The sequence below is a fragment of the Homo sapiens genome, chromosome 10 (genome assembly GCF_000001405.40).
Source record: "Homo sapiens chromosome 10, GRCh38.p14 Primary Assembly".
In the NCBI taxonomy this organism is placed as follows: Eukaryota; Metazoa; Chordata; class Mammalia; order Primates; family Hominidae; genus Homo; species Homo sapiens.
The window spans coordinates 90,338,200-90,626,557 of record NC_000010.11 but is presented as its reverse complement, the minus strand read 5'-3'; the positions used below and the strand labels follow the sequence as shown (position 1 = coordinate 90,626,557).

Here is a 288,358-nt window from a genome sequence, read left to right as displayed (position 1 = left end):
TAGTCCTTTGCTTTCGGCACTTTACAGATGTACTTCTACTGTCTTCTGGTCTCTAATAAGAATTGTGCAGTCATTCAAATTGCTCTTCCCCTGTATTTAATGTGCTGTTTTTCTCTAACTAGTATGAGATATTTTTCTCTTTTTTGGTGGTTTTCTGAAGATTAATTGTGTTCAGTTGTAATTTTCTTTGAGTTTTTTCTCTAATGGGTTCACTAAACTTTAATATGTAAATTTATTTCATTCACCAAATCTGGGATATTTGAGCGTATTACTTATTCGAATATCTTTTCTACCTGAGTCTTTCTCTCCTCACTTTTTAGGACTCCAATGACATGTATGTTAGAACTTTACATATTGCCCCACAGGACTCTGAAGCTTCGTTATTTTTTTTCAATCTGTTTTTCTCTATTTTTCAGATTCAGTAGTTTCTATTTTTTTACACTCAAGCTTACTGATTCTTTTTTCTTTCATCTCCGTTTGGCTATTCGATGAGTGGTGAATTTTTAGTTAAGATATTATATTTTCCAACTCTAAAATTTTTCTTTGATTCTTTTTATATTTTCCATTTATCTGTTGAGAAATTTTGTCTTTTCCCTACTCTCCACTCATTTTAGCTAGTTATAAAAGCTCGCTTAAAATTGTCTGATATTTCAACCATCTGAGTTATCTTGGGATTGGCATTCACTGACTGTCTTTTCCAATGAGAATTAGTCAAGTTTTAATTGTTCTTTAGTTATTTAGCTGTGTTGGAACATTTGGATTCACAATTGAAGTTCTATCTTTCTTTCTGTTAGTGGTATTTCTAATTTCAGTTCATTTCTAAAATCTTTGCCATGGTGTTTCCATCTGTCCCACAAATGCATAGTTTAGAGGTGAGCCCAAGATTTGGACAGTTTCATATGCACAGTTAGAGAATCCCCCATCTCCAGCTCTCCCCTCTGCAGAACTTCCTCCATAGTCTGCAGCCTGCTAAGGCCTCTGTTTCTGGGTTCTCTGGCCTTAAAGACAGAGTTTCTATTACAGTTTTTGCCACGAATGCCACTGATCTACCAAGTTTCTCAGAGAATTGGCCCTGACAAGAGGGCAGATCAATGAGAAAGAGGAAAAAAAAAAGGGAAACTCATTTCTGCATGGGTAACTTCTAGTTTTCTTTTCTGTCTATAATGCATCTGCTTTTATTTGCTTTTTAGGTTCTTAGTTTTAGTTTTTTTTTTCAGATTTTTAGTTTTAATAACAAAGATAATTACACTATCATAGTGAAACCAAAATTCTAGAACGTTAATTTTGATTTCTTCCTTGACTCATGGATTATTATTTAGATGCATACTGTTTCAGTTTTAGGTATTTGGGGGGTTTTCTGCTTATCTCTTTTTGTTATTGATTGCTAGCTTGATTTCATATTGATCAGAGAATATATGCAGAATAATTTTAATTTTTTGAATTTTGTTGAAGCTTTTTTATGGGTTAGTAAATGAGTCAATTTTGACAAATGTTCCATGTTCATTTGGAAAACATGTAAATTGCCTTTGCTGAGTACATACACAGACACACACACACAAACACACATATACACGTGTATATATCTATTTAGTTTTCTTAATTTTATTTTCATATCTTATATACTATTTTTCCAACATTTATTGCAAGAGCTGTGTTGAAGTCTCAAATTGTAAATTTGTCAACTCATTATGTTTCTGTTGCATTTTGCTTTATATACGAATCTATACTAACAGGTGGATATCTATTGAATTAACCCCTTTATAATTATGGGATGTCCCTCTTTATTAATACATCCTGCCTAATAGTCTTACTTGATGTTAATATAAATATCACAGTTTTCATTAGGTTAAAGCCTATATGTTACGTCTTTTAGAGTTTAACCTAGGAATTACAATATACACCTTTGACTTAATATAATACAATATATTTCATTACTTTAAACACTCCCACAATACCAGTGAAACCTTATATTCTTGTAGCTCTATTTATCGTCTATTACCTTTTGTATTATTGTTGCCATGCCCTTTAATCTACATGTGTTTTAGAATGAATGAAGTCAGAATGTGATACCATGTGTTCTAGATTGGCTACTTACAAGTCTGTAGTAGAATGTATTACATTCCAAAATACTTGGCTCCCCTTTCCATAAGAGATGATTATATATTCATGTCCTTTAAAAAGTGAATTGCAATTCCTTTGTTGGTGAAGTATACTTTCTTCACATTGATGTTGGGCTTGGCCATGTGTCTTGCTTTAGCCAATGGGCTGTAAGCAGATATCATTTATGCCATGTTCAAGCAGAATTACGTGATGTGACTGATGGCTCTGTGTCTTTTACTTTGCCTCAAGAACCGCATGTTCCAGATAAAGTCTATTCCTTTAGCCTAGAACCCAGAAGGAAAAGAGAAAAAACAGGGCCTGGTTGACCTACAGCTGTGATTAGTGTTTATGGTTGTAAGCCACTGAGCTTTTACAGTTATTAAGTAATGCAGGGCATCTTGTGGAAAGGTATCATTTGTGGGCTTGGAGATTCCCCTTATCAGGGTCTAGATTTTAATTCCTGCAGGCTTCAGAAACCTGACAATAAGGGCATGCTGAAAGTAGATCCATTATTGAAGAGCAGACTTCCAAGTCCATAAGCCTGATATATAAGACCAGACCGTCACTTTATGAATTAGTTTGGATAAATATAATCTGTAGGAATTGAAAAACTTGAGCCATCATTGGTAGCTCCTTATGTCTCTATAGTAAAGCTACAGGGGAAACCAAGACTTCATTAGAAGGTTGCTTAGTAAGTATGGTGTGGTAGGCTAAATAATGCCCCCAAAACATGTCCAGATCCTCACTCCTAAACCTGTGTTATCTTATATATCAAAATGGACTTTTCAAATGTGATGAAGTTAACATCTTGATATTGGGGAGAGGGGTTATGTAATTGTCCAGGTGGGCCTGGTGTAATCACAAAGGTCCTTATAAGAAGGGGCAGGAGATCAGAGTAGAAGAAAGCAATGTGACAACAGAAGCAAAGATAGGAGTGGTATGGCCAGCAGACAAAGAATGCTGGCAGACAACAGAAGCTGGAGGAGGCAAAGAACAAATTTTCTTATGAAAGGAAAGAAACCAGCCCTGCTGCTAACATCTTGATTTTAGTTTCATTTCAAACTTATTATCTCCAGAACTGTAAAAGAATACATTTGTTTTAAATTACTCTGTTTGTCAAAATTTGTTACAACGACAATGGAGAACTAATACACATGGAGTCAAGAAGAAAATCAAAGGGGTAAATATTTAATGAGATTAGCCTAAGATAGTTTCATTCATCTACATAATAATAAGGATGAATAATTAGTCCCTTGGGTAGAACTTCATAAGGCATGGATGTGCCTTGCTTTCATGCAACTTTGTGAAGTCCTTTTAAATGTTATTGGCTGGCCTATTCATTTATCATTGTTACCATCTTACTTTGGTTATCTATTATATTCATCTAGGTCTCAGGTAAGTTGTGCTTTTATGAGACCAATTCTATCTTGTAGGTTTGATTTTTGCATAATTTTCCTTTGATCCATTCTCTCTTGATTTAAAATTTCACTCTCAAAGGTCACAATAATTCCCATTATTTCCAAATGATTCAATAGACCTCCTTCTGGACTCCAAACACTAAGGCTACTTGTCAAGAAAAATGTTTATATTCAAACAAATGAATCATTTCTTGAATTGTAAAGTTTCTTCTTCACCATGTAAGATAGATATCTTGGTACCCAATAGCTGTCTAGGTAATATTTATATAGATAAGGCAGCAGTAAATGCTTATTTGGATAAATCTATGGATACCCTCCCCTCTTACTTTTTGCTGTTATATAAGGTAATACATTTCACAATAAAGAAAAAACTAAAATTTCTTAATATTCCTTAGTTTTGCCTTTAAAATCAATTAATTACTGGAGATCTCTTTTTGTTTTGATTTTTAAATTTTGTGGCAATTTAACAAATATTGTATATATTTAAGGTGTACAACTTGATATTTTGATGTGCATTGTGAAATGATTACCACAGTCCAGCTAATTAACATATCTATTACCTCTACATAGTTACCATTTTATATCTGTACATGGAGAGAAATTAGAGCAAAAATCTTTAATATATAATGTCATGTATTTCAATTCACTAGTAATACTCAATTCTATAACCCTCCATTGTTGCACAATAGAGTATAAAAAATTAAGAAACACAAATTTCCAAGAAAATTTATAAGAATAGCTGACAAAATAATCAATGCCAAAGCTCTATAATGTATATTCATATATGAGTGTGCATTAACAATAAAAATCACTCTATTAATTTTAATGTTAAAATTCTTATATTTTATTGTACATTTTCTGAGGTATAATTGTGTTCTATTCAAAATAGCATTTTAAAAACCTTTTTTCAAAAAGGGTAAAAATGAAAGTCCCTTTAAGCAGAGGGCTCCTAAGACTGGTAAAACTTTGAGAATAAGAAGTATAATACATTTCTTGGTATGTCAAAAAGTATTCATGGGAAAGGAAGGTAAAATATTAATTGATTTACTGGAGATTCTTTTAAGTAATGACTTTTGATTAAAGGAAGAAGCAGTCTCAAAGTTGGGAGATTGGCATAGAAATCTTGAAATACAGAATCTTGGCCTCGTAAAGAAAAGTTACAATTGGATGAAGAATTTTTAAGAAGCTCAATTAGGGAGCATGCCAAGACAGGATGAGGAATAGAGGCAGGTGGAAGCCTGAAATCAGATTCTGAGGCCAGTACCATGGAGAGCACCTGGGAGTGGTTGAGGAGAAGCTCTGAACCAGACGCTATGGGCCATTTTCAGGGATAACTGCTGGAGCTAGATCAGAGGAATTAAAACAGTACCAAAACAATATTTAAAAGTAGTATGTTTCCATCACTGAAATGGATGGTATTTGCAAGACATAATAACTGAACCATGGATTCTTAGCCAGAGGTTCATGAACCTGTCAGAAATCCATGGATTGATTAGAAAACGTGCAATTTCCTGAAATTGTTTACAAAATGCATTCACGTGCATTTGTAGATTTTCCTGGGGGTAGATGTTTCACAGCTTATATGAAATTTTCACAGGGATCTTAGCCTCTAAAATGTTAACTGCCAACTCCAGGGTCAGAGGTAGCTTGTGTACCATAAAAAGGCAGCAATAGTTTGTTAAAAGGCATGTAATTAAAGCTAGTTTGATGCTTGGTCAAAGTTCAAGTAGCCTAGCACCTTTTAAAAAATAAATCCAATTCAAGCATTTACATAACCACATGTCTGAAGCAGGCATTTGAGTTGTAACCACTGTGCCAACTCAGTTCATTGAGTCAGTGTAAGGCAGGTAGCATAGAAATAACTTGAAAGGTGCTTGTTAAAATTATAGATTTGTGGGAAGGTCTGCGGTGGTACCTGGGGTTCTGTAATTTTACAAATTTCCCTATGACATGCTACTCCATGGGGAAAAATAGTGACATTGACATCACTTAAGAGTTTATAGGAAATACAGAATCTATGAGCTACCTCCATTCCCACGCCCAGAACTATTGAATCAAAATCTGTGTGTTATTAATAACATGATTCACAGGTACATTGTGCATTAAAGTCTCTGTGTGTGTCTGTGTGTGATTTATGTGTGTGTGTGTGTGCATGCACATTAAAGTTTGAGAGGTACTATAGCAAGTTTAGAACTACTAGCCCAGTGATTGATTCTCTGTCTCTGTGTCTCTCTTCTCACTAATATAAAGCAATTTGAATTGAGAATATTGTATTAGGTATTACTAGCTGTTTCAAAGCATATTATACATATTTTCATGTTTGAGTATATTTTTAAATAATATTATAGCATAAAATAAATGAAGATTATGTATTAGTTAATGCCTTTCTAGGAGATGAATATATACATTGACATGTTATTAGAAGCACGTCTGAAACAAAAGAGAAACATTTAGATAAGCATGAGTTTCCTAGTATTAGAACTGTGTTAATCTCTTTTCAAAAGTACTTTGAATGTCACTTGATTTTCTTAGAAGAAGCAGTTTGAACCTTCAAACACATAGCTCTATCTGTGTAGCAACAGTTGTAGAGTTCTTTTCTCATCAGGTTGAAACACCAGAAGACTGTACAACTCTCTCCCAGGGCATTAAGTGAGTGGATGTTCTCCAGTTATTAATTCAAGGAGAAAAAACAAAATAGTTTTTTGCATGTGCTTGCCCCACTAAGATTTTGCAGAAAGTTTTTTGTTTTTTGGGGGAATTTTTGTTATCCAACCCCATTCAAAAAGCCTCTTGGCAGTTTGATTCTCTTTTATTTTTCATGGCCAGAACAGAAAACCCACAGGAATATGAAGCACATGTTTATTCCTATATATTTTTCTAATCAGAATATGATTAACAGGTTTAATTATCATTCAAGAAGTTGCAGTTTTTTTCTCTCTCCTCCTCACTCATTTTTAGTGAACAGCTAATATTAAATGGATTGATTGAACCACCCTCTACGTCTTATAATCTCTATCTTCTTTCTGCAGCAAATTCAAGGCTGCTTCTTGCTAGAGACCCAGCCCTTTTATTTTTTGAACATTTGAAATAAACAGTTTTTAAATATAGCCTACCATAGTGGTTTCTGCACAGATGCTCATCCAAGCTGCTCTGTAACCCAGAGCAATACCAGTCACTACACCCACATGCTCCAGAAAGTTTCCAACAAGAAGAGAAAAATAATATCTTTCCCTTAAAGTAAGTCCTGAAAGACCACAAATTAATTGGAAATTGGACACAGGTGAGTACAATAGAGACTGGATTTTTTTTTTTTTTCTAATTAATTTTTTCCTTTTAACTTGAAAAATGTAAGTGTTGGTAATTGTAGTACATAAAATAATGCCTCCCTAAAGATGTCCAGGTCCTCACCCCCAAAACTTGTGAATAAAGTACATTGCATGGCAAAAGGGACTTTACTGATATGATTAAGAATGTTGAGATAGGGGAGATTACCCAGGGTTATCCAGGTGGGAAAAATGTAAACCCAAGGACCCTTATAAGAGCAGGGCAGGAGGACCCAAATAGTAGTAGCTGTTATGATGGAAACAAGAGGTTGGATTGATGTGAGGAGGGAGACACTAGCTGAGGAATGCAGGTGACCTTTACGGGCTGAAAAGGCAGAGAACTATTTTCTCTCAGAGCCTCCATAAGGAACCAACCCTGTTAACACCTTCAACTTTAGCTCAGTAAGATTGATTTTGAACTATGACTTCCAGAACTATAAGAGAATCAGTTGTGTTGTTTTAAGCCATTACCTTTGTGGTAACATTTTACAGCAGCAACAAAAAATGATTGCTGTTATAGAGGTGTTTTATTAGTTATTTATTCTATAACTTTAAATAATTATATTTTTATTTAAAATGCCTGTACTGTGGATATCTGTCAAAGTTATCAGTTTTTCTTCCCTAAAAATTAATTTTTGGTCTTTTATATCCTAAGTGACACCATCCTCTGCCTGGTGAGTGTTTAGAAGGAAATAACCAGTCTCTAAGGGATATGAATGATTATGATTTGGTCTGAGTGACTGTGCCTCACTTCTGCATCTGGATTGGAGCATTATATTTGCCTGGCAATTTCTCAGTAGCCTTCACGGCTAACCACTTGCATTTGGCAATCAAAAATACATATATGCAAATCCTGGTTCTGCCACTTCTTAATTTGTAACTTTAGATGTGACAACGTTTTTAAGCTTTGAATTTCTTTTCTTTTGTAAATTTCAGCTGAAGTTTTCTCAAATAGCTTAAAACAGAGCTACCATTCGATCCAGCAATCGAATGTACCCAAAGGAATATAGATTGTTACACCAGAGAGACACATGGACTTACATGTTCATTGCCATGCAATAGCGAAGACATGGAATCGACTTAGGTGCCCATCAATGGTGGATTGGGTAAATCTTTGAATTTCTTATCTGTTAAATAGGTATCACAGGGGTATTATGACAGTTATATGAACTAATGCATGCAAAGGGCTTAGCATAGTTTCTACCACAAAGCAACTACTACCCACTCAATAGATGGTATCCATGATTAGTTGGTTAAGATTGCAGTAGACTTGGACATGGTACAGGATGTTTGTTTATTACAATTACATGTAGACCACATCTGACATACTGCCACAGATAAACCTTGATAATTTAGGTAATAAGAAATCTCTGGTAATCAGCTAGCTGAAAAGAATAATCATAAGGGTAGAGAGAAAGGTATCTTAGGAACATTTATTATCATTTGAAAACCTAGTATTCTCCTGTGAATACAACATGTATCCAATTCTGTTCTACATGTGACAAAACCACTGCACGATGTGCTGAGGTGTGCTTAGTGTGTGGGAGGCAGGTGATTCTGTGAAAGTTGTCAGAATCAAAATGGATTCACTTACATTTTTTAAAAATCTGAAAAATAGAGCTGTGGAAGGCTATGAAGAGAGCCTTGTATGCCTGATAACAAAACTATCACAAAAATACTTGTGAAAAAATCACAGCCATGTACAAAGACTCTGAGAAAACCATAACATTGCATAAATGCCATTGCAACCTCACACAAAAAACACTTCTGCAAGGACATCTGCCACACAACAGCCTGTCCAACCTTGAACTGGTATCACTCTTGTTATTGATCCTTGCAGCCAAGGATGATTATCTCAAGACAATTATATAATCCCTCCTGCATTTTTCCTTTAAAAACCTTTGCATTCCCTTACCTTTCTGAATAAGCACATGGTTTATTATGGCACACATATTCCCACTGCAATGCTCTATTCACCAATAAATATCATTTTCTTGTAGAGAGTCCCTCTCTGTTACTGGCTGATATTGTGAAGTGCAAGATTCTTGGTGTTGCAAATAAAGAATTGGATGTGATACACACAAATAGCAATGCAGCAAAAGATTTATTAAGCACAGTAAGATCCAGAATGGTTTGGGCTGACCCGCAAGTGGTATCAGCACTGGTTTGTTAGATTTTATGGGTTTTGTTTCTCACTTGCTCTCATAAGCAAATTGTTCATCCTTGCCTTTCCCTTATTGCACCTTACTCTTATTCTATCTCTTGTAAGCTGATTGCTTATCCTTATCTTTCCCTTATTGCACTAAATTAACTGTTTACTTTTAAAAAAATCTCTATGTTCTGCTTTTTTTAAATCTTGCACGTTATGCTTAAGCTAGCTTACATCTAATGGATCCCCTTCGCTCCCGACTTCCTCTGCTCAGTTGTTCCAACTTACTGCTTACTTTTTTATTTACATACTGCTTACTCCCTTATCTCATATGTTCTGCTTCTGCTATCTTGCATGTTTTGCTTTTGCTATTGCTCAAGCTAGTCTACATCTAATGGGTCCCCTTCACCCCCGACTTCCTCTGCTATTCTCCTGCCTCATCTCTGTTATTTTGGTTGACAATTTTTTCTTATGATATATTAATCTCTTAGCAAAAATAGCATTCTGCCTGAGTTCTTCTTAGAAAACTGAATGTATATATCAATGCAAAAAAAAAGTATTGTGTAATGTTAGATACAATTGTGCTGTGCCAACTGAGGATCACTGCATAATTTCAAAGGCATCTTTTAGCTGGGCATGGTGGCTCATACCTGTAATGCTAGCGCTTTGGGAGGCTGAGGTAGGAGGATTGCTTGAGGCCAGGAGTTTAAAACCAACTGAGGCAACAAAGCAGGACTCCAACTCTACAAAAAATAAATAAATAAATTAGCTGGGAATCGTGGTGCATGCCTATAGTGCTAGCTACTCGGGAGGCTGAGATGGGTGGATCGCTTGCCCAGGAGTTCAAGGCTGCAGTGAGCCATGATTGTACCAGTTTACTTCAGACTGGGTGGTAGAGAAAGACCTGGTCTCAAAACAAAACTGTCTTTTATATTTTATCTCATATGTGAAATATAGAGGCAAAACATTCACTAGCCCATAAATAATTCACCTATTGCTTTTTCTATTTCTGAAATGTTGGCATATATGTTCACATATAACCTGGAAAGAATATTTACAGAAAAGCAGGAAGGTACTTTTAAAATGCTGCACTATAGGAGTCTCTCAATTTATGAAGTAGATGTAGTTCTGACCGGGAGGTTTCCGCGTGCTAAATCCGGTTATGTTACATTTTAATATTACAGTTAAAATGTAATAATTATGCAAATGTAAAAATGTATAATTAAAACATTTTAATGTTACAATAGTGGAATTATAAAACAGCATTGAATCGGGATGACTAGGCCCGGGTTTTACTCTCAGTTTCACCGTCACATGCTTCATGTCATATAATATGACAACTGTAACAGATGAGTGTGATCATTATCTCCTCTCTTCATTGGGAGGAAAATAAATCACAGAAGTTAAATAACTTGCCCAAAGTTACACAAAGTAGTAGGTGGCAATATTGGGATTCAAGCTCAAGTTGTTTTGCCTCTGTGGCCTGTGTTCTTAAACCATTCAGCTGTGTTACAAGTCCCGAGACTCCCAGAATTGACCTAATTGTTGTTCGGGAGAGGAAGGCTTTAGCTGTGGCTGCCTCCCACTGTAAAATGTCACTTTCTGGCCCCAGCTGGAGCGGATGTGCTGGTGTCCATTTCCATAGGGGCCAGAAAGTGTTTTGTCCCCCCACCCTTCATTTTTTGGTAGTTTATTTGGAGTAAGTCAGATTGCTTCCTCTTGTACCTGCTGTCTTGAGCATACACAGAGAACCTATTGCTTCCCACTGTGAAGAGTCTGCAGTGCTATCACAGTAAAGTAAGCAAGCTGCCAATGTTACCCATTACTTTGGAAAAGTTGTTGACAAACTCAGGGAAGAGAACCAAGCACTTGGAGCAGACAATGGTATTTGGTGTCATTGAGAAGTAACAGCAGCACTAAGACCAAAGAAAAACAGACCAAGAGGGAATAGCTCTAGTAAGAGGCCAACACAAATGCACAAGCCATTGAATATCAAACCAAAGCTAGTTGTCAATATTTCCATTGGGCTAATTTTCCCACTAACCAACTGGACTTATTTTTTTTTCTTTTTTTGAGACGGAGTCTCACTCTGTAGCCCAGGCTGGAAGTGCAGTGGTGCTATCTCAGCTCTCTGAGATCGCAGGTCCTGGTTCAGGAAATTCTCTTGCCTCAGCCTCCTGAGTAGCTGGGATTACAGGCATGCACCACCATACTCAGCTAATTTTTGTATTTTTAGTAGAGATGGGGTTTCACCATGTTAGCCAGGCTGGTCTTGAACCCCTGACCTCGTGATCCACCTCCCTTGTCCTCCCAAAGTGCTGGGATTACAGGCATGAGCCACCATGCCTGGCACCAGCTGGACATCTTAATAGAACCAGGTGTTTACCGAGAGAACTGGTTTTCATCCTTGCCATATTTCTTTCCCAGCAGCAAAGCATAGTAGTGTATATATTAGTGCAGACAGGTGAGCAGCTAAGTAACTGTAACCACAAGCCTAAACTGCATATGAAGAGCAGGACTGTGTAAATCAGTAATTCTCAACCCTGGCTACACATTAGAATCACTTTGGGAGCTTTTAAAAACTATAAGTGCCTTGGTTCTACCCCAAGATGTTTGGATTTAATTGGGGCCCAGGCATAAGTAGGTTTTTAAAGCTTCCCAGATGATTTAAAAAGTACAGCTAAGTTTGAGAACCTTTGTATGAATCATCCCAAGCTGTGTTTTTGTTTGATTTCTCCAGGGGAAAGAGTTTTTCCCTAGCAGCATTGCCTAGAAATAAAAATCTGATTGGGGAGTCCTGCTTGCTGGTTGGGCTGGGGCATTTTTATTCTGGTCATTTCCAGATTGTGCCTGTGCAGCCCCAACTCGCTCTTCCCTTCTACCACACAGGCACCACCACCTTGGCAGGGAGCAGGGAGAGCCCCTGTGAGAGAAAAGAGATGAAGGCAACAGAATCCCATAGTTCCTGGTACATAGTTGGTCTTATTACATGTATGTAGATGGATCCAAGAAGAGAAAAGATAGTCTATTTACTTTGGACTTTCATGCCTGTGAAAAAACAAAAGCTTGTCTTATTGTTTTCATATCAGTGCTAACTTCTGTAATTACTAGTGGCTATTGCATTTTCCTTAACCTTTTCTAAAATGAACCTCATAATGTAAATATATTCAATCCAACAAATGTTTATTGAGGACCTACTATGTATCAGACAAAATAGTAGATGAACATGACAGTATCTATGCTTCCTTTCCAAAGGCTCATTGTCTTATACATAGAGACAAGTAATATTCATAAAGAAGTACCACAGGTTATGAGTATTTTAATAGAAATATATGCACATTACAACTGGGGTAAAAGGAGGAGAGGAATACTTCATTATGAGCGACATGAGGGAGCCATCATTGTGCAAGGTGAAACTTCAGTGTCAAGTTCTATCTTTTCTTCATGCTTCCTTGTGTGACTCAAGGGAGCAGCTACTTCAGAAGCAGCCATATCACTGAGTAGAGTATTCGAGGCTATAATGCTAGATACATGTCTGTTCTTGGAAAAAAGACTATAAGGACTCACATTGCTGTTTTCTCAGCGAGCACCAAAAACCACACTTGTCCTCCAGCTTCAAGAGGCCTGGAAAGATGATGGATATTGGGCAATTTGGTGACCTTTCAGTCTACAGGGCAGCTGACAGTAGAGTTGAGGAAAGAGGAGCTTCTAATATAAGAAGTTAGAATCTGAAGGCCACTTAGTTAAGCAACTGAATTTGAAAATCCAAGCTTCTGTGGGAGTAAGCAGTGTGATAGTCTCCATCCCTGTAGTCCTCTCTACCAAACAGAGTCACCAGATGATAAGTGACATTCATTTGGCTGATAAGTGTTGATATATAGGTAGGAGCTGTTTAATTGCTTATATTTGTCTGATCTGATTTGCTACAAGTACCAAGATGCTTAGAAAGCTCAGATGCTTTTGAGGTACCAGATAGTGCCAGGTAGCGAGTGTATACAAGGAAAATACGGAAGAAAGGAAACATATTAGTGGGAGGCTGACTTCTTCCACCTCTCTTAGCAGTGCCTCCTCCACCTCCTGTCATGTGAAAAGGGGTTAATAACTTGGAAAGGGGCATAATTGTGAGGGAATAAGTAGCAAAATCTTGTTCTAGGAGGAGTTTTCTCCTTGCATTTCCTTTGTGTCAGCTTGAGAACATCTGCTTTTGTCCTAAGCTGGAGATGCTCATGACTATGCTTTCATGTCTTGTCAGAAATCACAAGGTCCAGAAATTTCCTAACATTCTGTCATCCAAAAGGTTTCTGTCCCTTCTTGGTAATTGAGGCTCTAACGTCTCTAATGGCTTATTACTGAGCGCATAGGCACTTAGTAAAAGTCAATTCCTTTTTCCTTGACTTAGTTGTCTATGTACCCAGGCAAAAATCTTAGGGCTCCTAGTATCTTCTCTTCACTGCTTCCTGGTCTCTGTCATCATCATCAGCAATAGCAGCATTATTTTCACTATTACAACAATAGCTAACACTTATATAGCTTACTATATGCCAGATACATTCTAAATAATTTATATATTTATATTAATTCATTTATTTACCCAGAAACTCGAAGAAGAGGTATTATTTTTATCTTACACTGATGATCCTAAATGGCAAAGATGTTTAATAACCCGTCAAAGACAAAAGACCACACAGCTTGTAAGTGGCAGACTTCAAGTTTGAAATCAGGTAATCTCACCTGAAAAGATAAGCACTTAACCATTATCCTATTTTGACTTTATTCACATTAGAAAGAGTATGTCAAGTTTAGTCACATTGATGTTTGTGACTTAATTTCTTATCTTTGCCAGTGGTCTTGTTCATTGTGATAGAAACATTAGCATAACTTGATACAACAAATTTCTAATGGTGCAACTTGAGGCTGGAGATTTTACACGTGCATGCACGTGCACACACACACACACACACACACTTGTTTTCTGAGAGGAACCACTTAGCTTGTGTCTCACTTTGTGTAAAACAAGCTGTGAGCTCTGATCATTCAAATCATTTTGTTCTAAGAATAAAGTGGTCATAATTTCATGTAGGGCTGTCTGCTTTCACAGTTACAGCAAGAAGTTGCCTTGGTAACAGGATTTGGAAAGGATAAAGGACCCAGGAACTTTTGTCAAGACCCATTAAAGTATGCGGAGAGGCTCTGCTTCAGCTGTGCCTCTGCTCACCACTTCACCTGCTGCTATTGCTTCTTCTGTGGCCATCTCAGAGGCTGAGCTGGGCAGAAGCTGGTGAATTGGAGCCAAGGTTGAGCCAGTTTTGGAGAATATGCAAATTAGAAGGGATCTTAGGGGACAATTGCTTCAAGGAAGCTCTCCTGTGAGATTCTAAAGAGGTGGAAGCTTACTGGTGAACAGGAAGTCTCTTATGTTTTGGTTGGGTCTGATGGTTAGGATCCTTTCGTGAACTGCAGAAGGCATTCTTACTATGAGATGACAGTTCTGTAAGATCAGCTTCCTTTGAGACTTCTCCTCCCTAATCTTTGCTTTACATTTTAGAGTAACACAGTGCATTCCTGGTCTCTCTTTTATAATAATACAGACTTTTGGGGACAAGAGACATCCTTCTGAGGCATCTCTTTTTCTTCTTTAGTTCCCCCTTTATTCATTATAATTGGCATGGTTCAAAGGCTACTCAGTACCTTCAGTGGTACCATTTAGTAGTTCAGTACCTTCAGCTCCCCTCTGGATTTTTTGTTTTTCTATGTCTGTCTTAAAATTTGATTTCCATGACATATTACTCATGTGGTCTGACCAGTGCAGGATATAGTATAATCATCACTTACCTCAATTTAGATATTATTATCCTAAATGTTGCTCAGGAATTAATCAACTTTTTCATAGGCACATTGCATAGCTCTACCAGAATAGTGGAACAGATTGAACTATTTCATTCATTTATGATCAGAGAGTCATATTTTCTACATCATTGGAAAGAGATGGGCAGATTATTTTGTATGAAATATAAGTTAAAATGACATTGATGCTTCTATTATCAGTGTACATTGTATGGAATACTTCAATATACATACTAAAAGGTAGGTATGATTGTTAATACTGGGTGTCAACTTGATTGGATTGAAGGATACAAAGCATTGATCCTGGGTGTGTCTGTGAGGGTATTGCCAAAAGAGATTTACATTTGAGTCAGTGAGCTGGGGAAGGTAAACCCACCCTTAATCTGGTGGGCACCATATAATCAGCCACCAGAAAATATAAAGCAGGCAGAAAAATGTGAAAAGGTTAGACTGGCTTAGCCTCCCGGCCTCCATCCTTCTCCTGTGCTAGATGCTTCCTGCCCTCAAACATCAGACTCCAAGTTCTTCAGTTTTGGGACTCAGACTGGCTCTCCTAGCTCCTCAGCTTGCAGATAGCCTATTGTGGGACCTTGTGATCATGTAAGTTAATACTTAATACACTCCCCTTTATATATATCTTATTAGTTCTGTCCCTCTAGAGAACGCTATTACAGATTTTGGTGCCAGGAGTGGTTCTAGAAAAATAGAATATTAAGGATGGAGTTTTTTCGTTGGTTTTGGGGTTTCTGGAGTTGGCTGCTTAATATGATTAGACCCCAAAATGCTAAGGACTCTACTTTTATTAGTATGGAGAACACTGATAGTTCTTGGCGTGAACTGTTTAGGGAGTTATGTAAAATAAATGCATTTGACACTCCTGATTCACTGCTTGTGAGAGGCAAGGAGTTTAGTGACTCTATACATAATACCTTTGACCATATGTGGAGAACCAAGGAACATAATGAAGCTGGTTGGTTGCTCCTAAGTTCACTGGACAAAGTGATGAAATAAAATGATGAACTCAGGGATTCTGTCTCCTGGCTTCAGAAGCAGATACTGAGCCTCAGATCTGCTAAGATTGCCCTGAGTGAGAGTCTTATTTCCTGTAGAGAAAGAGCTGAAACTGTGAAGAAACAGACACAAGCTCTTATTATGCGAGTGGCTGACCTGCAATGAAAGGTGCATGCACGGTCTTGCCAGGTGTCTGCTGTTAAAGTGAGGGCATTGATTGGAAAAGAATGGGACCCTGCAACATGGCATGGGGACTTGTGGGAGGACCCTGATGAAGCTGGGGACACTGAGTTTGTTAACCCTGGTGAACCTTTTTTGCCAGAATAAATAGCTTCCCCATCCCCAGTAGTGGCAATGTCCCCTCCCTGACCCATGCTGCCATCAGCCTTTCCATCTTTGTCTGGGGAGATAAATCCCGTGCTGCCTGAGGTGACAGTGATGGCCTCCCCTGAGGCAGTTGCCAAGCAAAATAATGTTGATTCTTCTCAGGAGCCACCCTCAACACCCCTGTTTGCTCCTAGACCAATAACTGAAGCCTCGGGGGGACCCTAGAGGTGAGGTTGAGAGTGTGACCCATGACAAGGTGCACTACACTCGAAAAGAACTACGTGAGTTCTCTAATGTATATAAACATAAATCTGGAGAACAGGCATGGGAATGGATATTAAGGGTATGGGATAATGGTGAAAGGAACATAGATTTGCATCAGGCCGATTTATTGATTTGAGCCCACTAAGTAGAGACTCTGCTTCTAATGTTGCAGCTTGAGGAGTTAAAAAAGGTTCTAATAGTTTATTTGCTTGATTAGCAGAAATATGGATTAAAAGATGGCCCACTGTGAGTGAGCTAGAAATGTCTAATGTCCCTTGGTTTAATGTAGAGGAAGGGATCCAAAGGTTTAGGGAGAGTGGGATGGTGGAGAGGATTAGTCAACTTAGATCTACTCATCCCAGGTAGGAGGGTCCAGAAGATATACCCTTGACCAATGCCTTGTGAAATAGATTTGTGATGGCAGCACCTGCATCTTTGAGAAGCCCTGTAGTTGCTCTTCTCTATATGTCAGATCTAACAGTGGGAACCTCAGTCACTCAAGTAAAAATGTAAATACAATGGGAATAATTAGATCCTGAGGTGTCAGGGGCCACATGGTGGCACTTAATCATCAAAGGCAAGGTGGGTGTAGCTACTGTAATGGACAGCAGAGACAAAGCAGCAATCAGAATAGTCTGATTGGTGTAGAGCTCTGGCATTGACTAATTAATCACAGTGTTCCTAGAAGTGAAATTGATTGGAAGCCTACTGCATTTCTACTTAATTTATATAAGCAGAAAACTTCTAAGTTGAACGGACAAAAGACTAATTTGAATTATAAAAACAGAGAATCAAGTCTCCTCAATCAATATCCAGACTTGAGCCAGTTTATAGACCCAGAACCCTTTGAATGAAGGGGAGGCAAGTCACCTTAAGGAAGGACCCCACTATATTACCAAGAATTCATGCAGTGAATCTTTCTCCTGTCCTTCTCCAAGGAGACCTCCTGCCTTTTACCAGGGTAACTGTGCACTGGGGAAAGGGAAATGATCAGACATTTTGGAGACTACTGGACACTGGCTCTGAACTGACATTGATTCTAGGAAACCCAAAACATCATACTGGTCCTCCAGTTAAAGTAAGGGTTTATGGAGATCCAGTGATTTATGGAGTTTTAGCTCAGGTCTGACTTACAGTGGGTCCGGTGGGTCCCTGGACTCATCCTGTGGTCATTTTCCCAGTGCCAGAATGCATAATTGGCATAGATACACTTGGCAGCTGGCAGAACCCCCGCATTGGCTCCCTGACTGATAGGGTGAGGCCTATTATGGAGGGAAAGGCCAAATGGAAGCCATTACAGCTTTCTTTACCTAGGAAAATAGTAAATCAAGAACCTGTCATGTCCCTAGAGGGATTGCGGAAATTAGTGCCATCATCAAGGCCTTGAAAAGTACAGGGGTGGTGATTCCCACCACATCCCTTTTCAATTCTCCCATTTGGCTTGTGCAGAAGACAGATGGATCTTGGAGAATGACAGTGGATTATCGTAAGTGTAACCAAGTGGTGACTCCAATTACAGCTGCTGTACTAGATGTGGTTTCATTACTTGAGCAAATTGACGCATCTCCTGGTACCTGGTATGCAGCCATTGATTTGGCAAATGCCTTTACTCCATTCCTGTCCACAAGGCCCACCAGAAGCAATTTGTCTTCAGCTGGCAAGGCCAGCAATATACCTTTACTGTCCTACCTCAGGGGTGTGTAAACTCTCTGGCTTTGTGTTATAGTCTTCCTCGGAGAGACCTTGATTGCCTTTTGCTTCCGCAAGATATCACACTGGTCCATTACATTAATGACATTATGCTGATTGGATCCAGTGAGGAAGAAGTAGCAAACACACTGGACTTACTGGTGAGACATTTGTATGCCAGAGGATGGTAAATAAATCTGAATAAAATTCAGGGAACTTCTACCTCAGTAAAATTTCTGGGGGTCTTGTTGTGTGGGGCCTGTAGAGATATTCTTTCTAAGGTGAAGGATAAGTTGCTGCATTTGGCCCCTCCTACAACCAAGAAAGAGGCAGAACACCTAGTGGGCCTATTTGGATTTTGGAGGCAACATGTTCCTCATTTGGTTATGTTACTCTGGCACATTTATTGAGTGACCCGAAAGGCTGCCAGTTTTGAGTGTGGTTCACAACAGGAGAAGGCTTTGCAACAGGTCCAAGCCGCTATGCAAGCTGCTCTGCCACTGGGCCATATGACCCAGCAGATCCAATGGTGCTTGAGGCATTAGTGGCAGATAGGGATGCTGTTTAGAGACTTTGGCAGGCCCCCATAGGTGAATCATAGTGGAGGCCTCTAGGATTTTGGAGCAAGGCCCTGCCATCTTCTGCAGATAACTACTCTCCTTTTGAGAGACCGCCCTTGGCCTGTTACTGGGCTTTGGTGGAAACTGAACATTTAACTATGGGTCATCAAGTCACCATGTGACCTGAACTGCCTATCATGGACTGGGTGCTTTCTGTCCCATCTAGTCATAAAGTGGGTTGTGCACAGCAGCATTCCATCATGAAATGGAAGTGGTATGTATGTGATCAGTTTTGAGCAGGTCTTGAAGGCATAGGTAAGTTACATGAGGAAGTGGCCCAAATGCCTATGGTCTTTACTCCTGCAACCCTGCCTTCTCTCCAGCCTACACCAAATGGCCTCATGGGGAGTTCCCTACGATCTGTTGACAGAGGAAGAGAGGACTAGGCCCTGGTTCACAGATGGTTCTGCATGATATGTAGGCACCACCCAAAAGTGGACAGCTGTAGCACTACAGCCCCTTTCTAGGACATCTCTTAAGGAGAGCAGTGAAGGGAAATCTTTCCAGTGAGCAGAACTTCAAGCAGTGCAACTTGTTGTACACTTTGCGTGGAAGGAGAAATGGGCAGATGTGTGGTTATATACTGATTCATGGGCTGTAGCCAATGGTTTGGCTGGATGATCAGGGACTTGGAAGAAGCATGATTGGAAAATTGGTGATAAAGAAATTTGGGGAGGAGGTATGGACTCAGAGTATGGACTTCTCTGAGTAATCAAAAGCTGTGAAGATATTTGAGCATGTGAGTTCTCACCAACAGGTGACCTGACCCAAGGAGGATTTTAATAATTAAGTGGATAGGATGACCCATTCTGTGGACACCACTCAGCCTCTTTCCCCAGCCACCTCTGTTGTTGCCCAATGGGCCCATGAACAAAGTGGCCATGGTGGCAGGGATGGAGGTTATGCCTGGGCTCAGCAACATGGACTTCCACTCACCAAGGCATACTTGGGTACAGCCACTGCTGAGTGCCCATTTGCCAGCAGCAGAAACCAACAATGAGCCCTCAATATGGCACCATTCCTGAGGGTGATCAGCCAGCTATCTGGTGGCAGGTTGATTATATTGAACCTCTTCCATGATGGAAAGGGCAGAGGTTTGTCCTCACTGAAATATACACTTACTCCAGATATTGGTTTGCGTATCCTGCATGTGATGCTTCTGCCATGACTACTATCCGTGAACTCACGGAATGCCTTCTCCACCATCATGGTATTCCACACAGCATTGCCTCTGACCAAGGCACTCACTTAATGGCTAAAGAAATGCAGCAGTGGGCCCATGCTCATGGAATTTACTGTTCTTACCATGTTCCCCATCATCCGGAAGCAGCTGGATAGAATGGTGGAATCCCTTTTGAAGTCACCATTACAAAGCCAAATAGGTGACAATATTTTGCATGGCTGGGGCAAAATTCTCCAGCGAGCCATGTATGCTCTGAATCAGCATTCAATATATGGTACTCTTTCTCTCATAGCTATGATTTACGGGTCCAGGAATCAAGGGGTGGAAGTGGAAGTGGCACCACTCACCATCACCCCTAGTGATCCACTGGCAAAATTTTTGCCTCCTGTTCCTGCGGCATTATGTTCTGCTGGCCTAGGGGTCTTAGTTATAGAGGGATGAATGCTGTCCCCAGGAGACACACAATTCTATTAAACTGGAAGTTAAGATTGCCACCTGGACACTTTGGGCTCCTCCTACCTTTAAGTCAACAGGCTAAGAAGGGAGTTACAGTGTTGGCTGGGGCGATTGACCTGGACTAGTAAGATGAAATCAGTCTACTATTCCACAACGGAGGTAAGGAAGAGTATGTGTGGAATACAAGAGATCCATTAGGGCATCTCTTAGTATTACCATGCCCTATGATTCAGGTCAATGGGAAACTACAACAGCCCAATCCAGGCAAGACTACAAATAACCCAGACCCTTCAGGAATGAAGGTTTAGGTCATTCTACCAGGAAAAAAACACGACCTGCTGAGGTGCTTGCTGAAGGCAAAGGGAATACAGAATGGGTAGTAGAAGAAGGTAGTCATCAATACCAGCTATGTCCACATGACCAGCTGCAGAAACGAGGACTGTAATTGTCATGAGTATTTCCTCCTCCGTTTGTTAAAAACATGTTTGTGCATGTATACCCTTCTACTAAGAAAATATCTTCATTTTGTTTCATTTCTGCTATATCATGTGACATAAGATTTACTGACTTCACATCAACATGTAAGTATTGTTAACTTTATGTAATAGTATTTGGGTTGGGGATTGGTTCATTTCCAGTTGTACAAAAAATAGTTAATTTATGTTAGGCATAATTATGACCTTATTATTGTCTTTATTTGAAGATTATGTATGATCTCAGGAGATGTGTATGAATTCAAGTTGACAAGGGGTGGGCTTGTGATGGTTGATACTGAGTGTCAATTTGATTAGATTGAAGGATACAAAGTATTGATCCTGGGTGTGTCTCTGAGGGTGCCAAAGGAGATTAACATTTGAGTCAGTGGGCTGGGGAAGGCAGACTCACTCTTAATCTGGAGGGCACCACCTGATCAGCTCCCAGGCCTCCCAGCCTACATCTTTCTCCCATGCTGGATGCTTCCTGCCCTCGAATATTGAACTCCAACTTCTTCAGTTAGGAGAAGAGTTAAGAGTTAAACTCAGGAGTTAAACTGAGTTAAACCTGAGACTAGGACCAGCCCTCCTAGCTCCTCAAGCTTGCAGACAGCCTATTTTGGGACCCCATGATCATGTATGTTAATACTTAATAAACTCTATCTATCTATCTATCTATCTATCTATCTATCTATCTATCTATCTATCTATCTATCTCCTATTAGTTCTGTCTCTCTAGAGAGCCCTAACTAATACAGTATGCTTGATGGTTAAAACATGTTACTTAGCCTTGTGCCTCTGATTAAAAATAGGTATTCCATTGTTGACCACAGGAATCTGTCTGTGACTTATTAACAGCATGCCATTAAACTGTCACTGAGAGGAATGGGATGAGAGACAAGGCAGAGCAGTATTTGACTTCTAATTTCAGGCTCAGTAGGGGTGGCTTCCTTAGTGTACTCAGAAAGAAATGAAGGAAGAGAAACTGGAAGAGAGATAAGGTGTGATTTTCTCTCCACATCTAAGTTGGAGAGAAGGATGAATAAACTGAGCTACTCTTTTATTTGGGTCATGCCTTCATAATATGAAAGGTAGCATAATATGGAAAAGTGAAGTTCAAGAATTAGACACACCTGAGTCCGAATTCTGGCTCTGGCACATATGATGTTAGATGTCTTCAGTAGGAATACAACTGGCTTTTAAAATTTCCAATGAACTTATAATACACTGGGAAGATGATAAATTTTATTTAAAAAAAAGGTACCAGAAATGTACCAATGTATAGGAAGGAGATACTATGAGTAGTTTGCTTGAGAGGGTGTTCTTGAAGGAAGTTTTATCTAAGTTAATCCTTGAAGAGCCATAGGAGTTTGACTAGTAGAAATGACAGGGGAGACAGAATTCTAGGGAGAAGAAGAGGCAGGAGCATAAATGGAGTAGTGGTGATGGGATATTGGGGAACAAATGTTTGCTGAGCCTTTTGTACCTGTCAGACATATGTGTCCAGCAGTTATACATGTTGTGTTATTGAATCCTCACAACAGCTAGTTTTCTGAGCACTTCCTAGGTGCCAGACACATAGGAATACCTCAATAATATTCAAACCAGATGGCTTTACTTTTTCATCTCATTTTTTTTTTCTGTTTTTGATTAAGCCAATCTTGGTGAATTGAAGTCAAAGACTCTTTGCTCACTATTATTCTATGAAGTCTATTTTCTTCTCTGCCACTGTCAAATAAATTCTGAGAACATTCAAAGCTGAGAAATTTGGGAGCACAATCCCAGGAATAAGGAAGAAATTTGCTGCAGAAACTCACCTCGTACTGTATAGGCCTTGTCTTTTAGCCGTATGCAATTATGCATGAATCTGCTTCCTAGGAAGTAGAGAACATTTGAACAATGCTAGCTTGGCACTTTATGGATGGGGCTCTGAGCCAGAGCCTTATCTTTTAAGATTTCATCTAGCTGTAAATGCTAATTTTATGACATCCTAGCCTCATTTTATAAATAACAATTATTTGGGGGAAGTAATGGAATGGGGGTATTTTTTTTCTAGGATGGAAGATATATTCTGAAGTTATTAGCAGTAAAATATGTCATTGGAAATGCTGTTGCTTTGGGTCATTCATATTGCTTTATCTCTTGCACATTTGATTTTTTTGCCCCCAAACAAGGATATGTCCTTATATGAGATGAGGATGCCTCAGAATAGAATGTCAACATTAGTCTTTGGAATTAGTGACTGAGGCAACAGGCATTTTCTGTTGGAGGCAATTGACCACAGTCATCTACCCAGAGCACCAAAAAGAGTTAGCAGGAGACTGGAAAAGAAGTGAAATTCTCCTTTTCATTGCCTGTGGTAGGTAAATGCCGTATTGTCATCAGAAATAAATCAGAGTATTGCAAAGCAACAGATCTGTCTTTAACTCCAGGTGTCAGTTCTGTCAGATTGGGATATATGGATAGTGGCTGAGGGAGGATATCTCTGCCATCTGTTTCTCAGGAGACTTTAAGTAATAAATAGATTCCAATTGGAATTGGTGTGAGATGGTTTAAATTTGACCTTCACTGAGATCCATGCAGGTCTGATGAATAGACCACTTCCTATTTTGTAAGAACTGGGCTTTTGGCCAGGAACATTCTTGTGGATGTTCTAAATTGTGACATGAGTCTGTCCAGTCATGGTCCTCCATTGTCATGGCCATGGTGATGTGCCCAGAGATAGCCATACAACTAATTCAGTCCGTTTGCTGTGCTTAGGGAAATAGAGTTCTGTGGTTGGCAGTCCATGTCAAGAATGCATGATTTACATGAGAGAAGAATGTTATCTGAGGAAAATGATGGTGCTAGACAGACACAAAGGGTGGATACCCACTATAGGGAGAAGTGTGATAACAAAGTGTGAGCCAGGAAAGGGGAAGGGAAAGCAAGAGTCAAAAAGTAAAGGGTGCTAGTATGCAAGTTAAGAAATAGTTTACCTGGCTGTTAACAGTGCTTATCTTGTGGGGTGAAGGGTAACTTTTAGGAAATTATCAATTTTAAGCCATATAATCCTATGGTATTTTCTACATTTATATATTACTTTTGCAGTCAGAAAAACATCAATTTAAGGCATATTTATTATTAACTTATATATGTCTAATATTAGAAATATAAGATATACCCCCCAGGAAACTTACTGCAGAAGACTATATTAAAGGAAACTTTTATGGTGAGAACCCAGAGAGTTTTATGCTCCTCTGTAGAATATCTAAAGTGTGTGCAGTTTGGACTTAGGAGTTAAACTGTATAACTAACATATCTAGTAGAGTGTGCATATGTCCAAAAGAAGTTACACAATAAATGTTAGCTTCCTTTCCTTTTCCTAATTTTTTAAAAATTATCTGGACATTGGTCATTCCTGAATTTAAAAACAAGCAATGAACTACTAGGAAAATAATCTTTTGGAGTATCAATGACATTGCTCCTGTTCCTTAAGATATAATCAAATTCATTAAACACTCAAATGATTTATGTGCAAGTGGAGGGTATTTTCTTCCTCAAAAGCTCAAGGACTTACAAGATAACTTGAGAGGTTAAGGTTATCCTATATCCAGGTGAGAGAAAGAACCTGACACTGGAGGAAGCTGAATGTGGAATTTTTGTTGTGCGTTACTAATTTGGCAGCTTGTATGTAGACCGTATTAGTCTGTTTTCATACTGCTGATAAAGACATACCTGAGACTGGGCAATTTACAAAAGAAAGAGGTTTAATGGACTTACAGTTCCACGTGGCTGGAGAAGCCTCACAATCATGGTGGAAGGTGAAAGGCATGCCTCACATGGTGGCAGACAAGAGAAGATAGCTTGTGCAGGGGAACTCTCCTTTTTAAAACCATCAGAGCTTATGAGACTTACTCACTGTCACAAGGACAGCATGGGAAAGACCTGTCCCCATGATTCAATTACCTCCCAGCAGGTCCCTCCTACAACATATGGGAATTCAAGATGAGATTTTGGTAGGGAGACAGCCAAACAATATCATTCTGCCCCTGGCCCCTCCCCAATCTCATGCCCTCACATTTCAAAACCAATCATGCCTTCCCAACAATCCCCCAAAGTCTTAACTCATTTCAGCATTAACTCAAAGTCCACAGTATGAAGTCTCATCTGAGACAAGGCAAGCCCCTTTCACCTGTGAGCCTGTAAAATCAAAAGCAAGTTGGTTATTTCCTAGATACAATGGGGGTACAGGCATTGGGTAAATACAGTCATTCCAAATGGGAGAAATTGGCCAAAACAAAGGGGCTACAGGCCCCATGCAAGTCCAAAATCCAGTGGGGCAGTCAAATCTTAAAGCTCCAAAATGATCTCCTTTGACTCCATGTCTCATATCCAGGTCATGTGAGATGCAAGAGGTGGGCTCCCAGGGCCCTGGGCAGCTCCACCCCTATGGCTTTGCAGGCTACAGCCCCTATCCAGGCTGCTTTCATGGGCTGGTGTTGAGTGTGGCTTTTCCAGGTGCATGGTGCAAGCTGTTGATGGAGCTATCATTCTGGGATCTGGAGGACGGTGGCCCTCTTCTCACAGCTCCACTAGATAGTGCCCCAGTAGGGACTCTGTGTGGGGCCTCCGACCCCACATTTCCCTTCTGCACTGCCCTAGCAGAGGTTCTCCATGAGGGTCCTTCCCTGCAGCAAACTTCTGCCTGGGCATCTGGTGTTTCCATACATCCTCGGAAATCTAGGTGGAGATTCCCAAACCTCACTTCTTGACTTCTGTGCACTGGCAAGCTCAACACCACATGGAAGCTGCCAAAGCTTGGGCAATTTACAAAAGAAAGAGGTTTAAGGACTTACAGTTCCATGTGGCTGGAGAGGTCTCACAATCATGGTGGAAAGTAAAAGGCACATCTCACATGGCAGCAGACAAGAGAAGAGAGCTTGTGCAGGGAAACTCCCCTTTTTAAAACCATCAGATCTCATGAGACTTATTCGCTATCATGAGAATAGCATGGGAAACACCTGCCCCCATGATTCAATTACCTGCAACTGGGTCCCTCTCACAACATGTGGGAATTCAAAACGAGATTTGGGTGGGTGGGGACAAAGACAAACTATATCATAGATCATACCAAATTTCTCTATGTTAATAAAGTTGCTTTTGCACTGAAAATTATTATTGAAGGTGATTTCCAGAGAACTCATGCCTGAACAAAATCAAAGGATACAATTCTTCAAGATCATGTCTCACTTGCACTTCTGGACAAACTGATTAGAAAGATGTGGTCACTATTCATGAGAAGCACTAGGGCTAAACTCAACCAGGGCTAAACTTGACCAATGTGAGGCAGGTGCAGAACTATGGTGGAAATCACCACATGAGGCCAATCCAAGGTTAAAGAGAGGATAGAGATGAGAGTCAAGAGCATTCTGAGGTCTGTCTAGGAGTATGGCCAAGGCAGCTGGTGAAGTTCTAGGGGACATCACGGGCACCAGAAGATGCCTGGGGTGTGCTTTGAGAAGAGCATTCTCCAGGGGTTCAAAGCTGCACTAATTCAACATCTGGGAATGAAGAAGGCATTGAAAATGGGGAGAATAATTTTATTTTTATAAATAAATTTAGCAAGGTAATTTTTAAGAACCTGTATTTTTGTTTCGGAACAAAAGTCCTGGCTGCAATGTGGAAAATAGATTGGACTAGAGCAAGATCAAAAGTTTTTAAAGAAGTGGACCTCTCTTTTTCATACTCCTTATATGGAAGAAAATACAACCAGTTTTGCTCTGCCTTCCAGACTTGAGGACCACAAGACTTTCCCTTTAAGAGAGTTCCAATTATTTCATCATAAAATTTCTTTCAGTTGCCAGATTTTGGGATTCTTGTTTGAAGAATGCTGGGAAGAAGCGTGTTTGTTTTGTGAACCATGTATTCCCAAGTCCAGTCCAAGGACATGCCTAAACATTCCTGTATTTATTTCTAAAACAATGATTCTGTAATGGAAACATGTTTTGGCACCCAATTTATCATGCCACTATGACAAATGTACTGTAAAAAAACATGACCTTTTATAACCACTTTCTCTCAGAGATACTCTCTCATACCCCTAACTCTGCTTTGTGACAAGGATATATGCTCATGAAGATTAAATCATATATAGTATGAAGTATTTCACCTAGATCCTGACACATAGTAGATCAATGAATGCTAGTTATTAATGGTTATAATCACCAGCATCCAGAGCATTATCATCACCATTCTGGTTGCAAGTTTGGTATGCAAGTACCATGGCAGTGGGAGGGATATTTCTTGAACCCATCCTTTCTAAATGATAGAAAATATATGGAGGAGGGAGTACTCCCACTATAGGAGACTGCTTTATGAAAGTATGCTCATGGACTAGCAAGCTGAAAAACAGTGATAGCTCTGCTTTCAACTCTAGTCTTGGGATTCTTATGAAAGGTAGACTCTCTTTCATGCCAGAGACTAAACCAGAATGGTTTGTGGACTTTGAATAGTGGCTAGCTGTGGTTAGTACTTTTACAGTCTCATCTCAAACCACATTCTCCCTGCTCTACCCTGCTTCAGCCACACTGGCCTCCCTCGAGCTCCTTTAGTCCATACGCCCCTTATTTTCTAGGGATATCACCTGGGCTATGCCCTGTGTCTAAACTGTCCTTCTCTCAGTTCTCCACATGCCTGGGAGGCCCTTTACATCCATCAGGCAACAGTTTGTCTTTCCCTCATTAACCAATCATTCCTTGAAAATCTCATCCAAATTAAGCTCTACCAACTCCATGATACTTTTCTCTGTTCCAGGAGAGGAGCCCTTCCCATTATTGCTTTCTCTTTTTAGAGAGCAGCTTCCTCAATGTGGAGATAATAAGATTATTTAGCTAGCAGGCAGTCTGGATTTGAGTGTCAGCTGTTTAAAGGAGTTATGTGGAAAAGCCAGGTGATCAGTTCCTGAGGCACTTGAGGCCCCTGGGAAGTTAGAGCATCCTCTGTGGGAAAGGAAGCCCCTCGTTCCAAAAGAGATAAGTTCAGATACAACACCATCTGCTGGGGAAGCAAAATACCTTGTTTCAGTTGGTTCCCCAGGTCGCCGTTGGACAATTCTGCTCGTTGCATCAATGTAACATATGGTAGTGACTGGGATATAGTAGATGTTCATATTTTTTTTAATACATGAAAGAATGAATATATGAAACAATACAGAAGGCTGGAGAGTCTCTGGAAATTAGGATTTGGAAATATTCAGATTCCAAGAAGGTATTCTTCTGGGCTATCTACTAATAACTAAAGATCCGGATTTATATCTCTGGAGGGATTAATTTATGGCACATAGCTTGAAAATCCATGACATTTCATAGTTTTCTAGGAACTCATGGTGATCAGCTCTTTTCCCTGGGAAACTAGAGGCATCCTGGAAACCATGTCATAATATAGAAAACTTTCAGAGAGGGAGGGCCTTGAGAATCTGGCCAACCCCCGCCTCCCGCAAAACACAAAAAAAACCCCAGCACTTCCCAGAACACATGAAAAGGATGTATAGAAAGTATAATTTAGTCTCTGTATGTTGCCTTTTAGAAACGTACAATCCCTATGGCTTCCAGATCCTCTCAGGGATTGCGGAATTGGTAGGTAAGACATATTTTTGCCTAAGGGCACTTGAAAATTGTTTTTATTCTTCAGCTCAACTCACTAATAACTAAGATGCCTCAGAGTTCACTGGCAACTTGGAGATGAATAGATTCTTCTACCCTCAGCTTAGTCTCTTCATAATAATAAAATACCAGGGCTTTCCAGATCTAATGGCAGTACACTGCCAAGCCAGCATTTTTAGGGAATAGGAGGTGGGGAATCAGGGAACTAGAAAGATATGGGAGATAAAAGCATCCATAGTGAGGGAAGAGATTAGAAAGGAGAGAACAGGGGACTGCATTTAGTCGAGGGGAGTGATTTCAAGGAGGAAACGATTCTAGCCAACCTGAACAAAGAGATGACTTAGATATAAAGATATAGGGGCGTTTTATGGACAACAATGGACAGAAAATAGGAATTAGCAATTCAATTTGTACTCTCTCCATCTCTGTTTCTCTGCACATACATTTTTCATTCTTCTTTCTCTGCCCTTCAGCTTTCTCTACCTCTTACTTTACATGGAGAGGTATGATTGTCTCTCGATGACTTCATTTTTGTTTTTAATGTAATACCTAAGCCACAGCAGAGACTACCTAGCTCTCTTTAATTTGCACTTCTCAATTATTTTGGGAGGATATATGACTTGTCCAGCTTGGGTCAGGGGTCTAACTCCAGACCAATCACAAAGGTTGTAGATCTGGCTTAAGTAGTGAACAACTCATAAAGGTCCATGCCTATGGATGGGAAGTTAGGGGGACAGGGCCTTGAGTCTCATCAAGGACTGGGCATTTACCTCCAGAGGTGTCATGTCAGGTGGTAGAAGGAGAGTCTTCTGCAGAGGAAGAAGCAAGGAAGGAGGGGAATTAGAGGGAACTTGATAGATGAGCTCTTCAAGATAGAGTGCTCCCCAAGCTCTAGCTGCCTTTATTTATCACCTGTTTTTATAAAAGATAACCTTTGAATGAGACTTTCGTAGAGATTTGCAGGAAGGAAGCAATTGGAAATGGCTGGCTAGGGTAACACATCTGGAGTGTATATCTGACAATAGGTCTGGTTAGTCACTGCTTTAGGAGCAGACATGGTCTTAAACTCTCTGTACGCCTTCTTTCATCCTTCTCTATGCTCTATGACCAAAGCAACACATTTTAGGGAAGTTTGGGTGGAATTAGAGGTATCTTCCCAGAGATAGCAATTTTTTCTTTAAGGGCTTGAATGTGATCTTCCTCCTGGCCTCATTAGAAACAGGATCAGCCATCCACATTCCATGAGCCCTGGAGTTACCTGGGGCTCTCTTTAATCTCCCGTACCTAGGACTTTTCTACATAAAGCTTTTTTATCCTTTATTCTGTGACATTTGCTTTGGCTATTATCTCCAGAAGTTAAACTATGTCGAAAGGTTTTTGAAAAATATGAGTGTATTGCCCTGACTCATTGTCATGCGAATAAAAAGACAACTTAAAAGGCTACAGCAGGTATTAAGAACAGTGTTTCTTTACTGAATCCAGGCTGGTGAGTCTTAATCAAAATTTTCTTTCTCATAACCTCCATGTTTCTGAAGTGCCTTTCAAACAATTTATTTTAGAATCTGTGTTTCATTTAGGTCCCTCTGGACATCACATATTAAATTCAGAGAGGCACTATTTATGCCCTCCCCAGGGCAATCTCCATTCCTCTCCCCATACTCAAATTTCCCCAAAACAGTTTTATCCATTCTCTTATTTAGTGTTGGTTTCCACTGGGGTTTTCCCTTAGGACCTAAGAAAATGAGGAAATAGATGGCTGTTAATGGTTTTTTGGCAGTTTATGAGGGTACAGAGTTTCCTCGTCAGTTTCTTCCCCCAAAATAAAGATCCACATGTCCATTTAATGCCTTCCTCTCAAACTATCTGGACGGTCTTCCCTAAAATAAACAGGACATATTATTAGAACAGAGAAAGACATAAAATGAAATGAGGAAATAGATGGCTGTTATGGTTTTTTTGGCTGTTTATATGGGTACAGATTTTCCTCTTAGGTTTCTTCCCCAAAAATAAAGATCCACATGTCCATTTAATGCCTTCCTCTTAAACTATCTGGACTGGGCTTCCCTAAAATAAATGGGACATATTATTAGAACAGAGAAAGACATAATAAAAAAGAAATAGGACATATGTACACTGTAATCAAGGTGATATTTTAATTCATCTGGTGTTTGTCCGGGCCCTCTCTGGAGGCTCATTCCTGCCATGTAGTCTTGCTCTTTCCACAGTCAGGAAAAGAGAGGATCAGAAGTTAAATCCCTGTTGGGCAAAGTGAATATATCAGTTCGCCAACCATGGATCTTGCCTGAGAAATTTGTGGAGCGGTGTTTTATGGTTTCTTTGAGTTACAAAGTTTTTGAAGCTCATTATTGGCTATAAAGTTTGGACCATGTGTGTCGGAAAAGGAAAATAGACTGTAGTTGCAACACAGTTCGGCATCACAAGCAGGGAAGATGTAACAGAGGCATGTGGATGTTAAAAGAAGCATAGTCTCTATTTGGGCAGGACACAGTACAGGGGAGGAAGAGATAGGAGAGGCCCCAGGAGGAAAGATTAAAAATCAGGTCAGCCTAAGGAAGAGTCTCAAGATGCATGGAGAATCCTTCTCAGATTCTTGATTACTCTCTCTCATTGACATTGAGAGCTAGTTTTCTTGATTTGATCTGGGGCAAAGGGAGCTATAATATGCCTGTTCTAGGGTGAACTGCAAAACAGAAAACTCTCTTCCCAAAACTATCACTTGGTAATGGCTTTGACACCTTCCATATCCTTCTCCTTTTATACCTCCTCCCCAAGTTCATGGAGGTCTGTGCTTTCTCCCATCCTTATCAAAACCTACTCCCAAGAAAGGAAATTATAAGCTTGATTATATAGAAATGAAAAGTCCTACTTCCACCTTCTGCCCATGACATTTGCCATTTAGTAGAGAGAAAGATTTGAACCGGAGAACCACACATTAGAGTTTCCATATTTCAAGTTTTCTCTGGCTACTTGCCTGTTTTGGTTTTCCATGTACCAATAAGATCTGCTGTCTAAAGTTTAGCTTCCTTTTCCCCCTAGCAATTATCTTCTGTTAGTTTACCTTTTTTATCCCATTTTATCCCATTAGGCTGCAACTGAAGTTTAATTAAGACAGACTATACAAAGCCAGAGTTTGGTATGTTGCTACAGAAGCTGTTTTTAGATATAAGCAATTCCTCAACACAGGTGTCCTCCCGAAGGTTATGAGCTCCTTTTTACCTGCCAGACTCCCTTTCAGTGCCACAATGTCTACCTGGTCAGCGTGTGGAGGAGGAGACTCTACCTGCTCTCCTGAAGCTGGGGGGTCAAGACTATCTCCCAGATCCAACCCTGTCTCATAGTGGCCTCAATGCACTCAGAATTTCTAAGCAGGAGAATGTCAATAGGGCAGTGCTATTTATAGGTAAATATTGGGTGGAGCAATTAGCTTGTTCTATGTTGTAAAGGTTCTAATACTAAAAAGGAGATAGGTATCCAAGATGGAAGAAGGCTGACTGACTGCCAGTGAAAGAGAAGGGGAGTAGCTACATATTAATGGATTTTAAAGCAGTGATAGAATTCTCAAGTAGCTTAGTGATATGGTTTGGCTGTATCCCCACCCAAATCTCATCTTGAATTTAACTCCCATAATTCCCACATGTTGTGGGAGGGTGGTGGGAGGTAATTGAATAATGGGGGTGGGTTTTTCCTGTGCTGTTCTTATGATAGTGAGTAAGTCTCATGAGATCTGATGGTTTTATAAAGGTCAGTTCCCCTGCACATGCTCTCTTGCCTGCTGCCATGTCAGATGTGCCTTTATTACTCCTTCACCTTCTGCCATGAATGTGAGGCCTCCCAGCTATGTGGAACTGTGAGTCCATTAAGCCTCATTTTCTTTATAAATTACCCAGTCTTGGGTATTTCTTCATAGCAGTATGAAAATGGACTAATACACTTAGTAAGTAAAATAGAAACCAGTGGTTCTCATTTCTGGCTATATTACAGAACCACCTGGCACTTCTTAAAGTACTGGTGCTTGGGCCCCATGCACAGAAGTTCTAATTTAATTAGTCTGATTGAAGCCCTGAGCATCAGTGTCATTACAAAGCTCCCCCGGTGAATCCAATTTGAAGCTGAAGTTGAGAAATGCACATCTCAGACCAAAAGTGTCCAGGTTTTTCAGTGTTTGCAGTACACAGGTAGAAATGGCTCCTTAGGCCAAGGGGAAATAAGATTCTATCTTGCACTGTACAAATCTGGGCTCTGTATGTGAGTGGAAGGAGCTTCTGGAATCTGATTTTTTTTTTTTTTTTGAGACAGAGTCTCGTTCTGTCACCCAGGTTGGAGTGCAGTGGCATGATTTCGCCTCTCTAAAACCTCCACCTCCTGGGTTCAAGTGATTCCCCTGTCTCAGCCTCCCATATGGCTGGGTCTATAGGCATCTGCCACCACGCCTGGCTAATTTTTGCATTTTTAGTAGAGGTGAGATTTTGCCATGTTGGCCAGGCTGGTCTCGAACCCCTGACTGCAAATGATCCACCCACCTTGGCCTCCCAAAGTGCTGGTATTACAGGTGTGACCCACCACGCCTGGCCTAAAATCTGCTATAAGCCTGCCAGGTGATGCTGATTCAGATGGTTCCATGAACTTTACAGAGTACTCTAAAATAGAGAAAAAAGCATCTCCTTTTTATTCATCTATTGTTTATGATGAATATGTTATTTTGTTTAAGTTCCCAAAGAAAATCCTAGGAGGAAAGGGACATTATTTCAGGTTACAGTTAAGTAAACTCTAGCAAATTGTCAATAAATACAAATCTAGTAAAAGCAAAGCCTGACATCACACAGGAGTATTTAGTTGAAGGGCTAAGGATAAGGAAAGCATTAACCACAGACTTTTCCCTAAGCTTTTCTAGGCTTCTTGTTGGTACACTAGCTGGCCCCCAGGGGTCATGAGCGACTAGCTCAGAGGAGGTGGGTGAGAGGAGCTGGTTGAGAAGAAGTGAGAAATGCAGCTGTGGGCATAGGCTGGCCTGGGCAAAAAAAGCTTCTGAGATGGTGCTGCAGTCAGAAGACTCTCTCGGTGCTGCAATTTCTGAACAATTGCAAACTCTGGCAGCCTTGCTTGTAAGAAAAAGCCAATAATTTTAGAGGGAATTAGAAAGCCTTGCTGCTTTAATTCTTGTTTTTCCTGCTGTCTGTCAAATGTCAATCTTTGTTGTCCTGATAAGGAACTACGTTCCCTACCAGTAAAGAGAATCTGAAAGCTTCATAAACACCCATTTGTGCATATAAATACATTTGGGAGAAGGGTGACATCATCAGAGCAGTGACAGTTTTTGAATGGAGAAGGGGAGGGGAGTGAACTAAAAGTAGTGATCTTGTCTTCAATGTGTCTGACTTTTGAGCAGGAGAGAAACCCATTTCCTGCTAGTCATTTCTTCTCTGTCCCTCATTAGAGAGAACATTTCCCCTGAGTTCTACAGATTTTATCCACAAACAAATATAGCTCACTTTGGTTCAAAGTTCTACGTATTCTGGGCCACTCTATTCCACTGCTGGCTTGATACATTCACTTGGATGCTTCACAGTCAACTAAACATGTTCATTGTCTACTACATTCTTGTTGCCAGAGACAAAGTCCATTTTCTCTTCAGTTGCTCAAAGCAGAAATAGAGGAGCTGGCCTTGACATCTCCCTCTCCTACCCCTCAGCTTATCCAGCATCAAGTTCTGCGCTGTCTCCTCCTGAGTATTTCTTAAATCAGACCACTTATCTCTATCCCCCTTGTCTTGGTGCTTTCTGGAACTGCCCTTGTCACTGCCTGGACCAGTACAGTAGCCCATGCTCTCACTGCTTTTCCTGCATCCACGCTTGCCCCTCCCATCGTGTTAGCCAGTGATCTTTTCAAACTGCTAATTTTTATTTTAAACTTGTGGATTTTAAAAATTGCCTTTAGAATAAAGGTCAATACCTCTGACTTGGTCTGTTAGACCTGACCCTTGCCTACCTTTCCAGCTTTAATTCTGAGCTCTCCCCACCCTCCATTCTAAATCCCATTCATATGGGTCTTCTTTGGTCCTTTGAATGCTTCATATTTGTTCTTCCTTCAGAGCCTCTGTACTAGTTTTTCCCACTGCTGAAACTCCCTCCCCTTTGCGTCTTTAATGCTTCCTCCTCCTTCAGCTTTCATCTCAAATGTCATTTTCATCAATCTCCTTTCCTGCCCCTCCCAGATAAGCGTCAGTCCTCCCGCTGTGCACTCTGGCTTCCTACATGCAACTTCCAACTGCTTACCTAAGTATGCAACAGACAGGGCCTCAGACTGCCTTGTCAACTATATGACCCCATTGTAACTCAAGTGCCTAGCACATACTGGGTACTCAACATCTGTGAGTGAAGATAAAAAGGTATAAGTGAAGGATATTAAAACACAGCCCATTCTCACATAAACACATGCACATTTCATCCAGCTAAGGGCTAAGGATGATTTCAGCCTGACACTCCTTGAAATCTTTAGTTGCTTAACTAATATATTAATATGAGACCTGGTTAGAATTAGAAAAGACTGTGATTAAAGAATGGTGATGTGCTGTTTACAAAACACTCTGTACTATTTTATCACATTTGATCCTTCTAAGGACTTTGTAAAGTAAGTAGGGCTGCTGTTATTGTGTCTGTCTACAGAAGATGAAACTGGAGCTTGATGAAGATAAGTGATTTGCACAAGGTCAAAGAGAAGAGGCATAACAGGGAAAACAGCCCTCATTATATGAATCCTATCTAGTGCAAATGATAATATTAGTAACAATAATAGCTAACTTAGTGTTTGAAATAATTTTAGATGTTATACTTAAGACTTTATATAAATTGTCTTGCATGTACCAAAACCACTGTGAAATTATACAATTACTATCTTTTCTTTACAGAAAGAGGAAATTAACCTTAGAGAGGTTAACTAACCTTCTGTAAGTGGTAGATACAGAGATAAAACCCAGGCACTCTTGCACCAGATCTCTATTCTTAACAACTTACATTTTGGTCTCATCTATGTTTACAGGAGCTCCTGGTTTTCTAGACATTTCTATCATGTGTCTAAAGCATATCTTCAATTAAAAGAATATATTTCTCTTTTTTTTGCTGTTTGTTCATTTTCCTTTTGAGTTCTTTTTTTCCTTTCTTACCAGAATCCTTCCTGTTTTTCCTGAGTTCTTTATTATGGGATGCAGTAAGTTGATTGCAATAGGAACAACAAAACAAAACTCAAAGAGCAAGTATGAAGCCTATGTTCACATATTTTTGTTGTCGAGAATGTATGCCTTCTGCAGAAAATGTTCAGTTTGTCTCTATCCCAATGTTTAGTGAGTTATACTGTCAACAATGATATTAATTGTTCTGGGTTGGAGCCATCTTAGCTGTTCAGGTAGGCATATTGGTGGAGCAGAACATGGTCTCAACTGAAATTTTAAAAACTTGGCTTTTAGCCCAGTTTTGTCATTTAGCTGAGTGACATGTAGCAAGTCACTTAACCTCTCCAAACCCAAGTCTCTTCATCTATGAGACAATAGCTCTGCCTTGTGAACAGTCATCTTGAATTGTGAAATACATTTTTATCATAAGGGAATTATGTTGTACTTTCTTTTAGGAGAAGGAAAGAACACAAAATAGAACATTTTCATTAATATTTTTCATGGAGAAAGCTACAGACAGACACTTCTATTTAATTAGCCAGCTGGTGGCACTGAATACATGGAGTCAGTTTCCAAATAGCCAAAGAATGATGGAGCTTAGGACAGGTCAGAGTCGAGGGAAGAGGGTGGGGGAACCAAAAAGGGAAAAAGTGGATAATTTATCTTCTTTAGGCTTTGGGTTGAGCACACCGGCATGGTCAGAGTGAGGAGCTCATGCGAAGTTTGTTGTTCTTCCTTCTCAGCAATCCTTAGGGATAGGAAATGGATTTTTTTTCTCATGCTTCAACTCAAATTCATTGTCAGTGCCTGCCAGGAACACTTTGTCGAGGTCATGTCAGGGCTCACTGGAAACAGGCCATGTGAATCTGTAGTGTCTTCCACAGGCTTAGGAGGGCATGGCAGCCTCACTTCTCATGCATTTGCCACCCTTCCTCTAGACCTTTGTTATCATAATGGGAAAGACACCTGGAGTAAAAGAGGCTTAGAAATTCTGGCTTGGTGACTTCCATTGCCTTCTTGTGTTTTCATAAGACAAAGCATCAGGGTTTAAAGCTGACTTTTTAATGGTTAGAGACAAAAGTTACAACCAGCTAGCTCACAAAGCACACTCACCAGCTTATGTTAGTTATAGTAACTTATAAAACAGGTCCTGTTCTTTACGGTTAGTTCTATACCTGCTTTTCAGGATCTTATTGACTTTGGAACTAAGAAGTGCCAAGAGCCTTTGGAGATGACTTTTGAACTAGCAGAGGGCATTCAATGCCTGGATCCCTTGAATGGTCACCTTAGAGACATCCCTGCCTGTGAACAGGTGAGAACACATTCACATTAATCTAACATTTACATTAATCTAACATTTACTGAACTTCAGTAATGTTCTGGGCCATTTCATATATATTAGCTCATTTAATTTGTTTTGCACAGTCCTGAAAGGTACCTATTATCATTATCCTCATTTTTACAGATCAGGAAATTAAGGCTGAGAGGGGTTAGCTAACTTGCCTAAGTTGTACAACTAGTGACTGGCTGATCAGGGCTTATGCCTAAGTGTTCTCAGGTTAATTCCTGTGCTCGTTCCTTAAGCCACAATTGTCCAGTGGAATACGGTGCTAAGCTTGGTGTAAGGATGTCCTATGCAATTTGACTGTGGAGCAGAAGATTGGGGCTCATAGACATTTACCTAAGTTCCTCTTGTGGGCTTGTTCACTGACTTTTTGACTTCAAGGTGCACTTGAAATTCTGGAGCCTGTGATCTTTTGGCCCATTTAACATGCTGTTTGTTTTTATTGAGACAAAGTCTCCTTCTATTACTGACTAGAGTGCAGTGGTGCAATCTTGGCTCACTGCAACCTCCACCTCCTAGGTTCAAGCGATTCTCCTGCCTCAGACTCCTGAGTACCTGGGACTACAGGCATGTAAAACCACACCTGGTTAATTTTTGTATTTTTTGTAGAGACAGGGTTTCACCATGTTGGCCAGGTTGGTCTTGAACTTCTGACCTCAAGTGATCCACCTGCCTTGGCCTCCCAAAGTGCTGGAATTACAGGCATGAGCCACCATGCCCGTCCTAACATGCTATTCTTAAGACAAATTATTTAACAATAATCTATTGCATAGTGACTTAGTTTCAGGCCTTGAGGATAGAGCAATGAACAAAGACAATGCCCCTGCTCTCATGAATCTTATTCTAGTATAGGAGATAGGAAATTATCAAAGAAAGAAATAAATAACATCATTTAGATAGTGTAATCCCTCTGAGGATAAACAAAGCAGGATATGAGGCTGATGAATAATGAGGTTACTATTTTAGATGGCGAGCACAGGAGAGACCTCTCAGAACAGGCAGCATTTGAGCCTAAAGTTGAATAATATGTGCAGTGAACCTTATAGTTATCTGGAGTGAAAATGTCAGCAGAAACAGGCAGTGCAAAGGCCCTGAGGTAGAAACATACAAAACGTGCTCAAGGGATAGCAGGAAGGCCATTCTGACAGGTTGGTGTCAGGGAAGGGAAGAGTAGGAGGAAATGAAATAGAAGTGGTGTCTGGGAGAAGTTGGCATCATCGTATAAGACTTTTTAGATGATGGTAAAGGCTTTGGATTTTATTTTAAGTGTGATGGAAATTCAGTGGAGAGTTTTGAACTGGGACATGATATCCTCTGTTTTTACAAGATTCTCTCTGGCAGCTGTATTAATGACAAACTGAGGGTGGGAGGCAGTGGAGGTAGACAGATGCATTAGGAGGTTACCATAGACCAGGTTCGACATGATGGTAGACTGAGGTGGTAAGAAGTGGTTAGGTTCGAAATGTGTTCTGAAGGTAGACCAGATGGGATTTGCGTGTAAATTAGATGTGGTGTTATCAAAGTTATTTCACTCTCATCTGCGTACTTGCAATTGGCAGTTGTGACCCTGGGAACTGACTCAAGAGGTAAATTTCAGGGGGTGCATCCTCAATCTCACATCTTCATTTTGGGCTATGTGGTCCTTTCATTTCTGAGGGCTGTCCCCTCCAGGTGGGTGCAACTCTGAGGCCCTGTCTTCTGTTAAGCATTGCTGCCTCCCATGTGTGGGAAGCTGTGGTTATTAAGATATACATCGCACATTCACTGCCCTCATGGAGGTCTTAATCCTACAAGAGAGGCAATATTACAATGTGGCATGAAATGCTGTAATAGAGGTGAATACTTCTCCGAAGGAATCAAGATGTGAGTGACATCTTCTAACTTAATTCTAACTTGGGTCAGAAGACTAAAAATCAGAGTTTGCTAGAGGAAGTTGCAGGGGACCTGAGCTTTAAAAGAGACCCTCCAATTTCATGTCTATGCCTGTTCGTGGTCAGTTTTCTAAATTCTTGCTCTTGCCCTTTCTTTCTCTGTGGCTATCAGCTCCCTTTATTTATTGTTCCATAAATGAGTAATCCTTCTTTTTCAGTCTAGAGGCTGGGGTGGAGGAAGCATGCATTTATCTCAGTGACTCAGACTGCATATCAATTTAGGGTAGAGACTCAAGGCTGTTCTTTTGTCCTGTGGCCAAAATCATCAGATCTCAGAGTAAACCTTTATTGCCTACTGACCCATCAAAGCCAACAAAGTGAGGAAGCCCGTCAGGACTTTACAATATGATCCTTGTAAAATCCCTTAACCCAGGAATCTTAGGTCTTGGGGCTTACCAAGGGCTCTGTTAACCTTGCTCTATGGGCTTCCTGCTAGGGAAGAGCATTTCCAGTCATTACTTATCTCAGGCTGAGGCAGGTTCTGTGAGTGTTTGCTTATGTCCTGCAGGTTGTCTTCACCTGGCTCATTGTTTTCTCAGGCTTGACTGAGCATTCCTTCGTAATACAGGTGAAAACACTGTCATGACCAAAGGCTTAAGGTTTTAGATGCTGTCAAGGCTCAGATAGATTCTCATGCAGCATTGTTATAGATCTGTTGACAATATCCATGCCTCATGCACAGTATGAATGCGTTGGTACATTACCAAGTGTCATTAGCTGATGTCAGTATGAAGGACTCATATTTTGAAAAGGAGCAGTGCTTATGGACCTTCTTTGGAGCACTTGTCAATGAATTTTGTGGGTTGTATACATGCACATCTCTCTTACTGGGCTCCATGCTCCTTGAGGACAGAAAACATCTCTTATTTTTTTTTCCAGGCTTAGTATAGTGGTGAGATAATGGAGTTAGACCATGCTTTATATTGCCTGCTGGTGAAGTTGCTTAAAAATTCTGTGCCTCAGTTCCTTCCATGTGAGATGGAAAACATACATGTTACAACATTGTGGAAATCTTAAACAACATGATACATTTATAAAAGCACTTAATGCTGTGCCTGAATTCACAGTGAACATTCAATAAACAGGACCTGTTAATATAGTAGGGTGAGTGCCCAATAACTTCATATTGAATGAACAGACGCTCTTGGAGACAAGAGATCTATTACAGGAAATGGGGTTCTATGACTGGCTCAGGGGAGAAGACAAGTACTAGCTGCCCTCATTCCAGCTTGCTCATTTCCTAAAGGAGAGGAGTGGGAATGTGGTTGGAAAAAGATGTCAGAATTTGTTTTGATGTGCGTTAATAGACCATGTCACTAGCCTATTAGAGACAGTTGCCAAAGGTTGAGGAATTTTTTCCTAATAGCAGGACAAATGTCAAAGGCTGAACTGGGCTAATCCTTGAGCTCTTTTCCTGGGGGGGCCCTGTCCCGTCTGCCCAAGTCACAAAATGGAGTACAAGAGATTGACACTCTATCCCAATCTATTCCCATCTCATTTACTTACCCCCCCTTTTTTTTTACTGTATTGGTTGCTAAGCAATATCTGTCTAATGACGTGGTACAACCTATCATGATCATGATGGGCAGAATGCATCTCCTCTGGTGTGAAGGTTGGGTCTTCTTTAGGGCCAATGTCTAGTGCCTGTGAGAGGTGGGAGTGGGGAATTCCAGATCAAAATGAACCAACGCCTGTGGTTGCCTCTTTAGGGTATCCAGGTACCATACATAATTCAGGTATGTGTGGGTGTCTGCCTTTCATGACAGCACCAAAACCCACAAGTTCTTAGAAAGCTCCTAGTATCAGCTTTCCTTGATGGCATAGCAGCTTTAAATGATGGCATAATTTAATTGGAGATAAAAATGACTCCCAGTTGTAGAGTATCTACTACATACCTTAGCCTGTTTAATCCTCACCACAAGCCTGAAAGTACTATTATCTTTTTTATCCACATGAAAGAACAGAGGCTCAAGTAACTTCCCCAAGGTGATAGGACAGGAAGGATTTAAACTCAGTCTTTTAAGCTCCAGCAGTACCACTCACCTCCCTGTAGGCCTCTCGTTTATTAAAAAATGAGCTTGCAGTGTTACATGAAAGTAATTTTAGTTTATTATTAGACTATAGAATTCATTGCAGTCCTTTGACCATTCTCTTGTCACAAATTTAATATTGTTAATTAAAGAAATAAAATATTAATTTCAGAACAGCAATTTTCTGGGACTCCTGTGATAAACTGATAGTACTTTTGTCTTTTGTACCATGGAACACTAGTTGATACAGTTACATGTAGAAATACTTTAAAGATTGATGCCTTTTACCCTTTTTGAGCTATGATATGATTTATAATTTATTTTGCTCAGGACTTGTGTTGCTCAAGGAATTTATGTATATGAACATGTATTGTCCTTCAAAGAATTCACTGTGGTAGGTCAAATATTTATTTCAACTCATATCCTCATTGGTCCCTCCCATTGGGAATTATTTACAGACCTAGTTAACAATCTGTGAAAAAAAATCTATCCAATTTTAAAAATACTTCTATTAGTGAGATTTAAAATATATGTTTAACATTTATTAAATTAAAGATCTGTTGCCTAGTTCATGTATACCCAAGGTTATATGCTTTAGAGATGATGTGGGAAATTGAGGCCATATTTCTAAGATTTCTCCAATTACTACATATGGTATAGCTGATTAAAAATTGGAAATATTTTTATGCATTGAAACTCACCCACATGCTTCCACTTGGATGACATTGTCAACTGTTTTGCCTCTAGACAAGTCTAAATATAGTTTAATTTCCATCCAGTGTGGAAATCTGCAATCTAATACTGCTGATGAGCTGCCCTCCAAATCCAACTTTTAAATTTTTGTAAACATTATTGATATTAGTTAGATTAATTTCAGATTTGCAAAAAGGCACATACATGGTTTTTCTAACCATTTCGGATTTTGACTTATTGAGAAAAAAATGTTTTTTCATTTTCTTTTATTTTTTTTAAGTAAAGGTGAGTCAAAGACAACTGTCCAGAATGTTATGCAGAAAAGCTTTCTGTGTTGTTGAAGAATGTGGGCTTTGGAGTCAGATCACCTTACTTAAAATCTGACTCTGCAACATACTGGCTACCTGTCTTTAAGGACCATGTGTGACTTTTCTGTGCCTCAGTTTCTTCATCTCTTTTCTGGTCTCCATCTTGCTATTGAAAACTTTGGTATAACTTTAATTACTCCTTTGCAGGGTAATCTATCTTTTTCTCTTTCTTCTCCTTTTATGTTTTTATTTCCAATGTCTTTGATATTCTGCTATTTTTCTATGATAAATATACATGTAGTTTTTTTTTTATTTTGCTCAGGACTTGAGCTTATGCAATCTTATGTTACATGTATTTTATTAACTTGAAAAATTTCACAGACCTTACCTTTTTGAATATTGCTCTCCCACCTCTTCCTTTCCTCATACTCTTAATAGACACATGTTGGACCTTCTCCTTTTGTTCTGCGAATCTTTTAACCTATTTTACATTTCTATCACTTTATGACTCAGTGCTACATCTTGGGTTATTTCCTCAGCTCTATCTTGTTACTTGATTCTCCCACTGACTATGTAGAATTTGTTGTTTTTTCCAGTCTACTGGATTTGAAATCTCAATAAATATTTATTTCATTTCTATAAGTTCTTTTGTTTCTTAGACTTTCTATTTTTTGTTGTTTCTTATTCTTTGATTTTCATTTTTTCTTTTATCTCTTTAGCCATTTAAATTATTTTATAAGCTTGTTCAGATTATTATTTGTCCTTCTAGGTTCTCTACTAATCTGATTTATTCTGTCTGATAACTATTTTCTAGCACATTTTGTAATTTTTGATTAAGAAATTCTTGTATGTCGTTTTTTTTCTCTTGTAGGAATTTCATATGACATTGGTTCAGAGCAGTTTTTCATTTTCCTCTGCTACATACTTCAGTGAAGTAGGCTTGGATTCTCATCACTCATGAACACTGTAAATTGGACTCTACATCTCAGATTACTTAAGCTTGAGGTTTTGATTTCTCATGGTAATTTTTTTTTTTTTACTCACCCAGAACCCAAAATAAAGAAAATGTTATTGCTGGCATCCTAAGACATGTAGACACATTTTATCGAGCTCCTCATTTTCTGTGGGCGTAGCACTTTAAGGGTCCTGTCTTTATACTGGGATTTACATCCCCACTCCTGACCTCACATAGGTTTAATTTCTCTGCATAGATATTAATGTCCAACACCCTAGCAATTAGAGATCTCCTGAGTTCTATACTCTCCTGCACACCACTCATGCCATCCTGGCCACTGAAGCATCAACTTGTGTGCTTACCACTCTTTTAGTTCCTGATGTCTGGGGATTTTACTCTTTTTTAGCTGCCTTAGTAATGTATTTTAAAAGATTCTTTTTTACTTTATTCAGAATTTGTAAGCATTTGCAGCAGGAGTAGTTTATTCATTTGTTTAGTCTATCACATTGATGAAACCAAAATTGTAGTGTCATCTTGAGGATTAAATGAGATTTTGCATGTACAAAGTTTAGCGTATTGCCTGACTTAAGTTTGATCATATTTTTGATATTAGCCATTATTATAGAACAATTTGTGTAGATTCAAAATGAACCTCAAGCTACTGCTGAGAGGAGGAAGAAGCAGTTTTAGTACCTATGTTTTTGGTTATTTCCACACAAAGTTCTATGATTAGTCATAGGCTTAGGTACTGACCAGCATACATAGTTTCCAGCACTGTTCCTGGAAGTTCTCAACTTTTAAAATTATACCCTCCAATGTTGGATGTTGCCAGTGGATTCTTGTTTTTGTCCAATTTTTGTCATAATAATTTCACTGTGTTTTTCACAAAGGTTTTATGAAGGACAGTCAAATTCTTTGCCTACAAAACGATACATGGTGTCCAGAATACCTTTTACTAACCTATCAATAAAATTAACATAATTTGCAAAGATGACAGGAGATTTTCTCCAATAAAATGAAATCCTAGACCATCTAGGGCAATGAACAAAAAAAGTATTAACAGTAGCTCCTGCTTAACTATGTCATCTAGTACAATTAGTGTCATAAGTCATTGATGCTAAGCAGATGGTAATATTTTCTTTGGCAATTAATGAAAACATAGTACAGTGCTATGAAAAAAAAATGGTATAATATGACTCCATAAAAGAATGAAGAACACTGATTAAGAGATATATTCTAGATTCTTTAGTAGAAAATTAATCCTTAGTTTTGTGAAATTTTCATAAAAATTTGAAATGAATACATACATATTATATCAAGAAAAAGTATTCTTTTTTATTATACTTTAAGTTCTAGGGTACATGTGCACAATGTGCAGGTTTGTTACATATGTATACATGTGCCATGTTGGTGTGCTGCACCCATTAACTCGTCATTTACATTAGGTATATCTCCTAATGCTTTCCCTCCCCCCTCCCCCCAAGTATTTTTTAATTAAACTATATACAGAGTTATTTATAATTAGCAAAGATGGAACTAACCTATAACCTATTAGCAAAGATGAAATTAACCTATAAACTAAACTATAATGAGAATGGTTAAGCATGCTTATAGTCTTTTTTAACCATAGAATATTTTGGTGTCATTAAAATAATGTTTATGCAAATAAGAATAACCCAGTATCACCACCTTATACTCAGAGCAAAATGATTAGCTGCAAATGGTTTTATTATTAACAAGAACGAATAAAAAATAAAGCAAGTATACTATTCAAGAATCTAGAAAAATTAAAAATTAGGCTAAGGAAAATAGAAATAGAAATAAACAATGATAAAAGCAGAAGTATAAATGAAGCCATAAATGAGCTTTTTGAAAAGTCTAGTAAATAGCTGAAATCCTGGCAATGCAAATGAGGAAGAGAAGTCATACATATGTAATATTTGAAATGAGAATGAGGATATAACCAGAAACATTAAATCAATTTAAAAACAAAATACTAATAATATGGAGAATCCAAGTGGAATATTTTGAAAATATTAACAAATAAAAAATATCTTAAAAAGAAGTAGAAAGTGTATATAATATAATGGCCATACTGAATTTTATATTTTATCATGAATTCACCATTGATTTGATTTCAGCCTGGACCATTTTACAGGTGAATTCTTTCAGACCATTCTTAAGGTATTGAATCTATTCCAGATTTTTGATTAGAAATCTTAAATTAAGGCATATTTATTACTCTCCTTTAAAAAAAAATGAAACCTGTCAGAAACAGCAAGGAAAAAAAGAAAGGGAGTAATCCACCATCTACAATGACCTAAGAAATAATGTCTACTACAGCTTCAAACTATGAAGTATTCTGGCCAAAGATATCTCTACAGAGGAGAAAGCTTGTTGATAGTCAAGTGGTATTTGCATTCTGCCAGGTATGGGTTTCTCTGAAAGTAAGCACTGTAGTCCTTAAATGAGAAGCCACTGACTGACTGCAAGCTAGAGGAATGAGGCAGTCATGAGAAATGCAGGCATGTCCCTGTAACGACTTAGTTAAAAAACACAGAAAGTCAAAAACTGCAACTGAAGAATACAGCTTATGTCATTTCTATGGTCTCTAACCAATCCTCCTAATTGAGGCGGATGCTTAGAATAAGGTAGAGTGATTCAAGGAAAAAGACAAAGCAGTTGCATATTGTAACAGAAAGCTCATGGGGCAGAAACAACTAATCATAATGTTAACCCTTGTTGAACTATTATATGTGGCAGAAACTGTTCTAGATTTAATAGTGACTCATTTAATTTTTATAACAAGCTATAAAGGGACTATGCAGATAAAAAAACAGAGATACAGATAATTTAAAGTACTATTTCAAGACCAAAGAGCTAGCAGGGAGCAGCATTGGAATTTGAATCCTGTGGGTGACTTCAGAGCATAGGTTTTGAACTACTGTCTTCTGTACTCCCTTTTCTCCCTACCCTCAACTCTACTATGCTTTTCCCTCGGACACTAAAAGATTTAGTCAGAGAATAAAGGAGAGATCAGACAAAAGAGAGGCTAGAGATTGCCAGTTCACACTCCTCTCTCCATTTTCTCCACAGAATAGTCTTGTATTCCTCTCTAATTTGTCCTGAGCGCTCTCTCTCTGGAGATTGGCTATAAACTCCAGCCTTGCCCTGATGCAGATCCATGGGATTTGATCCAGGATGTTTACAATATGCCTTTCATGGGATACAGATGCTTTTTTTTTTTTTAATTCTGGCAGATGGCTTAATGCCTAAGTGTACAACATATGACTTGGTGTCCCTCTCACAGTAAATTTGTCTATGCTGGCAGATACCCCTATGGCTCTTGTCTGACCTGTGTCCAGTTTATAACACCAAGATAGCCACTCTCCAGGAGAGCTTTGACTAGAAGGAAAGTTAGATGTGGGTGTGTCAATTAGGTAAGACAGAGGAGGCAACACAGCACAAACACATGAAATGTCAGAAGCAGTTTATTATGTACAGATCCCAAAGAGAAGAGGGGTGTCAATGAGGGTTGACAGGAAGTCTGGAGCCAACAGAGTGCCCAACCTGTAGGTGGAGTGTGGAGGAAGATCTATGAGCCAAGGACTTTATTAGGGTGCAGGGCATTACCCAAGCAGGCTTCCCACAGGAAATTCTAACTGGCATGTTTAGAGCAAGCTAGCATGAATCTCAAAGGGTCATGTTGTGACTGAGAGTGGTTACTGTGGCATGTATGTACAGTCTATGTAGGTGTGGGGTCAGTGGAGTGAGTCAGCTAGGTTGTATCTCTATGTCCCGTAGGGAGGTAGCCACCAGGAGGCAGACATTTGGATTGACCACATTGAGGAACTGGGAAGAGGCAGAGAACTGGATATGTGTCAAAGGTAACTAAGCCTTGCTTCTGGTATGAGAAAGTTAAACCTAGATTCAAAATGGATGCTGAAGCAACATAAAGTTTTAACAATTTACTCCACACAGTTCCTTATCTGGAATCTGGCAGATGAATCATTCAGAGATGAGTAAAAATCTTAAACAAAAGGAAATAAATATACATTATTAAATGAGTTGCCCAAAGAATGAAGGGTTCAGTTCAATAGAATTTCATGTTCTTAAAAAATTACAGACAATTTGATATTTCTAAAAATAAAAAATGCTTAGGAAGAGGATTGTGTGATAAGAGGAGAATCTAACAGCAAGTTGGAAAAACTCAGGAAAAACATGGCAATAAAACAAACATTTCAGAATGAAAGCAATAAGAAGTAGAAAAAGAAAGTAATACCGATTTTGGCAAAGATAGGGTGGATGGCTTGGGAAAATCAGAAAATGAATCAAACTAAAATAATAAAATATTTTAATAATAACAGAAAAGATAAAGGGAGCCCAATATATGCATAATTGGTATTTTTGAAAATGAGGACGTATGGAACAGATTCAAACATTCAATACCAAGGAGAGTGTATTTCCAGAATGTAAAGAAGTTCAATATTAGAAAAAACATTACATGTAATTTATATTTTCAATAAATGCAAAAGGGAAAAAATATATTTGCCTAATATATGCCAAAAAGGCATTTGACAAAATCTGAAACATCTGATTTTAAAAATGTGTTTAGCAAAATAGGATTAGAATAGAAATTGACACAATAAATAATCTCAAACTAACATACATCCTTAATGGCTAGAAGACTAGATTTATTCTCATTAAGAGCACAATAAAAACAAAGGTTCTGTTATCAATTATCATATAGCTTTACTTTGAAATATTAGAAAAGTTAATTGTACAAGAAAAATAAATACCTATAAACATTTGGAAACAGATGACAAAGGAGCAATAATGTGACTATTTAAAAATGATGCAAATTAATAGCAAAAGTATAAGGATGACAATAGAAAAGGCTAGAAATATACAAAAATAGTAATTCTATGAAAAATTCTATAGCCTTTATAGTAATCAAAGCATAAAAAGACAATAAGCAATGATTTGTTTTGTTTTTTTCCTATTGGACTGAAATACTAAGATTAGTAATGTTATTCAGAATTGGTAAGGGTTTGTGAAGCAGACATCCTCTGCTTTTGGGAAAATTACCAATTTGTATACCCTTCTAGTTAATCTTAGAAATAGATGAATAGCCTTTAAAATGTTATTACAGTATGACTCAGTAGTTTACCTCTAGACGTTTTTCCTAAGGAAGTAATTGGACAACATGCTCAGTATACACAAAGATATACCTTAAAACATCTTCTATTCCAGTACTCTCGTAGCAAAAATTAGAGGTACCTAGGTTGTTTATGATCTATTGTTAAATAAAAACTATTCAGAAGGTTCTGTTTAATTACTGTCTTAAAAAGTTGGGAAGAATGCATATCAAGAATGTTTATATCTAGATGGCAGGATGATTGATATTTAAAAATTTTTGTCTTCCAATTTCTTCTATGAGCATGTATTACATGTATACTGAGTTATGCTCATAAGAAACTTTTGTATATATCATGTTTGTACAGAAAGCAATGTAAACATTCTTATACAGTTTGATCCCAAGTGACAACCAAAATCCTTTAAAAAAATCTTGAATTAAACTAAAATATTGCTAGTTGCCTTTGGGAGATAAAATTATGATGATCTTTAAGCCTTTTTGTATGTATTTTCTCTGCTTTCTGTAATTTCTAAAAATATTTTGTGATTTAAAAAAAACACAGAAACCCAAAAGCAGAGGGAGAAACATGAAGAAAAGTAACTTTTATCCTATTAATTAAATTAAAATTGGTTTCTCCTGTGCCATAGTTTGTTCATCTGTGACTTCATGTGTGACTGCAGTTGGGGGCTCAGTTGGATGACGTCATTTTTCTATCTGTATTTTATATTCCCTTCAGGAGGCTTATTTTGAGGAAATACACAAAGACTATAAATTAAGAAATGGAAGTAAAAAGAGCCCTAGCTCATAGGAGCATACTTTTAACTATTTCAATTTTCAAATGTTTTCTTGTATCAGGACAAGATTACCTCTGTCTATGGGTTTCACTTTTTCACCTTGAGGCTGAAGTGATTAAATGGGGATGAAGAGATAAAATGCTTGTAATGAAATAAGGTTTGAAGTAGCTCTGTATTCCTTCTCCTTTATTTTCTTCTGAAGTTTTAATAGTATTCATCTATCTTACTGTTTTATAAAAATGATATATGCTTATTATATAAATGCAAGCAATAAAGAAAAGTAGGTGGGAAGTAAAAAACATATTAAATTGCTGCACAGAAGAATCTATCATTAACAACTAGTGAACAACACTTAAGATCTCTCTCTCCCTTGGGATATATTCAGAGAGCAAGGGAGATAACTAGATCAGTAACAAGAAGTAACTTCAGAAAAATGGCATCAATCTAAATATACTATTTTCTTAAGTACTGAATTTACTTTAACTTAAACCAAAGAAAAAAGTAAAATGAAAATAATCTTTTTTTTTTTTTTGAGACGGAGTCTCACTCTGTCGCCCAGGCTGGAGTGCAATGGCACAATCTTGGCTCACTGCAGTCTCCGCCTCCCAGTTTCAAGTGATTCTCCTGCCTCAGCCTCCCGAGTACCTGGGTTAACAGGTGCCCACCATCACACCCATCTGACTTTTGTATTTTTAGTAGAGATGGGGTTTCACCATGCTGGTCAGGCTGGTCTCGAACTCCTGACCTCTGGTGATCAGCCCGCCTCGGCCTCCCAAAGTGCTGAGATTATAGGTGTGAGCCACCATGCCTGGCCGAAAATAATTTCTGAACTTCAGATTAACATTTTATCAGCAGAAGACATCATAGATCCTTAAAAGTTAAGAACAGACAGATTATAAGAAACTTTGAAAGATTAAAGTCACATATATATATACATCCTGTTTATTTTGTTTTCTATTTTAAAATGGACACTTTAAAAATATGTTTTCCTTCAGATTACACTTTTAGAGTTTGGAGTTGAATTAAAGACATTCACTACAGTATTAACCACTGGAGGCCGACAGATTGATTTATATCGGTAATGAAAAGGATTCAAGCCAGGAAAGACGTGCGCATCAGCACAGACCACCACTACTGGATTCCAATATCCCTGCTTCTGCAATTTACAGGGACACGAGTCAGCAACTCATAGTGTTCACACCACCTGTGACAGGTGACACGGCTAACCTTACAACATCAGAGGTGGCTTAAGTGTATTTGTATATAAAATCCTAGGAAAAAGAAAATTAAGAAGTAAGAAACCTGCGCATTTCTCTAATCCTCTTACATGGTCTCAAGATGTGCTAGATAGCCAAACAGATACAGGTTCCCGAAACACCACTATAGTCATACATCACATTCCATGCACACCTAGATTCTCAAGTCATCTATATCCAGCACTACAGTTTGTAGATGAAATCTGGTAAGCTGGTGGAGGAATAATGGGAGTCTGCATTTATTGAGTCTTTGCAAAGGGGAGAACTGAAGAATTGCCTAGATAATAGTTTCTAATGTTAATATTTAAAATGATGTTGCTGCACATGGAAGTTTGAAATGTATACTGAGATTTGTTACTGACTCTTCTCATCAGGACTGGCATGTTTATTCCCTGGTGCTAGAAATACTGGCATCCAGTGGTTCATAGTTACACTCTTCATTGAAATTGCCCTCAGCCTCAGGGAACTGCCTCATCTAAAATTATACCTGCTCTAGGAGGAATTCTATGGCCAATGACTGATTGAGGCAGGACACAAAGTCCCAGCCCCATGCCTCAGTTTGAGATAACTCTGAAGTGTCGTGCTTGGTCCAAAGCTCCCTGTAAGGCTAAATGAAGTTCAGGTGCAGCAGCAATGCAGGTCAGCTTCACCCTTTGCCCCATCTTGTCTTCCTCGCTTTACCACAGCTGTATCCCTTGAGAGCATTCTCCCAAATACCTCTGCAAAAAATGTAAGCCAACCTTCTTCCTAATGAGGGGCAGAAGGTGGAAAATAAGCATAATATACATAGTAAGCTTTTCACAAAACCATGTTTTATTTAATTAAAAATTAGCTTTTATTTTATTTTTTTGGTGTGTGTTTAACTGTCCATTTAAAAAAAATTCATGATGATGTTAGATGGTAATTATAATGTATGACCTCAGCTGCAGAATTTCTTCCCAAGCAGTAAGGCCAATGGCAGATAAGGAATGCAACATAAATGTCTAGCTACATGTATCTCAATTATGACCATGCCAGAGGGAGTAATAATAGGCAGCTATGTGTCCAAAATGATCTCAGCGCATGATCTCAGAGTTTCCCTTTGTCCAGATAATCTCTTCCCCTATGATTTTATTCTTTATTCTCTTTCCTCTATTCAGATCTCCCCCCCCAACAAAAAAAAGCTTATTAAAATATCATCAGCATGAAGAGGGAGTACCATGTAAGGGGAGCGAACTGGCAGTGTGCTGTGGACGTCAGCTCCACATGGCCAGATTCCAGCTAAGATGGTTGCTTGGGTGACTCCTATGGCAAAATCCAGAGCACACCTTTCAGCCTTATGTTTTCTAGGGCTTCATATATCATAGTCACCCTGTAGTGCTCTGTTAAGACACATACTTTGTACATTACAGTATGATTAAATGTAGCATGCAATATATTTTTGAGCATATAAAATAACTAAACATTTATAACCTTGATGATTATATTTTATGCATATACTAACATATTTTTTTCCCAAATGGCTGCCAAATCTGCTCCTCTCCATGAGGCCATCATCTTTATTGTCCTGCTAATCTCTTTCATACTTACCCATCTCTTCCAGCCCAGGTTACGCTTACTTAGGGGCAGTCTATGTCTTCCACTGTCTTTCAAATCTGTTGTTATGTGCAGCCTCTTTCAGAGTTTTTACTTTGATTTTCAAAAGCTTTTCCCCCTTTCAACGAAGCCTATCTCTTGCAATTAAAAACTTTTGGATTTCAGAACTATTGCTCCTGTTAATAGTTTTAAAAAGTTAAGAGTAAAAAAAACCATTTTAGAGGTATAAAACCAAACATTTACTGTTTCTCTTGATAAGAAATATGATTCTTCTAAAGAAAATGTGGATGTTTCAGACCCACTGGAATAGGGACCGTCATATACAAGGAAATACAGAAAATAATCATTTTAAGATATTATATTGGGCCACATGAATAAATGAAGCATTCATGAGGCTTTGATGCAACCGCTGTTCTGATTGTGTGTTTTCTGATTGGAGAGATTGCTTCAAGGTATTCAGTTACTTACTGTGATACATATGCCATTATTCACCTCCCCTGTATTTAATTTATCAAAATTTTTCTATGTACTCTTTCCTGCTGAACTCTGACATGTCTTCTCAAAACCCCATTCAGTTTAGTCACTACTGTTTGATCAAAGTCGAGGATCGTGGATTAAATCTATTATGTATCACTTTGGTCTTTTGGGTGTCATCTTTAAATAGGGCTTAGGAAAGGAAGCATAAATACAAATTCAGGGATTCTATCATATTTCTGTCTAATATTTCCTAATGGTTATTTATGGAGCCCATAGGTTTTACAGAATGTATTCAGAATCATTCTTCCTTAATTCAGCATACAGAGGATTTTAAAAATCTTTAACAAAGATGCAGATGAAGCTTTGTAACTCGACATACGAAGCCATGTTCTAAACAAGCTGCTTTCTATTTTAATTAAATCCTAATTAGAAGTCATAATTTAACTGAGCTGCACAAATACTCCCTATGAGCTATGAAAAGCTTACTATGGCTGTTCAAAACCCATGGGTGTTAAGATAATAACAAAGCTGTTTCACCTGGATGTGATGAGACAAATATAGAATAATTTCTTAGATGCAAGAGTAACTTCCTGACATATTTCATAAAATGGGCTTTCTGTAGGCTATTGAGTCTGTCCTATATTTAATCCATTTTTGACTCTGCTCACAGTTATTTAAAAACGTGGCCTTGCAGGTCTAGCTGCTTTCCTTAGGATCTGGTGGATTTTCCTTCAGCAGATATGCTCCAAAGCCCACTGAGCAGCCCCACACCCACCCCTCTGTCAGGAGAAACAGTCTGGGGAACATGCCCCTAAGCCAGCTGAGCAGCCGCAAGACCTCTTCCTTTGGCCAGAGAACCAGCCCTCAAGATCTGCTTCCAGTGGACAAGCCCCTGAGCCAGCCAAGTAGCCGTATGTCCATGCCCTCAGCTGGAGAAACAATTCAGTAGGCCAACCTCCAGAAGACCTACTCCCAAGCCAGCCAAGCAGCCAGAGAACCAGCCTGGTTGACCTGCCTCAGGTGGATCCTTCCTTGAACCAAACAAGCCACTGTGACATGTACCCCTCGTTGATGAAACAGCCCAGAGGCCCTGATCCTGGCAAAACAGTTCCCCAAAGGCCAACCCATCTCATGCTCCCATGCCCCTGGCCTATGAAAAAGCCCAGTGGCCCTAACTCTGCCAAGCCAGGTCCCAAACTGGTCAACCCACTGCATGCATGTGTAAACTCCAGGCCTGAGAGATAGTTTGGCAAACTCACCCCTAGCAAAGCCACACCACCACTGCCAAACTCCCATAGTGTAGGCCACCAAGGCACTCACAGACATTGCTAACATGGATTACAGCTGAAGAAACTTCATGGAAGCCTGTGTCCACCTACAGCCAAAGCCAACATAACCCAACCAAATGACATCATAGAACTCATCTATGGGAATAAGTCTTTCTCTGTGAAAGCTACTCCATAAAATTGAGATAGATGACTGTTCTACCAGCTGTACAGATATCAATATAGGGGCAAAAGAAACATGAAAAACCAAGGAAACATGACAACTTCAAAGGAACATAATAATTCTTCAGTAACAGATCCCAGAGAGAAGGAAATATGCAAAATAACAGAAAAAAATTCAAAATAATTTTCTTAAGCAAACTCAGTAAGATACAAAGAATACAGGTAAGCAATACAACAAAATCAGGAAAACAATTCATGATCTGAAAGAAATTAAACAAAGAGATAAATATTGTAAAAAAACCCACATAAATCTTGATGCTGAAGAATTCAGTGAATGAAATAAAAATACAATCGAGTTCAACAACAGACAAGAACAAGCAGAAGAAAACATTTATTAACTTAAAGACAGATCTTTTGCAATAATCCAAGTGAAAAGAAAGAATGAAGAAAGCCTACAAGACTCATGGGGCACCATATGAGATTTCAAGAAGAGAACATGGAGATGGGAAAAAGTGTAAAAAAACCTATTTAATTAAATAATAGTTGCTAACTTCCCAAGTCTTGCAATAGTATGGTTACCAGTTCCAAAAAGTATAGAGATTCTCAAATAGATTCCATGCAAAAGGGTCCTCTCTAAAGCACATTATAGTCAAATTGTCAAAAGTCAAAGACAGAGAATCCTAAAACCCACAAGAGAAAAATGTCACTCAGTATGTAGTAGCCATTCTTTATCCAATTGCCACCAGGGGTCTCAGAGAAAGAAAAGCTTTCGTGTGTTAAAAGAACAAACCTTGGACAAATAAAATTTAACAGAGCTTAATTGAGCAAAGAATGATTTATGAATTGGGCAGCCTCCCAAGCCAGAGTAGGCTCAGAGAGGCTCAAGCACAGCCATGTGGTGGACGATTTATAAACAGAAAAAGAAAAGTGACATACAGAAAATGGAAATGAGATGGCAGATTAGAGGCTTTTAGTGTGCCTCAGTCACTGGGAAATAACAAGATGCTGCATTAAGATGAACTCTGTGAGCAAACGGGAATCTGTGAGGTCCATAAAGATCAACTCTGTGAGAAACACGGAATAGGCAACCACCTAACAACTTCACAATAGGATGAAAACCTCACATATCAATATTAACCTTGAATGTAAATAGTCTAAACACCCCACTTAAATTAGACAGTGTCAGGTTGGATAAAATAACAAGCGTTATCCATCTGCTGTCTTCAAGAAACCCGTCTCACATGTGATAATGCCCATATGCTCAAAGTAAATGGTTGGAAAAAGATATGCCACACAAATGGAAAATGAAAAAACAGCAGGGGTCACTATTATTATATCAGATAAAACAGAGTTTAAACTAACAACATTAAAAAAGGACAAAGAAGGGCATTACATAACGATAAAGCGTTCAATTCAGAAAGAAGAGTTAACATTCCTAAATGTATATGCACACAACACTGGCACACCCAGATTCATAAACAAGTACTTCTAGACATATGAGACACTTAGCAACACAATAATAGTGGGAGACTTCAACACCCCATGGATAGCATTAGACCAATCATGGAGGCAGAAAGCTAACAAAGAAATTCTGGACATAAATTCAACGCTTAACCAATTGGATCTAATAGATACCTACAGAATACTTGACCCATTGACCACAGAATATACATTTTTATCATCTGCACACAGAACATACTCCAAGATTGACCACATGCTCAACTATGAAGCTCAAAAAATTAAAAAAAGTAAAATTGTACCAATTATGCATTCAGACCCAATGGAATAAAAAAATAGAAATCAATACCAAAAGGATATCTAAAACACACAGAATTATATGGAAATTAAACTACTTGCTCTTGAATGACTTTTGGGTAAACAGTAAAATTAAAGCATAAATAAAAATGTTCTTTGAAATAAATAAAAACTGAGACACAACATACCAAAATCTCTGAGATGCAGCAAAAGCAATGTTGAGAGGAAAGTTTATCATCCTGAACACCAGCCTCAAAGAGTTAGAAAAATCTCAAATCAATGATCTAACAACACACACCAAGAGGAGCTAAGAATACAAGAACAAACAAGCCCCCAAAGTACAAGAAGAAAAGACATAAATGAAATCAAAGCGTAACTGAATGAAATTGAGACCCAAAAATACATACAAAAAATTAAAAAATCCCAAAACTTGTTTATTTGAAAGGATAAATATGACAGAACTCTAGCTAGATTAACAAGGAAAAAACCAGAGAAGATCCAAATAAGCACAATCAGAAATGACAAAGGTGTCATTACCACTGATCCCATAGAAATACGAAACATCCTCAGAGATATTATGAAAACCTTTTTGTACACAAACTAGAAAATCTAGAGGAAATGGATAAATTCCTGGAAACATAAGACTTCCCAAAACTGAATCAGAAGGAAATTGAAACCCTGAACACACAAATATCAAGTTCTGAAATTGAGCCGGTAACCAAAAAACTACCAACGGGGGGTGGGGTAGGGGTGGGGGTGGGGGAAGACCTGGACCAGATGAATTCATAGTTGAAGACTACCAGATTTACAGAGAAGAGCTGGTACTAATTCTACTGGGACTTTCAAACAATCAAAGAGAAAGGACTCTTCCTTAACTCATTTTTTCAAAGCCAGTATCACCCTAATACCAAAACCTGGAGAAGAAAACATGAAAAAAACGAAACCAAAAACACACTACAGGACAATATCCCTGATGAACATAGATGCAAAAATTCTCAACAAAATACTAGCAAATTGAATAAAACAGCACATCAAAAATTTAATTCGCCATGATCAGGTAGGCTTCCTTTCTGAAGTGCAAGTTTGATTCAACATATGCATATCAACAAATGTGATTCATCACATAAACAGAATTAAAAACAAAATGAAACGATTATTTCAACAGACACAGAAAAAAAATTTAGTAAAATCCAGTATCTCTTCATGATAAAAACCTTCAACAAACTAGATATTGAAGGAACATACTTCCAAATAATAAAAACCACCTATCACAAACTCACAGTCAATGTCACACTGAATAAGCAAAACCTGGAATCTTTCCTTTTAAGAACTGGAAGAAGACAAGGATGACCACTCTCACCATTCCTATTCATCATAGTACTGGAAGTGCTAGCCAGAGCAACCAGGCAAGAGAAAAAGTTAAAGGCATCCTAATAGGAAAAGAGGAGGTCAAATTATTTCTCTTAGCTGATGATATGATTCTACACCTAGAAAACACTAAAGACTCTACCAAAATGCCGCTCCAAGAACTGAAAAACAAGATGAGTAAAATTTTATGATATCAAATCAACATACAAAAACCAGTAACTGTTCTATATACAAATAACATTCAAGCTGAGAGCAAAATCAAGAATGCAATCCCATTAACGATAGTCATGAAAAAATAAAATATCTAGGAATACTTCTAACTAAGGAGGTGAAAGATCTCTAGAAGAAGAACTACAGAACTGCTAAAAGAAATCATAAATGACACAAACAAATGAAAAAATATTCCATATTCATGTACTGGAAGAATCAATATCATTTAAATCACCATACTGCTGAAAGCAATTTACAGATTCAATGCTATTCCTATCAAACTACGAACATTATACAGATTTAGAAAAAAATCTATTCTAAAAATATATATGGAACTAAAAAAGAGCCCAATGGCTGAAACAAGCCTAAGCAAAAAGAACAAAGCTGGGTCATCACATTACCCAACTTCAAACTATTACAAAGCTACAGTAACAAAAAGAGCATGGTACTGGTACAAAAACAGACACATAGACCAATGAAACAGAATAGAGAATTTAGAAATAAAGCTTCACACCTGCAGCCATGTGATACTCAACAAAGTCAACAAAAATAAACAATGAGGAAGGGACTCCCTATTCAATAAATGGTGGTGGGATAGCTGGCTAGCCATAGGCAGAAGAATGAAACAGGACCCCTACCTTTCACTATATACAAAAATTAACTCAGCATGGATAAATATTTAAATATAACACCTAAACTATAATAATTCTAAAAGAAAATGTAAGAAAAACCATTCTGGACACCAGTCTTGGGAAACAATTTATGACTAAGTCCTCAAAAGTAATTGCGATGAAACAAAAGTTGGCATGTGGGATGTAATTAAACTAAGGAGCTTCTGCACAGCAAAAGAAACTATCAACAGAATATATAGGCAACCTAGTGGATGAGAGAAAGTATTCAGAAACTATGCATCTAACAATAGTCTAATATCCAACAAGAAAAATACAAAACCCCCATTAAAATAGGCAAAAGACATCAACAGACACTTCTCAAAGGAAAACATGTAAGTGGCCAAGAAACATATAAAAATTACTCCACATCATCAATCATCAGAGAAATGCAATTCAACACAACAATGAGATACCATCGCATGCCAGTCAGCATGGCTATTATTAGAAAGTAAAAAAAAAACTATAGATGCTGGTGAAGCTGTGAAGAGAAAGGAGTGTTTATATACTGTGGATGGGAATGTAAATTAATTCAGCCACTGTGGAAAGCAGTATGGAGATTTCTCAAAGAACTAAAAACAGAACTACCATTTGACCCAGCAGTCCCATTCCTGGGTACATATCCAAAGGAAAATAAATTGTTCCACCAAAAAGACATGCACTCATATTTTTGTCACAGCATTATTCACATAGCAAAAACATATAATCAACCTGGATGCCCATTAAGGTGTATTGGAAAAAAATATGATACATATATACAATGGAATACTACACAGCTATAAAAATGAATAAAATCAATTCCTTTGCAGCAACATGGATGCAGCTGGAGGCCATTATCCTAAGCAAATTAATGCAGAAATAGAAAACTGAATATTTGTATGTTCTCACTTATAAGTGGGAGCTAAACACTGGGCAAACAGGGACGCAAAGAAAGAAACAATAGATACTGGGGACTACAAGACTGGGAAGGAAAGCGGAAAAGGTTGAAAAACTACCTCTTGGGTACTGTATTCAGTACCTGTGTTACAGGTTCAATCATACCCTAAACCTCAGCAAGTTACAATATACCCTTGTGACAAACCTGCACATGCACCACTTGAATCTAAAATGAAAGTTGAAAAAAAGAGAAAAGTGTCAACTCACATATAAGATAGTCCCTCTAGACTAAAAGTGATTTCTCAGAACAAATGTAACAGTTCCTGAGAGAATAGGACGTCACATTCAAATGCTGAAAGAAAAAAAGAATGCCAGCTTTTTACTCACAAAACTGTCCTTGAGAAATTAAGCAGAAATAAAGTCTTTCTCAGATTAGCAAAAAATAAGGGGTTCATCAGTCACTAGATGAACCTTAAAAGAAATGGTTAAGGAAGTACTACATCTGAAAGAGAAAAGGTGGTAACTACTAACATGAAACACACAAACATATAAAATTCATTGGTACAACAGTTACACAAAGGAGAAAGAAATATGAATAAAATGTTATTACTACAGAAGACCACTAAACCACAGTGATAAACAAGAGAGGAAGAAAGGAACAAAGAATACACAAAACAGCTAAAACATTAATAAAATGGCAGGAGTAAGTCCTCACCTACCAATAGTAAATATTAATGTAAATCAATTAAATTTTCTGTAAAAAGCACAGACTGATGGAATGGATTAAAAAGCAAAAAAACAGCAACACAAACAAGACCCAACTATATGGTGCTTACAAGAAACTCACTTTATTTGTAAAGAAACAGTTTTCATAGACTGAAAGTGAAGGGAAGGACAAAGCTATTCCGTGCAAATAGATACCACAAACAGGTAGGAGTAGCTATACTTAGCTAAAATAGACTTTAAGTTTAAAAAAAACTCCAAAAAGAAACAAAGAACGACATTATATAGTAATAAATGGGTCAAATCAGCAAGAGGATATTAGAACTAGATTCATATATGTACCCAATGCCAGAACACTCAGGCATGTAAGACAAATGTTGTAAGATATAAAGGGAGAGACAACCTCCAACACAATAATAAGTGAGGGCATCACCCCACTCTTACCATTGGACAGCTCATCTAGACAGAAAATAAAATAAAAAAAAATTGGCTCAAAACTGCCCCATAGACCAAATGGACCTAACAGACATTTAAGGAACATCTCACTCAACAGCTGCAGAATGCACATTCTTTTCATCATCACATGGAACATTCTCCAAGATTGACCATATGGTAGGATACAAAATAAGTTTCAGAATTTTTTAAAAATTGAAATTATATCAAGTATCTTTTCTGACCACAATGGAATAAAACCAGAAATCAACAAGAAGAGTTAAAACCATACATGGATATTAAACAACGTGCTCCCGAATTATCAATGGGTCAATGAAAAATTTAAAATGAAAATTTAAAAGTCTTGAAGGAAATGAAAATAGAAGCACAACATATCAAAACCTACGGAATACATCAAAAACAGTATCAAGACACAAGTTTATGGCAATAAATGCCTACATCAAAAAAGTAAAAAGATTTCAAATAATCTAACAATTTAGCTTAAGGAACTACAAAGGAACACATCAGACTCAATATTAGTAGAAGAAAAGAAATAAGAAAGATCAGAACAGAAATAAAATTAGTCTAAAAGACAATATAAAAGATTAATGAAACAAAAAAGTTGGTTTTTTGAAAAGATAAACAAAATTGACAAATCATTAGCTAGACTATTAATGAAAAAAGAGAGAAGACTCAAATAAATAAAATGAGAAGGAAAAAGAGACATCATAATTGGTACCGCAGAAATACAAAGGATCATTAGAGACTACTATGAACAACTATTTTCCAACAAATTTGAAGGCCTAACTAAAATGGATACGTCCCTGAATACATAGCCTACCATAATTGAGCCAAATAAAAATAGAAAACCATAATCAGTAATGAGTAACAAGCTTGAATCAGTAATAAAAAGTCTCTGAACAAAGAAAATTCCAGGACTAGATGGCTTTACTGTTGAATTCTGTCAATCTTTTAAGGAAGACCTAATTCTCAAAATATTCCAAAATATTGAGAGAAAAAGATTTATTCTAAACTCATTTTACAGGGCCTGCATAATCCTGATACCAAAACCAGATAATACACAACAAAAAAGAAAACTTCAGCCCAATATCCAATGAACATAGATTAAAATATCCTCAACAAAATTCTAGCAAATTGAATCCAACAGCACATCAAAAATATTATACATTATAGTCAAGTGTAATTTATCCTGGAGTTGCAAGGATGGTTTAACATACATAAATCAATAAACATGATACATCACATCATCAGAATGAAGGACAAAACCCATATAATCCTCTCGTAGATGCAGAAAAAGCATCTGATAAAATTCAACTACACTTTGTGTTAAAAATTCTTGTCAAATTAGGTATAGCAGGAATATACCTTAATACAGTGAAGGCCATATATAAAAAACCCACAGCTAACATTTTATGGACTGGGGCAAAGCTGGAAACTTTTCCTTCATGATCTGAAACACAACAAGGATGCCTGCTCTCAACACTTCTGTTTGATGTAGAACTGAAAGATCTAGCCCAGAGCAGTTAGGCAAGAAAAGAAATAAAGTGCATCCAAATTGAAATGGAGAAGGTTAAATTGTCCGTATGTGTAGATGACATGATCTTATACATAAAAAACTAAAGAATCCACCAAAAAAGTCCTAAAACTGATTTAAAAAATGCAATAAAGTTGTAGGATACAAAATCAAAACACATACATTAGCAGCAATTCTATACACCAACAATGAAGTAACTGGAAAAAATCAGGAAAGCAATTTTATTTACAATAGGTATGAAAAATAAAATATGTACAGATAACTTTAACCAAGGAGATGACAAATCTCTACAAGAAAAAGTGTAAAACACTGATGAAAGAAATTAAAAAGGACAAACAGATAGATATCCCCTGTTCAAGAACTGAAAGAAGTTATATTTTTTAAATGACCATATTAGTGGAAGAGATCTACAGAGTTAATGCAATCCTTGTCAAAATACCAATGATATTCCTCACAGAAATAGAAAAAACAATCCTAAAATGTGTATAGAACCACAAAAAAGCCAAATAGCCACAGAAATCCTCAGCAAAAAACAAAGCCGGAGGCATCACACTACCTGACTTCACAAAATACTGCAAAGCTATCGTTACTGGAACAGTGTGGTATTGGCAGAAAAATAGACACATATGCCATTGGAACAGAATAGAGAGCTTAGAAATAAATGCACATATTTATAACCAAGTGATTTTTGACAAAGTTTCCAAGAATATTTATTTGGTAAAGGACAGTCTCTTCAGTAAGTGGTGCTGGGAAAAACTGTATATTCAGAAGATTGAAACTAGGCCCCTATCTCTCATCTTATAAAAAAATTAACTGAAAATAGATTAAACACTTATCTGTAAGATCCAAAATAATAAAACTACTACAAAAAACATAGGAAAAAAGCTTCAGAACACTGGTCTGGGAAAGGATTTTATGGCTAAGACTTCAATAGTAAAGGGAAAACAAGCAAAAATAGACAAATGGAATTATTTCAAACTAAAAAGCTTCTGCACAGCAAAGGAAACAATTAAAAGAGTGAAAAGACAATCTATGCAATGGGAGAAATTATTTGAAAATTACCTGAAAAGGGATTAATATCCAGAACATTCAGAGAACTCAAGTCAATAGCAAAATAAAACAAAAAATCTGATTAAAAAATGGGCAAACGATCTGTGTAGACATATCTCAAAAGAAGACATAGAAATGGCCAAGAAATATATGACAAAATGCTCAAGATTACAATTATCAGGGAAATGCAAATCAAAACCACAATGAATTATTATCTCTACTCAAAATGGCTATTTTCAAAAAGACAAAAATTAATAAATGCTGGTAAGGATGCAGAGACAAGGAAATTCCTATACACTGTTGGTTGGAATGTAAATTAATATAGTTATTATGGAAAAGAGTATGGAAGTTCCTCAAAAAACTACAAGTAGAACCATATGATACAGCAGTCCTACTGCTGGATATATATCCAAAGGAAAGGAAATCAGTATATTGTTGAGACATCTGCACCCCTATGTCTGTAGCAGCACCATTCACAATAGCCAAAATATGAAACCAATCAAAGTGTCCATCAGCAAATGAATGGATAAATAAAAAGTGGTATATATACATAATGGAATACTATTCAGCTATAAAAATGAAACCCTGTCATTTGTGGCAACATTGATGAGCCTGGAGAACATTATTTTAATTTAAACAAGACAGAACAGACAAACACCACATATTTTCACTCGTATGTGGAAGTAAAAACAAAGTTGATCAAATAGAAGTAGTGAATTGAATAGTGGTTGCAAGAGGCAGGGAAAGTAGTGGAGAGAGGGTATAGAAAGAGATTGGTTGAAGGATACAAAATTACAGCCAGATAGGAGAAGAGGAATGAGCTCTAGTTTTCTACAGCACTATAGGATGACTATAGTTAATAATTTATTATATACTTTCAAAAGGCAGAAAAGAGTATTTTGAATGTTCTTAACACACAGAAATGATAAATGTTTGAGGTGATGAATATGCTAATTACTCTGGTTTGACCATTACACATTATATGTACCAAAATATCACTATGTACTCTGTGAATATTTACAATTATCATGTGTCAATTTAAAAAATAGAATGAAAACATAGTTTTGATTATCATATACTCTTGCCTCTACCCATAGCTTAAAATCTCTGTTGGTTACAAAATATGGTTTGAATTCATTATCACCTAACACATGTGACCCAGCCAAACCTTCCTATACTATTCTTGCATATACTGTTACTCTCAATATCTGCCTCCACCAATCTTACTTTTAGGCTGTACTCCAACACTTGCCATGCTGTAAACCTAAAGATAATGTCTCTTCTCTGTGGTTTTACACATACTGTTTTCTATCTGGACTGTCCTTTCTCTCTTCTTCTGCATCACAATTACCTTAAAATGTCATAGTGATGAAGTGTGGATGGTTTAGACAGTGTTGGGTCTGAATGCCAGTTTGCATGCTACTTCCCAGCTGAGTGAGTTTGTTGTACAGGTTACATCATTCTCCCCATCTCACCCAAAACTTGTTTTTGTATTCTGCTCAGATGAAAAATAAAAGCAAATGAAATAGTAATATATTTACGGTCATGATCAAAGAGAAGAAAATTTAGTGAAATTGGAAATTTTTACTTACAGTTATAATGTGGGCCAGCATTCTATATTTCAGGTTCATATAAACTTTTCCATATCACAAAGTGGTAGCCATACAACTATTTGAAGGACTTGAGAAGTGCAATTCCACTAACAGGTCTGCTGTAATTGGCTTCCTTTGTAGATAGGCATAGCGAGTGTCAATATCCTCCAGCCAAACACCACCAAGAACATACTTGTCGTTTAGTAAGTGGGGTTTCTTACTCACTTATGCTTTATTCATAGAGAGGGAGAGCATACATCATAAGAAACCATGGGTTGTTTCTCAGTAAGAGACTGTTAGAAAAAAACTGATATGAGATTTGGGCTTTGGTTGGGTGATTGTAGGAAAAGCTAAGGAAGTAGAAGTTTGCTCTATGTTGGGTGCTGTCAAAAAGTAGAAACATTGGGTATCTCAATCTTATAAAAAAGCAGAACAATTCTATGATTGAACATCTTAATCTTATCTGTCAGACTTAAACAAGGATAAAGCTGTATTTAGTAAAGAAGCATCAGTCGCTTGTATTAGCCAGGAGGGGTAATATTTAGTATATTGTGGGATGCCTGGTAACTTTGTGCTTATCTGTGCTTAGACAAAGCTATGAAATTTTGCTTCAGTTTATCATGGACTCAGAGTGAGCATATCTGATATTGGCATTCCGTGAGATTATGTACAACAGGAGAATACAATGGTTTAGCTGTGAGTTACAGGCCAGCTTCAAACATCACTGAGGCCTAGTTGCAAGTGTCAGGCCATTTTCCAGATATCAGGGCATTTTTTTCCGTTTTTCATGAGAGAAAAGTGAGAGATTATATAAAAAGTATTTCTGTGGTTTGTGGCTTTTTTGAATTATCTATATAGGAATCACAGAAAAAGTTGTTCATTTTTCTGGAATCTTCTGGGTGAGACTTTCACTTAGTGATTATGGGAGCCAGGAAGGGGCTGAAATTTGGCATGAGTTTACTCTCCAAAGACTCAGAGAACTGGCTTTGTTACAAGTGTTGCCAGAAGACGTCCGCCTAGGAGGGAATCCATAGTAAGAATCCAAGCAAGCAGCCATTTCCTTCACTTCATCTCTTGACTTTCAGTCTCCCCTCCACCTGTGAGTGTCTTGGTAGCCTTCTATGTCTGCGTCTCTGTGAATGCCTATAAGCCCCTAGGTATGTGCGCTTCTGTTCCTGGAGTGTCATTTTTAGTGCTAACCTTTCTTCCTCTGTGTCAAGTGTTGCTTATGTCATTCAAGCTCTCAAACTTATTTAATTTTTAAGACATACAAAAGTCTAAAGAAAAATGTGGCAAATATTCACATACCTACTTCTCAGTTTAAAAAAATAAATAATCGGCAACCCAGATTTCTCTTCTGTATTTGTTCCTGATCACCTTGCCTCTCTTCTACCCAGAGGTAACCATTATCCTGAATTTGGTGCTTCTTTCATATATTTATTTATACTTTATACATATGTATATGTATCACAGAGCAATGTATTGTACAGCTTTGGATGGTTTTAAATTTTATATAAAGAGCTTTATGTATATTCTATAGCTCATATCTTTTGTTCAACATATTTGTGAGATTCACCAGTGTTGATACACAGTTATTGTTTATTCATTTTCTTTGTTATATATCAATTATTTTTATGCATATGCTCTGATTTATTACTGATTATCTTGTGTTGAACATTAAGATTATTGGGGTTTTTTTTCTAGTTGTTGCAAAAAAATATTGCTATGAATAGTGTCATACATATTTCCTGCAGTACAGGTGGGTGAAATTCTCTAGGATTTATATGTAGGAGTTAAATTTTTGAGTCATAGAATATGTGTCTGCAACTTTAATGCTCTAAACTGATCACAGCAATTTACCCACCCACCAGCAGAACAGGAAAGTTCCCCAGTCTCCACATTCTGCCAATGTTTGTTATTCTTGCACTTTAAAATTTTGTGATATGATGAGGTAAAATGGTATCATTTTTATTTTCGTTTACATTTCCCTATATGCTGTATTTTATTTATATGTTCATTTATATTTTCCTGTTTCCTGTGAAATTAGGCAACTTTTAATGTGGTATCTGTCATTCCTGTGGTATTGGTCACCTGAATTAGCTGCTCATATCATTTGCCTATTTTCTATTTGTTTATTTGCCTTTCTGTTGATTGGAGAAGTTGTTTGCATGAACTGCATATGGTCTGGCTGCAAGTATCATCATGTAATCTGTGGGATATGTTTCTATTCTTTGTGGTATTTTTGAGAAATGGAAGTTTTTCAATTTTCACAGAACCAAGTTGTTCTGGTTTCTAGGGCTGTGTAAGGAGCACCCTATAACTCCGTGGCTTAAAACAGTAACAGTTACTTTATCTCCCATGGTTTCTGTGGGTTAGGAATTAGGGAAGGGCTCTGCTGAGTGTTTCTGGTACAGGGTCTTTTATGTGGTTGCAGTGGGATGGTAGCTGGGACCGGAACAGTGGGAAGCTGGCTGGATATTTCTCTCTTTTTACTTAGTCTCAGAATTTTTCTCTACTATGTCTCTGCAGTGGCTTGCTTGAGTTTCCTCACAGCATGACAGTGCTGAGGTGTGCTGATTACCTGGCAAGTAAAAGCTGTAGTGTGAGTATTTCACAAGTAAGGTGGAAGCTGTATTATCTTTCACCCAGCCTTAAAATTTTAAAATGTTCGTTCTGCTGTTTCTTTAGTCAGAAGTCACAGAAGCCAACCCATTTGCCAAAAGAGAGAACATAGCCTTGATCTCTTAATGGGAGGAGTGATGAGATTGCATTACAAAAAGAGTATGTGGAATAAAGAATATTGTTGTGGCCATCTTTGGAAAATATAATCTGCTGCATAGATTTATCAATATTTCTCTTTGCAGTTTTGAAAAAATCTTGATTTATAAGTCCCTTTCTAACTCAAGGACATAAAAATGTTCTCCTTTACATGTCTTTATCAATTTTTAAGTTTACACATTATGTCTTTAATCACAAATTGATTTCTGTGAATTATAGTGATGAAGTTACCTAATTTAATTCCTATTATTCTAGAATACATTATTTATTTTTCTTAGTGATTTGTTCCTGTAGACAGAAATGCAAGTGATTTTGTAAATTGGTCATATATGCAAAATCTTTGCTGAACTCAATTTATAATAAATATAAAATGACTGTATATTCTCTTGGAGGCCCTAGTGAAAAATAAAAGTTTTCTTTCTTGTTATTCAATCCTTGTATTTTTATTTATTTTTCTTGTCTTATCTTGGTGATGGAGATCTCTAGTGTGATACTGAGAAAAGGAGGTAAAGATGGGCATCCTTGTCTTGTTTTTGATCAGTGGTGGTGCTAGATTTGTTATAAATTAAATTTTCATCAACGGAGATAGTGAAGTAATGACTCAAAAGTATATTCCTCCATAAAAACACTGGGGAAAAAAACTGACAAAAAATGTTAGAAACAACTTTTGTTGGAACTCTGGAAACTAACTAAAAGTTTGCAGCAACCAGGGAAACACTCAATGAAGAGAAACTGGTGAATCTTCTTAAGAACAGATAGCTTGTGGTGTTTTACCTTATCCTGGTCCCATCTCCCCGCTTCCTAGATCAGCAACGGCTTTTAAGAAAACAGCCCACATTTCTCATACAGAAACTGCTACCAGAGGAAGAAAAAAAGAACCTAATTACAAAGAATTGTAGTTTTTGATTATGTCCTTCAAAAAATGTATCAATTTCATATAAACTGTAATTTATTGACTTTATTTCACAACATTCCCTAATGGCCCCTTATTATTTATAGTGATGACACCTCACCCAAAGCTGACATTTTTATTTTATGTCTTCTCTTTTCATTAGTTTGCCTAGAGGTTTATCAACTTTGTTGATCTGTGCAATGGAGTAGCATTTGGTTTCACTGACTTTTTTCTATTATTTTTCTGTTTTCTATTTGACTGATTTCTGCTCTGATTTTTATTATTCTTGAATTTTTATTTCTTTGGATTTAACTTGCTCTCCTTTTTCTCACTTATTTAGGTGAATATGAGATTAATGCTTTGAGACCATTCTTCTTTTCTAATCATGGGTATTTAGTGTTATAAATTTTCCTCAATGCACTACTTTAGCTGCATCTCACAGATACTGATGTTTTGTATTTTCATTTTCATTCAGGTCAAAATATTTCCTGAGTCTCTTTTTGGTTTATTTTTTGACCCATGAGTTATAATAATAATATAATAATACTTGATTTGAATCTTCTAAAATTTGTTCAGACTTTCCAATGATCTATCTTGGTAGATGTGCCATGTGCTGTATATACCTGAAAAGAATATGTATTCTGCTGTTTTAAGGTGGAGTGTTCTATAAATGTCAATTGAGTCAAGTTGTTTGATGATGTTGCTCAAACCTTCTATGTCCTTACTGGCTTTCTCTCTACCCTTCATATTAACTATTGAGAGAATAGTGTTGAAATTTATAACTTTATTTGCATTTTTCTGTAACTCTCTGTGGTTTTATAAATTTTGCTTCATATATTTTAATACTTTATTAGACAACATAATTATCTCCTTGGTTTTTTGAATTATTGTTTTCATGCATTTTAATTTTATATTTTACTTCTATTTTAAACCACACAAGACATTATGTAGAGGCCATATTCATTTGTTTATGAACAAATTTATTATTTCAATTGATTTTTACAGTTTTCTATATTTTCATGTTTCCCTCTGGGGTATTTTCTGTCTCCCTGAACAACTCTCTTTGGTATTTGTTTTAGAGTGATTCTGCTAAAGATGAATTACTTCAGATTTGGTTTTCTGAACGTAAATATTTGAAGGATATTTTGTTCAATATAGAATTTCTGATTAGTAATTATTTTCTTTCAGAAATTTAAAGATGCCACTTCATTATTTTCTAACTCCTATTGTTTCTGTTGAATATTTTGCTGTAAGTCTTATTGCAACTCCTATAAGCATAGTGTGTCATTTTTATTCAGGTTTCTTTTACAATCGTATGTATTTGGTTTTTAGCAGTTTTACTAGGATGTACCTAGGTGTGGTGATTCTTCATATTTATTTTGCTTGGATTTTCAGAGCTTCTTTTATCTGTAGGTTGATCTAGTTTCTGTTTCACCAAGCTCAGCAAAAAATTGTAGTACATACATAGAATGGAATATTAGTCTGCCTTTAAAAAGAAGGAAATCCTGACATATGCCACAACATGGATGAATCTGAAAGATATTATGCTGTGTTAAATAATCCAGTCACAGTAAGAACAAATACTGCATAATTACATTTATATAAGGTATCCAAAATAGGTCAAATTCATAGAAACAGAGAGTAGAACAATAATTTTCAAGGGCTAGGGGAGAGGGAAATGAGAAATTGCTGTTCAGTGAATATAAAGCTTCAACTATGCACAATAAATAAGTTCTAGAGATCTACTGTATGGCATACTGCTTATAGCTAACAATGCTGTATTGTTCATTTAAAATTTTTGTTAGGGAAGTACGTCTTATGTTAAGTGTTGTTACCACAAAAATCAAACAATAAATAAAGCCAGAAAGAGGCATGAGGAAATTTTTGGAGGTGCTGAATATATTTATTACCTTGATTATGATGATGGTTTCACAGCTATACATATATGTCCAACTTCATTAAATTGTATATATTAAATATGTGTGCTTTTCTCTATATCAATTATACCTCAATAAAGCTGTATAAAAAAGCCAAGAGGGGCTGGGCATGGTGGCTCACGCCTGTAACCCCAGCAATTTGAGAGGCCGAGATGGGTGGATCTCCTGAGGTCAGGAGTTCGAGACCAGCCTGGCCAACATGGTGAAACCCTGCCTCTACTAAAAATACAAAAATTAGCTGGGCATAGTGGCCAGCGCCTGTAATCCCAGCTACTCGGAAGGCTGAGGCCGGAGAATTGCTTGAACTTGGGAGGCAGAGGTTGCAGTGAGCCAAGATCACGCCATTGCACTCCAGCCTGGGTGACAAGAGCAAGACTCCATCTCACAAAAGAAAAAAATAAATAAATAAGAAAGCCGAGAGGACAGAAGAGAAGATGCCTCACAGCTGACTGAAGATGGAGAAAGGGGTCATGAGTGGTGTCTGAAAGCTGAAACAGGCAAGATACGGATTATCTCCTGGAGACTCTGGAAGGAATGTAGTCCTAATCTTAGCTTTGGTTTCAGCCTCATAAGACTCATTGTGGACTTCTGACTTCCAGAACTCTGAGAATCAATTAGTGTTGTTTTAAGCCACATATTTTGAGGCAATTATTATGATAGTAATTAACTGATACAGTTAGCCTGTGATTACAAATTTTTTGGGAGATTCCTCTTTTTTATTTTCAAACTAAGCAGAGGCCTGGGATAGACACAACTTTTTGCCATTTCTCCTTCTATGGTCTTGGGTACCTGCAGAAGTTTCAGTTAAACTCCTGACCTTCTGGGGATCCAAGTTTTTGTCTCCCATTCTTGTGCTGCTGTTAAAGTTAAATAGTTGTTTTCATGTCAGCCAGTGCTTCTAGCAGCCTGGCAATCTTATCTCTCCTGTTTTTAGTTGTGTCTTATCCAGTATTTCTCAATAGTGGTAGCAGAAAAGAGTCTGATTCTAATATAATTGCTTAGAATGCAATTTATTTTAAAATCTGTAGTGTGAACATAATAATAGCACCAAAAAATAGGATTGTAAACATTCAATAAACATTGCAACGATGATAAAGATGATGATTCTGATGACGATTGAGGTAACTTACGGTTTCTCCAACATGCCTAAATTAATATTCTGTTCTTTGCTTCCATACCAATGTATAAGTATGTAGCTCTACTTAGTGGTGATATATGACACACTCTGAAAAGAATTGCATTAAAGACCATATTTTGTATGGAATGTTTTAAAATTAATCTGGCTTCTTTGGGAACTACAAATTTAATTGAAACTATTATCTTAGATGTGTGTTTGAGATCTCCATCATTAAGAATATCTGAAGTAATTTTTTCCTTAATTTGAGACTTTAAGAACACAAAAACAAAAGATTGACTTAGAATGATGGAAATTGCATTTTAAATTAAATTTTTGTGGGAATTGATTTGTGATCTTCACCTTCGGACCAAACTCTGTATGAAAAGGGCATTAAATCAGAGTCATGGTGTGGACTGGGGGAAAATGGGCTTTCTAGAACACTGGAAATCTAAAGGAGAGACATTAATCAATGACATTTGGAGAATGACTCTAATTTCTGTGTTCAGAGGGGGGCATGGCTTGATGATGCTAGATTTTAAGAAGAAGGATAGCCTGCTATAATTCTCTGAAACCAAAAGGCGTAGACATTTGGTGTTAGTCCGTTCAGAAAAGTGAGGTAAGCCCAGAGTATAAGATGGAATTGGGATAGCAAAAATGGAATTTCTTATCTTTTGGAAAATCCTAGTTGTAATGACAATGCAGATAGCAACTGGATGCCTTAGGAGGGCTTAGGCCACGCATAATTATAAATCCTGCATATGTCCCCTCCCTGTGTTGCCACCTATATTTGACATGTTTTTGCATTATTAGCTAAATGAATTGGTGATTTAATCTAATCTTATAGTAATATTTAATCTATGAGAAGAGCTACAGAGCTTTATCCAGCATTCTATACAGTTACATTATGTATATAATATATAGTATATAACTACATAAACAATAAGATCTAACTACTATAAATAAAATACAGTGTATTTATATATTTTATATAGTACAATGAGATTTACTTCAAGTGCCTCCTATAAATAATTTCTGTGTGGGCAAATGAATTCTTCTTTTCTGATGTGGTTGGTATTTTTTCCCTGTTGTTCAAACTCTGCTATGTAATTCTGGGCTACTATTTGCACCTCACACTATATCATTTGATTTTGAAATAAAATAAATGAACCTCAGACTATATCAGTTTCATAAAGAAGCTGTTTGCTGTTTTAGCTAATGTAGCTGGAAAGTCATTGCTGGATCTGGGTTTCAAGTGTTGCCCAGCACTCCCCTCCGCTTCCTCTCGTCTCTACCCTTTCTTTTCCACTCCCTCTTTCATATATTGACTCTCTTTTCCTCAGTATCAACTTCATTTTCTTGGCCTTTTTTAACTCTGTGGCAGGAATGATAGTGACCAGAAACTCAAGATTGAGATGATATTTATAGCTTTTAACTCCATAACAAGAGTGATGCTTTCTCTTTATCCACGTGTCAAGCCATAGAGATGATCTGACTGGGTTTCAGTTATGTAATCACTATGGTCAGCTGTAAGAAGTGCTTTTATTGGCCAGCCCAAGGCTAATGACCATCAATGTGGGAAGCAACGTCAATTCCATCCAAAAAACAAGAAAAGTGTTTCTCACAGCCATGTGGGGATCTTTTATAAAAAGAAAGTACAAAGTCATGCTAGATCAAAAATAAGTAATAGCAAAAATAACCTACATAAATCTCTCTGTCCCATATTCTTATTAATAATAATCACTTAGTCTTATTAATTACTAAGAATAGTAATCCACTTTGTCTCAATACTGTGTTAGATCTATAAATATGTGTTGACTGCATAGAAGTTAATAAGGGCATTTCTACACGAATGTACTTTGCAGAAATATCTGCTTATAATTACTATGAATGACATCTCTCTTTCCAGTTGTGGGTGTTTCAGTTTGCTGTGTGCTTCTTTATTTCAAGTATTTTCTGGGGATTGATTTAAGGCAGATACAGCTTGAGGACTAATGGGCTCTTTGCTAACAACTGACCTGACGCAAGTCGCAATCTTTCCACGTTTGTTTCCTGAGTATGACTTTTTGCATAATCTGATTCAAATTTTATGCCCTTGTCGTGTCTCCATTTAGAGACATTTTTCATTAGTATTAGTCATGGTAATTACTGGAAATCCACTTTTTCAGTTGATTTCTATTGCTTATAAAGTGCTTCATTAAGTACCACTACAGTTTAGTTTCTCAGTTCTGAGATATGACATAAACAAGTATCGCTGTGTGAACAGTACCTAATGAGGACATTGTCAATTTCTGATTGGATACATTCATTTATGGTCCATCATTTAATAAGTGATACACATTCAGAAGTTGTAAATTTTAATAACCTTTCCTAAAATGAAAGAAAGTTTAATTCCTTTAATGATTTATACAATGATTCATATTTTTTATATCTAGCAAAGTTAGGAACCAAAACACAGTGGTTTCTCTTTTGAGAAGGCTAAAAAATATGTGAACAACACTTGAGTGAATCAGTGGAAACATGGTCATGTTCAGTATTCTGTGGTTTAGAATTGATACAAGTGGTCTAGGATGATATGGAAATTCCATCAATGCACTACCTCAGCCTCTATGCTCAGCTGCCCATCCATGCATGTTATAAGATCCAATTGTTCTGCTAAAAAGATTTATTTTATAGTTGTTTCCTCTTATATAAAGTCACTAGCAGCCAAGCTTTCTTACGGTTTTTATTCTTTCATGTCTTCTATCCTGTGGGGTACAAATAGACTGGTAATTTCAATAACATTGGAGTATTTTTTGATTGAAGATAGAATTAATGATTGCATAGACAGTTCTGATTATATGTGTTAGTAGAATAATTTATATGGTATACAAAAATTTGAAGGAAGCATGAATCCCTTTTTAGGGTATTCTGAGATGAGCACCATCAACATTTTGATGAGTATCTTTCTGTTCATCTCTCTCTCTCTCTCTCTGTCACACACACACACAAGATTTTATATAAATGGGATGATAAATGTAGATTTGTCATTATTATCTGAAAGTGTCATGAACCTATTTGTTCAGTTCACCTACCAAACTTTTTATGACAAAAATCAAGGTTTGTAGGTTCAGAAAGTGTTATTTGTGCTGTGATTAAATTTCATTTATTAATAATTTTATTTTTTAACAAGATCCCACCTCCATATTCCAGCAGTTATGTTTTCCTAGGAGTTTCTTGTTCTGGATTATTTCTATACTCCTCTCTGGCTGGGTTATTTTCCTTTGTGTTACTCACTGAGGCTCAGGTTAACACAGTTCTGTCAAACATATAAATGATGCTTCCTAAGCACAGGAATCTCTGCAACTCTGTGCTGGCTGCATACTGGACTCTACTTGTAGGTATTCTGCTAGTCTCCACTCAAGGACATAAAATAGGCTTTCTACTTCCATTCTCAGTGGCTGTAAAATCTTACATTCTGCCAGCTTTATGGGTATAGAGGATTTGGTCGATCTGTTTATCTCTCCAGTTCCTCTGAAGGCCACAAAAATCAGGATTCCTCCAGGGATGTTCATGTTGGCTAGGTCTGCACTTCTTCTCCAGAACCCTTAGATCTTGCAGGACAAATTCTCTCTAAGACACTTAGGGCTCTCTTCCACTAGGGCGTAGGCTGTCATGCATCACAGAAGTGAAAAAGTTAAGCTGTCTCTTTATGTGTGGATCCTGGACCTTGTTTACTCCCTTCAAGGAATACCCAACTTCCAGCTCCAGCCACAGAAGAAGCAATACATTAGAGTTGTCTTAGGAGGGTGGCTGGGACTCTTCAGGTCTCCATAATTCTCAGAATTGTTGCATAATATAGGAAGACTATTTTCTTGTTTAATCCTTACAACTCTATGAGAAAAATAATTTTATCATTTAGTTAATTGTTGTATTAGTCAGGGTTCTTTAGAGGGACAGAATTAATAGGATATATATATGGGAGCTTATTAAGTAGCATTACCTCACATGATCACAGGGTCCTATAATAGACCATCTGCAAGCTGAGGAGCAAGGGAGCCAGTCCGAGTACCAAAGTTGAAGAACTTGGAGTCCAATGTTTGAGGGCAGGAAGCATCCAGCATGAGAGAAAGATATAGGCTGGGAGCCTAAGCCAGTCTAACCTTTTCATGTTTTTCTGCCTGCTTTATATTTGCTGGCAGCTGATTAGATTGTGCCCACTCAGATTAAGGGTGAGTCTGCCTTCCCCAGCTCACTGATTCAAATGTTAATCTTCTTTGGCAACACCCTCACTGAAGAATACCTAGTATCCTTCAATCCAATCAAGTTGACACTCAGTATTAACCATCACAAGTCTACCCCTTGTCAATTTGAACCCATACACATCTCCTGAGATCATACATAATCTTCAAATAAAGACAATTATAAGGCCATAATTATACCTAACATAATACAACTATGCTTCCTGCAACCAAAAACACACCAATCCACAACCCAAATGCTAATACATAAAGTTAACAATGCTTAAATGCTGATATGAACTAAATAAATCTTATGTCACATGATACAGGAGAAAGGAAATAAAATGAAGATTTTGTTTTAGTGCAAGGTTATACATGCACAAACATGTTTTTAGCAAAAGAAGGAGAAAATACTCATTACAATTACAGTCCTCATTTCTGCAACTGGTCACATGGTCGTAGCTGGTATTGATGACTACCTTCTTCTACTTCCCATTCTGTGTTCCCTTTGCCTTCAGCAAGCACCTCAGCAGGTCATGGTTTTTTTTTCCTGGTGGAGTAACACAAACCTTCATTCCTGAAGGGTCTGGGCCATTTGTAGTCCTGCCTGGATTGGGCTGTTGCAGTTTCCCATTAACCTTAATCACAGGACATGAGATGCCCTAATGGATCTCTTGTATTCCATGCATACTCTTCCTTACCTCCGTTGTGGAGTAGTAGACTGATTTCATCTTGATAATCTGGGTCAATCACCCCAGCCAACACTGTAAGTCCCTTCTTAGCCTGTTGACTTAAAGGTAGGAGGAGCCCAGAGTGTCCAGGTGCCAATCTTCCATTTTAATGGAATTATTGCTGTGTCTCCTGATGGCAGCATTCCACCCTCTGGAACTAAGACTTCTAGGCCAGCAGAACATAATGTCCTGGAAACAGGAAACAAAAATTTTGCTAGCGGATCACTAGAGGTGATGGTGACTGGTGCCACTTCCACTTCTACCCCTTGATTCATGGATCCATGAATCCTGGCTATGGGAGATATACTGGATGCTGATTCAGAGCATATGTGGCCTTCTGGAGAACTTTGCCCCAGCCCTGCAAAGTATTGTCACCTAGTTGGCTTTGTAATTATGACTTCAAAAGGCCATTCTACTGTTCTATTGATCCAGCTGCTTCAGGATGACAGGAACATGATAAGACCAGGAACTCCATGAGCACGAGCCCACTGCTGCACTTCTTTAGCCATAAAGCGAGTGCCTTGGTCAGAGGCAATGCTGTATGGAATAACATCACAGTGCATAAGGTATTCTGTGAGTCCACAAATGGTAGTCTTTGCAGAAGCATTGCGTGCAGGATAGGCAAACCACTATCCGGAGTAAGTGTCTATTCCAGTGAGGACAAACCTCTGCCCTTTTCGTGATGGAAGAGGTTCAATATAATTAACCCGCCACCAGGTAGCTGATTGATCACCCTGAAGAATGGTGCCATATCAAGAGCTCAGTGTTGGTCTCTGCTGCTGGCAAATGGGCACTTAGCAGTGGCCATAGCCAGACCAGCTTTGGTAAGTGGAAGTCCATGTTGCTGAGCCCATGGATAACCTCCATCCCCGCCACAATGGCCACTTTGTTCATGGGCCCATTGGGTGATGACAGGGGTGGCTGGGGAAAGAGGCAGAGTGGTGTCCACAGGATGGGTCATTCTATCCACTTGATTATTAAAATCCTCCTCTGCTGAGGTTACCCGTTGGTGAGCACTCACATTGGATATGAAGATTTTCACATTTTTTGACCACTCAGAGAGTTCCGTCCACATACCTCGTCCCCAAATTTATTTGTCACCAATTTTCCAGTCATGCTTCTTTCAAGTCCCTGATCATCCAGCCAACCCATTGGCTACAGCCCATGAATCAGTGTATAATCTCACATCTGGCCATTTCTCCTTCCATGCAAAGTGCACAACAAAGTGCACTGCTGGAAGTTGTTCCCATTGGGAAGATTTCCCTTCATTGCTCTCCTTCAGGGATGTCCTAGAAAGTGGCTGTAGTGCTGCAGCTCTCTACTTTCAGGTGGTGCCTGCATATCATACAGAACCATCTGTGAACCAGGCCCTACTCTTCTCTTGCTCTGTCAACTGATGATAGGGAACTCCCCCATGAGACTGTTGGTGCAGGCTGGGGGAGAGAAGGCAGGGTGGCAGGAGTGGAGACCATGGGCATTTGAGCCACTTCCTCATGTAACTTACGTGTGCCTTCCAGACCTGCTCGAGCCTGATCATGTATACACTACTTCCATTTGATGATGGAATGCTGCTGTGCACAACCCACTTTATGGCTACTTGGGTCTGAAAGCACCAGTTCATGACAGGCAGTTCAGGTTGCATTGTGACTTGATAACCCATGGTCAAATGTTCAGTTTCCACCAAAGCCCAGGAACAGGCCAAGAGCTGTCTCTCAAAATGAGAGTAGTTATCTGCAGAAGATGGAAGGGCCTTGCTCCAAAATCCTGGAGGCCTCCTGTGTGATTCACCTATGGGGGCCTGCCAAAGGCTCCAAACAGCATCCCTATCTGCAACTAACACCTCAAACACTATTGGATCTGCTGGGTCATATGGTCCAAGTGGCAGGGCAGCTTGCACAGCAGCCTGGATCTGTTGCAGAGCCGCCTTCTATTCTGGACTCCACTCAAAACTGGCAGCCTTTTGGGTCACTCAATAAATAGGCTGGAGTAACACACCCAAATGAGGAATGTGTTGCCTCCCAAATCCAAATAGGCCCACTAGGCATTGTGCCTCTTTCTTGGTTGTAGGAGGGGCCAAACACAGCAACTTATCCTTCACTTTAGAAGGAATATCTTGACATGCCCCATGCCACTCTAGCCCTAGAAATTTTACTGAGGTAGAAGTTCCCAGAATTTTAGTCGGATTTATTTACCATCCTCTGGCATGCAAATTTCTCACCAGTAAGTCCAGTGTGTTTGCTACTTCTTGCTCACTGGATCCAATCAGCATAATGTCATCAATATAATGGACCAGTGTGATATCTTGTGGTGAATTGATATACTCCTGAGGTAGGAAAGTAAAGGTATGTTACTAGTCTTTACTGCTGATGGCAAATTGCTTCTGGTGTGCCTTTTATACAGGAATGTAGAAAAAGGCATTTGCCAAGTCAATAGCTGCATACCAGGTACCAGGAGATGTGTTAATTTGCTCAAGCAGTGAAACTACAGCTGGTACAGTGGCTGCACTTTGAGTCACCACTTGGTAAAGCTTATGATAATCCACTGTCATTCTCCAAGATCCACCTGTCCTCTGCACAGGCCAAATAGGAGGGTTGAATGGGGATGTGGTGGGCATCACCACTCCTGCATCTTTCAAGTCCTTTATGGTGGCACTAATCTCTGCAATCCCTCCAGGAATGCAATATTGCCTTTTTGATTTACAATTTTTCTAGGTAGAGGAAGGTCTAATGGCTTCCATTTGGCCTTTCCCATCATAATACCCTTCACCCTACCAGTCAGGGAGCCCATGTGGGGGTTCTGTCAGCTGCTAAATATGTTTATGCCAATTATGCATTCTGGCACTGGGGAAATGACCACAGGATGAGTCCAAGGGCAAACTGAACTCACTGTAAGTCAGACCTGAGCTAAAACTCTACAAATTACCTGACCTCCATAACCCCTACTTTAACTGGAGGACCACAATGATGTTTTGGGTCTCCTGGAATCAACGTCAGCTCAGAGCCAGTGTCCAGTAGTCTCTGAAATGTCTGATCATTTCCCTTTCTCCAATGCACAGCTACCCTGGTGGAAGGCCAGAGGTGTACTTGGGGAAGGATGGGAGAAAGATTCACTGCACAAATTGTCAGTAGTGTAGTGGGGTCCTTCCTCAAGAGGACCCAGCCTCCCTTTCATTCAAGGGGTTCTGGGTCTGTAAACTGGCTTGTCTGGAAATTGATTGAGGGGCCGTGATTCTCTGTTTTTATAATTTAAATTCTTCTTTTGTCCATTTGACCTGGACATTTCCTCCTTATATAAATTAAGTAGAAATGCAGTAGGCTTCCAATAAATTTCACTTCTAGGAACACTGTGATTAATTAGCCAATTCCAGAGCTCTTCACGTGTCAGACTATTCTGATTGCTGCTTTGCCTCTGCTGTCCATTATGGTAGCTATGCCCACCTTGCCTTTGACGGTTGGGTTCTGTCACTTGGCCCCTGCCACCTTGAGATCAAATTATTCCCATTGTATTTAAATTTTGTAGTTGAGTGACCGTGGTTCCCACTGTTAGATCTGACATACAGAGAAGAGCAATTATAAAGCTCCTCAAAAATGCAGGTGCTGTCCTCATAAATCTACTTTGTAAAGCATTCATCAAGGGTATATCTTCTGGGCTCTCGCAGCTGGGATGAGTAGGTATAAAGTGACTAATACACTCCATCATCCCAATCTCTCTAAGGCTTTGAATTCCTTCCTCTATATTAAGCCAAAGGAAATCAGGCATTTCCAGGCACTCACAATGGGTCGTGTTTTAATCTATATTTCAGCTAACCAAGCAAATAAATTATTAGAATGTTTTTTAACTCCCTGGGCTGCAACTTTAAATGCAGAATCCCTGCTTAGTAGGTTCAAATCAATAAATTCAGCTTGGTCCAACTCTATGTTCCTTCCACCATTATCCCACACCCTTAATATCCATTCCCATGCCTGTTCTCCAGATTTCTGTTCATATAAATTAGAAAACTCAAGCAGTTCTTTTTCAGTGTGGCACATCTCCTTGTGGGTCACACTCTCAACCTCACCTCTAGGGGTTCCTTGGGACTTTAGTCTAGTTATAGGTCTAGAAGCAAACAGGGGGTGGCTCCTGAGGAGAATCAACATTATCTTGCCTGGCAACTGCCTCAGTGGAGGCCATCACTGTTGCCTCAGGCAGCACAGGGTTTACCTCCTCAGGCAAAAGTGGAAGGGCTGATAGCAGCATGGGTCCGAGAGGGTATGCTGCCACTTCTGGGGATGGGGAAGCTCTTTCTTCTGGCAAGAAAGTTTCATTCAGACTTTACACGCCCAGTATCTCCAGCTTTATCAGGGTCCTTTCACACAACCCCATTCCAAGTTCCAAGGTCCCATTCTAATCCAAGCAATGCCTTCACTTTAATGATAGACACCTGGCAAGGCTGTGCATGCACTTTTTGTTGCAAGTCAGCCACTCACATGATAAGAGCTTGTGTCTGCTTCTCCACAATTTCAGCTCTTTCTCTCCAGTAGATAAGACTTTGACTCAGGGCAATCTTAGACGATTTGAAGCTCAGTATCTGCTTCTGAAGCTGGGAGACAGAATCCCTGAGTTTATTGTTTTCTTTCATCACTTTGCCCAGTGAACTTAGGAGCAACCAACCAGTTTCATTATGTTCCTTGTTCTCCACAGATGGCCAAAGGTATTATGTATAGAGTCTTGAAACTCCTTGCCTCTCACAAGTGGTGGATCAGGAGTGTCAAATGCATTTATTTTGTCTAACTCTCTAAACAGTTCATACTAAGGACTATCAGTGTTCTCCATACTATTATAAATAGAGTGCTTAGCATTTTTGGGTCTAATTGTACTAAGCAACCAGCTCCAGAAACCCCAAAACCAACTAAAAAATTCCATCCTTAATATTCTGTTTCTCTAGAACCACTTCTGGTACCAAAATCTGTATTAGTCAGGATTCTCTGGAGGGACAGAGCTAATAGGATAGATAGATAAATATATATATATAAAGGGGAATTTATTAAGTAGTGTTACCTCATATGGTCACAAGGTCCCACAATAGGCTGTCTGCAAGCTGAGGAGCAAAGAATCCTGTCTGAGTCCCAAAGCTGAAGAACTTGGGACTCCAGTGTTTGAAGGCAGGAAGCATCCAGCATGGGAGAAAAATGTAGGCTGGGAGACTAAGCCAGTCTAACCTTTTCATGTTTTTCTGCCTGCTTCATATTCACTGGCAGCTGATTAGGTGGGGCCCACCCAGATTAAGGGTGGGTCAGCCCTCTCCCCAGCCCACTGACTCAGATGTTAATCTCCTTTGGCAACACCTTCATAGAAGAATACTTAGTATTCTTCAATCCAATCATGTTGACACTCAGTATTAACCATCACAGTTGTTCATGAATTTTCTCCCCCAAGATAATTTTTTTTTTTGAAGACAAGTCTCACTCTATTGCCCAGGCTGGAGTGCAGTGGTGCAAATTTTGCTCACTGCAACGTCTGTCTCCCAGGCTCAGGTGATCCTCCCACCTCATCCTCCCATGTAGCTGGTACTATAGGCATGAACCACCACGCCTGACTAATTTTTTTATTTTTTGTAGAGATGGCATTTCGCCATGTTGTCCAGGCTGGTCTCCACCTCCTGGGCTCAAATGATCTGCCTGCTTCAGCTTCCCAAACTGCAAGGATTACAGGTGTGAGCCACCACACCCAGCCTCCTGCAGGATAACTTTGATATAAAAAAAAAGCCATCATTCTGTTTCAGATCATACTAGATATCTTAATAAATCACAAAATTATTTACTACTTAATTTTGGTGATGTTTACAATTATTCTCAGTACAACTGGAAGCAGCTGCTATAAATCAGTCTGTGCTCAGGATTAAAACATTGTACCATTGTTGAGGTGTGGTCTCACACAGTCACTCAGCTTCCCTGAGTACCAGTTTCCTAAGTGGTGTGGGTTGACCTATATATCCCATTTTACATATGACAATAAAATGTGAGTTCATATGTGAAATCATTTTGAAACTGTAGTCTTCTTTGCCTGCAGAATAACATATTTAACTATTCCTTCCCTGAAGACTTTCTTCTGCCTATCCAGGCCTTATTGTTACTTTCTTACTCTTCTCTTGTTACTTTGTATTGCAATTACATTTTATAGTTCTGTCTCCTCAAATAGACTATGTTGTTCTTGTGGGCTGGAAAGGTAGTCTATTGTTTTCTTAGGGCCTAGAACTATACTTGATGACATGCTTTGGCTGTGTCCCCACCCAAATCTCATCTTGAATTGTAACTCCCACAATTCCCATGTGTCATGGGAGGAACCCGGTGGGAGGTGATTTAATTATGGGGGTGGGTCTTTCCTGCACTGTTCTCGTGAGAGCAAATGAATCTCATGAGATCTGATGGTTTTAAAAAGAAGAGTTTTCCTGTACAAGCTCTCTCTCTCTCTTTGCCTGCTGCCATCCATGTAAGACGTGACTTGTTCCTCCTTGCCTTCTACCATGATTGTGAGGCCTCCCCAGCCATATGGAGTTGTGAGCCCAATAAGCCTCTTTCTTTTGTAAATTGCCCAGTCTCAGGTATGTCTTTATCGGCAGCATGAAAACAGACTAATATACGATATAAAATGAATGAAAGGATAAATGATTAAAATCAGCCATGTCATACCCCTGCCAAACTCCTCTGGTGACCTGAACTGCATTAAAAAGCCAACCTCTAGTTTATTGTCTACAAAGCCACACATAATGAGGTTATACTTTATTATACAGTTATATCTTGCCACTTATTGCCCCATATTGCTCTATACCACTTTCTGTTATTTAACCACACCAAGCAGATACCAAGAATATCCATTCTGTTCACTTCTGGAGAAGATGACTTTTGTGTGTATTATACACGTGTCTTTCCTTCTGAATATTTCTGAATAATGATCCATGGCTCAAACAAGATCAACTCCAGAGGGTATATAATCATGTGATAAGCTTTGAAATATGCTTGGCAACAGAGACTCATGTCATACTTTAAGAACAAGGAAAGCATAATGCCACCCATGTCTTTGAATAATTTGGTTTCTCATCTATAAAATGAATAAATGATTTCCAAAAGGCCTTTCCAACTTTGAGTCCATGATACCAATTCATTTTTGAGGGATAATAATGTTTATCTCTCCTTACTGACTAATTCTGGAAAATATGGAACTAGGGGATAACATTTTACTGTGAATTAATTCTACAGGTCATTTCTTTTTAATGAGTTGACTGAGAAAACCACAGTGCTTGCATTTAACCTCCCAACTGTAATAGGGCTCAACCTATCAGTATTCTCCGTCTTTAGGGCAACTTCAAGGCTCAGAGGAATCAATAATGAAGAGCTTATTAGAAACTAATCTTCTCCTCGGGAGTGAAAATAGTTATGCCAACTGGGGAGAGAATTTCTTGAATGCTTAACAATTTCTTCACAGATATAACTTCTCTTTTTCGTGATCTGGTTGGTACCTATTATGGGGCTATGAACTTTAACCGATTTTGCTTGCATCACCATTTATGAATTTTTTTTTTCTCTCTCTCATAGACACTTGATTAGCCTTAGGCAGTCCTGTGCATCACAGCCTTCTGCAATACCTGCCAGATCATCTACAGAAGCTGTAAGTAATTCACCTCATTCTTAAACCTTTTCTTGCCTGAAATCACTAAGGTTCTTATTTTTGGCGGGGGGCAGGGGTGTAATTGGTTTTTGTTTGTTCTCTTTGAGGTATTCTAGTGTAAAGGAGCTTGTCTTGAGGTAACAAAGACTTGAGTTTCATTGACTAGTTCTGTGACCCTGAGCAACTAGCTCAATTTTCCTGAACTTTGGATTCTAACTTTAAGAATGTCTTGCAGGTAGCTATGGAGGTGAAGCATTCTGCCTAGTTTCTATAGCATATTAAGTACTTGATTTTAGGTTATACATTCATTAGCTCCCCTTCCCACACCCTGCCTTTTCTCATGAAATCTCGGGCTTCATTTCATTTCTTTGAACATTTATCTTATTTTCCCTTTGTTTTCATTTCCAAATAGGTTCTCTATTGCCCTAATTTAACTAGGACTATTGCTATGCTTAATTAAAATATTGAATTTAGGCAATTGGAGTCTGAAGATAAAAAGTCTGAAGATGAGATATAAACTAAAAAGGATATTAAAATAAATTGCTATTTATTTTTCTAACTCGAACCCACCATCTGTCAATATTTTGGGGTTAAGCTATTGTTTCTAATAGGTCTCCTGGTAAAATGAATTTGAGGAGTGTTGACTAATTTGTTCAGAGTCAAAATAAAACATGTAGTCTACTAAGAGGCAATATAATATATGGTTAAGGGCAGAGATGTAGGTGCCAAATGGCTAGGGTCCAAACCCTGGCTCTATCTCCTATTTGGTATGCCTTTGGAAAAGTTACTTAATTGCTTGGCCTCAGTTTTGTCATCTGCCAAGTGGGAATAAAAAATAGTACTTACCTCATAGAGTTATCAGGGAATTAAATTTGTGTGTGTACAAATCTTACATACCCATAGGAGAGCCCTATAACATAATAAGCACCATAAAAGCGCTAGCTGTTATCATCATCATTGTTTCTATTAATGTTTCTATTTTATAATGCCCAATGTAATAGATGAATAAACAATGTATAAAGTTTATCTCTAGCTCACTTGAAAGTCCAAGCTGGTAGGTAGTTAGCAGGGAAGAATATCTCTGCTCCAGGAGGTTGTCCAGAGACCCAGATTTTATTTCTTTTCTTGATCTCCAGTTGCCTAAGGGAGGTACAAATAAACTTTATTTGTAAAGGGCTAAGAGTAAATATCTTAGTCTTGGCAGGTCATATGATTTTTGTCCCAATAACTCAATGCTGATTTTGCTATAGACAATAAGTAAATGAATAGGTGTCATTGCTAGCCCTGCCCCAGCCCAGTGATCTCCCTTAGAGAGGGCTGACTCTGCCACTACAGCCACTCTAGCCTGTGGGAACAGGACAAGAAGAAGTAGAAAGTAACATCTTCTTGAAGCCATCATCTGGGATTTGCACACTTCAGTTGCCACTCATGTCCCATTGGTTAGAACTTAATAATCCCTGGCTGCAAATGACCCTGGAAGATGGAGTCTGTGGCTGGATTGCCATGTTTTAAGATAAAACTTGGGTGATTTTTCTATAAGAGCAGAAAAGAAGAAAGAACATTTGGGAGACAATGAATAATGTCTGCCATCAGTTTGTGTAATACGTTTTTATAATTTTATGTTGTCCTGGCATCCATTTTAAATATAAGTTGAACTTCTCCATACCAAAAGCAGGGTTCAGTCACCATTGACACACAGTTTTCAGTTCTACACCTCTTCCCATTTCCTCTATGTGGCCAATCCAGATATCTGCCTTATCACTTTCTGATGACTACTTCTTTCTGGGACAGCTAGATAAACCTACTTGAGTAACCTTCTGACTTCCACATCCCTAAAGCTGTGCAGTTATGCCATAGTGACTACCTCTCTGTCCCAGCGTGACCTCTTGGAACTCATGCCTACTTGCTTTAAACCCACCAATTAAAACTCCCCTGTTTGGATAATGGCCTAGCCTCAACAAAGGCTTTGGCCCACAGTTCCTATTTCTCCCTGCCTGTTCTGCTTAACCTGTGTATGTGTAGTCTTCAGGTGTGCTGTGTACCACACTCCCCACCCAAGATGTGTGAGTGATAAAATCTTTATTGTCTTCTTGTGTCTTTCCTAATCACTGGAGGGATATTTTCCACCTTGAAGATCCTAAATTAAAAATTTGGCCAGTCTTTAACTTAAATACATATTTTGTTGGAGAAAAAATTAATGGGCAATATGATTGTTTATAGAGAATAGAGGTTGAGTATCCCTTGTCTGAAATGATTGGAACCAGAAGCATTTTAGATTTCAGATTCTTCTAGATTTTGGAATAGTTACATATATGTAATGAGATATCTTGGGAATGGAACCCAAGCCTAACCACAAAGTTCATTCATATTTCATATACACCTTATACACATAGCCTGAAGAGAATTTTATACAGTGTTTTAAGTAACTTTGTGCATGAAACAAAGTTTTGGCTACATTCTGATGGCAATTCATCACATGAGGTCAGGTGTGGAATCTTCTGCTTGTGACATCATGTCAGCGCTGAACATGTTCTGGATTTTGGAACATTTTAGATTTTGTATGTTTGGATTAGGGATACTTAACCTATAATATACAAAGGATTTTATATCCCCTTATAAATATGACATGTTCAACTATTCTGCAAGGTAAGCAAGGCTTAGATGAAATTAAGCCTCAGAAAACTTGAGGTTTTTCTCAAGGTCACATTGCTACTTGTTCATTGAGTCTTGTCTTCAACTTCAAACTCTATGTCCTTCCTCTATAGCTAAACTTCCTTTAAAATGTGAAATTACTTTATTGACTATTATTGGGAAGTTATTAGCCTCTGCTGCTCTGATGAGACCAGGAACAATCATGGAGATAAAAGGTTTTGAATCTATTAGTTTTTTATGGCTGTTGAAACAAGTTACTACAAACTTAGTGGCTTAACAATACAAATGCATTACTATGCAGTTCTGTAGGGCAGAAATCCAACACACGCCTCTGTCAGCTAAAATCAAGATGTTGGCAGGACGTCCTTTTTGGAGTTTCTAAAGAATAATCCATTTCCTTGCCTTTTACATTTTCTAGGGAAAGGCCTGCGTTTCTTGGATTGTGGCTCCTTTCCTTTATCTTCAAAGCTAGCAATGGCAGATTGAGCACTTCCAATATAGTATATTTCTAACCAAGGCAGCTGGGAAAGGTTATGGATTTTAAGGACTCATGTGAAGAGATTGGGACCACTGTATAATTTAGGGTAATTCCCCATTGCACATCCATACCCTTAATCACATCTTCACATTTCATTTGCCATGTGAGATATACTCATTCACATGTTCCTGGAATTAGGGTATGGGCATATTTCAGGGCTATTACTCTGCTCACCATATTGGATAAACTCTTTTCCTCCTCTTTTATTTACTTGGCATCCTAATAATTTTGATCTAAAATTTGATATGACATAGTATTACATTTGGTTCATATATTTTGAAAAATTCTAAAAAAAAATAGGGCAATAAGACAGTCATCATTAGGATATGACTGTAGCCTAAAGAAACTGGAACAAAAAAGAAAACTGTCAGTAGCCGGATGCAGAGTTAGATGTGGTTTCTGCCATACATTTGTATAGTTAATTCTTATAATTTTATTTTATGTGTATAGAGTATACAACCTTATACTGTCAAGCACCAAGCACTAATGAACCATGGCTTTTTAAAAAATCTGAAATGTATTTTACCCTCAGAATATAAAACTGGCCTTGGGTGGATATATGATGAAGAAAATTAAAGTAAATATAGTTGCAAAAAGGCAGTTATAGGCCTATCTCTCTCAATACCCCTCCCAAAGTATAAGCATGCTATTGACCAAAGCCAGATTTTCTATTTGTGGGTTCCCTTAAGATCCTCAGTTCCTAATAGCAGATCAACTGCATGTTTTCCTGCTAAAATGGAAATCTCTCTGTTACATAACAGGGACCTTCAAGCTACGTCTTCTGTACCAAGACCTGCAATCCCAACATAAATCCTGACATTCCTCCTAGTGTAACAAATCTGGACTTTAGATGTAAATTGTATAGAATAATCATTTGGGGTAACTGACCAACTGTAAGTCCAGTAATAAAACCTGTTTATAAATGATGTTCTATTCGGCCAAACATTTACCAACCCTTCAAGGGCAAGCATACAAGAGCATTGGATTTGATACTCGTGCAGGAGATAAATCTGCAGACATCTTCAACATGAACTAAGTTCATAAACAAAACCTTAAAATGTCTTTTATATAGCAGGTGTTCAGCATTCTTGTCTTATTGTATCGGCCTGGAAATCCTCCACAGGAAAAAATAAATTACCTCAGGACACTGTAGTCATAAATTCTTCATGTGAAAGCATGCCTTCAGTTAGAATCTCCTTGGAGCTATTTTTTGTTACTGCAGAATAGTTGGTAAACAGATTCCTTTTAAAAATAATATAATAAACAGAATAATAGACCAGTTTATACCCTAGAGTTTCTTAAAAAATCTGTGTTCGACTGAAGACAACATTTGGCTCCTTGTACTAGGAATGTGTGTGGCACATACAGTTGCATGGTCCTAAAGATCTAGAATTGAGGAGTCATAAATAAACAGGGCTGGAGATGATGTTTGACATTATAGTCAAGTGGTTCTTTAAGTACAGCTATATCTCACAATCACTTGGGGGAATTGTAACATTACAGATTCCTGGGACCTACCACAGGCCCACTGAAAAAGAATCTTTGGGAATAGCATCAGAGGACTGAAATATGCAACAAGAACTGCAAATTACTATTCAAAATCAGTCTCATTTACAACATTTCTGAAAATAGATTATCTGGTTTCTGCTTTGTCCATCTCCATTGATGGGAACTCTCTAGATCCTGAAGCAGCTTTTTCTATTTTCAGAACATATTACTTCTAAACATTATTTTTCAGCATTTAGCATCCAGTCTTAATCTGTTCTATATTCTCATCTGTATCACAGAGGCTAGAAAGTGCTAAAAACTATATTATCAAGATTTCCATGCAACGAAGGATCTGAATGTGACACAAATTTTACTGATGAGATGCACTTGCATGGGATTTAAAGGAAAAATAGAGGAAGAAGCCTCTTGCCTGTTGTCCTGATTGTCAGTGCTAGCCAGCAAGGATGTGATTTTAGTGAACAGCAGATTTTAGTGTTCATTTTTCAGTCTTCTAGATGCCAATAATTAGTGGGTGTAGTGGCCATTTCTTAACCTGATGCTAATCTCTGGATTGCTGATTCGGGTGTCCATTTGCCAGCTTGGCAGTGTTCATAGGCTGCTTCTCGGTGAATGGATAGCTCCAGACCTAGGCCAGCCATGGTGGCCTCAGGGGTAGAACTTTCCTTAGGGGGCCAGTTCTGTGTTGTTTTAGAGACATTGCGAGACACTGGCCAGGAGTCTTTTCCTTCAGCCCTTCCAACAACTTTGTAAACACTTAATTTCCTCTACCAAACCTCATTTATTTTATGAGAAAACTAAAGTTCAGGGAGGAAAATGACTCACTCACAATTATATAATTTGCTAATGGTAGAGACAAGATAAGAATTCAGGCCTCTTAACTCCCAGTCAAGTGCTTTTCTACATGAGCATGCATATCCAAGGGAAAGAAAATTCATGCAGGGTTTTCTGCATCATTTTGTAAGTGTGAAAGCTGTATGTGTGTATGTGTGTGCATGCATACCTGTACTCAGAGCATCCATATGTATCAGAGAGTTGGAGGAAGTAAATTCAAGTTTGTGTGACTGCACCTTGGTGTCTAATGCCTTTATATGGCAGTTACCACATATAAATAAAAAATTATCCACTACCTTCTCCTTTAATAGAATGATGTCATAGTGATAGAGCATTCAACCCTCAACATCTTAGAGTAACACATCTATCACATTGATATTCTTTTTATGCATATACCAGGATAGCAAAAGGGCAATGGGAAAGCAAGTAAAGTTTGAGCCTGAAGGAACGTCAGAGAAAATACAAGAAAATTCAGATCCATCAGTGACCTCTAGCACCTGTTTCATCACTTTCCCTTGACCCGTCTGTCTTCCCAAAGCAAAATTGATAGGTGAAATCAAGCTTCCATGTTTTCCAGTCGTTTATATAAATAAATTCTTAAATCCTGTAATTAAATAGAGTTATATGAGACACCTGGGATAACTTTTTCAAGAAAAGATTGGCAGATCTGGAAGGTGAGAAAAAGTAAATACCCCAGAGTAGAGGAAAAGCATGGATCAATAAAAGAAAGAAAAAACATCATGAAAAATGTTGAGTGGAAATGATTCCACTAATAATCTTTATAAGCACTTGCCCAATCTACTTTTATCAAGCATCTGTTATGTACAAGACACTGTAAACATAGATATTATGTGAGCTGTTGTTCAATGCTTTTGCAGAAATCAAAAGTTTCTGATGGTTCTGTAAAATATCTACTAACCCTAGTCAAGAAGAAAATCTGGCTGATGGGGCAAAAATATTCCTGAGTGAACCTGTGACAGTACCTATTGATCACAGCTTATTTTCTGAAGGACTTACAAAGTCTCTGTTTAATTATTCAGTATAGAATTTGGCCTGAGATCAACAATAAAATATCAGTGAATGATTTGCTAAATATTTGTTCTACTTTTGTAAAATCGGATAATTGTCTACTCTCTATCTTTTGTTACTTGTCTAATTCTATGTGAGTTTTAAAGTTTTGTTAGCATAGCTGGGTGCGGTGGCTCACGCCTGTAATCCCAGCACTTTGGGAGGCCGAGGCGGGTGGATCACAAGGTCAGGAGATTGAGACCATCCTGGCTAACACGGTGAAACTCCGTCTCTACTAAAAAATACAAAAAAATTAGCCGGGCGTGGTGGCAGGCTCCTGTAGTCCCAGCTGCTCTGGAGGCTGAGGCAGGAGAATGGAGTGAACCTGGGAGGTGGAACTTGCAGTGAGCCGAGATCGTGCCACTGCACTCCAGCCTGGGCGACAGAGTGAGACTGTGTCTCAAAAAAAAAAAAAAAAAAAAGTTAGCATGGATCAATAATTTAATTTACAAGTTTTCTCAGTACCCTGATTTGTAGTTAAGTAATTAATAAAACATGTATTTACTGAGGACTTTGTGCTAGGATAGGCACTGAGACATCAACAATGAATAGAATATAATGCTTATGCTCAAAGGTTTTACCTTCTGAGTGGTAATTAATTACAATAAATTGTGATTTTACACCAAGACAGCATAGCGTGTTGTAGGTGTCTACAGCAGATGAAAGTCCTCCTAGAAGCGGTGATAGGGTCACCTAGGCTGTATCTCACGTAAAGCAACTAAGAGGTCTTTTATATCCTTCTCACTTCAGTGTCCTTACGGCAGCACTAGTTCAGCCTTTTTTCACAGACTGTCATGCTTTAAAGTAGAGAAAAGCAAAGTAGTAAGGGGGAGAACTATTATTTTTTTTGTATCTAACCCTGTATTGTTTTAATCAGTGGTCTATCACATTTTCATCTTCTTGCTCAGAATATAGTTTAACTCTCCTTGTTACTTCTTTTATGTTGTTCTAAACATTTTTATAAGCCTTGATCATTAGTGAGTCTAACATTCTTGATATTTGGTACTGGCCTGAGCTATTCCTTTATAGTCATAGTCAACAGATCCTTCCTTCCTTCCTTCCTTCCTTCTCTCTCTTTTTCTTTCTTTCTTTCTTTCTTTCTTTCTTTCTTTCTTTCTTTCTTTCTTTCTTTCTTTCTTCCTTCTTTCTCTCTTCTCTCTCTCTCTCTCTCTTTCGCATCAAATGTGTAGGGATAGTCACTTCTCTGGAACAAAGTTCTTGCCCTCAAGGAGCTGACATTGTATGAGAACAGACAAAACCAAAGTAAACAATTAAAATATATGATATAATAGATGGCAGAAAGTGCTATGGAGATAAATAAAGTAAGGAGTAGACTTGTCAAGGGTGGAGGTTGTAATTTTAAACAGACGGCATCAGTTAGGTGGCATTTGAGAATGGCCTGGAGGAGGTGAAATGTTTCATTCATCTCATTTTTATTCTTGTTTCTATGCTCTTTCTTTCATCTTTTATACAGAACTAAAAACATTAAAAATGAATCATTGTTTATTACAAAATTTATCATAGAAAACAATAAAAACTACATATGAAAAAAAGAAAAATATGGAATACATCTATATTCCCATGATGTACATTGTTGATATGTTGTGTGTGTGCCTGTGTGTGCTCGTGTATAGCTGTGTACGTTCACAAAGATGGGATCAAGTATACTCTTTTAAACTGTGGTTTTCAATGACATTATGCCATGGACATCTACAACCTCATTTTGAATGATTAAACAAACTCATTTTGAATGATTAAACCATCACTTATTGTTGGAAATTAAAAATAACCCACAGAGGAGCATCCTTGTAATTACATCTTTGAATATAGTCATCACCGAATATTTTCTTAGGAGAAATCTATAAAATAGAATTGTTATGACAAATATATATTTCAACAGCTAATATGTATTTTTTAAATTGCTCTTCAAGAGATTAAAAAGAGCCCAGAGTTGAAAGATGGTGCTTAGGAGAAATGTGGACACGTGGGCCTGGGGACTCATATGGCAGTTGGTATGGGCTCCACTTCAAAGTGAAGATGAACCTTTCAGTGATCTCATTCCAAATTGAGCTGGTGGGTGGAGGCTGAGGACATAGATATAGATAGCTAAGAAGGCTCAGGCAAATAACTGGAATCAAGGAGGAACAAGCAGTTTCTCCTGTACTTTCTACTGTGAGCAAGACATGTTTCCCTTCATGAGTGTCCTTTTCATGGTTTTAGGAGATGGACATAATGGTCATGAAAGCTTATTTAAATATTTGTAATTACAGATGTACATATCCAAAGGACAAAAATCTCCATGTCAAAATACCTCGCTTGAATTAAATTGTTTTCCTTAAGCAAATGTAATTTTGAATACACTTAGCTTTATGATGACTTAAAAATGATTTGTTACTTGGAATTCCTTTGTCATAAAGATGTGAGTAATTTGTGCCTGTTAAGCCTTAACAATGATTTACTTAAAAAGTCTATAATTAGAAATTCATATAGTCCTTAAAATTTCAAACCAAAGCTAGTCTGAAAGACTGATCTTTAGAAATATGGTAAGTCCGTATCTCCTTTCTACTCGGCTAATCGCTGAGCAGAGGTGTGGGGAGGCTTTGATGGGAAGAAGGTTTGTTGTCATGGTCACCACTGATGAATTCTTATTTCTGAGGACCTCACAAACAGGAAACTGACAACTTTAAAATGACCTTTTGTAAGTGCCTTTAAGATTAGAGATGCTTTTAGCTTTGTCTGAAGCTTATATGTGAAATTGCCTTAGATTAAAGGCTTTTTGGCATTCTACTCATGACCTCCTGCACCTCCTCCCCACCTCTACCACTTGTTAGGATTTCTGGAGTTCAGATATTTCTTTGGAGACTGATATTGGGGAATGGGATTTATACAGATTCAATGAAAGCTACAGCCACTAATATGCACTCTGAACAGACATGAACTGTAACACTCATACTGAAGTGGGTTCTCTCCTGGCTGTAGTGTGTTAGAGTGAAATGAGCATTTAGGTCAGAGAAAATCTGGATTCAAATCTAGATTCACCATTTACTAAGTTGGCAACTTACTTATTCTCTCTGAGCCTCTATTTCCCACAAACTACCTGGCAAATGTGGGTAATAATACTTACCTGGTAACACTGTTGGAAGAATGAAAAGAAATGATTATACAAAGCCTCTGTCTCATAGTAGTTTCCTTTCTATTCCAACAAACATGGCTTAGAAGACATAAATATAGAAAAACAGTAAGATATACATTTTTCTTCAGGATCAGAAATTGTGCTTTCTAGAAAATTTTTTTGTCTTTCAGGATCTACCCCTAAAGCATTTGATTTTCCTATTTATAGTAATGTATCAATTATAAAACTTGCAAAGTTTTAATCTAGTGAGATGGATTTGATAACTGTCGTGACTGCTTAGATAAAAAATATTAACTGAGACAGCAATTCTGAGATTTTAAAAGAGCTAAACTGCAATGAAAGTGCACTAATGTAAAGATAATGTAGCTGTTGTTGCTAACTAGCATCGTAATCTGGTTTGCCACCTGTACTAATTAAAAAGATAGTGGTTCCAGCCAGTGAAATGGTATTCTTTCTTAGATGTCGGTAAAAGCTTAAGGAGACAAGAATTAAAAGGTCATAAAAATGTCCTAAGGGAACTAAATTAAAATAACACTTTACTAAAAATTAGAAAAAAAGTAGCCAAGAATCTCCTATTTTTAGTGATTTCTGTAAGTGTGTGTATGTGTTTGTGGTTGTGTTGTGTAGGCATTAGCATCTTTTCATGTTTATACATGAAAAGGGTGTTTATATACTGCATAGTCGTTAAGAACCCAGATTTTACGGTCAGTTTGGCTTCTAAACTCAGCTTTGCCATCAACTAAACATGCAGCCTTAGTGAAGTTTAACTTTCTGAGCTGCAGTTCCTTCACCTTTAAAGTAGGTATGCTAATAAAATCTAACTCACAAGAGATTTGGAAAATATAAATGAGCTAATGCATGTGAAGTGCCTAGCACATAGAAAATACTCAAATTTATTAGTAATTAGTCCCATTGTCATTAAATTGTCATTATTATTAAGGTGTGAGCATGGGCCAGTGTCAGCAATCTGACTTGTTAGTCAGATGTTAGTGCTGACACAGGCTAACATTATCCCGACTCTTTTGAAAACATTTTTCCCCTCTAAACTTCAAGTTCCTCAACAAGAAAATTCAAGGGGTGGTCAAGATAGTCTCTAAAACATCTTCCAGTTTCAAATGTTGCCCTATAATGTAAGAAATGTTACATGAATTTTTATATTTATTCTGTTAGATAATATGAGTTTTATGTTACTGAAATTTGGGCCTGTTGAGGTGAGCTTTTCTTTCTGTATTGTTTTTTCTTGACATTGTGTGTATGTTTGTGTATGTGAAGCCGCCATTGCAAAATTATAACTGAGGAAATTATGACAGTGAGAGAGATCACACCTAACCGACTCCATCTTGCTTGTAATCCTTAAACTGTCCTTGTTCATTCCTGAGTGTAGGCTGAATTAACTTTGGGAAGGAATTCAGTTCATGGTTTGATTCTGAACAAAACTGATAACAGCCCTTTCCCGAAAAGACCCCCTTCTTGCCTGGGGTCCAGTCTGCCTTTGCAGGACTAACAAATTAGCTACAAGAGTAGAAATTACAATTTAGGGGTCTTGCAGCCTCTGGCTCCAACAGTCTGAACATCCCCAAATTTCTCCTGGGGATAACATCACTATTGTAAAACCTAAGATCAGTGCTTGAGATATTTTGCAGACCTTACACTTGATGGATCAGCTGACACCACCTAGACCGGTAATTTGGCCCAAGGAGTTCTGCTATTGCACCCAGGAACAGAAAACATTAAGAAAACCTAACTTCGACCCCCTGTGATTCCATCTCCAACCTGACCAATCAGCACTCTCCACTTCCCAAGCCCCTACCTGCCAAATTATCTTTAAAAACTCTGATCCGTGCATGCTCAGGGAGACTGATTTGAGTAACGATAAAACTCCCCATCTCCCACACAGCCTGCTCTGTGTGAATTACTCTTTCTCCATTGCAATTCCCCTGTCTTGATAAATGGGCTCTGTCTAGGCAATGGGCAAGGTGAACTCATTGGGCACTTACATATGGATATGCATCCATGTGTTCATCCTTTGCCTTAGACAGAAAGGTATGGGGCTATCAATAACCAACTGTAGAATATCAGTTTTAATCATAAAAATTGTATGAAGAAGCCACTCTATTGGAAACAACAATTCCTTATTCTTTCAGGAGATTAAAAAGGCAAAGGTTTGGATACAAAGTACAGGTAGGAAAGTTTGTGTGAAAAGTGATAGATGGTTTATTCGTCCGTTTACACACTATTTTTTTTTTTAAGTGGAGTCTCGCTCTGTCACCCAGGCTGGAGTGCAGTGGCCCGATCTCAGCTCATTGCAAGCTCTGCCTCCCGGGTTCACGCCATTTTCCTCCCTCAGTCTTCCCAGTAGCTGGGACTACAGGCGCCCGCCACCACGCCCGGCTAATTTTTTTGTATTCTTAGTAGAGACGGGGTTTTACCATATTAGCCAGGATGGTCTCAATCTCCTGACCTTGTGATCAACCCGCCTTGGCCTCCCAAAGTGCTGGGATTACAGGCGTGAGCCCCCATGCCCAGCCTACACACTATTATAAATGCCTGAGACTGGGTAATTTATAAAGGAAAGAAGTTCAGTTGGCTCACAGTTCCACATGGCTGGGGGGGAGCTCAGGAAACTTAGAATCATGATGGAATGTGAAGGGGAAGCAGGCACCTTCTTCATAAGGTGGCAGAAGAGAGAGAGTGTGTGAAGGAGGAACTGTCAAACACATGAAACCATCAAAACTCATGACAACTCACTCACTATCATGAGAACAGCATGAGGGAAATGTCCCCCATGATCCAATCACCTCCCACCACGTCCCTCCCTTGACATGTGGAGATTATAAGGATTACAATTCAAGATGAGAATTGGATGGGGGCACAGAGCCAAACTACATCAGTTGGGCACACTGACAAACATGCTGAGGCTGAGGAGCTTTGTCTCAGCTGTGATACTTTTTCATTTAACATTTCCCAGTTGTTTAATCTTAGTGAGCTTTCACCTTCAGCTTCTGGAAGGCATGAGGTGTCTCGGTCATGGGATCCTTGAGATAAGAGGGAAAACAGGAAACAAATGGTTTTAGTGGGAAGCATTTCATAGACAACATTTTTTTCTCAAACATAAATTGTTTCGTTTTACTTTTACTTTTTAAATGTTTAATAACTCCTCTCAGAAACATCTTTCTTTGAACCTTCCATACGTGAATGAGATAAAATTTTAAAAATGAACAAACACTTACTGAACATTGTCCTATGCTGTTTGACCAACATAATCTCATCATATACATAAGCATTTTAAATAATATGGAAAAATGGAGACTTTGCCCAAGAAAAGGTAGTAATTGTGTTTAACATGCTATGTAGTTCAATAAGACAGTGACCTTGGGGTCCCTGTGCTGTGTCTGTGTGTGTGTGTGTGTGTGTGTGCATGTGTGTGCATCTGTAAAGTTTTTTCTAGGATCATTCCTCATTTATCTGTGTTTCAACAGCAAATGTAGAAAATATTATTATTATTAATCTGTGCATGTCCAACTCTATCAATTTCAAAGTAGAAGAGCTCCAAATCTAGATAATAATGCTTGCTTCTGGGTTTGTGGGTTCATATGAAGAAAATTAGTAAAAGTCTGTATACCTTGTTGATCTGCATAGAGAACTTCCACAATGTGTTCTACCTTTCCTCTAGTTCTTTCCTTCTGGAAAGTTCTTTCCTTAAAACAGATAAAAGAAACTTTTAGGCTTTTCTAATTTTTGGTTCTGAAGGCAGAACACCTGGGTTTAAATCCAAGCTTTATTGCTTACTAGGTTTGAAATTTGGGGTAGGTCATTTCTTTGTGCCTCAATGTAATTACCTGTAAAAGGATAATTGTAGGAATTGCTCTACTGGGTTATGGTGAGGGTTAAACAAGTAATACCTACAGAGTGCTAAGAAAAGTTCCTGGAACATGGTGCATGCTTACTGAATGTTATGTTACTACGCATGCGTACACACCACACCCACACACACACACACACACAGTGCAACCTTTACTATATCTGAAGGCCCCCTTTTCTCATCAAGGTTTCATTTAGCCACACAGAATATTAAATAAGATCACTGTCTCTCCTTGGGTAAAGCTTCCATGTGTTTTATATTATTTAAAATACTTAACTATTTGATGAGATTTTGTTGTTCAATGACCTTAGTACAATGATCAATAAGTGTGCATTCATTCTTTTCATTATATCTCATTCACATCTGCAACATTCAAAGAAAGATATTTCTAAAAACAGTTATTTCAAATATAAATTAGTAGATTAAAGGTAAAAAATTGCAGCAAAATAGAATGTTCTGTTTTTATGTGATTCAGTTTTGTCCGAAACAACTTTGAGAGTTACCTAAATGCACTTTGTTTACTCTCATTACCTTCCTTGCTGTCATGGTGTATGTTCCAAGTCAAATCAAGACCAATGTGTCTTGTAAGCAGAGTAATGGCTGTCTAAAGATGTCAATTTCCTAACCCCCAGAACCTGTGAATATGTTACCTTCAATGACAAAAGGGACTTTTCAGATGAAATTAAATTGAGAACTTTGAGATGAGATGTTATCTGGGATTATCTTAGGAGGTGCCCAATGTAACTACAAGCCACTATAAGAGGGATGGGGGAGGGTCAGAGTCATAGAGAGATTTGAAGATGCTACAGTGCTGGCTTTGAAGATGGAAGAAGAGGCCATGAGCTAAGGCATGTAAATGGCCCCTAGCAGCTGGGTGGAAGAAGATAATGGATTTTCCTCTGGAGCATCCAGAAGGAACACAGCCCTGAAAACACCTCAATTTTAGGACTTCTGACCTCCAGAGTTTGTAAGATAATAAATGTGTGTTGTTTTAAGCCATGAACTTTCTGGTAATTTGTTAACAGTGGCAATAGGAAACTAATATGATGTGGTAGTAGCTTTGTTCACCTATATTAAAAGGGATATTTTAGAGGTTCTGTAAGTATTATGAAGAACAAAATTTTATTGTCAATAATTGCATTTTGTGGGTCATTTAATGTCTCAGAAGATTTTTATTCTTACAACTTTTTCATCTTCCCTGGGGCAGTTTTATGAAGCTATTTATTTTTTGGATGACATGTCATGTTTAAAAGTCTTTTTCCCCAAAGCATAAAATGGTCTAAAGTGTCCCTTTTTATGGTCTAAAGTGTCCCCATTTTCTCATAATACTAAAGTAAAAATTTGCATTTACTAGAAATAATATATTTTTACTAGTCTCCAGAGATGAGATCATACACTAAATAATACCCTGGCTTTGAAAGGGACAACAGTCTATGATAAAATACAGGAATTGCTTTCTTATGGACCATTCCTTTTGGATTTCCACACAGGGCTCATGTGTTCCTATTTGCCTGAGCATAAAGGAACCACCCATTTTGTTGACAGGGCAGTGTAGGGCATCAAACTGTAGCACCTGAAGCACATATTTGAATGATGGCTTCGCATTGAAAATTTAACTCTATGACATTGTTATTCAGTTACCATCTGTATTCAGGTACCAGGCTACCTAGATAAACAGAGAGTTTTAATTTAATGCATATTATTAACCATTTCACATTCCTTTCCTATCGGATCATGACAAAACCATTTGCAAACTAGACTTAACTAAAGCTACTGAAACAGAAAAACTGGATATATACTCTTTGTCATATTCTTATTTTTCTTCTGCTTTTAAAAATCTCAGAACACAAATCCTTCTTCCTTTTTGTTTCATCTTTGGCCTCATGTTGTCAACATAAACATAGAGTTTAAAGTTTCAACCTTGGTCTATACAAGGCTGTAAGTTCAACACGCTGACAGAGGTCCAGTAGGCAACACATATAAGTGTTGCAGGCAGTGACCAGGAGTGGTGAACTGGAGCCCACAGACTCTCTCAAAGGGATTAACTGCTCCCCAGCCCCAGACAATTTTTGGCATGTTAAAACATAGGTATAGTATTTCCAGAAATCTTTTTAAAGAGAAGCCAGAAATCAGTATTTTTATTTGATATCTCTCAATTTTTAAACTCTGTAGAACAGACCTAACTTTGTTAGCATGGATTCATCCTGTTTCTATAATATTATAAGCTGACCTTAGATTATAATAGTTCTATTTCATGTTTACTGTATATATATATATAATATTTTGTATTTTCTCTTTTTTTTCCTCCTGGGGCTTCATTTATTTATTAATTCTTGGAGGAGTAGAGGGACTATGGAAACCCCTAGAAATGTCACTTAAGGAGAATCTGGGGGCATTCGGGAATAATTATTTGAAAAATTGCAACTAGAGAGAAGGAGGAGTAAAATGGTTGACGAGAAGCTTTCACTAATTATCCTTCCTGCTGGAACACCAAACTGAACAACTATCCACGTAAGAAAGCACCTTCATAAGAACCAAAAATCAGATGAGTGATCATAGTACCTGGTTTTAACTTCATATCACGGAAAGAGGTACTGAAGAGGGCAGGAAAGACAGTCTTAAATTGCTAATACCACCCCCCACCCCCTCAGCTCCCAGCAGCAGCCACATAGTGCGGAGAAAGGATCTGTGTGCTTCAGGGAGGGAGAGTACAGGATTTGTGGGACTATGCATTGAAAGTCAGTGCTGTCTTGTCACAGCAGAAAGCAACATTTGGCAGAATTCAGCTGGCACCCACTGAGGGAGCATTTAGAACAGCTCTAGCCAGAGGGGAATTGCCTATCCCAGTGGCTGGAATCTGAGTTCTGGCAAGCCCCACTACTGTAGGCTTAAGGGCTCTGGGGTCCTAAGTAAACTTGTAAGGCAATCTAGGCCAGAAGGACTAAAAGTTTTGGGCAAGTTCTGATGTTGTGCTGGGCTCTGAGCCAGTGGACTTGAGGGACACATGACCTAGTGAGACACCATCTGGAGTGGCCAAGGGAGTGTTTGCTCCAGCCCTCCCATAGCCCCAGGTAGCACAGCTCACAGCTCTGGTACAGATACCTCTCCACTTGAAGAGATGAGAGGGAAGACTAAAGAGGACTTTGCCTTGCAACTTACATACCAGCTCAGCCACAATAGGATAGGGTACTGGAAGAGTCATGAAGCCTCCACTTCAGGACCCAGCTCCTGGATGACATTTCTAGACATACCCTGGGCCAGAAGGGAACCTCCTGCCTTGAAGGGAAGGACCCAGACATGGAAGAATCCATCACCTGCTGACTAAAGAGTTCCTTGAGCACCAAATAACCAGCAGTGATACCCAGGCAGTACTCACCATGGGCCTTAGGTGAGACTCAGAGATGTGCTAGCTTCAGGTGTGACCCAGCGTGTTCCCTGTAGTGGTGGCTACATAGAGGAGACTTCTTCTGCTTGAGGAAAGGAGAGGGAAGAGTGAAGGGGAATTTGTTTTGCAGCTTAGGTACCAGGTTGGCCACAGTGGGGTAGAGCACCAAGCAGTCTCTTGGGGTCCCCTGTTCCAGGACTTGAGTCTTGGATGGCATTTCTGGATCTGCCTTGGGCCAAAGAGAGCCTACTTCCATGAAGAGAGAGCCCCAGGTCTGGCAGCATTCACCATAAGCTGACTAAAGAACCCTTGGACATTGCGTGAACATTGGCTAGCCAGGCAATATTTGCCATGGCCCTGGGGCAGTGATGGCTATTGGCAGAGACTCCTCTCCTCCTTGAAGTGGAGGGAATAGTTGGAAGGCCTTTGTCCAGTGGCTTGGGTGCCAGCTGGGATGCAGTAGAATAGAGCACTAGATAGATTCCTAAGGTTTCTGATTCCAGGCCCTGGCTCCTGGATGGCATTTCTGGATCCATCTGAGATCAGGAGAACTCACTGCCCTGAAGGGAAGGACATAAGCCTGGCTGGCTTTGTCACATGCTAATTGTAGAACCCTAGGACCTTGAATGAACATAGGCAGTAGCCAGGCAGTGGTGACAACCAGTACTGTGCTAGCTTCAAGTCAGACCCAGTCCCAGCCACAGTAATCACCGGGGTGCTTGTGTCATCCCTTACCCAGCTCCAGACAGCTCAGCACAGAGAGAGAGAGAGAGAGAGAGAGAGAGAGGGAGAGAGAGAGACTGACTCAATTTGTTTGGAGACAAGTAATGGAAGATAACAAGATTCTCTGTCTAGTAATTCAGAGAATTATTCTGGAAGTTATTTAAGACCACCAAGGTGGTAACTCTACAAGTCTGCAAGAGCCACAGCATTACTGAGCTTGGTGTACCCTATAATACAGATATGACTGCAGATACCAAAACTTAGATTAAAACACCCAAGTTCCTCTGAATATTTGGAAAATCTTTTTTTCCAAATATTCCAAGAAGAACAGGTACAAAAAGGCCTAACTCTGAAGACTACAATAAATACTTAACTCTTCAATGCCTAGACACTGGCAAACATCCACAAGCATCAAGACCACCCAGGAAAACATGAACTCATCAAATAAACTAAATAAGGTACCAGTTCTGGTACCTTATTTAGGGGATCCAGCTCTGGAGAGACAGAGACAGGTGATGTTTCAGACAGAGAATTCAAAATAACTATATTAAGGAAACACAACAAAATTCAAGATAACACAGAGAAGGAATTTGTAATCATATTAGCTAAATTTAACAAAGAGATTATAATAATTTGGAAGAACCAAGTGAAATTCTGGAGTGGAAAAATGCAATTTCAATACTGAATAGTGCATCAGAGTCCTTTAATAGCAAAATTGATCAAGCAGAAGAAAGAAACAGTGAGCTTGAAGACAGCCTATTTGAAAATACACAGAGGAGACAAAAGAAAAAAAAAACAATGAAGCACATGAACAAGATCTAAAAAAATAGCCTCAAAAGGGCAAATCTAAGAGTTACTGATCTTAGAGTGGAGGTAAGAGAAAGAGATAGGTGTGGAAACTGTATTCAAAGGAATAATAAGATAACTTCTCAAACCTAGAAAATGGTATTGGTATTCAAGTACAAGAGGGTTGTGAAACACCAGGCAGCTTTAACCCAAATAAAACTACTTTGTGACATGTAATAATCAAACTCCCAAAGTTTAAGGATAAAGAAAGTATCCCAAAAGCAGCAAGATAAACAAATAACATACAATGAGCGCCAATATGTCTAGCAGCAGACTTTTCAGTGGAAACCTTACAGGGCAAGAGAGAATGGCATGACATATTTCAAGTGCTGAAGGTGAAGAATGTTCACCCTAGAATAGCATATTCAGTAAAAATATCCTTCTAACATGAAGGATAAATAAAGACTTTCCCAGACAAACAAAAATGGAGGGATCTTATCAACATCAGACGTATCCTCCAAGATAAGCTAAAGGAAGTTCTTCAGTCTGAAAGAAAAGGATGTTAATGAGCAATAAAAAATCATCTGAAGTAAAAACTCACTGGTAATAGTAAACAGAAAAACACAGAATAGTATACATTATAATTGTGGTGTGTAAACTACTCATATTTTGAGTAGAAAGACTAAAAGATGAACCAATGAAGATAATAACTACAACTTTTCAAGATATAGACAGGACCAGACATAAACAGAAACAATAAAAAGTTAAAAAGTGAGAGGATAAGGTTAAAGTGTAGAGTATTTATTAGTTTTCATTTTGCATGTTTGTTTATGTAATCAGTTTTAAGTCATCATCAGTTTAAAATAATGGGTTATAAGATAGTATTGCAAGCCTTATGGTAACCTCAAATCTAAAAACATACAACAGCTACAAAAAAAGCAAGAAATTAAAACACACCGCCAGAGAAAATCACCTTCACTAAAACAAAGATAGGAAGGAAGGAAACAAGATAAGACCACAAAATAACCAGGAAATGCATAGCAAAATGACAGGAGTGAGTCCTTATTTATCAATAATAACATTGAATATAAATGGACTAAACTCTCCAATCAAAAGACACAGAGTGGCTGAATGGATAAAATTAAAAAAAAAAAAAAAAACCGAGCGCAATGATCTGTTCCATACAAGAAACACATTTCCCCTACAAAGACATACAAAGACTAAAAATAAAGGAATGGAAAAAGACATTCCATGCAAATGGAAAATGAAAAAGAGCAGGAGTAGTGATATTTATATCAGACAAAATAGATTTCAAGAAAAAACCCATCAAAGCAAAAAATAAAGTCATTATATAAAGACAAAAGAGTCAATTCACCAAGGGGATTTTATAATTATAAATATATATGTGCTCAACAATGGAGTGCCAAGATATATAAAGCAATTACTGTTAGAGCTAAGAGACAGATACACCCCAATACAATAATAGCTGGCCACTTTCAGCACTGGCCACACCATTGAGATAGAAAATCAACAAAGAAACACTAGAGTTTATGAGCACTATAGACCAAATGGACCTAATAGGTTTTTATAAAACATTTCATCCAATGGCTGAAGAATATATATTCTTCTCTTCGTTGCATGGGTCATTCTCAAGGAGATACCATATGTTGGGCCACAAAATAAGTCTTAAAATTTTAAAAACATTAAAACTATTTCAAGTATATTCTCTGAACACAATGGAATAAAACTACAAATTAATAACAAGAGAAATTTGGGAAATTACATAAACACACTGAAATTAAACAATATGCTCTTGAAACAAATGACAGTGAAACATAACATACCAAAACCAATGGATACAATGAAAGCAGCACTAAGAGGGAAGTTTATAGCTAAAGCACCTACATCAAAAAAGTAGAAAAATGTCAAATAAAAAACTTAATGTTGGATCTTAAAGAACTAGAAAATCAAGAGCAAACTAAACCCAAAATTTGTAAAAGAAAAAAAATAACACGAGATCAGAGCAGAAAATAACTCAAATTGAAATAGAGAAACCAATACAAATGATCAATAAAACAAAAGCTGGATTTTTGGAAAGATAATTAAAACTGACAAACCTTTAGTATACTAAGAAAAAAACAAGAAAAGACCCAAATAAAATCAGGGATAAAAAAGAGACACTAAAACTGTTACTACAGAAATTTTATTAGAGGCTACTATGAAGAACTATATGCCAATAAATTGGAAAACCTAGAAAAAATGGATAAATTCCTATATAAAGCCTATCAGGATTTTACCACAAAAATGTCCAAAATGTGAACAAATAAGAAGTAATTAGATTAAAGCCATAACAAAAAGCCTCTCAGCAAAGAAAAGCTCAGACCTAATGGCTTCACTGCTGAATTTTACTAAATATTTAAAGAAGAACTAACAGCAGTCTTACTCAAACTTCTGATAAATAGAGGAAGAGGGAATACTTCCAAACTAATTCTATGAGGCCAGTATTACCCTGATACCAGAACCAAAGACACATCAAAAAACAAACAAACAAAATAAAACAAAACAGGCCAGGCAGGTGGCTCACACTTTGTAATCCCAGCACTTTGGGAGGCTGAGGAGGGTGGATCACGAGGTCAGGAGATCAAGACCATCCTGGCTAACACGGTGAAACACAGTCTCTACTAAAAAATAGAAAAAATTAGCCAGGCGTGGTGGCGGGCGCCTGTAGTCCCAGCTGCTCGGGAGGCTGAGGCAGGAGAACGGCATGAATCCGGGAGGCGGAGCTTGCAGTGAGCCAAGATTGTGCCACTGCACTCCAGCCTGGGTGACAGAGTGAGACTCTGTCTCAAAAAAAAAAAAAACCAACAAAACAAAACAAAACTACAGGCAAATTTTCCTGATGAACATTGATGCAAAAGTTCTCAAGAAAATGTTAGCAAACTGAATTCAACAACCCATTAGAAAAATCATTTGGCCAGGCATGGTGGCTCATGACTGTAGTCCTAGCATTTTCAGAGTCCAAGGTTAGAAGATTGCTTGAGTGCAGGAGTTCAAGACCAGCCTGAGCAACAAACTGAGACCCTGCTTCTACTAAACAAACAAACAAACAAAAAATAGCTGGGCATGGTGATATGTGCCTTTGCTACTAGCTACGTAGGAGGCTGAGGAAGGAGGATCACTTGAGCTCAAAAGGTTGAAGCTTCAGTGAGCTGTAATTGTGTGTGGCACTCCAGTCTGGGTAACAGAGTAAGACCCTGTCTCAAAAAGAAAAAAAAAGATCATTCATTATAACCAAGTGGGATTTATCCCTGGAATGCAATGATGTTTCAACATGCTCAAATCAATCAATGTGATATATCACATCAACAGAATGAAGGATAAACACCATATAATCATTTCAATTGAGGCTGAAAAAGCATTTGATAAAGTTCAATATTCCTACATGATAAAAACCCTAAAAAAACTTGATATAAAAGGACTGTATCTCAACTAAATAAAAACCATATTTGGCAGACCCACAGTTAGTATTACTGAATAGGGAAAGACTGAAATCTTTTTCTCTAAGATCTGGAACACAAAGATGTCCACTTTCACCATTGCTCTTCAGTATAGTATTTGAAGTCCTAGCTGGAGCAATCAGACAAAGGAAAAAAAAAAGGGCAACTATATTGGAAATAAAGAAGTCAAAATATTCTTGTTTGCAGATGATATAATCTTATAATTGGAAAAACATAAAGACTCAAAAAAACTATTAGAACTGATAAATTCAGTAAAGTTGCAGGATACAAAATCAACATAGAAAATTATCAACATTTTCATATGGCAAAAGTGAACAATCTGGAAAAGAAACCAAGGAAGTAATCCTGTTTACAATAGGTACAAATAAAATAAAATGGCTAGAACTAAACTTCACTGAAGAAGTGAAAGATCTTTCCAACAAAAACTGTAAAACATTGATTAAAGAAATGGAAGCAAATGCACCAAAAGGAAAGATATTTAATGTTCACGGATTGGAAGAATCAATATTGTTAAAATGTCCATACTGCCTGAAACAACCTACAGAGTCAATGTAGTCCCTATCGAAATGCCAATGACATTTTTATACTGAGATGAAAAAACGCAATCTTAAGATTTATATGAAACCACAAAAGATTTAGAATAGCCAAAGCTTTCTTGAGCAAAAAGAATAAAACTGGGGGAGTCCCATTACCTTACTTTAAATTATACTATAGAGGTATAGTAACGAAAAAAGCATGATACTGGCATAAAAACAGATGCATAGTACAATGGAAGAGAATAAGGGACCAGAAACCAATCCACACCCCTACAGTGAACTTATTTTTGACAAAGGTACCAAGAACACCCCAGTTAAAATGGCTTATATCCAAATAACAGGAAATAACAAATGCTGGTGAGGATGTGGAGAAAAAGAAATCTTCATACACTGTTGGTAGGAATGTAAATTAGTACAACCACTGTGGAAAACAATTTGGTGGTTTCTCAAAAAACTAAAAATATAGCTATCGTATGATCCAGCAGTCTCACTGCTAGGTATATACTCAAAAGCAAGAAAATCAGTACATTAAAGAGATATCTACACTCCCATGTTTATTGTAGCACTATTCACAGTAGCCAAGATTTGGAAGCAGCCTAAATGTCCATCAACAGACAAACAGATAAAGAAAATGTGATATATAATACACACACACACACACACACACACACACACACACACAATGGTGTACTATTCAGCCATAAAAATGAATGAGATCCTGACATTTGCACAACATGAATAGAACTGTAGGTCATTGTGTTAAGTGAAATGAGCCAGGCACAGAAAGACAAACTTCACATGATCTTACTTATTCGTGGGAGCTAAAATTAAAATAATTGAACTCATGGAGATGGAGAGTAGAATGATGGTTACCAGAGGCTGGGAAAGGTAGTAGAGGAAAACGGAGATAATTAATGGATAAAAGCATATATATTTAGGTAGAACTTAAAACCTCTAGTATTTGGTAGCATAAGAGGGTGAATACAATCAACAATTATTGATTGTAAATTTTAAAATAAGTAAATGAGGAGAGTTGGAGCAAGATGACAGAATAGAAGTCTCCACCAATTATCCCCTCCACAAGCACACCAATTTAACAACTATTTACATAGAAAAAAAAAAAACACACCTTCATAAGAAACAAAATCTTTCAGTATATCATCCATGAGAATTTCCCCAACCTAGCTAGAAAAGTCAATATTCAAGTTCAGGAAATTCAGAGAACCCCAGTAAGATACTTCACGAGAAGATTATCCTCAATACATATAATCTTCAGATTCTCCAAGGTCGAAATGAATGAAAAAATGTTAAAGGCAGCTAGAGAGAAAGGGCAGGTCACCTACAAAGGGATGCCCATCAGAACAATAGCAGGTCTCTCAGCAGAAACCCTACAAGCCAGAAGATACTGGGGGCCAATATTCAACATTCTTTAAAGAAAGAAATTACAACCAAGAATTTCATATCCAGCCAGACCAAACATAGGCAAAGGAGAAGTAAGATCCTTTTTCAGACAAGTAAATGCTGAAGGAATTCATTATAACCAGACCTGCCTTACAAAAGCTCTTGAAGGAAGCACTAAATATAGAAAAGAAAGATCATTACCAGCCACTACAAAAACACACTTAAGTACGGAGGCCAGTGACGCTATAAAGCAACCACACAACAATTCTGCATAATAACTAGCTAACATCATGATTACAGGATCAAATACACACATATCAATACTAACCTCAAATACAACTAGGCTAAATGCCCCAATTATAAGGTGCAGTGTGGCAAGCTGGATAAAGAACCAAGATCTATTGATATACTGTCTTCAAGAGACCGATCTTATGTGCAGTGACACCTATAGGTTCAAAATAACGGGAGAAAAGTCTATCAACCAAATGGAAAACAGAAAAAACGGAGTTTGCAATCTCAATTTCAGATAAGACAGACTTTAAGCCAACAAAGATAAAAAAAGACAAAGTAGGGCATTTCATAATGGTAAAGAGTTTAATTCAACAAGAAGACCTAAGTATCCTAACTAAATATGCACTCAACACAGGAGCACCCAGATTTATAAAGCAAGTTCTTAGAGACTTTCAAAGAGACTTTTACTCCCATACAAAAGTACTTGGAGACTTTAACACTCAACTGACAGTATTAGACAGATCATCAAGGCAGTACATTAAGAAAGATATTCAGGACCTGAACTCAACACTGGATCAAATGGACCTAATAGACACCTACAGAACTCTCTACCCTAAAACAATAGAATATACATTCTTCTCAATATCACATAGCACATACTCTAAGGTCAATCACATAACTGCATATAAAATACTACTCAGCAAATACAAAAGAACTTAAATTATAACAAGCACTCTGTCAAACGACAGGGTAATCAAATTTCTTAGTCTTAAAAATCAGAACTAAGAAATTCACTTAAAACCATACAATTAAATGGAAATTGAATAACCTTCTCCCAATGAGTTTGGGTAAATAATGAAATCAAGGCAAAATCAAGAAGTTCTCTGAAACTAATAAGAACAAAGATACAACATACCAGAATCTCTGGGATGCAACTAAGGCAGTGTTAAGGGGTAATTTATAGCACTACATGCCCACGTTAAAAAATTAGAAAAATCTCAAGTTAACCTAACATCACAACTAAAAGAACTAGAGAAACAAGTGCAAACAAATCCCAAAGCTAGCAGAAAACAAAGAAATAACTAAAATTAGAGCTGAGAAGGAGATTGAGACATGAAAAACCATTCAAAAGGTCAACAATTTCAGAAGTTTGTTTTTGAGAAAATTAATAAAATAGACTGTTAAGATAGACTAATGAGAAAAAAGAGAAAAACCAAATAAACATTATTGGAAATTACAAAGGGGATATTACCACTGACCCAACAGAAATACAAATAATCATCAGGGAATATTATGAATACCCATATGCACATAAACTAGAAAATCTAGAAGAAAGGAATAAATTCCTGGACACTTACACTGTCCCAAGGCTGAGCCAAGAAGAAGCTGAATCCCTGAACATAGTAATAATGAGCTTCAAAATTGAATCAGCCTACCAAATATATAGCCTACCAAACGAAAAAAGCTCAGGATCACATAGACGAAGAGGAGCTGGTACCATTCCTGCTGAAACTTTCCAAAAAATTGAGGAGGAGGACTCCTCTATAACTCTTCCTATGAGACCAGCATCATCCTGATACCAAAACTTGGCAGAGACACAGCAAGAAATCCCCACAAAACTTCAGACCTATACCCTTGATGAACATCAATGCAAAAATCCTCAACAAAATACTGGCAAATCAAATCCAGCAGCAAATCAAAAACCTTATCCACCACGATCACATAGGCTTTATCCCTGGGATGTAACATTGGTTCAACATATGCAAATCAACAAATGTGATTCATCACATAAACAGAACTAAAGACAAAAAACACATGATTATCTCAATAGATGCAGAAAAGTCTTTTGATAAAATTTAACACCCTTTCATGTTAAAAACTCTTAATAAACTAGTCATTGAAGGAACACACCTCAAAATGATAAGCGCCATCTATAACAAACCCACAACCAACATCATACTGAATGAACAAAATCTGAAAGCATTCCCCCTTGAAAATTGGCACAAAACAAGGATGCCCTCTCTTACTCCTTCTATTCAATATAGTACTGAAAGTTCTGGCTAGAGCAATCAGGCAAGAGAAAGAAATAAAGAGTATTCAAATAGGAAGAGCAGAAATCAAACTATCCCTGTTTGCAGATATATCTAGAAAACTTTTTAGTCTGGGCCCAAAAGCTCCTTAGGTTGATAAATAACTTCAGCAAAGTTGATAAAAAATCAACACACAAAAATTACTAGCATTCCTATACACCAAAAACAGTCAAGCCAAGAGCCAAATCAGAAATTCAATCCCATTCACAATCACCATTCAAAAGAGTGAAACACTTAGAAATGCAGCTCACCACGGAGGTGAAATATCTCTACAAGGAGAACTGAAAAACACTACTCAAAGAAATCAGAGAAGACACAAACAAATGCAAAAACATTCCAGGCTTATGGATAGGAAGAATCAGTACCATTAAAATGGCCACACTGCCAAAAGCAATTTATAGATTCAATACTCTTCCTAATGAAGTACCAATAACTAGAGAAAACTGTTTTAAAATTCATGTGAAACCAAAAAAGAGCCCAAATAGTCAAGGCAGTCTTAAGTAAAAAGAACGAAGCTATAGGCATCACACTACCCCACTTCAAGCTATACTACAGGGCTACAGTAAACAAAACAGCATGGTACTGGAACAAAAACAGACATATAGACCAACAAAACAGAATAGAGAGCCCAGAAATAATGCTGCACATCCACAACTATCTGATCTTTGACAAAGCTGACAAAAACAAGCAATGGGGAAAGGACTCCCTATTCAATAAATGGTGCTGAGATAACTGGCTAGCCATATGCAGATTGAAACTGGACCCCTTCCTTACACCATATACAAAAATTGACTCAAGATGGATTAGAGACTTAAATGTAACATCCAAAAGTATAAAAACCCCAGAAGACAACTTAGGAAATACTATTCTGAACACAGAAATGGGCAAAGATTTCACGATAAAAGACATCAAAATATTTGCAACAAAAGCAAAAATTGACAAATGGGATCTAATTAAACTAAAGAACTTCTGCACAGCAAAAGAAGCTATCAGCAAAGTAGACTGACAGCCTACAGAATGGGGGCACATTTTTGCAAACTATGCATTTGATAAAGGTATAATATCTGGCATCTGTAAGGAACTTAAACAAATTTACAAGAAAAAAACAAGCTCATTACAAAAGTGGGTAAAGGACGTGAACAGACACTTCAAAAGAAGACATACATATGACCAACAGACATATAAAATAAAGCTCAATATCACTGATTATTAGAGAAATGTAAATGAAAACCACAATGAGATATCATGTTACACCAGTCAGAATGGCTATTGAAAGTAAAAAAATAACAGATGCTGGTGAAGTTGTGGAGAAAAAGGAACACTTACACTCTGTTGGTGGGAGTGTAAATTAGTTAAGCCATTGTGGAAAACAGTGTGGTGATTCCTCAAAGACCTAAAAACAGAAATATCATTTGACCCAGCAATCCCATTACTGGTTATATACCTAAAGGAATATAAGTCATTCTATCATAGAGACATGCACACATATGTTAATTACAGCACTATTCATAATAGCAAAGTTATGGAATCAACCTAAAAACCTGTCAATGGTAGACTGGATAAAGACAATGTGGTACACATACACCATAGACTACTATGCAGCCATAAAAAAGAATGAGATCATGTCCTTTGTAGGAACATGGATGGAGTTGGAGGCCATTATCCTTAGCCAACTGATGCAGGAACAGAAACCTAAATACTACATGTTCTCAATTATAAGTGGGAGCTAAATGATGAGAACACATGGACACATAGAGAGGAACAACAGACACTGAGCCCAATCAAAGGGTAGTGACTGGGAGGAGGGAAAGGATCAGGAAAAATAATTAATGGGTATTAGGCTTAATACCTAGGTGATGAAATAATCTGTACAGCAAACCCCTATGACACAAGTTTATCTGTAACAAACCTGCGCATGCACCCATCAACTTAAAAATTAAATTACAAAAATTAAAAAAAATAAAATAACTAAATGAGTATAATTGAATTGTTTGTAACACTAAGAAAGGATAACTGCTTGAAGTGATGGATACCCCATTCACCCTGATGTGATTATTATGCATTATATGCCTGTATCAAAACATCTCAGGTACCTCATAAATGTATGGTATCTACAAAAAATAAAAATTATAAAAAAATGCAACTAATGTGAGACATGTGGTGTAGGTAGGAAATGTTTCAGCAAAATGGGGGAAGGTAAGTGTGTGGATATATGTGGGGAGAAATGGTTGTAAGAGAGAGTAGTGTGAACAAAGGCACAGATTCAAGAAAGTACACCATATTCTAGAAGAAGCCAAAGATGTTCAACTTGGCTGAAATTTAGTGTTAAAAAAATTATAAAGATATTACTGTGCAGTAATATGCACAGGTAGGCAGGCACCAAAATGGAATGAACCTCTGGTGATGTAATGGATTTTAGTTTAAATCTGAGGCAGGAATAGACTCAACCAATTCTCTTCTCTCTAAGGCTCACTATTCTTTTCCAGTCCCAGGAATGCTCCTCTAATTTATTTGTTTTGCTCAGGGTTGATTGATGATTTTATACAACAACACAATTTTTATGTAACTGTGAGCAAAGAGACTACAGGGCTTGGGTGTGAGGCAACCTGAGAAAATCTGTTTATTGGGGTCAGCCAGGAATCTCTGTGGAGCTGGAGACTCAGTAATTAAATTGAATTAAACTCAAAGTGGCCTGAAAGCCTTGTTGCAGGAAAATGCAGAGAAGCTTTTCCTGAGAGATTAAACCCACTTAGGCATATTAGTTTTTATGGTATTCCTAATGGCCACTAGAAAGTCAGTATAAGTAATGTAAAATCTATGGTGATACCTGTGATTTTGGATTTATGCTTGGCATGGCTCACAGAAAAGACCCATCTATAACTGTAGCATTGAGAGCAGGCTGGCACATTGAATCATTTCGGACCTATTTCCTAAGGCAAAGGAGAATGGCTTCAAGCCTTTGCAGATGTCTTTGCTGATGTCTGGGAGATATAAGTGAAGAAAATAGTATATTAGACGACTGTGTAAAACAAGGTCAAGCAGAAGTTTGGTCATGTAGAAGTGGGTAATTCTATTAATAAAGTAGAAAAACTTTTGGTTATTTTACCAATTCAAGATGCACTATGTGTAATAATATCCTTATGGCTATTTTCTGGGTAGTATTCTAAACATTTTCCTTAGCCCTGAAATCATTAGAAGAACGGTGAGAGCAAGTGAGAAAGATACTGCCTGTATCATTGAACAAAGTAGCTAGCTGCTCTTTTCAAAAATGAAAGACATTGGGTGCAAGTTTGTTTGAAATTAACATAGTTTGCTATGTTTTTATTTTCAATAAGCAGAAAATAGCATACAGAATCCACAGAATCATTTTATTAGCATAATTGAAGCAGATGCTATTTCTTGAGATAATAGGTAAATGTGTGACAATATATTAGGTTACTGTCTCTGGATATTTTTCATACTTTAATATGTTTGCAAGCAAATACCTTTCACAGTGAAGTCCAGGAGCAGCCAACAGAATAATAAAATAAATTTAAAAAATTTACAGCCAAGTTAGATCTCTCTTAGGAAGCACCAGGTTGAAAAATTAGTCATTTTTGCTGGCAAATTAGCGAGATATAATTGGAATAAATCGTTTTATTGAATATCTTAGTGCAATGACTATACATATGTGAATACCTAGAATTTGTTCCAATACAATATACAATGAAAATACCCATATATCTCTAATAAAAATGGTATGAGGTCTTTTGTCATAAATGATATTCAAACTTATCTTTAGGAACTTATGTATCAAAATCCAATTCCTTACCTTAATTTTCAGATGGATTTTTATTAAATTATATGTAGAATTCTTTTTTGTATTCCTTCTTGTATTGATAGTTTCTGTTTTTATGTCTGTGGCATGTGTCTACATCTTTTTCTCTATGAAGCTGTCTTTTATTTCCAATATTGCTTTTGTTTTCAGTTTAATTTAAAATTTATATATATTAAAATACACAAATCTTAAATGTACCATTCAATGTTTTTCCAGATACATACACCAGTGTAACCACCATCCCTATTGTCTTAGTCCATTCAGGCTGCTATAACAAAATACCTTAGACTGAGTGACTTATAAATAATAGGAATTTATTTCTCACAGTTCTGGAGGTGGGGAAGTCCAAGATCAAGGCACCAGTGGAACTGATGTCTGGTGAAAGCTCACTGTGCTTCATAGATGGCACCTCTTGCTGTGTTCTCACATGGCCGAAAGGTCCCAAGAGGCTAGGACTCTCCCTCTTTAATCTCTTTTATAAGAGCATAATCCATTGATGAGTGCTCTTCTCTCATGACCTAGTCACCTCCCAAAGCCCTACCATCCTAATATTAATGCATTGGGGAATAAATTTCAACATATAAATTTGGGAGTGGGGCACAGCAACATTCAGATCATAATACCCATCAAGATACAGAACATTTTTGTCAACCTAGAAAATTCTTTCTCAGTCAATGACCTCTTCACCCAAAGGCCACACTTTTATGAATTTTCCACTATAGATTAGTCTTGTTTGTTTTAGAATTTCTAATAGACTCACATAGTATGTGTACTCTTTAATGCCTGACTTTTTGCTCGACATAACTCCATGCTGTTGTATGTATCAGTAATAGATTTCTTTTTATTGCTGAGTAGGACTCCTTTTATGAATATACCACAACTTATTTATTAATTCTCCTGTTGATGGACATCTGGGTTGCTTACAAGTTTTTTGCTATTATGAATAGATATACTATGAACATTCTTGAACAAGTTATTTGTGGACATTTGTTTTCATTCTTTTTGGGAGAATACCTAGGTGTGAAAATGCTGGATCATAGGGTGGGTGTATGTTTGACTTAATAAGAAACAAACTGTTTTTCAAGGTGGTTGTACTATTTTACAGTTTCAGTGTAGTGTATGAGAGTTCTGATTGCTCCAGGTCCCCCAGTGATTGACTTGTGAGTATTTTTGCTTTTTTAGTGAGTGTGTACTGGCATCTTCTGATGGTTTTAACTTGCATTTTTCTGAGAGCTAATTATATTGAATGCTTTATTCATGGGCTTGTGACCATTTCTATGCTTTTCCTTGGGAGGTTGTTTTCTGTTCAAGTTTTTCTCATTTTTATAGAGTTGTTTGTCTTCTGGCTATTGAATTGTAGGAGTTATTTACATGTTATGAAAATAAAACCCTTGTCAAAAATATTGTATTGCAAACATTTTCTACCAGTATGAAGCTTACCTATTCTTTTTCTTAATGATCTTTTGATGAGCAGATACTTTAAATTTTGATGAATCTAGTGTATTCATTTTTGTCTTTTATGGTTATTGCTTTTTGTATTGTATTTAAGAAATGTTTGTCTAACTCCAGGCCACAAAAATAATGTTCTATGTTTTATTCTAGAGACTTTATACTTTCAACATTTACATTTAGGTTTATGGCTCATCTCAAAAACAATTTTTGTTTATGGTATAGAGTTGTTATAGTTTGGATATTTGTCCTCTCCATATCTCAGATTGAAATTTGAGCTCCAATGTTGGAAATGGGGCCTAATGAGAGGCATTTGGGTTGTAAGCGTAGATTGCTTATCAATAGATTAATGCCTTTCCTTAAGGGGGTGAGTGGTTTCTCACTCTATTAATTCCCACAAGAACTGGTTGTTAAAAACAGTCTGGCGTCTCTCCACTTGCTCTCTTGCTCCTCTCTTACCATGTGATCTCTGTACATGTTGTTACCCCTTTGCCTTCCATCATGAGAGGAAGCAGCCTGAGGCCCTCCTCGGAAACAGATGCTGGCATTTTATTTCTCATACAGCCTGTAGAACTGTGAGCCAAATAAACCTATTTTCTTTATAAATTATCCAGTCTCATGTATTCCCTTATAGTAACACTAAACAGACTAACAGAAGAGTTCATGGTTTATTTTTATTTTTTTCATGTGAATATTCAGTTGCTGTAGCACCATTTTTAAAGAAAGACTCCCTTTTCGCTATTAAATAACTTTGGTCATTTTTTGGAAAATTAATTGACCATATAAGAATTGGTCTGTTTCTGGACTCTATTCCACTGACATATTTGACTGTCATTAAGCCAATATTTCACTATCTTTATTATTGAAGCTTTATGCCAAGACTTGAAGTGAGATGATGAAAGTCCATCAGTTTTGTTCTTTTTTTCCAAGAATATTTGGGCTATTCTATGTCCTTTGAATTTTCATGTAAATAATAGTGTCAGTTTGACAATTTCTAGAAAGTTACTACCTTTGATTATGGGATTGCATTGAATTTATAGATTTGGGAAATAATTGACACCTTAGAAATATTGACTATTCTGATTCATGAACATGCTGCAATTCTGTTTGTTTAGGTCTTTAAAAATGTTTTTCAGCAATGTTATGTGGTTTTTGGTATAGAGGTATTGCACACTTTTAGTGGAATTTATTTCTAAGAACAATAAAATATTTTTTATGTTATTTTAAGTGTAATAGTCTTTTAAGTGTTATTTGCAATTTTTAATGGTAGAATATAGAAATGCAATTCTTTAGTTTAATGATTTTGTGTCCTGAAACCTTGCTAAATTCAAATATTAGTTACAATAGTTGCTTCCTAGATTACTAAGAATTTTCCATATAGACAACAATATTATCTGTGAATAAACATAATTTCACTCCTATCTTTTCAATATTTGTTTCTTTGATCTATGTTTTGCACTATTGCACTAGTTAGATTACACAGTGCAATGTTGAATAGCAGAAGTAATAGTAAACATCTGTTCTTGATCCCAGTAAGAAGTCACTAAATGTTTCATCATTAAGTATGATGTCCTCTGTAGATTTTTCTCAGATGCCTTTTATAGAATGAGGAAGTTCTCTTCTGTTTCTAGGTTGCTGAGAGTTCTTAACTCAATGAGTATTGAATCGTATCAAATGATTCAATCAAATGACACCAAAAATGATCAATTTTTAAATATTTTTGATTTTTTGATAGTTACAGTCTTTTTTGTATTTTGTTTTTGTTTTTTACTTATTCTGATAATGTGGTGAATGTAATGATTGATTTTAGATTTTAAATCAATGATATAGTTTCAGGTAAATTTCATTTGGTTATAATGATAATTATTTACAAATAGCTGGTTTTAATTTCTTAAAATTTTGTTAAGGTTGTGATATAGTTTAAACGTTTTGTCCCCTCCAAAACTCATGTTGAAATGTGATCACCAATGTTGCGGGTAGGGCTTTGTGGAAGGTGTTTGGGTCATGGGGGTGGATTCCTCATGAATCACTTGGTGCTGTCCTCATGGTAATGAGAGAGTTCTCATCGATGAGTTCACGCAAGATCTGGTTGTTTAAAATTATCTGGGATCTCCCCCTTCTCTCTTGCTCTTTTATGAAGTGTGACATACTTGCTCCCTTTTCACCTTCCATCATGATTGTAAGCTTCCTGAGACCTTATCAGAAGCTGAGCAGACATGGGTGCCATGTTTGCACATTCTGTGGAACCATAAGCTGCATAAACCTCTTTTTGATAATAAATTACACAGTCTCAGGTTTTCCTTTATAGCAATGCAAACAGGATGAAGACAGAAAATTGGTATTGAGAGTGGGGTTTTGCCATGAAGATGCCTGATAATGTGGAAGCAGCTTTGGAACTGGGCAACAGGCAGAAGTAGGAAGAGTTTGGAGGGCTCAGAAGACAGGAAGATGGGGGGAAGTTTGGAACTTCTTAGAGACTTGTCAAGTAATTATCACCAAAACGCTGATATAAATATGAACAGTGAAGGCCAGGCTGATGAAGCCTCAGATGGAAATGAGGAAGTTATTGAGACCTGGAGTGAAGATCACCCACGTTACACCCCAGGAAAGAACTTAGCTGCATTGTGTCCATGTCTTAGGGATTTGTGGAAGCTTTAGCTTATGAATTATAACCTAGAGTATCTGGCAGAAGAAATTTCTTAGCAGCAAAATGTTCAAGGTGTGGCATAGCTGCTTGTAACTGTCCACACTCAGATATGAGAGCAAAGGAATGACTTAAAATTGAATCTTATATTTAAAAGGGAAGCAGAGAATAAAAGTTTGGAAATTTTGCAGCTTGGCCATGTGGTAGAGAAGGCAAGAGCATTCTAAGGAGAGGAATTGAAGTGGGTAGGAAGCAACCGCTTGCTAGAAAGATTTATATGACTAAAAGGGAGCCAAGTGCTAATAGCCAAGACAATGGGAAAAAGGTCTTGAAGGCATTTCAGAGATCTTTGAGGCAGCCCTTTCCATCACAGGCCCAGAGGTCTAGGAGCAAAGAATGGTGTCAGGGACCAGGCTCTGGACCCTGTTGCTCTGTGCAGGCTTGCACACTGCTCCCTGCATCCCTTGCTGCTTGAGCTCCAGCCATGACTCAAAGGGACCCAGATACAGTTCAGGCTGCTACTCTGGAGGGCACAAGCCCTACGCTGTGGTGGTTTTCATGTGGTGTTAATTCTTCAGGCCTTCAGAATGCAAGAGTTAAAGGAGGCTTGGCAGTTTCCACCTAGAATTCAGAGTATGTATGGGAAAGGCTGGGTGCCCAGGAAGAAGCCTGCTGTAGGTTTGGTGCCACTGCAAAGACATTCTACTGCAGAAGTGCCAAGGAGAAATATGGGGTTGGAGCCCCCACAAAGAGTCTCCACTGGGGCACTGCCCAGTGGAGCTGTGGGAAGAGTGCCATCACCTTCCAGACCCCAGAATAGTAGAGCCATTTATTCCAGTAAACCCAGTAAAATATCATAAGTCAGAAATGCATTAAATATGCTTCCCTACTGAACATGCTTTGTAAAATTTCAGTCCTTAGCAATTTATTCAGATCTGTTTTATGACACAGCATATAGTGTACCTTGATGACTATCTATGGGCATTAAAGTATGTGCATTTTGCAGTATATATTTTTCCCTAAATGTCAATTGGATCAAAGCAGTTGATGTTGTTGTTTAGCTATTTTATAGTCTACTGATGAATTTTATCTAGTTATTCTTTTAATTATTTTGAGAGGGCTATTAAAATTTCTACCTAATTTGTGGGTCTGCTGTTTACTCCCTTTAGTTCTGTTAGACTTTCACTTCATGTATTTTGAAACTGTTATTAGATAATACACATTTATGATTGTTTCATCTTCCTAATAGAGACTTTTAGAATTGTAAAATGTCCTTTGTTATTTCTGGTAAATTTCCTCATCATAAAAAATTTATATTACATGAATATTTAAAAAGATAATTTGATGCTAATATAACATATACAGTAATATTTATTAACACATTGATTCACCTTTCTTATGCTTAGTCCTTTCATGGAATGCCTTTCACTATCCTTCTACTGACTATCTTGCTGTGTTTTTATGTTTAATGTGCATTTCTTGCAAATAGCATATATTTAGATCTTGCTTTCTTAAATTCAGTCTGACATTCTGTTTTTTACATAAGGTATTTCATTTATTTACATTTAATTGACGTGATTGGGTTTATGTTTAACCTTTTATTATTTTTTTCTCCATTATCCTTCCTGTTTTTTTTTCTCTTTTGGTTGTTCCTGTTCCTCTTTTTCTACTTCCTTTTCTTTTAATCAAATATTTGTTAAAATTTTATTTTAAATCCTCTTGTATTAATTTGCTATCTCTACTGTAACAAAGTACTACACTATACATAGTTTAAACAAAAGAAATGTCTTTGTCTCAGTGTGCAGGGGTGTCCAAGGGAGAGAATACAGTTGTGGGTTCTTAGTTTCTGTCTCTGGTTGGGCTAGTAAAACCCCTTCCTCATGCCTCTTTTCCACTAATCACCAGAGACAGAAACGAAAAACCATGGCTTTAGGCTGCTAAAAGCCTAAAACAAAACAAAACAAAACAAAACAAAACAACAACAACAAAATAAGGCAGGTTGGACAAGCTTGTAAGAGTAGAAGCCTAAAATCAAGGTGTTGGCATAGTTGGTTCCTTCTGAGGACCATGAGAGAGGAATTTGTTCCAGCCTCTCTTCCTTGGCTTATAGAAGGCCATCTCCTTATTCACCTGGCTTTCTCCCTGTGTGTGTGTGTCTGTCTCCAAATTTTACCATTTAAAAGGACACAAATCCTATTAAATTAGGAGCTACCCAAATTACCTCATTTTAACTTGATTACCTCTGTAAAAACCATATCTCCAAATAAACTCACATTTTGAAGTACTGGGGATTAGAACTTAGATATATATAACTTTTAGAGGGACAAAATTTAAACCCTGATACTTCTATTAACTTTTAAGTTATACCTCTTTGGATTTACATTTATTGGTTGCCATAGGTGTTATAATATGTATCTTTTACTCATCACAGTTGATGTAGGTTAATATTGTACCATTTTTTTTTGTAAAATGCACAAGCCTCCAGACAGCATAGATCCATTTAACCTCCTACCCCATCCTTTGTGCTATTAATATTATGTATATTACATGTACATACATTGTAGACCTAACAATAAAAGTTACAATGTTTTCTTTAAATACGCAAGGGCTTTTAAAGAAATTCAGTGAAAAAATGGATAATATATGTATTCATTTATTTGTATTTCTGATGCTCTTTATTCCTTCTTGTAGATCTGAAGGAATCTATATATTATGATTTATTTTAGCTGAATAACTTCCTGTAGCATTTAATTTAGTATAATCTGCTATAAATCAGTTCTCTCACTTTTTGTTGTCTTTATTTTTCCTTTATTTTAAAATAATAATTTCTATGCTGATAGTATTTTTTCTTTCCACTGCTTTTTGGATTCCATTATTTCTTATGGGACATTAGCCAGTGTTCATATATATATGGTCAAATTTCAATGGAGTTACATCCCAATAAACCCAATAAAATATCACATCAGAAATGCATTTAATATACCTCCCTACCTAACATTATAGATTAGCCTAGCCTACCTTAAATGTGCTCAGAACAGTTATATTAGTCTATAGTTGGGCAAAATCATCTAACACACAGCCTGTTTTATAATAAAATGTTGACTATTTCATGCAATTTATTGAATACTGTATTAAAAGTGAAAAACAGGATGGTTGCATGGATATTCAAAGTAAAGTTTTTATTGAATGTGTATTGCTTTCACATACCATTGTAAAGTTGGAAAATTATAAGTCTAACCATTGTAAGTCATAGACTGTCTGTATGTATTTTGCCTCTATGTAATGCGTTCTCTGGCTTCCCTGAAATTTCCTTTTTATCCTTTGTTTTCACCAGTTTGACTTGGATGTACATAAATGTGGTTTTCTTTTAATTTATTTCCATTTTGTTCCACTGAACTTCAAGGATCTAAAGGTTTACATTTTTTTTCTGTATGTGGGGAATCCTTGGCCATGATTTATCCAAATATTTTTATCACCAATTTTGTTTAGCTCATCCAGTTAAATTTTTATTTCAGATATTGTATTTTTTAGTCCTAAACTTTTGATTTGGTTATTTGCTAGGTTTTAAATTTTTTGTTGATTTTCCATGTCTCTTCATTTTTTATCACAATAATTTCTTTTACATGTTGGAATATATTTATAATAAGTGCTTTTAAGTTATTGTCTGCTAACTCCAACATCTGAATCATTTAAGGGTTGTTTTCTCTTGCTTGATATTGCTCTTGACTATGAGTAAAATTTTCCTATTTGTTCACATAGATAGTAATCTTTGATTGTATAATGGATATTTAGAGTGATACATTGTAGAGACTCTGAGTTTTATCATCTTCTGAGGAGTATTAATTTTGGATCCATTGGGCTATTTGGTTAACCTCAAACTCCAAACTCCACATCCTGTGGAGGCTAGGATATGCTTAGTTTCTCTGGCCTTGCACCTACTGCTTTCTGCCAGTCTCCTTGGAATTTTCCACACATGTGCTGTTCAGGGACTAGCCAAGAAATTTTGGTGATGTGGCAGTGGTGATCGTAGTGTGATGTGTGTGTGTGTGTGTGTGTTTGTGTGTGTGTATGTTTTATATATATAAATGAATTACTGGATGTGGCTTCCTCCCTTATGGTCTCATCCCTCACTTTTCAGAAAAACTTTCAGCCCTGAAATTTATCCCCTGACTCTTAAAGGTAGTGAGACTTTAGCTTTAAAATTGAGTTCTAGATATCCCATTGGTTTGTGAGTGTCCATATGCACAAAGTCACATACACACAAATTTCACCTACTGTAGTCTCCTTATTTCAAAAGGAAATTTCATTTTTTGCTTGCATTTGACCACTGTCTTGTATCTTTAAATAGTTGGTTTTTTTGTTTTAATATTTTGTCCTGATTTATAATTCTAGTCTTCGGTAAACTGAATCCAATATAAGCTACTCTATCATTAGTGGAAGCAGAACTCTGCATATATATTTGTGACATTAAAATAGTATAAATTTTTAAAGCACAGGTGTTTTTTTTCAAACTCCTAAAATAATCCACTAATGAACTATGCATAGAACAGGATATCGGCAAATTCCTGCTGAATTAAATGGGTCTGCCTGAACAGAATTATTTGGCATATCTACATAACAATTTGATTATTATTAAAATATCCCATGATAGCATGGGCAGGGGACTTCTAGAAATTCACGAAGTGTAGTAAAAGCCATCATTTTAAAGATAATTTCTTAAGTTATGTTTGCCACTATTTGTAGACCTGGTTTTGCTGAATTAGACTTAAAATGTTGGATTCTTTCTCCTGGGTCTATGACTGCAAATCAAGATGTTGCCACCAGGTGAAAATGTTTCCCTGGTTGTAGGCATGTAAGCCAGTCACCTTAAGTCTACGGTATTAAACCTGTCAATGCTAGTAACAATTTCAAATGAATGCTAGTGACATTTCAAGTTTGGTATTAAGAAAGATTCTAAGGTTTAATATAGATAAATCAGGAAAGAATGACATGAGCAAATAGCCCCACCTTCCACAGGCTCTGGAATGAACAGTGGTGTTATATCTACTATGTGTTTCTTACTTTGAACTAGGCTTTCGACTGTATTACTTTCTGAGAGACATAGCCATCTTACATTGTCCAGTTGTTTTATTCTCTCTTGGCTCCAGAAGAAAGCCACGATCAATATCTCACCTAACCAGTATATAAATATTACTTGCTTATGTGAACAAATAACTTCAGTTTTAAACTTAACGAAAATTGTATGAAAGCAAAAAAGTTCTATTTTTAATCATTTTACTTCCCAACATAGTTTTTAGGAACACATTATGGTGAAAAATGGAAACTTGCTGCTTATATTAGAGAGTTTACTTCTCTGCTGATGCCCTAATTTTACCCAAGAAGGGAATTATTGAAAATTCTTAGCACAGGCAGAGTAAATTCTCAAAAATATCTAATAGCATACACAGTCCCCCTTGGAACATTGCCAACATTTTTTATAGCACAATGTTGCCTTTAAATATGCTTTTTAATTTTCCAATTATACATACCCATAGGGAATGCCTGTAGCAGACACTTCCTTTAGAGGAAAGGTGACAAGATCTCTTTATTCTAAACTAAATTATGCGATCTCAACAAATTTGAAATTATTTGCTTGGTTTTAGGAATTCCTGTGGGAATAAGCTAGAATAGCCAATGTGGGAGTCATTCTCCAAAAAATTGATATCCTGCACATAGTTTCCTTATAAAACCTTCAGAAAAAGGAAAGTAAAAAGTGTTGACATCTAATTACCTTTGAAATATAGAGAAAAAAATACAGGAATATGATTAATTTGTCAGGAATAAATAAAAAAATTTGGAAATATAATTTACCTCTATTGCAACTCTTATCCATCCATTCATTTGTTAATTCTACAAAGATTTATAGAGCACTAAATATGTGCCAGATACCATCCTAGGTGACAAGACATGTCTGATGCCCCAAAGGCTCACAGTATAGGGGAATGCACATATAAACAAATTATTTCAATGTAGTATGTTGACTGTTATGACAGGTTTGTGACTACTGTTGTGGGAATACTTTTGAGAGGTAACACGCTCAGTTTCATGTGTCGCAAGGTTTATAAAGGAATGCGGAGGGCAGATTCTAGCTTCAAGTGAATCTTTATCCAAGACTCAAACAATATCACTAAAAGCTTGTACCTCCCCATATTAGACCCTCCTTTTTTGATATTGGTTTTATTATAAGGCAAACTCTTCAAACTCAAGATGGGTTCTAGCAGCTCCTGGGGTTGTGTATTTTCTCATTCACATCCAGATACAAAGAATATTCACTTTTTCCAATGGTTGAGAGACACGCAGGTATTGAGTCTCCTGATGACTTATTGCTTTGCCTTAGATTATGAGTCTGTCCTTGACTCAGTCACCATGGCCAAGGAAAGCTGGTAGTAGCAAAAAGGTAGATTAAATTAGAACAGGGTGTAAAGATTAAATTTCTTTTGCTAAGTGGCTTGCAATTTGGGGTATTTCTGGGATAACAGAGACTAGATAATATACTGAGAAGGTAACCAATAAATGCCCACTAAAATGTGCTCCAACCTGCTTCAGAGTGATCGTCTGCCTGTCCCTCATATCTAGAGCTAACAACTGAAATAAGTCCAGTCTACATAGCATTCATCTAAGACCCTCAGGAAACTGACACCTGTGTATCTTACACTTCCCTTCTTACTGATACCAGTCAAATTGATATCAGCCTATGGACTTTCCACCTGAAACCAACCCAATCACTAAGTGAGCAGATGCTTAACTCTGGGTTCACTCATTCATTCATTCAATATTTGTTGGTTGTCTTATTCTGTACCAGCAGTATACTAGTGCTATTTAACAATGTTTAGCAAGACACAGTCTGGCACATATTCTACTAGAGGAAAGAAGGTAAATGCAAAATCAGAATAAAATGTTGATGGTAGAGCTACAGATTGCTAAGAAGCATGTAGATAGTGCTTTCGACCTTGTTTGGAGGCATCAAGGAAGCTTCCTAGAGGAAGTGAAATCTGGATGATAAATGTCAGATGAATAGGCATTAGGCAGGGGAAGAGGTGGGCGAACACCATCATAGCTGCTTTGTACATGGTGAGTCTACACTTCTCCGTCTAAACATCTTATCAGATACTACTAATTATTCAGTATCTCTCTTTTCACCAAGTGAAATCCAATGTTATGTCAAATTAAAATGTGCTCACTTAAAAATACTTCAAGAATCACTTCAGGTTTTTTTTTTTTTCTTCAAACAAACATAACCCAAACCAAACAAAGCCAACATACAAAAAAGAAACAAAACCAGGAAGGCAGTGTTTCTAAAAGGCAGTAGAAAATAGTTTCAGGAAATAACTTCCCTAGGTGAAGAGATTTTCAAAGTTAGTTTTAAAACTAAATAAATATACTCAATTTGAGATGGTGTATTGCTGTGTCACCCAGGCTGGAGTGTAGTGGCGCTTACTGCAACCTGCACCTCCCGGGTTCAAACGATTCTCCTGCCTCAGCCTCCCGAGTAGCTGTGATTACTGGTGCCCACCACCATGCCTGGCTAAGTTTTGTATTTCTAGTAGATACAGGGTTTCACCATGTTGGCTAGGCTGGTCTCGAACTCCTGGCCTCAAGTGATCCTCCTGCCTCAGCCTCCCAAAGCCCTGGATTACAGGGGTGAGCCACCATGCCTGGCCAAAAATAGACTTAAAAGTTTTTGTTAAAAAATTAGATTGGCAAAAATTGATGTTACTACAATACTTTTTCTCCATTTATTCATCTTTTTACTTCTTTGATTTTAATGTTTGTTAAAATTCAGATTCCCCTTGAGAAATTTTATTTTATCCTGACAATTGAAATCCATTAAAAATGCTCATTTAATGCCCTCAAATATTCAAATAAAAAGAATTTGCACTTCAGTGCTTTGAGTCATAAAAGTAAATGATTTCTAAAGTCCATTAAAGCCTTAACCTTATGCTTAGTAGGCAGGTCTCCTTTTTACTAATGAGGTTTTAGCAAAGGCATAAAAGATTAAGTGATTATCTTAGCCAGGGAGAGGCTGAGGTAATGAAGGTAGGCACTGTTGCTGTTCTTTTCATCCTAAGCTGGCATTTACCTTAATTCAGTATTTCTTTGCTTGACAAATAGTACTCCTCAGAGTTTATTAAAATATTTCAGAGGGGTTCATTCAGTTGGAGGTCTTTGTTTCTTATAATTATTGCAATAGAAACTGGTTCCAAGTTACTTAATTATTTAAAAAATCATGTATATAATTATAATAGCACTTTGTGTTATAGAAGCAAGTGCCATTTATGGCCCTGATTGTATTCAAAGGAATATGACTTCTGGTATATGAAGTCATATTTATTTTATCTATTTTCCTGGACACCATGATTCAATTGAGTGTCAAGTTTGGAAATTATTCTACATAATAGTGGGAGAAAAATTTGAAACTATCACCAATCTTGGATGAGAGAGGAGAGGGAAAAATGAGCCCTCAGTAGATGGCAGATCACACATTCTGCAATACGACTATAAGGGCAGTCTACTAAGATTATGGATGCTTGAGTGATCAATTTCCTGAGGAAATCCGTGTTTTAGTATCTTCATGGATACAAGATGCCTCCTGCATTTTTCTATCCTTTAAAGATGAACACGGATGCTCACTAAACACTGAAAACCATAATCTTTAAGAACTAGAAGAAGGTTTATTTGCTGTATCATCCACACACACTCGATCTTCGTCTTCCTTTAATCGACTGTTGGTGGAAAGCACAGTTGTAGAGAAATGAGGTTTGCCTGCAACATTATCCAGGGTCCATCCTCCAGATTGCTGGGTTTCTAGAGGCAGGTGTGGTAGTGACAATAGTGACAGTGGTGATAGCAGCATTCCAATTCTACTGGGTATCAGATATGGATATCAGATATGTTGGTGGGTCTTTTCATTTAAAATATCAAGTGGTGGCATGATGGCTTTCTGGTGGGTCAATTGTCATTCTGAATGTACTTTGTGAAGGCCCTGACTAGATCCTGCTGAGGAGTCCTGGCCAAAAATCTATGTTTGATATTTCAGGCCCAACCACAGGCAATGACAAAGGCTTTATCTGGCAAACCCCTCCGAGGAAAGTTGCCCTCCCCAGACTTGGGGCATACCCAGTGCATTGCAATCTTTAAAGAGAATTGCATTCTGGAACTCAGATTCCCCTAATGGCCCATGCTCTTAAACATATTTGCATTCCTAGCCTAGGTGTCTTCATTCAGAAGTTTCTTTATCTGAGGGCTTCCTGCTGGAGTTTTCTTCAGGTGCTTCTACTGAAGCTTTCTTAAGAGTAGAGTGGGAGGAGACCTTAAGAAACCGTTCCCTCCTCCGACTCCATACTCTTCTACTCCTAGCTCTCCTTGTCTCACTCCAACCTCCTGCTCCAGGGTTCATAATACTACTGGAGATTTTTGTTTGGGGCTTCCTCAATCGTGAGCTGACCCCCATGTCTGTCCTGATTCACTGACCCTCCACTAGTGCACCTTTCTGGGGAATTTAGAAGACCTGGGTGAGTTGGCAGTTTCTTTGGTTTTGGCCTCTTGCTTATACTATTGCAGTAAGTGATTACAGTCTTGACTGTTACTTCGATCTTCGGCTGCTGCTTTAATCAACTTCTCCAACAACGGGCAGCTCAGTTCTCTATCCAGCTCAGCTGAGTTTCCGACACTGTTACTCCAGGTCATCCAATGGTTTTGTTTAAAACAGCTTATGTAAAATCTCTTCCAGTTTAAAATCCTTAAAGTGGTTTCTTTTTCCTGTGTTGAACAATTGCCTCTGCGGAATTTGTTACCTTTAATTTGAGCTGTTTGGTCTTAGTGGTCAAGCAGGTATTGCAGACTGGAAAGGTCATCCTTTTCATGCCATGACAACGATCTTATCTTTGACAAACCTGACAAAAACAAGCAATGGGGAAAAGATTCCCTATTTAATAAGTGGTGTTGGGAAAACTGGCTAGCCATATGCAGAAAACTGAAACTGGACCCCTTCCTTATACCTTATACAAAAATCAAATCAAGATGGATCAAAGACTAAAAGCTAAGACCTGGGACCATAAAAATCCTAGAAGAAAATCTGGGCAATACCATTCAGGACATAGGCATGGGCAAAGACTTCATGGCTAAAACACCAAAAGCAATGGCAACAAAAGCCAAAATTGACAAATAGGATCTAATTAAACTAAATAGCTTCTGCACAGCAAAAGAAACTATCAGCAGAGTGAACAGGCAACCTACAGAATGGGAGAAAATGTTTGCAATCTATCCATCTGACAAAGGGCTAATATCCAGAATCTAAAAAGAACTTAAACAAATTTACAAGAAAAAAACAAACAACCCCATCAAATACTGGGCAAAGGATATGAACAGACACTTTTCAAAAGAAGACATTTATGCAGCCAACAGACATATGAAAAAAAGCTCATCATCACTGGTCATTAGAGAAATGCAAATCAAAATCACAATGAGATACCATCTCACTCCAGTTAGAATGGTGATCGTTAAAAAGTCAGGAAACAACATGCTGGAGAGGATGTGGAGAAATTGGAGTGCTTTTACACTGTTGGTGGGAGTGTAAATTAGTTCAACCATTGCGGAAGAGAGTATGGAGATTCCTCAAGGATCTAGATCCAGAAATACCATTTGACCCAGCAATCCCATTACTAGGTATATACCCGAAGGATTATAAATCATTCTGCTAATAAAGACACATGCACATGTATGTTTATTGCAGCACTATTCACAATAGCAAAGACTTGGAACCAATCCAAATGTCCATCAATAATAGACTGGATAAAGAAAATGTGGCACATATACACCATGGAATACTATGCAGCCATAAAAAAAGATGAGTTCATGTCCTTTGCAGGGACATGGATGAAGCTGGAAACCATCATTCTCAGCAAACTATCACAAAAACAGAAAACCAAACACCACATGTTCTCACTCATAAGTGCGAGTTGAACAATGAGAACACATGGACACAGGGAGGGGAACATCACACACTGGGACCTGTTGGGGGCTGGTGGTCTAATGGAGGAATAGCATTAGAAGTAATACCTAATGTAGGTGACGGGTTGATGGGTGCAGCAAACCACCATGGCACATGTATACCTATGTAACAAACCTGCATGTTCTGCACATGTACCTGAGAACTTAAAGTATAATACAAAAATACTTTAACTGCTCACTGGGTAAGAGAAACATCATGTAGTATTCCTATTCATTGATAAACGAATAGTATAGAGCAGTATTTCCCATGCTGTGAGACCTATACCACTAGGAGCATTTGAGTTGATTTTAGGTGGAATGCAAAGTAATTTTCCTTTCATTAGTTATGTTTTAATTTTAAAGTGTTTTCAGAAATGTAACTATTAAAAAAAGAATGAATTTGGAGAAAAGTATTAAGTGAATCATAACAGAGAAGAAATATGGGTATGGCAAAATCTTGAGGGTGGTCCAATACAATCGTTGATGTACAATAGACAATAACTGTTAATATTTAGACACTATAGAGCTTACCTCAGGTTGAGGTCTATGTTCTTCCTATCTTCTGCTGCCCCTTTTACAAAATGACATGTTGATAGGAGAGCAAGGTGACAGGAAGGTGTGTCAGTGAGAGAGAGAAGCAAATACATAATTGGCACCAAAGAGTATGCAGCAGAGGTCCCAGGGCAATGACAGGCTCAGGCTCACGAGTTGGGTCTTGTATCAGAAAGTGAAAATAATATCATATTCTCTATTTTCTTGATAATTAATCAAAATAAATTTGTCATTTGATTCCTTCTTGTCCTGTGGCAACTATTGTGCTATTTACATAAAAAAAAATGAGTCCTAGATTTAAAAAATAAATAAATAAACATAATGCAGACAGAAAAAGGACGTTAGCTAAACATTAAGGAAATATGAATAAAATGCTGACTTTAGCTAATAAAATATATGACTATTGATTCACTAATAGTTAAAAAAGGACAATGTATAATGAAAAAGCTGACTCCATATGTTGATGTTTGATGGATGACGACTTTTAAGCGTTACTTATCTATCTTCCCCTTCTGCCCCCAATCTGGGCAAGCTAATAATAAAGCTTGGGTGTTCCCCTCTTTAGTACTAGTGGGAGATTCAAATCACATAAGCTCCTGTCCCCAGAAAGGAATGCTCACCTTGGCCCAACACTTCAACCATAATAAAAATTCTAAGAATGGGTGGGTGATGTCACCAACACGGTGAAATAGGAAACTTCTGACTCTCCCTACAATCGCAGATGTTCCAGATAAACTATTTACAGAAAAACTCCCCCGAGACAAAACCAAAGGCCAGTCAAGAGACTTCTACCCAACAGGCAATTGAGAAAACGTCCACATTAAGTGGGTGGGAAAAGCTGACGCACACTTGGGCATGGACCCCACCCAGGGCATTGCACCACGATACTGAGAAAGAAATCTCAACACCCAGGTTCTCTGTGTAGAGAGGAAGATCTGGACCTCACGTAAAGGACCCAAACCCTAAATTTCCCCAAGATGTGGTGGTTGATTCACAAACTTTAGAAATGCAAGGGATTAGATATGCCCATGCCCCTCTAGACTGTAGGAAAAAAAGTGGAAGTTTATACATGTGCATAAGCACTACTAAGGACTTTATCCCCTTGGGAGCACTAAAGGAGCTTTAAAAAACCCACAGCTCTCTGTTTCCCCTGCCCAAGTCCTCCTGAGAGGGGTTTACAAAACACCTTTCCAGTAGCTGTCCGGCAGCCTGGATTCTAACTAACTTGCATCCATGGAGGAGTTAAAGAGACAGTCAATTATTAACCCTCCTCTAGTTTGGGAAGAGTTTGCACTCACATCAAGTGTCTCAAATCCTGCAACATTCACCTAAGGAATAGTATTTGAAATCTCCTAGCTTTGGGTACCAAAGGGACCAGTGTACACATGTCATTGTCCACCAGAGGGAAAAAGAGGGATTTAAAAATAGGCAGGCAAACTCCTCTAGAGGCTTCATTCTTCTGGAGCTGTGCAGAGGAGGGGTCAAAAAATGCCACTACCTGTTTTTCCCCAGAAGGAGTTTAGGACACACATCGATAGTCCTAGTTTTTAATGCTACCCCCTGAAAGGCTCCATTCTAAACCTAGTAGTTGCGGGAACAAAAGACTAGGCATATGAGTCTTCCTTCATTCTGGAACAAAGACATAGTTTTAAGTGGGCATCCAAACACTTCCAAGGGCTACACTCCCTTGGAGCAGTGCAGAAAAGGGTCAACAACATTAAACTCTCACTTAATCTCCAGAAGAGGCTTACAACACACATTCCCAGTGGCTATTTGATGGCCTGGTCTCTAATGAACCTTCCTCAAGAAGCTAACGGGGCAAACAAACAATAAACCTTTGGTACCCAGAGCCAGAGCTCAGCATTCCATGAGACCTCCCCCTTGTTTGCCCCAGAGATAAATCCAGGCCTATTTCTGGGATGAGTTTGACTGTGCACTGAGTGCCACAACTTTCGTGTCTCCCACCTAGGGAACTGTGTAATTAACCACCTCTGAAAATTGAGGGGGCGTTGTGATTCTGAGTGACCCAAGACTAGAGAAAACAAATAGATGTATATATAATGGACTTACACCTAGTGGCTATTCCTCCAAGATTAGAAGGTGCAGCTTGAACATAAGTATAGGCATTTTCCACAGATCTTCTGTCTTAGTGCAGAGAGAAAGGAGATAAGTTCTTGCACCCAGTCTCCCCATAATGATAGGAAGAATGGGAATACATATCTAACATCTCAATCTTTCCAGCTACATCTTAAATAGACTATCTCCTATCATACCATTTTTGGGGTACTGACAAGATGTAGCATATCCTAAGCTCCAGGGGGCTATAAAAACAGAGATAGTAGTCTAAACAACAACAACAAATAGAGAGGCACTTTGAAATCTCTGGCCAAATGAATGGGTGAAAATTTTCTCTTATACAAGTCCAGTCTTGGAGAGATGTAGGTGTATTATTTAAGGCACAGAAACCAACACAGAGAATCAAGGAATATGAAGAAAAAAGGGAATATGTTCCAAAGAAAAGAGCAAGATAAATCTCTAGAAATCAACTCAAATAAAGGAGAGTATGCAGTTTACCTGACAGGGAATTCAAAATAATGGTATCAAAAGATATTCACAGAGGTCAAGACAACTAGGCAAGACGTTGATGACTTCAAATAAGACATAGAAAGCATAAAGTACATACCAAATGAAAATCATATATTTGAAGAATGCTATAACTGAACTAAAAAATTAATAGAAGGGTTTAACATCAGACTTTATGAAGCAGAAGAAAGTAGCACTGAAAATGAACCAACATGAGGAACAAAAGAAATTAAAAAGAGTGAAGATAGCTTAAGAGACCTACGGAATATCATCAAGTGGAACAGCTTATACATTATTGGCATGGAAGAAAAAGAAGAAAGAGTAAAGAACAGAAAACGTATTCAAAGAAATAATTGCAGAACACTTCTCACATCTGGGAAAGGAATTCTGGGAAAGGAATTAGAAAGCCAGATCCATTAAGCCCGTAAGATATCAAGAAGATGAATCCAAAGAGACTAACACCACAACAGATCATAGTCAAATTTTCAAAAGTTAAAAACAGAGAGTGTTGAAAGCAGCAAGGGAAAAGTGAATTGTTACATATAGAGGAACTTTCATAAGCTATCAACCAATTTACCACGAGAAACCTTGCAAATCGAAGGGAGTGGGATGATAAATTCAAAATTCTGAAATAAAAAAGATTGTCAACCAAGAATACTATACCCAGAAATCCTGCCTTTTAAAAATTAAGTGTTAAGAAAAATTATCAAATAAAAGCTGAGAGTATCCATTACCACTAGACCTGGATTACAAAAAATGCTAAAGTTCTTCAAGCCTGAAGGAAGAGGATGAAAATTGGTGACATAAAAATCATATAAAATACAAAATGCATGGTAAAAGTAAGAAAGTACATTATCAAATTCAAAGCATTCTGATACTGTAATGGTGGTGGGAAAATCAATTATTAGTATATATCTAGTATAAAGATCAATAGGCAATAAAGTGACAATAATTTGCTAATATTATGAAAAGATGTAAAGTGTGACATCTAAAACATAAAACATGGGAGGAGATGGAGTAAAAGAGGAGTTTATATATGCAATCAAAATTAAGCTCTAATCAGTTTAAATTAACTTGTTATAAGATTTTTTATGTAAGCCTCAGGATGAACACAAAGGAAAAACTAATAGTAGATACACAAAAAAATGAAAAGGACCAAAGCCTACCTGTACAGAAAACCATTAAATCACAGAGAATGCAAAAGAGGAAGAAGTGAACAAAAGATTACAGAACACAACTAGGAATCAATTAACAAAATTGCAGAAGTCTATACCTATTAATAATAACCTTGAGTATAAATAAATTAAGTTCTCCAAATAAAGGATATAAAGTGGTAGAATAGATTAAAAAACAAGACCTAATTATATGTTGCCTGTAGGAGACTCACTTCACCTATAAGGACACACATAGACAAATTGTGAAGGGAAGGGAAAAGATATTTCATGCAAATGAAAACCAAGAGCTAGGAGGAATAGCTATATTTATATCAGATAAAATAGACTTCAAGTCAAAGGCTTTAGAAAGTGATAAAGAAGTCATTATGTAATGATAAAATTGTCCATTCAGCAAGAGCATATAATAATTGTAAACATATATGCAACCAATACTGGAACAAGTATATAAAGCATGTATTATTAGATATAAAGGGAGAGATAGACTGTAATCCAATTATATTAGGGGACTTCATTCCACTTTCAAAAATGGAAAAATACTTTAGACATAAAATCAACAAAGAAACATCAGAGTTAGACTATACTCTAAGCCAAATGGGCCTCTGATATTTGCAAAACATTTAATCCAACAGCAATAGAATACATATTCTTCCAATTGGTGTTTAGTGGTATAACCTTTCCTCTAACGCTGCTTTAGCTGTGTCCCAGAGATTCTAATATCTTCTATCTCTGTTTTCATTAGTTTCAAAGAATGTCTTGATTCCTGTCTTAATTTTATTGTTTACCCAAAAGTCATTCAGGAGCAGATTATTTAATTTACATGTAATTGCATGGTTTTGAGGGATCTTCTTGGTATTCAATTATATTTTTATTGTGTTGCATTCTGAAAGTGGGGTTGGCATAGTTCTAGAATTTTTAAAAATTTTATTGAGAATTGCTTTATGACTGAGCATGTGCTTGATTTTACAGTATGTGCCATGTGCAAATGAAAAGAATGTATACTATGTTGTCTAGGGGAGTGTTCTGTAGATGGCTATTAGGTCCATTTAGTCAGGTCTCAAGTTTAGGTCCCAAAAATATTTTTTAGTTTTCTGCCTCGACAGTCTGTCTAATACTGTCAGTAGGCCATTGAAGTCTCCTATTATTTTGTGGTTTTTAAAGTCTCTTCATACTTCTCTAAGAACTTGTTTTATAAATTTTGGTGCTCCAGTGTTCTGTGCATGTATATTTAGGATAGTAAAGTCTTCCTGTTGAGTTGAACCCTTTATCATTATGTAATGCCATTCTTTGTCCTTTTTGATAATCATTGGTTTAAAGTCAGTTTTGTCTTAAATTAAAATAGCAACCCCTGCCCTTTTTTCTTTTCTATTTGTTTGATAGAGCTTTCTCCATCCCTTTACTTTGAGTCTATGGTTGTTATTGCATGTGAGATGGGTCTCTTGAAGACATTGTACAGTTGAGTCTTGCTTCTTTATCCAGCTTGCCACTACCTGTCTTTTAAGTGGGATGTTTAGCCCATTTATGTTCAAGGTTAATATTTATATGTACAGATTTGATCCTGTCATTATGTTGTTAGCTAATTGTTATGTAGACTTGATTGTGTAGTTGCTTTATAGTGTCAATGATCTATGTACTTATGTGTGTTTTGTGGTGGCTGTAATGTTTTCTGTTTCCACGTTTAGCACTGCTTTAGGACCTCTTGTAAGGGATATTTTGATGTAACAAATTTCCTTAGCATTTGCTTGTCTGAAAAAAAAATGTTATTTATCCTTTTACTTATGAAGCTTAGTTTGGCTGGATATAAAATTCTTGGTTATAATTTCTTTTTTTAAAGATCCTGAATACAGGCCCTCATTCTCTTCTAGTTTGTAGGGTTTCTGCTGAAAGGTCCACTGTTAGCCCAATGAAGTTCTCTTTGTAGATGACCTGCCACTTTCCTCTAGCTGCCTTTAATATTATTTCTTTCTACTCTCTACTTCTATGGGACTTGGACCCTGGAGAATCTGATTACTGTCTTGGGGATGGTCATCTTGTATAATACCTTGCAGAGGTTCTCTGAATTTCCTAAATCTGAATTTTGATCTTTCTAGTGACATTGAGAAAATGTTCGTGAACATCATCCTCAAATATGTTTTTCAAGTTGCTTGCTCTCTCTCCGTCTCTTTCAGGGACACACATGTGTGGCAGGTTTGGTCTCTTTACATAATCCCATATTTCTTAAAGGTTTTCTTCATTCTTTTCTATTCTTTTTTCTTCATTTTTGTCTGAGCTGATTTGAATAACTGGTCTTTGAGCTCTGAAATTCTTTCCTCAGCATTGTCTATTCTGCTGTTAATATTTTCAGTTACATTATAAATTCTTGTAGTGAGTTTTTCAGCTCCATCAGATCAGTTTTTTTTAATGGTTATTTGATCTTTCAGCTCTTGAATAATTTTCTTGGGTTCCCTAGATTCCTTAAATCGGGTTTCAACTTTCTCCTGAATCTTGATGAACTTCATTGAGATTTTGAGTTCTTGTCTGTCTTTTTAGCCATTTTTGTTTGGCTAGAAACCACTGCTGGGGAGCTATTGTGGTCATAAGGGGTAAGGAGACACTCTGCGTTTTTGAATTGCCAAAGTTCTTGTGCTTTTTCTTTCTTATCTAGGAAGATTGATGTGCCCTTAACGGCGGTGTAATTTGAGTAGAGTCAATTGGTTTTATTTATGGATGTTTTCAGAGCACTAAGGCTTTGTGCAGGATCTTTATTTGTGGCTACTGCGGAACTACTCACAATAGCCCAGATATGGAAACAATCTAACTGTCCATCGACAGGTAAATGAATTTTAAAAATCTAGTACATATACATAATGAAATATTATTTAGCTATAAAAAGAATGAAATTCTGTCATTTGCAATAGCATGAATGAGCCTGGAGGACATTATGTTAATTGAAATAGGCCAGCACAGACGATAAGTATCACATGTTGTCACTCATATATTAGAGCTAAAGAAGTAGATCCCATAGAAGTAGAGAGTAGAATAGTGGTCACCAGAGGCTGGGAAGGGTAGGGGGAAAGGATGGGAAGAAGTTGGTTAATGGGTACAAAATTATAGTTAGATAAGTTATAATGTTCTGTAGCATAGGAGGGTGACTATAGTTAACCAAAATTTATTTTATATTTTAATATAGCTAGAAGAGAGGATTTTGAATGTTCTCAGCACAAAGACATGATAAATATTTGAGGTGATGATTATGTCAATTGCTCTTATTTGATTATTACACATCATAGACATGAATTGAAATGTCAGATGTATTTCATATACATATACAATTATTATGTATCAGTTAAAAAAATCTCAAGCCTGTCTCCTTTTCTGGCTATTTAAGCCATTTGGAACCATTTTGGGAAGGCTCCCTTGCTCTTTTCAAAAACATCCCATTATAGAAAAGATTTTCATAACCTCTTGGGGTGTGTGTGTGTGTGTGTGTGTGTGTGTGTGTGTGTGCGTGTGTGACATCATTGGTCTTGACATCCAAATCAAATTTTGGGCAGGGATTCATCCTGTTTCTTTAGGATGGCGATTAACACCATCCTAATGTAAGATGTTAACATTAGGGAAAACTGGGTGGGGGGTATTCAAGAATTTTCTTTCTTTGCAATTTTTCTGTAAATCTAAAACTGCTCTAAAAGTTTATTTTTAAAAAGTCATTGCATGATAGTTCAAGATGACACAGGTATAAAATAACTCTGTCTTTGGGGTCCATGCTGACTTCTAGGTGAATCTATTTCTTCAAGAAACCATGTAGTTTTGCCAGAAAACTCTTTGCCTAGGTATAAGAAAGATTAATTTTAAGCCAAATTTCACTGTAGAGTAAATTGGGTTTCCTGGTGATTTACTTTCATTAGACAATTTTCTTTTAGCAAAGCAGATAATAGATTTGTATTTTTTCCTGAATCAGTCCTGGAGATGGCAATTTCAGAGAAATGGCTACCCCTTGCATAGCCTTTGCACTTTGATCTGAAATAGTAATAACCTTATGATTATTGCTCCAAAATGTCTAAAACATAACTCATAAAACACACTTGATCTGTGCTGGTTTTATAAAGGGCATGTGTAGTTCAGAGCAGAGGTCTAATCATTAGACTGAATAAATTGCTTTCATGGCACATTGCTTATATTTCTGATAGTACCTATGTATTTGCAGCTTGTATAATAAGGTAATCTTACATACTAATACCTGGAGAAGTACTAAGTCCCTTCTAGGCATTATCCCCTTTACTCCTCACAGTACCTCAGAGGGAGGTACACTGGTTTTTAAATGAGAAAACTAAAGCCTAGTAGAGGCTAAGTAACTTGCTTAAGGTCTCCCAGATCATAAGCCACAAAGCTGGATTCAATTTCAGATCTGTATGACTGTAGACCCTGAGCTTTTCCCAGTAGAGAATAGCACTTGTTATTTACACACCAATGTCCCTCAACTAGGCTTGAATTCCTTATGAGTGAGGACTGTGTTTTATTCATTTTTTGATCCCCAGATGTAATTTAGACCCATACCTGAAAAAATGTACACTGTATTTATTCTTGCTTTTCCTGTAATACATAAGCTTGGTTACCTCAATCACATGTAAGAATAATCCTCCTGATTGTTTTTAGCTTATCAAGTAATCATAATTATTATGGGGAATTAATACTGACAGAAGCCTTTGCTTACAGAATTAAATGGAAGAAAAAACTCATTCCTGATGGTATATGCTGCTGAAATTCAGTTGTGTTGTTGCCCTAAATTATAGCTTAGCAATCACTTTTTCCTCTGCTGGGAAAGCCATTCTTGACATGCTTCCAAAAACTCAGGTAGAGGAGAGCATACAAGAGCTTTTGTGGGAAAGCATATGAAATTATTATTCTTTGTCTCTGGATTCTGGATTATGATCTTGCTACTAAAATCTAAGCCCTTTAAAATTGCTATTAGATACCTGATAGCTCTCCATTATGAAGCAGTGTAGTATGTAATAACAATTTTATAACTTAAAATATTTCTGTATCAAGAGCCATCAGGTTAACATAACAAGAACTATATGTCAGATTCTGTGGAATTGTTTGTATTCTATCCTGATAAAATGAATCTGGCATGAAGTACTATTCTTTCTTTATCTGAATAAGTGCTTTATCATCACAGGTATGAAGTGGATTAGATCCTGCTCTCTTAACATAATCAAAAGAAAGCACTTCCTTTGTTACAGCTAGTAATGTTCTAAGTGATGTGCTGCTTCAGATTTGTGGAGGCCTTTCAACCAAATCCAGGGCATGCTGTTTTGTCTATGGGTTCTCTCTCTCTGGTCTTGCATAGGGTGGAAAGTCATTGCAACTCTTTCATCAAATTGAATTAAATTGCTTAAGTCTTTGTAACCTATATGAACTCAGATATCCTTGTGCAATTATAGTGTTCAATATTCAGGACTCACAATAAGGAAAGTACCTGGTTTGAACAGGTGCTAGGTCATGAGGGAGCAGTGCAGGCGTGAAGCTGAAACCCCCCATTTCTAGTCTTTGTTCTGCTGCTAGCTCACTCTGTGACCCTGGTCAAGGTCTTTTACTTCTTGGAGAACTGAATTCCTCTTATGTAAAGTGGGGAAGGCGGTGCAGGTGATCTCTGAATATAATATTTTATAGCTCTGGAATTGCATTGTAGGAGTGAAGTTCCTCTCATATGGTCTGCGAGAACTTTATACTCTGATTTCATTAATAATAAGTCTGAATTTCTGTAGTTCTGAGTTCTGGAGGTAACACAATTGTCTGAAAATAATTTATGTACTTAGATTTCGATTTGGGGAAATATATTAGGAAAAATGTTTAATTTGGTCTTATTTACAATTTTCATGGAAGTATATAAATAACAAAGGGAAATCAGTAGCGAAAAGGTATGTGACTCTATTAGGTTCAACTCCTTCCCCCAAAAAATTTTTGGCTCAATGAAGAGTCTACCTATTTACTTAGTTGACTTTCTGCCACTGAAATACATTTTAAGGCTGTTGCTCAACTATTGTTTCCACAAGTGCCTGTTTTGGAGGTATATCTTGGGTTCTTTATTCCCTGACTTGAAGAAATAGACTTACCTGGTGAAAGGGACTCATAGAAAGCACCAGACTGTGACATGGGTGTGGGAGTACCGTATAGATAAGGGTAAGGGGAGTTGGAGAAATGAGTGATTAGAAAGCATTTTGGAGGTGCTGATGGGATTTGGAAGTGAGTTTTTATTCAAGATAGGGGAATAGTAAATCAAGTTTTTATCTTTGGCCATGTCCTTGGGTAGGCAATAGTCTGGACAGGTACAGCTAACTCTCAGCCTGTGGAATTCCAGAGCATTCTGGCATTTCTGCCCAACTGAACGCAAGTAGTGCTACTGTCAACGATAAAGAGATAAAAGAGTTCTCCTCCTTCTTCCAAGACTTAGAACATGCTTTAATGCTCTGGAAAGCTGGGAAACTGAACACAGGTGTAAATGTTAAAATTATAATTGCTGACAGTTATTAAGAATTTTCTGAGCTCTTGGAACTGTGCTAAATTCCGTTTGTGTATTATCTCATTTCATTCATGTATTCATTCATATTTATTCAATATTTATTCAACAGCTACATGCCAGGCACAGTTTTGACACTTAGAACATAGGAATGAACAACATATAAGAAATCCCTTTTTTTCATGGACTTTATACCCAAGTCAAGTACCCATTAATATAAGGGTGAAGAGGGACATATAATAAATATATTTCTAAGTTATATAATACATAAAGTGATGGAAATTACTTGAAGAAATTAGAATTTGAAAGTTAGGAAATATTGCATATGTTAATATATACAAATAATTTTCAATGTGGTGGCTAGGGAAGTCCTGATTGAGAAGTCGACATCGGAATCAAAGGCTGAAGGAGGTAAGGAAGCAAGCCATGCAAACATCTCGGGGAAGAGACTTCCAGGCAAAGGGAAAAGCAACTGCGAAGATCCAAAGGAAGAACTGTGCTGTATGATTGAGAAGTAGTGGGGAGACTAGTGTGGCTGCAGCAGCAAGAGTATTAGGATAGTATGGTAGGAAATAAGTTCATAGAAGAAGGGGTCAGATAATGATGGGGGTTGGGAGGAGATTATGAACAGATTTTGAAGGTATTTCTATTTGAAGAGGGTTTTGAACAGAGAAGTGTCATGATCTGGCTTAAGTCTTCACAGTAATGCAATGAATGCAGTGCTGATAATAGATTTTTGGGATACATAGGTGGAAGCTCAGAGATCAGTTAGGAAATTATTGCAATAATCCAGGTTAGCGTGTCAGGGTGGTTACAATGAGGTTGTAAAAAGCGGCCAGATTCGTATCTTTAAAGGTAGAAACTACAGGATTTGCTGACATTTTGGATATTTGATATGAGAAACAGCAACGAGTTAAGGTTGATTTCAAGGTGTCTGGCACAAGAAACCATAAGGCTTTTATCTTGAGGACAGGTAAAATGGAATTGTAGTATACTGAGATGAGAAAGTCAGTAGATGGAGCAGTTTAGGAAAGGCGAAAAATCAGGAGTTTGATTTTGTATATTTCAAATTTGAAATGTTTATAATGTATCCAATTAGATATTTCCAGTAGGCAATTGTATATGCAAATTATTTAATCCTCTCAACAACCATAGAAGGTATGTTTTATAATTATTCTGATCACAGAGGGGGCATGTAATTAATATCCTGATTACAGATGTTCAAGGGCACATAAATAGTAAGCAGTTGAGTAGCCATTTGAATCCAGGTACCCTGAGTCCAGAGCCATGTTACTCACCCTGTAGATTTGCTGTCTTTCTCAGCCGTCTAATCAAACTCCCAACAAGGTTTTCTGTAGAAATTGACAAGATGATTCATAAACTTATATGGAAATGCAAAGGTCTTAGATTAGCAAAAACAATTTTGAAAAATAATACAGTTAGATGAATCTTACCACCTAACATTAAGACAATATAAAGCCATAGTAGACAATATGATATTTGTGTAAGGAGAAACAGCAACAACATTTTTTGAAAGCCTGTAAGTAGAGACACATATGCAATCAATTGATTTTTAATAAGTTTCAAGGTAATTCAATAGCAAAAGCTTTGTATTTTTAATAAATAGTGCTGAAACAACTGGACATCCATATGCAGAACCCCTCACAATCTCTATTTTATGCCATATAAAAATTAATTTGAAATATATTACAAACCTAAACATAGGAGCAGAAACAACAAAAATTCTAGAAGAAAACAGGAGACTATCTTTGTGAACTTTGGGTAGCCATAATTTTTGACAGAACATAAATAGTACTAAATATTAGAAATATAATTTAGGCTTTTCTACTAAAATTAAAATCACCTGCTCATCAAAAGGAACTGTTAAGAAAATAAAAAGAGAGGAAAAAATGGCCAATAAGAGGCAGGATTAACTTGCAGCTCCCACTTGGACAGACAGAGCAGCGTGTGGAGACTCACACTGTGAACTTTTGCTCCAAGAATCACTGCAGGAACATACCAGGAAAGCTGAGAGGGTCCACAGACCCTTTGAAGGAAGCGGATTGCTGCTGCAGGCCGCTGGAGACAGCCAAAACACTGTGAGTGACCAAAGGGTGAAAGGGTGAAAGTGTGAAAGGGCAGTCGTCTGCCCCGGAACACACACCCTCACTGGGGAACCTAAAAGTCTAGATCACAGGAGTAGGACATGACCTTACCTGGAGTTGAGAGAAACTTAAAGAGCCAAGCAAAATACAGGGGTAGAAGAAGCAGCGGGAAGAGCCCTGTGGGCACTCTTGGTCCCCAGGGAAGCTATTTCCGACTTTGTCTTACAGGGGTCCTTTGGGAGGACTGACAGAGGAACTGGGAAAAAAACACAGGGAGAAGAAAACTTCTAGCCGAACTTTGTAACAATTTTGACAGAATGTGAAATTTCCTGGACGGAGTCTGGGGGAGGGGGTGAATAGCCAGTGCAGGCACAGCACAGAAGTTGCCGCAGGCACAGGGTGGCACGAATCTTGAAAGCCCTGCTTTCTCAGCCAGGACGCTGGTAGCCTGGGCCAAGTTCTCAGTCCTGCATGCCTGCTGCCTGGAGATGACCTCAGTGCTGTTGGGTGGGGCAGTAGGAATGAGACTAGCCTTTTGGGCTGCATGGGAGTGGGGTGAGGCCTGTAACTGCTGGCTTTTCCCCACTTCCCTGGAGACCTGCATGACAGCAGATGCAGTCATAATCCCCCTGGGAACATAACTCCATTGGTCTGAGAACCATACCCCATCCCCCACAGCAGCCTCAGCAAGCCCCAACCAAAGAGAGTCTGAGTTCAGACATGCCTAACCCTGTCCCCATCATAGGCACATAGACCAATGAAACAGAATAGAGAATCCGGAAATAAAGCCAAATACAGCCAACTGATCTTTGACAAAACAAACAAAACATAAACAAAAACATAAAGTGGGGAAAGGACACCCTATTTAACAAACGGTGCTGGGATAATTGGCAAGCCACATATAGAAGAACGAAGCTGGATCTTCATCTCTCACCTTATATAAAAATCAACTGAAGATGGATCAAAGACTTAAATCTAAGACCTAAAACCATAAAAATTCTAGAAGATAACATTGGAAAAACCCTTCTAGACAATGGCTTAAGCAAATACTTCATGACCAAGAACCTAAAAGCAAATGCAATGAAAACAAAGGTAAATAGATGGGACTTAACTAAACTAAAAGGCTTTTGCACAACACAAGAAACAATCAGCAGAGTAAACAGACATCCCACAGAGTGGGAGAAAATCTCCACAATATATACATCTGACACAGGACCAAAATCCAGAATCTACAAACAAATCAGCAAGGAAAAAACAAACAATCCCCTGTAAAAGTGGGCTAAGGACATGAATAGACAATTCTCAAAAGAAGATATACAAGTGGCCAACAAATATATTAGAAAATGCTCAACATCACTAATGATCAGAAAAATGCACATCAAAACTATAATGTGATGCCACCTGACTCTTGCAAGAATGGCCATAATAAAATAAATAAATAAATAAATAAATAATTAAAAAACAATAGATGTTGACGTGGATTTGGTGAAAAGGGAACACTTTTACACTGCTGGTGGGAATGTAAACTACTATAACCGCTACAGAAAACAGTGTGGAGATTCCTTAAAGAACTAAAAGTGGAACTACCATTTGATCCAGTAATCCCACTACTGGATATCTACCCGAAGGAAAAGAGGTCATTCTATGACATAAGACGCTTAAGACACTGCATGTGCATGTTTATAGCAGCACAATTCACAGTTGCAAAAACATAGAACCAGCCTAAATGCCCATAACAGCAAGTGGATAAAGAAAATGTGATTAATATATATAAATATACACCATGGAATACCACTCAGCCATAAAAAAGGAATGAAATAATGGCATTTGCAGCAACCTGGATGGAGTTGGAGACTATTATTCTAAGTGAAGTAACTCAGGAATGGAAAACCGAACATTGTATATTCTCACTCATAAGTGGGAGCTAAGATATGAGGATGCAAAGGCATAAGCATGATACAGTGAACTTTGGGGACTTGGGAAAAGGGTAGAAGAAGGGTGAGGGATAAAAGACTACACACTGGGTACAGTGTACACTACTTGGATGATGGGTGCACCAAAATTTCAGAAATCACCACTAAAGAACTTATGTAACCAAACACCACTTGTACCCCAAAAACCTGTTGAAATAAAATAAGTAAATAAATAAAAGAAAGGAAACAATACTACATGCACATGCTTAAAATTAGATAGCATAGAAAAATTTTTTTTAAAAGAAAAAGATAAGCCCAAAATTTGGAGAAAATATTTGCAATACATTCACCTGACAAAATAATTCTATCCCCAAACAACGTGATGCCCAAACTGTAACCTAAGGAGACATAAAATAATTTAACATCAAACATGTATTACAATGCATAAATGAAGTAGTCAGATGTGTATAATTAAAGATAGAGCCATTTTGGATATGACAGGTGTCATTCAGAATGATACCAGGAAGAGAGTTGCTGTCCTTGTCATGATTTTCTGAAACAGAATTACTGCAAGGCTCTGAACAAAACCATTTAAAGAACTCTCTTCCTTTTATTTTCGTGGTAGTTGAATTCCAAAAAATTTCAATATATATTAAAACGATATAAAATATACTTTGTTTTTATGCATATAATGCAATATGTTTCTTGGCTTGGGTTATTATTAAGCTTTTCACAACCATAAGAAATCCCTATGAAACATTAAAAATTTGAGCAGGCTGTAATTCTTCAATGTGTGAGACTCTCCAACTCATTGCAGATCCAGACTTATAAACACTTTTAGGGTTTCTTAATCATGGTGACAATTAAAAAGAAAATCTCCCCTACAGATTTCTAAAATGTTCCCTAGAGGGTAATACTACTTCTAAAGAGAACCACTGTTCCATTACACAACCAAGAAAAACAGAAACATTTTCTGGCTTGGGCAGTACCTGAATGGGGAATTCTCTGTTCCTGCTGCCTTACTTCTTCCCACAGATGAATGCATAAGTAAAGGCCTACTGGTTTCTATGTTTTAGATACTTATTTATTATTTTAGAAATAGAAGTGTTCTATTAGCAAAATGATGGAGACCACCGTTGCTGAGTTGCTGCCTGGCACATATAAAGAAACCAAGAGCTGCTTCCTTGGTTGACTGCTCATAAAAACTGACATATTGGATACTTTCAACCTTGACAATTAATTAAATACATTTAGAGGGGTGCCAGATTAAAAGCGAGCCCTGCAAATGGTTTGGCATAGATGAAAGGACCCTGCAAGCTAGACCCATAAGTTCCACTGGGCTTCAGGTTAACAGTGCCTGGGACCCTTGCTCTCCCTCCTGGTTTGAAAAATGCCCTCAGAGCTTCTGTCTTTGGTAATGGCTGTGCAAAGAGACTTTGCGTTTCAGAGCAACCTCTTCTTGAGAGGTATCCAGAAATAGCACTTCTCTTGTCTCTCTGTGGTTTTGTCACTAACATAAATCTTGTTTTCCATCTCATATGTATTCAGTATGAATAAACCAGTTGGAAAATGGCATGATCTTTTCATCAGGCATATAGTTGTATTCATGTTTTTGATACAAAAGCATGGATCACTCACTTGGAGTGATTGCAGTACTTAAGCTTCAATCTCAAGGTGCTGTAGACAGTCTCTCAGCTCATTTAAAAAAAAGGGGGGCAGGGGAATCAAACAATTTCAGATAGACACTCTGAACATTTTTCAACCACAGCCCCCGCTTTGAAAATACCACTTCTGATTGGGGCTTTCAGCAGCAGCCTCTGCCATAAACAAATAGTGACTCATTCTGATATTGTGTTCTTGGGTTTTTGCAGATATTAAAGTCTTAGTAATATGTGTCCAATAGAGTCAAGCTAGCAATAAAATGATCCAGAATGATGGTGAAAACTCCTTTTTATTTAATTCCACCTGGAACCACAAGAAAGCGGTAATTTGAAAACTCAGTGCGTATGCCTTTCACTGAAGAGAATATCTTCATTTCCCTTTACCCATTAAAAACATTTCCCCAGATGCCCTGAAAGTCAAAGCTGCAGGGGTCCATAAGGTGTCAGTACAGCATCTAATCTGATAACTAAATCTTCCTTGCAATCTACCATGAAGACTGAAACAAACCCATTTTTATTAGAGAACATGTGAGATTTGTAAATGGGACAGACCTTTGGAGACCCTGGTAGGGGCAGAACCCAAACACCTGCATTTTAAAACTGTTCACTCCTAAATATTAGAAGTCTTCTTCCCCGGTACCAATGCCTTAGCTCTGATTTGGTTTCCATTCTCAATACCATCATGTTCATTTTTGTTTGTATAGATAGCACTTTGCATAAATTGTTTTAAAAAATGGACTTCAAGAACTGAGAGAAGTTCTTCCAGTTGTCTTCTGACTGGTGAGTGATAGAATGGAACTTTCATGACTATTTTTTTTTCTTTTGGCTGAGCCAATATTATTTTCTTTAAGTTTTAGTGGCAATTAGTTTTTGAAGAGACTGTCTTCATTGAACACAAAAACATTAAAGAAAATTTAACTTTGTAAGTCAGTTGTACAACCAGTCTCTGCCATTTTTTTTTCTGCCTGGGTTTTCCCTACTAGAAGTGAGTAAGAAGGACTGATAGGGAGAAGTCAGTGATGAGTTTCTTTAAGATGGCACCAATGACTAATTTCATCATTCAGACCTTCAGCAGTCAGTCACTGGATACAATAGACCAGGAAAGAAGAAAAATATTGTCAGGATATGACCAAACATCAGAATAAAAGTAGGCACATATCAATTATGTTTTATTAGATAATCTCATCCATAGGGGGATGAATAGTGTTGTGTATCTCACAGGAGACAGCCTTTATTGAACTCTGCTAAGCAGTACTGTTCAATTATGCTGGATTAGCAAATCCATCTTTGCCTCTGTTATGCTACAAAGAACTATAACTGGATTAAAGCAGCCTATAAACTTGAATATGGGGAAATTAATTCTCTAAAATCTTGGTCTGTTGTAAATAATAAATCAAATCCAACATGAGAGAAATATTATTAGATTAGATCCAATCATGTGTTCTGGTCTCTAACCTTGCACCAGAAGGTATTTGTCATTGTGTAGTATGTCCCAGAGAACCCACAGGATTAAGGTATATGTACGCACTTTAAATTTTTTTTTTTTTTTTGGCTGGGCACAGGGGCTCACACCTGTAATCCCAGCACCCAAATTGGGTGGATCACCTGAAGTCAGGAGTTCAAGACCAGCCTGACCAACATGGCAAAACCCCATCTCTACTAAAAATACAGAAATTAGCTTGGTGTGGTGGCAGGTGCCTGTAATCCCAGCTAGTGGGGAGGCTGAGGCAGGAAAATCGCTTGAACCCAGGAGGCAGAGGTTGCAGTGAGCTGAGATTGCCCATTGCACTCCAGCCTGGGTGACAGTGTGAAACTCTGTCTCAAAAAAAAAAAATTTTTTTTTCTTTTTTTTTAACTATTGATATTGGGGCAGATAATGGAACTCATAATAGTCTTCAGTACATATCACATTATCATAATGGATTCATGCAAAGTTTTATGACTTTTTATTTTTTCTATCTAATGTGTTTGCTTTATATTCTTACATATATGTATTTATATTTATGTATTCTTAAATATATATTCTTGTAAAATATATGGTATTGATTTTTTCTTAATTTACATAATTTTGCACTATAAATCACACTCTGCTCACTTCTTACAATGTTTTTAAGATCTGTCAACATTATTGTATATGCATCTACTTTGTTGCTTGTTAGAGCTGCATAGTACTCCATGGCATACAATTCCATTTTACAAATCTTTCACCCTAAAAATAAATATTGAACATACCCTTTATTTCCATCACCATAAACAATGTCACAATGAACATGCTTGAGTGTATGCCCTTATGAATCTCTGAGAGAACTTTCCTGGGAGATGGATATTCAGCAGTGGGATCACCGAGTCCCACTTATACATATACTTAAGTATAAGTCATACTTATACTTATACTTAAGTATACTTATACTTAAGTATAAGTCATACATATACTTAATTTTTCTGAACACTGGCATACTTCTTTCTGGCCCAGCAGGATCAGTTAATTATTGTTCCCATTTGCAGTGCACCAGTGTTCAAGTCCATGGCTTCCCAACATTAGATATTACACATCTTCCTGATTTTTGCCATTCCAATAAATACACATTGATTTTTTCATTGTTGACTTAACTAGCATTTTTTCTACTAATTGTGTTTTGAGCATCTTTTTCTGGCCTTGTTAGTCAGGTGAGCTTCTTATAGTTTTCTATTGTGTTTACTTTTTCTTTATTGTCAAGAGATCTATTTTTATAATTAAATATTATTTTCTTATTAGTTTTAAAGGTTGCGAATATCTTCTCCAAGTCTTCCAATCTACCCATTATTTTATTATGTACTTTAGGAAATCTTTGGTTTTAATGTAGTCAAATCCATTTTTAAAACTTATAGCCTTTTGAATAATTATTTTAGAATGTTTACCTACAAATTTGATCAAAAATATGTTATTTTACATGTTCTTCTGTTTTTTGGTGGTTTGATATTTACGTTTGGTTTTTAATTCATTTATTTCTCACTTGGTGTGCTGTTAAAATGTAAAAGTCCAGCTCTATTTTTCTTCATATCTACTTTTTCATAACATTGTCGACTGAACAATCCATTCCTTCATCATTGCTTTGTGGGACTATCTTTATCATATATCAAAGTTTTCATATGTGCAGGGATTATTTCTATTTCTTCTATTGCATTTTATTAACCTATTAGTCTAAATCCATTTTCTGTTTCTGTATTGGTATCATATCTCTTTTTAGAATTGCTATAGTTTAGTAATATATGTTAATTTCTAGTAGGGTTAGTTCCTTGTCTTAGTCTACTTTTTCAAAGTTGACTTAACTATACTTTTTTTTTTTTTTTTGAGACATAGTCTTGCTCTGTCGCCCAGGCTGGAGTGCAGTGGTGTGATCTCTGCTCACTGCAACCTCTGCCTCCCAGGCTCAAGTGATCCTCCCACCTCAGACTCCTGAGTAGCTGGGACTACAGATGTGCACCACCACGTCTGGCTAATTTTTGTACTTTTTAGTAGAGATGGGGTTTCACCATCTTGCCCAGGCTGGTCTCAAAATCCTGAGCTCAAGCTATCTGCCCACCTCAGCCTCCCAAAGTCCTGGTATTATAGGCAAGAACCACCGCACCTGGCCTGACTTAGCTATACTTTGGCTTTTCTTCTATATAAACTTTAGAATGAGTTTTTAAATGCCTCCAGCTGTACTTTCTATTACTATTGTGTTGAACTGACAGATTAATTTGGGAGAGAATTGACCTCTATCCCATATTAACTATCCCATGCATAAACATGGCATAATGCCCAATTTATTCAAATTTTCTTTTATGTCCTTTAATATAGTTAGAACATTTTCTCTGAAACGTTTTATGCATTTATTATTGGGGTTATTTCTGTATACTTTACATTCTTTATTGGTATTGTTAATGATATCTTGAGACTGAGCACATTTTGTGAAATAAGGTAAATCAAAAGGTCTTATTTGTGGTAAACTTTCTGGCAAAAAATATATGTTGAGTTGGTTGTATTTGTAGAAGAATGAAATGTTTTATACTAATGACCACTCTGCAAAGGTGACTTGTGCCCATTTTTCTGGATTGTCACCAGCACCAAGCACTCTTCTTGTTTGATGCTAGAGACTATGCTTCCCCATATCTCCTTCAATTGGAGAGAGAGATATGAGATTTGGGAGGCAGAAGTAAAGCAGGCATCATTATTCTCAGTAGGTCATGGCAGTCAGATGGGGTCGAGGTCAGACTCAGTGGCTTTGACAGACATGGCAGCTTTGCTGACCTCTTTATAACCCCACACACTGCATTCTCACTTTGGTAGCCAAATGCATGGAATTTCATATGCTTTTCCATAAGCTCTGGCTTTTCACCTGTGCCAGAGCTTCAGTTCCTTCTAAGACCTTCACTCCCTTAGCAACACTCAAATCTGGGTAAGTCATAATCACTATACTAACCCCCTTATTCTGTGTCACAGTGACTCTGTTTCCCTGAGTGAACTGAGACTGATACACGCATACTGATATTTTCTGTCTGGGTATGTGAAGAAATTCTTGAAACATAGAACATTTCCTTACAAAAATATAGAGATTAGTAAAGAAGTAAAGTAAGTTTCCTGGCCTTGGGGAATTTCTGGGGCAATTCATGTTGGCACTCACCCATTTGTTCATATTTTTCTTGATAAGAATAAAAGGAGAATGATAATGTTATTTGGATTTTTAAAAATTGCAAAGCCACAAAAGGACAGCTATAAAATTGTCACTTAATAAATAATTTTTTTGCATCTTTTAAAGCCAAAATAAATATACACATACATGAAAAATTGATATATGACAATATGACATAGTTCTTTTTGGAAAATCAGTTAGGATAAAATAGGCATCTTAATAAAGTGCCTGGAGAAAATAAGTTAGTCCCTAGAATAAAATATAATTATAGCTCAAAATAAGCCATACCCAAAAAAATCCATTTCAGGTGAAATAAAACCTAAATTTGAAAACATCATTTAACAGCTTTAAATATGAGATTATATTTAAATATAAGGTTATATTTAAATAGTAATTATTTTACATCTTTATGAACTATGTGCCAAAAAGGATTTTTTAACCAAGACAAGAATAAACCACAGAGGAAAAGAGTAATGCATTTGATGAAATAATATTAAATGCTTATCTGTATCAAAACATACAAATAAGCAAAGCAAAAAGTTAAGTATAGACTGGGAAACGTATCTGCAGTCTATTTATCAAAGTATTAATTAGCATCTAGGATAGTTGGATAAATAACCCCAAAGGAGAAACTGGCAATGATTATGAACTGGACGTTCACAGAAGAGGAAAACTACGTGGCTTACACATACATGAAAATATGCTCAACTTCTCTAATAACAAGGACCACAACATGTAGCACTTTGCAGCTATTGAGTTGGCAAAGTGTTGGCAAAAACATGAAGAAATGAGAACTTGTCCAATGCTAATAGAAATAAAAACCAAGCAACCACTCTGGAGAGCAATTTGACAAAAATTAGTAAAGATAAATTTACATGTCCCCTTCCAGGCAGCAGTTCTGCTTCTAGGCATATACCTGAGTGAAACGCTGGCACATATGCCCAGGAGGCATGTGTAATAATGTTCATGACGTGTTTTTTGAAATATCAGTGAAGTGGAAACAGCCTAAATGTCATCCAGGGGAGAATGGATTTATTTTCATTTATTGTGCTATATTAATACAGCAGAACTTTATTCAGTGGGGACAATAAGTTAGAACTATTTTCAATATGGATGTTGCAAATATAGAGTGAAGAAAACAAGTTGTAGAAGGCTTTATCCATTATGGTATCATTTATATACAATCTAAAAATTGTGCCAAAATACTATATATTATTTAGGAATACATGGTCATGTAGTATAGTATAGAGACATTCATGGAAAAGATTAATACCTAACTCAAATAATAGTTACCTGCAGTGAGGGAGAGGAATTTGAATACATTTGTAGGGTGTACACATGGGCTTCAAAAACGTTCATCATCTTTTATTTCTTAAGTGGTAGATGATGGGTGATTTATTTTTTAAAAATGTTTTTTCTATGTCTAAAATTTTTTTGACCAAAAAAAGCCCCAGTAAAAGCTAAGTGATTCTTGCATTAGACTCATAGAGATGCTTATCCTGAAAAGTCCTCCCTGGGAAGACATTTTCAGGTGCTTATATTTTTTCATACAAGGGAGTCGACTGCTTAGGTACTAATCAATTTCCATTTCTCCACTAGACTGTGCATTCCTCCACCGCAATAATTATGCCTTATTATCTTTGTAACCCTGTAGCTCACATTAATCCTGACAACAACAACAAAAAATTTTATGAATGAATGAACGAAGTGAACATAAAGGTTAGAAACCATGGGTATTAAACACCTGATATTTATGTACCAGCTCAAATTGTTTTGGCAACCAGGTGGTCACATCATTCCAGTGTTTTTCCTCATGTTTCCCTAGGATTAATATCATTTTTCTTTGAGGACATATTTGATCTGTTACTCCTGAACAAGTATTACTATAATAAAGTTTTTCCTGTTTTATGGAACACTATTATTCATTAAAGTATGAATAAATGTACTTTAAACAAAGGGTCTCATGATCAAATAAATTTGGAAAACAAAATTTAAAAAGAGAAGATGATCTACCAAAGTCCTACAGCTAACATCATACTTAGTGGTGAGAAATTGGATGCTTTCCCCCTACAAGTGGGAACAAGACAGGATGTTTCCTCCCACCATTCTTATTTAAATTGCGCTGGAAGTGCTAACTAGAATAATAAGACAACAAAAAGAAAGAAAAATATACATATTGGGAAGGAAAAAATAAAATTCTCTTTTATTACAGAAGACATGATTGCCTGCGTAGAAAGCCCAAGGAAACAAACAAAAGCCGGAAAAATTAAGTGAGATTAGCAAGGCCACAGGTTACAAGGTTAATATGCAAAAGGTTATTTTTTTAACTTTTAAGTTCAGGGGTACAAATGCAGGTTTGTTATATAGGTAAACTTGAGTTAAGTGTGATTTTTGTACAGATTATTTCATCACCCAGTTATTAAGCCTAGTACCCATTGGTTATGTTTCCTGATCCTCTCCCTCCTTTCACCCTTCACACTCCAAAAGGCACTAGTGTGTGTTGTTCCCTTGTATGTGTCCTTGTGTTCTCAACAGTTAGCTCCCACTTATAAGTGAAAACATACAGCATTTCATTTTCTGTTCCTGTGTTAGTTTGTTAAGGATAATGGCCTCCAGCTCTATCTATGTCCCTGCAAAGGACATCATTGCATTCTTTTTTATGGCTGCATGGTATTCCACAGTGTATGCATACCACATTTTCTTTATTAAGTCTATCATCAATGGTCATTTAGGTTGATTCCATGTCTTTCAATTGTGAATAGTGCTGCAATGAACATATGCCTGCATGTGGCTTTATAATAGAATGATTTATACTCCTTTGGGTATATACCCAGTAATGGGATTGCTCGTTCAAATGATATTTCTGTCTTTAGGTCTTTGAAGAATCACCACACTGTATTCCACAATGATGTAACTAATTTACACTCCCACCAACAGTGTATAGTTTTTCCTTTTTCTCCACAACCTTGCCATTATCTCTTATTTTGTTATGTTTTAATAATAGCCATTCTGGAGCAGCCTGGCCAACATAGTGAAACCCCATCTCTACTAAAAATACAAAAAAAAAATCAGCCAGATGTGGTGGCGGGCACCTGTAGTCCCAGCTACTTGGGAGTCTGAGGCAGGAGAATCGCTTGAACCTGGGAGGCGGAGGTTGCTGTGAGCCAAGATTGCACCACTGCATTCCAGTGTGGGCAACACAGTGAGACTCTCTCTCAAAACAAACAAACAAAGCCATTCTGACTGTTGTTAGATGGCATCTCATTGTGGTTTTGATTTGCATTTCTCTAATTATCAGTGATGTTGAGCTTTTTTCAATATGGAAAAGTTAGTTGCTTTCCTATATAACAGTGATAAACAACTGGATTTACAAATTTAAAATACCATTTATGAAAGCAACAACAAAAAAGAAATACTTAGCTATAAATCTAAAAAAACATGCAGAAAATTATGACTGATGAAAGAAATAAAGATTTAAATTAATGGTGAGTTATTCTGTTTTTATGGATTGGAAGATTCTATCATTAAGATATCAATTATTTCCAACTTGATATATAGATTTAATAAAATTTTAATGAAAATTTCAGCAAGCTACTTTGTAGACATTGACACACTGATTCAAAAATTTGTGTGGAAAGTCACATGATCTAGAATAGCCAACACAATACTGAAGAAGAAAAATGAAATTTGAGGACTCACACTACCCAGTTTCAAGACTTACATTCAAGCTATAGTAATCAAGACAGTGTGGTATTGGTAAAAGAATCGCATGGGTAAATAAACAGAGTAGGAAGCCCAGAAATTGATTCACAAAATATAGTAAACTGGTTTTCAATAAAAGAGCAAAGGCAATTCAATAAAGGAAAGTCTTTTAAAAAATGGTACTGGAACAACTGGACATCTACATGCAAAAAGTAGAATCTAGACACGGGCCTTACTCCTTTCCAAAAAGTAACTCAAAATGATCACCAGCCCAAATATTAATTGAGAAACTATAAAACTTCTAGAAGATAACATAGGCAAAAATCTAGGTAATCTTGGGTTTGGCCATGAGTTTTTAGATACAACACCAGAAGTGTAATCCATAAAGGATAAAATTAGTAAGTCAAACTTCATTAAAATGAAGAACTTCTTCTCTGTGAAGGACACTGTTATGAGAATAAAGCACAGGCTACAGATTAGAAGAAAATATTTTAAAATGCATATCTGATAAAGAATTTGTATCCAAAATATACAAAGAACTCTTAAAACTCAAAAATAAGAAAACAAATTATCCAATTAAAAAAATTGCCAAAAGATCCAACAGACGCCTGACTAAAGAAAATATACAGATGGCAAGTGAAAAGATTCATTACTGAAATCTCAAATTAAAACAACAATCATATATACCACTACCCACCTATTAGAATGGCTAAAATACAATCTGAACAAACGAAAATGAAAAAACCCGAGAGTAATAGTTGCTGGGGAGGGTGCAGAGGAACAGGAACTCTTATTTTCATTGATGAGAATAGAAAATGGCACAGCCACTTTGGAAGACATTTTGGCATTTTCTTACAAAGCTAAACATAAACCTACCACACCATCCAGCACTTACATTCCTGGCTTGAAAATGTATATATGCACAAAAACCTACACATATTTATAGTTGCTTTATTCATGGTCACCAAAATTGGAAGCAACCAAGATGTGCTTCAATAGATGACTCTATTAAAAAATGGGAGTAGATCCATACAGTGAAATTTTATTCAGTGAAAAAATAAATCAGCTACTAAGCTAAGAAAAGGCATTGTATTAGTCTGTTCTCATGCTCCCAATAAAGACATACCCAAGACTGGTTAACTTATAAAGGAAAGAGGTTTAGTTGACTCAGAGTTCCACATGGCTGGGGAGGCCTCACAATCATGGCTGAAGATGAATGAGGAGCAAAGTCACATCTTACATGGCAGCAGGCAAGAGAGCTTGTGCAGGAGAACTCCCATTTATAAAACCATCATATCTTGTAAGACTTATTCACTACCACCAGAACAGTATGAGGAAAACCACCTCCATGATTCAATTATCTCCACTTGACCCTGCCCTTGATGTGTATGGATTATTATAATTCAAGGTGAGATTTGGGTGGAGACACAGCCAAACCACATTAGATATGGAAAGCACTTAAATTCCTGTATCTAAGTCAAGTAGTGAGTCTGAAAAGGCTACATATTATATTTACTATATTATTCTAATTATATGAGTTTCTGGAAAAGAAAAAACTCTAAAAATAGTAATGGAATCTAGAGATGGTTGCCAGGAGGTCAGGGAAGTGGTGGAGAGTTATGGTGAAGCACAAGGCATTTTTTACTGTGATGAAACTGTGCTGTGTTATAATGTAATGATAAATGTATCACAGTATACATCACTCAAAACCAATAGAACCTTATAGCCCAAAGAGTGAAACTTAATGTATTCAACTAAGCAAAAATCATTTAGGAGACTGAGAATCTTAGATGAAAATGCAGACTGTAACAAGGGAAATTAACTATAACAAATATATGAAACAACCTTACTGAAGGTGGTGAAAGGGAAAAGATACACCTAACTAATTTTGGAAATGATAGAATCTGTAAAACCAAGTAAAAAATAAGCATATGCAATGTAGCTCTAGTTAGTAAAGTTGTTTCCCACGAGGGTACAGGTTAACATTTCCAGTGCTATTATATACATGACAAAGACTCTCTCCTTAATCACATTTTACTCAAGCTCCTCAGAGCTCTCTTCTCAACTAGGCCTATAAAATCTGCAGACTTTCAGCTCAAATTACTTAATCCACCTCCTTCTTCTCCCCTACTAAGAGATGTAAACAAACACTAGCATAGTTTCTAATAGGTCAAGTTTGTGTCCCTAGGATAATGACTTTGGCCCCATTTAGTTCTTGTCTGGGAAAGATCAAGGCTGTCAAAACAATTTACTGTTTCATCCAGTACTTAAAGATAAGACCAATCTCAGTGAGAAGGCAGAAGCCTAACTTTAATAAGGGCCAGTTAGCAAACCCACATGGCGTAATCACATTGACCAACCCCTCATTCCTGCTTTTAAAAAATTTCTGTTCCATGGATTCTGTGGGAGCCCTGCTTTTTTTCCCTCCCTATTCCCTCGGTTATTCCCTTTAAAATGGCCAATCACCTCTGCACAAATCGAAGTTGAGTTCAATTCATGCTGGACTCTCTTCCTTATTGCAGTAGTTATGACTGAATAAATCTGTCTTAAATAAATCTGTCTTAAAAACTTAATTAGTTTCTGGCTTTGTTTGTCACTGACACATGTACAGTGAAAATTAATAATTAAATAAATGAATGGTACAGTAGGCTGAACAATGGCCCCCAAAGATATCAGACCTTAATACTTAATACTGTAAGTGTGACCTTATTTGGAAAAAGTCTGTTTGCAGGTGTGATCAAGTTAAGGATATTGCGATGAGGAGATTATCCTGGATTATCCAGGGAAGACCAACGTAATAATTGTGGGTATACTTATAAGAGAGAAGGAGAGACAGATTACATACAGATGAAGAAAAGGCAGTGTGACCACGGAAGCAGAATTGGAGTGATGTAACCAAAAGCCAAGTAATAGTGGCCACCACCCAAAGCTGGAAAAGGCAAGGAGCAGGTTCTCCCTTAGAGCCTCCTGAGTGAGTGTGTCCAGGCAGATGTTTTGATTTTGGCCCAGTGAAACAGATTTTGGACTTCTGACCTCCAGATCTGTGAGACCAAAAGTTTTTGCTGTTTTAAACCACCAAGTTTGTGGTAACTTGTTATAGCAGCAATAGGAAACTAATACAAATGGTGAATGGTGGCAGTCTGTTTTCTCACTGTTAGAGTGGGAGTTTAGACAAGCAAGGGAAGAAAGCTAGAATGAGCCATGTGTTACTAGTTTGGAGTGGGAGACATCTAGTATGAAGTGATGTTTAGTTAATGTAGATGCAACTTATTGCATATAGAGATAGGCACAGACGCAAATTAGAATACACACATATATTTACTTGCTTTGTCAGCTGAGTGGTCCTAGAAGAACTGACACTCCAGTACCAATGAGTACACCTAGTGCACAATATGGTATTGTTAACTCTACGTACAATGTTGTGCACCAGATCTTTTCACCCATTAAACAGTAACTCTCAATTTCTCCCTGCCCCCAGTCCCTGGCAACTACTATTCTATTTTCCGTTTCTACGAGTTTGACTATTTTAGGTACCTCCCATAAGTGGAATTATGCACATTTGTCCCTCTGTAACTGCTTATTTCACTTTGCATAATGTCCTCCAGGTTCATCCATGTTGTCGCATATGATAGGATTCCCTTATTTTTTAAGGCTAAATAGTGTTGCTCTATCTATCTATCATTTATCTATCTATCTATCTATCTATCTATCTATCTATCTATCTATCTATCTATCTATCATCTATCATATCCATCTATGTATCTATCTATGTATCTATGTATCTATCTATCTATATATCTATGTATCTATCTATCTATCTATCTAATCTGTCCATTCTTTATTCATCTGTCAATGGACATTTAGGTTGTTTTCATATCTTGGCTATTGTGAATAATGCTGCAGTAAATATGGGAATGCAGGTATCTCTTTGACATACTAACTTCAATTCTTTTGGATATATACTCATAAGCTAGATCATATGGCGGTTCTATTTTCAGTTTTTTCAAGAACCTTCATACTGTTTTCCATAACAGTGTACCACTTTACATTGCTACGAAGAGTGTGAAAAGATTTCCTTTGCTTTACATTCTCACCAACACTTTTTTTTTTTTTTTTTTTTGTAATAGCCATCCTAGCAGAAGTGAGGTGATGTCTCATTCTGGTCTTAATTTGTCTTTTCTTGATTAGTGATGTTGAGCATCTTTTTGTATATTTAGTGACCACTTGTTTGTCTTTAGAGAAAAGGCTATTGAAGTCCTTGGCCTGTTTTTTAATCAGTATATTTTTGGTTTTATCCTCTGCCTATTTTTTAATTGATGAATTATTTTATTTTATTTTTTGATATTCAGTTGTAGGAGTTCCTTATGTATTTTGGTTGTTAAATCCTTTTTAGGTATATAGTTTGCAAATATTTTCTCCCATTATGTAGGTTGCTTTTTCATTCTGTTGATTAATTCTTCTGTGCAGAAGCTTTTTTGTTTAAAATAATCCCATTTGTTTATTTTTACCTTTGTTGTTTGTGCTTTTGGTATCATATCCAAGAGATCATTGCCAAGACTAATGTCATAAAGCATTTTTCCTATTTTTTTCCCCAAAATTTTACAGTTTGAATTATGGATTTATTTAGATCTTTGGTCTGTTTTGAGTTTGTATTTTTATGGTTTAAGATAAGGGTCCAATTTCATCCTTCTGCATATGGATATCCAGTTTTCCCAACACTGTTTGCTGGAGAAACTATCCTTTCACAACTGTATATTATTGATGCCCTTGTTAAAGATGAGTTGACCACATATGTGTGCATTTATTTTGGTGCTCTCTGTTTAGTTCCATATGTCTCAGATTTTGGTTTCTAATATCATTCTCCAAGTAAAAAAAGAGCTCCCTAGAGAAAGGGTTGATTCTAAGACTGGGGCAGAAATTATATAAGATGAGCGCAGAGTATCTAGTAGTGCCACAAAGTAAAGAAATTCCCCAAAAACAAAACAAAACAAAAATCCACACTGATAGATGTATGTCAAATGATATAGATGACAACTGAAAGTTTCCAAAGGCCAAAGATGAAAAACTGTGAGCAAGAAAATAAATAAATATTGGATTATAACTTAAAGTATCAAGTAAGAATCCATGAGTCCATACTAAGATAAGTAAATGATAGAATAAAATAAATTAGAGGAAAATAGAAACATCTCCCATGCAGAAGAATTTCAAATAAATTATATAGATTCTCTGCTTTTAAGGAGATGGTGCATAATTTGCACTCTTTAACTGCTGACTGTACATAGTGATTTCCTCTCAAAGAGTACAGTATGGAAAGGGAGAACACATGAGTAACTATAGTGGAGAAACAAAGCAAACACTACCTCAGCCAGGTGATCAAGTTAACATCAATAGTTATTCATGTTGATAGCATGTGCCATTGATTTACTGTGATAAAAATGTCACTTTGTGATCTTCCTCCCCAAAACTGGTAATCCTATTTGAATAATAAGAGAAATATCAGGCAATTTCAATGAGGGAGTGGGAGGGTAGGGAGACATTCTGCAAGATACCTGACTAGTATTTCTCAAAACTGTCAATGCAATTAAAAACAAAGTGGGGAAAATTGTCACAGCCAAGAGTAAACTAATGAGGATGACAACTAAGTCTAATGTAGTATCCTGAATGGGATCCTGGAATAGGAAGGGGGCATTAGGTAAAAATGAATAAAATCTGAATAAAGTTGTAAATGATTTTAGTTAATAATAAGGTACCAACATTTGTTCATTAATTATAATAAATACACCACACTGTTATATTAAAGTAGAGTTGGACAATAGTTAAAGTGCTAACCCTTGCAATAGGAGAAAGAGCCCTCAGTATAAAACTGGCTTACTCCATGCCATACGACATGGACAAGTGGGGATTCGTAGCCCAGGAGCAGGGTGGCTTACTAAGAGGAGACATCAGCAGTAAGGAGATATTCTCGCTAAACTGATCTTACAGGTTCTTGATGAAAGCATACCAGGGTGATCATTTGCTAAAGGTGGGGGATAAGAAATTTGGCCAGATATTAGGAATGATCAGACATCAAAAGTGGAGGATTCTTTCTAAACTGACTTAACAGGATTCCTGCTAAAACTGGACAATACAGGCCAAACAAGGACAGACATTTAAGTTCAAGGTCAAAGCCTAGTTGAGAAGAGGACTTAGAGGAGCCTGACTGGTTGAGGAGCGAGTTTGCCAGTACTAATATAAGATGTCAATAATGGGGGAAACTGGGAGTATTTGGGGATTCTCTGTATTGTCTTCTCACTTTGTAAATCTGAAACTGTTCTAAAAAAATTAAGTCAATTAAAAATTGCTTAGAAAATGTCAAAATGAGTTTCATCTGTAGGATTTCTCAGAGGTGTATCTGTGCTGAGGCAGTGCTCCACAGCCCTTTCAAGGGAACATGTTTTGGAAATGGATGGCTTTCTGCTTTCTGTTTTCTGCTTTCTGCTTTTCTGCTTTGTTTCTTTTTTTCTCAGTTTAGGATTCCATTAAAGTTAAGTCTGGAACATCTGTGTTCTCAGATAGAAATGACCCATGCAGAGATAACTGGAGAAATAAAAGACATTTTGTATTCTATATTTATGTCAAGAACTCTGCTCTAAACCATTTCCCTTGTTCCGGCACTTCCTCCTTTCCATATAAAAAGTGAAAGATGAAGCAGCTAAAAATAAATGAAATAAAACTAGGCTAAAACAAGTATTTACAGTATAGTCTTGCAGATCTGGCTGGCATACCACCCCAAAGGAAGTGCTTTTGTGAATTAAAAATAGCTAAGGCCGGGCATGGTGGCTCATGCCTGTAATCCCAGTACTTTGGGAGGCCGAGGTGGGTGGATCACAAGGTCAAGAGATCGAGACCACCCTGGCCAACATGGTGAAACCCTGTCTCTACTAATAATACAAAAATTAGCTGGGCATGGTGGCATACGCCTGTAATCCCAGCTACTCGGGAGGCTGAGGCAGGAGAATTGCTTGAACCCGGGAGGCGGAGGTTGCAGTGAGCCGAGATTGCACTGCTGCACTCCAGCCTGGCGACAGAGTGAGACTCTGTCAAAAAAAAAAAAGAACAGTTCAAGCTTTGCGAAAGCAAGTCTGTGGATTGCTCTAGGGAAGAATTCCCAGGAGGAAGGTGTGCTGTAAAGTGGCCAGAGGTGAGGCTGCTGGCCTCATTAGAAAAGTCTGAGTCTTCAAGCTCTCACCCTTCACCCAACCCTTTACCCTGCCACATTGCCAGTATGTTCCCAATGCCGCCTATGTCCAGTAGGAACACTGCAGTCAGTGATGGCAGGTTTGGCTGCTCCCTTCCTAGCAGCTGTGTACCTTGTTAGAGTGCAACTCACTGGCGCATTTGCCTTGTGAAGGTCCCACTAGTGACGCTGAATGAGTAAATGACCTGGGATGAAAGAAACGTTTCTCTGGTTAAAATGAAATTATTACTAGATTAAGCACAGAGTTCATGCACATTCTCATTTCTAGTTTCCCCTTCTAATATGATTTGACCAACATGGCACAAGCTTTGCTATTGTGTCAGGTTTAAAAGATGTCCTGGCTCAGAGGAAAGAGGAGCAAAGTCTGGTAAATAGATTCTGCTTTTCTTTTTTTTTTTTTTTTTTTTTGAGACAGAGTCTCGTTCTGTCGCCCAGGCTGGAGTGCAGTGGTGCGATCTCGGCTCACTGCAAGCTACTCCTCCCAGGTTCACGCCATTCTCCTGCCTCAGCCTCCCAAGTAGCTGGGACTACAGGTGACCCCCACCATGCTCGGCTAATTTTTTGTATTTTTAGTAGAGACGGGGTTTCACCATGTTAGCCAGGATGGTCTCGATCTCCTGACCTCGTGATCCGCCCGCCTCGGCCTCCCAAAGTGCTGGGATTACAGGCATGAGCCATTGCGCCCAGCAGATTCTGCTTTTCTGTGTAGTATGTAAGAAGAGACTATATTTATTGCATGCTTATTATGTTCCAATCACCATATGAAAAGCTTTGCATCATTTCACTCAATTTCACAGCAACTCTATAAGCTAAGCATCATTTCTGTGCCCATTCAATGGATGAGAAGTACTTGATCCAAGTGATACAGCTAAGGAGAATGGAGGCAGAGTTCTAATGCATGCAGTTTGCCTCCGGAGTCACAGAATTACCCACCATTGTACATGTCTTGATACACACAAAATTCGGACCTCAGTTTCCTCTTTTGCAAAACAAAGTCATGATTAAACAATTGAGATCTGGTCCTAGTTATTAATTCCTATGGGAATAGGAAAACATATCCCCAACAGGCATAAAGTTTTGAGGGAAATGAGGGCTAAAACGATTTTTTAAAATCAATGTATTCCTCTTGACATTACGAAAGGTTTTCATTGCTACTGAAAGAATCAACCATCTAACAGATTAAAATGCTATTAGGCATTCAAATAGGCTTTAGAATTGTGCCTTGCCAGGAATATGTTCATCAAGAATTGTGATTCACTGTGAAAATAGAGAAAATAATATACCCTCATTTTCAACAAATGAGTATGATTGGATTGATATAACTGTGTCTAACTAAGCAAGACTGAAAAATGCAGTAGGTAATGTTTCAATCTAGATAATCTCAGAGTGAAGCAGCTTCACATTGTTAAACATAAAATTAATCAGCATACACAAAGGGGGTAACTCTTGTAAGATAAATGACTTAGAGGGATTTGATTACTGCTAGGGAGTAATTGGGTGCATGTAATTAATGGCTGAAGAATAGGAAGAAAACAGGACATTATTTCAAGTTGAAGCTGTGCTCTAGGCAGAATGGGTGTGTATAAGTCAGAAGTCAAGGATATGTAGACATTTTTCAGTGGCACCATATGCAGGGATGCCTTAGAGGGAGGGTTTTTTCTTTTGCTATGAATCGTAAGAAATCACTTAAAGGCTGCTAGTGGGAGTATAAACTGGAGCAGTCATTTTGACTCTTTTATCTTTTGTTCTTCTCTTCCCATTCTCTCCTGGATGCATTCCAATCAGATTTTCTTTATCTTTTTCTTATCAGTGCATCGGGAATATTTGATACAATGGTTCATTCTCTCATTTTTGAACACTTTTACCTGTTGGCTCCTGGCACATACTCTCTTAGTTCTCTGAATTCACTGCTCCTTTTCAGTATCCTTCAGTGATTCTTCCTCATTGCCCTGACCTTGCCAAAATACAGAATCAGTGAGATAATCTCTAACAGTTCTCAACAGAAGGATGTTGTGTGTGTGTGTGCATGTGTCTCAACATTTTTAAATGTTAGGTGAGGATTCTCATAGGCAAAGCATAGTTGAGAGCTAGTCTGTGAGTTTTCCAGGTGGGTAGAGAAGTTTCAAGTACATTATGGGAAGTGGTAGTCATATATCTGATGAGATGGGCCTAGTGATAAACATATTATTGCCAATCTTAGGCCAATGAATTGAGTTCTCAGATCTATTTACTTAATTTGCATTCACTCCAAAAGTGATCTCATCCAGACATATGACTTTATATATTATTTATCTATGCACATATGATTCCAAAATGTATATCTTTAATTCATATGCTTACCTAAATGCTAAAACCTTATATCCATTTGCCTAATCAACTTAGAGAGACTGCACAAATTTATCATGCCCAAAATCAAACTCCTAATTTCCAACTGCCTCCTACCTCCTCCTGTCCTGAACTTTGCATGCCAATAAATCCTTCCTATTGTTCAGTCAGAAACCTTAAAGTCAGCCTCCAGCCTAGTTTTCATCACACTTGACTTCTGAGCAACCATCACACCTTTTCCTTTCTACCTTCATAACGTATCTAGAATTGACCCACTGTCACCATCCCTGCTGCTCCTACCTTAGTCTATGCCACTGTTTTAGTCTGTTCAAGCTGCTACAATACATTACCAAAAACTGCATGGCTTATAAACAACAGAAATTTCTCACAGTTCTGAAGGCTGGGAAGTCCAGGATTCAAGTGTTTTCAGATTCAGTGTCTGGTGAGGAGGGCCTGCTCCCTGCTTGGTAGATGGCGTCTTCTTCTCTGAGTCCTCCGGTGGTGGAAAGGGAAAACAACCTCCCTTGTTCCTCTTTTACAAGGGACAAATCCCCTGTTCATGAGGGCTCCACTCTCACAGCCTAGTTATCTCCCAAAGGCCCCACCTCCTAGTATCATCACATTGGGGGTTAGGTTTGGTTTCAATAAATGAATATTAGGGGGACACAAGCATTCAGATCATAGCAGCCATCATCATTTCTCCCCTAGATTACAACAGCCTCCTCTCTGTTCCTCCTGTGTCTTCATTGTAATCTATTACTAACATAACAGCCTGAGTCAGATCATACTATTTCTTTGCTCAAGAGCCTTCAATGTTCTCACTAGTTATTCACAGTAAAACACAAATTTTCTCCTGTAATTTACAAGGTCTTGCATCATCTAGGCCTTGTTTCAGCTCTAAACTCCTCTCTTAGCCTTTCTTTCTTGCTTACTCTGCTCCAGCTACATGAGCTTCTTTGCTCTGTCTCAACACATCAGCCATATTCCCCCCTCAGAGCCTCTGCATTTTCCTTTGCTTTTGTCTACAATGATATTTCCCCAGATATCTGCAAGGCTTGTCGTCATACCTACTAATGCATTATCTTAATAGTGACTACCCTATAAAAAATAGAGACAGTCCTCCTTCCATCCCTCTTTCTCTGCTTCATTTCTCCTTAGCATTTATTACTATCTAACATATTTCACATTTACTTGCATATTAGTTGTCTGAATTCCCCTACTAGGATGTAAGCTCCATGTAAGCTCCAATTTAGCAACTATGTGAATTCCCAGGTTGCTTAGCCACTCTTAAGTCTCAGTTTTCTCATCTATAGAATATCATCAAGATTACATCAGTGGCTGGAGAATATTAAATGACATAGTACATATAAAGTCCTTAGCACAGCACCTGGAATACTGTGTGCACTCAATAATTAGCCATGGTTTCAGGCCACTCACATAACCAGTGGATAGTCATGTCCCAACAACCTAGTAAAATCTACAGAAGGGTCCTGGTGATGTAGGTGATTTGCTTTGTACAATAATGGTTAATTCTGGGTGAAAACCACCTTAAATTTCATGTTCTCCTGGAACTGGATCAGTAGCTTATTCTCCCTAAATAAGATAGTATATTTGAAGACTTTAATAAGGAATGAACTACAACCACATCTGTATTAGCCTTTGGGCTAGAGCTAAGGTTTAAGCTGTAAAAAGTACTCCTAAGTCACCTCCCACAGGCGTCTGGTTTTGGGAACTCATTGTATTTGAGGGAACAAAAATTTCCAATTTGAAGTCTGGCTTTGTGGGCCAGAGACTTGTCACAGCCAACCTCTTTGATTGATTGCTAATGGTTTGCATATCCTGTTTGACTAAATGAGTGTATTTCAGTACAATTGGCTGGAGCCTGAGACGTTTGTGTGGAAGGAGGCGGATGATATATTTGTCTTTTTTTTTTTTTCATTGTTTCAGTGACATAGTTTCCTTTGTTTCAGTGAACCTCTTTATTTTGTCACTCCGAATTTTCCCACTTAGAATAATTTTGATCTATTTAATTATTTGCTCAGGCTACATTCCCAGCAGAGTTGTGGCCCTTCTTTCTATGCCTTGATCCTTGAAACATGTATCAATAGCATATTGGCAACTCAGACCTTAGTACTCTTCTACCTTCCTGTGGCCTTAAATATTCAGTAGAAGAAACATTTTCTTGTTTAGTCAGCTGGCCTAAGGAAATTTCTCATGTTTTCTTTGGAAACAAGTTAAATCAAGCTCAATCAATGTTACTGGAATATCCATTTAGGGATATTAGATCCAAAAGCATGGCTAGGGGTATCAGGAGGCTCCCTGGGGTGCTGAGGAAGAGGCTGGTCTGCGTACAAGGCGTTTCAAGCTGTGTGCCTTTATTTTTTAAAAAACCTCTTCTATCTCTTTCTACTATTTCCACTGGATATAATTCTGCCCATTATTCAAGGCTCACAGTCAACACTAATCATTTTCTCGATTTTCCTTTAATGAACTTTTCTCATTGTGCTGAGTTTCATACAGTTTCTGTCTAACTGTCATCAACCCTGTAAGGAGAGTTTGTGTTGCTTTTCTGTCTTAAAGGCCCTTTTGAAAGGTACTATGTCAAATTCATCTTTGCACACAATTCCAACTGTGGAAATTCTTATTTAATCATGTATTTACTTTCAGTTGGTTGACCTCACAGGTTTCAACTGTGGGCTCTAAATTTAAAAGGAGTTTCCTTTGGTCTGAGCTAACTGGATTCTTACAATATGAGAAAAAATAGCTACTACTATTTTCAGTTGACTTTTCAGTTACTTTTGGTTGCTTAGAAGTTCTGGAACTGTTTTGTGCCTTCCTCATTCTTCTTTGTTCTAATATTTTCTTTATAAGTTTCCAAAGATGGGTAAAGAATCTTGTCACAGATGCCCAAAGATCTCTTTTCTTGCTTATCCTTTAGTTTTCTGGTTGAGAATCCTTTTATCTCAAGGACCAAGGAAGAAATGCCAACCTCTCAGATCATATCCTGGAAGATGAAAGAACCAACTTTAATGCTCATTATTTTTAAATATGCTTTACAATTTCCAATATGGGGTCTAATTTTAATCTAATTCTACATTGTTTATTTTTCTTGCAAATTTTAATTTTTATTTGATATTAAATTCATATTGTTCATCATATATATAACAAAATAATTGACTATTGGTCAATAATTTCTGAATTCATTACAATTTAAAGTGACACCAAAAATTACTGAGGAAGAGTGATGTTTCAGTTATTGAATAGGTTTTATAACATAACAGCTGTTACACATTTGGAGATATAAAGATGCTGAAAACCTGAAATGTTCTGCTTAAAAATATGCTTTCTAATGTCCTTAATTAGGTCTTTGACAGTTTATATGTATAGTCATCCAGTGTTTCTGAGACAAAAAAAAGCATTTTTTTTTTCTGCTTTCTTTTTACTTCTGGATGCTGTTTCAAGTATGGTGGCATAAAAATATAGAAAAAACATCACCTTCTCTATGGCGTTTGTCTGCTGTCAGAAACTATAACATGTAAGTGATAAAGTGAACATTATAAATAATTGTTTTGAGTACTTTTTCAGACAAATAACCCCCTCAGTAGTACAATATATATTTTCCTTCCTATACTTCCTATACTTTCCCTGTTCTTCAGAATACAGTTTCTCTTCTACTATCTTTGTGGACTTTTCCACCCTTTCCCTATTTATTTCTCTTTTTTGCACCATTAGATATATTCCTGGTTAGTGTTCTCAATTCTTTTTTATTTATTTTTTAAAATCAAAAACTCATTAATTTATTCTTCCTCCATGCTAGTTACTCCAATCTGGCATCAGCTTCAATATCTTCTCTTGTCATCAAATCACAGAGCACAGAGCCTTAGAAATCATTCAATCCAACCATGACTTCATTTTACATATCTTTCAATACTGTTAAGGTTCACTCTCCTCTTCAGCCTTCTCCTTCAAGAGACACAGCTTTCTACCCATGGACATCTCTAGTTTCCCATAAATTCTTTCCCGTGTTGAGTCCAAGTCTTTTTACCTGCCAGTTATAGCCAACCCTCCTAATCTGGCCATCTGCAGCCACATGGAGCCAGTCTAATTCCTCTGCCATAAAGCTTAAGATTTTTGCTATATCAAACCTTTCTTAAATCTTCTCTAGGCTTTATACCTCTAGTGTCTCTAAATTGTTTTCATAACTTAGTTTTGAAATCCGTTATCACCTGGTTATCATTTTGCCAATATCCCTCTATCTGGGTTTCAACATTCTAGGTGTCACTGAATGTGCAAAGCCTCATAGAATTATTGATTCCCTTGATCTGAAGTTCCTTAACCTTTCTTTGGCCTAGGATTGCATTGAATTTTTTAATCAGTTGTGTCATATTTTGTCTCATAGCAAGTTTTGTGTTCATTGAAACTACTAGGTCTTTTCCTCAATAATTACTTTTAAAGTATGGCTTTCCTCACTCCATTCCATTTGAGCAATTTAATTTTTAAAACAGAGTTAAGGACTTTTTATTGAGGTCATTGTGAAATCATTTGTCATCTAATAGCAATTTTCAGCCTTTTATTTTGAAACAGTTAACAAGGAAGATACACTTTTACGTACAAGTGCCTACTCTAATTTTAACTCAGCCTCCTGATGTTCCAATCAAAAAACTGAAATGCAAATGAATGAGAATATTATTTGTTAATTTAAGGGAGACATAAAATTTCAGACTCTTTTGTTTAAATAAAAAAACTTGATAGAGCCATTTTATCTTCTTGCAACTGTGGGAAGAAAGATGTGCCTAGGATCTTATTCTCATTCAATAATAAAGATTAATAAATATTTATGCTTTCCAGAAAATAAAACATCAATGTTATTATTAGGATAAGACAATACATCATTGGTTTATAGAAACAGGCTGGATATCTTCATTTGCTCCACCAGGTCTACTCTTCAGCATTCTCTAACCCAATATGTGTGCCCCAGGGAAGCTAACCTGTGTGAACCACATCAAAGGCAGTTTGTCCTCTGGCTTCTGGTTAGGTTCAAAAGGTGGAAATCACCAGCAAGAGATTGGTGCTCCACAGGAATAAGAGTGAGGACGGGGTAGTATTTCTTCTGGCTCCCTCTCTTTATTGTCCCCAAAGCCTGGTTATGTCCCTCTACTAAAGGTCATAGCTATCTCTCTCCCCAGATTGTAGCAATAACTCTCTCTCCAACCCCTCCATGCTTCTCACCATTACTCACCATTACTTGCACTACTCCATCTCACTTGGATTTTTTTTTATCCTTGCTTACACTTTTGTAAAAGTCTGTTAAATTCTCTGTCCTCTTCTCCTTTCTTATGCCATCCATTTCCTGCCTGACCCTAAATGGCATGGTAATCCAACAGGATTATAGATTTTTAGAGTTGAAGATAACTTTCATGAGACATAGCTACTGTGCAGATTATTTACAATTGGCATGACTCTACTAATATTTGTCATGGGATGATTCAGGCCTCCCAGCTTTTTCTCTGTTCAAACTGTTGGAAACCTGTCATCCATCAGCAAGAGCCAACCTCATTTGGCCTTCACTTGGTGTGTACTTGGTTGTAAAACTAATGCAAATATGAATACTGGAATCACCTGTCAGTAATCAACTGCGAGGTGCTCATCCAGCTAAACCTCAGGCTGTGCATTTACCAAAATGAGGGGGAAAAAAAACCTAGACTTGCAGACCCTTGAGAAAAAGACAATTGACCTTGGAGGTCCATGGATGCCTGATTTGAGGCACACTGGCATAGCGAATAAGCACATGAACTTTGAAAACTTGTCAATGGTAAAATCTTAACTTGGTTACCTCTAACAATGTGATTTCAGGTGACTTGTTTGATGTCTCTGAACTTCAGGTTTCTTATCTGTATAAGTGAGACAATAGCAGTATCCACTTTATTGCTTGGTGGGTCAAATAATATTTTATATTTAAAAATCTCTGCTGTTTTGAAATCAGTCAACAATTATTTATTAAAACAAAAAAAAATATTTTGATAGTAAGATGAAGTCAACCATTCATTCACATGTCAAAAACAGACAAGGGTCTTTAGTTTCCTCACTAATAGAAATGAAAGAGTTAGAAAAGAGGTGGAAGTGAGACTCTGGGATTGTTTACCAAATTTTAAAAATAGTAACCTGCTTAGATGGGACACAAGGTCCTGTGACCTACCTATCCCATTTGCTCCCAGTCTTCCATGGAAAAAGAACCTAGTGATTACAAAAAGATTTAGAGAGAACATCTAACCATTAAAGAACCAGTGATCAATATTTTTTTAAAATAAAACTTGTAACAACTATTCTCCTAATCTATTCATTAATGCAAGGAGAGCAACAATTGAAAACCATATCCATCCTAACTCACTATGATTTATTACATGTTAACAGTAGTAACTCCCCCTAAAAATTTCAGGAATTTCAAAACCTGCACGTACAGACTTATCAAGCAGGTAGCAGATTAATTGTTCAAAAGAAGACTCAGTAAATCCTAATAGTGCTCTAATTTTAGTTTACAAATATCCAATTTGCAAATCAATGTTCACTAAACTTAATTTGTTACTAGTAAGTATATGGATGTGCCCATTATTCTAGAGTAAGAACTAGAATATTTATTCATTGTGTGGCCAACGTGGGTGATTCTTTTAGCATGCTAGTGAGATATGAATCAAGCTTTTGACGTTATTGCTCTGAGGCTGCTTTCAGCGCTAACATTCTATGAAATTATGTAAGGTATTTTATTGCTTCCTTTATTCATTGAGAGTAGCCCCTCCTGTATTAATTTTCTGGGACTGCCATAGCAAAGTGCCACAAACTGGGTGGCTTATAATAACAAAAAAAATTATTGTTTCATGATTCTGTGGGCTAGAAGTCCAAAATCGAGTTGTCGACAAGGTTGGTTCCTTCTGGGGCTGTGAAGGAGAATCTGCCCTACACTTCTTGTGCAGGCCAGGGCAACCCTAAACTCATCTTGGGTGCCAATCTGCCATGTTGGCTTCTAATTAACCCCTATTCCAGAATTGCCTCTGAGATTTCCAGTTTATCTATATTCCCTTGTGTAAGAGCATGTATTTACTGTAAATCTTGCCCTTAAGTCAAACAATTTTGATGTTATCAGATTTCTACTGTCCTACGTATTCCTTCTGAATTACCCCTCCCTTATGATTTATAAACCCTGATCCACCATCTTGTCTCATACTACCCAAGACACAGGCATGACTTCTGTTTGTAAGACCCCACTGAATATTTCTTTCTACAGAACAAGACAAGGATGCCCTCTGTTACTACTCCTATTCAACATAGTGCTGGAAGTCCTAGCCAGAGCAACCAGGCAAGAGAAAGAAATAAAAGGTATCTGAATAGGAAGAGAGGAAATCAAACTCTATTTGCAGACTATATGCTTATATACTTAGAAAACCCCATAGTCTTTACCCAAATCTGATAAACAACTTCAGCAAAGTTTCAAGATACAAAATCAGTGTATAAAAATCAGTAGCATTTCAATACACCAACAATATCCAAGCTGAGAGCCAAATCCAGAATGCACTCTGGCTCACAATAACCACAAAAAGAATAAAAATACCTAGGAATAGCTAACCAGTAAGGTAAAAGATCTCTACAATAAGAATTACAGAATACTGCTGCAAGAAATCAGAGATGACACAAACAAATGGAAAAGTATTTCATGGTCATGGATAAGAAGAATCAATATTGTTAAAATGGCCATACTGACCAAAGCAAATTACAGATTCAATGCTATTCCTATCAAACTACCAACGACGTTCTTCGCAGAATTAGGAAAAAACTATTTTAAAATTTACATGGCACCAAAAAAGAACCCAAATCACAAAACATGAGGTATCACATTACCTCACTTCAAACTATACTTCAAGGTTACAGTAACCATAACAGTATGGTACTGGTACAAAAACAGACACATAGATCATGGAACAAAAATGGATCATGTAGGCCGTATGGCTACAACTATCTAATCTTCAATGAAGCCAACAATTATAAGCAATGGAGAAAGGACTCCCTAGTATATAAATGGAGCTGGGAGAACTGGCTAGCCATATGCAGAAGATTGAAATTGGACCCTTTCCTTAAACAGTATACAAAAATCAACTCAAGATGGAGTAAAAACTTATATGTAAAACCTAAAATTATAAAACCCTGGAAGATAACCTAGGAAACATCATTCTGGACATAGGCCCTGGCAAAGATTTCATGATAAAGTTGCCAAAATCATTTGCATCAAACCCCAAAATTGACAAATGTGATCTAATTAAACTAAAGAGCTTCTGCATAGCAAAAGAAACTATCAACAGAGTAAATAGACAACCTACAGAATGGGAAAAATATTTGCTAATTATGCATCTGACAAAGGTCTAACATCTGAAACTTCAACAGATTAACAAGCAAAAACCAAACAATCCCATTAAAAAATGGACAAAGGACATGAACAGACACTTTTCAAAAGAAGACATACGCAAAGCCAACAAGCATATGAAAAAATGCTCACCATCTCTAATCATTAGAGAAATGCACATCAAAACCATAATAAGATCCATCTCACATCAGTCAGAATGGTTATTACTAAAGAGTCAAAAAATAACACTTATTGGTGAGGTTGCAGAGAAAAGGGAATGCTTATACACTGCTGGTGGGAATGTAGCAGTGTGGCAATTTCTCAAAGAGCTAAAAACAGAACTACCGTTTGACCTAGCAATCCCATTACTGGGTATATAACCAAAGGAATATAAATTATTGTACCATAAAGACACATGCACATGCATGTTCATCACAGTACTATTCACAGTAGCAAAGACATGGAATCAACCTAAATGTCCTTCAATGATAGACTGGATAAAGAAAATGTGTTACATATACACCATGGAATATATGCAGCCATATAAAAGAGCAAGATCATACCTTTGTCAGAACGTGGATAGAGCTGGAGGCCACTATCCTAAATGAGCTAAACGAAAGAGAAAACCAAATACTACATGTTCTCACCTATAAGTGGCAGCTAAACATTGAATGCACATGAACACAAAGAAGGGAACAACAGATGCCAGGGCCTACTTGAGGGTGGAGAGTGGGAGGAGAGTGAGGATCTAAAAACTACCTATGCTTATGACCTGTGTGATGAAATAGCATGCACACCAAACCCCCATGACATGACATGTAATTTGCCTATATAATAAACCTGCACATGTAGCCCTGAGCCTAAAAGTTTAAAATAAGAAAATATTTAAAACAATATATATGTATATATATAACAAATGAATAAATGTTTCTTTCTGAGAAAGTAGCTGTGTCAGCCTTTCTCTTCAGCCTCTCAGCTTTCTCGGTCTTTGGTATAGGTTTGCATAGGCCTTCCCACTGTGAAACACCTCTCTCCTAGCTTGTGGTAGTTTTCCAGCAATCATTGGCATACCTTGGCTTGTAGATGCATTACTCCAATCCTCCACCTTCATGTGGCATTCTCCCGTTGTCTCTTGACATCATCTTCTCTCTGTACCTGTCTGTCCCTGTGACTGAATTTCTCCTTTTGATAAGGATCTCAGCCATATTGGATTAGTCCTCACTCTAATGACTTCATGTTAACTTGATAACCTCCATAAAGACTTTGTTTACAAATAATATCACATTTGGAGGTACTGAGTATTAGGACTGTAATATATCATTTTATGAGATACAATTCAACCCATAAAACTTCTAAAACAAAAACTTTTTAATGAGAGACAAACAGGTTATTTTGGCCTAGCATTTAAGTTGCTTTAGACAACTTCCTTGAATCGTGAGCAAAATATTTATGTAAGCCAAGGGACAAGCTGTGATGATGGGAATAGAGTACATTCTCCCGCATAAAATCAAAGTCTACTTCAGAATTATCTCCTGAACTTCAGAGTACGTCATCATTTGAAGAAAGGTTTCAGAGTACTCCCCAAAGAAAACGTTCTTTAGAAAGCAATCCTGCTGTTGCAGACTGTCCCTTTCTTTATGTGATGGACATGAGAATGCATAAGGCGAACCTCCAAATTCGGGGAACCTAAGCGACTAGAGATCAACTTCTGCATCTGAGTCCATCATGCATTTGCCCTTGCTTCCCATATGTGCGTCTCAGCCAACCACTGAGCCAGGCAGCAATACTAATATAGTTCCATTCCTGAGGGTTCACAAGCCTCCTCTCGGCTGAATTTTAGCTGAGTATTCCCCAATGGCTTTGACAAACGTTTCTTAGATGCATGATAATTTAGGACACTTCTACCCGACTTCCTTCCCTCTCTCTCCTTCACTTAAAGCCAAGCTTGCATCGTGGTTTGATGCCCTTTCCAGCCCTTCCTGGCTCCTTTCCATTTTTTTCTCACAAGCATTTCTCCTAATAAACACCATTTCATCATTAATCCTGTCTTGGCACCTGCTTCCAGGAGGTTCTGACTTTATACAACACAATTCCAGGAAGCAGAGCCCTTGTATCTTTTGCTAATGCCTTTAGGGCTGTGCCCCTTTTTATGTCTCCCCTTTGTATCTAAATTCAAGAAAATTGTACACCAGCATCACAGTAGATAGTCTTGAAATAGTATTAAGAGCTAATCAAACTAAAGTGTATATGTGTCATTCTTATATAATCTTTAATTTTCTTTAAGAGCTTATTCTAGCCAGGTGCAGTGGCTCAAGTGTGTAATCTCAGCACTTTGGGAGGCCAAGGTGGGTGGACCACTTGAGGTTAGGTGTTCAAGACCAGCCTGGCCAACATGGCGAAACCCCATTTCTACTAAAAATAGAACAATTAGCCAGATGTGGTGGTGGGCACTTGTTATCCCAGGTACTTGGGAGGCTGAGGCAGAAGAATTGCTTGAACCTGGGAGGTGGAGGTAGCAGTGAGCCAAGATCACTCAACTGCCCTCCAGCCTGGGTGACAGAGCGAGACTCTGTCTCAAAAAAAGAAGAAAAAAAAGCTTATTCTGACTTTATTTTTGGACTATAATTTGAATTATTTTAAAATTGTACATAAATGTATCAGAATATATACATGTTTATATATAATTTATAATATATAAAAATATTTCTATATATGTATATACACATACACATACACATCCCTTTTGCTTGAATTGTGAAACGCTGCCCCCCAGTAGCTTTTAACTAAAGCTTTATGACAGGTAAAAGATGTTTTTGTTTAACTATGTAATCACTATCAAAAGCAATGCCACACATTTTTAAATCACATTTAAAAAATTCTATTAACTGATGCTGAAACAAGAAACTCAGATAATGCAAAATATAATATCAAAATTTATTAAATTATACAAAAAGTATTTAAAAAGTGATAATGAAAAAAATAATATAGCATTGCAAATACAGATGGATAAAAACCCATCAAAAACTTGCTGTCTATTGTATATCACAAGGGTGATGAGGTCTGGTCTCATTTTTTTGACTTCAGTTCTTTAATTAATTTACCCTAATGATTTTCTGGGCCACTTTTCTGCTTTTTCACTTCAATCCAATTTAGAATCTGTTTTCAGTCTTTGCAGTGATATGGTCTTGAACTTGTTTGATATGACTTTGTCATAGTTGTTATCAATTTGATTTTGTCAGCTTTTTATCTTTTAAAGACTTCATAATTTCTGTGTTCCTGTCCTGTTATGCTTTATCAGTATCTATATCATCTATATATTTATCTATATCATCTATATCTGAATAGATATGTATGCATGTTTGCATATATACCTTTTCTCTCACTTTAAGGGATTTGATGCAGAAGGAATATTGGAGCAAATGCTCAGTCCACAATCTTGATTTAGTCTTGACAGTATTTTTTTATTTGAAGACACTGGGTTATCTAGAATATGCTAGATTTTTTGTTGGAAATCTAACAACATTCCTCCCATTTCTCTTTTCTTGTATTTTAGAGGGTGAAAACCCAGGGTATTATATCCTTAGAATTTATTTCTACCAGAAAGTTGCCACTTTATATATTCTGCCAACAAGCTTGCTTGCAAGAGGAGAAGCCACTATTATTCCCGAGTCAGTGGCATGAACACGTGGACTGCAGAGATAACTGAGGTAAGATTTGATGAATGACTTCCTTGTGTCATTATATTCTGAAGTGGCAGTTTCCTGTGATTCTTATTCATACTGATTTTTTGAACACTAGCAATGACTTCCCTGATCCTTGCTTTATCACTCATCCCAAAGGTTTGGTAACTTTCCAATCTCTGTATTACATCCCTTTCAGTTTGAAATCTCAAGCATATTCTGTTTTTCTAACCAACCTCTGACTGATATGCAGAATTTCAACAGCTGCCCAAGGTCTCACAGTTAATCAGATTTGAATCCAGATCTGTCCAGCTTTTGACTATATGAATTCTTGAGTTCTGTATCTTTCTTCAGACGATTGTGGGTTGCTTTACATTCCTAAATGGAGAATAGCATGTTTGGAGTTCTGTAGGGGGAAAAGATTATACCTCTATATCTAAATCTAATCTATGTAGTACTTATATCACTTTGTGTTTCCTTAGACTGATTTGGAGAAGTCTGAGGCAAATTAAAATATATAGCTACAAGGAAACCAGAAAGAACTATCTGAAGATTTGAACTACTCCTTTTGTTATTTTTCATAGCCATGGGTTAAAGAGGGAGGATAGTAGAGATTAGCAAGAGGGAAAACAAGAGATTTGTGATTTGGAGTGACACAACTACTGATCCAGTTATAACCACCCATCCCTGCATTTGTATGTTTGGATGAGTATTTTTAAAATATTAAATTCTAGTCATTGTCAATATTTGTAGTATAATGTAAATATTATCCAGAAGGGGCTGATTTATGTAAAATATTTAGTTTGACTCAGGAAGAATAAATAACAGATCACATTGTTGTTGCTACCATTCATCTTATAAAAGTTAACAATTAAATTTAGAAACATGCTTATTTATACATTATTGACATTTCAGACACAATTGATTTTATTTGCTTATAAATAACTAGCTCTGCAACAATGTTTTACTTTTCCATTCATCAGCTTGTTTTTAAAATGTTTTGAAAGGACAGAGAGTGAAAGTTGGATTAACAATGAAGCAATTAATTTAATTGCAAAAGAAATGACTAGGCAAAATATATAGTGTAAAGGAAGGAATCTAGATAAGTACTTGTGTTGCTATGGGGACTGGATTTATAGATGACCTTAAAAAGAGAATTAATTTCCTTGGATGTTTCTCTTGTGCAGTTTTACTCTCAGATTGTAAATGGTCAAATGTTCCATGTTTGACAACAAATAACTGATTGAAAATTGTTATTCTTCTATTTATAACTGTCTTCATTGATGTATCAGATAAATCACACAAGTGACTCCATCAATACCCAAAATAAGCCAATCAATATAAATTGTTTGTGTGTGTGTGTGTGTGTGTGTCTGTTACATTTAAAAATTGTTCAAACAAATTGCAAGGTTCAATTTCCTCTAGTGACAGGCCAGGTGTTTAGCTTAGCCTGCCATTTCCTCCCCACCACCATACCAAAAATAATTTTTTTTTACACCGAAAAGATAAGTTGCTGAAGACATTTAAAAATATATATTGTTAAAATTATCAAAAAGCTGGTAAAATAGCAAAGAATTATCTGGTTAAAAACTGAAGGAAGAGTGAAAACCCAGAAAAGTAAACTGACCATCAGAATTGCTCTTGCCTGGAGGTAATTTGCCAACCTGAATTTTGATGTAAACAGCCACAAGAGGTTAAGGAAACAAAAATAAAATTCTAGAACCCAGATATGAAGTCTAATAGAACACTCTCCCTGCATTAAGCTGGGATCCCCAAATAGCTCAATATACACAGAACAAGAGTGACCTGGATGTAAGGCTGACTTTCACCCAACTCTGAGTCCTAAAAGGCTTGCCTTGCAATTGAGCAGGGGAGGGAGAAAAATTGAGACCTGCCCTTGTCTAGATTTTTCAGGCAAGGCCAAATTCCAATATTAAAATTACTAAACATCTATTACAAAACACTTATATTTCTAAACAAATAAAAGAACGTCTTGAAAACATCTAGAGGGAAAAGGAAAAAATAAAAAGTAACCAAATTGATTTCAAACAACCAACTAGATATTCTATAAATTAAAATTACATTAAACAGAATTAAAAACTCAAAGAGTAGACTTAACAGTAACTTAGGCACAACCTGAAATAAAATGTGTAAACTTGAAGATAGATGAGGGGAAATTACTGGAAATGCAACACAGACAAAAAGATTAAAGTATGGAGACGAGTTTACAAAGCATGGATGACAAAGTAAGAAATTCTAACACATTTAATTGAATTTCCAAAAGGCAATAATAGAGAGAAAAAGTCATTGGAATTTCCTTTTTGCATTCAAATTTATAGTGTGGTTATTTATAATTTTTCTGCCATTATAAAGAGACATGAACTATGTAATCTGTGCATATATATCTGACAACATCGCAATATGATTTATTTTTAACATTTACAGTGTACCATATCATTGCTGTATTACAATATCACACATGTAAACAAAAGCTAAACCTATTTTAAAATATTGGTTATATGAAAATGAACATTATTTAATAAATTGTAACAATTGAATTTAATGTTTAAGACATTGAATTATAATTACCAAATTATAGCTTACCAAAATGTACCAGCTCAAAAGAAGCACTACACCTATTTCACATGATGCTTTTTTTGAATTAAAACATTCTTCCTATTAAAAAGAGAAAACAAATAATATGTTAACTGTGCTTGAATATATAATCAGCCTTCCAATTTATTGATCTACTGAATTGACAAACATCACATTTATTTTTATAAATCGGTATTTAAAGACAACTAAATTTAAAAAATAATTGATGGTGGATATCTAGGATAATGGACAATTTTCTTTGCTTCAATAATTTTCTTTGCTTCAAAAAAAGGACTGGCAATTTTATGCAAAATGAGGTAGAAGAGATATTCTAATTTTATGTCAATAGATTGAATATAAGTAATAGAATCTTAAGACATCCTAGTGTTTTGAAAAATGATTGTTCATGAGAAATCTCTTGTCTGGTATGCAGAATATCTGGACTGTGTCAAACTCTCAGAAAATAATTGCTTCCAAAATGCCTGAAAGGTTTTCATTGATCATTTAACTTTCTGAGGATGGGTAATTTAGTAAAACCAAATAATTCCATAATTTACCTTTCCCCAACTTTATTTATCTTCTGCGACTGGTTCTGTTTTTTGCTATTAAAAAGGTCTTTGAGTATAATTGACATACAATAACGAATTTTGACACATGTACATACCCATAAAGCTATCACTACAATCAAGATATCAAACATTGCCAAAACCCCAAAAGTTTTCTCATGCCTCTTGTAATCTAGTCCTCCCTCTTCCTCTATTTGCAATCAACCACTTATCTGATTTCTGTCACTATTGATTCATTTGTTTTTTCTACAACTTTATAAAAATGGAATCATACAGTATGTAGGTTTTTTTTTTTTTTCAATCTGGCTTATTTCATTCTGTGTCATGATTCTGAGATTCATCAATATCGCTGTTTGGATAAGTAGTTCATCATTTTTATTACTGAGTAATATCCTGTTGCATTGATATGCCCCAATTTGTTTCTTTATTCACCTATGGACAGACATTTGGATTGTTTCCAGTTTTTCACTGTTACAAATAAAGCTTCTAAGAATATCCGCACAAGTATTTATGGACATATGCTTTCATTTATTTTGGGTAAATGCCAAGAAGTGGAGTGTCTGTACCATATGGAAGGTTTTATTTAATTAAAAAAAACTGCCAAGCTGTTTTCCGATGTGTTCCTAATATTTTATATTCTTTCCAACTGAGTATGAGGGTTCTAGTTACTCTGTATACTCACTAGTACTGTATGTGGTTAGTTTCTTAATTTTAGTCATTTTGATGAGTGTGTAGTTGTATTTAATTGTGTTTTAATTTTAATTTTCCTGATGACTAATGATGACTTTTCATATACACATTGAGTATTCATATATCTTCATTTGTGAAGTGTCTACTCAAATCATGTGTTCATTTTTTATTGGATTGTTGTATTACATACTTAATAGTTCTTAATATATTCTGCATACATGTACTTTTTCTGATCATGCATCACACAATAATGTGTTGACAATATTTTCAGAGGACATTTTTAAGAAGATAATTGCAGAAACTTTTCCAAAACTGTTGAAACACATTAATCTACAAATTCAAGAAGCCAGATGTGTAGCAAATAAAATAAATAAATAGAAATCAACACTCAAGAGTATTATAACTAAACTGCAGAACAACAATGGCAAAGAGAAGTCTTAAAATTATCCAGAGAATAAGGACAGTTGACTTCAAAGGAATAGAAATTTCTTAACAGCCACAATGAAAAACAGAGAACAAGGGTAATGACAAGTTTGCATAATTACCACCTGATATTTGTTCCTCATTCCTCCTTGCATGTTAGATCTTCCATCCCGGATCGCTTTCCTTCTACTTGATGTGCATATTGTATGTTTCCTTTTGGTGAGGGGGGAGTTCTTGTTTTGTTTGCCTGAAAAAATGTTCATTTTGTTGTCAGTCTTGAAATATATTTTCTCCTGGGTTTGGAATTTTAGGTTGTTGTCTATTTCCTTCCAGCCAACTTAATGTATCATTGGACTGACTGTCTTCTGACTTCTATTATTGCTGTTGAGAAGTTACCTCACAGTCTAACTACTGCCTCTTTGAAAGTAATCTTTCTTTTATCTATGGCTTTTTAACATCTTCCATTTGTTATTAAGATTCTGTCATTCCCAACGTAGGCAATTACCATTCTGGACATAGGAATGGGCAAAGATTTCATGACAGAACACCAAAAGCAATTGCAACAAAAGTAAAAGTTGACAAATGGGATCTAATGAAATTAAAGAGCTTCTGCATTGCAAAAGAAACTGTCAACAGAGTAAATAGATGACCTACAGAATGAAAGAAAATTCTTGCAAAATATGTATCTGACAATGGTCTAATATCCAGCATCTATAAGGAACTTAAATTTACCAGAAAAAAGACAGCCCCACTAAAAAGTGGGCAAAGGACATGAACAGACACTTTTCAAAAGAAGACATACACACAGCCAACAAGCAAATGAAAAAATATGCAGTATCACTAATTATTACAGAAATGCAAATCAAAACTACAACAAGATACCATCTCACACCAGTCAGAATGGCTATTATAGAAAAGTGAAAAAATAACAGATGCTGGTGAGGTTTCAGAGAAGAAGAAATGCTTAAACACTTTTGGTGGGAATGTCAATTAGTTCAACCATTGTGGAAAGCAGTGTGGCTATTCCTAAAAGAGCTAAAAACAGAAATACAATTCAGCCCAGCAATACCATAATTGGGTATATACCTAAAGGAATATAAATTGTTCTTTCATAAAGACACATGCATGCATATGTTTACTGCAGCACTATTTACAGTAGCAAAGACCTGGAATCAACCTAAATGCCCATTAATGGTAGATTCAATAAAGAAAATATGGTCCATATACACCATGGAATACTATGCAGCCATAAAATGAACAAGATCATGCCCTTTGCAGAAACATGGATGGAGCTAGAGGCCATTATCCTTAGCAAACTAATGCAGGAATAGAAAACAAATACTACATGTTCTCACTTATAAGTGGGAGCTAAATGATGAGAACACATGGACACATAGAGGGGAACAGGAGACACTGGGGCCTACTTGTGGGTGGGGGGTGGGAGGAGGGAGAGGATCAGGAAAAATAATTAATGGGTGCCAGGATAAACACCTGAGTGATGAAATAATCTGTACAAGTTCTCATGACACAAGTCTACGTACAAAACTGCACATGGTACCCCTGAACTTAAAATGAAAGTTAACAAAATAAAGTCTCAGTTTCCTTTCATTCAGGATTTCAGTTTTTCAATTTTAGAAGATCAAACCAAAAAGTCAGAAATTTGCACGTAAGAAAATATCACTTGTACCCATAATGTATAATATATAAAATATGATGTATCAATAAAAATTTTCCATAAAAAGAATAAAAATAAAATAAATTTAAAAAATAAAAATTGTTCAAGAGCACACAAGAATTGAAAAGACAGTAAGATATTACCAGTTTAAATTCTAAGGATAAACATGAAATCTTAACTGAGAGTGGAGGGTGAGAGGAGGAAGAAGATCAGGAAAAAACCTAAAGGGCTCTAGGCTTAACACCTGAGTGATGAAATAATCTGCACAAACCCTCACGACACGAGTTTACCTATATAACAGACTTGCACATGATACCCCTGAACTTAAAATAAAAGGTTTGGTAAATGCCATAAAACAAAAGCAGTTTCAGAGCTCCACTTAGAGTTAAGATTTGTTACATGCATAGAATGTGTAATGATCAAGCAAGGGTATTTGGGGTATTGATCACCTTGAGTATTTATCTTTTCTATGGATTGAGAGCATTTCAAGTTCTCTCTTTTAGCTACTTTGAAATATATAATACATTGTTGATAACTATAATACCTCTACTCTGTTATGAACACTAGAATTTATTCCTTCTGTCTAACTGTATGCTTGTATTCATTGACCAGTCTCCCTTCATCATCCCCCCAACTTACAGACCCTTTGCAGCCTCTAGTATCTATTATTGTACTCTCTACCTTTATGAGGTCAACTTTTTAGCTCCCACATGTGACTGAAAACATGGGAAATTTGTCTATCTAGCTTATTTCACTTAACATAATGACCTTGAGTTCTGTCCACGATGCCAAAAATGATTTAAGTTCATTTGTTTTTATGACCTAATAGTAGTCCAGTTTGACCATATATATGATATATGTATACACACATACACATATATATATTCTACATTTTCTTTATTCATTTGATGATGGACACTGTATTAGGCTGTTCTTGCATTGCTATAAAGAAAAATCTGAGACTGGGTAATTTGTAAAGATGTTTAATTGGCTCAGAGTTCTGTGGACTTGAGAGGCAGTATGGTGCTGGCATCTACTCAGCTTCTGGTGAAGGCCCAGGGAGCTTTCAATCATGCCAGAAGGTGAAGGAGGAATAGGCACATTGAATAGCAAAAGCAGTAGGAAACAAGAGAGAATGGGCAGGGGGAGGTGACACACTCTTAAATGAAAATATCTTGTGTGAACTCAGAGTGAGAGCTCACTTATCAGCAGACCATTCATGAAGGTTCCAACCTCATATCCAGACACCTCCCACCAGGCCCCACCTTCAACACTGGGGATTACATTTCAATATGAAATTTGGGCAGGTACAAATATCCAAAATGTATTAAATACTTAGGTTCTCCTTTCCAATTTAGATGCCTTTTATTTCTTTCTCTTGCCTTATTGCTCTTGCTAGGACTTCCAGTACTATGTTGAATAGGAGTGGTGAAAGTAGGTATCTTTGTCTATTCCAGTTCTAAGCGGAAAAGGTTTCAGAATTTTCCCATTCAATATGATGTTAGCTGTGGGTTTGTCATTTATGGCCTTTATTATATTAAGATATGTTTCTTCTATGCCTAGTTTTTTGAAGGAATGTTAAATTTTATTAAATGATTTTTTTGCATCTATTGAGATAATTATATGATTTTAGTCTTTCATTTTGTTGATGTGATGTATCTTGTTTACTAATTTGCATGTATTGAACCATCTTTGCATCCCTGGAATAAATCCCACTTAATCATGGTGCATTATTTTTTGAAGTTCTGTTGGATTTTTTGCTAGTATTTTGTTGAGGCTTTTCATCTGTTTATCAGGGATGTTGTCCTGTAGTTTTCTTTTTTAAAATTGCATCCTTGTTGGATTTTGTTATCAGAGAAATGCCGGCTTTATAGAACAAATTAGAAAGAATTTCTTCTCTTCGACTGTTTTGAATATTTTGAGAAGAATTGCTGTTCATTCTTCTTTGAAAGTTTGGTAGAATTCAGCAGTGAAGCCATCTGGTCCTGGGCTTTTCTTTGTTGTGACAGTATTTATCACGTATTCAATCTTGCTACTCGTTATTGGTCTGTTCAGGATTTCTATTTCTTCCTGATTCAATCTTGGTAGGTTGTATGTGTCCAGGAATTTATTCATTTTTTCTAAGTTTTCTACTTTGTTAGTGTATAGTTGTTCATAATAGCCTTGGATGAGCTTTTGTATGTCTGTGGTATCGGTTGTAATGTCTCTTTTTTCATTTCTCATGTTACTTATTTGGGTCCTTTCTCATTTTTCTTTGTTAGTCTAGCAAGTGACTCATCAGTTTTGTTTATAAGTTCAAAAGGACCAAGTTTTATTTTCACTGATCCCTTGAATTGTCTTCTTGGTCTCTATTTTATTTCTGCTCTGCTCTTTATTATTTCTTTCCTTCTACTAATTTGGGGTTTGGTCTGTTCTTGCTTTTCTAGCTCTGTATTCTGTAGCTGTTGGATGACATGTTCTCTAATTTTCTGTTAGGCCCATTTGGTCTAATGGGTAGTTTAAATCCAACATTTCTTTGTTAATTTTTTATCTATATATTCTGTTTAACGCTGAGAGTGGGGTGTTGAAGTCCCTATTATTGTATTCTCTTTCTTCAAATGTAATCATATTTGCCTTATATATTTGGGTGCTCCATTGTTGAGTGCAGATATGTTTAGAATTATTGTATCCTTTTGCTGAACTAATCTTTTTATCATTATATAATGCCCTTCTTTTTCTCTTTTTATTGTTCTCGATTGAAAGTCTGTTTTATCTTATAAAAGTATAGCTACCCCTGCCTGCTTTTAGTTTCTGTTTCTGTGGAATATCTTTTTCCATCTCTTTACTTTTGTCTATATGTGCCTTTACAGGTGAGACGAATTCCTTGTAGGCAGCATATAGTTAGATCATTTTGAAAAATCCATTCAGTTTATATCTTTTAAGTGAAAAGTTCAATCTGTTTGCATTCAAGTTTATTGATATGTGAAGGCTTAGTCTTGTCATTCAATTAATTGATTTCTGGTTGTTTTATATATCTTTTGTATCTTTCTTTCTCTCTCATTGTTTATTATTGTGGTTTGGTAGTATTCTATAAGGATAAAATTTGAGCTTCTTTCTCTTCCTTGTTTGTGTGTTTGTGCTACTGGTGGTTTTTATTTTTGTGTGTGTTTTCATGATAATATAATATGAAAATATCAGGAAACATAATAGCTTTTTTTTTTCTTCCAGGAATAGAATTCCCTTAAATATTTCTTGTAGGACTGGTCTAGCTGTAATGAATTCTCTCACCTTTTGCTTGTCTGGGAAAGATTTTATTTCCTCTTTGCCCTCAAGAATATAAAAATTTTAAATATTTGGTCAATTTATGGTGTTCCATATGACATAAAGGGTTTAATCAATCTTTTTAACTTTTTTTTTTTCAGTTTGTCTGACTGGGTTGTTTGAAAAGGACTTAAGTTCTGGGATTCTTTCTTCTGCTTGATCTAGTTTATTGTTGAAGCTTTTGAATGTATTTTGTATTTCTTTTAATAAATTATTTAGCTTCAGAATTTCTATTTGGTTCTTTTTTAATGATATCTATCTCTTTGGAATTTCTTATTCATATCCTGAATTGTTTTTCTGATTTATTTGTATTGTTTTTCAGTATTCTCTTGTATTTCATTGAGCTTCTTTAGTATCAATATTTTGAATTGTTTTTCTGGGGTTTTGTAAATTTGTTTTTGATTGCAACCTGCTGCTGGAGAATTATTGTGTTTCTTTGAGTGTGTAATATATTCTTATTTTTTCATGTTTCTTGTGTCTGTATGTCGATATCTATGCACATGATGTAATTGTTGCTTCTTCCAATTTTTGAATTTGCTTTTATGTGAGACAAATTTTTCCTGATGATGTATTTATGGTAATGGCTGGGTAGGTCACTTTTGATTTGATTCTGGGTGTGTGCAGTATGTAGTCTCTGTATGATTTCTTTAGTTGTAACAGCATCAATAGTGTTTGTGATTTTCTCAGTGGCTTAGGGTGCAGTTGTTAGTAGAGGTTGTGGTAAAGTTTTACTCGGGACTGGAATACCAGATGGGGCAGTCTTCAGGTACTAGTTGTGGCAGCAGTAAGCTGAATGTGTCTGTCCTTAAACTCCAGGGTGGTGCATGCTGGCACTGATGTTAGTTGGTTCAGGAAAGACAGTTCTTGAACTTCTAGGCAGTTTTCTCAGGTTCCAGGGATTGTCAGTGGACTGGGTAGGTGGACAGGTTCTTGAGCCCCTAGGCAGTAGGCAATAGGCATTAGGCATTGCATGGTTGATGGCTGTAGCAATGGTGAGACAACTCTTTGGGACTCAACTGATCCATGCTGATGATGTTGATGGCTGCAATCAGCTTGGTGGGCCAATCTCCAGACTCCTTGCTGATGCATGCATTGGGTGCCAGCTGTGGTGGTAGTGGCAGGTTCAGTGGACTTGACCACAGACCTTGGGAGAAGTGTTCAGGTACCAAAGGTGGTAAGCTGGACTGGGCAATTCTCAAGACCCTGGATGGTATATCTGGGTACTGAGTGGGGAGTGGAGCTTGGCCAGGTGGATCTGTTCTCAGGCATCCCAGTGATGCAAACAGGCACTGGCTGTTGTAGGCAGAGATTGGGTGATCCCCAGGCCCCTGTTGGAGTGCCCAGTTGGAGGCAGCAGTGGCTGCACTGCAGCCCTGACACTGGGGAGCAACCATAGGCAGGTGCCTTTGTGGGGGGGGCGGTGCGGGGCATGCACTTTGCTTGAGCTTTAGCCCCAAAGCAGCACACAGCAGTGGTGATTGTGGGCAGCAGAATTTGTCCTCAGGGTGCATGAAAATGCATGACTGCCCTCTGCTAGGAGGGCAGGACTACTGCCAGTGGCTCTTGCATAGGCCCCAGTTGCAGCAGACAAGGATATCAATGGAGCTCCAGAAATGCAAAGATGCAGCCGCTATTGGGCCTCCAGGCAGGATGCAGTCTGGTGGGGACTTGGCTCTCAAAATGGCACTGGAGCACAGCTGCTTAGGAGTTGGGGTGTGTGGGACCCCGTGTGAGCTCTCTCTCTGGAGCAGTGCCTTCACGTGCTCTCTAGCTCTTTATGTTAGTCCCAGGGTCCATAAAGGTTCAGGGGCTCTACTGTAACTTGGATTATAAGAGCCTGTGGTGGGAATTTGGAGTTCTGGGGGCCCCTCACTTGCCCTTCATCTTCATTAGGGAGCTTCTCCAGACTCCTAACCAATCACAGCCAAACAGGCTGTCTTTCCTTTCTCTCCTTCCTTGCTTCAGTGCTTCCTGTCATTTTTTTATTAAATTCTAGTGTTCACTCTTTGATGATCTATTTGAAGTGTGATTATGTATTTGCTATTTTAGTTTCTCTTCATGGAAGAGGCAAGTACCAGATCTAATAAGCATCTAGTCAACCATCCTGAAGCCTCTCCCAAGGAGTTTTTTAAAGATACATTCTCTTTGTATTTTTGCTATTCCTTCCTCAGGAGATTGATTTGAGAATCTATCCCACCGTTTTCTCCAAAATCAAACTTCTTACTCTGAATTTTTATTATAGACTAGCAAAGAAATTTCCCCTTTTCCACCTGAATGATCTTACTTAAATTCACTTACTCTATTCAATCTAGTTTTTGAATCTTAATTTAAAAACACAAAATTAATTAAAAATTAATTTAAAAACACAAAAGTGGGGTTTTGTTTACTTTTTTGAAAAGCTGCATTTTAAAAACGTATTTGCCATATTATCTAGAGTCTTGCTAGTGAAAATTCCACCACAAAGACAATATTGGTTATTTATTGTTTATCTTAACTGGATTATTATTCAATTAGGATGCTTTCACTTCAAGCAAATCAATCTTTAATCACTTGATGGCACCAGAAATAGTTAAGAGTTTACAGCATAGTTTGTAGTAAGGAAGAGACCTAACTTCTTCCATCAAGGGGAAAAGGAGTTGGGATATATGTTACCCTCTCTAACCATCAGATTTCCCCTTTTATTCAAATAGCAAGTCAGTACCTTTGGATCAAGGCATCAAGATCTATTCCATACATATTAATACCACTCATGTAAGTTGTAATTTTGAATGTGGTTTCAGCTTGCTGTTTATGAAGCCATTCTAGACCATTTCTGAATTAATGAAAGTACACTGTTCTAGGAGTCCAGACTTTAGTTACAGCTTCATCACTAATTATCACTCTCTGAGTCTTAATGGTTTCATGCAGAAAAGAAAGGCAGACATCTAAGTTGGCCAGGTCAGGATCAGTAGGGTTTCTTAAATATCATCTGACTTCATCATGGATATCAAGAATCGAAATTCCTGAAGGAGAGCCCTGGGGAAAGAAAAATAAATATATATGTTTTATACAATAATATATATATATAATTTATATAAAAATATATAACTTATACATATATAAAATTGTATATAGAGAGTACATATATATTTCTATACTTTTATGAAGTCCTTTTAGGTCCAAGAGATAGCTCACATTTTCTTTAATTTAATCCTCAAAACAAACCAGAATTTGAGTATCAATATCCCCCTTTCACTGATAAGGAACTTGAGTTTCAGAGAAGTTAAGTGACTTGCCCAAGGACACAAAGCCAGAAAGAAGAAGGGTAGGGTCTCAGAACCATTTTCTGTTTCTAGGTTCAGCCCTCTTCCCACTACAACAGAGGTTTATACTATATATTAAGTTGTGGGTATGTCAGGGAAGACTATAATAAGGGAAGAAAATATATTACAAAATAACTATAATATTATCAAAATAACATTTTAAACACATTGGGATAAAATTAAAAACCTCCTTAAAACAAATATTACCATTTATATATTAATTTTAGTTATCAGTTACAAGGCAAAATAACTTCTCCAAATTGTAATACTATAAAAGTCATCTTTTAAAAACACAAATGACATTACATTGCTTAAGTTCAATACCTACTGTTTACTGAATGTAATTCAAATTTCTAATCTTAATAATAGGAGTCAATTTTGATAAGACCCTGCCTAACTCTCAGCTTCATTTCCACTCATATAAATTGCTATAGGCATGCCAATATCTCATACCTTTTTAAAATTCCTATGCTGTTTTATGCTTCTGTCCCTTCTGCTTGGAATGCTTTTCCTTAACATTCCTCCACATGCCTCCTCCCACCGCCCCCCTTTTTCCTGTCCAGTGAACTTCTGTCCTTAATTTAAAACTTCTTAAAGGTCATCTTAGCTGTGAGACTTTCCCTGACCATGTAGACACAATTTCCTCAACCTCAATTCTCTGATGGCACCATGTCCATATTTCAATTAACCGTTAGCTCACTGTATTGAAATTATTTCCTTACATGTTTGTATTCTCTACCGGACAATGAATTCTTTGAGAGCAATGTGCCTTATTCATTTCTGTATACTCAATGCATGGCACTGCATAAACACTTAAATAAATAAATAAATTAAAATACCAAACTTATACACATGAGCCAGTTTTTTCTTATGTGATTATAGCTATAAAAGTTTGAATCTCTCTATGCCACTGCTCCCTCCCACACCTTCATGCCATGCCTGGAGCTACAGAAAGGACACAGTTTGTTGTCAGCATAGGTGCAGAAAAGCTCCAGGTATTTTCCCCAGAAACAAATAGTCAGGTCTCCTATTGTAGAAAGTGATATAAGTCAGATTCAAGAAAGAGTTTTGCATCTATTTAGGAGATGGAGGACATTCTACTGTAGTAAGAAAAGCAAGCTGTGTCTAGATTCCTTCTAGAGAAGCAGTCTAGTTGTAAGTGAGGGAATAAGATGCCATAGGAAGGCACAAAATGGCAGCATGAAATACTGAAAAATGTGAGAAGACTTTGATTAGTGGGGGTTCAGCAAAGACAGTGAGGAAGAGGCTGGGTTTCCTTGCTAGGAACTGACCCGTAAGCAGATATATGTAGAGAGCAAAGATTCAAGAGCATCCTCCTACTTCAAGATAATCTCCACAGATCATCCAGTTCTCTTTGCCTTGGCTTGGTATTTCTAAGAAACTTTATAAACCTTATTCATTTTTCTGAATAGGCTTTCCTCTGGGGACATCTACTGACTGCTGCTGAGAGGCTTAAATGAGATCATTGGTGAGAAAGCCTCAAGCTCAGTGTTTGACATGTAACGTGCTCAAAACAAATGGCAGCTGAATCTGAATCACTGTAAATTAGCAAATTAATTCTCTGGTTTACAAATCAGACTTGGGTGAGCCTGAGCATGACTTTAATGAGTCAACCTGCAAGGCTCTGGAACATAAGGTGTTTGGGAAAAAACTCTCAAACTGTGATTTCCTTTTGCTTTCACACCACTACCACAATAACTATCAACACAGAGAAGACCTCTGTGAACAGATGTGTGAGGGTTTCTCTTTACCACAAAGCAAGCAATTAATTCTACAGTGGACACCAACTCTGTGTCTTCCAATTCAATTCTGATACATCTACCTGGAGATAGTGTCAGATCCCATAGGTTGAGGGCTCAATCCCCAAGACTGCCTCCCCAACCAGTCTTAAGTCCATCCAGGGCTCTGGAACTTCTGACCAACTGGCCTAAGTTGGGGTTCCCATGCCCCTGTCTTTGGGTTTGATTAATTTTCTGGCGTGGCTTACAGAGCTCAGAGAAACATATGCTTATGTTTTCCAATTTATTATAAAGGATATTACAAATGATACAGATGATGGCCGGGTGCGGTCACTCACGTCTGTAATCCCAGCACTTCGGGAGGCCAAGGCAGGCAGATCATAGATTCACCTGGCCAACATGGTGAAACCCCATCTCTACCAAAAATACAAAAAAGTAGCTGGGTGCAGTGGTGGGTGCCTGTAATCCCAGCTACTGGGGAGGCTGAGGCGAGAATGCTTGTGCCCAGGAGGCAGAGGTTGTAGTGAGCCAAGATCACACCACTGCACTCCAGCCTGGGTGATAAGGTGAGACTGTGTCTCAAAAAACAAAACAAAACAAATGATACAGATGGAGAGCTGTGTAGGGTGAGGTATGGGGAAAGAGGAATGGGGGAAGGGACATGGAGCTTCCATGCCCTCCCTGGGCATGTCACCCTCCAGGAACCTGCACATGTTCAGCTATCCTGAAGCTCTCGGAACCCAATCCTCTTGGGTTTTTATGGAAAATTCTTGACATCAGCATTCTTTCTCCCAGGGTATGGGGCAAGAGCCTCTCTGAAATGAGGGCCTTATGACCTACAATGAGAAAGGTGGAGCAATATTAGAGTCCGGCCTTTGGGCAGGTGAAAGGAGGACAGGAGAAGGTCAAAGAGATTCGGTTTCCTGAGTCCTGCCCCTGAGGCCTAACACACCCAACCTAATAACAAAAGACTGTAACAAGGGCTATGGTAGCTATGACTCAGGAACTGTGGATGAAAACCTATATATATATATATGTGTGTATATATATATATATACACACACACACACATATACACACACACACATATATATGTATATATGTGTGTATATATATGTATGTGTGTGTGTGTGTACATATATATATATATATATATATATATATATATATATATATATATAATAACACCACAGAAGGTATAAGAGCTTGGCCTACAGGGAGCAAAGCCTGCAGCTCAGCCCAGCACAGCCTGCTCTGGCATCATAACAGGATTCAACTTGGCTCTGCACACTGCCCGTTAGCTTAAAGCAGGACTTATGTGAGAGACTTCTGGAGTACTGGGAAAACAAATTATTGTCCTGCCCTCTGCTTTTGTCTAGTAATAATCCCTTCCTCATCGAAAAAATGAGATTGAGAGCATGTGCTTTGGGTAAGGAAACTTGCAGCAACGAAGTGAAGGGGTCAAGGAATAAAACACTAAAATCACAGAGGCTCAAACAGCAGGGAAAGAAAATTGCTCAATCAAAGCCTCAAAACTCTCCCACTTTTAATGAAATATGCGACTTGTGATAATAATGTATAGTTCGTACTTGGATTATTCTAGGGATTTAAATCTTTAGAATGTTTCTGTGTTGTCTTATTTCCATTTTTCAATAACTATGGAAGATTTTGAAGTTTGATCAGATACTCTAACCACAGATTTACATTAGAAGGCTTAAGAAACAAGGGATACTATATTAGTCATATGTATCCTGAACACCTCCAAGTTCTCCAGCCTTCTGGAGGCACCACCTTGTTTGAAATTTATGAGAACTAATTCAGGCTTCCAACTGAAATAACCAGAAGTCCAAGACTCTTGATATTTTTGCAGGTATTCAAGAAGAGGGGCTAACACTGACTTAAAGCTGCCTGTAACTTCTTACTTTCAATGAGTCATTGAGAACCTCTCACCATTACCTCATTGGGCACTGCCTGCTCCAACTCTTTCTTGTTCCTTCTCCTATGTAAAAATGAAAATGCCTTTTTTTTTATTATCCAAAGCAGTACTGCATTAAGTCAATGCTAGTGTGGTTATAGAATTGGTGACAGATTGTCCTGAAGATTTGGGGGATAATGAAGGGCGTTTCTGCCCAGATCCAAAAGTAACTAAAAATTAAACACCAGTCATCACTATTCTAAGTTTCTTGCCTCCACACCATTATTAATCAGCTCTCTTCTTAGTACCAATCTGTTGTTTTCTTGTTGGAATCTACTACTCTACCTTCTCATCTCTTCCTTGAATTATTGGGCTCCAATTTATTATTTCTCAGACAGCTCACCACACCTGGACATCTATGTCTCTATATCTTTTTATTTCTCTATCATCTGTCAAACTACCTATCTATGTAACAGGATATCAACTATGGCTTTTCGCTCTATCTAGAAGTTCCAGGAGGGAATTCAACACTGACTATCATAGCTGCTAGATCATCTGAAACAAAATATATTAAGATTGTGTGTGACCACAGGAGAGTATAAAAGAACAGAGGAGAGAGGTCTTTAACTCTTACTTCACATGTGCTGAGGGATGCTTCCAGAAACTCACTGGTAAGCTTGGGCTGTCCTCACTGATACTTAGGAACCTGATTTACACCTACAATTTATATAGTAAAGAACCTAAAGGGAACCATTTGTAGCAAGAAAGAAAAGGTACAGGGCTGAATTCAAAATGGCCTGCTCTTCTAGATATGGATCAGATGTAAACTAATGTAGGAGCTGAAATTAGGCCATCTTGAAAGAGTCTGCCCTAAAGGATAGCCTGAGAGGGCCTGGTGATCCCATGAGAGGAAGTATGTGTGAGATGGACCACTAGATGCTGGGACTTAGGGAAACATCATGAATAATCATCTAGAAATGGCAGAGGTGACGTGTTTCATGACAAGTGAATAGCAGGGGAGAGATCCATAGTAATGAAGGTTTCTGAAGACCCCAGAGAGGGCCCTCGTGAAAGAGAAAGAGAAGGAGGGATAAAGAGACAGACAGAGAAAGAGAGAGGAAGAGAGAAGGAAGAGCACTTTTGGTGGCCACCAATGTCAGGGACAACCATACCAGTTAAGTAAAAACTTTCTGCCTCATCTCTCTTCTCCCATCATCCTCTCTATTTCTGGAAAAAACAGAGATAGCCTAGAGAGTAGAAAGAAAGGGAAATAAGAGCAAAGCTCAGAAGCTGATTAAGCACCTCATCTCTACTGCATATCTCCAAGTCTAAATCAGGCCCAAGATGCAAGATGACCGGGAAGAAGGTTTGACTTATATAGGAGAATAAGGCTTCGATATTAGTCTGGCCTAAACTGGGCATTTTGTATCAAAAGATAGCATTCACTTATATATGACAGTGATGGATAATGCTATTTTATGCTTCTGAGATTTCATCCAGAGGCAAGAAAATGATTGACAATACTTATCGGAAGGCAGTGGCATAGAACAACAACAAAATGCTAATTTATATTTTCACCTTTACTGAGCACAGATCATTCAATAAAACAGTTTCTCTATCTCTCTCTAATTCTGTCTCTCTCTTGTTGTCTCTATCTTTCTTTCTTGCTCTCTCTCCACACAAACACACACACACACACACACACACACACACAGGGAACAGGAGAGAGAAAGAAAAGAAAAATAGAAGACAGAGAGAGAGAGAGAGACATACAAAGAGAGAAAAAGACCTTTTGTTTGTGTGAAAATAAATTTAGCTTTCTTTGTTTCAACTCCTTTCTCCTAGATATAAGCGTAGAGCTTTCTCTTGCATAAGCGAAAGTTCATGTTTGTTTGTTTTGGTTTTGAATAAAATAATATGTCACCTTTCTCACATGAATTTTAATTGATTCTTCAGCTCTCCTGGTGCATGAGCTGCCACAGTTGTCTTCCTTCATTGACTATGTATCTTTTCATTCCTCCCCACTACACGTAAAAAAAAAAAAAATACTGTGTATGTGGACATGGACACTGAATTTCCTGGAAATTTTTCTTTATAATCTTAATCTTTGATCTAAATGTTTATAAGATCTGATATATGTTCTGATTGTGATGCAGGCCTCAGAGTATGTCTGCTAACCTGGGACTTTTAAAATGGTAATGATTTAGTCCTTATTGTGGCCAAATACTCAATAGATCTTTAAAATGTTATGTTCAGCTCCTTTCTCTTACAACACATATCAAACCTCATGGATTAACAGAAACCCAAGAGAAAGTCCATCAGAAACATGACTTTGCTAATCCCCTTGCCTGTGTCTTTGGAACTTGTGCTAGACTGTCACAGTTGCTGTTTACAAAAATGTATGGGTCATTAATCCTTGCAGACTACTTAGCTGGCTCTTATTTGCCTCTAAATCAGAGAAGTCTTTCTGAGCCTGCTGGGAGCAGGATCACCATCTTTAAAGAAATTTATCCTGTATTTCCTGTAATGGTCAATTTCCTTCCTGGCCTTTTCCTTCCAATTAGTTCTTGGTGGGTCTTTCAGTTAACACATGCCTCTAAATCACATTCTGGTTATTTTTTACTGCATTCTTGTATTTTAACCTTTTCTATATATGTAAGTGTGTAATTGGCTGCAGAGTGCATGTAGACATTTTAACAGAAAGTGTCTCACTTTATAATGGCAGAAGAGGCTCATTCGGAGCAAATATTTGGTTTAAAATAAAGGTTGCAAATAGGTAGGCATGAACCAGAGACAATTTTTTTTTGTCCACATGGTAACTACATATGTTATTAAAATTGTGAATGCTTTAGAATGCTATTCACTCTCTAATTTACCTCAGTTTCCACCACTCCTTGGTTTTTCTCATTCACTTCTATTACTTGTCTATCTTCTGTGGGCACTTGAGTTTGTAAATTCTAGATAAGGTCTTTATTGACAAGTGGATCTATGAATAATAGCCCCCTAAATAATAGCAGAATAATAGCCCCCTAAAGATATTCATGTCCTAATCCCTAGTACCTGTTAACATATCACCTCACCTGGCACAAAGAACTTTGCAGATGTGATTATGTGAAGGCTTTTGATATAAAGAGATTGTCCTGGATTATCTAGGTTGGTCCAATGTAATCTCAGGGGTCCTTAGACCCCTGGGGTCAAGATGGTCTAAGTCAGAAAGAGGAAGGGTGACAACCAAGGCAGAGGTTGAAATGATATGCTTTGAAGACAGAAGAAGGAGCCACAAGCCAAGGAATGCTAGTAGGCCATAAAAAATGGAAAAGACAAGGAAACAGATCTCCCCTAGTGCCTCCAGATGGAATGCAGGATTGCCAACACTTTGATTTTTAGCTCCCTAAAACTACTTTCAGACTTCTGACCTCTGAAACTATAGATTTTTATATTGTTTTAAGTCACTAAGTTTGTGGTAATTTGTAATAACAGCAATAGCAAATGTATATGCTATCTGAGAGTTAATAAAACAACCATTGCACCCTCATTTATACCAGTATCTTTCCACTGCTTTTGGTGGCCATGTCAATATATCTTTAGTGACAAAAGAACTGATTCAGTGGAGTAAGACTTAAGAGTTTGCTTCTTTTCTAAAAATATGGCATGTGGCAAAAGTTGCTTCCTTTTATCTACTGGATAAACAATGGCTCATAAACTCACAGTCAGTAAGGTAATGACTTCCACAGGTTTCAGATTCTTTTACCTTTAACTGTTAGTAGGTCTTTACCTATTAATATTTAGTAGGCAGACATGGCCTAGGACAAATCTTTTCCTTCTTTTATGTAAGACTTTTGACCACTATGAATACCCACCATACCATACATATGGACACATGACAACTTCATTTTCTGTTTTTCATTTCTCTTCTCCCTGCTTGTTATTTCTTCCTCACCCTTCCTTCAGTGTCAGCACCTCAAGGATACTTGGTTGCCTTGCCTTGCATGCTTCTCACTCACTTCTGTTTATGGAGACTAATCTACATTTTAGGAACTGAATTGTGAGCTCAGACGAGGTTTCTGATAACCATTTAAAAAAGCTGATTTCCACATTGGCAATGATAACAATCATACCAAGTATAAGGGGTCTTCAAAAAGCTTACAGAAAATGAATACTATGAAAAAATTATGCATGGATTTCAAAATTTTTGCATCAAAATAAACTCATACTAACTTGTTATAACATGTGTAAATAGTAGCTAGTTTGAGGTATTATGAAGGATAAGATATCAGTTCATAAAGAGCCCTTATCAGGGCAACATGAATTCTGCTGAAATTGAAGCAAAACAAACATCAAACTTATAGTGAAGCTTGAGTGGAAGAATGGGGAAATCATTGATGCTTACAAAAAGTTTATAGGAACAATTCCCCAAAGAAACCAACGGTTTACAAATAGATAATTCATTTTAAGATGGGATGAGACAATGTCGAAGATGAAGCCTGCAGGGACAGACCAACCCTATTGATTTGCAAAGAAAAAATTAATCTTGTTTGTGCCCTAATTGAAAAGGACTGATAATTAATAGCATAAGCAATAGCCAACATCAGAGGTATTTCAATTGATTCAGCTTACGCAGTCTGGCTAAAAAATTAAAGTTAAGCAAACTTTTCACTCAATGGATGTCAAAACTGTTGTGCCTAGATCAGCTTCAGAAAAGAACAGAGCTTTCAATGGAAATTTTAAGTAAGTGGGATCAAGATACTGAAGCATATCTTCAAAGAATTGTAACAAGAAATAAAACATGTCTTGACCAGTACAATTCTAAATACCAAGCACAATCAAAGCAATGGCCTCCAAGAGGTGGGCGTGGTCGAATCAAACACAAACAGACCAATTAAGAGCAATGGTTATGGCAACAGTTTTTTGGGGATGTTCAAAGTATTTTGCTTGTTGACTTTTTAAAGGGCTGTATTAGTCTGTTCTCACACTGCTATAAGAACATACCCAAGACTGGGTAATTTATACAGGAAACAGGTTTAATTGACTCACAGTTCCGCAGGGCTAGGGAAGCCTCAGGAAACATATAATCATGGTGGAAAGGGAAGCAAACATGTCCTTTATCACATGGTGGCAGCAAGGAGAAGTACAGTGAAGTGAGGGGGAAAACCCTTATAAAACCATCATATCTTGTAAGAACTCACTCATTATCACAAAAACAGCATGGAGATAGCCACCCCCATGATTCCATTACCTCCCACTGGGTCTCTCCCATGACACAAATGGAGATTATGGGAACTACAGTTCAAGATAATATTTGGGTAGGGACACAGCCCAAACCATATCAAGGGCTAAAGAACAATAACGTTTACTTATTTTAAGAGTGTTTGAGGAAGCCATAGCTATAGCAGAAAAATGCCTGGGAAAGCTTTATTACAGCATCCTTCACCACCACAACAATGTTCCTGCTGATTCCTTTCAACAAACAAGGGCAATTTTGCAAGAGTTTTGATGTGAAATCATTAGGCATCCACCTTACAGTTCTGATTTTGCTCCTTCTGACTCCTTTTTGTTTCCTAATACTAAAAAATCCTTTAAATGGCACCCATTTTTTCTTCCATTAATAACGTAAAAACGACTGAATTGGCATGCTTAAATTCTGAACACTCTCAGTCCTTTAGGCATAGACTAAATGGGTGACATCATTGCTCACAAAAGTGTCTTGAACTTGTTGGAGATTATGTTGAGAAATAAAGTTTGTATTTAAAATTCTTATCTTTTAATTCAATTTTTTCATGAACTTTTTGAGGTCCTCTTGTAAAGGAGATAAGTCAACAGGTTTTATATTTTTGTTCTCTAATGGTCAAAAAAGGTATCTTTGCACTGACTATTTCTTCATTTCTTTCAACTGTCAACTGTGAAGTGTAATTTGATTTGACATATGGTGACAAAGCCATGAGACAACAGAAACAAGTACAGTTTGGATTTTCTTCCACATTTGCAGTTAAACAACCATGGGCCAGAATTTCAAGGGAGACAGCGATAACAGATGTTGTCCCTGGAGGATTTCCAAGTCAACCAGGTGTAATGGCTAAAAGAGAGACATAAAATCAGAGTGTAGGATGAAGCAGCTGTTGATGTGACTCCTGTTGTTATTGACTGCTAAAGAGTTTAATTTGAAATAGTCAATAAAGGTAGATAAAAACTGGGTCATTTCCCACATCCAGGTATTTAAAGCAAGTAGGAAGCAGACTGCATGAATTTGGGAGGATATTTATCACTTTGTTTCACTCTGAAAAAATATCTGGAATTATCTAGGATGCTTACATAGCAGAGACTCAGGCAATCACCACCTTTCCTCTTTGCTTTAGATTATATAGACCTGGTCTAACCACATAATGGAATGACATAGGGCAAGGATCCCAAACCAGATTCCTCAGTCAAATCAGGTCTAGGATATATTAGTTTGACTAGCCTAGTATTATATACAGAGATATATATATATAAGGCAACAGTATACACACACACACACACACACACACACACATATCTATGAAACACATATATTCTGTGTGTATGTGTATACACACACACAATTGCCTTTAGGTAAGGTTTATGCAGTATACACCACTCCCTCTTCTTATACAAAGCTGTTTTGCATATTTACATTACCCACTTATGATAGACAGAATAATGATTCTCCAAATATATCTATATAAATATATTACCTTACATGGCAACAGGGTCTTTGCAGATTTATTAAGTTAAGGATTTTGACATGGGGAGATTATCCTGAATTATCTGGGTGAGACCAATGCAATCACAAAGGGTGTTTGTAAGTGAAAGCATTGAGAGGAGGCAGGAGCGTGAGAGTCAGAGTCAGACTCTGAATAGTGGTACACTGCTGGTTTTAAAGATGGGCAAAGGGGCCACAGCCAAGGAATGAAGGGGGCTGGAAAAGTCAAGGGAAGAGATTCTCCCCTAGAGCCTCCAGAAGGAAATCAGCTCAGCGGGCATCTAGCTTTTAGCCCAGTGAGACCCATTTTGGACTTCTGACTGCAGTAACTTTAAGATAATAAATTTGTGTTATTTTAAGCCACTAAGTTGGTAGTAATTTGCTGTAGCAACAATACAACAACATTGTATAGAAACGAACACACTGCCTAACCCTGAAGTTTTTCAGTTTGGTAAAATAGAATAATAGTTATATTACAGTTCCGGTGATATTTTTGAGTGCTTACTATGTGTTAGACACTTTCTTTATATTAACCCCTTTACTCCTTAAAACAACTCTATGAGGTATGTACCAATATGAACCCCATTTTTCAGATGAAGACTGATGCCCAAAAAGGATAAATAAATTGCCCAAAGTCAGGTGACAGTGGTAATTTGAATCCAGGTACTTGGGCTCTAAAACTCAAGCCCAGGTATACCATTGCCATTGTAATGAGCATTAGAAGACCTGGGCAGATTCTACTCATTGGACACCAACTTGAGTTATTATGCAGCCATTCTGAGCCTTGGATTCCTCATCTATAAATCAAGGAATTTAGAATAGATGACAGTATTTTTAACTTTTATAAAGAATTATTTTATCAACACCAAATAAAATCTTGCATGGGACTTCATTACTAAACAAACAAATGAAACAGATAAAAAGATTGCTGCTTGAATTGAAGTATGGTAGGGAAGCTGGTCCTTGCTCTCCCAAGTTTAGTCCCTGAGGCATCACATCAGAATCCAAAGATTCTTGAGAGATTATGATCTGATAAGCACCACACTACATAGTGTCTAGGTCTCTTCTACCACTACAGTATCAGATTCGACATGTGACATCTTAAAAATTGTAAGTTTTAGAAAGCTGAATAAATACATTGAGTTTATGTAGTATGGACCTGCTAGCTTGGTGACATAAAGGGTATTAGTTACTTCCTCTTTTTTTCTATTTTATTTCATATTTTTATTTTTGGTCTTGTTCGTGTGAGTTTAGAAGGCTCAGTGTGTTTGGCATCTATTCTCAGATCTTCTGTACTGTTGTGTCTTCCAGAGTTCAATTGGGGCCTGCAGTGGGAAAGTCTCTAAGTAAAACAGAAAAAGGAGCATTCCAATTTTGGAATTGATGCATTGCAAACTCGGAGTTGGTTCTTACCTTCACAGGAGGATATACATTTGCTTAGTCATTTTCCTCACCTAATTCAAACTTTTCTTTTGCTGTTTATGAAATCCAGCCAGTATGTGTGACTGATAAATGACCTAAAATAATTCATCAATAATAACAGACATTCACCTTGACCCTTGGCAGAGATACAAGCATGATTGAAATGTAAGGGACTTTTCGTGGTGATCAAAGAAAAACTCATTTTCCTTTTGTACCTCTGTTCTTCCTGTGTTACCCCTGCCTCTGTCTACAAGAAATGCCATAAAACTGACTTTAAAAACTCTTAACAGGAAGGAAGGATTCAAACATTAGTTTTCCAAGGCAACTTAGCCTACTGGAATAATGAGCGTTAGTGCTGGTAAGCTGTTGAAATAACAATAATTCCTTATCTTTTTTCAGTCAAACTCACTCTTATTTTTATATATCCATTCATTCACTCAAGTCAATTTCTTAAAAATTCTGAAAAATTCATTCACTCAAGTCAATTTCTTAAAAGTTCTGAGTCTGACTGTGTTCCTAAGTGATGATACAAAGTTGTACAAGCAGGATTCAAGGAATGCATAGCCTAGTAGGAGACAGACATACTGCATAAACGACATATATCATTATAAAAATATAATTATTATATTTTAAATATATTTAATGTATAAAGGGAAAGGAGATTCTAAGATCTCAGGAGTCAGGGGAAGTTTATACAGTACGTACTATCTGAGTATAGATTTGAATTATAAATGAGAGTTTGATGGATAGACAAGAAAGGGTACTATGCAAAGAAGAACGTAATTGTGCACAGGCATGGAGATATGAGTGAGTAAAGGCATTTTATGAGAACTGGAAAATAAAATGTTTAGGGAAGTATGGGAGAGAGGTTAAGGCTGGCAGGAGAGGAGGCAAGAAGCCAGATCAAAAAATGTCTTGTCAGCCATGCAAAGAAGTTTAGATTATGTTCTAGAGTGATGGTGAGCCATAAAGAAACTTTGAAAATGATAGTGATGTGATCGAATGTATGAATTAGAAAGATAAAATTCCATGATTGTATGAACCATCTCACTGGGAAGGAGACATGGCTGGAAGAAAAGCAACTATTAGTGAAGCTATTATAAATTATCCAGATGAGATGTGGTAGGGCATACACTGTGCAGCACAGTTGGTAACAGAGAAGCAGGAAGAATGGAAGGATTTTAGACATACTTGCTGACGAACTGAATACGAAAGGTAATGATAAAAAAGACTCCAGGGTAAGCTATTGACTTCTGGTTGGAGGTACTGGATAACCGTTCAAAGAAGCAGAGAATATAAATGGACGAATGGCTTTATTGATGATGAGTTCTGTTTTAGACATTTTGATTTTGAGGCCTCCACCAGATATTTAAGAAAAGAGCGGCCGGGCGTGGTGGCTCACGCCTGTAATCCCAGCACTTTGGGAGGCCGAGGCAGGCAGATCACGAGGTCAGGAGATCGAGACCATCCCGGCTAACATGGTGAAACCCCATCTCTACTAAAAATACAAAAAAAATTAGCCGGGTGTGGTGGCGGGCGCCTGTAGTCCCAGCTACTCGAGGGGCTGAAGCAGGAGAATGGCGTGAACTCGGGAGGTGGAGCTTGCAGTGAGCCGAGATCATGCCACTGCACTGCAGCCTCGGTAACAGAATGAGATTCCACCTAAAAGAAAGAAAGAAAGAAAGAGCTTGATCAGGTTCTTAGATTCTGGAGCTCAGATATGAAGTTTTGTCAAAAGCTGCAGGTTTTGGTCACAAACAGAATAGTTTAAGCCATGGGCATGGTTGAGATTGTTCAATGTTTGGAAGACCGTAAATATTAGGCTAAAAATATGGACTATTTCTGTTATGTATGTGGGACCCAGTGAAGGTATTTCTTGAAGGAAATGATATAATAAGACAGTAGTGGTGAAATGGGCTAAGATTTTTAAAGAAAGTAAGTTTGTCAGAAGCATATTTGATAAACATTGGAAGGACTCCAAAGTGGACTTTTTTCTTAATGAACAAAGATTTGGGGAAATAGAAGAGTTGCCTGAGGATTAGTCAGTTATCTCCTCAAGGGAGTCCAAGAGGAGCTGTACTTTCTACCTAATAGATGCTCAATCAGGATTTGTATTAGTGCTTTCACTGAGAAGAGCATAACATTTAACAACTGTAAGTAATTCTGCATAACACAAGTCTCAGAGGTGCTACTCTGAAAACTACCTAGCACCTGTTTAATTAATACAAGGGAATAACATAATTGGGAATTTTCACTTCACAGAATCTGCTCAATTCTTCATTTCCCCTGTATCTGAAAAACTGTCATTATAAATCAGTCTTACAGTTGAACTACTCACTCTTTTTATTATTGTATTTTGTATATGCAACAAAATGCCATCAGTGAAGGATGTGGTTAGGTTAAAAAAATAGATTATTTTGACTGAAGTACAAGGTCATATACCTAGGAATTCAAAGAAAATAGCAAACCATTTTGTTGTCTTTTGCTTTCATAATGATTCATTCAAATTGCTGTGAGATTTTATTGGCTATGTGTATTCAGATAACGGAGTGGAAGAACCATTCAAAACTAAGTCCAATTGAGGCAATAATTAATAGCCTACCAACCAAAAAAAGCCCAGGACCAGATGGATTCACAGCCAAATTCTACCAGAGGTACACAGAGGAGCTAGTACCATTCCTTCTGAAACTATTCCAACCAATAGAAAAAGAGGGAATCCTCCCTGATTCATTTTATGAGGCCAACTTCATCCTAATACCAAAGCCTGGCAGAGACACACACAAAAAAGAGAATTTTAGACCAATATCCCTGATGAACATCGATGCAAAAATCCTCAATAAAATACTGGCAAACTGAATCCAGCTGCACATCATAAAGCTTATCCACCATGATCAAGTTGGCTTCATCCCTGGGATGCAAGGCTGGTTCAACATATGCAAATCAATAAACGTAATCCATCACATAAACAGAACAAATGACAAAAACCACATGAGTATCTCAATAGATGCAGAAAAGGCCTTCGACAAAATTCAACAGCCCTTCATGCTAAAAACTCTCAATAAACTAGGTATTGAGGGACGTATCACAAAATAATAAGAGCTATTTATGACAAACCCACAGCCAATATCATACTGAATGGGCAAAAACTGGAAGTGTTCACTTTGAAAACCGGCACAAGACAAAGATGCCCTCTCTCACCACTCCTATTCAACATAGTGTTGGAAGTTCCAGCCGGGGCAATCAGGCAAGAGAAAGAAAGAAAGTGTATTCAATTAGGAAAAGAGGAAGTCAATTTGTCGTGTTTGCACATGACATGATTGTATATCTAGAAAACCCCATCGTCTCAGCCCAAAATCTCCTTAAGCTGATATGCAACTTCAGCAAAGTCTCAGGATACAAAATCAATGTGCAAAAATCACAAGCATTCCTATACACCAATAACAGACAAACAGAGAGCCAAATCATGAGTGAATTCCAATTCACAATTGCTTCAAAGAGAATAAAATACCTACCAATCCAACTTACAAGGAATGTGAAGGACATCTTCAAGGAGAACTACAAACTACTGCTCAACGAAATAAAAGAGGACACAAACAAATGGAAGAACACTCCATGCTCAAGGATAGGAAGAGTCAATATTGTGAAAATGGCCATACTGCCCAAGGTAATTTATAGATTCAATGCCATCCCCATCAAGCTACCAATGACTTTCTTCACAGAATTGGAAAAAACTACTTTAAAGTTCATATGGAACCAAAAAGGAGCCCACATTGCCAAGACAATCCTAAGCCAAAAGAACAAAGCTGGAGGCATCACGCTACCTGACTTCAAACTATACTACAAGGCTACAGTAACCAAAACAGCATGGTACTGGTACCAAAACAGAGATATAGACCAATGGAACAGAATAGAGCCCTTGGATATAATACCACACATCTACAACCATCTGATCTTTGACAAACCTGACAAAAACAAGCAATGGGAAAAGGATTCCCTATTTAATAAATGGTGCTGGGAAAACTGGCTAGCCATATGTAGAAAGCTGAAACCGGATCCCTTCCTTACATCTTATACAAAAATTAATTCAAGATGGATTAAAGACTTAAATGTTAGACCCAAAACCACCAAAACCCTAGAAGAAAACCTAGGCAATACCATTCAGGACATAGGCATGGGCAAGGACTTCATGACTAAAACACCAAAAGCAATGGCAACAAAAGCCAAAAGTGACAAATGGGATTTAATTAAACTAAAGAGCTTCTGCTCAGCAAAAGAAACTACCATCAGAGTGAACAGGCAACCTACAAAATGGGAGAAAATTTTTACAATCTACCCATCTGACAAAGGGCTGATATCCAGAATATACAAAGAACTTAAACAAATTTACAAGAAAAAATCAAACTACCCCATCAAAAAATGGGCAAAGGATATGAACAGACACTTCTCAAAAGAAGACATTTATGCAGCCAACAGACACATGAGAAAATGCTCATCATCACTGGTCATCAGAGAAATGCAAATCATAACCACAATGAGATACCATCTCACACCAGTTAGAATGGCGATCATTAAAATGTCAGGAAACAACAGGTGCTGGAGAGGATGTGGAGAAATAGGAATACTTTTACACTGTGGGTGGGACTGTAAACTGATTCAACCATTGTGGAAGAGAATGTGGTGATTCCTCAAGGATCTAGAACTAGAAATACCATTTGACCCAGCCATCCCATTACTGAGCCTATACCCAAAGGATTATAAATCATGCTGCTTTAAAGACACATGCACACATATGTTTATTGCGGCACTATTCACAATAGCAAAGATTTGGAACCAACCCAAATGTCCATCAATGATAGACTGGATTAAGAAAATGTGGCACATATACACCATGGAATACTATGCAGCCATAAAAAGGATGAGTTCCTGTCCTAGAAACCATCATTCTGAGCAAACTATCACAAGGACAGAAAACCAATCACTGCATGTTCTCACTCATAGGTGGGAATTGAACAATGAGAACACTTGGACACAGTGTGGGGAATATCGGACACAGTGTGGGGACTATCACACACTGGGGCCTGTCATGGCATAGGGGGAGGGGGGATAGCATTAGGAGATATACCTAATGTAAATGACGAGATAACAGGTGCAGCACACCAACATGGCACATGTATACATATGTAACAAACGTGCATATTGTGCACATGTACCCTAGAACTTAAAGTATAATAATTAAATAAATAAATAAATAAATAAATAAATAAATAAATAAAACTAATGGCTATACCTGGAGCCTTCACTAGCATCACTAACATTCTCTTAGTGATACAGGATGATAAGTGTTTCTTTTTCAAGATTACTTCATTACTGAGTATGGATATAGTCTATTTTTTGTAAGAATTTAGGCTACACACACACACACACACACACACAAAAGAAAGAATCAAATAAATACCACTTATGCTTTATAGTGATAATCATTGTTAGAAAACATAAGCTAAAAATAGAGAAGATCTTCATTGGCTCGGAATATTGTTTTTCTCCTTCAATGCATAGTCAATTATTGCTAATCTTTTGTTGTTTGGCTTAAATACCTGTCCCTTTCTGTCTTCACTAACCTTGGCTCTTCTTGCTAATATTAGTGTGTTCCAAGAGAGCTTACACACTCTATGGAGAAAAATGGAAGAAATGTGGAGAGCTACCCCAGCCAAGCCACTCTATGTTTGAAATGTCTAATAACCAACAGGTAGAGAGTAGAAACATGTGGTTGGACACACTGGTTTATAGCTCAGTGGTGAGATATAGCCAGTGATCTGGATAAAGTTACCAAATGTGAGGATGTAGATAGAGGAGAGGACTGTGGGGCTGCACATTTAGATTTGAATAGAGGCTAAGCCTGCCTAGAGAATTTATAAAGAGGTGGCTAGTGGTGTCATGAAATCTACTAATCCTGCAGGGTCTGCAGTAAAGTCAACAGAGATGGTAACAAATAAAGACTTATTCACCTGGAATTCCCTTTTCCTCCTTCTTTGAATGGCTAACTCTAACTCAAACCTTTGACTAAGATAAATACCACTTCCTTCAGCAAGTCTTATTTTACCAGTCCTTGACTATGCACCTTTCTCCCCTAAATACTCTGTCTTCTCTAAAATAGCTCTTGTTATTTTTCTGTTGCTTAGTAAGAAAGTCTTTCTGGTTTACTGTTGGTTTCACAGAACCCAGACCTGCAAATATCATGTAGTAGGTCCTAAGAATGTTTGCTGAATGACTGCATGAATGAACAAGACCTCTTATATTTCTTTTGCTCTCAAGAGAGTATATAAAACAGTCCTCTCATCTTACACAGTTTTTGTTGTTGTTTCAAGTAATTATTCCAGATATTCTCTTTGCCTAGTGTTATTTGCATTTCCCATTTTCCCACACTTTCTTTCGTTTCATCTCTTTCAGGCAGCATGCTTAGACTAGTTCTGTGGTTGTCTCAAAGAAAGCCTTGATTTCCAGCTGATAGCACATTTAGGCTTTGCCATTTTACTGTTTTCATGTTACTTTTCACCACATAGGCTGAAAGTGGTAGAGTAGAAATAACCCAAGAATAGGAACTAAGACTCACAAGCTTTAGCTTCAGCTCTGCCAATAATCAACTGTATGATGTAGGTGAGTTAGAACTTTGGGTTTGCAATGTTCCTCATCTGTGGAAATCTGTAAAAATGTCTTCACATTTTATTAAAAAGTCTATTGTTTTAAATTTTTCTCATCCATGTCTCAGCACCTGTTGACTCTTCTCTGCTATATCCTGCCTACAAAGAACTTTTTTTTTATTTTTAACTTCATTTTCATTGTTGACACTACTACAGATAGATAGAACATTTTTAAAGTGTTTCAGTTAACATAGTAAGAAGTAGAATTTAGTTTGACTTTATAAACTTGTAAAACTGGAATTATCTTTGGTAAATCCAAATCCTTATGTAATGTACACATTTATAAAAGAATACGTTTAACATTCATCAGGTATTTCTTGATCTATTTCTGTGATGGAATGCTCATTATTTTATATTTTTCTTTTGTTTGTATTTAAGAAAAATTTCCAAAAGTTTAATTTTTATAAATTTTATTAAATGTGTGTTAAAAATTCAAACACATTTATAATTAATGTATTTTATTAGCTTTTCTGTCCTTAAGCATTATAACAACCACCACTGTCTCTAATGGAATAGTTGACAGCTAATTTGATTTTCTAACTATTTATATGTTTATTTTCATTAAATACTTTAACTCCTTCTTCCAAATAATATTTTATATTAAGTAGGGTAAAAACTTTGAAATAATGATGCCACATTAATAAAATACTTATTTGAATGAAATATTTAAAAAATTAGAAAGGATTTGAGTACATTTGATACATTCAACATAATATGGGAGCTTGATAAAATATGAAATGCCAAAAATAAATTCGCTGTACCATTAAAGTTTTTCCAACTAGTTTTTCCTTTTAGCATAAACTTCTTCTTTCTAATAAAGAAATTTTATTCATATTCATTGGCCAATATCCCATGACAATGATCCATGTGCTAAATATAAGCTTTAATGGTTTGCGATGATGAAATTGTTTCCAGGTTCTACAACCTAAGAAAGGAGGTTTTATGAGAATTATCTAGGGTAATCAATAATTAAGGATTTTAGACTTTGGAAGAGATCTTAGTGTTTACCTTTTTCTTTTTATAGTTCAAGTAGGCAGTGAGATAAGGAGATTGTCTAAAACAACATAGCCATTAGGGTCAGTGACAGAACTGGAAGCCAGCTCTCTGAAATCCTGTTTCTCTTCTGTATTATCTATATGAGATAAGGGGCTTTATGGCAGGAGTCAACAAACTATAGTTTATAGACCAGATGCGGCCTGTATCTGTTTTTGCAAGTACAGTCATATGTTGCTTAATGATGGGAATACAATCGAGAAATGCATCATTAGGCGGTTTTGTCATTGTGTGAACATCATTAAGTGTACTTACGCAAACCTATAGAGGGTACAGCCTGCTACACACCTGGGTTATGTGGTACAGCCTATTGCTCCTAGGCTACAAACCTGTTCAGCATGTTACTCTTCTGAATACTGCAGACAATTGCAACAAAAAGTTAAGTATGTGTGTATCTAAACATGGAAAAGGTAGAGTAAAAATATGGTATAAAAGATATTAAAAAATGGTACATCTGTATAGAGTACTTACCATGAATGGAGCCTGTAGGAGAGGAAGTTGCTCTCGGTGAGTCAGTGAGTGAGTGGCGAGTGAATGTGAAGGCCTACGGCATGACTGTACTCTATTGTACACTTTATAAACACTGTGTACTTAGGCTACTCTATGTTTATAAAAAGAAATTTCTTCAATAATAAGCTAACCTCAGCTTACAGTAGCTTTTTTACTTTGTAAACTTTTTAGTTTTTTGAAACTTTTTGACTCTTTTGTACTAATACAGGTTAAAACACAAACACATGCAACTGCACAAAATATTTTCTTTATATTCATATTCTCTAAGCTTTTTTCTATTTTAAAAATATTTTATTGGCTGGGCACAGTGCTTCACACCTGTAATCCCAGCATTTTGGGAGGCTCAAGCAGGAGGATCACCTGAGGCCAGGAGTTCAAGACCAGCCTGGTCAACATGGTGAAACCTTATCTCAACTTAAAATACAAAAATTAGCCAGGTGTGGTGGCACACGCCTGTAATCCCAGCTACCTGGGAGGGTGAGGCAGGAGAATCACTGGAACCTGGGAAGTGAAGGCTGCAGTGAGCCCAGTTCGTGCTACTGCACCCCAGCCTGGGCGACAGAGTGAGACTCTGTCTCAAAAAATATATATATATATATATTTATTTTTTGAACTTTTTAACCTTTTTGTTAAATATGAGACACAAACACACACATTAGCCTAGGGCTACACATGTTCAGGATCATCAGTATCATAGTTTTTCATGTCCACATCTTATCCCACCAGAAGGTCTTCCACGCATAACGCACATAGAGCTACCATCTCCTATGATACCTTTTGAAGGATCGACTTGCAGCAGTTTTACAGTTAACTTTTTTTTTCCCTGTAACTAGAAGAAGTAAACTCTATAATAACAATAAAAATATAGTATAATAAATTCATAAACCATTTACATAGCCATTTGTTATCATCAAGTATTATGTACTGTACATAATTGTGTGTCCTATACTTTTTACAACTGGCAGCACAATGGGTTTGTTTATGTTGATGAAAAGAGTCAAACTCTGTAAAATATTTAAAGAGATTTACTCTGAGTCAAGGATGAGTGACCAATGGCCCGTGACACAGCCCTCAGGAGAGCCTGAGAACATGTGCCCAAGGTGGTCAGGGCACAGCTTGACTTTATACATTTTAGAGAGACATGAGACCTCAATCAATATGTGTAAGATGTACATTGGTTTGGTCTGGAAAGGCGGGACAACTAGAAATTGGGGCTTCCAGGACATAGGTAAATAAGAGACAAAAGTTTGCATTCTTTTAGGTCTTTTTGGGTCTTTAATCAGCCTTTCACTGAATATAAAATTTACATGTAAGAGGAGAGTAGAGGAATAGTCACTTGTGTCTTAGTCTGACTCAGTGAATCTGCATTTTTACATAAACAATAGGGCAGAGGAAGCAATCCAATAATGCAGGTGAGCAGAGATGACTCTGAGTTCTGTCTGTCCTTTGTCCTGCCCCTGAGAAGATAAGCTATCAGTTTACATTGCCAGGGTGAAATTCAACAGAACTGTTTTAGGGTGAAGACCTTGAGGCTCACAAGGAATTTCATGGTGGGCAAATTGTGAGGGAGGTATGTAGCTTAAAAAAAAAAAATCTTTGTAGTTATTTTAAAATAAAATGAGAGACAGGTTTGCCTGACACCCTTTGGCTTAGTAATTTGGGGGCTCCCAGGTTTATTTTCCTTTCACATTTACACCAATATTAAAACAAACATATGAGTAAAGAATTGTGCTACAATGTTAAGATGGCTGCGACTCATTAGGCAACAGGAATTTTTCAGATCTATTATGATCTTATGCAAACACTGTCGTATATGTGGTCTGTTGTTGAGTAAAACTTTGTAATGCGGTGCATGACTGTAGTTCAATTGCAACACAGCCATGCTCTTTCTTTTCCATATTCTCTATGGCTACTTTTGGACTATGACAGAGTTGAGTATTTACAAAAGAGACCATATGGCCCACAAATCTTAAAATATGTACTCTCTTCTCCTTTACAAAAAAAAGCTTGCTAAACTTGGCTTAATAGTTTTTAAAGGCTTTACATTTATTATTTTGTCTTTATCTTCACAACAAACTTATAAAATATATTTGAAATCTGCCTTTTGCTATGTATCCTCTTGTAGTTTAATAGTTCATTAGAGGAATTCTGCAGGAGAAGGTTCAATATGATGAAACTTTTCAGGCCACTCTTCATAAGATTGACTCTGTCCTGTTGTTCAAGGCTACTGATGCTGATCAAGGAATCAAGTGAATCTCCTCCACAGACTGTGAACAAGTAACTTTGACCTAAATTCTTTTTTACCTTTTTATTCTCAGCAAACTATCACAAGAACAAAAAACCAAACACTGCATGTTCTCACTCATAGGTGGGAATTGAACAATGGGAACACTTGGACATAGGAAGGGGAACATCACATATTGGGGCATGTTGTGGGGTGGGGGGAGGGGGGAGGGAAAGCATTAGGGGATATACCTAATGTAAATGATGAGTTAATGGTGCAGCACACCAACATGGCACATGCATACATATGTAACAAACCTGCATGTTGTGCACATGTACCCTAGAACGTAAAGTATAATTAAAAAAAAAAAAAAAGAATAGATTCACAGGGAGTTTCAAAGGTAGGGCAGAGGGGATCCACGTACCCCTTACCAGTTTTCCCCAATGGTTATACCTTACATAATTATAGCACAAAATCAAAATTAGGAATTTGACATTGGCACAATATGTACACTATGGCTTTATGTCATTTATCACATGTATACATTCATATTACTGTTTCAGGACATTTCCTTAGTTCAGCTAAAGACTGAGTCCTTGTCTGTCCCATGGCCATGAAAATTTAGGCTAGCAAATGGTTTGAAGTGTGATTAAGGCAGGGTTTTATTGGGTGAAAAGGGAAAAGAAGGAGAGAAACAGGGATCTTCCGCAAGGCCAGAGCCCCTGTTTGAATCCCAGGTTCCATGCAGGAAGAGGAGGGGCCACGCTCCTCCCAGCTGCAAAATGCGTGAACTTCCTGAGTCCCCACCCCGGTGCAGTTAGAATTTTTCCAGGGACCCCCTCCCACCTGGCTGTCTCATTCCCCGCTCTAAAAAAGTATATCTAACTGCCATGAGAATAAGGATAAAGATGAAGACTAAACTTAACTGCTTCCTGCTGACAGGGAAACGGCAGTCAGAGCTTTTGGGGAAATGGCAGTCAGAGCTTCCTCAGAGGCCTATTTAAGGGTTCCCAGCAGAAGGGGCCATCGTCAGAGGCTCTGGTTGCATGACCATTTGGAGTTTGATGGTCTAAGAACAGACAAACCGGGTTATTAGAAAACATGTATCAAAACAAAACAATAGGAAGGGTAAGCTCAAAAAGGCATTTTTTTAAGGGAGTCCCCGGGGTTCAGGATGTATTCAAAAGGGGTACATACTGAAGATTAATAGCTACCCATCTAGAAAGAGGGGAGCAGGCATCCCTGGCTCCCTTTTCTTCCTAGCAGATACCTGGGGTACATGAGGGAGAAAAGGAAGAGTGTCCTCTTTTCCTCTTCCATCCTTGCATCTCCAAGTCCCTGTGACCTAGGCAGGTCCCGCCATGAGTGCCAAAGCAGCTTGCACACATGAAGCAGGGAAGGCCTAGAGAATAGGAATTATCTGCTCTCACCTATGCCTCTATCACTGCTACTGTCAGTAGCCTTGGAGTGCCCTAGACCTCATTTACACCATGGATATTAATGTGGCCTTTATCCATGAAACAGGAAGTTTGGGGTTGGCTTAATCAACAGGAATCAGCCATGCTCCCCTGTGCTGTGCCTTTTAACCTCTGTTGTTGTCTGCCTCTGGATCCTTTATATCCAATTTTCTTTCTAGGGCTTTAACCCAAAGCCTGTAATTGAGTCTGGGACAAAAATGTGTCTCGGGGAAAGTTGCGTGGACTCCTTATCATAAGCCAAATGCTATGATGAAACTGTGGAACTAAGTCCTCCTCCGAGGGTGAGAAAGGATGTCTTATGACACCCCCAGATAACTGGTAGCTATAGTTATGCTTGCTAGGATTTGGGTGCATGGTGTCTGGCTTTGGTTAGCTCCCTTGGTCTTACTTCCCCAAAAGGAAACCTCTGAGTGATGGGATCCTATTTATTCCCTATGTATTCCATCACCTGGCAAGATTTGCAGGATAATTGCACAGAACTAGAATATTGATCAGGATTTCTACATTACCCATCCCCTTTTGTTCTTTCTGAGCTGCAGCCAGAGATTGCTGGTTGGTTCACAGGAACAAGCAGGATTAGTCTAAAATGTAGGAGAAAACTTAAAAACAATTAGTTAGTTTAGAATTTAATGACAAATGTATGAGAAAGTTTGGAATATAATTTTACTCTCTCCAGTCCTCATGTTTGTTTAAAAAAAACAAATCATAATGGGACTGGGTTGTTTGAAAAATAGACTTTGGTTTTACACTTGGCCTGATTATTTACATAAAGTGCAGCAAGAATAATCATTTCTACATAGGCCTTTTGGATTGGCTTTGATGGAACTTTGTTCCACAAGGAGTCTCAGATAAGGTATTTTAAAACTGAGCCCAGCCATGGGTTAGTATCCTCAAATACCTGTGAGTGGGGTCATCCTCTCCTCATAAGGTCCCAAGATAAACTTGGAGCTCCTGGACCTGTTAGAAAGTGACAATCATTACTGACCACACATCAGGAACCCTGTACAGGGACTGCATAGACAAAGTTATGAGGCCAGTCTCCCCACTGGGCTTTTATTGGCTCTGCAAGTCGAGATTGACTCCTTAAAGGGAAGCATACCCTTCCAGTCAAAGCCTTGGTGAAATGACCAGTTTTTCCAATTGCGTTCTGTTGCAAAAGAAAGATGGATTCTTATTGCACTGATGCAAACAACTATATTGCTGTAAGTTAAGAATACTCACAGATACTTTCCAAATTCTAAGGGAAGCAGGCAGAGAGAAACAAACATGCTCCAAATTTTGATCTAGGAGTGTATCTTAATAATTAAAGGCCATAAATAGTTTAAAATAAGTTTCTTTGACTCTGAAAAACATAACAAGGATCAGCAATATTTCAAGCAAAAGTCAGAAAGATTTGCTCCATTCAGTTTCTGAGTTTAGTCCATTTAGTTGACTCTTGTTTTGCTTAATATTCATGAACATTTCAGCTGTTCACGAGTCCTGTATGTTTTCCTTTATTCCAATGTTACAATTTCCAAAGTTATCAGAAGCCTGTATTTTAGAGGATCTGTTAAATTTCTATAGCTTATTACGAACCATCTTTTGAAAAGGATTAAAACAAGACAACAATTGTCTGTGAATAGCAAAATGTCCAGGGTAGTTACAGCTAGCAACACAATTGACAAAGAAGTTTGGCCATCTCTGTGGTTTACAACAACTTAACATAACAACCTTAATTATGATTGATAGCATATACTTAGACATTAGAATTCTCATAAATTTTGGAACATATATTAGCCTTATTCACCAAAAATGTAACCTAAAGAAGAATGAACATCATTTTGTCAATCCCATGTATCTAAACCCGTCCAATAATCCTGTTTACCTCTCTTTTCTGGACATTCCAGGGGCCCTCTGAAGTATCCGATGTCAGGGGTCAGGAAAGACAATTTTGAAACTGGGGTTTCATTTGGGAAGCCTGTTAAATATGTTTAAAGCACTCGATATTATGAAACAGAATTCCAGATTACCATAAGTCATTTATTTTGCCAAAATGATGACTCAGAAGTCTTAAAGAAGCAAAATTCTTTTATAACCCTTTTGAATTTTGTTAATATGTTTGCATAGAGAACCTCTTCTGCAAGATTAATTTCCACAGTTCTTCCACCACTTGTTTGAAACTTTGGCTTTTCCTATCTAACTCAAAACAATCCTTTAACACTAGGCACAAATTTATATTTCCATGCCTTCTTATAACCTTTTACTAAAAAACACATTTTACTGTTCTTACATACCTTGCATGTAAATCTATTTCCAGTAGTTTCAATTACATGTTATAATGGTAACTCTTAGCAATTTTTAACTTTAATGTGAAACCTGGTAAGTTGTTTAAATTGTGTGCTAAGTGCAGCCAAGGTTTCCCTTCTTAATTAAGGGTATGGTTAGTTCCATATGTCCCCAGGTCTTGCAATTGTGAAGCCCACAAGTCAGATAGTTCTCAAAAACCCAAAAAGCAGTTTGCAACCTCAAAACATTTAGCAAATCTTGCATCAGACCTGCATAGTTTAGTTCATCTATTTACATTTTAATGACACATGCATTTTACCAACAAGATTGAAGGCTGCTTTTATTTCTGAAAAGTACCACAGCTTTTATCCTCCCTTTAAAAAATATTAGATGCAAGCAGTTGTCTTTCTTTAGGCCAAATTAACTAGAGCTCTTTTCCAGACATTACACACAACACATACACAGACAGGCACAAGAAAACCCAGTTGCTGGGTAGAGCCCTTTAAGAGACAGGGGTAGGAAAACATGCAGACATCAAACCATAAAGAAAGTTATTCCCTAAGATAGGATTGCTAAACAAAGCCTTGCCACCAGAGTTACAAGTCATACCCTCAGGATGTAAAACAAGATGGAGGCTTGATTTTACAACCAAAACTTTGCAGAGAATACGAACAGTGATAGTTGGGGTGCTATCACCATAGCAATAGTCCGTAGACTATTTTATTTATCTCTGCTCTGATTTTTACTTTTTCCTTCCTTCTAATAACTTTGGACTTAGTTTGATCTTATTCTAGCTCCTTGAGGTGTAGCATTATTTATTTGTGATCTTTTTATATAATATTTCCTTATGTAGGTCTTTATTACTATAAACTTCCATCTTAGAACTGTTTTTACTGCATCTTATAAGTTTTAGTATGTTGTGTTTCCATTTGTTTTGGCTCAATTTTTTTTTAAATTATTCCTGTAGTTTCTTCTTTGCTGCATTTATTTTTTGAGGTGTGTGGTGTTTAATTTCCACATATTTGTGAATGTTTCAGTTTTTTTTCTTATTTGTTGATTTCTAGTTTTGTACCATCATAGTCAGAAAAGATGTTTAGTATGATTTCAATCTTCTTAAATATCAAGATTAACAATCTTCAAGATTTGTTTTGTTGCCTAACATATAATCTATCCTGGAGAATGTTTCATGTGTACTTGAATGTGTATTCTGCTGCTGTGAATAGACTGTTTTTTATATGTCTGTCAGGTTCATTTAGTCTAAAGTACAGTTCGAGACCAATGTGTCCTTTTAGAATTCCTCTCTGGATAAGCTACATTGTTGAAAGTGGGGTATCGAAGTACTCTACAATTGTTGTATTTCTGTCTCTTTCTCCCTTCAGATATGTTAATATTTACTTTATGTATTTAGGGGCTTTAATGTTAGGGGCATAGTATATTGACTGTTGTTTTATCCTCTTGATGAATTGACCAGTTTATCATTACATAATGACTTTTTTGTCTCTTCTTAGTTTTTGAGTTAAAGTCTATTTGTTTAAGTATAGTTACCCTTGTTCTCTTTTAAGTTTCTAGTTGCATGGAATAGCTTTTATCATCCATTTCCTTTCAGGCTATGTGTGTCCTTACAGGTGAAGTGAGTCTCTCACAGGCAGCATGTAGTTTGGTCTTATGTTTGTATCCATTTAGCCACTCCATATTTTTTGATTGGATAATTTGATCCATTTACATTTAAAGTAATTATTGATAAATACAGACTTACTATTGCCATTCTATTAATTGTTTTCTTGCTGTTTTATAGATTCCTTCTTCCTTTCTTGCTGTCTTCCTTTGTGATTTGATGATTTTCTATAGTGTTTTGCTTTGATTCCTTTCTCTCTACCTTTTGAGTAATCTATTGCAGATTTTTTTCTTTGTGGTTACCTTGAGTTTTATAAAACGTAGTTTTAACAGTTTGATTTAAGATAATAACTTTATTCACATATATAACTCTATACTTTTGCTGTCCCCACATTTTAGGTTTCTGTTGTACAATTTACATCTTTTTACTGTGTGTATGATTAACAAATTATTGTAGTTATAGTTATTTTTAATGTTTTCATTTCTCGCTGAGTTTTATACTTTTATATGTTTTCATGTTACCGATTAGCATCCTTTCAATTAAGCTTAAAATTTTTCCTTTAGCATTTTTGAGAGGTGAAGACCGCTGGTCTTCTTGGTCAGACGGGGACTTGGAGAACTTTTTTGTCTAGCTAAAGGATTGTAAAAGCACCAATCAACACTCTGTAAAAATGGACCTATCAGCATTCTGTAAAATGGACCAATCAGCAGGATGTGGGCGGGGCCAACTAAGGGACTAAAAACTGGCCACCTGAGCCAGCAGCGGCAACCTGCTTGGGTCCCCTTCCACACTGTGGAAGCTTTGTTATTTCACTCTTCACAATAAATCTTGCTGCTGCTCACTCTTTGGGTCCGCACTACTTTTATGAGCTGTAACACTCACTGTGAAGGTCTGTGGCTTCATTCCTGAAGTCAGACCGCGAACCCACAGGGAGGAACAAACAACTCCAGAAGCGCCACCTTTAAGAGATGTAACACTTACTGCGAAGGTCTGCGGCTTCACTCTTGAAGTCAGCGAGACCACACACCCACCGGAAGGAAGAAACTCTGGACTCATGTGAACATCTGAAGGAACAAACTCTGGACACACCATCTTTAAGAACTGTAACACTCACCGCAAGGGTCCACAGCTTCATTCTTGAAGTCAGTGAGACCAAGAACCCACTGGAAGGAATAAATTCTGGACACATTTTTGTATGGCCATTCTAGTGGTGGTGAACTCCCTAATCTTTTGTTTGTCTGAGAAAGTCTTTATCTCCTCTCATTTCTGAAGGACAACTTTGCTGGATAAAGTAGTCTTGTTTGGTAGTTCTTTTTATTTTTCTTTTAGTACTTTGACTGTAACATCCCATTATATTTTAATGTCGTTCTCAATGTAGGTAGAGGAAATATATAAGACAATTATTTTATAAATATTAAAGAGGGTAAGGAGTAAAGAGTATAAAAGGTAAAGGGGATAATTTTTAATACTTTACTCAAACTGATAAAATATTGACATCATAGACTGTGGTAAGTTTTGTATATATAAATTAATACCTAGAGTAACTACTAAAAAAGCTACAAAAGGATATTCACCTAAATATACATTAAATAAATCAAATGGGAATATAAAAATTTTCAATCTATGAAAAGCATGAAAAAAGAAATATAAAACAGAGATAAACAGAAAACAAAAAATAAGATGTCAGATTTAAAATATCAAGTTTTACATTAAAATCAAGTGGTCTAAATATGCCAATTAGAAAAAAGAGATGAGGACAGTAACATAGCAGAATAGGCGCTTTCTATGGTCATCCCCCTCACCTATAGAAGGATTGATTTTGACTGCTATCCATGAAAGAGAGTGTCCTGTGGGAGTCTAAGAGTCTAGTGGAGAAGTTCCAGCATGGTGTTGGTGTGGAGGAAAAGCTAAATATTACATTTGAACTCAATTGAACATGGACACAAACAATGGTCACCAAGTCCCAGAATGAGTTGTATGAGCCCCTTGAGACATTGATCCAGCATTGTTTCAGACAAGTCTCTATTTCAATCTATTTCTATATGTTAGTTGTTGAAAAACAACAGGCAATCGCAAAAACAAGTTGAACTTTTTGTGTTCCTTGAGCCCAGTCATGAAGGGCCCTCATGACTGGGCCTCATGCCAAACAACTCGTTACAAAAAGAGCTAGGTTGCCAGACTGTACTGAAACTTAATGAGACCTCTACTTGTCTGAGCATGGGCCAGTGGCCGACTCTGGACCCCAGGCTGTTGCTTCCCATTGTGGTGGTGAATCCTCCATAGTCTGGTGAGTGCAGTGTCCAACTCTGGAGCCCAGGCTGTTGCTCCCCAGTCTGATGATGAATCCTCCATAGCCTGGTGAATGTAAATATATATATATATCTTTTCCCTTCTCCCCTTCCCATTGCAATTTGCTTATTATATAATTTCCTTATTATATCATTTGCTTATTATATCTGCATTGCCATTTACATGGGATAAAGCTTTTTTACCCATAAAGGTATTGTGTGTGTGCCTTTTCTTCTCCCCTCGCATGTCTCCTGCACAGAACAGTTGGAGCCAAAAGTTTGAGGATAGATACACGAAGAGGGCAAAGCACCCCCACTTCAAGGCAGCACAGCTAACTGCCATGGCTGGGGGAGAGAACCCCCTTAGTTGGTTATTTATTTCTGAAAGAATGTGAGAGTGTAGTGAGTAGGTGCCCAGCTACCTTAGCAGGGTGAGATGCTGACCAAGAAGTTCACTTCTTTCTCACCCCACTCAGAATACTGAGGTGATTGTCAGGGCTGAGTGCTGAGGAGAGTCTGGCAGCAGGGAAGAAAAGCCCTGGACCTAACTACTTTGCTCCTCAGACAATCAGGAAGCCTACCTACAAGATATATAGGACCCCTTGCCTCTGAATGCACTCCCAACTGGCTCATGGTCACCTCAAGTGCCCTGTGAGCCTCATTTTACCTCTCCTGTTGGCTCCACAAATGTAACCAGATACCCAGTGCAAGTCTCTAACTGACAGCCTATTTGACTCTGTGGGATTGGAAGAAGACACACAAAGTCAAGCATTTCAGGGTATTGAACCTAGAGAAAGCAAATGGGATGCTCTCAGCACCTGACCTGGCTTAGTGGATTGAAAAGGCATGTAATCCTCAGACTTCTCCTGTAACTCCCCTTCCCACAGATGGAACAAGAGGTTTGGAGCTGGCATAGCCATAGAAAAGATCTGAGAAATCCTTAGAATACCAGCTGGACTGATTAGTGAAGTATTTCTATCCCAAAGCCACTCAGTAAAGACTGGAGGATGTTTTTGCACCCATCTTTATTCTCAGTCTTCCTAACAGAATTACAGTGAACATCAGTCATCCAAAATTTTTCTATATTTAAGAAAAGATCTGACAAATTAATCTAAGATATGAATGACTAAATCTGACTTAATATGCTGTATATCCCAGGCTTATATTTATTTTACCAGATAAGATTTCTAAAGCCCAATCAACTAGTCTCAAGTGCTTGAATTTAGCGCGGTCATGGCAGGTCTTATGATCAAAGGGATTTTCTTTTAGTGACCTAAGTCATTTTCCATTTTGGTAATACTTGAATGTAAAGTAGTTTTGCAATATAAGCCAGATTATTAGTTTTATGATCAAATCTATATCCTTTATATAAGTCTTCAAACTGGGAATTTTTTTTCTAGGAGTACCATAACATCATTTTTTAAACATTGTCATTTTTGTTGGTCAAATATTCTAACTAATATTACCGCAGAATGATTATAAATCATCAGTTTTAATGAATATTTTTGACTCATGGAAAATGACACTACTGCATTTTACTGCCTATTAAATAGATATTAGCTGAACATTAGCAACTTTTCTTTCTTACTTGCTTTTCTAAAGACTTAGAAATGTCTGGGTTAAGATAAGGGTTTATGAAGACAAAGATTTTATCATGCAGGTGAAGCCTCCACGTAGCAGGCTCCAGAAAGAATAGATTGTAAATATGTCTTATCAGACTTAAAGAATCTCTTCTATCGGTAATTCCAAAAGGAGGAGGGTATAATGAGGCATGTCTGACATCCTCCTTACCATCGTGTCCTGAACTAGTTTTTCAGGTTAGTTTTGGAATGCCTTTGCCAAAAGGAGGAATCTCGTCAGATGCTTGGAGAGGCTTAGAATTTTATTTTTGGTTTACAATTCAGAGAACTGACTCATTATCTTGCAAGGTTCAGGGGACAGTGATGGTATCTGATATTCTGTCTAGCTGTGTGGCTGCTTTTGTGACTCAATTGTTGTTTATGTCTGGCTTTTATCCCAGTACTCTTCCCAGGGCAGGGAGAAGACCAAGTGGCCTATCACATGGGGAATAATAATGTGAGGGAGCATATTGAAGGACATTAATCATAACTATACATTCATGGATGCAATATTTTGTAAATTTTTAATCTGTTTCAATCCTATGAAAAAGCCATTAATATTATAGAATCCATTGTATTGATGAAGAAACAGACCCAGAGGAATGAAAAGACTTTGATAGAGAAAGTGGAAGATCTGAATCTCAAACTCAGGTCTTATGGATCCAAATACTCAGCTTATCTGACACCACTAATTCTTTAAACATACATTGCACTGATTCCCAAAACACATAATGCAACAGACATTAGGTTCCATTGTTGTTGTTAGCTTTTTAAATCTCTAGCATTATTTAGTTGTCCCTATTTTATTTACAGTCTCCCAAACCTGGGTATAAAAATCAGGCTTGCTATTTGTTTATTTTTCTCCTCAAAGCACCTAGCATGGTCCCTTATAATGAAATGTTTGCTCAAAAAATATTTATTGAGTGATAGTTAATGTATTAGGTCATTGGTATCAATTGCTATTTAGCAGAGGTCAAATATATGTATTTTGGCAGGTAAGAAAGCTATGAACCTGGAACAAGAATCATGGGGAGAAGCAATATGCAATTTTGTGAATTATGAATTTAAGTTCATAAAGGGAACTGGGATTGGGACCCTGTGGGAAGCCCTGAAGAAGAAAGACCAGGAAAATTGGTAAGAGGTGGGAATAATGTATTTATTATATGTTAGCCCCTGGCCAATAGACTTTAGGCATAGAGAAGAACTTTAGGGGAGCTGAAGGACAAAGTCCCTTTGAAGAGCTTCTTATTTATGCAGATGATCATTTCCTCCCATCAACACTCTTTGCTGACAAAAACTTTGGCTTAGGTGATGTCACTCCAATTTTACCAGGAATACTTTCCTCTGCCTCCTTTCATCTTCTCTTTCCTTCCATATTTTTCTATCAAAAATGGAAATAACTATAATACGTAATACATATCTAATTATGAAAGTAACATATACTCAGAAATTACTAAAAAGAAAGAAAAATTTAAAAATTAAAGAACAAAATAAAACAATCTCCAAAATGAACTTCCAGGAATAACCACCATTCAAATTACATGGCATGTCAGATTTTTTGTAGGTATATAAATATTCAAGGGTAGAATCTAATACTATTTTATCTACCTCTATTTTAACTCATCAGCATTACTTCTAAAACTGCAAAAATAAAATCATTACATGCTGCAGCCCCTATTTAAACCAATTCCCTATTGCTGAACATTCAAGTTTTTATAATAAGCATCTCCAAAAAACATCTTTGTGAATTTCTATGATTATTTTTCAATAGGTACATTTATAAAAGTGAAAATTTGGGGTCAAAATATAGGAAAATTTTGAAGGCTTTTCAAACAGACTTTTCAGTTTCCTTGAGGAGTCTGCTAACAGGAGTGTCCTCGTACTCTCTTCAATGCAAGATATTGTCACACTTTTTAATCTTTGCAAGTACAAGTCCAAAAATTGTTTAATTTATATTTATGTAATTACTAGTGAAATTGATTATTTTGAAAATATAAATGAGACATATTTTATATTTTTATTTTTTCTTGTGAAAATTTTCAACTCATATTCTTGCTGTTGTATTATTTTTTGCTGATTTTTATAACTATCTATCATCTATCTATCTATCTATCTATCTATCTATCTATACATATTTATGGCTGGATAATGTTTAAGATATACATTTTATTCTTTTTCCTCCTGCATACTCTTGTCATTGTCCCCCTACTGTGTTCTTTTCCTATTTAAGCATTATGTCAGGGAAGATATAAGGTGTAGAAAGAAGCAGCCAGCAAAAAATTCTGATTTCCTTTTTATCTTCTCTCACCTCAAATCTTTAGACTAATTGAATAGCAAAAGATTTCTCAGCCAGAAAGTGGCTGAGAGTTCAGACAAAAGCAAGAAGAGAGTATTTTCCAACACTAAAAAGTGATTCTTCTGGCTGGGAAATTAGCAATACTTCATTTAATAATCACACATTTATATTTATATTTATGAGTAAATATAACTAATTTTGGTAGTTAAGTTAATGGAATAAAGCTCTTTTATAGCTATCTGCAGCATAAATACACCTCAGAGACTGGTTGTATTATTTGCAACCAGTGCAGTTACTTGTTTAACTCAGTCACCACAAAGTTGAGGCACATGGTTCTGGAAGACTGGGTGGTATAGTGGAAAAAACACTTTCAGGGCTTTAGAAAGGTCATCTGGGATCTGATTCTGTCTCTTCTGCTGACTGATTTTGGGCAATCATGCAACTTTTCAAAAGTCTCCTTCTCATTATGCAAGAAATACAATCAATAACACCAAAAGGAAAAGAAATCAACATTTTGTATAATATTTACTATGGTTTGAATATTTGTCCATTTCAAAACCTATGTTGAAATGTAACTGCCATTGTGACAGTAGTAAGAGGTAGAATTTTTAAGAGGTGATTAGGCCACGAGGACTCCTGCCTTAAAGGTTGGATTGGTGCCATTATAAAAGGGTGAGGCTGTTTTTTTCTTGCTGTCACCCTCCCATCTTCTGCCATGTGATGATGCAGCAAGAAGGCCCTCACCAGATGCCAGTACATTGATATTAGACTTCCCAGTCTCCAAAACTGTGAGCCGATAACTTGTTTGTTATAGGTTACCCAGTCTCAGGTGTTCTATCAGCACAAAATGGAGTAAGATAATATTGTATATTTTATATGCTTTTATATAAAATATTTAATGTAAGTTCACAGCACTATTATTCAATGCTCTGAGATGTGAAGAACAAATAAGAGAAAAAAACACAACAAATTGTTTATAAATCATAAAAATTTGTTTCCCTAGAACACAGTTAGTACAATTGAAGTCTTTGAAAAATAATTATTTTTTTCAGTACTTGATAATCCAACATGTAGACCAAACTTATGCTCAGGGCACCAGCAAGGACAACCACAAAATAAATGAGAAAAAGTAGATGTTTATCATTTAATATTAGATCTCTCAAATGAAAAGAAAAACATGATCATGAAGGATAAAATGAGAATATTGCTGAACTTTATCACATTTAATCTTATGATTTAGAATCATTTCAGTTTGAATGAACCAGGACAAGGCACCAGAGGGCTTTAACCAGCCATGCTGACCACAGGTACTCTGATTTAGTGGCATTTGGCCATTAAATGATTGGTTCTTTTGAGCTATTAATCACCCCTTGGCCTCTCCTTGTAGTTATTTGACATAAATATCTCATTTAAACATTCCTACTACATACAAGGCAAGCAGATGTGGGGATGTGGGAAGGGATGAGGTAACCAAAAGAGCCCAATTTTGGAACTTGCTGGCAAGAGTTTTGCGGTAGGGAGTTGCTCAAATGAGGCCTTTCCTGGGTCTCTCCTCTTTATTCATACAAGTAGTTAAGAATTGGCCTTATATCCAAAGTTTATTTGGGAACCCTTATTCCATTAAGATTGCTGTCAATGTCTCTAGACTCTCCTCTTTTAGGGTGAGAATCTAAATGACTTAAGATTTTTCAAAAGTCTCATTTTTTCAGAAGGTTTATTAATACTCTACTGGAAAGGTTAAAAATCTGCAAGCTTAATGACTTATATGCATTTGAAAAATCAATTCAGAAAGGTACCTCCTGCCAGCTACTGGAACCAAAGATGAGTTGAAATCCTTTCAGTTTCTCTTGCTATTCAACATGGGTCTCTAGTGTTTTTGCACTCTAGCCAAAAGCTTTCAGACTTAGGATAAAGCCCTCTGAATGACAAGATAAAATATATGTGCATTTTCCTGTTGCATATCTTCAAGCCAGATGTTCTATGTTTAAAAAGAAAATAATAAAAATGAAAGCTTTAAAAAGGCCTTGGTCGCATACAGTCAAAATTACATTTTATTCAGTTAACAGTCTCTAAGCTGAGCATACGACTGAATGATACATTATTTAAATAGCTTCTTATTTTTACCATCAAAAGAGATTTAATGGGTTATATTAATTTGAACACTTTTCAGCAAATGTCTAGAGTTATAAGATATCTAGAGAAAATGGGCATTTTAAAGATTTATACCAATTGTTCTTTATTTTACTTCTTCGCAGAATGGTGCTTAACTCAGTGCCCTCTTGAATACAGAAGGAAAAAGGGCAGGCTTAAATTAAGGCTGTGCCCAGGCATCAATGAGGTGGTGAGTGGGATGGAAGTAGGAGGCAGACTGAGCAATAACTGCTATGCATGATTTCATGTGGCACCAAGTGCATATTACATATCTCATCTTATTTAATCTTTATTATAGCAATATAGATGTGAGCGTTATTATTCTTGTTTTACAGACGAGAAGACTAAGGCTTAGAAGACTTAAGTAACTTGCAAAGGTCATGGAGTGATCAGGTGGCTATGCATATAATCCCAAGAGTAGTCTGTGTGAAAGCTTATGTGCTCTATGCTGCTTTTCTACATCAGAAAGGTGGAAATTCTCCCTCTCTGTTGTATCCCTCACAGAATGACCACATGATTATTCTGATAGCTTAATGAAAAGTGTGTTCCTGGCTAGGCAAACTTCTCATTTGCTTAGTTCAGTGCTGGATATAAAGAAGATGAATGTGGCCTCAGACATCTAACAGTGAAGTCTGCTCATTTTCTTAACTTTTAATATTATAACTTGCCTCCTCAAAAGTTGTTTTGGGGTCAAATGAGTTTTGTATTTCCTGGGAAAGGATTTTGTAAACCATAAAGCACTATGTTGCTTTAAGGATTTATTTTAATTTTAAGGATTTTTAAAACATTCTCTCCTCTGCTTTAAGAAGTTGAAGATATTTATTTTAACTAAAGTATTAAATGAGAGTAGTAAACATATTGAGCCACTGGATAGCATTAACAATTGAGGATAATTCATCTCTAGATTAGCTTTCTGGCTGATCATCTAAGTCAGGTTCAAAGAGAATAATTACAGGGTAGCACAAATTTTAATTTTTTAAATTATTTTGCATTATAAATAATATATACAAAATTTTATATATAAAATTTAAGAATAAAAACAAATAATTTTATCATCCAAAACAAAGTAATCATGGTTAATATATTTCATAGGAAACTTCTTTTTCTCCCTTTCCTCCTCTCTTTATCTCTATCTGTAGAAAATATTTGTATATGTGGGGATATATTATATTGGGGTCATTCAATACACACAGCTTCACATTATGCTAATTTCTTCTTGTTACAGTGTTTTTTTATTTCATTATTAATTCTTTAGATATTCTTTAATAGTTACATAACCATCTCCCAATTTTGGGATTACTTTCAATTTTTTACAGTGCTAAATGATGTTTTAGTGAATATTTTTTAATGTTTATGATTGCCTGAGATTCTCATTATTTCTTTAGAAATACTTCTTAGAGTAGGTCAAAGAGTATGTTTTCCAAAGCCACCTAATGCATAGTACATAGGATCCAAGAAAAAAAATACAAAAACTCTATTATTCACTCAAAGTGTACATACAGCTGATTAATATGGAGAATAACCATTACACTTCCGATTTTTTTGTCATTCCTTGGTGATAACCATTAAACAAAAAATTGGGAGTAAAATAGCAATTTCCTACATTAAATGCTACACTGAATTTTATTATTGTTTGAAATAATAGGTGAATTGGTGAATAATAGGTTGCCATTTGTTTGGTTTGATTTGTAATTCTTTGATTACTAGTGATAGAAGCACTTTTGATATGCTTATTGGCTCCTTCGTTTCTTCTTGAAAGACAGTATTGCTTAGTTGAGAATGAGGTCTTTGGAGTCATGCAGTTTGGTTAGAATCCAGATTTTGGCCCTTACTAGATATTTAACTTGTAGAAAATTACTTAAATGTTCTGTGCTTTAGTTTTTTTTTTTTACCTGAAAATTGAAGATGATATTAATAGTATCTATCTCATAAAACTAAGTCATATGAGTAAACAGTGTATTAACCCAAGTACATATAAGAATGTCTGGCATATGTTAATCTTTAACAAGTGTTAACTTGATTTTATGCATTCACTTATTCATTTGTTTTCTCATTTTGTATCTAGATTTGTTGATGTCCTTTTGTCTATTTTCTGTTAAGGTGTTCTTTTCTCCTATTGCTTAATAGAAAATATTAATAGAAATATTGGCTTTACAGTTTGCTGTTTTCTTTGTATTTTGGATTAGGTAGTAAAAGTGAGAAGTCAGAAGGAAGATGAAACTCAAATTGCATGGAAAACATACATCTTCTTTCTCTTTCTCCTGAAACAAGCCTAGGTTTTACCTTCTATTACTGACACACCATCTGGTACAACGGAAAGGGTCTGGGATGGCACACAGGCAATCCAATTTGTATACATATTAAATTATTCTATTCTAAAGATATCCAAGGATTTTCAGGGTACCCATGGCAATTGTGTACTCTTTTGACAGACCTTACCTTTTGTGTAGGCAGAGGTTGAGTTTTATTCAGAATTTAATAAGGTGATAGAACTAACCCAGGCCGGACTGCAAGACTTAATGATTTGGCTTGTCAATCTACTTCTGAGATTAGGATCTAATATGTCATCATGCATGCAACTCCCATAGAGTGGTTGCTGGGCAACCAGGCTGTGATTGGGTAAAAATTGTAGGCACTTCTTTGAGTCATGATCCCACTTGACCATTTTCGCTAACATATTTACTGTTCATCATAATTTACTTCCATTTGGTTTTCTGACAGTCTAATGTCAATGTTCTCCAGCTAAAAATACTTTCAAGCTTAATGAGATTTCCATTTCTCATTCTATTCATTCTCATCAACAAAACCACCCATAAGCTGCCAAGACATGTTTTTCTATCACTGAGGTTATAGCCATACTTAAACTCTGAACTAGAGTTAGAATCTCACAATGGTCTAGAGCTTCCAGCTCTCTGGATGGCTGTAAACTCCTTAAGCATTCATTCTTAATATTGCCCATTCTAAGTTTTTATTGTGGTGTTGATATACATTGATACAATAAACTAGAAAATTAACAGCCCTTTGATTTATTTTATCCAAGTAGCCTCATTTATTTATTCAGTCACTATCCTGCAGATAAGTAGTAAGTGTCTGTTACGTGACTAGAACTGAGATAGACTCTCAGAACTCAACTGTAACTATGACTAAGCTTCTCTCTTCAATTTTCTTTTTGTCAAGTGGAAGATACAGACAAGTAGAGACAATTTTACCATGCAGAGGAAGAAGTGCTATGTGAGCACAAGAGAGAGGCACTTAGGAGGACATGGAAGCTTTCCCAGACAGAGTGACAAATAATCTGAGACAGAAAGTATGAGTTAACCAGGACATCAAGAGAAGGAAGAATGAAGAAAGTGTTCTATGCAAAGTGAACAAAATGACAAAGACTGAAAGAGAATTCTCAGCAGGGTTTTCTTTAAACTGCAAGTGGTTAAATAAAACTGGAGAATGATTGGAAGATGAGAAAATTCTGACCTAGAGTATCTATACTTGGAGGGGAGATGTTAGATCTATTCACTAAGCTATTGTTGCATGACTTTAGTTTTCCATTTCCATTCTAAACAAATGAGAATGTTTTGTGCTCCTTGGTTATTGCCCTAAAACCTTAGGAATTATATCCCATAGATCATAGGGTGCCACAGTTATATGATTCAAACATTTCCATGTATATTTCTTGTGTTTAAGATGGCTGCTTTCTACTTGAGGTTTAAACATCGATTCTCTACATCTAATAATTTACAGCAAATATATAAGTAAACACTGTACCTTCAATTAATTATCTCCTTTCAGCTACTTTCCCAATTGTTCACCCAAGGCATTGCATATATCCTAGGTCTTGACTCTTTTCCTGTGCATGACTACATCATATAGGTAGGCAAAGCACAATTGGTGGTTTTCTGAGAATGTGATTGTCAATAAAACATATTATTGATAACCCCTGAGCAGCTGACTGTTGCCAGAAACAAATGACTGTCATTTGGATTATAAATCTATATTATAAAAGCAACTGCAATAGATCAGTTCTCTTAGCAAGTTTAAATTTTGGGCTTGAGAGAGAATAACAGTTGTATTCAAATGACCACAGCATTTTTCAATGAGTATTTATGGCAGAATTGAGAAAAGCAATATTGTTCAGAATCCTTCTGCTTACACTGGTCATCCATACAGATGGAATTCATTCAGGTATAAGCATGCAAGAAAAGCTTTTTTTCTTTCTGTGTGTACTTCTCCTATCTTCTAATCAACAAGTTCAAAAGAGTTCTCTTTGGAGCAGCATATTAGCTGGAGCAATAATTTCTCCTTCATTTATCCCCAAAGCCTCCTTTAATACCCTTGAGTTAAAGAGCAGAAGACAATTCACAGAAGGGGAAGCAGATGTTATTAATGACTCATTCAGGGTAGCACAACAAGTTAGTGCTGAAGCCAAAAATAGAGCAAACTCACCAGGGTTGCTGATTGAACAGCAATTACATTTGTCCAGAATTTGGTACTTTGTACTCTGATTTGTTATCTGCACATATTCTCAGAATGTGTATTGTTTTCCTTTGGTTGGAGAAGTCAATTGTCTTGAAGAATAAAATACCTATAATAATATTGACTATTATACTTTACCAAAGGTATACCTATACTATTATAGTATACTAAAAGGTATACTATGTATCTTTTGTGCTAGGCACTGTGTTAAGCTCTTTACATGCACTATACAATTTAATTCTCACCATTTAATATTTGTGACGTAGATATTATTACCTTTATTTTACAAATGAACTGATTGCTGCATAGAGTGGTTGAATAACTTTGCTAAGGTCACACAGCTAATAATTATTGGGGCCAGAAGTGCAGAGACAAGCCAGTCTTTTTCGTGGCTTTATCCCCAGTGCTTGGTACATGGTAGGCATTGTTTAAATATATTTTAATAAATAGCCAGGAGCTATGGCAATTGGAAATCATTTTGGTACAATGGGCAGGTTTATGCCATACTGCAGTCTGTTCAGAATCCACTTGTTCTCATCTTTTCCATGTGAGTACATTGAGCTTCAGCACCATATTCTCTTCTTCCCATTCAGCTCATAGTCCTCTTATGGCTGCTTTCATTATCTCTCTGCCTACTTTGGGGAGCTCATGTTATAGTTACCTACCATTCCTTCTCTTGTCTGATCCCTATTTTTTTCTGTGTTTCCTTCCCCAAGGTCATTTGGCATGCCTCATTCTTTTCATCTATTAGAACATAGACTTTTGAGACAAATGGTCCCAAGTTTGAGTCCAACCCAACTGTATTCTGGCTGTTCAAACATTTCCATGTATATTTCTTGTGTTTAAGATGGCTGCATAACTTTGAGCAAGTTATTTAATCTCTCTCATCTACAATTTTTAATTCACAAATACAAAATCAGAAAAACCTGCAAAATCTTTTTTTATTTTTTGCAAATGTGTAGCAAGTGTTTTTGGTGACAAAATCTGATATGAGGCCATTTTTGCTGCTGTTTTTTTTTTTAAATCTCACTTTGAGAACTTTTATATTTCAGTGCAAATATTTTTTTATTTGCCTCCGAAATGCTACACCAGACCCTATTTGGTTACAGAACATGCTGTATATGCACCTTATTATCTTTAAAAATTCAAACAATTCTGAATTCTGGAATACATCTGCCTCCAAAGGTTTTGAATAAGGGAATGCATATCTGTAATACTTTTTTTCTTGGAGTTGTGAGGACTAGAAATAAACTACATAACTTGTCTAATATATGGGCACATGGTAGGCCTGTGGTTGGCACTAAATTCCAAAAAATATCTTTTAAATTCACATATCTGTTTTCAACATAAGAGGAAGAACTTAAAGGGGATTATGAAAGTGCAATGAAGCAGAGAGTCAAAAAGTCCTAAATTGCAACTTAAAAAATCATTATTCTATGAATTATTTTTAGTTCACTCATACTATTGTTATATTTCTATAAGTTGATGTCATTATTAATGCCTACTCAAAATCTAAAAATTATTTCCAGACTTGATCTGATACCTGTCTACCTCTTAAGACACTATTTGGGTACAGAGAAAATATTGATGGGGAAGTGATGTGTTTTAATTAGACTTGAATTCTCTGCTCTGGGAAATCTCTGTATAGAAGCCAGGCTTGCTTTAAGCACAACTCAATACTTTGAAGCAGAAAGTTAAGTGCTACAGCTCATCTGGAAGAAATTACACATAATAGCATCAAGTTCACTACCACTAATAGGAAATATAGTGTCCTCAGGTGGGTGATAAAATGGGGTAAATGCAAGTACATGCTATCTCTTGAAATAATTGCAGTGACTATGCATTATGCATTGTGAGGTTTTAAAAGAGGAATAAGAAAACTTTATTATTAGTGTTATGGGAATGAAATATAAAAGGAACTGCTGTAGAAAGTGCCATAGCTATCTGTGACAAAATGTGGTCAAAATGGCCTCTCTCTCTCTCTCTCTTCTCTCCTCCCTCCCCACCCCCCACTGCCTCTTTCTTTTTGAAAAACAACCAGAACTATCCTTGGAGGAGCAAACTTATTCTAGTCACAAAACAATTGCTATAACAACCCATCCAATGTTTCTGTGTGTTATCTTCCCACGTGGTCCTGAGTCTCAGATCAGAGACTTTATCCTGACAATAAAACACTGGTAAGCCTATACCGATTGCTTTTTTTTGGTACCCAGTGTTGTGCTAGAAACTGGAGCAAGGCATTCACCAAAGATAAAAACTTATTAGCAGGATAATTTCCACCTCTGATGGAAACCCAAAGTCAGTTACTACCTAGGCAGTATTTCCCTTCTATAAAACCTAGAGTCAGTCTCTTTTCCAGTCTCAGAGAAATAACTCAATTTCCAGTAGTATATAAGGGAAACTTCTGCAAAACACCTACACAATCAAGATACTTGTTGCTTGAAGCAGACCATGAGAGCCACGATTCAAATCTGTAATTTTGGAGGAAAAAATACCTCATTAGGTCTTCCTATATTTAGTCAATCAAAAAGAAATTAAAGATTAAATGAAGCTAATTAATATATCCATCTTAATCATTCTACACTGTATACATATATCAGAACATCACATTATATCTCATGAGTATATACAATTATGATTTGTCAATTAAAATAATATTTATAATTTTTTTTTGAAATTGAAGATAATGTTTCCTATTAATGTGTCCATTCCAAGTATAGCAGTGACATTTCCAACATCTAATTTTTATTTTGGCCTTTCAAGTAATGTTACCCAAAAACAACTTATCCTGAATATCTGACTAGAAGGAAGTAATTCAATGAGTTAAAAATAATAAAGATAGCAAAATTGTTTTAACATATGGTAAGCTAGATAGAGATAAGCAAAAGATAATATTCTATTTTCTGGTTTCTATAAACACCTTGGGAGAAAAACTAATATCTCTTTCCTCAACACCAATTGTTGAAAGTTATCTCTTTTTTCCCCTCAGACCTTCTCTTTGTAACCTGTAAGATCTGCTATGAACTGATCTTACAGGTTACAAATTCACATGTTGAAGCCCTAACCCCTAATATTATGGTATTTGAAGATGGGGCCTTTGGGAGATTATTAGGTTTGGATAAGGTCATGAAAGCTTCACCCTCATGACAAAATTAGTGCCCTTACAAGAAGAGATATCAGAGAGTTTTCTCTCTCTCTCTCTCCCATACCCACTGCCATGTGAGGAAACAGTGAAAAGGTGGCTATCAACAAGCCAGGAAAAGAGCCCTCACCAGACACTGATTATACTGGGATCTTGACCTTGGACTCCCGGCCTCCAGAACTGTTAAGAAAATAAATTTTTTTTATTTAAGCCACCCCATTTATGGTATTTTATTATGGCAGCCAAACAGACAAAGACAAGGTCTAAACGGGTGAAATCTGAAATTTAATCAGTTCACGTGGACACCTAGACCAGGCCTATTGGATTGTGTTATTTTAAATTTCTAGAAAATTTGCTTGAATAATTGAGCAAATATGGGCATTTTTTTGTACACAGAGAGAGTAACACTATGTTAAATTTAACCAGCTGAGTTACTTCTTGGGAAATCTAGTGATTAACATATATTTGCTCTGAAGATGCCCTCAAAAGATAATGACATCTTAAAATAGGAATATTTTATGTATATATTTAAGGTATATGTAGATATAACTTAAAAGCAGGAACAAAGATCACATAATCATAGAACGTCAGAATGTCACAATTAGAAAGAGCCTTTATATTTGTTGACCTACACTCTGTGAAGTCCAGATTTCCTGGGGAGAGATTTGGGAGTTTTAATTGACTCAGGATCAATCTTGTAAGATAAAGCTTCCCCATTACAGCTTTAATCAGACTGATAGTGGATTAATGTCTTTTATATACTGGGACTCCACAATACTTAATCTGAAGAAAGTTTTCTTGAACCCATTGGTCAACTTCAGCCTTTCATTTTGCTAATGGGGAAAATGAATTCCTTAAATTAAAGGAGTCATCTTCTTCTTTCTTCAGTCCATGTAAGATTTATATAGTTCCCTTCAGATTCTCTGAAGAGACTGACCTTCCTGTTAACTTTAGCATCACTACAATGCCGTAATCTTCCTTCCAGCCCCATGTTGGCTCCTTCCCTTCTCATCAATAGCCTATTGTCTTGTAAATGACATTAACTCAACCGAATCTCCTCTATGCCTACTCTAGGCAAGAAGTATAGCCTAAGCCAGAGGTCAGCAAACTATAACCTGTGGCCAAATATGGCTCACCCCCCTATATTTTGTAAATAAAGTTTTATTGGAACACAGCCACCCTCTTTGTTTATGCATTGTCTATGTCTGCTTTCATGCTACAGGGCCAGAGCTTAGTAGTTTCCACATAGAACATGCAGCTCACAAAGCCTAACATATTTGCTATTTGGCCCTTTATAGGAAGTTTTCCAGCTCCTGGCCTGAACTATCATCAAGACTATTCAGCCTACTGATTACCTAGAATTGAAAGCCACAACTTTGGATAGATTTGAATCTGATATTTTTCTTTCTTTCTTTGCTATGTCCTTGGTTAGGTGATATGCTTTTTCACGAGAGGAAGTGGGTCACTGTACATCTGAGCAACACTTGGAATCTTTTGGAAAGCACTAAAAACCTCTTACAGATGTTTTACTTTTTGTTATGTGCAATTTCTTTGATTTATAGTCAGCTGTTCAACATTTGGATAATTAGTTTCCAAGTGTTGTGGTCTCTTTTTTTCTAGGATATATTGTTTGTCAAGTAGTCTGAAAGGAAAATTTGTCATTGTGATAATTTCATATATATATTTTTTGTTAGTCTGTTATGACTTAGAGTTATTTGTACCAGGCTTTTTACCCATATCTCACTGTTTTGTAGGAATAGAGACAAATCTGTTTCCACTGACCCTATACTAACGAGCTGAACTTAACCAACAAGGAGAGTATGTGACATAGAGGAAGTGAGAGGCAGGAGGATATAGTGGTATGAACAAGGGATTTAGAATCAAACAGATACAATTAGAATTCCAGCTCTAACATTTACAAGTTGCATATTTTGGGACAAATTATGTAGCTTCCCAAGCCTCAGTTCCTTCATCTGTAAAGCTGAAATTATAGTTCCTACCTTGTGGTGGTATTGTAATGATTAACATGTATAAGAGCTTCTTCCCCAGTATTTGGCACAGAGGAGATATTTACAACATTTAATTACCCTCTCTTTCTTTACTTCCTCCCACTTCTATCTATCAGGACTATTTAGTTAACCTACTAACATTTTAGAATGTAAAAATTCATCATTATTCGGAGACTGTAAATAAGTGAAATAGTTGTTGGTATAAAAAGTGAGTTTATCTAATTTGGGAAAATAAATAAATTGACCATCACTAAAGCCCTTTTATTAATCTTGACAAAGCTCAGAATATTCCCTTCAGCCAATAGGTGAGTCTGGTTATGAATCCCAGGTCAACCATGGTATAAGTCACATTCTGTGCAAATGTTATTTAGAATTGTGTTCCACATGTGTAAATTGAGCTGGGGAATTGAGACAGTATATGTGTTCTTGAAAAAGACTAAAATGTGTGACTTAATACCTCAGTATTTCAGGTGAGTGTGTTTTTTAATCTAGGTGTCACAGAATAATTATCTTCTATTTCCATCGGGTCATTCATAGCCCTCATGGCTTAATTGATTGAATAATTCTGAATTAAGTATAATTTGAGCTTACTGTTTATGACCTACAAATCATGTGGACATTATACCTTATTAGCTTCATCAGAATCACCACTTTCTTCCTCCATAAAAAGCTCATTCATTATGAGCCATTCCTAAGAGGGAGAGAGAGAGAAAGAGGAAGAGAGAGAGAACAATCTGTATAGGCACTGGCCTGATTCTCATAGCAGCTTTTCCGTATTGCTATTCTAATGCAGAATTTGTGCTTCCACAGTGATCCACCAACATTTAAACAATTTAGGTCTACTTTGGTGACCTGGGTCTTAGTATAGATGTAGTAAAAGAGTACTTTGTTTAAAAGGCACAAATAAAGCCAGTGCTTATTTAGGTTTGATAAATGTGGCTGTGTGTTCTGTGAGTTACATTTGTTATAAGGAATAACATTCAAAAGATGCCTTATTATTTATCCAAACTAAATAACACCGAAAGCTTAATGAATTTTTGGTTATCAACATAAAATAATAAGTAAAATTAAAAGATATACATGACAATATTTCTGGTTTTTTTTTTTTTTTTTTTTTTTTTGAGACGGAGTCTCACTATCGCCCAGGCTGGAGTGCAGTGGCGCGATCTCGGCTCACTGCAGGCTCCGCCCCCTGGGGTTCACGCCATTCTCCTGCCTCAGTCTCCCGAGTAGCTGGGACTACAGGCGCCCGCCACCTCGCCAGGCTGATTTTTTGTATTTTTAGTAGAGACGGGGTTTCACCGTGTTAGCCAGGATGGTCTGGATCTCCTGACCTCGTGATCCGCCCGCCTCGGCCTCCAAAAGTGCTGGGATTACAGGCGTGAGCCACCGCGCCCGGCCCATGACAATATTTCTAAAATTATATGCGTTTTATGTTTACAATGTTTTCTGAATTATATGTCATTTGCCTAATTTTTGGTATACATTCTTTGAAGTTGTTTTTGGTGCAAAGATCCTGTTTAGTTGTATGTGGACCATCAGAGGTCTTGTGTGACTAGGAGAATGGCTGGGGCCAATTTTGCAGGTCCCCACCTTACAGATACAATAACACGTGTGAATCTGCTCTTTGAATGGACTCCATCTTAGCAGCCCTAAGGGGAGCTGCTAGATAGTGAAACACTCTATAGAGTGTCAATCAGTATAGCATGCAGAAAGTGGAATTGACAATTGCCTTCTGTCTAGGAAACGTTTGATACCCACCTTCAGCAGGGTTCATTAGTTGTGTAGTACAACCATTATTTGAGGCTCAATTATACCCCAGAAAATCAGCCAATGCCTTGTCACTGAGGTCAGTGGATAGTGTTTCTAGGTTTTTTACAGCAGGTACCCAAACTTCTGGTGTTTAGTAATTAATTTGGACTTCCCACCTCTGCTCTTTTTCCCTGCTTAGCTATTCAGGTATGTCTTATGCTACCTGATACCACAGTGAACTTAGTTGTACCTTGTATCAGTTAAATTGTGCTTTGCTTTTCAAAATCCATTAGAGAGTTGCTATTTTGTGGCAGCGTTTCTCTGATTGGACCCAGGGGCAAGACAGTGAAATTTCAAGGAGACACAGAGACTAGAGCTGGTTATTTACAAGTACATTATCTCATCTCTTTTTCTGGGTGTCGGGGGGTCTAGAGGAGTAGGTGGATTTGGCAGGTAGGTAGGTAGCTTAGCTAGGTAATTAGGTACAGTTTCACACGTCCACACAGTTTATATGTACAGTTGACTGGTAATTAGCTGAGATACTAAAGAGGTAACCGGAGGTTGAGTTCAAAAGAAAAATTGTATCTTCTTCCTTAAAAAAGGCTTCTAACTATTATCATAACGATCCAGTTAAGCAGAGAAAATATACTATGCTTTCTTCTCTTGGAGATTCATTTATTGTTAAACTATTATTGTGGTTGTTGCAGAGATTTTACAAGGAACAAAGTCACTGCAGATCCACACTATGTTATGATCCAAATGTTTTTTCCAACTATTCCCTTCAAGTATATATTTATCTGCCTGTAAGTGAATACCCCATCTTGACATGCACTTCACAACGCAACATTTCAAGTTTTGTTTTTCCACAGGTCAATGCTAAAACTTTCACAACCAAAAGTGAAATAAGAAATGTAGAATATGAACACACTTATGTGCTAATTTTGAATAATAGGCCAAACTGTTAAATGTAGTTATTTATGAACAGTAGAATTATAGTTAAAGTTTATTTTTCTTATACTTTTCAAGGCTTTACCAACTTTCAAAATGGCTACTTACTACATTTTTAAATCAAAAAGTATAAAGATTATTTATAAGAGGAAATCTAATTATAGACCTGGTATTGCTGTTCTGGAACTCTAAGGAAATTGCTATTTTCCTGAGTGAGGTAGTCCATTACTAATGCAAGAATGAATTATAAAGAAATGAATCCATGTAAAATAACAGTTTCAAGAAAAACAATTATTTTAGATTTTTCATCGTTTACTAAACTTAAGTTTTTCATGCTTTCAGTTGAAATTATTTAATCGCCAAATAGTTTGTAAGGTGGAAAAAGTGAGTTTCACAATGCATGCCTAATCTAATAGGTTGATGAATAATGTGGGAAGCTATCCCTGAGATGGCTCCCAACAATTCCCACCTTCTGGTTTCACATCCTTACATAATCCCCTCCCTTTGAATGAGGCCTAGACCCGGTAACTCACTTCTAACAAATAAAATATGGCAGAAGTGATGGAATGTCACTTTGAGGTTACGCTATAATAAGGCCGTGAACTCCTCTCTCTCCCTCTTACTCTCCCCTCCGTCTTATTTACTATTTCTAAGGAAAGTCAAGAACCATGTTGTGAGCTCTTCTATGGCAAGGTCCAAGTGATAAGGACCTCATGTCTCTGGCCAACTGCCAATGAAGATTTTAGGTCTGCTAACAGCCACATGAATGAGCTTAGAAGCAGATTCTAACCCAGCTGACCTTTGATCTTGAGGGAGAGGCAGCCAGCTAAGCCATGCTTATATTCCTGACCCATTGAAATTATAAGATAGTAACTACTTGTTTTAGGTCACTAAATTTTAGACTAATTTGTAACACAGCAATAGGTAAGCAATACAAATTGCTATTGGCTAACTCGAGAAGGGTGCTGCAAAGGATTTTGAGGATTTCTCTACTCCTTAGGAAAGGAGAGTCCATTAGTTATAAGTGTCTGCCATGGACACAGGACAGGAGAAATGGTGGCATGTGTGCTATTCTCTTATATTCATGTTCTATTGGGATTTGGTTATGATGAGCAGAATGGCAGCCAACAGAATGGACTAATTTGGTGGTTCTAGGAAACACCCTAGTGTTAATGTTACCCATAATTCTGTTGTGAATCATTAATACTTGACTTATATTAATTGGTCGGATTGATTTTTGTGGGTCCTAATCTGGGCTAGCTCCTGAAGAATACTGATTACATGATTCAGGGAGGCAGGCAGAATCTGAGGCAAGACTCTGAGCAGCCAAAACCAAGCTTAGGTACTGGTATTTCCTGGAGTAAGCCCAAGATAGAAATATGGAGAATGAAAAAAGAGTGGAGAGAGAATGAAAGACAATTTTTCAATACTGTATAATTTGCCTAATATCAGCCCCAATTCTGGAAGAGGTCATGATTACAAAGAAAGTGGCCAAGGAAAGATATCATTAGCTTACATGTGTTGGCAGAAGAGATGACTCTGAGGAATTGCTGCTTTCCAAATATTGATACCTGAGTATCCTTAGAAGACCTACAAACCCAATGTTCCTCAACACAGGTCCTGGGGCACTGTGGAAATGAGGTCACACAGGCTCCCTTATCCCAGGGAGAATTCTAAGTCTGTAGTTAACATTGGCATGTGATCCAAAGGATTGAGAAACTTTAACAAAGAAAATTATATTAAAAAGCATTTTCTTATTTTTGAGGCCTATTTCATAGACAAATAATGTTCAGCCATGCTCCATTTCATGGGTGGGAGCATGATTTGCAAAACCAAATGCCATATTTTTGAAAGTCTGAAAGGAAGTTTTTGTCATTTCTTAGGAATTGAAATAAATATGAGTTTTCTGTGAGATACACCTGAGGACTGCTGAGAAAATACTTACATAGATGATGCATGAAGAATGCTAAGAAAATATTTGTGTAGCTGAAGTATGCCTATTTTTCAATGTCTAGCTTGAAGACTGTACTAGAATTTAAATTACTTTAACAAGACACTGAGAACGTTTCCATGGGCATTATCTAGATAGAAAGAAATGTGCGTATTTAAAAAATTTAATCCAGATAGATAATACTTGGTGCTTATTAAGTTATTCATGGTTTCCAAAGAACAAAATGTAATAGGAGCTTGTACATGCTCATATTTGAAGAACATGGGAAATGATAAGAAAATGTTTAAGAAGTTTTAGTGATATTTATGTTCTATCTTCTTATCTTGTTAAACTATGCTGAATTTAAGCATGACCCTAGTGAAGGACCCCCCCCATGAGATTTTTTGCCATGACTGGAATGTTCCTTCATTTCTCTCTATTAAAATACTCTCATTTATTTGACCTCAGAAATCTTTCCAGATGAGAAAAAAGTAATTTTTATTTCATTCTCTCACGATCACTTTGGATGTCCCTGGAAAGCTCTTTGCCATACAAACCTATTGGGACATGTACATAAATGTGCGTGCGTGCACATACACACACACACACACACACACACAGAAGCACACGTGCTAAGACAAAAACATTTACATGAGATTGAGATGAGAAATACTAATAATTTCTTTATTTTAGTTCAGGTAAGTGCAGTGGAGAAGGTAAAAAGGACCTAGTGGGTAAATGACCTTTTAATGCTTGTCATGCAAAGAATGAGGTTATCCTGAGTCTGCATCTGGGTTTCTGTCTGGGCTCTGATGCATTAATTTCTTCCTCATGAAGCTGATGCTCCTTTTACTCTTTACTAATAAAAGAGGTAAGAAATGCCTCCCCTAAGAGTTTCAAAACATGCTTGATTTTTTTTTAAGTCCAAGAAAAACATATTTAGTTGCTTGGCTGATGTTTTCTCCAATTGTTTCCTGGACAGAATCTCAAATGCCTGGTTTGGATCAAAAGAGAGTGCTCGCCCCTCACTCCACATCACTTCTGTCTAGCCCTCTTGTCCCTTCACAACAGTTTTGGTTATCTTTCTCTTCACAGCCGAGACTGGATTCAAGCTTGAGTTTCACCTTGAAGTGTTTGCTTCGCAAGAATTAGTGAAAGTGAATATGTTTAAAATATCCATTTATTTTCTGGCCACTGAAAACAATCCCATAAGTGGAAAAGCAGGTACATATGCATCCTTGCTCTTGTGTAGTCCTGTGGTTCCTCTGGCTCCAATGGACCGAATATTCCAATCCTGTCCATCCCACCATGAGTACAGATCATGCATTCCACATTTTTCTGGCCACAGAACATACTATTTCTGGGATTTTCCATACCACGCAGAGGGGTAAGCCCTGGATTTGCTCTGGTTGGTGTCACCTGAGGAGTGGGTGTGTTTCCTGGGGTTATGAACCAGAGTCAGACACTCAGTCCAACCCCTAGGGACACAATTAGATTCAGACAGACATAGACTAACCTACTACAGTCTGAGGAAAGCAATAAAATGAAAAGAGCAGCTTTTAGTTTTTACTGCAAAAAATTCTGGCCCCAAACTGGACTTACTTGGTTAAGGCTTGTTTGAGTAGATGCAGAAAGAGAGATAATTTCTTGTGTCCTCTTATTAGGGTCAAAACAAACTGCTGAGTGTGGTGGCTCATGTCTGTAATCCTAGCCACGCAGGAGGCTGAAGCAGGAGGATTCCTTGAGGTCAGGAGTTCAAGATTAGCCTGGCTAACATAGTGAGACCCTTTCTCAATCAGTCAATCAATCAATCAACACCAAAATGCTGGGAAGTGAGGCCTTGTGTTTTTTGAAGTTCCTAAGTGCTTCATTTATGTTTCAGTTGACTGAAAACCCAGCTGTGCTGAGGAAGAGCCATAAATAAGATAATTACATTAAGACAATAATATGTGTTGCTCATCTCAATTAATATCAATCAACACTATGCAACGGTTTGCTTATCACTCTGCCCCCTTCAAACAGAAATTATACTTAGTACTTCCTTCTGTAAACCCTGAAATCCAATGAATCACCAAATAATATTGCTATCACCTCCAAAATACATCTCAAATAAAGATACCTCTCTGCATCTCCACTGTCACTAACTTCATTTTGTCTACCACCAGCTTTTTCCTTAGGGTATATTTTTGTCAACTTCTTTGAAGATCAGTTGGCTATAGATATGCAACTTTATTTCTGGGTTTTCTATTCTGTTCCATTTATCTTATGTGTCTATTTTTAGACCAGTACCATGCTGTTTTGGCTACCGTAGCCGTTTAGCATAATTTGAGGTCACGTAATGTGATGCTTTCAGCTTTGTTCTTTTTGCTAGGATTGCTTTTGTTATTTAGGCTCTTTTTTGGTTCTATATGAATTTTAGAGTTCATAAATTTTTTCTAATTTTGTGAAAAGTTATGTTGGTATTTTGATAGGAATTGCATTTAATCTGTAGATTGCTTTGGGTAGTATGGCCATTTTAACAATTCTTCAGATCCATGAGCATGGAAGATTTTTCCATTTGTTTGTGTCACCTACAATTTTTTTCATCAGTGTTTTGTAGTTTTCATTGTAGATACCTTTCACCTCCTTGGTCAAATATATTCCTAGGATTTTTGGAGTTATTGTAAATGGAATTTTCTTCTTGATTTGGTTCTCACCTTGACCATTATTGATGTATAGAAATGTTACTGATTTTTGTGTGTTGATTTTGTATCCTGAAACTTTACTAAATTTGTTTATGTACAAATTTGTTTACTAAATATGTTTATTTAGTAAACAATTATTTTGTTTACTATGTTTACAAACATTATTTAGTAATTTGTTTACTAAATACGTTTATAAAAAATATAAGGGTTTTTATTTTGAGAAATCTTTAGGGTTTTCTGTTTATAAGATCATATTGTTGGCTGGGCATGATGACTCACGCCTGTAATCCCAGCACTTTGGGACACCAGGCAGGTGGATCACCTAGGTCAGGAGTTCAAGACCAGCCTGGCCAACATGGTGAAACCCCGTCTCTACTAAATATAAAAAAATTAGCCAGGCATGGTGGCGGGCACCTGTAATCCCAGCTGCTTGGGAGGTTGAGGCAAAAGAATCACTTAAACCCAAGAAGCAGAGGTTGCAGTGAGCTGAGATCATACCATTGCACGCTAGCCTGGGTGACAGAGTGAGACTCCATCTCAAAAGAAAAAAAAAAGAAAAAGAAAAAAAAGAAAAGATCATATTGTCAATGAACAGAGATAATGGAGATAATGTAGTTTCCTCTTTTCCAATTTGGATGCCTTATATTTGGTTCTTTTGTCTGATTGCTCTGGCTAGGACTTCCAGTACTATGTGAATGGGAGTGGTGAAAGTGGCACATGGAACATTCTCCAAAACAGACCATATGTAAGGCCACAAAACAAGTCTCAATAAATTTTTAAAAATTGAAATTATATCAAATATCTTCTCAGGCCGTAGTGTAATAAAACTAGAAATCAATACCAAGAGAAACTCTTGAAACTATGCAAACACATGGAAATTAAACAACATTCTCCTGAATGACCTTTTGGTCAAAAATGAAATTAAAATAAAAATTAAAAAAATTTTTTGAAGTGAGTGAAGTGGAGACACAACATACCAAAACCTGTGGGATACAGCAAAAGCAATGTTAAGAGAAAAGTTTATAAAATTAAATGTCTACATAAACAAATAGATCACAAATTAACATAACATCACAGGAACTAGAAAAAAACAAGAACAAACCAAATCCAAAGTAGCATAAGGGACATAATAAAGATTAGAGCAGCATTAAATGAAATTGAAACCAAAACAAATCACAAAAGGTCAACAAAATGAAAAGTTGGTTATTAAAAAGATAAGCAAAATTAATAGACCACTAGCTAAACTTTCATGTGCGTCCATGTGAAGAGACCACCAAACAGGCTTAGTGTGAGCAATAAAGCTTTTAATCACCTGGGTGCAGGCAGGCTGAGTCCGAAAAGAGAGTCAGCGAAGGGAGATAAGGGTGGGGCCGTTTTATAGGATTTGGGTAGATAAAGGAAAATTACAGTCAAAGGGGGGTTGTTCTCTGGTGGGCAGGTGTGGGGGTCACAAGGTACTCAGTGTGGGAGCTTTTGAGCCAGGATGAGCCAGGAGAAGGAATTTCACAAGACAATGTCATCAGTTAAGGCAGGAACAGGCCATTTTCACTTCTTTTGTGGTGAAATGTCATCAGTTAAGGCAGGAACCGGCCATCTGGATGTGTACATGCAGGTCACAGGGGATATGATGGCTTAGCTTGGGCTCAGAGGCCTGACATAAACAACTAAGAAAAATTCAAATAAACAAAATGAGAAATAAAAAAGGAGACATTACAATTGATACTACAGAAATACAAAAGATCATGAGAGACTATTATGAACAACTCACAAACTATAAAACCTAGAGGAAATGAATATGTTCCTGGAAAACTACAACCTCACAAGATTAACCGGGAAGAAATAGAAATCCTCAACCGAAAAATATTAATAACAAGTAGCAAAATTGAATCAGTAATTAAAAAAATCTACCCCCTACCCCCCACCAACAAAAAACCCAGGACCAGATGGATTCACAGCCAATTCTAACAAAGAAGAACTGGTACTAGTCTTTGTAAAACTATTCCAAAAAATCAAGGAGGAAGGAATCTTTTCTTATTCATTCTATAAAGCCAGTATGACCCTGAACAGTATCAACAAAGCCAGACAAGGACACAACAACAGAAAAGTACAGACCAAATATCCCTAATGAGCATAGGTGCAGAAACTCCCAACGAAATATTAGCAAATCAAATCCAACAATGCAGCAAATAGATAATACATCATGGACAGGTGGGATTTTTCCCAGAGTTGCAAGAATGGCTTAACATATGCAAGTCAATGAATACATCACATAAACAGAATTAAGGACAAAAACTGTATCATCATCATAATAGATGAAAAAAAAAATCTTTAACAAATTCGACATCCCTTCATGATAAAAACCTTCAACAAATTGGGAATATAATGAACATGCCTCAAAATAATAAAGGCCATATATGACAAACCCATACTAACAACATACTGAATGGAGAAAAGTTGAAAGCAATTCCCTAAGAACTGGAACAACACTATCAGCTCTTGTGGTGTTTTCCAATAAGTCCTTGCTATCTAGTCCTGCCCCCATCCAGTCCATACAACATCCTAGGATATTCTGAAATATAAGTCTGATTCTATCACTACTTTGCTTAAAATCCTTAAAAGGTTTCCATTGTTCTTAGGATCAATGTGGGTGCCTGATACACATAGTGGCTACTCTGTAAAAGAATGACTGAGTTAATGAACACACTTTGGCTAATCATAATTTGTGATCCAGGTAAATAGCATATTATTTTCTCAGTCTTTGAATAAGGAAAAGTTGATGTACCCAAAAAAGGACTTTCTGATTCTAAATCACATAAAAGCCACCCAAACACCTTCAAAATTATTATTTGTCTGAATCACTCACATCAATGAATCACCATTGTGCAAAGTGTACTGTTGCTCGGATGGTGTAACATATTTTTCTATATGTTGTTGTCCTCTTATTCATATAGTGTAAAGTAAAAGACTGTGTTAATAGTTCATAAACCAACAATCGGTTTAAACGTTTTGGGTAAAAGTACTAAAACGTGCTTGTTACTCCTTTTTCCTACTTCTATTCAACCTCTTTCCTGCTCTCAAGAGGCAACCTCTTTCATTTCTTTCAGCTAATTTTAAAACTATTTCCATGAAGTTGATATGCTTACACTGCTATTTCTTGATTTTTAAGAAAATTTACTAGATTAACTCTTCATGTAGTGAGATCTAATATTTACCTCTCATTTTATGACAGCCTCCAATGCACTTTCCTTCTTCCCATTTGCTTAATACAAATTATACCAGCTATTTTGTTAAATCAATATTTATTGCTACATAATTATAATTATGAAAATACTATGTTCAGATGAGTCACTTAATATATTATAATCACATTTCCTTTCTTGCCTACCTTCTAGCATTAATAGTTGCATTTTTTGTATTAGGTTGGTGCAAAAGTAATTGTGGTTTTTGCCATTGAAATTAATAGTTGTTTTCCGTGTTCTTATCCACTGCTACTCCCATATTCTCTAACAGAGTTGAAGACCTCTCCTCACTGTGATCAAATACATGAGTTCCTTTTTTTTCTCACATTGAAAGCATTATATTTTTCTGCCCAATCTGAAATATTAAATTTCTAGGCCTGCTGCACAGTTTTCATCCCAGGGATTTCTTCTCCCAGCATTCTAGACATATATTTCAACTCTTGCCTCTTTTTCATTCTCACCAGGGTTGGATCCCTTGTTTCCAGATGCAATACCCTTGCTCTGGAGCAGAACATCCTCCTGCAGCTTGCTAAGCGGGCATGCCTAAACATATATTTATTCTACCCTTAAACATCAACCATGGTTCCAATGATGGAATTCCAGGCTGAAAATCATTTTCCCTAAAGGTTTGAAGGCATGACTCAATTGTTCTCTAGCTTCCAGTATTCCTAGTGTATCTGATGGTATACTTATTTTTGATTATTTGTAAATGAGCTGAATTTTTTTTCCTCTGGGCCTTTTTTTCAGATCTTTTCTTTAAACCCAGAGTTTTGAAATTTGACAAATATGTGCCATAGTAAGCGTTTCCAATCACTAAGCTGGGCCTTCAGTGAATATTTTCCTTCCAGAAATACGGGTTCTGGGAGTGTTTTGAATATCATTTCTTTGATATTGTATTAAATACTACCTTCCATATTTCCTAGACTTTCTTTCTGTTATTTGAACTTCCCAGATTGATCCCCTAGTTTTATCCTTAAAAAATATTATTTTCATCTCTTTGTCATTTTGTTCTACTTTCTGAGGGAGATGCTTGAGATATTCTCAATCATATCTTCAAATGTGAGTGTGTGTGTGTGTTCTTGCTCTCACATATTTTTAATTTCAGAGAGCTCTTTTTGAAATTGTATGATTGTTACTCTTTATAGCATCTTTCCACTTTTCTTTGGAGAACTTAATTATAGATTTGGAGCCATTTCCCACTGCTGTCTGTTTCTATAGCTTCTGAATACCCTTTGTCCATGTTAGAGGCTTTTCACAAATATTTAGTGTGCATATGTGCATATTAAGAGCTAGGCATATGCATGCATACACGCACAAATTTAATGTGATTGTTGTTGTGTGTATACAGGGCTTTTGAAGTGGTAAGTGTCACTGTAGAAAGATTAGCTGAGTATCCAGCCGTTTTGGAACTCAACTTTGTCTGCTCTGCTAACTAGTGTTTCCACCTTCTAAAAATTTATCATATTTTTGGTCTATTGTCTCTTCTCTTGTTCTCTTTGTCATTGTCGGTTCATAACTTTTACATTTACATATTTTCATATAATAGCAATGTTCTGCAAGATATTTTACATTTCATATTAAATTGTATATGTAGAGTGTGGTATTTTAAGCGTATACCATGTAGAAGAGCACATATAACAAGGAACCGTTAGTTCTACTTGAAGAGAGGCACCTAGGGAGGGTGCCATGAAAATATTTCATAAAGAAGTTCACCCTCAGCTAAGTCTTAAAAATAAAGAGGAATTTGCTGGGTAGACAAGAGTCTGAAAAGCATACAAAGATATGGTATAGGAAGAATAAAGTCATGAGCCATAACATAGCACAGTCTTTTCCACAGAACTGCAAGTTGAAACAGCATGTGCAGGTAGTGGGTGAGCGTGAGAAATGAGGCTCTGGAGTGTATCCAGCTCAGGTTAGAGAACTCCTTATACTCCATTCTGAGACCCTGTGCAAAGCACTGTGAGTCATAAAAATGAGTGAGACTTCATTTCTTCTTTCAGCAGCATGTGGTGTCGTAGACAAAGAAAGCCGTGCAAATAAATAGCAATTATTCTGGGGCTAACCATGTGATTTAAAATGTGTTTCCAAAGAGGAAGATATTGTATATGATTGAGAGAAATAATTTAATGAAGAAAGAAACATTTGTAAAAGTCTCAAATTTAGATAAAGAGAATATGGGCAAGAAAAAATTATGATGGAAGGGAATAAAATGAGAACACATAGGTTGCTAGACACAGATACTGACAGAAGAACAGGCAGTCCAATTTAGTTGGTACCCAGGTAACAAAATAAATCTGACAATGTGGGGCTGGGCCGTGGTGAAGATGGCCTAGGATGCCAGGCTGAGCAATGTTTGCTTACTTCTTTAGCCAGGAGGACCTGTGCACATAGTCAGATCTACTCAAAATGACAAGAGATGTCCCAATACCCATCCATCTCCCTTTTCCTTGCTTCTGCATAATGGCCGTCCTCACACTTTGAGCATGGAAGCATCCTTGAACTACAGTAGTAGTCTTTAAACTTGTTTTCCTCCTATGTCCATTCTCCCTTTCAATTCATTCTTCACCCATTATCCAGTAAGCTTTAAAAATGCAAATAATAATCTAATCTTCCTGCTTTTCACAGCTGACCACTGCACATGGTATGAAATGCAAATTCCTTAACGTGACCTATAGGATCCTAAAATCTCTGGCCGCTGACTGCATCTCAAACTTCATGTCATACCACTTTGCTTTTCATTCCCTATGCTCCAATACAATGCCAAGTTGGTCTTCCTTTTGTTTCTATAACATGACAAGCTTACACCTATCTCACGGGTTTTCTACTTGCTGTTCTGTTTACCTGGGATGCTGTTCTCTTCTCCAATGCTTTGCATGGCTGCTTCCCATGTAGTTTTTAGATATCAGATAAAATGTTATTTTCCCAAAGTGGCTTTCTCTGGCCATTATATTTCAACTACCCTCTACTCCTTCCTCATATGGTATTGCACTAACCTATTTATTTCCTTTGGAGCACTTTTCTTAGTATGCATCTGTGTTGTTTAGTTATGTTTATTATTTATTCCTCATCCCACTAGAAATTATCCTCCAAGAAGCCAGAGATGTTGCCTTTCATATTTTCTGCTGTATCCACAATGCCTAACATAGTGCTTTGCACATATGTACAAAGCATAAAAATGTGGAATAAAGGAATAAATGGACCAGTGATTATTTGAAATATCTCTCCTCATTCTTATTACATTAACTGCTAGATTATTGAGCAGATTCATAAGAATGTCTTGCTTTAACCAGAACATTTTTTTCATTTTTATTATATATTCTTTCTTATTTCTGTAAATAATCTGCTATATTGTAAGCTCTATTAGGAAGGAGACCAAGTCTCTATCTTTAAACATTTCACTCTTGGTGTTTTATCATAGTAGATGCTCAATAAATATTTTAATGAAGTCTGGATGATGAGGAAAGGTATGTAAGGAACTAAAAGATAACTTATGGGTGGGATTTTTTTTTTTCTGCATGGAATGCAGGACACTTGTTTCTGATTATACATAAATCATTTTACACAGTATTATTATTCCTTGTTCTGGCTCTGCTGATAAGTGAGTCTTTGACCTTGGGCACACTGATTTATATTTCTGCATTTGCAGTTTTGTATCTGTGGTGTAGAAGTAATGTTACTTAAAGTGTGGCCTATGGATCAACTGCATCCAGATTCCCTGGAGTACTCATTAAATACACATTTTCTTGGTCTCTACCTGAATCTACACCTGCCCAGCATCTATGGAATGAGGATGTGGGGGTCTGAATTTTTAACAAGATCTTTCAGTTATTCTTATTTATACTGATTTCTGAGAAGCACTGTTGATGGATTGTATTAAATGCTCTTCTATGATTCTGAATTCTCCTATGTAGCGAAAATAGTGTATATTGACCATCCGGTGAGAGAAAGAGAGAACTATATTCTTTAGCTATTGCTCATGTAGATTGCTACTGCAGGAAGTTTCCTAGGAATTCTTGTCAGCTGCAAAGCAATGCGCTGTTTTGTGTGAGTAATGGTCTACTCTTTGCATTATGTTGTATTAAATTACATTATTTCTCATGCTTTGTGTCTCAGGGAAAAATAAAACTGTGGAATGGTAATTTCTCTTAGGAAATGTTTCTGTTTATATAGATCATATAGTTCATGAGTCAGATTCTTCAAACATAACTTTTGGGGAATAACTCATGAATTTGGGAAGCTGCATTAAATTCTTCCAGTTATGAGTCCAACTTGGTACACTGTTGCTGCTTATTTTTCAGCACAATTAAAACAAAAGGATCTGTGTATTCAGTGGTCAGTGAACACCACTGAAGACCAATTGGAGACAGAAAGTAACCCCCTATTGAGGCAGAATATGTGATACAAATAATAAACAATAATTGCAAGAAGGGAATAATTTCCCTCTCTCTGGAAAATTTAGGGAAGGTCTTGGGGAGGGAGAAACTGGATGGGCAATTGCTGCCAAGAACATTTCCATGAAAGGAGGGAGTAAAGAGAGTGCAAACTGAAAGGTGGCACAGGTGCAGAAGTGGGGTAGAAGTGGGCTCCAGGGGAGAAATAACCTTTTGCTGGAGGCCCAGCTAAAAGAGAATTAACATCTGCCTGCTTTCAAGATTCATCATGTTTAATAGTGTTATAGAAAATTTCCATAGGCTGAAGATGGAAGTAAAGGCACTCTAAAAAACTTCCATGAGCATTTGAGAAGAGGCTGATTCTAACAAGCATTTGATAAGAAGGGAATGATTTTCAGACCAATACTGGCCAGAAATTTAATGTCTACATGCTGTCTACCCACTTAACGTTTCACACACACACACACACACACACACACACACACACACACACCCCATATGTGTATAATAGTTTCTGTTAATTAAATCTTTTATGGTAACTTGGTTGAGAATTCTTGTCTTATGTTTCTGGAATTTCCACAAGTGTTGAGAAAGACTGAACAATAGGTCTAAAAATTAATTACATTGGGAAACTCACCAAAACTTGCAATTATAAATAAATTAAATAATAATCACTAAGAATAACAAAAATGACACTTAATGTTGGTGCCACAATTTTACTATTTATAAATCACTTCTCTCATCCTCAGAGTGTAGTATCATCTCATTTAATCATCACTGCAATCTGTTAAGGCAGGTCTTAACTCCCAACACTCAAAGGCATGTAAGTGGTTTGCCCAAAGTAAAAATGCTACTTAGTGGTATAGATGGCTAAGAGAAGTGGTTATTCACCTTTGCAACAGAGAAGGTCTATGCCCAGTTTCCTTCATGATTTGAAGGTCTTTGGAAGTTTTGAGGTCCTGAATGGCAGGTGGAATCTTTCCTTTTGACCTCTTGGTCCCATTCTCAAAGGTGAAGTGTGAACACTCTAAAGGAGAAACAGGATGTAGGAAAAATGTTGGGACTCTGAGCCTGTAAATTATCTGGCACCCAACAGCATCATTATTTTGTGATATGATTTGAATATTTGTCCCCTCTATATCTCATGTTGAAATCCCCAATGTGGGGGGTGGGGCCTGGTAGGAGGTGATTGGATCATGGGGGAAGATCCCTCATGGATGACTTAGTGCCCTCCTCCCCATGGTAATGAATGAGTTCTCATTTTGATAGTTCACAAGAGAGCTGATAGTTTAAAGAGCCTAGCACCTTCCTCTCCCTTGTTCCCACTCACTGCCCCTGCTTTGCCTTCTGCCTTGGTTATCAGTTTACTGATGCTCTTACCAGAAGCCAAGCAGATATTGGTGCCATGAATGTATGGCCTGCAGAACTGTGAGCCAATCTCTTTTTTCAAAATAAATTACCCAGTCTCAGGTATTCCTTTACCGCAACTCAAGAACAGCCTAACACACTTGGGAATGCTGGAATTGTTCAGGGCTTGGTAGATCTCTTATCAGTCAATAGGGAAATGGATAGCTCTCATGAGCATTGTGTTAACACCCAGACAGTGCTCAAATTTGAAGACCAATTTCAGACTACTTTTCCAACAACAACGTGCCTGGACAGATTGTCACTCTGCAGTCAGACACCAACTGTTTCTGCACTTTGGTACATCACCTGCAAATTTTCCAGTCTGTGTTTTACATAGCACTGAAGCACCCTGGATACTCATGAACCTAAGAGAATCACAAGATATTTAATAAAAAGTGAGAGCAAAAGTTTAGTTCTGACTTACCCCTATGATGTGCCGGGGGCAGAGCTCAAGTAGTCACACTCTAGGAAAGAAATGGGGCACACTGTGAACTTCTAGCTGAGGAAAGGGAGAATATTGCTGTCTGAAAGCTATTTAGAAGGAATATCTTCAGTAACCAGTGAAGTGCATCAAATAAAGACAAGCAGAATGGAACTGCTCCATTGAGAGAGAAGGTAAGCTGTGGATTCTGAAGGTTAACAGCATTTTACAGTGTATTTATGACTTTCAGATTCCAGAAAAATTAAGCCACTTAATGAACACCAGACAACAAATCACAAGATCAGCCATGAGAAGAATCCTCAGCTAAGAATTCTTCCCTGGTTTCCACTCTGTCTCCTAAGATGAGCGGTTCATCTATGAGCAAAATAGTGCATAGGCACCAGTCTGCCCAGACTACATTTTTTACCAGTTTAGGAATACATGCCAATTCATGAAAGTCATACCACTAACCTTTCTACTAAAAGCCCCAATTTCTTTTCTTAATGTCTGAGAGCAGAGTGTAAAGACTTAACAACTGCACTGCACTGCAGGAATATATGAGCTGTAAAAATAAATCAATAAACAAAAAACAAACAACAACAACAAAAAAAAACCCAGCTCTCCGTAGTAAATTGTGCATTCTCTCTTTTCAATGTGCCACAGGTCATCTGGATGCAAAAAAATCAGAGCTCCAGAAAGTCATCTATTCCTGAAGCCCATTTTACATGTAAAAACCTAATCACCTCTGCCATAGTGAATCTGGGTCTTTTGGCTGGGTATGACCTACAGGGCTTAGACCTCCAAGTGCAGCAACACTCAGCAAGAACAGATGCCGTTCTAAGCAGCCAGACAATCATTTCCTGATATAAGCGCTGGGAGCTGGAGCCAAGCACGTTTCATTTCTTAGTCTTCCTATGGTGCAAAGATGGATGAACAGAACATGAGGTTTTCTCAGATAATGTATGCAAGCAACCTACTTAGAGCAGGCTCTTCTCAAATGTCACCATCTTTCTCTACTTGGAAAGTGGAGACAAATCGTTAATGAGATCACCCAACAGAGACCCACAGTGGAGGACACAAAGCTTGAAGAGTTAAAGCCTCCAAGTGGACAGCACAGAGGATAGTTTAAACACACCTGATATGTCCTCTTTTACCTTGTTTTTGGTATGACAAATGCAGGGGACTTTATCTACACTTATATTTAAATGAGGCAATGCTTTTAAAAGCACATGAGAAAGTGCCAAGCACATAGAAGCATCACTATAATAATTACTATGACTAAAATCTCATATGAGTAGAATTAAGATTGGCCCTATTATTATAATTGCATCAATTATTATTATTACAGTTACCATGACTATTGTCATGTTTGTTGAATAAGAGATCACAAGGTAGCACAAGACAGAAGAAGGATAACACATCCAAGACTAAAATTGATTGGACCTACAAAAATCAGTTCTTCAAGCACCAACACCTGTATTATTGCTATTTAAAGAAGAGCTTTGGCAATATATTAGTTTCCCAAGAAAGGCCCATTCAATGATAGGGTTTCTAAAATTGTGGCAGCCTGATGCAATAAGCAGATAAATCCTTTCCCATATCCCTCCAATTCTATGATACACTGTCCTATCTCTTTTTCCCTGGCTGTCATCACCCTTATGCCCCGGACCCACTCTCCTAAGCCCTGTAAAGGGAACATGAGAAGCTCAGGAAGCTTATGTGAAGTACATGCTAATATACGCTTGCAACTGCAAGTTTGCTGGGAAACAGTGTGGGGTGGTGGTGGAACATGAACTCAGTTTCAACTCCAAATCAGGAGCTTAGTGCCTTTGAGAGGCTTCTGAGGAACTATGAGCTTCAGCTTACTACTATGTAAAAATGGGGGTAATAATACCAACTTCTCAGAGATGTTAAGAAAATAAAATAATAAGTGAATGTAACCAGAGCACCTAGAGCAAAGCAGTAGCTCAACAATGATGTATTTTCCTCTGCTGGTTACCCCTAATCAGCCCTCCTAACTAGCCCCTCTTAGATTAACATCCCCAACTCCTACCTCCCTGTTCTCAATACTATTCATTTCCAACTTACCAATATTCTCCTACTTGAATTTTAAAACGAGGAGAAGGGCTCAAGTTCCCAGCAAGATGGCCGACTAGATGCAGCTGGGAAATGCCTCTTCCACAGAGAGGAACCAAAATATCCATAAACCACCACACTTCAAACAGATCTTTTGGGAGAAAACACTGAAAGTCAAGAGAAAGGCCATTCAGACACTGTGATTGAAGAGGGAAGAAGCTAGAAAGCCTGCTCAAAGTCCCCCAAGGATGGCTTCAATGAGCACAATGAGCCTGGCTGACCTGGCTGAAGTCAAGCTTCTTCTCCAGTCAAATCCTGAGTTCAGTTGAAAGAGACAATTCCCCAGATAATTTATTTTTCATGATAATTTTCTTATGGAACCATACAGCACTTAGAGCTGCAATTTGAGCACTTTATCAACCAGGGGCAAGTATTTACTAATTTCTACCATAGGCCAGGCACTGAGCTGGGTTCTGTGGAGAAAACAAAGATAATTGAGGTTAGTCCTTATCCACTCTCAAGGAGTTTTCAGCAGAGGAAAACCATATTACACAACATGAATACCGTAAGGCAGTGAGTGGTAAGTGCAGCCAGACAGGAACAGTAAAGCACTAGAGGAAGGTGGAGGAGGGGATCATCTTGATATCAAAGCATGAGTGTCATGGAGTGAGTGTCAGATGACTTTGGAAGCTACATGCACATTTCCAGATGTAGCTGAACAGGTTTACAAAGAGCAGCCAGCTGTGATGTTATGGAAGAACATGACACTAGAACTTAGAATATCTGGGTTCAAATTATATTTCTATCGCTACTTGTCCTTGGATTTGGGGCAAGTTTCTTATACTATGTATGTCACAGTTTTCCCATATGTCAAAGGAAGATAAAGCATATCTTGCAGGTGTGTTTTTAGGATATCTTGAGGTAATGCCAGGGGCTATGCTAGATGCTATGAGGGTGACAGAGAATATGAATGCTTTTTGTAGAGACTTAAATCCTACATAAACATGAGGTATAATTGTTGTTATGTTACTAAGTTGTAGTTTGTTCATCCGTGAGATTTATAATGTGTTTCCCCAGATAATCAATTTCACGGGATATTGTTAGATAATATGCCACTTTCCAATGGCTTCCCAGAAAACTCTTGGGGATATTTGAAACACAAGAAAAGAGCTCTCAGCACAATATTATATTAGACAAGTTACTTAATGGAATTATGTAATTAATGTCTCAAATATTAGGTGGGGAGACTCTTACATTGTCACTGATAACTCATGAGCAAACTCAGGCTGCATAATGTCTTTCCCTGACCCTGAACCCTGTTCATTAATCCTTTTCTCAATCAAGCATACAGCCTTGTGGATGCTATTATTTCTGTGATCAACATCTCAGTATTTTCTAGTACTCTATTAAATGTGCTGAATGTTGTAAGTAGCCAAAAATTTCCTTTTAGCCAAGTCTCCAGCAGAAGATCACTCCTTCCCTGGCACCTGCACCCTTGATCTACTTCAAGTATCAAAGGAAGCAGGAATTGTTTACCCCACCACATGTATTATTATTTACTTAGTGACCTTGACCTAGCAGTGGATTTTGTACCTTATTCCTTCGTTCTTTTCCTCCTTATCTTTCTCAAGGCAGAGATGGTTCCAGAGTAATTTTAGAACTAAAATGAGTCCCGTTTTAACCTCCCTGCTTTTAAATCTCCATCAACTATCCCACCACGCAGGTCACTCCTTGGAGGCTTATTATTTAAGCTGGATAGTTATCATTTTCTAAATCTGAAGAAATGCATGAACAAAAACATCTTGACCAAACTTTGCTATGTTAATTTATCTGTAGTGTACCAAATGGATTAAAAACAACAGCAACTGCATGCTTGCTCTATAAATGTAGCTTGAAAATAAGTCTTATAGACTCTCCTTTCCAACCAGGTTACTGACCTTACGCTCCACTATGTAGAAAATTTACAGCCACTGCTGCCTGACAGTTACTGAGTTTATGACGTTTTCTCAGTTTTTATTTCCACCCTGGCTGGACTGAAACCAAGAAACATCATCTGTGATAATGGCCCAGTCCTCTAGTCTGTAAGAACAAGCCAGTCTCTTACTCAATTCATTCTTATATTATCTTAACAAACCAGATTCAGAGCCAGAAAATGTAGAGGGGCTAATTATGGCAGAGAAAACAGAGTCATTGGGTGGAGGTAGGGGACACAGCATTGAAATCAGAGAGATTGAGAGCTGTCACATCACAAAGCTATTCTTAATAATGATCCAAATGGCAGCTGGGTCATTAATAAGTGACTCAGTAGGAAGTTTCTGCAGCATTAATACCGCCTTCTTCTTTGCTAACAGAACTCTACATTTATTTTGATATCTATCTCTACATCAGAGATCTATGTGCTTCCAGGAAATCTGACTACAACCTTAGTTTCAGTGGATGTGTCTTGATTAGCCTTAGCCAGCAGTTCTCCAACTCTTTGGTCTCAGGAGCTCTTTACAATCTTAGTAAATTCAGGACCCTAAAGAACTTCTGTTTTATGGTCTGGATCTATCAACATTTATCATTTTAGAAATTAAAATTAAAAAATATTTTAAATATTTATGTATATATTTATTTTAAAATAAAAATAAACCCTTTGCATATTTGCATAAATAACATTTTCAAAGAAAATGACCAAGTTCTTCAAAACAAAATGAATAAGAGTTAAATGATTTTGGGGATTCCAAGATGACTGAATAGGAACAGCTCTTGTCTGCAGCTCCCAGTGTGATCAACGTAGAAGACGGGTGATTTCTGCATTTCCAACTGAGGTACCTGGTTCATCTCACTGGGACTGGTTGGACAGTGGGTCCAGCCCATGGAGGGTGAGCTGAAGCAGGCGGGGCATCGCCTCACCAGGGAAGTGCAAGGGGTCAGGGGAATTCCCTTTCCTAGCCAGGGAAGCCATGACAGATTTTACCTGGAAAAACAGGACACTCCCACCCAAATACCATGCTTTTCCCAAGGTCTTAGCAACTGGCAGACAAGGAGATTCTCTCCTGTGCCTGGCTCAGTGGGTCCCATGCCCATGGAGCCTTGCTCACTGCTAGCACATCAATCTGAGATTGAACTGTGAGGTGGCCGCCTGGCTTGGGGAGGGGTGTCTGCCATTGCTGAGGCTTGAGTAGGTAAACAAATAGGCCGGGAAGCTCAAACTGGGTGGAGCCCACTGCAGCTCAGCAAGGCCTACTGCCTCTATAGATTCCACCTCTGTGGGCAGGGCATAGCTGAACAAAAGGCAGCAGACAACTTCTGCAGACTTAAACGTCTATGTCTGACAGCTCTGAACAGAGCAGTGGTTCTCCCAGCAAGGCGTTTGAGTTCTGAGAACGGACAGACTGCCTCCTCAAGTGGGTCCCTGACCCCCTTTTAGCCTAACTGGGAGACACCTCCAAGTAGGGGCTGACAGACACCTCATAAAAGCTGGTGCCCCTCTGGGACAAAGCTTACAGAGGAAGGATCAGGCAGCAATATTCGCTGTTCTGCAGTCTCTGCTAGTAATAACCAGGCAAACAGGGTCTGGAGTGGATCTCCAGCAAACTCCAACAGATCTGGAGCTGAGGGACCTGACTGTTACAAGGAAAACTAACAAACAGAAAGGAATAGCATCAACATCCACAAAAAAGATTTTTATACCAGAACCCCATTTGTAGGTCACCAACATCAAATACCAAAGGTCGATAAAACCACAAAGATGGGGAGAAACCAGAGCAGAAAAGATGAAAATTATAAAAACTAGAGTGCCTCTTTTCCTCCAAAGGATTGCAGCTCCTCACCAGCAACAGAACAAAGCTGGTTGAAGAAAGACTTTGACAAGTTAATAGAAGTAGGCTTCAGAAGGTTGATAATAACAAACTTCTCCGAGCTAAAGGAGCATGTTCAAACCCATCTCAAGGAAGCTAAAAACCTTGAAAAAAGGTTAGACAAATGGCTAACTAGAATAAACAGTGTAGAGAAGGCCTCAAATGACCAGATGGAGCTGAAAACGGTGGGATGAGAACTTCGTGATGCACGCACAAGCTTCAGTAGCTGATTGAATCAAGTGGAAGAAAGGGTATCAGTGATTGAAGACCAATTAATGAAATAAAGTGAGAAGACATGATTAGAGAAAAAAAAGTAAAAAGAAACAAACGAAGCCTTCAAGAAATATGGGACTATGTGAAAAAGCCAAATCTACGTTTGATTGGTGTACCTGAAAGTGATGGGGAATGGAACCAAGTTGGAAAACACTCTTCAGGATATTATCCAGGAGAACTTCCCCAACCTAGCAAGGCAGGCCAACATTCAAATTCAAGAAATACAGAGAACACAACAAAGATACTCCTTGAGAATGACAACACCAAGACACATAATTGTCAGATTCACCAAGGTTGAAATGGAAGGAAAAAATGTTAATGGCAGCCAGAGAGAAAGGTTGGGTTACCCACAAGGGGAAGCCCATCAGACTAATAGCAGATCTCTTGGCAGAAACTCTACAAGCCAGAAGAGAGGGGGGCCAATATTCAATGTTCTTAAAGAAAAGAATTTTCAACCCAGAATTTCATATCCAGCCAAACTAAGCTTCATAAGTGAAGGAGAAATAAAATCCTTTACATACAAGCAAATGCTGAGAGATTCTGTCACCACCAGGCCTGCCTTACAAGAGCTCCTGAAGGAAGCACTAAACATGAAAAGAAACAACCAGTACCAGCCACTGCAAAGACATGCCAAATTGTAAAGACCATCAATGCTATAAAGAAACAGCATCAATAAACGGGCAAAATAATCAGCTAGCATCATAATGACAGGATCAAATTCACACATAACAATATTAACCTTAAATGTAAATGGGCTAAATGCCCCAGTTAAAAGACACAGACTGGCACATTGGATAAAGAGTCAAGACCCATCAGTGTGCTGTATTCAGGAGACCCATCTCACGTGCAGAGACACACATAGGCTCAAAATAAAGGGATCGAGGAAGATCTACCAAGCAAATGCAAAGCAAAAAAAAAAAAAAAAAAAAAAAAAAAAGCAGGGTTTGCAATCCTAGTCTCTGATAAAACAGACTTTAAACCAACAAAGATGAATAGAGACAAAGAAGGCCATTACATAATGGCAAGGAGATCAATTCAACAAGAAGAGCTAACTATCCTAAATATATATGCATCCAATACAGGAGCACCCAGATTTATAAAGTAAGTCCTTAGAGACCTACAAAGAGACTTAGACTCCCACACAATAATAATGGGAGACTTTAACACCACACTTTCAATATTAGACAGATCAATGAGACAGAAGGCAAACAAAGATATCCAGGACTTGAACTCAGCTCTGCACCAAGCAGACCTAATAGACATCTACAGAACTCTCCACCCCAAATCAACAGAATATACACTCTTCTCAGCACCACATCGCACTTATTTTAAAATTGACCACATAGTTGGAAGTAAAGCACTCCTCAGCAAATGTAAAAGAACAGAAATCACAAAAAACTGTCTCTCAGACCACAGTGCAGTCAAACTCAGGATTAAGAAACTCACTCAAAACTGCTCAACCACATGGAAACTGAACAACCTGCTCCTGAATGACTCTGGGTAAATAACGAAATGAAGGCAAAAATAAAGATGTTCTTTGAAACCAATGAGAACAAAGACACAACGTACCAGAATCTCTGGGACACACTTAAAGCAGTGTGTAGGGGGAAATGTATGGAACTAAATGCCCACAAGAGAAAGCAGGAAAGATCTAAAATTGATGCCCTAACATCACAATTAAAAGAACTAGAGAAACAAGAGCAAACAAATTCAAAAGCCAGCAGAAGGCAAGAAATAACTAAGATCGGAACAGAACTGAAAGAGATAGAGACACAAAAAAACCTTCAAAAAATCAATGAATCCAGGAGCTGTTTTTCTGAAAAGATCAACAAAATTGATAGACCACTAGCAAGATTAATAAAGAAGAAAATAGAGAAGAATCAAATAGATGCAATAAAAAATGATAAAGAGGATATCACCACCGATCCCACAGAAATACAAACTATCATCAGAGAATACTATAAACACCTTGATGCAAATAAATTAGCAAATATAGAAGAAATGGATAAATTCCTTGACACATACACCCTCCCAAGACTAAACCAGGAAGAAGTTGAATCTCTGAATAGACCAATAACAGGCTCTGAAATTGAGGCAATAATTAATAGCTTACCAACCAAAAAAAGTCCAGGACCAGACAGATTCACAGCTGAATTCTACCAGAGGTACAAAGAGGAGCTGGTACCATTCCTTCTGAAACTATTCCAATCAGCAGAAAAAGAGGGAATTCTCCCTAACTCATTTTATGAGGCCAGCATCATTCTGATACCCAAGCCTGGCAGAGACACAACAACAAAAAAGATAATTTTAGACCAATATCCCTGATGAACATTGATGCAAAAATCCTCAATAAAATACTGGCAAACTGAATCCAGCAGCACATCAAAAAACTTATTGACCACGATAAAGTCAGCTTCATCCCTGGGATGCAAGGCTGCTTCAACATAGACAAATCAATAAATGTAATCTGTCACATAAACAGAACCAATGACAAAAGCAGATAATTATCTCAATAGATGCAGAAAAGGCCTTGACAAAATTCAACAGCCCTTCATGCTAAAAACTCTCGATAAACTAGGTACTGATGGGATGTATCTCAAAATAATAAGAGCTATTTATGACAAACCCACAGCGAACATCATACTGAATGGGCAAAAACTGGAAGAATTCCCTTTGAAAACTGGCAAAAGACAAGGATGCCCTCTCTCCCCCTTCCTATTCAACATAGTGTTGGAAGTTCTGGCCAGGGCAATCAAGCAAGAGAAAGAAATAAGGGGTATTCAATTAGGAAAAGGTGAAGTCAAATTGTCCCTGTTTGCAGATGACGTGATTGTATATTTAGAAAACCTGATCGTCTCAGCCCAAAATCTCTATAAGCTGATATGCAACTTCAGCAAAGTCTCAGGTTGCAAAATCAATGTGCAAAAGTCACAGGCATTCCTATACACCACTAACAGACAAACAGAGAGCCAAATCATGAGTGAACTCCCGTTCACAGTTGCTACAAACAGAATAAAATACCTATCAATCCAACTTGCAAGGGATGTGAAGGACCTCTTCAAGGAGAACTACAAACCACTGCTCAACGAAATAAAAGAGGACATAAACAAATGGAAGAACATTCCTTGCTCATGGATAGGAAGAATCAATATCATGAAAATGGCCATACTGCCCAAGGTAATTTATAGATTTAATGCCATCCCCATCAAGCTACCAATGACTTTCTTCACAGAATTGGAAAAAAAAAAAACTACTTTAAAGTTCATATGGAACCAAGAAAGAGCCTTCATTGCCAAGACAATCCTAAGCAAAAAGAACAAAGTTGGAGGCATCATGCTAACTGACTTTAAACTATACTACAAGTCTACAGTAGTCAAAACAGCATGGTACTGGTACCAAAACAGATATATAGACCAATGGAAAAGAACAGAGGCCTCAGAAATAACACCACACATCTACAACCATCTGATCTTTGACAAACCTGACAAAAACAAGAAATGGGAAAATGATTCCCTATTTAATAAATGGTGCTGGGAAAACTGGCTAGCCATATGTAGAAAACTGAAACTGCATTCCTTCCTTACAACTTATACAAAAATTAATTCAAGATAGATTAAAGATTTAAATGCTAGACGCAAAACCATAAAAACCCTAGAAGAAAAACTAGGCAATACCATTCAGGACATAGGCATAGGCAAGGATTCATGGCTAAAACACCAAAAGCAATGGCAACAAAAGCCAATGGGATCTAATTAAACTAAAACACTTCTGCACAGCAAAAGAAACTGCCATCAGAGTGAACAGGCAACCTACAGAATGGGAGAAAATTTTTACAATCTACCCATCTGACAAAGGGCTAATATCCAGAATCTATAAAGAACTCAAACAAATTTACAAGAAGCAAACAAAGAACCCCATCAAAAAGTGGGCAAAGGATATGAACAGACACTTCTCAAAAGAAGACATTTATGCAGCCAACAGATACATGAAAAAATGCTCATCATCACTGGTCATCAGAGAAATGCAAATCAAAACCACAATGAGATACCATCTCACACCAGTTAGAATGGCGATCATTAAAAAGTCAGGAAACAGCAGATGCTGGAGAGGATGTCGAGAAATAGGAGCACTTTTACACTGTTGGTGGAAGTGTAAATTAGTTCAACCATTGTGGAATAGAGTGTGGTGATTCCTCATAGATCTAAAACTAGAAATACCATTTGACCTAGCCATCCTTTTACTGGGTATATACCCAAAGGATTATAAATCATGCTATTATAAAGACACATGCACATGTATGTTTATTGCAGCACTATTCACAATAGCAAATACTTGGAACCAACCCAAATGTCCATCAATGATAGACTGGATTAAGAAAATGTGGCACATATACACCACTATGCAGCCATAAAACAGGATGAGTTCATGTCCTTTGCAGCGACATGGATGAAGCTGGAAACCATTCTCAGCAAACTGTCGCAAGGACAGAAAAACAAACACCGCATGTTCTCACTCATAGGTGGGAATTGAACAGTGAGAACACTTGGACACAGGGCGGGGAACATCACACACTGGGGCCTGTCAGGAGGTACGGCCTGGGGGAGGGATAGCATTAGGAGAAATACCTAATGTAAATGACTAGTTGATGGGTGCAGCTAACCAACATGGCACATGTATATCAATGTATCAAGCCTGCATGTTGTGCATATGTACCCTAGAACTTAAAGTGTGATAATAATAATAAAAAGAGTTAAATGATTTTACATTTTCACAAAATCTTTAATATTTGATTCAACTAAAAGACAGCCGATTTCCGTATCAGCTTCTGCATTCAATCTGTTGCAATATGTTGTTTTCATTAAAATATATGAAGAAAATCTGTCCTTTCACAGACATGTTGTTGGAAAAAAGGAGCATTTTAATAGACAAGCTTTTAATGTAATTATAGATATTTCTCCGGTACTACACTAAAACTTGACAAGTGGTAGTTTCTCAAGGGTTAGTTGATGAACTAAAATCATATTAATGGATTTTTCATCCACTGCTTTAAAATCCATTGACTTATATTATGTGTTAAGTGAATCTTTTAACCGTGCATAAATTTGCAACATCGTGCATTGGTAATTATAAGAATGTTGGTTTATGGAATTGTGTAACTCTTCCTCAAATGTTAGTATAAAAAGTATTACATTCATTAATATAACCAACAATCTCATTTAAAATGTCTTTAGGTATTTGGAAGGTGACAAGCTCATGGTGGCAGAGACAAATTTTTCAGAATTCTAATTTTCCTCTAAAAGTTCAAATTTTTTCATTGACAAAAAATATAGTCAACTATTATCTTGTCTTTTTCCCTTCCTTTCCATTCCTTTTCTTTTTCCTCTTGTTTTCCTCTTTTCCATCATCTTTATCTTTGTTTCTCCCTCCCCATCTCTTTCTTTCTTTGAAGTGGAGGTTCACTCACTTTATTCATTCTTGCAAAATGTCTGCTGAATAATTATAGTTTGTCCATCGGTCTTTTGTTGTTGAAAAGGAAATGATATTGCATTAAAAAGTGACTAGTTCAACTTAAAACTCAAACAGTTGTCCAGACAATTTTTTGAGATATATTTTATATGCAGCAGAAATGCATCATGGATATATTTCCAATTCCATCACACAGGACATTAAAAAGAAGTAAATTCAAGCACCAATATTTATTAAATTATTGCTTTTTATGGCTTCATCAAAGACATTTTTGAGTGAAATGGTATTCTTTCTTACTCCAAGTGCATGACAAAGGAAAATATGAGAACTACTAATAAAGTATGGTACATCTGCTTCTAAAAAATTTATTTGTAAATAATTTTTACTGAAACATAGCCATATTTATTTCTTTTATATATTGCTATAAAAGCAGAGTAGTTGCAACAGAGATTATATGGCCTACAAATGTCTTTATTAAAATATTTTATTATAGAAATAGTTGCCAACACTTTTTGTAGCATTAGCATCGTTTTGGGTCTTTTTTTTGGTTAATGGAAAATTTCAAAAGATCTTTAAGAATTGAACCCCTTCTTTTTTTTGTGGCTCTTTTAAAACAGTATTTGCTGGTTCAAGTCTGAACAGTCATTTCTGTGATTGTCATCTTCAAATATTACTGTTGCTTACACTGAACTCACAACCACCTTAGTTTTTGTTTGTAGCTGACATGATCTTCCAACTCCTATGCAAAATTCTTGTGTCATTTGTTGTTGCATCTTTTCTTATGCCAATTTGGGAGCCAGGAGGCTTGATGGGGAAAACAATCACCTTCGTGTCTGGAGACAACTCTTGTGCCTCTCCTTTGACTCATGCTAAGATAAAGTAGTTTTATTCACCATTGCTTTTACACAATCAGTGTGAATAACAACACAGTAAAAAGACAAATCCCATGTTAGCATTATTATGAAACTGTTTTGACCTCATAAATTTCCTGAAAGGGCCTGTTGATTTTCTAGACACCCAGTCACCACACATTGAAAACTGCTGTTCTAAGTTCTTATTCTCATTGTCAATTTTGATTTGGGAATGGATATGTGATGCAATCCTGGCTAGTGAGACCTGAAGGAAAAAAGTATGCTGTGGGGCTTCCAATTAAGTCGGGAAGTGGGCATCTTCTTTCTGCCGTGACTCTAAGTTTTGTCTTGTCTGAATGTTACTTCTGGGAATGCTACGGTCAGATGACCACAAAAGAAATCAATCATAAAATGAAGTAAATGCATAAGATGGGAGAACAGAGGGAAAAAAAGCAAAAAACAACACACTGGGGCTGGGAACAATGGCTCAAACCTGCAATCCCAGAGCTTTGGGAGGCCGAGGCAGGAAGATCACTGGAGCCCAGGAGTCTGAGATCAGCCTAGCCAACTTGCAAGACTTTGTCTCTACTAAAAATAAAAAACTTGACAGGCATAGTGGCATGTGTCTGTGGTCCCAGGTACTCAGGAGGCTGAGGTGAGAAGATTGCTTGAGCCTATGAGGTCAAAGCTGCAGTGAGCTTTGATCACACCACTCTACTCCAGCCTGGGCAGCAAAGCAAGACCCTGTCTCAAAAAAAAATAATAATTAATTAAAAAAGAATAAGAAAAAAAGAAAATAAAAGACAAAGAAGTACCTGGCTTCTTGGTGAAATTGTTATGTCACTGATCAAAGCATACCTGGTACTCACTTATTTCTTTGTACTTAATGAGACAACAAATGTCTCTAAGAGAATTTGAAATGAAGTTTTATTTTATGTGAATATTTAATAATAAATTAATTCAAACAAGTGTCCCTGTAAGTAATAAGGAGCTTAAAGCAAGATTAGGATGCCCCACAGAGAACAGTATGAAGTGAGATACTGAGGGATGCATAAGCAGTGTAGAATAAAGATTAAGGAGACTACATTATTTGCTTAACTCTGGTTAAGGATGGTCACCAATTCCTTGCAGATTAAAAAAATGAAGACTGGAACCAGGTACACTGGTATATTCCTTACAGTTTTCTAGAAATACATAATTTTTAAACTGTAAATAGCTTTTATTACAAGATGTCTCAATGACTCTCAATAAATCCTACTGTAACTTTTACAAGATTCCAAGCAAATGCATTCCTGTAGACACTGATTTATATATAGATACTCAGGCCAGGGGCTCAAGTAAGTAAAATTTTAAAATCTATTTTTTTCCTTGACATATTCTGAGATTGCTATTGCCATATTAATACTTAAATGTGAATTCTTCAGCACATAGGTTGCAAGACCACAGAGTTGCCAAAGACAGGAAGAAGATGCTTTGGTAGTCAGTGAGAAGGGAATAGATTTGGGGTATGATCAGATTGTCCAGACGTGAGTCTTATGGGCTGCAAAAGGAGTTATCTCTAAGCATTTAAGGGGCACTGGGCCTAGAAAGATGGGAAACAATGTCCTAAATATCGTGCAGGTACTTCTTTGTTTCCAATTATATAATTATATTAGTCAGAACACAATAGGTTCTGCTTCAGCAACAAACTTCCAAAGGCTCAGTGGTTTAGAACCAATATATCATGTAAAGTCTATTGCAGGTTAGGGGGCACTCTTCTGCTTCTATATGGAAAGTTTCCTATATTTTGTAGGCCATTATTTTATAATAAAATGTGGCTACTACATTTATTGCTCAAGGAGATAGAAAGATCATAAAGGTGGCACACTTACTTTAAAATACTTGGCTCAGAAGAGATTCATATCACTTCTTCTTTCATTTGACTAGCTAGAACTAGTACAGGACCCTGCCTAACTGCAAGGTGACTGGGAATTCTAATCTTCCCAGGAAGGAGAGTAGGAAAGAGTATATCTGAGCACATGTCATCTCCAGTGCAACATGCCTTCTTGATCACCAAATAATTGTTTAATTCTTCTGTGTACATGAAGAACACACTTAATCACTTCCTCAGGAAGATGTATTAAAAATGCCATCCTTGAGCCACATCCTTTGTATAGTTCAAGATCTCCATGTCATCTAGATAGCCTTCTCCATTATTTCTAGAAGTGACATGTCTTAGTCTGGTAACCTATGAATAAAAAAGATAGGTTTATCTTGCTCCCCACCCTTCCAATATACCTCAGTGAGGCAGGGACAGGAAACTACAATAAATTTTCCACTTAGAAAAGAAAAAAGTAGAAAACCCATAGTAGTCACTAGTCAGCAGCATTTCTGAAAATCTTCAGTCTTTCTCCTCACATTTCATGGACTAGGATTAGTCAACAGCCCTGACTGCCTGTGATGGCCTATGAAGCACAGTTTTCCAGTAGGCCCAGGAGGGGGAGAAGAACCAGATAAGAATGTGCACCACATCTCTGTACCACAGTTACTCAAATTCAAAGCAATATTTTAGTGTAAATCACAGAACTTGTGTATATGTGATATTAAAATATTATTTTTATATTTTCTGATTATAACAATTAGTATAAATTATTGGTGGATTTTCTCTGCTCGTGCCCAAAGCATGTGCCTATTGTTCTTACTGGATAACCCAGCTAAGGAGAAGGTACTAAGGAATGTTGGAGGGATGGTATGACAATTTATCTATTTCAGCAATTTGATTAAGACCAGTGCCAGGAAGAGGCAGATGACCAAATCATCTACATCTCACAGAGGTAGTTCTTTCACCAACTATGAAGCTAGGCTTGGAACCATCCTTCTCCTTAGAACAGTGTCACTGGGGCATCTTAGACCCTTGTATGAAGAAGTGTGCTTTAGGCTGTGCAAATAAGAATATTTGTATAAAAGTGACTTAAATAATAGGGATTTATTAATCTTATGTAACAAAATTTCTGGAGGTTGGTGGTTCCAGAGACAGTTCAGTGATGTGACTGGATTCTCTTCCTTTCTTTCAGATTTGCTACCTTCAGCATTTCAACAATTCCTTTCCTAATGTTACTATTACCTTCGGCATTTCAGCTATTCCTTTCCTAACGTTACTATATGGCTAGAGCAGGTGTAGGTGTCATGTTCTCTGGACAAAATCAGAAAACAAGAAAGAGGAGGTGGCAGGGCAGGATCATTTTCCCAAGTTCCAGCCCAAGCTGGAAATAACCTAAATGTCCATCAGTTGATATATGAATTATGGTTAATTTATATGATAGAATAGGAGATAATGATGGCTATAAGTGAACTGCAACTTTATGCATCAACTGAAAGAATTTTACATTATATTGAGAAAGAGAAGCAACTCTCAAAAGAAAATATATAATATGTTTTTATTTGTATAAAAGTCAAAAACTAGCAACAAAAACTGGGTTTTTTAAGGGTTGTCTTAGTCTGTTCCTGCTGCTATAACAAAACATCTTAGACTCGGTAATTTAGAATTTGTTACTCACAGTTCTGGACACTAGGATGTCCAAGATCAAGGCACCAGCAGTTTAGATGTCTGGTAAAAGCTCACCGTCTGCTTTCTAGATGGTACCTTCTAGCTGTGTCCTAACATGGCTGTAAGAGCTGGAGAGCTCCCTCAAGCCTCTTTTAGAGGACACTGGTCTCATTTATAAGAGCAAAGCCCTCATGAATAGTATTTATTCCTCCTAAAGGCCCTATCTGTTAATACTGTTGCACTGGGGACTAAATTTTTACATATGAATTTTGAGGGGACACACATTTAGACTATAGCAAGGATATACATTTAGGTGGTTGATACGGTTTGAATCTGTGTCCCCACCAAAATCTCATGTTAAATTGTAATTCCCAGTGTTGGTGGTGGGGCCTGGTGGGAGGTGATTAGGTCGTGGAGGTGGTTTCTAATGTTTTAGCACTGTCCCCTTCCTGCTGACTCATGATAGAGTCTCACATGATCTGGCTGGTGTAAAGTGTGTGGCACCTTCCTCTTCGCTGTCTCTTGCCTGCCAGCCATGTGAAGATGTGCCTTCTTTCCATTCACCTTCTGCAATAATTGTAAGTTTCCTGTGGCCTCCCCAGCCATGCCTCCTGTACAGCCCATGGAACTGTGAGTTAATTAAACCTCTTTTCTTCATAAATTACCCAGTCTCAGGTATACCTTTATAGTAGTGTGTGAGAATGGCCTAATACAGTGGTAAAACTACAAAGAGAAGGAAGAAAATATTATCATAAAATTCAGCACAGTTGTTTTCTCTGAAAGCAGTAAAATGTGGCAAAAATCAGGGAGGAGCTACTAAAATACCATAGATGTTTTTATATTTAACCTGAGTAGAGCATAAATTGATTTTTTATTATTATGTAAACTGTACATATATGTTATGTATACTCATCTCTCTATATAGTATGTTTTAAAATTTTAAAAATAAAAAAATAATGAAATCTGCTATTGGCATAGGGAGGAGAAATGGCAGTGCATGTGCCATGTGGAGACCAGCATTCTGCAATGTAGACCTTACCAGATAATCAAGGTAGAAAAGTAGCAGAAATTTGGAGAAAAAGATATGTTTAAGGATAAATATAATGTGCTTGAGGGTTCTCTATGATCTATGTCTTAGGAAACCCAAGCTTGGAGGTGGGTTGTCCTGAGTATACTAAGGCCAGAACAGAGAACATTCTCCAATATTTACAGAGGAACAAAGATAATTTACAGGTTTTAAAGAAGAAGTAAATTTTGTGTTTATCATAGGAGAAAACATTCCCAATGAGCACTGTTGCAGATACATTAAATTGATTATTTTTTTCTAATGATAGTTGCTGAAGTAGCATATTCATGTTAGGTTTTCAACCAGGATTCCCCAGAATAATTAATCAGAGTTTGCCAGCAATTCAATTGAGGTTTGGAAGGATGCCCAATGTCTCTTCTCTCGTAGTTTTTCTTAAGGGAAAGGAAATATTGGCAGAAGGTGCCAAGGACAAACAGAACTTCCCAGATGCCAGATGCCTACTTCTTTTGCTTCTTCCTTTTCTGCCCAGTGACCACAGGTCTTAGATCCTTCTTCAAAGGTTTTAATATTTTGTCTCTTTCCTCTAGCTACATAGGCTAAGTGGATAAGAAGATGCTGGATAGTTCAGAGGATGCAAAATGGCCAGGCACTCCCCATTTTAAAACCTGGAACTATTCTAATATATGTCCTTCACAGCTGATGTTGCAACCTTAAAGCAGCTATTTTTTTATTTGTTTAAAAAAATGTAGGGCTTTTAATACTGATATTTGAGTTGAAGGAAGGAGAGTACTATTACAAAGAAAGTGACCAGATTTGATACACAAGATTTACAGGTTAGAGATCTGCTGCATGAGCTCACAGAATTTTACCCATGGGTCTTTGGAGCTAGAACTCCAAAGCTCCTAAAGCTCCTTGAAAGACTGTTTGGAGCTGGAAATACTGTAGATGATACTTGATAGGCCATTTTAAGGCATCTGCATGAAAATAGACTAGTTTGTGGGCCCTGAAACAATTTCATGAAATGCTTCATCAATACTGAACTAATTTGGATGTTAAAATACTTCTATGCTCAACAGTGAGCAATTGATTCTCAGTACAAATTGGCTGCTACATTGGAAAGAAAACAGTAAAACCTCTTTTTTTCTCCCACAAAGAGTTGAATTAGGAAATGAGTGAAGGGCATGTTCAGATGTGAATTATCTGACTCATGTAATCATGGAATCCCAGAGATGAAGGGGAGCGTGGATGGATCCCTTATATAGTAATCATGGGAAGGGGTTAAAAGATTGTTAAAAAGTCCTGGACCCCATCCTGACTGGCTGAGTCAGGCTCACTGAGCATGGAGGCCAGAAACTTACATTTTAAGAAGCTCTCCAGAGGATTCTGACACAGTTGTCGTAGAGCATCTCCTAGTCCAACCCCTCATTTGCAAGTGAGAATACAGCAGCCAACAATTTGATTCAAAGTAATAATATTGAGCATACTATCTACTAGGCACAAATCTGAGTAAACCACATCCCTAGCCATTTGGCTAGGCTCATTGTTTTGTTGGAGAGACTAATGTACTAAGTGCTTTTCCAGCATATTGAACAAAGCACAGTGAAGTAAACAGTTACTTCTGCAGTGTGGGGAAGAGGATAAAGGGAAGACAAACTAGGAGTCAAAAAAGGCTTCACCAAGGAGGTGACAACTGACATCAGGGTATGTGTTCCAGGGTGAGTGCCATATATTTTCTGGATGGATAGCTTGTGTGGGAACATCAGTATCCCTGTTTGGATAACGTTGATAGATTAGTGTTCCTAGAATATAAGATTCACTCATATAAGTATTGTTAATAATAATAATAGTAACTACCAGTGATCAAGTACGTAGTATGGGCCAGACTAACATTATATGCTGTATATCATTTTTTCTTTACAACCACCCGGCAAACTGATACTATTATCCCCATTTTGCAGATGAGTTAATTGTCAGAGAAATTAAGTGACTTACTCAGGATCATACTGCTAGTCTTTTTTTTTATCAGAAGCAACATTGAAATTTCAGAGTGGGATTATAAGATTGAGGTGAATTACAAAATTTTGAAAAAAAAGTGCTGAGGATGAAAGAGAACTTTACTAGGTTTGAGTAAAATACCCACCAAGCAACTTTGTTATATTTCATTTGTACTAAGTGGTTTTGGCTGGGGAGCTTCAGAGCTGATATACACAAGATGTAACTTACTTGAGTCTCAAGGCTGCACACATTTGAACCCCAAATTTCCCATTCTGGCCAGAAAGGACTTTCTTTTTTTTTTCTTTAATCCTCAATGCAATGTAAAATTTAGGTCAGTCATTAATTTATATAACCCAAACTATTTACTAAAATTTTTCCACTTATCCACTTTCATGGGCCAGACTTGGAAGATGGAACTGCTTGGGGAAAGGAAGGTGTGTTTAAGGAAGGATATAGTCTGTCCTCTCCAACAACCTCCTTGATGATGGAAGGAGGAAACAGACTTTCTCTTTCTGATCACCAGCATGGTTGCAGTTCCAAGTTAACCATCCCCCTTTTAGTAGGTTGCTGACTTTGGGGTCTATCCCTAAACAGCTACTGATTCTCCTGAGCAGCTCATGTTTGAATGTTGAATAGCCGAGAGCTGTTCACCTGTGGCTCATTGGAGACCTCCTCCAGGTGAGGGCATACATCTCTGCTCCTCCTTGGTAAAGGTGGGTCTGCCAAGGCCTAGCTTCTTCTTGACTCTCATTCTCCCAGTGGAAAATCTTCCCTTATAACCTCTTGCTCTACCAGGAACCTCTCCAAATGGGATCCAGCTGCTCTATACAGCATCCACTAGGTCCACAGGAGACTTGAGTATTCTTCTCATACCAAGTGGCGCCAATGCAAGCTGCTCTTGGGGTTCCCTTGCAGCCTTACCCTCTGTCTCCTACCATCTTTCTTACCCTTTCAACATCAAATAATCAAATATGGTACAAGTTCAGTGACTCAGCAACTTTAAGGCCAGTGACCACTGACCTACCTAATAGGGGAAAGACTTGGGCATACTCTTTGAGGGAAAAAGAGGTTTAAGTTCCAGTGTATTCCCTTCTTGCAGGGGGAAAGAAAGATGAAGGTAGAGTGTATTAATTTGCTATGGTTGCCATAACAAAGTACCCAGACTGGGTGGCTTAAACAATGGAAATTTATTTTCTCAAAGCCCTGAAAACTAGAAGTCTAAGATTAAGGTGTCAACAAATTTGCTTTCTTTTGAAGCCTCTCTCCTTCACTTATAGATGACTGTTTTCTCCCTTTGTCTTCACACTTTTCTCTGTACCTGTCTGTGTCCAAATTTCCTCTTCTCACAAGGACACCAGTCATATTGGATTAGGTCCCACCCTAGTGATTTCTTTTTATCTTAATTATCTCTTTAAAGGTCCTATCTCCAAATACACTCACATTCTGAGGTACTGGGGATTAGGACTTCAAAATTTGAAGGAAGGGGAGCATATTCAGCCCGTAACAGATAGTCACATCTTCATCATCTCAACCTGAGGACACCCTCTACCCCCAGGCTTCTTTGTATAAACCAGATCCAGTAGGATTTTCCGAATTGGTTTATCTTAAATAAATGCTTTTGGCCAACTCTATTGTGGCATAGCTGGCACAATCTCAGCAGCTTTGCCTCTGAATTTACAGAGTAAGGCACATAGTTCCGTGTACTTCCAGATAAGGCCAGTCTCCCTAGAAATTCCCACACATTCCAGTTAGAAGTTGGGTGAAGGCTTGCAGCTGTAGAGTCACTCTCCAGAAGCAAAAAGGGACTTTCTTGGTGATATGTCATGTTAGTGTTTTACATTTGTATTCTGCTTCAGAATTTTCAAAGCTCTTTCCCCATTACCTGGGTGGTAGGGAGGGCAGATGTTCTTCCTGTCATTTTACAAGTAAGGAAAGTAAGCCATCCAGACATATTCAGTAATTTTGATACAGGAGTTAAGAAGAAATCACTTAGGCAGATAGAAGGGCATGGAGTCCTCAGTAAGGCTTGTCTTTTTAATGAAAAGCGGCCCCAAATCATTTTCTAACAAAGAGCATCCTGCAAGCTGGGAGCTTGCTGGATGAATGCTGGTGGGAACTAAGGACTAGGGGTGTTCAAGATGGTGGCTCCATCTTCCCTTCTTTGCCAGCCACGTGTACTGTAAAGGAGCAGACAAGATGGTGCCAATCAACTGGAAAGTCCATTTGCATAAGAAGATTAGGGTGGGGTGAGCAGCCTTCCCCATGTACTATGTAAATGTCATACCTGATCAAATGAGCCCTATGTTAAACAGACACTGCCTCCTCAATGTGGACTGTAAAACTCGGCGCGTTTGCCACCAGCCGGTCTTTGCCGCTCAGAGACCCCTCTCTCTATGGAGACAGCTGTTTCTCCTTCTCTTCTTTTCTACCTGTTAAACCTCCACTCCTAAACTCCTCGTGTGTGTCCGTGTCCTAAATTTTCCTGGTGCCAGACAAGGAACCCCAGGGCATATACCTCATTCTACATTGTCAGAGGTATATGCCCTGGGGTTATGCAAATGGGCTTTCCAGTTGATTGGCACCATCAACTGGAACGCTTCAATTTGTCTGAAGAAAAACAGATGCAGGACAGCCTGTCTAGGACTAAGTCTCCTTGATCTGCCCACTCTGAAGTGCTACCTTCATCCCGTTTGGGGGCAGAATAGGAGAAGGAGAGAGAGGTCAGCAAATTGGTTCACATACCTATATGAAAGCTACTATATTATAAAGAAAATTAAAATTAGCAGACAGACAACTTTGTACAAAATGAACTTTTTCTGGTATGTATTAAAGTCCACATGATTTGTGTAAGATTACAAATTGTTTTCTAAATATAGTTTCTAATATGTCACTGAAAGAAAATGATTTTATTACTGATAAATTGTTCCATTTTTTAAAGTGTTGTAATGTCTAATTTTGTTAAGAATCTTTTTATCATTAGCCTTTAAAAAAGCTAAGTTGAAAATGCTAATTATCAGAAAGCTTCATTACTTGCTCTTTAGAGTAAACTGCCAATATTTGCTAGGAGATGGATGTTCCTTTGTTGACCATTTATTCATTCACTTATTCACTGGTCAATGGCCACGTGTTAAGGGATTACTATCTTAAGGCATTGAGTTGTACACCACCTGGGGAGATTTTACATCAGGGTAGAGCTACCAGAACTACAAGAATATTTGTATCACTGTAGAAGAGTTTGTCACACACACACACAGCACCACATTGTTAGGGTTTTTGATCAGATTGTGAAGCAATATTAGTGTTAGAATTTTAAAGATTAATTTTTATCATTTTGTTATAGCCCAGTAGTTCCCTGGAAGGACAGATGCTATAGTTTTGAAAGACACTTTTCCTGGATTTGGAACCACCATGCCCTGTCTGATCACTGTACCCCATCCTTTTAATTGAAGCCTATAGTTAATTCACCTGGAATCTATTTGTAAGCCAAGGGAATATCAGCGACTGAGGATAGGTCCCCCAAATCCTGTGCCCACATGTCCCCATACACCAGAATACCTAAGAAGGAGGTCAAGGGAAAAGGCATATGGCTGTCTTCACTGTACTGAAGTTACTCACTCAGCTCCCTACTGCTGCTCTTGCCCAATGTGTCACTCCATAGACTTAAGATCCCACCTACTCACACTCTCTCACTTAGCCAACTTGCCTGAATTGACAACCTGACCTCTCCAGTTACATTCTGGAAGGAAGCTTCTTGGATCCAACATGTTATAACTAGACTCAGAAGGAATATAGTGACTGAGCATGTTTGTCCCAATAATCTCAGTATTCTCATGGAGAAGACAGTCTAGAGTTCAACAGGAGAATAAAAGTGACACCTTATATTATCAAAGACAAGTAGCTAATTAAAAAGCCTACACAGGAGTGTTTTCGTGTATAGTCTTCTCAGCCATTTAACAGCCTGAGAGGCTTGTGTCTGAAGATATTAAGTTCAAAAAAATACAAAGTTGAGAAATTTGAACACCATAATTTTAGAAAGGAGACATATCTGTCTGGCTAGTTGTGTTTCTTTCAATTTTGCTCTATTTTGCATTTCATTTCTTACAGTGGTACAACAACAACAACAACAACAAACCCTCTGCAATCTAAGTTTACATTTTAAATTTAAAATGCCAGCAAAATGAAACATTTTCCAATGTTTTGTTGGAAATTGAAGTTGGAGACCAATTTTTCTTTATACTTTGAATATATAATTTATTAAAATGTACAGTTTATACCGTAATACCAGAAGACAAGAGATACTATTTTATAAGAATAGAATTGAAATCTTATCCAGAACTTTTTATTTCATTTCTACAGTTTTGAATTTCAAATTGAAATCCAGTCACTGGATATAATGTTGTCACAATGCAAATAATATATGATTAATAGCAAAGAAAATTATTAGCTATAATAAATTAAGTAATTGATTTTTGTTTCATGAGGCTGAAAAACTACCAAAACTTATGAATGCAACATTTAAGTTTATTTTGTGGGCATTTACTTTATTCATCAATACAATATTTTAATTCGTCAATGAAATGATTTTTGTGACTTCATGAAAACTAATTCACCATCATCTTTAGCTAGTCACTGCATGCTGCTTTGTGAAGATTAAATGAGATTCTTTCAATAAATATCTTTGAATATCTACTATGGCACTATTCTTGGAGTTACGGATTAGCAACGGACAAAACAAACAAAAATTTCTGCCTTCTTGGGGTTTAAGTACACTTTATAGCTCATTAGAAGAAGATACATGCTATGGAGCAAAATAAAGCAAGTATGCAGAGGGTTAGGGTGGAGTGCAATTTTAGATGGAATGCATGGGGAAGGCCTCACGATGGAAAGGAGTTGAAGAAAGTAAGGGGACTGAACCACCATGTCACTGGGGCAAAGGGTATTTCCAGCAGAGGAACTAGCAGAGCAAAGACTTTGAGGCATCACCTGCCTGGTGAGCTGAGCTGCTTGTAGAGCTGTCTCTACAGAATGGTCCAAATGAGTGAGGGAGAGTATTCGGAGTTGATAGAGAGGAGGCAGCAAATCTAGTGCCTTGAAAGTGAGCAAAGAGACTTCAGCATTTACTCTGAAGGAGATCGGAAGCCTTCAGTGGGCTGGAAGCAGATCAGCACCATGACCTGGCTCACGTGTCAGGAAGAATAGGATGCTGGCACCATGGACAGTGCCTGACGCACAGAACTTGCCTAACAGATAACAAAGAGCAGGTGTTTTTGATATTTCCACCACAACGAGAGCAGGATTTAAGTGCAGAATCGAGACCATCTGCGTCCAGAATCCCTCAAGAGTTCCAAGCAGAGCAGAAGGCAGAGCATGCCAATGGGCAGGTGGAGATAATCCACTTTATCTGGTTTTGCCTCGCCTCTTTGTTGTGTGTAGGGGCTGGTTATCACCTTACCTCTATTCATATTATTTCAGTAACTCTGGCATTACTCTACCTGAGTTGAATAGAGAACACTTTGAAATGATCATAACTGAATTTTGACTGAGCACTTTTGTGTTGCCTCCTCCTTGCCAAACTACAGCTGCCCCTCACTGGCCACCTTTCCCAGCTTGAGCATGCTACACTTCATTCCCACCTAAGGGCATGGGCACCCTTCTCCTCCCTGAAATGCCTCCCCTGCCACTGCTGTCTCATGCTTCCCACTCCTCACCCTTCCGCTTCCTTCACTCCTCAATGTAAACATGAGCCCTGGAGAGGCACATGCTAATGCCTAAGGTAGGTTTACTCTATGTTCTCTGTGTTCCCTTTTTCTCTTTGTCCATAGACTATTGTATAATTTACAAAAGCATGTTTATGGATCCTTGTTGTTGTTTCCAATTATTAAATTATTTATTACATATTATAAGCTCCACAAAAATAATATCCATTTTATTATTAATTCTGTTTACAGAGTGCCTAGCACATTGTAAGTACCATCATTCTATAGTATTTGTGGGAGGCTTGGTTCCAGGACCCCACCCCAACTTCCCATACCAAAATCCACTGATGTTCAAGTCCCTGGTATAAAATGCTGTAGTATTTGCATATAAACTATGTACATCCTCCAACTTACTTTAAATTATCTCTAGATTACTTATAATACCTAATACAATGTAAATGCTTTTTAAGTACTTATTATACCGTATTGTTTAAGAAATAATGACAAGAAATCTGTATATTTTAGCACAGATGCAAACATCCTTTTATTTCTCAAATATTTTCCATCTAGTTGGTTGAATCCACAGATGTGGAACTGCTGGATATGATGTAAATACTCTGATAATATTTTATGAAAGGATGAAAGAACAAATGAATGAATGAGAGCAGCTTGGAGGGTAGCAAAGCCAGGATTTGTGTCATTGTTTTATTGCCAAACTGCTCTACTAATAGGGAGAGATCCCGAGGCCAAGACAGCATTTTGGGTTCAAGCACAAGACTGACACAGACCAAAGTCTCATAAACCCCTCGTCTTCCATGTTTCTGAGAACAGCACTCTCTTACATTAACCTCCCCTTCCCCTGTCAGCTGAGTGAACTCCTTCCTTCTATTTGAGGCCACAGTGTGCTGTGCCTTTATCATCACACTTATCAAACTCATGTTATTTATATCTTTCAGTGAATTCCTCTAGTATGGAATTATAGGCCTCTCCAGAGCAATGACCTAGTTTAATTTGGCCAAGAATAGATGGTACATGGCACACAGTAGGGGCTCAGTCAATGTTTGGGGAATGAAATGTATTATCTTTTTTATTTTTACTCTGTAGCAGGCATTCTTCAAGGCACTTTTCTTTTTTCCTTTTCTCAGAAATGGCTCCTGAGTTTAACCTAAGCCTTTTATATATGCCAGTTTTAATTCTCCCTAGTCTATCACACATTTTGACTGAGTTAAATATGTATTGACATTAGGCAAAGATCTGTTTATGTGGGTTTTGTACACCAAAAAATACTTGAAATGGCAACAACTGCCTTTTGACTTTCTTAATATACACAGAGATGGTCACAGAGCAAATGCCAATGACTTATCTTCGATTGAGACTTGGTTGCTGCTGAACCCTCTTTTTTTTATTACTTTACTTCTTCTCAAAGGAGAAGTCAGGATGAATAAAGTTGGTTAAAAAAATATCAGATGAACAAGAACACAAAAACTGGCACAGTCCCATACCCTGGCTGCTCTGCCACTTCTAGCTTCTGCTCATCAGAGTAAGACTGGCTTTTCAATGATGTTTAAAAAGTAATTATTTTAAAAATAATGACTTAGTTTTCAACTACTTTAATTAGAAAGACATAATTTGACATAATAGAAATCAAAATATCTAAGAAGATTATGCTGACCAGTCTAAAATTATTTCTGAACCACAATTTCTGAACCACAAAACACTTGTCTCTGAGCCATGACAATGAACATGGCTTGGGTATCTTCTAATGGAGGATATGTGATATTACTATTATCACTATTTAGTGGAGGGACTTCCTCCATACAAGGCTAAGAGCTGCTTTACCTTGCCTCATCTCAACCAAGATTCGATAATTGTAATTTAAACTTTAAAAACGAATCCCACAACAATTACTATACTCCTTAATGCTACAATAACTTGTTGTTTAGGTAATGTATGTATTCATGTTATAATGAGAAACCAAGGCCCAGAGACATAATTATTATTAAATAGTAGAATCTAAATTCAATCCCAGGTCTCTTCAGTTTTAAACATCTTGTTATTGCTCCATATCAAACTTCCTCTATGATGGATGGATGCATGGATGCATGGATGGATGGATACACAAAGAAAGCAACTGTGTTTGTATACATGGGTCACAATTGATTAGTTGATAAATCTATTATTACAAACATTTTATTAATACAAACTGTGAAAACTGGTAATATTTCATTTAGGTCACAATTTGTGCATAGAGGTTTTAATGATGCTAGACCTATTTAGTGGAACTGTATTCTCATAATGGAAATATATCAGAAAATATGTGCAATCTTCCCACATAGAATATAACATATTGTAAATAATTAAACTTTATTAAAATCAATTGAAACATATTTTGACTATAGCAACCACTTAGTCTGATCTAACGTAATGGACTCCTCCATGTGTAATTAATTTCTAGGCTGTCATTTTCTGGTGGTTTTGTCTGTAGCGAAAATAAAATTTGCAAATTGAAATTTTCACCCACAGAATGTCAATATTCTTTTTATTCAAAATAGGAATGCTATTGAAAATGGGTGGCTTTTATTACAACCTTCTGGGAGGCTGTTAGAAAGTCTGGAGGTTTTACATTACACACAGGCAGAGCCTATTTTTTCCTAGTTTGCTCTGCCCTGCTAGTTCATTGTGTCATCTGCAGGCATCTGAGTTCCACCTTCAGACTGGAGATATCTTAAGGGTTTTTTCTTTCTTTTCATGGAGCACCTCCCGTAGTTATAATATAGTTGAAAATGTAATTAAACTTATTGAATGGATGACCTCTCTCAAGGATAAAAAAATGTCTTGGCACACGAACTGGACTATAACATTTAAGAGTAAGTGGGCACCTGCTCAGACAAGTAAGTTAGTATAATATGGAAGTTGAAGTATATACTTAAAAGGAAAAATACCGGATAGGACAGATCCAAAGATATATTTTATCTGCAGACATCATTGTATCTTGAATTCCAACGCTCTCCTGCCAGTTCTTCTCCCCTCTCCATCTACTCAACCAACACATACTGTGGCCACTGGTATAAAACTATATGGCACTTCTAGGCTCCAGGATGAGTGTGGAAGTAAATACTTTCCTGTAAGAAATATTGATTAGAAAAAAAATTCAGGATAATTTCAATGAACTGAAGAAAGGTAAGTGGGCTAGTATGGCTGTTAAAACAATGAAAATAATATATTTTGCTTAGTTTCAGTCCTGATGTTTTTATTTCGAGTCAGAGAGTGGTCACATTTTAAAATTGCCTCATTTTGCACAACACTAGGGATAACTGGCTGGGCATGGTGGCCCACCCCCAAAATCCCGGCACTTTGAGAGGCCAAGGCAGGAGGATAGCTTGAACCCAGGAGTTTGAGACCAGCGTCTGTACTGAACAATAAGAGACCCTGTCCCTATCAAAAATTAAAACAAAAACAAAAACAAAAACAAATAGTTGAGCATTGTGGCACATGCTAGTTGTTCCAGCCACTTGGGAGGCTGAGACGGGAGAATCATGTGAGCCCAGGAGTCTGAGGCTGCAGTGAGCTGTGATTGTGCCACTACACTCCAGTTTGAGCAACACAGTGAGATCCTGTCTCAAAAAAAAGAAAAAAAAAAACTTGTATATTCATTGGGCATATATTGTTTCATAGGAAATTCACAAAAACCTAACCAGAAAGGGAGAGTGGGTGTAGTTTCCCTATTGTAAGAAGAAAATTACTGAGGTTCAGAGTTGTATAGCTTGCCCAGGCAGGTCTGTGTAATGTGGAAGAAGACTCTGACTCCCAGTTCAGTGCTCTTCCCTCTCCACACTGCTGCTTTCTAATAGTGATGACTGATCAATTGTCATTAAGCTTGGTGTGAGAGGCAAAGATTAAGTCACTTTTCCTCTTACGCTTTGTCTCTGCCTCTCTCTGCCCTGCCTGCCTCCTGCTATTCTGCAGCCTGTTGTTTTCTCTGTATGCCAAAGGAATGAAAAGCAATGTTCACATTAAACTTTGTTGATTTTTTTAGCTGATTTTGTAGCATTCAGCATAATAGTCTGAGAGGCTATTTGTTTATTTCACTATTTTTTTGTTAGAGAGAATGTTCAGGAAAAATGCAGCTTTTGAATATATATATAGACATTACTTACCAGTATTTGCAAAATTGAAATGACTCTCATTAAGGCTGTTAAAAATGAAGTGTAAATGGTATTCTCTGTGTTACATTTATTTGACTTTTGCTGCCCAGCCTGGCAAAAGAGAAGTTTAGAAAAATTCCTAAACACACTAGGAAAATTGCAGTGAAGAACACGGTATTGAGCAGCAAGGAAGCAGAAATGTTAAAAGAGGGGTTGTCCAAAGGGTGCATACAAGGTTGGCCCTGCCACTGGCTCCTCTAGGCCATGATATCCAATATAGTAGCTAACCAAGTAGCCTGTTTAAATTTAAAATAAAATCATATTAAAAATCTGATTTCTTAGTCACACTGGCCACATTTCAAATAGCTCCATGTAGCTAGTGACTACCACATTGGTCAGAACAAATACAAAACATTTCATTATTGTGGGAAGTTTTATTACATTGCCCTGCTCAAATAGATGAGCAAAGTTCCTCATTTCAAAGCCATTTAAATAAGGTAAGAACAATGAAGCATTCCTAAGGATTCCTTCTGTTTTCCCTCCCTTCCGACTTCCCTTCTTCATTTCCCTATCTCTTTCTTCCTTCCGAGCCTCCTTCCCCCTCTCTCTCATCTTCCTTTATTTCTCCCCTTCTTTCCCTTGTTCCTTCTTCCTTGTCTGTTAATAAATATTCAGGGAGCAATTGCAGTGAACCTGGAACTGTCCTAATGTAGGGGCTACAATGGTAAGCAAGAAAATATATGACTCCTGCCTTCAGGCAAGTCACAATCTAGTAAGGGATTAATACAATGAAAATTTGCAATTATGACGCAGTGTGACAGGTGCTATGTGAGTCCAGATCTACTTTTGGGAACCGAAGTTTACACAAATAAGTGAAATCAGAAAGCTAAGACTTTGAGGATTAGTAGAAGATACCTACGTGTAGGAGAGACGAGAGAAGGAACTAAGAAGAGTGTTTCAGACAAATGGATAGGAAGGAAGAAAGAGAGAACAGGATTTACTCTAGGAACAGAGAAATTGAAGATGGCCAGAGGATACTGTGCAAGTAGGAAGAAAATCTGTTACAGAAATGAGCAGGGGTCAGATAATAAAGGGTCTGAAGCCATCTTAAGGTTTTATATTTCATCCTAAAGGCAATGGGAGTGTCCAAAAAATTAACATAGGATTGTGACTCCATTATATTTGTATTTTTGATAGATTATTTTTGTTGCATTGTGGGAAATGAATTGTGATTGGCAAGGTCGGAAGGCGAGCAAGACCTGAGGCAGAAGAAAACTAATTAGGAGGCTGTTGAGTTATTCCAGATAAAGACGTTGGCTGGTGGCAGAGAAAAGGCTTATCTAAGTGGACAAAAAGAAAATAATTTTTGTAGATAGGCAGGATCTGATGATTGAGTGGGAGATGAGGGAGAGAGAGAAGTCAGAGCTGAGTTCTGTATTTCTCATTTTAGCAAATAGATTGTGAAGCCATTTACAGAGATGGAGAACACATACGGAGAGGTGGGATTAAGGAAAAGGTGATAGGTTTAGATCTCAATTCAGATTTCATTTCGGAAAGCAGCCTTCCCTGACTCCCTTGCCTATGACAGCCCCCAGTTTTATTCCTTCTCTTAGCACATTATACTTTTTTTCATAGTTCTAACAACAGTTGCAATAGTACATTTATTTGTGGGATCATTTTATTATTTGATTCTCAAGTCTCCATCACTGAATTGCCAGAACCAGGAGAGCAGATGTTGTGTTTGATTTCACTGACCACTTAATCCCCACATCTAACATATTGTCTGTTTGTGACATGATGTGATGAGTTGGAGCACAATATCATAGCAGGACCTTTCCTTTGTTCTTTGGGCTTCATTTCAGGACGAGCAGATACAAACTGATGTTCAGCCTTTCTCTCTTTTCTTTTCTTTTCTTTTCTTTTCTTTCTTTCTTTTTTCTTTTTCTCTTTCTCTCTTTCTCTCTTTCTTTCATTCTCTCTCTCTTTCTTTTTTTTTTTGATAGAGTCTCGCTCTTCACTCAGGCTGGAGTGCAGTGGTGCGATCTCAGCTTACTGCAACCTCCACCTCCCAGGTTCAAGCGATTCTCCTGCCTCAGCCACCCAAGTAGCTGGGACTACAGGTGCCCATCACCACACCTGGCTAATTTTTGTATTTGTAGTAGAGGTGGGGTTTCATCATGTTTGCTAGGCTGGTCTCAAACTCCTGACCTCAAATGATCCACCCACCTCGGCCTCCCAAAATGCTGGGATTACAGGCATGAACCACGGTACCTGGCCTTAGCCTTTCATTCCAAGTTTCCAGTCTAACCTTTAGTCCCAGTGTGCTCAGTGCCCTGGAAACATGGATCTCAAGAAAGGAAAGATCTTCTATGAGTCACTTTTACATGTGAAATTAACTCCTTGAGTTTAATTTCCATTTGCATGTTAACCCTTGGGTATTATTGCGTTTAAGATTTTACCCTTCGTAAAAGATGGAGGAAAGGATATTCTTTTAGAAAAGGGCATTTCCCATAGTAAATGACATTACACCATGTATTCTGCCTCTTTGTGAAGTAGGTTCATTATAACATGACTTTCTGAATGTGAATATGGAAAAATCTGATTCCCACCCACAGCACACACACTGACTGTGTGTGTGTGTCTCTCTCTCTGTCTCTCATACACACACACACTCATATAACATACCCTGCTATAGTCAGACAAAATCTTAAAGTGGAAAAGACAGACTGAAGAAAAAATGTGGCATAAAATGCATAGGCTCTGCAATCAGATGGACTTTGTGTTAAATCTCAAGTATCTCAATTCTAATTGTAAGGTTTTGTCCATGTTGCTTAAAAAACACAGTCAATACCTATTTATTAGAAGAATCACTGAATGAACTCAATTTTTCATCTGTTAAGAGGAAATCAATAGTACTTGCCTCAAAAAGACTGTTGGGAAGATAAAATCAGATCATAGAGAAAGTATTAACCCATAGTAGGCACTTGATACATGACTTTCCCTTTATGAACTCCAGTAGCAAAGGATAAACTCCTCCATAAAGGATAAACATAAATAATGAGTGGAAATGAAATGGAACTCAAAAGGGAAAACGGAGCCCAGCCATTAAATATCTTAATGTACCTCAGCTTTTTCACTGGGGTTCTCCAACATCAATATAAAGCCCCAAAGGACAAAATCTTCAATGATGTTTTAGTTCCTATTGATACTGTTAACATTCTCTGCTAAGTTCAGTGTAGAAAATTTGGCCAGGATTTCTTCTTTAGTGAAGTAATTAACATGACCATCCTTTTAAGTGTTGTCATAGTAGTTACCATGGTTATAAAATGAAAATGCAATCTGAGTAATTCATAATACATAAATCTTCCCAGAAAAAAACAAAATGAGTACTTTTAGGATAACTGAATCACTTTGGTGATGTCTCAGTGCAACCTGTTACTCACTTGAATGCTTCAGACAAAGAGGTCTAATGAGTAACAGATTAGACTGTTTGCATTTGCAACCAAATGTACCAAATACATTCCTAATATGTTAATTAACATTGTCTCCATATGCAAAAGAAAAACATTTCATCTGAGAAGACAGGTATTGATTATAATGCAGACTTATCTGGCATTTGAAAAAAATCTCTGGAAAGATAAGTTAAGCAACAGCAACATTTAAAAAAGAAAACTCTAAACTGGTAAGTCATGACCAGAGGTCATTTCTGGTAAATAAAGAAATAGATAAAGAAAGAATGGCCAATTTATACATATTGTTAAATATTATAGGCTGATCATGAAGATTTAAAGAGTTAAACACAAAACATCCCTTTGAAATGCTTTTAATAAAATTGAAAAAGAGTTTAAAATGTTAATGCCAGAAGATTTCTATTGCAATGTGCGAAAGGACAACCAAAATATTGTCTCAGAAAAAGACAAATGTGAAAAACAATGGTCCCAAAGACTCACATAGCTGCTTCAGCCCCTTTATCTCCAAGGTGCCAAACCTGCTCCATTTTTCTCTCTAAATGCCTCTCCACTCCCCAATCTTTTCTTTTCTGTTCTCACTGACACCATCTTTAGTCTATCTCTCTGTGGCAGACAGACTCTAAGATGCTCCCCACTTATCACTGCCTCGCGGTATCCATGCCCTTGTGTAATCCTCTCCCTTTGAGTGTGAGTATGCATTATGACTTCCTCCTAACCAACAGAATGGTAGTATATCACTTCCATAGTTATAGGAAATAAGATTACATCTTCTCTTTGCTAGCAGGCACTTTCTATCGATTATCTCCCTTGCTGGCTTTGATGAATCAAGCCCCCATGTTGTGAACTGCCCTATGGAGAGGCTCACATGGCAAGGAACTGAGGGTGTGACTTGTGGCCAACAGCCATCAAGGAACTGAAGCCTTCTGACAGCCTGCAAGAAACTAAATCCTATACACAACAATATGCCCTTGTAAGTAGACTGTTCCTGTCAAGCCTCAGATGAGACTCCAGCTCTGGCTGACACCTTAATTATAGTCTTGTGAGAGACCTGAAGCAGAAGATCCAACTAAGCCATGCCTGGATTCTTGGGCACTAAGTGTTAAAATCATCCATTATATAACAATAGATAATTAATTAGCAATAGATTACTAACATTCCCTCATCACTCGCAACTGCATTAAGGATGCTGTCTTTCTGCCAGCCTATGAACGGTTTTCTACAACACCCACCCATTCACATTGTAGCAACACTATAACCTTGTTAATACCTCTTGTATTAATTGTTTTTTAGTAGATATTTTTCATTTTGCCTGTATAGTATATGTCTTTCCACTTTCTAGTACTAAAGAACTTCCTCCCATAAGAGTGGGCAAAGGAACAAAGTGGGTAAAATCTCCATAGCCTTCCCTGCCAAACCTATGGTTAAAGACGGCATCCTTTCACTGACTCCTGTGGCTTAAAATCTCTCATATTCTCTTAATTACCTATGAGATGAAGTTCAAGCCCCTAATCCCAGCAGAAAAATTATCTCCCAGTCCAATCTTTCTTTTATTTCTTTTCTAGCCTCATCTCCCTTCTCCTCCTAACATAAATTCTTGACCAACATGGTTGGTCCCCTTCTAGCCTCAAAATCAAATGCTCATTTGCATCCCCATGTCTTTACCATACCCTGTTAATCTCACACTTCTTTGTTCCTCCAAAACATGCTGACAAGGCAGAAAAGACTTTTAAAGCCCCCAAAATTTAAAAAAGTTTTAGCAAATATTAACATCTTAGTAGATCTTTTTTTCTCCAGTGACTTCCTTTTGAGAAATGATCTGCAAGTTGTATCAGGAGAAGCCCCATAGGGAAGCAATAGACAAGAACCAAAGGACCTGGAAGGTCCCCAGCATTGTGGGCCAGTGTGATACATAGAATTGGAGCTGAACAGAGAGGGATATTTTTTCTTTTTCTCAAACAACAGGACATTTATATGAAAATGCATATTGGAAGCTTTCAGCCTCATTCCCCCTCCTTAGTCCTGGGCATCAGGGCTCTCCTGGGAACATGGATGTGGGAAAACAGCTGAGCCTTTCTCAGTACTTTCAAGTATACTGAGACCTTTCTCTCCAAACTAGGGTGAGGTAGTGAGTACTGGTTTACACTATTATAAAGCACCACAGAGACAGCCGGTTGTATTTTTGACAAAACATTGATTCCAGTTCTTGTGACAACACAAAGCTCATTCTACAATTTCTGCCTTATGTTTTTGTGATTTACATCTCTGTCTGTTAGTATTCTGCTGTCTCCCCACTGCTTGCATTGAACCTCATACCATTCACTACTTCATAGCAAATCCAATCACACTCGTCATTTGGTAACTTTAGTGACTTTGCTGACAATTTACCACATGGTCCAGGATGACTTTAGCTTTGCCACTGTCTTTACCTCTATGCCTCTCTTCTAGCCCAATCACCTCACGCTTTGCCACCTTCCAAAGCCTGGACTCCAAGCTCATCCAGTTATTTTGCAAGTGCAATCCAGTCCCCGACTCCACATGCACCCTATTGGCTAATCCTAAGCCATGTGCCCTTTCTCAAATCGACAAGGGTTGCGGAGAAAAAGAAAGTAATCTAATGCAACGTAAGTTGCCCCCAAACCCAAGCCACTTTACACAGGATATGGGATTGTGAGATGATACCTTTTTCCTGTTCTTGATTCCAGCTGGGCAGGAATTCTTACATGACAGGTAAGGCAGTGTCAGTATACACCTTCATTGATTTTTACGTACACTGACATGATCAGAGTCATCAGGAGATGCTCTGGGTTATTAACGTTTAAGTGGTATCTCAAGAACCCTGGTCCCATTAAGTCTTTCACATGTATGTGATTTTCTTGCCCTTCTTGCATTGCTTTTTGTCTTAAGTGCCCAAAATCCTCCTTGAACTTTTCCTAAGTTGGAACTAACTAAATTGTGTTTAGCTTTGCTGCAATTACTCTTTGCTCATTTGAGTGGTGATTCTCTGACTACAAATTCCCTCTCTGTCTCCCTCCCTCCCTCCCTCCCTCTCTCTCTCTGCCTGTTTCTCTCTCTCTCTGTGTCTCTTTCTATACACACAGACTCCTCAACTGAATAATGGAGTTACATCCCAGTAAACCCACCATAAGTTAAAAATATCATTAAGTGGAAAGTGCATATAGTGCTGGCAAAAGAGCAGATGGTCCTTCACTTATGACGGTTTGATTTAGGATTCTTTTACTTTATGTTGATGTGAAAGTGATATGCCTTCAGTAGAAACCATAACCCCATCTTAAGTCATAAGGAGATTCTCAACTTAGTATGAGGCTTCATCCTGATAAGCCCATTGTAAAGCTGAAAAACCATTGCTAGTTGGAGATGCCTGTATATATAAAATCCCTCATGATAATCTCATTGTAATGCCATTGCTATAATGTGTGGACCCTAAAGCCATGGCAAAAAAAAAATAGTGGAATATGAGAAGAATAACTTTGGAGCAGCTATTGAAGGAGACTTTAACTCTTTCTTTTAAGATTCCTTCTAGATTTCTGAGTATCTTTAAAGTTATAGTTGAAAGACTGTGGACCATTATACCATACTAACTATGCATTATTTTTCTCTCTCTGACTGGTTCTCTCCAAGGTTTTACAAACCTGTATGATTTTTCCAGAGTTTATAAGCTTAATTTCTGATGTTTTTCCTTCCTTGTTTATGAAGATTTACTTTCTGCAAAATTCTTCTGGCTTAACACAATCACCTGCCACCAGGTATCTCACTGTTCCTCACAGAGTATATTATTATTATATATTGTAAGATTAGTCTCTACTGCTTGTAAATTGAGCACTCAGCAGAGGCAGTAGCCAGGTAGGTCTTTGTGAGGTAAATTCATGTATTTGAGCCCATGAAGAGCTACCATCCCTGCCACCATAGCTACTTTGTTCATGAGCTCATTGGGCAATCACTGGGAGTTTAGAGAAGGAGCATAGAGAATGCCATTACCTCAGCACCTCCTTCATGGTGAGCACCTCAGGTACACATTCACATGAGACACAGATCTTCTATCTACTTCTTCCCCCAAACACTTCAACACCAATTCTTAAATCTTATTGTTGCTGACCAAATGGCAAAAACTTCCGTCTTGCCCATGAATTGAGGTAGAGCCCAGGCCTCCCTTATACACTTCTGGCTGACACCAGCAAAAGTAGGCTTTACTGTGAAACTAATGAAGCTTAAGTTTAAGAACTCCTCATATGCAAGGATTCTTCCAAGATCTGGTATCTTTTTAATTTTTACTCATAAGTTTTATTTGTTTTCTTAAGGAGTGCCCTCCTCTGAATTTGACCATCATGCCCAGCCATGCATGCATATTTTTATTAACTCATTCCAGGTCATAGTTATTAATTCTCCTCGAAACATAGTGTGGGCTGATGAGGGGTGATAATGTGACAAAATTCACCTGTTCATGTTTCTGATTTTTGCCTGTAGAACTTGCTCACAACGTGGTCCATTTGAACCTCTTCCTCTTAATGAAAAGAAGCTACATGATAAGGTGAATCTGATAATACCATATATATGATTGGCAGCTCAGATCACCAGATATCTTGTGGCTAGGCATTTACTTTTTATCAGCACCCAGTAGAAAGTCAAGAGCTGTTTTCCAAAAGGAATATAGTTATTTGCTCAAGAGTACATGGCCTAAGGGTCTATTCCTGTGTTTCTCCTACTGAGGCATATCAAAGTTGAATACAATATTCTAGCCTGCCAGAGATATATCAAGTACCATTTAATCTACTGAGTCATGAGTGTCAAGGGGCATTGATTATTTCGCTGCTGCCTGGAATATGGTCCAGAGAACCTTTTGCTCTGCATCTGTCTCAAAGTTTAAGGTTTTTCAGGTTACTGAGTAAATGGTTCAGAAAAGTATGACCAAATGAGGTATATATTTCTTTCAAAATCAAAAAAGCTCTACCAAACAGTGGGGTAAACATAGTTCACGATGTGTAGCAACTTGTCTAAAGCTTGAAAGGTGATATTTCAATAACTCCAGAGCACTGGAACCTCAGAACCTTACCTGAAGTTACAATTCTATATTTTCTTATGAGTTTTAGGCGTCACCCTCTACACACATGTCTTATCATGTCATCCACTGCATTACTGCCTCCTGCTCTGTAGATCCTTTAAAAAAGAAAGATCTCTTCAATGTGGTAGAATGGCATTCAACATTATATCTGGTAAAATATCTTGCAGAATAAATTAGGATACTGAGTGAAACATTGAAGTAATCATGAAGAAACACTGCAAAGATATACATAAAAATCAAACTGCTAGTGATGTTTTAGTTTAGAGGAAAAAAATACTCATCAATTCAGTGGCTACATATTAGGTATCAGGAACTGTGTTGATAGGCTCCAATAATGAAATCAGACAAGGATTAGAAACTTTAATAAGAGTCAGACCTGATTGAGCTTATGATTATCTGTGCTGTGTATGAGGCAATCTAGATGATTGAATGGGGATGTGATAGAAGTCATCATCACTATATCCTTTAGTTTATTGATAATGAATGGTACTAATACCAGAGGAATGCCTAATTGACTTTGATTTAGTATTTGATAGAAATGGAGAGCCCCAGGGATTTCTATTTCCACCAAGAAAAAATTTCCATGGGCCAAGAACAAAGAGGCAGATTCTATATTTGATGAGGATTATTGATTCCAATTATATATTTGATGCTATGATCTGAATGTTTGTGTTTTTCCAAAATTCATATGTTGAAATCCTAATCCCAAGGAGAAGGTATTAGAAAGAGGGCTGTTGGAAGGTGATTAGGTAGTGAGGGTAGAGCCCTCATAAATTGGATTGATGCCCTTATATAAGAGGCCCCAGAGAGCTGCCTTACCCCCTTTCCAACATGTGAGTACACAGTGAGAAGGCGCCATCTATGAACCTGGAAGAGGGACCCTGCCAGACACTAAATCTGCCAGTGCTCTGATCTTGGACTTCCCAGCTTCCAGAGAGATGGCAGGATGAAAACCTGATATCAGATATGTGGACTACATGGACCCAAAGTCATGGGGAATTCCATCAGCACAGGAGCCTGAAATACCTGAGAATGTAATGATAGATTAATCAGCCAAATAAAGAGAAATATGAGAAATAAATTTGTGTTATTTATAAGCTACCTAGC

At 37.3% G+C, this 288,358-nt stretch overlaps 1 long non-coding RNA gene across 1 annotated transcript, besides 1 other annotated feature; it reads left to right on the top strand.

Annotated features, from left to right (window-relative positions):
• Positions 1 to 85,752: 85,752 nt before the first annotated feature.
• On the top strand, positions 85,753 to 224,037 carry LINC02653 (long intergenic non-protein coding RNA 2653). The gene is made up of 7 exons (NR_110657.1): positions 85,753 to 85,826; positions 99,119 to 99,284; positions 174,725 to 174,878; positions 219,963 to 220,108; positions 222,504 to 222,570; positions 223,519 to 223,604; positions 223,750 to 224,037. It is a non-coding gene; the product is annotated as a long intergenic non-protein coding RNA 2653 (long non-coding RNA).
• Positions 141,138 to 142,337: an enhancer, noted in NCBI's record as "BRD4-independent group 4 enhancer chr10:92243978-92245177 (GRCh37/hg19 assembly coordinates)". NCBI's record gives its function as "activates an origin of replication core promoter dependent on BRD2, P300/CBP, MED14 and CDK7 cofactors, and independent of BRD4, by STARR-seq in HCT116 cells {active_cell/tissue: HCT116}" and the evidence as "EXISTENCE:reporter gene assay evidence [ECO:0000049][PMID:35650434]".
• Positions 224,038 to 288,358: the final 64,321 nt, after the last annotated feature.